We start from the raw sequence: 288358 nt of genomic DNA on the forward strand, positions 1-288358 counted from the left end.
TCTCCTTTCATTTTGGAAAAGAAACTTAGTATATTTTAGAAGCTCTTAGATCATACATATTTTTAAAAGCACTTGATTATCTTGTTTCGCAAAAAAAATCATCATATTGATCATACATTAAGAAATTCCAAGAATTTGCTACAGCTCAACAATTTTTTGATTCATAAGTATGTCTGGAAAAGAGCTTGTTTTCACCACTCTTGTCTTCTGATGTAAATTTGAGGTGGATGCAATATGAAAACTCATTACTTATCATTTTAGATTAAATTAGTAGGTGAGGTTGAACATATGCAAATTTTAAGAAAAATTGGGGGAATTTGAAGATTCAGGAGGTAAATTTACAGTCAATTTCTTCCAAGTATGCGTTTATAGGTTCATCATCATCTATTGTTAGTTTTACTTTTTCAAAGCTTATTTCTTATTTCTGTTCTGTTTCTTTTACAGGTCTTCATCGACTTGATTATGGAGACTTAAGATAAGCAAGCAGCCAGACCTTTTCAAATCTGCAACATATTCAGGGAAGTATTATTGGTTGTTCATCAGAATTTGAGCATTTTTAATTTTTCTTTCATTCATTAAAAACCCCAACAGGCATTTAAAAATAGTATCAAAAGATTCATATCAGAGCACTCTAATAGCATAATTGTCATCATTCAGAAAGCTTCGATAAACATATTCCCTTATCCAATATTTTTGATATCTATTAAAAGGGGTTATGTTAAAAGGAAAAGTTAACTTGATCGATTTATTTTTAATTGAATACTTTAATAAGTTGTTGTCCTTGTTAGTGTCAGTGTTGTCACACTTCCATCAGTGATCAAATTTCTCTTTTGCATTTCATATTAGGTGTCCCATTTTGATGAGCTGCACTCCATTAGGTCATGGATCAACTGATGGTAGGGTTTTATTTCATTTATCCCTCATGCTATATACCTGTTGATCTAGTTCACATATCCTTTCAGTCATTCATAGTCTTTCCAGTTCACTTCATTTGTAAAAAAATTAGTCTTAGGGTTTGGTTTTTTAGGTCTTAGGGTTTTTCACCATGGTCATTCACATGAAAAATAAATGTCAGCAGGCACATGAGGAGGTTAACCAGAGTTTAAAAGATCATAATTTCTTTGTTTGTAAGCTAAATAAAGCTCTTTAAACTCAAAACTTGTTTTGAGTTAAAAAACAGAGCATTTGTATTTTATCATTTCACTTCCATGTATTTCAATGTAATTTTATGGTTCCTATATGTAACAACTATTCATATGCTGCTCCTGGTCACTTGCCAACTTGGTCAACTCCTGCCACTGCAAAAGTCAAAGAGATGAGCATCATTCCACCTGTGAACATGCCAAAAGTCAAATATCAGCTAAAACAGAGTATTTCAGGGAAGCAAACAAACATTAGAAAGTGGGTTATGTTAAATGAAAAATCAAAAGGCTTGAAAAGGTATAAAAGGCTTTTCATCTCTCATATCACCTCATTGTGAAGTTCAAAGTGCTAAGGAGAATCCAAAAGGCGATTTTGAGGTGTCATTGGACAAAAAGAAGCAAGTTGAGGTGTTATTGGAGAAAAACGTAGGCGCTGCACACCTATTGCCTGGCATTGTGCATTCATTTGGCGTTGTGCATTGGATGCTTTCTTGCAGTGTAAATTAACAAAGGTGTTGTGCATTCGTTTGGTGTTGCACACCTATTGGAGGGCACTGCGCATCTGTTGGAAACTGCCCACACAGTGCTGAAACCTTCAAACAAACCCAAAATCGCTCAAACTTCCTCCAATTTGCAAAGATTTCTTTCCTTTACATGTAAGTATCGTTGTTGCTCTTGCCATAAGAATTTTTGTGCTTAGAGCTAATTTTTGAAAAGGCTAAACCCTAGCTGCTATTAAAGCAAGTTTTTCCATAAAGTTCACTGTTTACATAACTGTCTTTTTCATACTTGGTGACTGTCCCTTTAAAAAAAAAACACCTAACCCCTATACACACTCCCCTAAGTTTCATTTTCTTCATGTTTTCCCATTCCCTCACATGACACTTCCCTAAAACCCTACTTACATACATAACCCCTATACCCTAAATTACCTAAACCCTACTCATTCCCTTCATACCCTATTCCCTCAAATCCTACACTACATCAAACCTCACTCATATCCCTATCCCATCCCGCTCATTCTCTTTCTTTTGAAAATCTCTTCATACTCATCATTCACCCACACTACCTTTCTTTCCTCACTAGCATTTACAGTCAATCAAGCCAATGGACAGTGATTATGAAACTGGGGAAGAGACCCTCAGTGACAGTTCTAGGGAAACAATATTACAGCCGAGAAGACCTCACAAAGGGGGAAAGATAATTAGCGAGGATCCCACTAGTCTGAGAGAATTTCTTGCTTGTCGACTTGCCATCTGATGTTTCAAACATCAGCCTTGTTTTGGTTTCTATGAAATGGTGGAGAGGGTCAAATTCCATCATGAATTAGCAAGATTATTTTTGTGACACACCTGGACAATAATGAGGTAAAATTTTATGGAGTTACCTTCACTCTGTCACCTTCTATCATTTCAGAGGCAAAAAGCATTCCAAATGTAGGTGAAAAATGGAACAAAGGACAGTACATCGACAGGGAGTACTATGAGCCTTATATCAAGGCTAACTACCATGGCAAATTGAAAAGGGTGTTTCCTTTCAAATTCTTGGAGGACAGGTTTGCTCCACTCATGAAGATCATCATTAAATACTTTACTTGTGAAGGTAGGTTTTCACGGTTGTATGCCTACCACATTAGATTGTTGATGCATTTTACTAGAGTGAGGATGATGGATATTCCTTACTTCATGTTCCGGAATATTGAAAAGATGGCACACTATGTTAAGAAAAAGCCATATCCCCAATAGTTAAACAGCATCTACCACTTCTCTGTGATCAAAATCATTGTCTTACATCAGTTGAATCTACTAAATATACCATGGGAAACCTTCATTTCTCATGAGGTGTTCAAAGGCCCTCAAGTATTTTCATTAGTGCATCAGGAGGAAGGTGGACCTTCAGGACATGAACAAGTCAAAGAAACTGAAACTGTTGGAGTGCCAGTGTTTGTCACTTATGAGAGAGGCACTAGGAAACTTTTTGCAGCTGCCAGGCGAGTATTATCTCCACAAGGAGTGGAAGGGGTCTCGCCTTCATCTATAGGCCACAGGCAAATGCTATCTCCACAAGGAGTGGAAGGGGCTTTGCCTTCTTCTTCAGCAAAACAGGTACATGTTGGGCAGCACAGCGAGGGAAAAGGTAAATCCAAAGGAAAAATGCAAGAGGAGGATCCTAGTGATGAGCAAGAGAGGGACTTTGACCTAGTTGTTCATGAGGAGACACAGGGAATTGATGTCATTGATGTGGAGACTCAAAGTACAAAGATAACTAAGGACATCATCAAGAAACAAGAGGCTAACATTCAAGCTTTGTCAATCAATTTTGAGAGGGAAAAGTGGATCACCAATTATCTTGAGCAGGAAAGCAAGAAATTAACCGATAAACAAGCTATTATGGAATTACAAATGATTAGGGAAGAAAGGCAAGAGGCAAAGAAAGCAAAGGGCAAGATGACCTCCATTGAGCAAGAAATTGAGAATGACCGAGAAGCTTGGTTAGAGAGGGTGAACATTCACCTTGAGAAGCTACTTGAGAAGGCCAATAAAGAGAAGAAAATGCTTTGCCACATGGCTTATCACTATTTAACCCAGAACAAGATATGTAATATAAGAATGAGGAAGCTAAAGGCAAAGTTGAGGAAAGCTTTGAGAAGCCAAAAGGAGAAAAACAAATTAGAAATTCTTGTTGATGCTTCATTAGCTCATCATAGCAGTGCTTGAGGGTGCCTTGTACCAAATTTGGGGCAATTTTGAGAAAATTTTGCAATTTTCAAATTTTGAAATTGGAAACACAGGAAAACCCAATAGGTGTGCAGCGCCACTGGCGCTGTGCTTTTGACTGGAGCATCCTTTGAGAGAATGGTTTACATTTTTGAATTTAGCATGAAAAAACAAGCAAACCCAAAAATTTTCATCAATTTTGGAGCAGATCTTGGTCACCTAAAGGCCAAAAAACCATCAAAAAATGACCTCTCTGCCACTTTTTTGACACACAGGAAGCAATCTTGGGAGATTCCATTTTTGAGGGGGCAAATGACATCCAAATCCAGAAATTCAAGTTGTTCCAGAAAGTAGACTCGACAAGATTTCCAACAAGCTATCCTACACCCAATTTGGACATCAGGAAGGTCCCCAAAATTGGCTTGGAAAAAGTGTTGCGCATTGGATCAGGGGCGTTGTGCATTGGATGGAAATTGCCAGTTTGGCTCCAAAATCAAAATTTCGCCTAGATTTTTGTAATTTGAATTTTGGGCTCTTTTTAGGTAAATATATGAATGTAATTGATGCTATGGGATGTAAATATAATTTCAAAATGACTCTTAGAGGTAAATTCATCATTTTGAGGTGGTTGAGGGAGGAATGAATCAGTTTCCATGGTTTTAGAGGCAAGTTGTTCCACTGCCTATATTCCTGCTCCTTGTTTAGAATTAGTTGAAACCACTCCTCTCCTCATGGATTCGACCCCTGATGGCTAGCACAGGTGGTTTGGTGCCTATATTATGTACTTTCTTAGTCATTTGTAAAGGTTGGATTCTTGTGGATGCTTTGAGCTTCATTGTACATCACTACAGCAGATTGGCAAGGAATAAAACCAGGTTTTGCAGCTATTTTTGTGGGATTCTTGTGATACTGTGTTTTTGTATTGTTTCTTCTTCTGTAATAAGTTATTCTTATGTGTTATATGTTTCAAAATATTTCCATTCTTCTAAACTAAATGAATCAAGAGAAATAGGCAAAATACATTGATAACAGTGCTTTGCCTTGGGAATGCATTTAGTTTTTAATGTTTTCAGCAGTCTGAAGAGGATTCATGGTCTTTGCATGCCCTCCTTAGCCCCTCAGCAGTCTTAAATCAACCATCTCATTCAATTCCAAGTGCATAAACACTTATCTATCTCACCCCACAGAACATGTCTGCAATTCTGACTTGATTTCCCGGACCCAAGCTGCCTGCTCCATTTGATCCAGCAACCAACCATCAAAATCAACCAAAAAACCCTAGAGCTACTATACCTAGCCTAAAATCTAATTTATATTCAGTCATCTCAAGTTGTAATTGCAGTCATCTTAACTGAGATTGATAAGGAGAGAGCCCTCTCCCGACCTGGTAGGGCTAGCTACCAGGTTAAGCGTGGTTTGTGGTTATCCTAGGATTGCCTCCCTTCAGCCTGAGGTCGATCTAGGCTCTAACAGTCCCCACATAATGCCACATCTGATATCGCATTTCGCATATCGGAAGTTTTCAATTGAGCATCTCCCTAATATCTCAAATCACCGATCTCTGATAGTTGACTTCACCAATATTATGATGACCATGCAACCCCGGACCCAATATGACATTTAAATTCAGTTTTGAAAGATATCGCGTCCGTTCATAAATCGCAATTTCGGTAGATGTGTATGTTTAAAGGATTTGATATCCCAGATCCGATATGAAATTAAATCCGCATGATAGAATGATCAGGTCTGTTCTATATCGTATATCGACATATCAACGATATTACATCCTGTATTCAGAATCTTTAGATTTCCGATTTATTATAAAATTCAAAGTCGGTCCCACCAGTGAGTCATGTCATCTATCGCAATCCTATTATCACAAGAATCATATCGGAATTTCCTTTTGTTAACAATTCTGATCGCCGATATGACTATTCTCCGATATTTTAATCGCTTCATCGCAGTTTTCTATTACATATGCTTATATCACAGATTGCCATCGCAACACTTATATCACATCGCGAAACTCAAATCACATATTGTCTTGACATCCTCCGATGCGATAAACTCTAATTTATGCCTCTCTACCTTTATCTTTTAATTCTTATATCCAATAGCATATCATCAAATGTGAATCTTGCAGTTTGAAAATTATGCATGGCAAAAAACTTGCGATGAGAAAAAATCGATAAGGTGTTGTATAAAATATTTTAAGGCACTCTTGGGTAGCCATTGTGGTAATGAAACAATTAATTATTATTTGCAACAGGGTTAAATCATTTTTCAATTTCTCTTATATTTCAGTTTTAAATTATCACTCTATATTTAAATATATGAAATTCAAGACCGCTCCATCTATCCTTCTGTTTTACATTGTCTTGGATTTGGTCTTGATTTTGAACAAATGATGAAAATCATGGAGTTGATACAAAACTTGTAATAGTAAGAGAACATTCATCGTTGTGATTCATTAAGAAGCATATCTTCATTCTAATTTTGATGAGTTTGGTTCATTTTCGATTCCTTGAACATAAAGCATTGCATTGCTCTAGTTTACTGCTCGTCTTAACATAGATTTAATAAATCATGATTTTAGGTTAATCAAATTTCAGTTAGTTCAGCTTCTTCATGCTTTTAATTATTATTAAAGAAAGAAGTTAGCTATTATTGGAGAAAATGATACCTTTTATGTAAGATTAAATGTAATTCTCCAATGGTAAGTTTCATGTACCCAATTTCATTTATTTTCAATACATTACTCTTGTTTTAATTTTTGTTGATCCTGAACTCTGTTTTTACAGGTCTTCATGAACCTTATGCACCTCTACCATATCAATGTTGCAGTTCATTCTCTTTAGTTCAGTTTCTTTGAGATCCTTGAAAGAAGTAGTAATGACCCTCATTAAATCAGTTAAACTGGGGAGTTTCTGAACCTTTAGTTTGTTCCTTTAAGCATTACTTTTATATAAAGAAATTGTTTAAGGTGTTTTTTGCAGGTTTTTCTTCAAAACAAGAAAATTTGCAGCAGACAAAGACTTCTCATTTAGCATATTATCTAGCATCAATGTTTTTCATCCTCTACATTTTAAAAGCCTCATTTCTCATAACTCTGCAAGATAAAAAAATTTAAAATCTCAAAATTTGAACGAACATACATATGTTTATTTTCTTTTATCTCATTTGTTGAGATATTTATAAGTAGTCTTGTTGGAGTTTATCTTTTAAATTTGAATCTTTCTTTCAGTTTTTGTTTTCTTCAATTTTATTTTGTTTGCCCATTTCTTTTCTTATTTTAGTTTAAGAATTCATTTCTTTTTTATTTCGGTTTTGATTTCATTTTGGTGACTCTGCCATGATTTATGTGAAAAGACCTTTTACCTCACCCGACAATGATTATCGTACATGGAAAATCTCTTAACTCTATTTATTTCAGTGAACTTCATTTATCATTAAAGGCATATCTTTATAGAACCATAAATCTCTCTTGCTTTAAGAGTTTTTCATGGAGCAACACACATCTTTACTAAGTGATTGAGTTTACTTTTTCAAGGAAAGAACCGATTTGAGTTTAACACAATGAATCCCTCCCATCCCTCCACATAAAGCCTCTGATTGATATTCCTAGGGAAAGAATTTGGAGTAAACATTATGAAAGTATTATGTCCATTAAACATAAATCTCTATTACCATCCCACCTCTTTCACTCAAATACATCATAAACTAAAAGCTTGCAAATGCACTTATCAAAAGGGTGATTAAAAGAGGAAGCATGGGAAATACAAGTAAACCCGTCAGGGCTATGGATGCTCGCTAGTAGCGGGACTAGACTTGTATGGCATAAAAGACAACTTCGTCGAGGCTATGGATGCTCGCTGGCAACGAAGCGATGTTAGAGACAATCATAAAATGGATATATGCTTTATAAAAAACTCTTATTTGTACCTCCTTCTATTTTTCATACAATGTAGTTTTAAAATAAATTTTCCCAAATTTGGATTCATGAATTTTACTCAAACATGTTTTGAGTACTTATCTTTACAAACTCATATTGCTTAATCTATTTATGTGGGACCCATGGAAATGTTTTGTTGTCAGAGGATTTTGTGATTTCCATTATTTTTTAACCTTTGGGTTAATTAAAGTTCACTATCTTTAACCAAAGATAACTGGTTCTTCCCAGTATGTCGTCATTGTTGTATGGAAAACCCACTCCCCATTATTTAAATAATGGGAACCTTTTCATTAATTTTTTACTAAAGCATCTTTTATGATTTCCATTTAAGATAATTGTCCTACAATTTTGCCATTTTTTGTTTTCATCGGATTTCTATTCTGATTGTTTCATTGAATCTGACTTTTCACAAGCTTTCCATCAATACTTGTTTCGCCTCATTTGGTCAACCGGTTTGTAAATGGTACTTTTTTGAAGTATGATCGTTTTCTTGCATGGACTAAAAAATGTAAATAAATGTATAATATTTCAATTTTTGTAATTAAAATAGTTATTCATTGTAAATATTATCTCTTTGTTTATTTTTACTAATTTTTTTCATTTTTCACTAACAATCCTACAAAATGGCCCAGTCAAATTGTAGAATAGTTAAAAAACACATTTTCAAGGTCTCGGTAATTTATTCCAATTTCTTATTTTAAAATAAATTGCCAAGCCCAAAATTGCAAAGTGGTTGGAGTCCAATTTGTAGGATAATTAATTTACGTGGGCCCCACCTCTCATCAAACCCTCCTTTCCAAAATCCCGAAATCAAACAAAATCGCTAAAATAAAACTTGCGATGCAATGTTGCGATTGTGATACATCGCATATCACATATTGCGGAAAAAAAAAAAACAAAACAAAACAAAACAAAACAAAACTTTTTAAATTTGCGATTTTGCGATCCGATTTAGTTCATGTGGGAGGTTTAAAAATTTTAACACAAAGTTTTCAACACCTTATAACTCCCATCAACATGACTTCACCCAGCCTCTCCACTCCTTATCCCTCCATAGCATAATACTCCTTATCCCTCCATTCCCCATTTCATGTATGATTAATGTGAAGATTTAATATAATTTGTAAAATCAATAATTAATATATTATATTTTCATTATAATATTATATTATAATTTTAATATAATTTGTTTATAATATTAATATAATTATACTATATTTTAATTAAAATTTTAATTTCTTTTAATTAATTAAATTTGGTTAATAATTAATTAAATTTTGTAATTTAATTAATTTTTAAATTAAATTAGCATTAATTAAATAATAACTGTAATCTAATTTAGGATTAAAATTTAATTTTAAAATTTTGATTTTTAGTCCAAGCAACAAAAATTCCAGAATTCTGGTAATTTTAATACTCCCACTTTTGAAGCTCATAAATGGAGTTTTACTTAGCCAAATGAGGTTCATGATAGCTCATTGGAAAGATAAAATCGTGGAGAATATTTTTGAAGTGGTTGCAAAGCCAGATTTGATCATTTATTGGGTCTAAAATCCAGCAGAATATCAAGCTCCAAATTTTTAAGCAAAATCAATTTTATGAATTTAATTTTCTACATTATCATTGGCCCACAACTTCTTCTGAGTACAGATTCATTCACCTATGTTCTCTTTAGCCAATCAAATTTTCACAGGCATCAATAGAAAGTTCAAATTTCTTTTATTTTGATTATGTAATTAAGTTTTGATTTAATTTGTTTTGATTCCAAATTTGACATTTTGATTTTATTTTTACATTTTAATTTAGTTTTGATTTGTTTTTGCAGGAAAATAGTTGAGGATATGAGAAGAAGAAGATCTCAATCAATGAGAATGCTCCAACAATAGAAGAATATAATTTTAAACCAATAAAAATTGATGGAGCAGATTTATTCTTCAACAAACTTTCATATTTTGAATTCCTTTGTAAATATTATAAATAACATATTGTAGAATGTAATGATGGCTTATCTTCTCTGCAATTATGGAATTCTAAAAGCACTTCTATAATAGGGATTTAGAGTTGTAGGTGAGAGGAGAGAAAATCTCGTATTTGGGGATTATTGATGATTTTTCTTTTGCATTTTGAATTATGTATGATGGGCAGAGTTTGTACTTCTGCAGCTCTTGTTGTAACAATAGAACTTCAAGCAATGTAAAGGACTATTGGAGACTAGAGCCAGAGATAAGGATTCAATAAATTGGTATTTCTAACACTATTCTTTTAAATACTAGTTTCATTTTATGATGCCAAGAATGTGTCATTTTATTCATATTTGTCCATTATTGTCGGTATGAGTAATTTGTCTCAATCATATGTTATTATTTATCTCTGTTCTTATGGGTTGAATTCTAATTTCTAAGTAACTATTTACTCAAAAGTCTGTCTTTTAATACTGGTTTAACAAATAGTGATATGGTGTGAACTACTTTCTCATATTATTGTGTAATTATTCAAATTACTAATTAAACAATCAATATCATTTTGTGAACTTCTTCCTAAATGTTGTTGGTTGATTATTTCAGTTAAGAGGTCTCTGAATAGAATGTGTTTTGGTATTCATAATATCAATTAATTGAACTACTTCGTTAACTTGATATTTGTTATAATCCAGATATATTTAAATCCCAATCATTTAAATATCTTGCTCTAGATTGGGTTAGATCTATATCTACCTAATTGAGATAGGATTAGGATATAGTTCCTTGTGCTTGCATTTTAGAATAATTTTGCATTTAGATTAATTCTACATTTCTAAAAGTCCTCTTCATAAAGAGGCAAACTTTAGTTGTGTCTTGGTTGAGCCCCATATCAGTTGAAGGATCACTTTCTTGCCTGATCAACAAGAGGGTTGATCTGATGTGTCTTCTCCATTGGTGGATGAAAGTCATAATTTAAGCCATTTTGGATATTGAGAAAAGGTAACTTGACCTAGTTAAACCAGTCAGATCCACCATTCCAAACAGAAAAGGAGCTACTTTAAGGTCCGGAACGGGTGGTCATCCCCCATGTTGTTGCAGTGAATTTCGTGGCATCAACATAAGCTCAAATAAACATTTAGCATGCTATAACAGTAAACCCATAGCTTATCTACTTTTATTTCCATATCCTCTACATAAGGTGAATATCCTTTTTTAGTACCCATATGGTTTGACCATAAGGAGACATTCAGGAATACAATATTTGATGGCTTGGAAGAGGTGTGTCTTAGGGACCTGAATACGTGTGCTATGTCTTAGGAACCTGATTACATATGCTTAGTCTCATTTCTTATTACATATGATTTGTCTCATTGTTGTCTCATATGCTCTGTCTTTTTCTAATAAAAACCTTTCCACATATTCAACCTCTTTGGGAATAACAACGTTCCACTTTTCTTAATGACAATGGTCTAAAATTCATAGTGACTTACTTGCATTACCAAGCTACTTGATTGTCACCAACAATTGGAAATAGACTTAAACCCACTATTGAATTCTACATTCCATGTTTACATTCCTTCGACCCACAGTTCCACTAATGTGTATTCACTACCATGTATTATATCACTATGACCTATAAAATTGACTTGACTTCATGCACTCTGGATTGAAGCTACAAGTAACATAATTTTATTAATAGATGAATTACAAGTTGTGCAACTTGCAATCTATCCCCATGCCACACACTAACAATTTCATGCTTTGCCTCATAGTTAAGGCAGAAATCCTCCATAGTATCTCTATTAGGAACTATGGGAACCTACTTGCAGAAGCTATCTTTCTTTAACTTTATAGAATGGAGTGGAAAAATTATGCCCATGAAATTGAGTTTGACATAATAGTAGCTTGAACCTATTGTATGGTTATGTATTTAGATAATTTTTTGAATGTAGACTCTCCAGATGTGTATCTTCTCCAACTTGTGGTGGTAACAATTACCACTTTGCTTGATGTAACTCCTCTCCCAACCTACTTTTCACACATCCATCTACAACTTTGCTCTCTGTAAAACTTTGACATCAATGCCAAAACCTTTAATATTCTCCCCCTTTTTAACATTGATGGAAACAAAAATTTGGTCTTATCCTCCCCCTTTGACATCAATGGAACGGGGTAGATTTTTGTGCATTCCCTCAAGTCAACAATTGGAAATTTCTCTGAGTTGTAATTGTCCTTAGGTATGCACTTGTAGATTCTTATGCTCTCATGCCACTTATTGAGAATCACAATTTCGTTAGACTGAAATTCACAGCTCTAACATATGCTCAGTCTCAGTATGTAGATTATGTAATTGAGTATGTAACGTTCCTTTGAATTGTAACAGCTTAGGATTCCTATGCTTGGAATTCCTCTATAACAATTATGACTTTTTTCTTGGAATACTGGTAGTGCAGAGGAGGTAACACAGGTTGGCATAATGTATTGGATTCCTTGACTTGTGACTCCTCATTTCCATATAGCTTGCATTACGCCAGACTGCTATAACAAAATGTCAAACCATTTCTATTTGTGTGACCATACATTTCCATTGGCATTTTCCAGACAACTGGAGGTGTGTTGCATCCTTATATATTAAAGGTTTGCACTTGTAACTGCTATTAATTCATGATACTTAATATGTTTTATATATTTTTGTTCTTGGATATTAGGGTTCCTTTAGGCCATTATTTTACCAGTAGTGCACAAATGATTTAGCCTTCTTTCAATCGACTCTTGAAGACATGGGCCAATTTTGTTTTAATTCTCTAGCTTCTTCCTCCAACAATCTTTGTCTTTATGTGTTTCTAACATATTTCTTGTTTTTCTCATGTCAAGTCCACTTGAGCGTTCAAGAATATTCATTCTTGTTGGTGGTGACTATTATTTTTTAAGGTTCTTCTTCTTCAATTTTCTACTCATTGTTTGAAATTGCCTTTTTCCACTTAAGCTCCAAAAAATTTGATTATGGTCCAAGTCATTTCTTTAAGACTTGTGGATTATTAATTTTATGATTTTCTTTACTGCACTGGTTGAAGATGTGATGTAATTCACCACAATTTGTCAATTGTGGGGGATGAACAAGGTTTTACCTGAGCCCCTCCAACATGCAAATGCATTGCATATGATTAAATTGTGGGTATTGAACATGTGCAAATTTTTTGTCCAAAAGGGTGATTTCCTGGGATTCATCTATTGAGTATCTTTCACATAAGCCTTCATCCTTAGTTTACAAGGGTGGATGAACAATTTCTATAATAATTTCTTTATGTTGGTCTCTTGACCTTTCATTTAAGTCTTCTACTAAAGTTGATATTTTGTACTTGCTCATAAATTTGATCTTTTGTATTGCACTTAGTTTTGGCTTTTAGCATTTCTTTTTTGCTTGTATCTTCTTTTATAGTTTCTTTTAACTAGATACTTAAACCTTGTAACTGCTTTGATAGCACTAATGTTGGAATTGATCCCATACTCCCACTTTGTATCTACACTACATGTACTCTATACTCCCATTGACATAGTATTTAAGCAACTCCTAGGCAACTCTGTCATAGGATTAGGCTCATCTGATTGTTCAAATTGTTCCTTTATGATATCAAAATAACACTTCCCCTGTTCATATGTGCTATATGAGCACTTCCTTCTAAATTTATTCCATTCATTTTTATCATCGTCATCAAAGCATATTTTATTTTAGATATTCACATTTTCATCATATGTTGGTTTATATCCCTTGTGTCTTTATGATCATTGCCAACCTTTCCATTAGAGTCTCATCGCAAAGACTCCAACATATCTGATATATCTTCAAAACACTACTGGCGCTACTCTCTCCCTGAGGGGCTTCAAGCCACATGATTTTTATTCTAATAACTAGTTGATTAAACTCTTATTTGTTTATGGTTGTGCTATAGCAGCTGCAACACCCTCCAAAATTTTAGCCTGCACTCAAATTTTGGAGCCTATTGTGGATCTTATGATCAATCATTCCTTAGTCCCTTATTGGTAAGCTCATGATTTCAAGCTCCCTTCCTAAATCTTGAGATTCGTTCATGATTTTATCTTTATATAGTATGTGTCATCTTTGGGCATGGGGATTATCGCTTGTCATGCAAAGGGAAGTTTGTGTTGCTTCAAGGGGAAATATTTGTGAGAATGGGTTGTTCTCATCACATAGACATGTTTCACACTCATTTCACGCACTATTGCACAAGTGTCGCCTTAATCCTCCCAAAGTCTATCATCAGAGTCACACTTGTTGCAAGCTGCCACAAAGGTTGTTGCATTAAATGAAGTATGTTTTTATATGTTCTGGATGGTCTATGTTGTATCACTAAGTGTTCAAGTGTGTGATCGTAGTCAATTTCTATCATTTTTCACATCATTTCCACTGATCCCACACTTAGCCAAATTCTAAAGTTTCCCTAGCAACCTAGCCTCATCCATCTTTCTTGAACTGCGCACTTCACATCCACAACCCTCAAGATTTTCCCTTGCCTGTGGAAACTACGCAATACTCAGAAAGCCTAGCCTCCCTTAGCGTCCAAAAATACATAGTGGCTTCCTCTAGTGTCCTTCCCTCAGCCAAAACCCACTATCTCTAGAAATTGCGCAGTTTTGTCCCTCAGGCAGCTCAGCTGCCTAGTCCACCTTGCCTCCTGAAACTGCGCAAATGTGTCCTCATAGGGCCTTATCCCACAGCAGCCACTTCCTGCTTAAACTGGACAATTTTGTCTCTCAATGGACACTAACAAGGATGACATGTCAAATGACTCTTAAGGATCTAAGGAGGAAAGATAAGGAAACCAAGGAACCTAAGGTATGATAGAAGATCGGGACCGCATGAAGACTCCATCTGATGCATAACCCTTTGGAGGGTAGGTATGGAAAACAAAGCATGTCTTTTGAAATACACCTCTTAGTGTATCATGAAGGACCTCTTATCATTGTCATATCATTATGTCTTCAATGACATGCATGGTTGCAAGCACTGAAAACCATTCCATGTGTTTCCTCTAAGTGTCTTACTCCCTTTCACTTTTTGGATAAATTGTCGCCTTTTGGCATGTTTGGTTGTTATGTCATGTTTGCGAACCTTTCAAGTGACCTCGAAGGTTGGTCTTTGTGTATACAAGTTTTCCTAGCCATGTAAACACCTGTCACACTCATACACAAATTTTTAAGCATTGTCGCACAAGTGTCATCACAATCGTCTTAAGGCCTATCTCAAGTGTCGCACTCGTCGCTTTTTTTCTAAATAGTGTCACAAAAGGTAATTATTTGTCTTGTTTTTCTAGCGGTCTATGTGTTGTGTCATCGAAGTATGCTAAGTGTGTGATCACAATCTCAAGTTCCTCACAAGTTCACCTGCCTCCCACACAGCCATTTTTCCAAAAATCCTCCCGACCGGGCAACTCTCTTTCACCGGACCCCAACTGAACTGCACACAATATCAACCCTCAGTGATGCAACCCTACTACCTGGAACTGCACAGTGCATAGTCACTGTCCCCCAGGGTAGTTGCACTGTGCAATTCCAGAGCTGAGCATACTGCCTTCATCCCCAGAATTATGCAGTAGTTTCTCCTAACTTAACCTGAAATGTGCATTTCGAAAGATCAGTCATCAAGCTTCCTCCCTTCCTACTAGAACCCTGCCACGCGTAGAGAACCAAGCCTGCCTTGCCTTCCAGAACTACGTAGAAGTGTCTCCCCATTGTCCTCCCTCAGTCGAGACTCACTAATATCAAAAAATGTGCAGACATGTCCTCCCAGGCCCCTCTGCTACCTAGTTCTGCCTTGCCTCTGAAAATTGTGTAGACCTGCCTCCCAGGGTCCCATCTTGCAGCAACCATTGACGGTCTCAACTTCACAATCATGTCTCCTAGTGGCCTCGGTGCAATTTTTCCCGGTATTCAAGACTATGCTCAGGAGTTCCTCAGCTAAGCCTAAGTTGCACTCTGCGCAATCTCAGTGACCAATATCCCTCCCAGTCACCTGGAACTACACAATGCGCAGTTACTGGGCCTGTTGAAAATAGCAACAAGAAATGCTAAATATAGAAGTGCTAAATTTAGTCCTGCTATAAATATCATTTCGGGATACCTTCCTATTTTAGTTAGTCCTTGAACTAAAATAGAGAAGTAAAATTCGAATTTGATCTTAGCAGTTGTTTGTAAAATAATTAATTAATTCATCTTGAGTTAATTAGTTGTATAAAATCAAACATGAAGTCTATGTGGGGACATGCAACAGTTTCTCCATTGATTGAGGAATTTATCCATCAGTTAAAGAGATAAGGATGAGTTGTAATATTGAGTTGTAATTAGTTGGCTCAGTTAACTGAGTCAAGTCCAATTAGATTAATTCAAACAGTTTGTTGAATTAATTGTGAGTTCAGTTAGTTAATGCAAGCATGCATGTAACTGCTGCACTTCAGATAACTGAATATTCCCTCATAAATAGCTCATGCATGTCAGTTCAGACAGAGACCCAGTTGAGATCAGATGGAGGGACAGTGTACTATCAGTTGCAGGAATATTCCATTGTGAATATCTCTTGCATGCAAAAGGAATTCATTCCTTGGAGATTGCGCAATTACTTCTTCAATTTAGTGAGTGTGATGAGGCCAATTCGAACATGTGACATCATTGGACCCCAAGAAAAACTGTGCAAGGAAATAGGAAGCTTGGAGGGCTGAGGGAAGGCACATCTTATGTCTACTCAGTCTGTGAGCTATATTGTTTGATTGCAGAGAGAGCAGGATAGCTTGTGAGCTGATTCTTTTTGTAACTTGAACATATTTCCACTTGTATGATAATATAAATATTTGGGTTTTAGGCTGAGGCTTTCCCCAGGTTATTTCTTCTGTGTTATGTGTGATTGATTTCTCATTCTCAGTTATATGTGTTCTCATTGATCTTTCTTAATTCGATTAAGCTTCCGCAAATTTTGTTGTAGAAGTAGATCTTGTATTTTTCTTTAGTATATTGCATAATCTGTTGATCTACAATGGGAATTTCTACATGGTATTATAGCAAAGGTGATCAAAGTGAATAACAGTAGACAAGAAGGGAGAAGTTCGAAGTTTCAAGTTCCTGAATATAGAAATCGAGCTCTTATCACATCTCAATTTCGCCAATGGCGTTCAACAGTTTAAGACTCGAGTATGCCCTTGATGGCAGCTCGAATTATATAGCCTAGAAGGATCGCATGGAAGCATTATTAGAGGATAACGGTCTAAAGGACTTCATTGATCAAGAAGTCCCCAATCCGACTGATGCTACAAATTGGCGGAATGGAAGAAATGTGTGGCTAGAGCAAGGAGAATCCTCCTAGAGGGAGTTCGAGACCACATTGTCTCGAGCCTCCTTGGGAAGGAGACACCATTTTCGATGTTGAAAACATTGAAAGTTCTATATCAGAACAGCAGCGATCAGAGGAAGCTGGCGCTAAAAAACAAGCTTCAGAAAATCAAGTGTGAAAAGGGTGACACGATCTTTACATATCTAAACAAGCTCACCACCTGTAGGGATGAGCTTGGAAATGTAGGGATCACGACCGTTGATGATGACATGGTGAGTCTTGCACTCCTCAGTCTTCCTAAGAGCTGGCATAGCTACCAAGACTCAGTTAATGGAAGAGAAAAACTACTAGATTGGGAATGACTTTGGTCAAATCTGATGCAGGAGGAAATAAGAAGAAGCACCAGAGATGGATCCTCATCAAAGCAAGATGATGAGGAAAATATAGCCTTAGTAAGTAAGGTGAGGAAAGGGAAAGGGAAGGCGTCCCATCCCAAATGCATTTCTTCCCATGGTGGGAAGAAGTTTGACAGATCGAAAGTGTGATGCTTTCATTGTCATGAAGTGGGCCATTATGCTATGAATTGTCCACAAAATAAATCCAAGAAGGGATCCTCAAAGGGATCTAATGGTAAGGCACTGACCTCACAGTTTGAGCTGGATTTCTCTCTTAGCGCATGCATGGTTTCATCCATGGTGGGATGTGTGTGGTACCTGGATAGTGGAGCTTCATTCCACATGTCAGGTGACAAGAATATTTTCAGTACCTTGGAGGAGAAGGATCTCCATATGCAGATCGAGATGGGCGATGATGGAAAGTATTGTGTTTCAGGTGAAGGTACGGTTGTGTTTCAGAGGGAGCATGGAGCTCCCCTCACCCTGACTGATGTAAAGTATGTACCAGGTCTGAAGAAGAATCTTGTGTCTGTCGCTATGCTAGAAAATAAAGGCTATGATGTAGTCTTTAGTAAAGTACAGGTATTCCTGAGGCATATTTGTACGAACAGACAAAGCGAATTGGGATTCGAGTAAAGAATCTCTACAAGCTGGAGGTAGACGAGTGTGCTGCATTGAGTTCCAAAGCTGAGATGGTGCAGAGCCAAGATGTTGGCGAGCTATGGCATAGAAGACTGGGCCACTTGCACCATGGAGCCCTAAATATCATGCAGCAAATTTCTACCAGACTACCCAAGGGAAAACTGGAGTAGACGAATACATGCAAAGGTTGTACCTTGGGTAAGTATGCAAAATCTTCCTTTCCGGATCAGGACAGTAGCATTGGAGCAATCCTGGAGCGAGTTCACTTAGATGTTTGTGGACCATTCTCTACAACCTCCACCGCTAAACAAAGGTACTATGTTATTTTTATTGATGATTTTTCTCGTAGATGTTGGATCTACTTTATGCAAAAGAAGGATCAGACCTTCTTGAGGTTTTATGAGTTTAAAGCCTTGGCAGAGAAAGAATCTGGAAAGAAAATAAAAGCCTTACGTAGTGACAATGGTGGAGAGTATGTCTCCCAACATTTTAAAGACTTCTGCGCTACAGAAGGAATTAAACGGGAATTAACGGCAGCCCATAACCCAAAGGAGAATGGGGTGGTTGAAAGGAAGAACAGATCGATTATGGGAGCAGCTCGAGCAATGTTGCATGACCAAAGCCTACCACTACATTTGTGGGCTGAGGCATGCAATACAGCAATATACTTGCAGAACAGAAGCCCACACCATATATTGGGAATGAAGACACCTATGGAGGCCTTTTCCAGGAAGCGACCAAATGTGAGTCACTTCCGAATCTTTGGATCATCAGTTTATTTTCATGTGACCAAAGATGCCCGGAAGAAGCTAGATCCAACAGCTGAGTTGGGAATACTTGTGGGGTACACAGATACACCCCACAACTATCGGATGTACCTGCCTACCAATCAGAGGACAGTGGTAGACAGGGATATGAAATTTAACGAGTAGAAAGCCATATGATTATCACTTGAAAGGGAGCTCAAGTTGCATGCAGAGGAGGAACTTTCAGTTCATAAGGAGGAGGAGCCTCATATTGATGCAGAGCAGCTGCATGCAGAGGATCCAGGAGTGGAGACATCGACTCATGCTGAGACTTCCAGAGATGGGCGGAAATGCTCAAGGGAAGCTGACAAGTTGATGCTGGATGCGTGGGAGCATGTGGGACAGCCATATTCTCAGCACAGATAGAGGAGGTTGCTCGAGCGGTACACTGGGTACATGGCCCTGGTTGGGGAGTGTGTAGATACCAAACCTTCTTCATTCGAGGAGGCAGTGCAGCAACCAGTCTGGGTTGATGCAATGGTAGAGGAGTACGACTCTATCATTCGGAACAGTGTGTGGGATGTTGTCCCAAGACCTCAAGGTAAGTCAGTGGTGAGTTCCATATGGCTTTACAAGGTAAAGCAGGCAGTTGATGGCAGTGTTAAGAAACATAAGGCAAGGTTTGTTGCCCGAGGTTTCTCACAGGTAAAGGGATCGAATACGATGAGACCTTTGCTCCTGTAGCAAGGTACTCCTCTCTCAGGTCGATGTTGGCACTATCAGCTCAGATGGGTTGGAAGATCCATCAGATGGATGTGAAGACAACATTCCTCAACGGGAAGATTGAGGAGGAGGTGTATATTGAGCAGTCAGAGGGTTTTGAGACCTTCGATCATGAGTCGCATGTGTGCCAACTCAAGAGGGCTTTGTATGGGTTGAAGCAAGCACCCCGTGCTTGGTACACCAGGATTGACAGCTATTTCACCGGTTTGGGCTTCACCAAGAGTGAAGCATATGTGAACCTTTACCACATCATGGTAGAAGGTAAACCATTGATCATTGTTCTTTATGTCAATGATATGATTTTGACAGGTGATGATCAATTGATACAGTCTTGCAAGGAGGACCTTGCAAGAGAGTTTGAAATGAAAGACATGCGTCCTATGCACTACTTTCTAGGCATGGAGGTGTGGCAGAAAGATGGTGAAATATTTGTGTCTCAAGGCAAGTATGCCAATGAGATACTCAGGCGCTTTAACATGGAGAAGTGCAAGCCCATGCAGACTCCTCTAGCTGGGAACTGGAGGAAGGAGGATGCTACTTTAGGTGAGGTGGTAGCTGCTACTATTTATCGGCAGCTGGTGGATTCACTTATGTATCTAGTGAACACACGACCCAACTTATGCTTTGCGGTGAACCAGCTGAGTCAAGCTATGGTTCAGCCTACCAAGCTATTTTGGAAGACAATGAAGCATGTGCTTAGATACCTCAAAGGCACATCTCAGTTCAGATTGTGGTACAGACGGACAGAGGGAGTGAAGCTTCAGGGCTTCACAGATGTGGATTGGGCAGGGAGTCCATTAGACTAGAAGAGCACTTCTGGAGGAATCTTCAACCTTGGTTCAGCTGCAGTTTCCTGGTACAGCAGGAAACAGAGGTCAGTTGCACTTAGCTCAGCAGAGGCTGAATACATGGCTGCTAGTCAGGCTGCATGTGAGGCCATTTGGATGTGGAAGATTCTAGTGGGATTGTTTGGTTAGAGGATGGATCCAACCGTGATCTACTGCGATAATCAGAGTTGTATCAAACTCTCTGAGAATCCAGTTTTTCATGACAGGTCCAAGCACATTGATATCTAGTATCACCATCTTCGAGACTGTGTGGTCAAGAGGATCATGTTGTTGCTATATGTTTCGACCGAGGAACAGGATGCAGATATTTTGACAAAGGCATTGTCAAAATGCAAGTTCAAGTTCCATAGAGACAGGATTGGGGTTACTGATAATCCATTTCTTGTTGAGAGGGAGTGTTGAAATAGCAACAAGAAATGCTAAATATAGAAGTGCTAAATTTAGTATTGCTATAAATAGAATTTCGGGATACCTTCCTATTTTAGTTAGTCCCTAAACTAAAATAGAGAAGTAAAATTCGAATTTGATCTTAGCAGTTGTTTGTAAAATAAATTAATTAATTCATATTGAGTTAATTAATTGTAGAAAATCAAACATGAAGTCTATGTGGGGACATGCAACTGTTTCTCCATTGATTGAGGAATTTATCCATCAGTTAAAGAGATAATGATGAGTTGTAATATTGAGTTGTAATTAGTTGGCTCAGTTAACTGAGTCAAGTCTAGTTAGATTAATTCAAATAGTTTGTTGAATTAATTGTGAGTTCAGTTAGTTAATGCATGCATGCATGTAACTGCTGCACTTCAGATAACTGAATATTCTCTCATAAATAACTCATGCATGTTAGTTCAGACAGAGACCCAGTTGAGATCAGATGGAGGGACAGTGTACTATCAGTTGCAAGAATATTCCATTGTGAATATCTCTTGCATGCAGAAGGAATTCATTCCTTGGATATTGCGCAATTACTTCTTCAGTTTAGTGAGTGTGATGAGGCCAATTCTCACATGTGACATCATTGGACCTATTGTACCTTAAGAAACCAATTTCCTAGCTGTAGGGAAATTGTGCTTAAGACATTAATAAATATTATTTACTGCCACTTATTGTTTGTTGTTTTCTCAAATGAAGGACCTGGAAAACTTGATCTTTAACCCTTAATACATGTATGACTGGAACATTTCAGAATGCCATTTGTTGCTAGATATAAATGATGAGTGAAGAAAGCTTGAAGGAGAAGTTAAAGATAATATGATGGCTTTTCATAGAAACTACTATCTGTAACTTAGAAGAATTATGAAAATGAGAACTGAATCATAGACAATATGCTGCTTAATACAGAAACTACTATCTATGACTCTTGGAGAAGTTAAAGATAATATTCTGGTATTTCACATAAACTATTATCTATAACTTAGAAAGGAAGGTGGAAACTTCAAGTATAGGAGCGCTCTTTTAAGGAATTTTAACTTTATTTAAATAAGCAAAAAAAGACCTGCAGCTTCATTACTATGCTTGAAAGAAGAAAACATAACATGACACATGACAGAGAAGGTTACAAAATTATACCCAACAACTCATGGAAACTTCTGATTCTTTCATTAATCAACGATGATATTAGGAATACAGTGGCCTAGTCTCCGGGTTCTTCAAAATTCGAACAGCAACCGTTACAATTCCCTTTTCGGGCTTTTATCTCTTCTATCAAATCAATTTTGGAACTGATTTCTTGAAACAGCTAATAAACTGCTTTATAGCAGTTATAAAACTATTTTCTCTTTGAAATTATTCAAATTTATTATATATACAATATTAAGACTCAGAAAATATATAAACTACGCCAAAAGCTTTGAAAGAGGTCCATATATATATGTCAGGAATGATCTGATTAGCGAGAACACCAAATAACCCGACCAATCACCTTTTCTTCGGATTTAGATTCAACACTAATTTTCCCTTTATTCAGCAGAATTAATGCAAACCTTTGGCAATTGCAGAACTTAAAATGAATTAAATATGTTGCATAAAATATTGGATCCACCCATTCGCCTTTTAAATATGCCTTAATACCTTTACAAACTTGATTATACATAGATCTGTATTTAATAATTCATCGGGTCCGAAACCCATCGCAATCGCAATCGGCGCTTTCAATTTGGGTATTAACCCAAAACCTTAACAAACTGCGATTAGCGGACTCGCCGAAAATATAAAACATGGTATATATAATATCGGTTTCGGACCACCGTCGCAAATCGCAATCAGCATAAGTCATAAACGTTATGCGATGATCGCGGACCCGATGAGAGAATCAAACATAATATATGTTATGTCGGGTCCGGCCTATCGCAATTGCAATCAGCGGAACCCATATATATATAAAGGCGTGCTATGTTATTGCGCACCCGCCGGCACTTTACAACATAGTATATATATGTTTCAGGTCCACCTATCGCATATCGCAATCGGCAGTAAGGGGCTCTGTTATACTGCTGACCCACTGAAACTTTAAAGCATAATATATATGCACTTCGAGTCCGGCTTGTTCAGCGCTTATTTCTATTATAATCGCTTATAATAGAAATACATATAAAATGCATAACCATACCTTTTTCCGCCTTTTCCAAAGCCTTTGCACAGTTTTCAAGATACGCCTTTATCGCAATCGGTGATTGGTGATTCCTATGGTAATAATATAACTTCCCGTTGCATCTTTGCGATTGCGATTAACTGCATCGCTTAACACACACACACACACAGATATATATATATATATATATATATATATATATATATATATATATATATATATATTTTGGTTATGGCTCCATAAGCCCTTTATAATATGATTTAACTTGATCATATGGGCCAATTTTTTTACACTTGTTTCTTTTGTGTTTTGATTCCGATATGCAATTTGTTACATCTCCCTCTTGCCTTACCTTTTCAAAAATATTTTCAAGTGATTTTTGAATGAAACACAAATATTAAAGGCAACAAAAAATACATGCTACAACAGGACCCCAAGAAAAACTACACAAGGAAATAGGAGGCTTGGAGGGCTGAGGGAAGGCATATCTTGTGTCTACTCAGTCTGTGAGCTGTATTGTTTGATTGCAGAGAGAGCAGGATATCTTGTGAGCTGATTCTTTTTGTAACTCGAACATATTTCCACTTGTATGATAATACAGAGATTGGGGTCTTTCCCGGGTTATTTCTTCTGTGTTATGTGTGATTGATTTCTCATTCTCAGTTATATGTGTTCTCATTGATCTTGCTCAATTCGATTAAGCTTCTGCAAAGTTTTTTTTAGAAGTAGATCTTGTATTTTGCTTTAGTATATTGCATAATCTATTGATATACAGTGGGAATTTCTACAGGGCCCTCTTTCCTTGTCTGTCACTTGTCCAAAGCTTAGTCCATGGATAACATTGCATCATTCTAGACTAGAGAGTTTTTGGATTTGATGTCATCCCATCATGAGTGAATTGCAGGAACATATACACTATTAGATCATGGCGAGACGATGAAGAAGTAGATGAAGGAGTGAACATTCTAGAAGACTCACTTACATTTGGACGGACAAAGAAGCTTATCAAGTACAAGCAAATGGAACACATGCAAGCAACCACCTCTCAAGAACAAAGATCATTGAAGACCTCTTCGTTATGGTCGAGCACCTAAAGGTCCTTTTGGTCGAGCACCTAAAGGTCCTGACAAGATACAGAGCCCTGGGACCCCGACCCCGGGCCCAGCAATAGAAGAAACCGAGCGCTACGGAACGATACTGGGAGCTTAGTGATTCAGGACTATAAAAAACATTCTAGAATTTTGAACCTATTGGAAGTAAGGCCAGCAAGAAAGAAAAGGTAACGTAGAACAACTGGGCTTGGTGCTTATTGGGTGATACGCGTGTCTAGGCGAATAGTGTCTAAGGTCGTGGCGTCTATCTGGGGTGTGTAGGGGAGTGGTGTCTAAGGTAGTGGGTAAGGTTCCTGCAAGACCATCCTACCTAAGTCAAGCGCTTAGTACCTGCTGCAATTCCCACTTCAAGGTCAGCTAGCCGTATGATAGAGCAAATGAACCTAGCCTATCGACGAACTGGGAAATGATAGAGTGTCATCAAGTTATGCAGAGGAGAAGAGAAAGCACATCCAAGAACACATCTGTCACTCAACAATAACAACGTCTTAACATCGTCACCTCAGCAAGCTAGTCCATGTCAACAGTGTCATGTCAAGTTGTGTCATGAGTTGTCGAAGGCCACATCACTATTATGGGCCATGTCTATTGTAAATCGAATTCAATGTAAAGTGGAAGTCCAATGGACACACATGAATATGAAGATTCATGTCAGTTGAAAAGTCATAGGAAGTTGAACAGTCATGAGGGTAGTCCAAGAATCACAAGGGTCAAGCATCACCCTTGGTTATATATACCCCCCTCATTGTATGAAGAAGGACTTTTCACCTTGGCTCCTCCCACAAAGCATAGAGAGGTTCAATCAGTTCTTTGAGGAGAGAGGAGTGGCTCCAATGTCCCACTACTGGGGCTAGTGATGTATGATGTAAATATGTGTCTTGGAAATTTTGCTTAATACAGAAGCTTGCTCATGCCAACATGTTTCCATGCATGACTTATGGATTTTTGTAAGAATATTCTTTGAGCATTTGTAATTCATGTTTGTTTCACATGTACTAAGATAGTTGAACTATTTTGGTTGTTTTAGTGCTTACCTTGTTGGGAATGTATTGTATTGGTTATCACTGTTGTCTCATCCTTGTGGACTACTCTGCATGATACTATACATACCTTTCTTGCTCATTGGTTATAGCGACCGTCACAACTATTGTGGACTATTCCACTGGATGATGGACGGATCTTTCCCTATACTTTTATTTTAACGATTGTCGCATCCATTGTGGACTATTCCGTTGGATGTTGGACAGAGCTTCTTGTTTCGTGTGTGTCTCTTCCTGGGTGGTACTATTACCTCTCACTTAGAGGCTCGCTTTTCTTTCCCATTTTTTCAGTAAGAGAACCTTGACACAGTTGCGTTGCACACTTACCTTGTTGTTCGAAGATCCCATTACATCACTCTCTTGTGCTAACAGCTAGAGCCAAGGCAGGTCTTTGAGGATTCAGCAACTGGGCCTTTATGCCAGATGGGACTCCTACACCAAATAATGTGAGGTGTAGTTGGGACTTCATATCAAGGAGATCCCCTTGGTTGACAGATTTCTAGCACCATCAACACGTTGCAGTTGGATGACTGGTTTTGTCTTCTTATTTGCTCATGCCTCTTTACAACCTATGAGACACTGCTACCAACCATCATATCAAATGGTACATGACTCAAACCATCTAATATCAAACTGAAATAATAGATATGATAAGTAAACCTTCATTTCCTTTAGCATCTCCCTGCGAGCTCATGTATTTCTACTTATCCTACAGACTTGTCTTTGAATTTTAGGCACTTGGACATTCCATGCTTCTATTGTGGCTACATTTTCAATGGTTCTTTATGCAACTCAAGATGTTGCCATATGCTCCTCCCAAGGTCATCCTAACTTCAATTTTTCATTGAAGTTGCTTGTTTCTCTTTCTTATATTTCCAAACTTTGGTGGGTTTCCTTCTGATTTGTGCATCTCCTTTTGGCTTCTTGTTTAGTCTGCTTTGAATGACCTCTTTCTTCTGTCTAGGTTGCTTTAAAGAACATGAAAAATTACAATCTTTATCCATGTGACCAATATTATCACATTTGTCCATGCATGAATTTCCCCTTACATACAATGCACTCCTACTCTTGTTTGCATAGGATTTGCAATCAACAAACTTATGGCAAAAAATATTACATGAATAACAATATCCATAAAAATAAATTGCATACCTGATGGTTAATTTTCTCATGGGGAACGATCTTCCTTATTGATTATTTAAGAGATCTTACTTTTCTACTACATCTTTCGTTTAGAACATTGTTTTGATTGCTCCTACAGTCAACTCCAACATGTCCAACATTATTGCAAAAGTAGCATTAAACACTATTCATCAAGGGAGTAAGGGAGTTGTTATTCCTCATTTGGAACCTTGCAGACTTGGATAAACTCATATCTAGAAGTAAATGGCCTTCTTGTAGAAGACACTTTCTTTAGATCACTCCTCGCCTATTGGTTTTGCTACTTGTTCTTGCTTCCTCCTTTCTAATCATGTTTGTAATAACCCTAGTATAAATTCCATGTAATAAAAGTTAATAAAGGCAAAATAATAACCAAAGTTGATGAGGCACTTATTCCAAGCTTAATGTTGGGAAAAAACATAGCGATGGGGATCACTTGTGGTTGATTAATGGCTAAGGAAATTGGCAAAAGAAATGGAAAAGCCTTTGGAAAGGAAAATTGCATTTTGGCACTTAATTTATGAAAATAATGAAAATTGGGAGAAAAGGGAGGTGAAAGGTCATAGGTTTCATGTGAGGAGGAAAATGAAGGAAAATAATGGACATTGAAGCAAATAGAGGCCTCATTAATAAAAAGGGTTCTGAGGATCAGTTCAGAGACTTTTGTCAATTCAGTTTTGGAGCTCTCTCTATTCTCTCTCTCTCTCAAACTCTTGGGCACTTAGAGATTTCTTGGAGCACTACTAGAGAGTGCGGCATACTTGGAGTTTTGGAGCAAGAAAGAAAGGAAGAGTAGTAAAGCGTAAGAGGACATTGGGATCAGCAGTTACATCGGATTTATCTTTCAAGTACCTAGTTGCATGTATATTTTCCTCACCATTTTTGGTATGCATGGCGTATGCATGTGGTTTATTGGTCATGATCTATCACTGGCATGGAGGATTGCCTGGATTGACAGTGGATTTTCCTAGCCTTTCCATTTCCTTGATAGCCATGGTGTTGTGTTTCATTTCTTTTTTTTCTAGTTGGTTCTCATGTTTCGTTTAGCTTGTTGAGTTACTAGTTCCTAGAAGCCCTGGTTGGACAAACGCTTTTGAAGCCTTGTAACAGCATGGGTTGAGTTACTATTCCTGGAAGCCTTGGTTTATAAAATGATCTGGAAGCCCTTAGTGGGTTGAGTTACTAGTCCTGGAAGCCCTAAATGGAAAAATGCTCTGGAAGACTGGAGTAAGTTGTGGGTTGAGTTACTAGTCTTGGAAGCCTTGGTTGGAACAAATGCTCTAGAGCCCTGGAAGGCTTGGGTAGAGACCAATCTGATGATGGTTTTGTGATGTCTGACCATGAGGTGGAATCACTGTTTGATGGGTTGAGGTGGTTGGCCTCTGGAAGCTCTGGATGGTTTTTGATTGATGTGTTTTATGAGATCCCACATTCATGCTTTGAATATGGCACGAGGCTCAGTAGCTGAAGATATTTTTGTCTTAGCTATGTCTACGGTTACGTGGTTTGTGGAAGTCCCACAACTAGTTGATTGCATCATTAATATGAGGTTATTTATCCTTGTTATTTTATGACTATTGTATTGGTTTATATGTGGATTATATGGTTTATGTTTCCTTCATATTTATGTTGGTATTATGTTGGTTATGAACATGTATTATGATTGTGGCTATGTATGGATCTCATCGTGTTTTTACTTATAAATGAATGAACAATGTATATATGGCCTAATCGATGGAACTACAGTTAATGTGTTGAGGCATCAATGCTTCTTAGCGATTCTCAGATGATTATCAGACCCTATGATTATATCTATGGTTTACACTTGTAGATTACATATTTGTGATGTGTTTGACGAAATTCTTGTCATGGCTAGTAAGGGTCCCTTCAAGGGCTTGTTTAAGTAATTGCATTTGTATCATCATTCCCTTGTTATCTTTTTGATCTGAAGGTACCATTGAATTCTGGGTAGTGACCTTGGCCCTAGGCCTAAAAAAGTGGCTCAAAACCTAGGGATGTGTTGACAGTGTTGGACCCACCAACATTGTCAAGGGGATCTCCCCGGTAAGAAGTACCAATTAGACCTCAGACCATTTGGTGTAGAAGTCCCAGCAGTGGGTCGTAAGGTAATGCCTTGACCGCGATGTCGCACAGAGGAAAGTAAGATGACTCTGTCAATAGCAAGGGTGTGATTGTTGCAGTGAGTTGAGGAAGGTGAATGAAAGGTTCTAACACAAGTGGGTTGGGAAAAGTGTGCCCCTTGACAACCTGTATCAGTACTCAGCTGGGAAGGGAACACACGAGTGAAGATGCATCACAAGTTGGAAAGCAGAGCATTCGACAATCCAAAGTGATGGTTAAACCAATAGCACATTTGCAACAAGATTCATATAATTGCATACGAATTAGTTCATACACAAATACGTAAGTTAAACAACATATATCATTAAGGAAACCGGAACAATCCAACTACAATAACAAGATATGCATGAAAATGTATTCGCTCTTATTATATAAAGAAGTGTAAGTTCCAATCATACAATACTTCCATGTAAACCTGCTAGCCCCAACAGTGAAACATTACAACCACATCCACCTGCTCCTCCAAAGAGATGTACTAGCTCCATGCAGTGGAGAAGCCAAGGTGCGTTACAATATTGTCCCAGCTTTCTCCAAGATAGTCTTAATAGAAGCTTGGCTGACCAAAAGCCTGTACAATGAGTTATGAGGGACTATTTATAGCAAATTATGGGGTGGCCCTTGACATTCCCCTTTGTGATTGTTCAACTACCCTCATGACTCTTCACCTACTCTATGACTGTTACATTCACTATTGACATTTGATTTACACTTGACATGACTCAACATTACAATGCACATGTACCCATGTGAACACAATGGCTTGAGCAAGCCAAACTAGACATCACTCTGACGTAGACAACTATAGAAGTCCAACTGCTCAACATCCTCATGCTGATCAACAGTAACATATTTATGCCAAGCTCTGTAATCTCTGATAGTGTCCGTGTGTTCCGTGGTGACATCCGTCTGAAACCTAACCTTCGCCTCCATAGCATCTAGGTACACTGCTCGGGCTCCTCGATCCAACTCGTCTGAAAGCATGTGCATCATTGTCTTCAATGTGGTCGGACCAGCAACATACTTGTGCATGACGTCTGCACTAATAGGCAAGTTTGGGCTGGTGGCGATGAGCATCAACTTGTCGAAGTACAAGTCAAGATCCTGTCAAACCTTATTCTTGGTCTTCGCCTGGGTGAGAGTCCCAAGTGATGGGATGGCATGTGAGCACACCACAACATCCATGCTCTTGAATACTCGTGCATGGGAAGCCCGTATGCTATTGATGAGTTACAGGAGATCCTCATAGTTCCGAATCTGACTCAGGATACATGCTTTCAGCTCGACTGCATTTGGCCTCATTATCTTTGGCAAGTGAAGTGGGGCTCCCTTGTACTTCATCGTCCATGTTTGCATGTCATCAACAGCAACATGTATGTTTGTTAAGATGTGTTCTCTCCTAACACATCACTACTACCATCCGTTGAGATGGATGATCGCCTTGTGCACGGTACAAAACTTGGAGTACAATGCTCGCTTAACTTTTTCAAGGGATAATACTCCATCTAGTATTTCCTTCTTCAATTCAGCTCGGGCAAACATTGTAACGAAGTCTCCTCCTTTCTTGGCCACCTATAGTTCCTTTTCCATTCGCTCATTCTCAGCTATAAGAAAATGAACACTTGAGCTAGTGGCTTCGGCATACACTCTGGTTGCATTGGACAAATAAGCTGGATGCTTGTGCACATCAGTCACAATCACTCATTCTTCAACTTGCGCAGGGGATGTTTGATCATCCGAAGTTGATACTCTGATAGACTGCACAACTCTATGTTGGTATTCATCAAATGAGATGTTGTGCATCTCTTCTTCCTACTGATCACCAAGGATCTCAGTGCCTCCTTGCTCATCCGAGACTTTCTCTTCTTCTAGATGCATTGAGGTGGGTGAGTCGACCTCTTTGTGGTGAGGCATGAGGTCGGTGTCCTATTCTTACTCCTGCTTCTCCATGTCTGCATCCAACTATTGAAGTGCATGTTCTATCTCATGAGAAAAGTCTTGCTTCTGCGATGGTTCACCCTATTTGCCTAATGTCAGCTGTTCAGATGAATCAACTACTTATACGGGTGCTGCTTTGTCTGTTTGCACATGATGCGCCCCCTACTATATCTATTGCTGCTATGCTTCCCTCTCCTGTTGTCGCAGCTCCTGTTCTTTCCAAAGTTGCTCCCTCATCTCATTCAACTCCTTCTATGCTTCTTCCATTCTCTTCTTATCCCTTGCATTCACACGAATCGCTTGTCGTGCTGCTACCCCTTTGCCTATATAGCCATAGTTGCTTTCTCTACAAGTGGATCCTCTTGAAACTTGCAGCTTTGCTGCTCCTCCATGTGACTGACAATCTTCTTCTTCCCTTTGTCATGCACTGGTATGCTTGGCTCTACTGCCACTACTGGTGCTCTTTGTGATGCTACTTCACGCTGCTTTGCTAACCATGGCACAGCGAATCCGACTGGTTCATTGGGTCTGGAGAAACTATAGTAGTATCTCTATGGGTCCTCCTCGACCCAATGAAATGTCCTGTAGATCTAGTTGAACTAAACTCTCATGTAGTGATCCTTCACAATGCAATGTGGGTCACGGATTGTAGCTTCGGAGGTCGAATGGGTATTTCTTCCTCAGTTCCGCTTTGACATCTGCTTTCTTGATACTCCAGATCTCATATAACCCAATCCGCAACAGAAAAGTGGGCCAAGGTGCCTTCTTCTTCCGCTGTATTCTAGCTATCAATCCTAGTGAGATGTGATAGGCTACTTCCTACATGACAAGTACGTCCAAGGCAAACTTTGGCAGAACATGCGGAGGCTTCTCCGCACTGAAAATTCGGATGAAAGTGTCGGACGGTGAGGCATACCAATCTGCAATGCCTATCAATGCCTCCATTGCTTCCTTTGACATGCAAGGTGGATCTTGTTTGAATATCATCTTATACAAAGGGACAACAAAATGGGCGAACAGAAATGTGATTACTCCTTTGAAGCTGCATTCGGACAACAACTTGAAATATGTGTTCACAGCAGTCTCTGTCGGTGACCATTCCCACTCCAATCCTGAGAACTCATGTCGAGCACAGACTGCATCTAGGATGTAGGCGAACATGTAAATTTCTACATGCATACCTTCAGGTGACTGTCGAGCCTTCGTGACTTTCTCCTTCAGCTGATGAGATAGTATGCCAGACCAATTACATGGTTTTCCTTCTCTAGCCACTTGGTCCAGTGCAACCACCCAACTCTGTGGGAAGGTTTTGTGCTTGCTTGGCCATACAGTCGACAAGAAAATATGATCAAGTATTTCTACGCCTTCCTCAGTATCTTTATTATAGACCTGGTTGTGTGTCATCCTGAAACGAGCTAACTCCTTTACCTAATCCTTCAGAATGTCTCTGGAGTTAGCACTATTGTTGGGTAAGTTGAATGGAGTCTCCATGACAGTCATGGGCTTTGACATCTGATACATCTCATCATAATCCTGTTCCCAGAAGGTCGCAAGCTTCGTCCCACTGACACTGCTCAAGGTCATCGTCTCGGAATCAGTGTGAGAGATAATCTAGTGTATCATGTTCGCCCATGGGAACACAGGATATCTGCATGAAATCTGGTATAAGCAAACTTGTGAATGTTCACATACACCTAACGGTCCTCAAGGTGTTTCCCAAAAGTTCTTGTGAATGTTTCATTGACTTCTTGCCACTTCAGTTTGATGTCCTTGTCTAGATACAACTTTCTATCTTCATAAATCAGCAGACTAGAGGACATTTTCTCAGCTGTTGCTCCAACTACATTTCCATCAGTGTCCTAAGATCCTATTCTCTTGGAAGCCATTGAGATATATAAACACCTGAAAGATCTAGAGACAAGAAACATGCATGGCAAGAAATATGTTAGCGAAAACAAAGAAAATTCTGGGGAATGACATGCACATACCTAGGAAGCTTATGAGCAAGATTGTGCAATTTCTTCTAGGAGGCTGGGTGACTGACTGCCAAAACTGCGCAAAAGATAGTTTGGGCTATCTGGGAGGCATGACTGGCTACTAGATCTGCGCAATACGTAATCCAAACTGGCTGTTGGCTGTTGGTATTGCGCAATGCGCAATTCCAGCTGGGAAGGACTGTAGGCCCAAGGATAGATTTGTGCAATTTCCTAGGCCAGCAGCCACTGTCCTCCAGAAATGTGAAAAATAGTCAAGGAGGCTAGTGATGGGGAAAAATGTGCATTTCTGGAGAGGAAGGCAGAGCCTTCCTTCCCCAGATTGCGCAAAGCAGTCTTAGTGAGGCAGAGTCCAGGCCAAGGTTGGCTCGACTCGCCGACGGGCAACTGAAAGCAAATAAGACAGTGAATGCATGGTGACACTAAGTGAAAGTAGAAGTGATTGATAGTGCATGAAAAACATGAATGAAATATTCAGCAAACAGATCAACATGCATGTGGGTGAAGCGGTTCGTTGGTTGGGCGAACATTTGTGCAAAATAGTTTCATGCATGCAACAACAGTGAGATAGCAACGAAAATTGAAACAAAGCTAGGAAAAGCTAATATACATGTAAATGACAGCAAGCATTCAAAGAAATCAAGAAAATATCACTCATACAAGCGAATACACAAAAAGCGACAGAAATGCTGAAAAAGACAAGTTGAGGCCACTTACCCGTGAATAGTTGAGTCGGATGTGTCGAAGAGTCCTGGATGTGTTGTGGGATGTCAAAGCTCCAAGATCAATGTGAAAGAATGAGCTCTAATGCATCGAATAAATAAGTTTGGGCTCATGACGCACATGCCACAAATATAGGAAAAAGCAACACTTGGAGGGAAACTTCTAAAACAACTTTGCATGTAACCCTGGTTGCTAAAAATAGCTCCCTGGATCATGGGATGCCTTTGCATGTTTCCTTTTGCTATTCTGGGAAGAACCAGTCATGCATGCATGCAATTCAAGTTTCCTTGGTCCCAAGTGGAACTGGTCAACCGGACTACTCATGCATGCAGATGCTCAACTGCTTAGGAAAAGTGTGAATTCCTGGCTGGGAGCTAGGCTGACTGCCCAGGAGGATTGTGCAATTTTTGGTTAGAGCAGCTGACTGCTACCCAGATTTGCACAAATCCTGGGTTGAGCAGCCCTACTAGGGAAATTTATGCAAATCCTGCTAGGAATGTTGGCTAGCAGGATTGCACAATCCTGGAGCCCATCAGGCTACCAGAGAGGATTGCACAATTTTTGGAGAGAAGGTTGGTTTCCCTCTAGAAATGAAAAATTTTCAAGGGGAAGTTTCTCAACTTGCAGTTGAACCAAGTTCAGGTGAACAACCTGTGAGGGGAATGCACCAAGTTGTGCTCGATAGGTTTCCTTTGTGCATGAAAAACACTGAAGCTTGTGTACTTGATGAAGCAAGACAAAGTGTTGTGCAAGGTTGGTATGAAGGCTCAAAAACGGGCTAACGAAAAATTTTGGAGGGTTTTTGTAGCCGCTACAACACTTGGCGACACTCTAGTAGAACTCCAGCTCTCTGAATGGAGCTTGTTCATGAAAATCAAGTCTAACGCCTTCGGAAATATTGTTCAGTTCTCAGCTCATCTTAGTTTCACACTAGCTTGATTGTAAGATGTAGCATCTGCCAAGCCCTTGGTCTATTGACACACATTCCAAGTCAAGGCAACACAATTGTTTCAATTGGGGTTGAGGGGTATATAGGTGCACAAGCAGTATAGTCATCAAAGTTTTAGTTTCATCTCTGGTGTTGCTCCACTGCCAGCAGGCCCAGATAGTATCCCAGTGGAGTCACATAAGAACACAAGCATGGATCCGCTGCTAACGAGCCTCATCAGTACCCCAGCGGAGTTACTTGCATCACCTCCCTACGCAGGAAGCCTTTCTCTTCTTTCGCCTTATTCATTTTTCATTTTGAATTTTTTTTACTTTTCATTTTTCCATTTTTCATTTTTTAAACTTTGCATAGCACTTATTCACTTCAGAGGTGGAAGCGGGATCCCGACTTATTGAGAGAAAAATAGGTTGTTCCAGCAGAGAAGTAGTTTATTGTATCTCTGATGTCCCTGTTAAGGTTTTCCCCCTCGTCTTACTCCACTTGACTGAGCTGACAAGAGTTAACCCAAAAACAACCAACTAGAGAAGGTGACACTAGTTAGTGCAGAAGCATTGTTTTTTAACCAAGGTTCACTTCGAACAGTATGTATTTTCCTTCGACGTATCATGGACTGAAAATAACAAGCTCTTCATATAGAGGCAAGATTACAAATAACCAAGTAGTGAGAGTTGTACAAGCCCTCTTGTACTTCACCCAACTTGTTTCAAGAGTCAACATGGTTTCATGCAAAACTAACCTACAAATGAAACAAGCGAATTAACAAACATCAAAGTGAGGGCAAAAGCAGAAGCAAAAAGAGAAAGTGAAGCAATTAAGCAAACAAACAAGCAAACAAAGCAAATAAGAAAACAAGCATGCAAGAAAACTAACAGAAAGCAAACACTACTCCTACTCCTACACTAACGGTTCATGGGTCAGATCATGTGAAGTGATATTTCCAATGTAGCCACCAACGCATTTGTTGACCCATGTTGGTGAAGGCTTGGTCCACAAGCAACCTGGTTGTGCGAACCAGAAAGCAAGAAAGATATAACAATGGAGACAACCACACTTCGTGTTTTAAAGTGCCCATGGGACATAAGTGAGTACAAGAGCATGAGGAGCAGTCTGTGGACATATCATGGTGTTGTGTGACACTACATGCAACTTTGAAGCATAAGCCCACTCTTGACTGTGACATGCAAGAAAACGAAAGAAACGAAGATAACTTGTGTCGCGAACGAGTGCTTGCAATGTAAGATTCCTCCAATTCATGAGTAATGGGATCATGCAGTTCGAGTGAAGGAAGCGTGATCTATGTGTGAGATGGATCCTCAATGCATACAGATGAGTGATGAGGATCCTTGGATGATTGAACAGTTTCATGATCGGAAGTGAGACTAACCCCAAGAGAGCGAGGGCCTGACATAACCATCAGCTCGGGCTGAAGTTCTTTGACGATCTTGGGTGTTTCAACTTCATCATTAGGTAGATCATCATAAACCGGTGGCTTCGAAAGATCAACTGTGATAGAGTCATGATCGTGATACAAAATGGAAGTAAATGGATCACGACCACCACGATCAAAAAAATTAATGATTCCATCGGCATCCTCATGATCAGAAGAATCAAATAGAGGGGTAGATGAAAAGCGAACAAACTCATCCTCTGTGTTTCCGGAAAAGACGATGAAAGATGAAGTGGATTTTCAACAAATAGCTTATCCTCTCCATTGTCGAATGATGGACCAACATTCAGTGAGTCCTGCAAGTGATTAACAATGGTTGCATCCGTGGATGAAGACACACATGTGAAATCATGGATGGCAGGTTCACCAAAGAGGTCATGAAAGAACGGAGGGGGCTCGGACAGAAGGGAGCCACCCTTCACCGAGTGTTGATGCTCAAGATCCCACTCATACTCTTCATGAATGACAACGCATGTTGGTTGTGCAACACCAACTTCGTCAATGGGTTTTTCCTCATTCACAACAAGTGAAGAGTCTGGAATAGACGAACACAAGACAAAATCATCTGGAGGAACACTCGAGTTCAAAGATGGAGGTCCTAGAAAATATTACATATGAGAACTCAAAGGACTCATAACCAAATTTGCGTGAAAATTGAGTGAAGTGATGTTGGGAGAATGTGAAATATGAACAGGTGTGTGAGCATGATCCCCAACATCACTGGGTAGTGGTGGAGCTTTTGAATGAGAGGGAGGCGGACAGTCAGTGGAGACAGTGACCACATCCACATGAGATCGTGCAGCTCCATCAATGAAGAATGTTGAGCGAGACTTGATTTCAAGCTTTCTCTTGGGATGGGTAGATTTCTTAAGGAAATACTTGAACCGGTTCCAAAGATAAACAAATTTCATCTAGCTCCTCGGAGCTTGAAACTGCAAGTCACGGAAGCGCTGCAAAAAATCAATAACTGATTCATGCAGAGCCCTCCATTATTGTAACTGTTATCACTCCAGGAAACTCTCCGAGGTTGTAAATCAGAGATTCCTGGTAACATATAATATTCAATATCGTTCTTTGAACTATTGGAATGAAAGATGGTTTGGATCAAGTCGGATAACCATTCCAGCTCTATTCACACTCAAGACATGCATGAACACCCCCAACAACACAAGGCTTTAGACTACTAATGCTCAATAGTTTGTAGATTTAATGGATAGATGGAGAACACTGACTATGCCAACAGATTGCATACATGGACCTATATGAATGGCCAGCTACAGGCAGAAAATGAACTTACTGACTATACTGGCAGATGCACATATAGTAACACATATAAATAGCTAGCCATAGGCAGCAAAGAAGCTTGCAAATCTAATATATCAAATCTGAGATAAGATGACAGTTATCTGGCCTTAAACACATAGAAAACCTGAACAAATTGTTCAAGTGCAAGCATAGAACAGAAGAGAAATGGACATTAAACATGTAACAGCAAAAGAAGCTTGTATTACTAAAGACTGCAGATGAGAAGCTTGAAGGAACAGGGGAGGAATAATCTCCAAAAGTTGAACCCTTGTTACATTTAGTTTTCTGCCCTTTATAGGCCCTTTACAATGCTCCTGAGCTCTCTAGAAGGCTCGGAGTCTTGGACTTGTCTGATCTGTCCCATAACCATTTGATTCCCTCAATAGGCAGGTATGGCTCAGAGGTTTTTCCTTTTCTGACAGAGGAATAACCATACTCAGATGTTTTGGGCGGCCTGCTGTGATGCATGAGAGCTCCCTCGTGCCAAAGATGCCCCATTATGTTTGTTAGGATGACCGCTGCACTGGCAGGGCCGTTAACGCTCCATGATTTCGTTCGGTTTCGGTTGAGGCGTGTAGTGGCCCTTCTCCTTCCCTTTTCGGGCTCTGTTTTTCAGCCGCCGCTTCTCTACCGAATCCTTCTTCTGGTGTGTATCATGACTGCAAGACTCAGCTACGGATGGCTTGGCGCCTGAACCTGCAATGGAGTGGTTGTCGTTCTTATGAAATCCCTGCACCAGTCCCTTTCAGACAATAGCTGTGAATGTTTCTTTTATGTTATTGTGTCTGTTTGGGTCATAAACGGTGAAAACGCTACAACACTGCTAAATCCCACCCATTTCTGCTTCATTTGGACTTTAAAAGTCCTCAAGCCTGGTTCAATCATCTATCGGGTCCGGGATTCATCGCATTTGTGCTTATAATGTAAAAGGTCATGCATCCTTGGTCTCCCCGATTGCGATCTGCCGATCGCGATATGGGCCGATACCGCCGATTCCATGCCTTTCTCTATATTTGAAAATACATTGAAAAACACTGAAAATCATGAAAGAATGCCTCTGGCGGACCTGAAAAATATATATATTTTAGTTCCGAACCCTTTCGGATCCGAGACTCATCGCAATCGGCACTTGCCCAGGCTTCCTTCGTATTTTCTTTATACAAAGAGAATACATAAAAACAATGAAAATGCGACGGGCGCGGATTTGAAATATTATAGAATGGAGCATTGTATGGTTGTCGGGTCCAGCCCATCGGCGATCGCTCGTCGGCGAATAATAAAGCCCCTTTGGTAAGTCCTCCATTGCGATACGCCGATAGCGATATCGGCGATCGCTCATCGGTGATGTATCATATCGCTGCCACTGCCTCCGCGACTTGCGATATGCCGACGCGATTTGGACCGTTGATCGGCCAGATCCAACGGCTGAGATTAATTTGGTCCTTTATGCCTGCAACTTTTATTTTTACATGATTTTTGGGGTATTTCCGCCTCCCGATAGTGTATTTCTGCCCTCCAAAGGGCTTTCCCCTTGCAATTTTTTCGATCGGTGGAAGACTTTTAGCCATAACTTGAGAATTTGAACAAAAACCATGGATCCCTTAGCACCATTATAAGTGTGTTTGCAGCCTTTGAGAGTCTTTGAATCCATTTTTGATCCTTTTGCACAGATAAGCTAACACTGGCTCCTTCTCGGGATGAGATCCTCCCTGTGAGGTCTCAAGAACCTGCAGATCAATGCCTTCATACAAAAACAGCTATAAAAACACTTGCCTAGTGTCCATTGGGCATGGAGTCAACTAAGCATACAACATAAAACTGTAAAAGAACTTAATTACAAACATAAAAGCCTGAAAACTTAAACTTCAAAATTTGCCCATTTTCAGGGCAACCAAAACTGTTTCTCCTGCTCTTAGCCCGGTTCATCATAGATTAGCAGGACTGGATTGATTTGATCCTCTACCTCAAAGAGTTTAGGACATTTGAGCTTGACAGGTAGGTAGGGATCAAATTTCACTCCCTTTCTGTGTATTTTCCTCCTTGGATGTTCTTCATGGGAGCCTTTGTATACCAGCTGAATACTCGTTTCTGGTGTATACTTGTCTGTGTTATCTGTGGTCTGCACAACTAATATGAATGGTGAACCACAGTGTTCTTCTGCAGGGGACACAAAGACATCATCTGCTCCAGCATCTTTCATAGAACAGTCCTCATCCAAGGAGGAATCCCAAAACTTTTCATCCTCTTCCTTTGTCATCTGGCAGGCTGCCCCTTTGATCTGTGTGGAGACCTCATGAGCAGGCATCAGAATATTAAGACTGAGGTGATCAATCTCAGCCTTCGGCATTGAGTTATAGCCTGCCTCAGGGCGTAGTGGGCAACCATGAGGGCTTGTCATCTGAGCATACAAAGAAAGAAAAGATGATGGAGAGCTTTCCTCTCCCTTACTGATCACTGAGTTATTCCCCCAGTGCTTTAGGAACACATCATCTAGGGCCTCAATGTGTGCAATAGACCTAGGGGGTATTTGTCTGAACCAATTTCTAGCCTCCCAATCTAGGCTTTGAACAAAAACCCTCATCCATACATCCTCTTCATAAATATCCAAGTTATCATCATAGCTATAAAAGGACTCTAAATGTTCTTTAGTTGATATTCCCTCTGCACCAGTAAACTTAGGCTTGTATTCTCGATAATCTCCTACAGGCATGGCATTTAAAGGAGAAGGAAAGACCAAAGGTCCATACCTGGCAGCAACTATTCATTCTATCTTTGTGAGAGTTTGCTGGCCTACCATGACTGAGCCTAAATGAAAGGGTACTGGTAGGTGGAGGGATATGAATCAATGAAGAGGATAGGAGAGACAGAGGAAAATGATGGACAGCACAGGCTGCTTTTATTGGACGGATATCCAAAAGGGAAATGAATAACCGAGAGCGGTATGAATCTCTGAAGGTGAACTTCACTAACAGAGACATGGGCCGATACCGCAATATGGGCCGATACCGCCGATTCCATGCCTTTCTCTATATTTGAAAATACATTGAAAAACACTGAAAATCATGAAAGAATGCCTCCGGCGGACCTGAAAAAAATATATATTTTAGTTTCGAACCCTTTCGGATCTGAGACTCATCGCAATCGGCACTTGCCCAGGCTTCCTTCGTATTTTCTTTATACCAATAGAATACATAAAAACAATGAAAATGCGACGGGCGCAGATTTGAAATATTATAGAATGGAGCATTGTATGGTTGTCGGGTCCGACCCATCGGCAATCGCTCGTCAGTGAATAATAAAGCCCCTTTGGTAAGTCCTCCATTGCGATACGCCGATAGTGATATCGGCAATCGCTCATCAGTGATGTATCATGTCGCTGCCACTACCTCCCCGACTTGTGATATGCCGACGCGATCTGGACCGTTGATCGGCCAGATCCAACGGCTGAGATTAATTCGGTCCTTTATGCCTACAACTTTGATTTTTACATGGTTTTTGGGGTATTTCCGCCTCCCGATAGTGTATTTCTGCCCTCCAAAGGGCTTTCCCCTTGCAATTTTTTCGATCGGTGGAAGACTTTTAGCCATAACTTGAGAATTTGAACAGCAACCATGGATCCCTTAGCACCATTATAAGTGTGTTTGCAGCCTTTGAGAGTCTTTGAATCCATTTTTTATTCTTTTGCACAGCAAAGCTAATAGTAACAGTTTCCGATCAAGATGGTCTGGATCAAAACTATAGAACATGTCTTCAATGAGATCATAGAAGTGCTCAAATGAGTGCACGCTGTCAGTTGGTAGGCTGAGCAACCAACGAAATGGAGATTCACGAAGTGTGTATGCAAGTAACAAACCGGCCTGTTCATCAGAAAACGCATCTTCCTCATGAAACATGGAAAGAAAGTCATGTAAGTTCTCAGGCCAGGCCACCTCGCCTTCACCATCATACGTGAAAGTGGACAAGAGATCGAAAAACTCCCCCGTGATGGAGACATCTTCACGATTTGAAAAACAACGCAGGGGAAGAAGAAAGCAAGGCTCCATGAAAGGTAAGCAAAGGTTCAACACTGGATGAGAGGACATAGCTTGTCATCTGGCCCTCCTTCTAGCGCCAAAAATGTTTACGATAATGGACCCGCCAACATGTCAAGGGGATCTCCCCGGTAAGAAGTCCCAATTAGACCTGAGACTGTTTGGTGTAGGAGTCCCAGCAGTGGGTCGTAAGGTAATGCCTTGACTGCAATGTCACACAGAGGCAATTAAGATGACTTTGTCAGTAGCAAGGGTGTGAATGTTGCAGTGTGTCAAGGAAGGTGAATGAAAGGTTCTAACATAAGTGGGTTGGGAAGAGTGCGCCCCTTGACAACCTGTATCAGTGCTCAGATGGGAAGGGAACACACGAGCGAAGATGCATCACAAGATGGAAAGCAAAGCAATCAGCAATCCAAAGTGATGTTTAAACCAATAGAACATTTGCAACAAGATTCATATAATTGCATTCGAATCAGTTCATACACAAATACGTAAGTTAAACAACATATATCATTAAGGCAACCAGAACAATCCAACTATAGTAACAACATATGCATGAAAATGTATTTTCTCTTATTATATAAAGAAGTGTAAGTTCCAATCATACAATACTTCCATGTAAACCTGCTAGCCCCAACAGAACATTGCATCCACATCTGCCTACTCCTCCAAAGAGATGTACTAGCTCCGTGCAGTGGAGAAGCCAAGGCGCGTTACAATATTATCCAAGCTTTCTCCAAGATAGTCTTAATAGAAGCTTGGCTGACCAAAAGCCTGTACAATGAGTTATGAGGGACTATTTATAGTGAAGGGTGGGGTGGCCCTTGACATTCCTCTTTGTGACTGTTCAACTACCCTCATGACTCTTCACCTACTCTATGACTGTTACATTCACTATTGACACTTGAATTACACTTGACATGACTCAACATTACAATGCACATGTACCCATGTGAACACAATGGCTTGAGCAAGACAAACTAGACATCACTCTGACTTAGACAACTATAGAAGTCCAACTGCTCAACATCCTCATGTTGATCAACAGTAACATATTGATGCCAAGCTTTGTAGTCTCTGATAGTGTCCGTGTGTTCGATAATGACATCCGTCTAAAACCTGACCTTCGCCTCCATAACATCTAGGTACACTGCTCGGGTTCCTCAATCCAACTCGTCTGAAAGCATGTGCATCATTGTCTTCAATGTGGCCGGACTAGCGACATACTTGTGCATGATGTTTGCACTGATAGGCAAGTTTGGGCTGGTAGTGATGCACATCAACTCGTTGAAGTACAATTCAGGCTCCTATCGAACCTGCTTCTTGGTCTTCTCCTGGGTGAGAGTCCCAAGTGATGGGATCGCATGTGTGAACACCACAACATCCATGCTCTTAAATACTTATGCATGGGAAGCCTGTATGCTAGTGATGAGTTGTGGGAGATCCTCATAGTTCTGAATCTGACTCTGAATACGTGCTTTTAGCTTGACCGCATTTGACCTCATCATCTTTGGCAAGTGAAGTGGGGCTCCCTTGTACTTCATCATCCATGTTTGCATGTCATCAACAGCAGCATGTATGTTCATCAAGATGCATGCTCTCCTAGCACATCATTGCTGCCATCTGTTGAGATGGACGACCGCCTTGTGCACGGTACCAAACTTGGAGTACAATGCTCGCTTAACACTGTCAAGGGACAATACTTCATCTAGTATTTCCTTCTTCAGTTTAGCTAAGGCGGACATTGCCACCAAGTCTCCTCCTTTCTTGGCCACCTGTAGTTCCTTCACCATTCTCTCATTCTCAGCTATAAGAAAACGAACACTTCAGCTAGCGGCTTCGGCATACACTCTGGTTGCATTGGACAAATAAGCTGGATGCTTGCGCACATCAGTCACGGTCACTCGTTCTTCCACTTGTGTAGGGGATGTTTGATCATCTGGAGTTGATACTCTGCGAGACTGCACAACTCTATGTTGGGATTCATCAAACGAGATGTTGTGCATCTCTTCTTCCGGCTGAGCACCAAGGATCTCAGTGCCTCCTTGGTCATCTGAGACTTGCTCTTATTCTAGATGCATTGAAGCGAGTTAGTCGACCTCTTTGTGGTGAAGCATGAGGTTAGTGTCATATTCCAACTCCTGTTGCTCCATGTCTACATCCAACTATTGAAGTGCATGTTCTATCTCATGAGAAAAATCTTGTCCCTGTGTTGGTTCACCTTGTTTGCCTGATGCCAGCTATTCAGATGAATCAACTACTTGTACGGGCGTTGCTTTGTCTGTTTGCATGTGATGCACCCTCTACTGTATCTGTTTTTTTTGTGCTTCCCTCTCTTGTTGGCGCAACTCTTATTCTTTCCGGAGTTGCTCACTCAGCTCATGCAACTCCTTCACTACTTCTTCCATTCTCTTCTTATCCCTCTGCCTTTGCGTGATTCGCTTGTCGCAGTGCTGCCTCTTTGCCTCTATAGCCTTAGCTGATTTCTCTACAAGTGGATCTGCTCAAAACTTGCAGCTTTGCTCCTTCTCCATGTGATCGACAATCTTCCTCTTCCCTTTGTTGCACACTGGTATGCTTGGCTCTGCTGCCACTACTACTACAGCTGCTACTTTTGTTGCTCTCCGTGATGTTGCTTCACGCTGCTTCACTAACCACTCCACAGAAAATCTGACTAGTTCATTGGGTCTAGAGAAACTGTAGTAATATCTCCATGGGTCCTCCTCAGCCCAATGAAATGCCCTGTAGATCTAGTTGAACTGAACTCTCATGCAGTGATCCTTCACAATGCAATGTGGGTCATATGGATTGTAGCTTCGGAGGTCGAACGGGTATTTCTTCATCAGTTCCGCTTTGACATCTACTTGCTTGATACTCTGGATCTTATATAACCCAATCCACAACATAAGAGTGGGCTAGGGTACCCTATTCTTTTGTTGTAGTCTAGCTATCAATCTTGCCGAGATGTGATAGGATACTTCCTGCATGACAAGTATGTCCAAGGAAAACTTTGGCAGAACATGCGGAGGCTTCTCTGCACTGAACATTCAGATGAAAGTGTCAGACGGTGAGGCATACCAATCTGCAATGCCTATCAATGCCTCCATTTCTTCCTTTGACATGCAGGGTGGATCTTGTTCGAATATCATCTTATACAAAGGGACAACAAAATGGTCGGACAACCGTGTGATTACTCCTTTGAAGCTGCATTCGGACAACAACTTGAAATATGTGTTCAAGGCAATCTGCATCGGTGACCATGCCCACTCCAAGCCCAGGAACTCATGTCAGGCATAGACTGCATCTAAGATGTAGGCGAACATGTAAATTTTTGCATGCATACCTCCGAGTGCCTGTCGAGCCTTCTTAACTTGCTCCTTTAGCTGATGAGCCAGTATGTCGAACCAGTTACATGGTTTTCCTTCTCTAGCCACATGGTCTAGTGTAACCACCCATATGATCAAGTATTGGTACGCCTTCCTCAGTATCTTTGTCTTATAGACCTGTTTGGGTGTCATCCTGAAATGAGCTCGCTGCTTTACCCAATCCTTCAGAATGTCTCTAGAGTTAGCACTGTTTTTGGGTAAGCTAAATGGATTCTCCATGACAGTCACGAGCTTTGACATCTGATACATCTCATCATAATCTTGTTCCCAAAAGGTCGCAAGCTTCATCCCACTGACACTGCTCAAGGTCATCATCTCGGGATTAGTGTGAGAAACAATCCAGTGTATCATGTTCGCACATGGGAACATGGGATATCTGCATGCAATCTAGTATAAGCCAAACTTATGAATGTTCACATACACCTGACGGTCCTCGAGGTGTTCCCCAAAAGTGCCTGCAAATTTTTTGTTGACTTCTTGCCACTTCAGTTTGATGTCCTTGTCTAGATACAACTTTTTATCTTCATAGATCGGCAGACTAGAGGACATTTGCTCAGCTACTGCTCCAGCTACATTTCCATCAGTGACCTAAGATCCTGTTATCTTGGAAGCCATTGAGACAGATGAACACCTGAAAGATCGAGAGATAAGCAACATGCATGGCAAGAAATATGTCAGCGAAAACAAAGCAAATTCTGGGGAATGACACATCACATACCTGGGAAACTGATGAAAAAGATTGCGCAATTTCTTCTGAGAGGTTGGATGACTTGTAGAGCCTCTAATTTGCACCTAATTATCTATCATTACCTACAGCTTTTCCTCACTTATCCCTCTCTTTTGCCCTATTTTCCTCATAAACCTATCCAGATCATTACATTTGATGTCTTTAAGCATGATTGGTTAACTTTGCTAATGTTTCACTGTTTGTCTAGATTTTTGACATATGCACAGAGATTCCGCAGCTGTCTGGCAATTCCGCAGCCATTCAGCAATTCCGCAGCTATCTAGTCATTCCGCAGCCTTTTCATTGATCTCTATGTTCCACGTGTCATTTTGAAAAACGAATCACATGGGCACGTGGGAATGAAGGTGTTAAAGGTTCCTATGCTATTGGTTCGGTCAGCAACGCCACGCACACCTCCGGTCAACGTGGATCAAACTTCGGTCAACAAAGCCAGCTCAAACGGTGTTGCGTGAGCTGAAAGGTCACGTCACTCCAGATGGCGATTCCTCCACGCTACGCAGGTTATGGGAGACAGGATCCAACCTTGGATTCAACCTCCACGACGACCGTACCCTCCAGATAACACACGGACCTGTTTACGTGTTGCTGTGCCATTTAATTAGCATGACTGTCAGTTAATTTCTAGTTTCATGTTTTACGCAGTAGGCAGTTGTTCATACGCCTATAAAATCCAGCGTCTGCGCACGCTTAAGGATTAGTTTTTAGTTGCTTTGTTTATGTAATTGCTGCAATTTTAGTGTATACAGAAACTCTGTTTTGAAGCTGTTGTTTCAGCACTTTTTACTGTAATTTCTGCATATGAGTTAATAGAAGACTGTGCTGTTTTGATCCCTTCGAGTAGCTGATCTTTCCTTGGGTTTTGTGGATGGAGGGCCCCCATTCATAACAGCCTTTGTACAGTAAATTTACCTTTACATTCTTGCCATTTCCTTCTTTTGAATTCAGCAATTTTCCTTTTCTTTAAAACATGTACAGTTTTGATTTACTTTCACTGTCATTTCATTTCCAGCATTTACTTTAACTGATCAGGATTGTTTTCTGCAGGTGTTAGCCCGGGATTGTGTGTCTTTGTTGTATTTGCTTTATCTCTAATGGTATTTTCAGTTGTCATATTCATAGTTGTTGCCTTTATTCTGTTTTTCTAGCTTGATTTCTAGTTTAGTTTCTCAAGTTGTATGCTAACATATTGATGGTCTCCTTATCATAAGTTGTTCATCTTTAAGAGATCAGAATACTAATAATTTACAGCTTGCTTTGAGTAGTTTTTGACTTATATCACTAACTCTTTCTTCACTTGTTACACATTACAATGTATGTTGGAAGCAGAATGTTGGAGAAAGGCACAGTGGTGTTATAATTTGTCATCTTAGAGCTTGATTACTTTTTAGACTTATATCTAACTACTTCTTAATCGTGTTTCACATAGTACTATATGTTGGAAGCAGAGTGTTAGGAAGAGATGAACATTATAATTGGTCTTTAAAGTGGTTTTTCTGACCTTTTTATTGCAGTAGCATGAGTAGTGACTAGTGCCATTAGAAAGTGGTTTTTATGCTTTGCTTTCAGTTTCATTTCAAGCTATTTCTTTCAAGTTCTTTCTTTGCAAGTTTAGAAGGTAGTTAGAAACCACCAGTTACACACACTCACTCATTTAGAAACCACCATACACACACAAATCACCCATTTGTTTATAAAATCATCACTCCATCTTAGGAAGTTAAATTGACCACAACACCCCCAAACGACAAAAAGATCTAAGAGGTTACTTAAGTATATACTGTACACCTTCACTTCATCAGCTTACGAGCCCCGGGTTGACAATTTATGATAGCAATTTAGACAACACTAAATTGACTAAACATTTTGGCGTCGTTGCCGGGGAAGTGAAATTAAGTAGCCATATTCTTAGAAAAAAAAAAACATAAAATTTCAAGAAAAGAAGTTGATAACCTATCAAAGTATGCTCTCCTCTTGCACTTCAAAGTGATCTAGAGGATCAGAAAAGAGAAAGTTATTGATTTAGTAGTTTCTTGAGTATGCTCTCTTCTTGCACCTAGAGTGACCTGGAAGATCAGAAAAAGGACTATTAACTTGACTTGAAGAAAAATAAAAAAAATGACATGCATAGAGCTAGAGATTCTAGGGGAAGGTTTTTAGCTAGAGCTCGAAGTTCAATTTTTACAAGTCCATCTGCTTCAAGGGATAGACAAGAGACACCTCCCTCATCTCCAACTGACACTCCTAGCCCTAGAATTCCTGGAATTCAAGAACCAAGAATTGACTCTCCCACACCTTCTATTGAATTTGAACCAGGAAGAGACCCTTCTCTTTCTCCTACAGAAAGACCAATTGTAATTGAGGAAGTAGAATCATCTGAAGAAGAATGGGAAATCTCTTCTCATTCACCCTTTGTAGAAGAACCAGAAGATTTTGAAATCCCTAAGGGAACCATCATGGCAGAGGAAGTAGGAGGTGGTAGAGGTAGAGGTAGAGGTAGAGGAGGAGGAGGAAACAACAACAACAATGGAGGAGGTAGAGGTCCCCTTGGAGGAGGAAATAGAGATGGGGATAACTCATTTGGGTTTCCCATTGTTAATGAGGATTCCCGAGCTACTATGAAAAACATATCGCCATCTGTCCTCCCAAATTTCCATGGGTTAAGAACTGAGGACCCTGAAACATTTTTATTTGAGTTTGAAGTTGTGTGTCAAACTTATGACTATCTGGATGACTCTCAGAAACTCAAATTGTTCCCTTCAACATTGAAAGATCAAGCTTTGAAATGGTTCATGGGGTTACTCACTCAATCCATTAGGACTTGGGATGAAATGAAACAAACATTTTTGGATAGGTATCTGGATTATTGTATGCCTACTAATCACAAGGACGAGGTATTTAAAATGATACAAAGAGAAGATGAGAGCTTAGAAGATTTACTTGAAAGATTTCAATATAACCTGAAAAGAGCAAAAATGAGTAACTTGGATGAAGAGACCTTAAAAGCCCTCCTATTAAAAGCCATTAGAGATGAATGGATAGATATCTTGAACATGATGGGGAAAGGGGATATATCTCAACTTTCACTCAATGATATAGCAGAACTATGTATCCATCTCTCAAGGGGCAAATCAAAAACTCAAAAAGGGCCTAGAGATCCTTCTCTCCTTAGAGCAAATAAATCTGCAACAGGATCAGTAAGTAGGGCTGAAATAGGCAATATGCTTGATGAATTCAAAACTGACATCTTAGGGAGTCTTAGTGAACAATTAGATACCCTTAAGATTCACAATAAACAAAAAGCAGAAGCTGAGGCTTTGGCCATTTTTTGCCCGAAATGTAGAAAGAAACATGCTTTAAGGGAATGTCCCTTGGATGCACACGTTGTAGAAACATGCGTAATTTGCTCGGAAACTCATGAGACCAAGGATTGTCCTTCAATTCCTGGCCTCAAGGCAGCCTTTCAAGAGGATCCAAATACACTTGAATCTCTCTGTTTTGTTGCAAGGAGACCTTGGCAAGGGCAACAGAATCATGGGTTTAAAAACTCTATGAATTTTCAACCCCAACCAAATTGGAATCCTTGGCAACAACCCTGGCCTCAACCTCAAAATCCTTTTCAATCATGGATGCAAAGCATGCAAAATCCTTATGGGAGATTTACTCAATTCTATCAATATCCTCCATCTTTTCAGAACCAGCAAGCTCCACAACTTCCAAATCAAGGTCAACAACTATCATTGCCATACCCTCAACAACAACAACCTCCTCCACAAAATCAAAATTCTCAACTCTTGCTTCAATCCCAACAGAAGTCAAATCAACTTCCCTCTCAGCCATTACCAAATCCCAATAATAGGAACCCTCAAAATGCTTACATGATGGAAGGTCAACCATTTCCTACCTATATGGTTGTTCCTCTCAATGAAGTACAACTCAGATCAGGTAGAATCCTAGATCAACCTTCTACAAATGTTCAACAGCCAAGCATTTCTGAGGAAGAATCTCTTAAAGTCAATAAGGGTTCTGAAGTATCACTTCAAAACCAAAATATCCAAAAAGAAAAAGAAAAAGAAATAACCCCCACAACTCCCATAGTTGAGCAACCTACATCTTTAGCTACACCTCCTTTTCCTGAAAGATTACAAATTGACAAAGGAGTGGAAATGCAAATTTGGTTGCCTGACTATAGTTTTCTAGATGAATTGAAGAATTTCTGTATCAAGATCCCCTTGTTACAAGCCATTAGGGAAATTCCCATTCTAGCAAAGACAATAAAGGAGTTGAGTTTGAAGAAAACAGGAAAGAGAACCAGAGATACCAAAAGGATACATCTGGTTGGAAAAATTGCAGACATTATGATGGGTAAGATTACCATGCAAAAGTATGTGGATCCCGGTAGCCCTATTGTCAAAACTCATATTAATGGGGTTGAAATCCCAAATACTTTGATTGACTTAGGAGCCGCTATCAACATCATGAGTAGACAGACCATGGATCAGTTAAAGCTTCCTAACCTTCTCTTTACACCTACTTTACTTCAACTTGCAGATCGATCAATCATTAAACCTGATGGTGTATTGGAAGACATTCCAGTCTCCCTACACTCTTGGGAATATCCAGTTGATTTTATGATTTTAACTCCCAAGAACAATCTAGGAGGACATCCTCTTATCTTAGGAAGACCTTGGCTAGCAACAGCTGATGCTTTTATCAGTTGTAGGTCTGGGGACATGTATATATCATATGGTAATTCTACCAAGAAATTCAACTTGTATCCTCCAGCAAAGGCAATAACAGAAATAGGAGAAGATGAGTGGGTCGATGATGAGGATACTATACAACCTGTTCTAACCATCTCTGAGATCAGTGAAGACATTCAAATCCTAAACACATTAGAAAATTTTGAAATATCTTTAGAATATGACTCTACACAGTTTCAGTTAGATGCGGACATTGAATATCTCTCCTCTAGACAGATGTCTCTCTTCTCAATGGAAGAGTTTGGTAGTTCTACAGTTGAAATCCTTCCAGGAAAAACATTGAACATTAACAGAAACTTGGAAAGACCACAACAAGAAAAATTAACCAAACTTTTGCAAAAACATTCTACTGCATTTGCATGGGAATACACTGACATGAAAGGAATCGATCCTAAGACTTGTATTAATCACATCTATATTGAAGAAAACAGCAGACCTATTAGGCAACCACAGAGAAGGATGAATCCAAACCTTAGGGAAATCGTGAAAGAAGAACTCCAGAAATTACTCAAGGTAAACTTCATTTACCCCATTTCAGATAGCCAATGGGTTTCTCCCTTGGTTATAGTGCCCAAAAAGAATGGTAAATGGAGAGTTTGCATTGATTATCGAGAATTGAACAAGGCAACCTTAAAGGATCATTTCCCTCTACCTTTTATTGATCAGGTACTAGACACTTTAGCAGGTAAAAAGTATTTCTCATTCTTGGATGGGTTTAGTGGGTATAATCAAATTCAGGTGGCACTTGAAGATCAAGATAAGACCACATTCACCTGTCCATGGGGAACTTTTGCCTACCGAGTACTCCCTTTTGGATTATGCAATGCACCTGCTACTTTTCAAAGGGCTGTATTAGGTATCTTTTCAGATCTAATCCATGATTGTGTAGAGGTCTATATGGATGATTTTACAGTCTATGGTAATACATTTGAAGAAGCTTTGGAAAATTTGGAAAAAGTATTGATAAGATGTAAGGAAACAAATCTTTCTTTAAGTCATGAAAAGTGTTTTATGATGTTTACTGAAGGGATTGTTTTAGGACATCATATTTCAGGAGATGGGATTAAGGTTGATAGATCCAAAGTGGAAGTCATCTCCAAGTTACCTGTTCCAAATTGCCAGAAAGATGTTAGAAGTTTTCTTGGGTTTACTGGATATTACAGAAGATTTATTGAAAACTTCACTAAGATAGCATCTCCTCTTTTCAAATTGCTTACCAAAGACTGTGAGTTCAAATGGGATCCTGAGTGTCAATCTGCTTTTGAAACTTTAAAGACTAGAATATCTGAAGCACCCATCTTAAGGGGGCCAAATTGGAAACTCCCTTTCCACATTTCTACTGATGCTTCAGATACGGCTCTAGGAGTTGTCTTGGGACAAAAGGATTTGATCCCTTATGCCATTTATTACACTAGCAAAAATTTGACTCCCACTGAGTTAAATTACACTGTGACTGAAAAAGAATTTCTAGCCGTTGTTCATGCAATTAACAAGTTTAGACATTATATAACCGGCTATGAAACTTTTGTCCATACTGATCACTCTGCAATTAGATATCTCATGAACAAACCTGTTACTAATGGCAGAGTTACAAGATGGCTTTTACTTTTACAAGAATTCAACATTACTGTGTTAGATAGACCTGGGAAACAAAACACAGTAGCTGATTTCTTGTCTAGAATCCAAAACACTAATGAAGATTCTCCAGTAGAAGATAAGTTTCCAGATGAATACTTGTTTGCAGTAACTACCAAGACTCCTTGGTATGCAGATATTGCTAATTATCTAGTTACAGGAAAGCTACCTCTACACTTATTTCCTAATGAGAAAAGGAAAATCATTCAGGAGAGTTCACATTATTCTTGGATTTCTAATGAATTGTTCAAAACAGGGCCAAATTGTATAATCAGAAGATGTGTTCGGGAAGATGAAATGCCTGACATCCTTAAGGCATGTCATGATGAACCATGCGGCGGACACTTTGCTGACAAGAGGACAGCCTATAAAATCCTTTCTCTAGGATATTATTGGCCTTCTCTCTTTAAAGATGCAAAGCAGTATGTTAGAAGGTGCGACAGCTGCCAAAGAGTTGGGAGACCAACTCCTTCAAATGAAATGCCACTCCAGCCACAGGTATGCATCGAACCCTTTGAGAAATGGGCTCTAGATTTCGTTGGACCTATTAATCCACCATCAAAGCAAAAGAAGTATATATTGGTTTGTACTGATTATGTTACTAAGTGGGTAGAAGCCAAGGCATTGCCTTCTGCCACTGAAAATTCAGTTGTTCAATTTCTTTTTGAGGATATTTTTACTCGTTTTGGTGTCCCAAGAGAAATTGTGACAGATCAAGGAAGCCAATTTACATCTAAATTGATGGAGAAGCTGATGGAGGAATATAAGATCAAGCACTGAACATCTACTCCATACCATCCGCAATCAAATGGCCAAGTGGAATCTACCAATAAAGTTCTTGAAGGCATTATCACCAAGACTGTTCATCTTCATAGAAGAGATTGGGCGGAAAGGCTTCCTGAAGCCTTATGGGCCTATAGAACTACATGGAGGAACACAACAGGACATTCTCCCTATGGACTTGTTTATGGGAAGGAAGTCCTGCTCCCCATTGAGTTCCAAATCAAGACCTTCAAGATGGCAGTCCAACTGGGGATGAGCCTCTCGGAAGCCCAAAAACACAGAATGGACCAGCTAAATGAGCTAGATGAAATAAGACAAGATGAAATTCTAAGGACCGATCTAGTTCAGCACCAAAGAACTAAATGGCATGATCGACACATCAAAGAAAGAAAGTTTCAGAAAGGAGATTGGGCACTATTGTTTGATTCAAAGTTTAAAGACTTCAAAGGAAAATTTCAAACTCATTGGCTTGGGCCATATGAGATTGATGAAGTCTTTAGCAATGGAGCAGTTCGAGTGAAAACTATTGATGAATTTCATACTCCTCTTATTGTGAATGGCCATCGCTTGAAGATCTACCAGAAGCCACTCTCAAAAGAGGAATTTGTCAAGTTGTTTAAAGAAGATTCTGCAATCAGGTTGGTGGAGAAGGATTCTTCTCCTCCATCAGCCTAATCTTTGGTTTTTGAAAAAAAAATGTATAGGCCTGAAAACCAGTCTCTGATTGGCAGTCCTATGCAGAAAATCTGAGGTGAAAATCAGGGTCACCTGACACCTCACATTTTCCAAAAAAAAATCTCTCTCCCCTCCTTGTTCCATCTCATTTCACCTACTTCATTCACCATCTCATTCATCCAATCACTCTCACTCCACCTCATTTCTTTCCATCCATCCATCCATTACATTCCATCTCACCAATAAAGTCATTGTCAGATTTGTTTCACACAGCTAAAGTTGTTTTGTGCAGACAGAGGGTATCACTGCAGTTTCCGCAGCTGAGGAGCAATTCTGCAGCCAACATCTCAATTCCGCAGCCGATACACTTTCTGCACCTGCATAAAAAAACACAGTCTGTTTTAAGAAGGAATCTGCAGTCCAAAAGTCATCAGCAATAATTGAAAAAGGTCATGTAGCAGCAATAAACAATGAAAGGTTAGTGTCAGATGAGCAAAAGGAGTCAAAGCGCGGATACATAAGGTATGATCTAATTTCTAAACCTACGGTTATAACATTTTGCATGGTTTCCGGATTGTGTTTTTAGCCATTTAATGTAATGATTACCAATCCTCTCCATTACTCGACCGGAAATCCACGTATCTCTCAGCCTTAACGGTCCCTACTCATTAAACCCAAACACGGCTGCTCGTTCATTAAAACCCTCATACCAGAGTGACGTATACAACTGTACTACGGCTCTCTGCGTTATGATTCCGCAGCCAAATGTACACTCATGACCGATGTCTAAGGGACTTAACCGTTTCTTCCCATTATTCATAACCCTCCTACGCATGTATAATCTCATTCACGTTGTTGATTCACTTCCGCATTTCCCTTGTTTTCCACTGCTCGGCCTTATTCACTACTCTGCCACCGTAACCAGACTCTGTTTCATTTTTTTCTCCTCTGCTAAACTTTGACCACTGTTGTGAGTGTATTACGGCTGTTATGTTGAAGCTGTAAATCTATTGTGTTGAAGCCACTGTTAAAGCCGTATAACCCTTTCTCCAAAGTATTAAAACAGAGCTGTAAGACAAGCCAGAGAGCTGATGGGTAAACTTTTGAGGGCAGAGCCAGAGGGCTCCAAATTTCTGGAAGGATATCCCCAAATCAAAGACGCTTTGCAGAAGGCAAATTGGCTCCAGTGCATCCAAAAATTCAAGGGTTACCATAGAGAGGTCACAAAGGCTTTTGCACGTTCTTTCAAAGACAAAGACAACCAAGTGGAGATAGGAGATCTGAAATTTACAGTCACCGAAAGCAGTTTAGCACAGGCCACTTCACTACCACAAACTGGGGAGAGATGGTTCAAAAACCGATCAGTAAAAGACCAGCAATGGAAGCAAATTCTGAAAAATCCAGGTATGGACACTAGCATTTTTACAAAGGGAATCCCTGTTAGTCTTGTCAAAGAAGAATGGACAACTTTGCTTCTACTAGTACAAAAATTCTTTACATGTGAGGGAAGGTTTGGAGTTCTATATGTTTACCATGCCAAAATTATGATGCATTTCTTAGGAGAGCATGACATTAACCTTCCGTATTTTTTACTCTCAAGCCTTAGAAAAATGTGTTCAATAGTCCAAAGAAACCCAACAAACATTGAGCCACATTTGTATCATCATGGGCTTGTCAAGATACTATTTGAAGAACAGTTGAAAGCAAAAAGAGATACATGGGACAGATTTCTTGTAAGGAATCATTTCCAAGAGATAGGGGAAGCCTCTGGTGGTTCACCTCAAGTGCCTAAAAAGAGTAGAAGGAAAAGAAGAGAGGAAATTACCCCAGAAATTGTTGTCCAATTAGAAACTGTTGTCCCTGAAATTGTTGTCCAAGAAGAAACTATCCAAGACCTTGTTGAAGAAGAAATTGATGCACATCATTCTGAAGAAGAAAATGACCCTGAGCCTGGTGTAGACATTGACCAAACAGCCCAAGAAATCATTACATAAACCCTGCAAGAAATTGTCCAAGAGGCTGCTCAAAAGAAAAAGGAGAGTAGGAAGAGACAAAAGAAAGATAAAGGAAAAGCTATAGCCCCAGAAACCTACCTTACTCCTGAAAATTCCAGTGAAGAGGACACTCAGCCATTGGCACATAGACTGGCCCAACTTCATGAGGCTGCCCTTTCCAACAAGATGCAAAAACAAAAGCAAAAGCAACAAAAGGAAAAACAGAGCATCATCACCGTGAGGAGGAGCAGCAGGCTACAAGACAAAGTGGGGGCCACAAAGGATAAAGAGTCACTCATTATTGACTTGAGCACACCTGAAAAGGTTGCTACAAGACTTGACTTTGAGAAAAGCCCTCCACATGTTGAGCATGTTGAGACTAGTCCTCCACGTGAGGAAAGTCCTTTTGAGCATGAACCCGAATTTGAGCATGAGCCTAATCCAAAGAGGTCACCAGAGATTGACCCAGATCAGCAAAAAGTTTATAACTACCTGGAGACGTTAGAACAAGCTGCTGCTGGTCCAAGCACTGTTCTACCTCTTGAGCAGCAAGTTCACTCACTCAAACAGGAAATTTTTGAGCTTGAAGTTTTAAATCGCCACATCATACAAGAGAATGAAAAATTGAAGGAGCAAGCTAAGGTGGACAAGATGGTCCACGATAATACCATGCTTCATCTGGGCCTTTGGCAAAGGGAAAACAGAAAACTAAAGAAGAAATGCAGGAAGCTAAGCAGAGATTTGGTCAATCTAAAATTCATATGCTTGATGAGGAGACCAAGAGTCAATGTGGCCACACAGAGGAAGAGGAGAAGACTGGATGTCCTAGCAGAGGCATCTCAGCAGGTGGATTAAACAATGTTTTCGTTGCATGAGGACATGCAACACCCTCGTAGTGGGGGTATGTAGAGCATCTAATTTGCACCTAATTATCTATCATTACCTACAGCTTTTCCTCACTTATCCCTCTCTTTTGCCCTATTTTAATCATAAACCTATCCAGATCATTACATTTGATGTCTTTAAGCATGATTGGTTAACTTTGCTAATGTTTGACTGTTTGTCTAGATTTTTGACATATGCACAGAGATTCCGCAGCTGTCTGGCAATTCCGCAGCCATTCAACAATTCCGCAGCTATCTAGTCATTCCGCAGCCTTTTCATTGATCTCTATGTTCCACGTGTCATTTTGAAAAACGAATCACATGGGCACGTGGGAATGAAGGTGTTAAAGGTTCCTATGCTATTGGTTCGGTCAGCAACGCCACGCACACCTCCGGTCAACGTGGATCAAACTTCGGTCAACAAAGCCAGCTCAAACGGTGTTGCGTGAGCTGAAAGGTCACGTCACTCCAGATGGCGATTCCTCCACGCTATGCAGGTTATGGGAGACAGGATCCAACCTTGGATTCAACCTCCACGACGACCGTACCCTCCAGATAACACACGGACCTGTTTACGTGTTGCTGTACCATTTAATTAGCATGACTGTCAGTTAATTTCTAGTTTCATGTTTTACGCAGTAGGCAGTTGTTCATACGCCTATAAAATCCAGCGTCTGTGCACGCTTAAGGATTAGTTTTTAGTTGCTTTGTTTATGTAATTGCTGCAATTTTAGTGTATACAGAAACTCTGTTTTGAAGCTGTTGTTTCAGCACTTTTTACTGTAATTTCTGCATATGAGTTAATAGAAGACTATGCTGTTTTGATCCCTTCGAGTAGCTGATCTTTCCTTGGGTTTTGTGGATGGAGGGCCCCCATTCATAACAGCCTTTGTACAGTAAATTTACCTTTACGTTCTTGCCATTTCCTTCTTTTGAATTCAGCAATTTTCCTTTTCTTTAAAACATGTACAGTTTTGATTTACTTTCACTGTCATTTCATTTCCAACATTTACTTTAACTGATCAGGATTGTTTTCTGCAGGTGTTAGCCCGGGATTGTGTGTCTTTGTTGTATTTGCTTTATCTCTAATGGTATTTTCAGTTGTCATATTCATAGTTGCTGCCTTTATTCTGTTTTTCTAGCTTGATTTCTAGTTTAGTTTCTCAAGTTGTATGCTAACATATTGATGGTCTCCTTATCATAAGTTGTTCATCTTTAAGAGATCAGAATACTAATAAGTTACAGCTTGCTTTGAGTAGTTTTTGACTTATATCACTAACTCTTTCTTCACTTGTTACACATTACAATGTATGTTGGAAGCAGAATGTTGGAGAAAGGCACAGTGGTGTTATAATTTGTCATCTTAGAGCTTGATTACTTTTTAGACTTATATCTAACTACTTCTTAATCGTGTTTCACATAGTACTATATGTTGGAAGCAGAGTGTTAGGAAGAGATGAACATTATAATTGGTCTTTAAAGTGGTTTTTCTGACCTTTTTATTGCAGCAGCATGAGTAGTGACTAGTGCCATTAGAAAGTGGTTTTTATGCTTTGCTTTCAGTTTCATTTCAAGCTATTTCTTTCAAGTTCTTTCTTTGCAAGTTTAGAAGGTAGTTAGAAACCACCAGTTACACACACTCACTCATTTAGAAACCACCATACACACACAAATCACCCATTTGTTTATAAAATCATCACTCCATCTTAGGAAGTTAAATTGACCACAACACCCCCAAACGACAAAAATATCTAAGAGGTTACTTAAGTATATACTGTACACCTTCACTTCATCAGCTTACGAGCCCCGGGTTGACAATTTATGATAGCAATTTAGACAACACTAAATTGACTAAACATGACTAGCTGCCAGAACTACACAAAAGGAAGTCTGGGTCATCTGGGAGGAAGGACTAGCTATTGGATCTGCGCAATGTGCAATTTAGACTAGTTGTTGGCTGTTGGGATTGCGCAATTCCATTTGGGAAGGACTGCAGGCCAAGGAAAAATTTGCGCAATTTCCTGGGCCAACAGCCATTGTCCTCCAGAAATGTGCAAAATAGTCCTGGAGGCTAGTGTTGGGAAAAAATGTGCATTTCTGGAGAGGAAGGCAGAGCCTTCCTTCCCTAGATTGCGCAAAGCAGTCTCACTGAAGCAGAGTCCGGGCCAAGGTTGGCGACACTAAGTGAAAGTAGAAGTGATTGACAGTGCATGCAAAACATGAATGAAATATTCAGCAAATAGATCAACATGCATGTGGGTGAAGAAGTTCGTCAGCTGGGCGAACGTTCATGCAAAACAGTTTCATGCATGCGACAGGAGTGAGATAGAAACGAAAACTGAAATAGAGCTAGGACAAGCTATTATACATGTAAACGCCAGCAAGCGTTCAAATAAATCAAGAAAACAACACTCATACAAGCGAATACACAAAAAGCGACAAAAATGTTGAAAAGACAAGTTCAGGCCACTTACCTGTGAATAGTTGAGCCGAATGTGTCGAAGAGTCCTAGATGTGTTTTGGGATGTCAAAGCTCCAATATCGATGTGAAAGAATGAGCTTTGATGTGTTGAATAAATAATTTTGGGCTCATGACGCACATGCCTTAAATCTAGGAAAAAGCAACACTTGGAGGGAAACTTCTAAAACAACTTTTCATGTAACCCCCGGCTGCTAAAAATAGCTCCCTGAATCATGGGATGCCTTTGCATGTTTCCTTTTGCTATTCCAAGAAGAACCAGTCATGCATGCATGCAAGTCAAGTTTCATCGGTCCCAGGTGGAACTGGTCAACTGGACTGCTCATGCATGTAGTTGCTCAACTACTTGGGAAAAGTGTGCGTTCCTGGCTGGGTGCTGGGCTGACTACCTAGGAGGATTGTACAATTTCTAGGTAGAGCAGTTGACTGCTACCTAGATTTTCACAAATCCTTGGCTGATGTTATGCTCTTAACCTGCAAAATGATACCCAATACAGAATATGCGAAGAAAAGATACCCAGAACACAGATAGCAATGATTTTATTATTCAGAGAGTAATGTTCACTTACCTCTTCGAGGGGGCAACCTCCAATAGAGCAGAGCTCGATTACAAAATAAGACACGATACTCCTCGCAGGGAGTCTCTATCCTTTATATATGACTCATACATGCAATACCACGGGCCAATACCGTGGGTTTTATTAATACCATCTATCTAATAGTACGACCCATTTGCAACTAACTGTGGTCCCGTCATTAATTGCGGGTTAACAACTTACAAATATTAATATGGGATTTATTGATTCTTGATTATGACGTGATCCCATGACATAAATAAGGGGGTTAGGGTGGGACCCTAACATGCCCTCCCCCTTAAGACTAGCCTTGTCCTCAAGGCTGAAGCTGCGGAAACTGCTGAAGAATAGTGGCTAGTTCCCAAGTTGCATCTTCCGGAGAGGTGTCTTTCCATTTGATGAGTACTTCCTTAATCATGCGGCCACGCAGCTGTTTGTCTCTTGTGTCTAGAACCTGTTCGGGTTGAAGCCAGATTGACCCTTCTTCGTCCAATTCAGGTAGACTGGTTTGAACTCGGCAATTGTTCCCGATCACTTTCTTGAGGCACGATACATGGAAAACTGGATGGATTTTTGCAGTAGGTGGAAAAGCCAACTTGTAAGCCACTTCTCCAATGCGCTGAAGTACTTGGTATGGTCTGTAGAATTTTGGAGATAGCTTCTAACAACCCTTGTCTTTGAGTGATGTTTTCTTATATGGTTGCAGCCTCAAAAAGACTTGATCCCCTTCTTGAAATTGGCGCTCTAAGCGATGCTGGTCTACCTGTTGCTTCATGTGGTTCTAAGCTTGATGAAGATTCTCTCTAAGATGGGCGAGCATGGTTGCGCAGTGTTGTAGGAGTTGATCCACTGCTTGTACTTTGGAGCACCCCTTGAGATAAGAAGTAGGGGAAGGCGGAAGTTGACCATATATTGCTTCATAGGGAGTCATTTTGGTGGTGGCATGATAGTTGGTGTTATACCACCATTCAGCCAGAGGTAACCACTGTACCCAAAGGTGTTGCTTTTCTGAAGTGAAACACCTAAGGTAGGTTTCTAGACATTTGTTGACGGCTTCAATTTGACCATCCGTTTGCGGATGATAGGAAGTACTGAGTTTTAGTTGAGTGCCTTGTATCCTGAAGAGTTCCTGCCAAAAATTACTGGTGAAGATCGCGTCGCGATCGGACACAATATAAGTGGGCATGCCATGCAATTTGAAAATCTGATCCATGAAATATTGAGCAACCAAAGTTGGTGTAAATGGGTGGGGTAGTGTGCAGAAATGAGCATACTTCGATAGTCGGTCCACAACCACCATGATGACTGACTTATTCCCGGACTTTGGAAGACCTGTAATGAAATGCATAGAAACTTCCGTCCAAATGGATGTCGGAATGGGCAATGGTTGTAATGTGCCTGGTGTGTTGACTGTTTCCCCTTTGTGGCGTTGACAGACATCGCATTCTGCTACAAAAGTAAGGATGTCCTTTTTCATGCCTGTCCAAAAAAATGATCTTCTGGTGTGAGCATACGTCTTCTGAAAGCCCGAATGTCCTGCAATGGGCGATGAGTGCAATTCTACCAAAATACGACCTTTGAGGGTGGATGTTGGGGATATTACGACTCTGTTCCTGTAGCAAAGAATATCATCCTGCCACGAGTAATCCTTGGTGGAATGTAGATCTTCCTGCAATTGAGAAATGAGTTGGGAGGGCCCGGGGTGTGAAAACCATTCCTTGCGAGCCTCTTCAATCCATTCTGGAATGGGGAGGGAAATTGCTAGCAGAGTACTTTCTTCCTCAAATTGGCGAGATAATGCATCTGCTACACTATTGTCTTTCCCTTTCTTGTAAATGATCTCATAATCATATCCCAGCATTTTGGCGAGCCATTTATTTTGTTGTGGGGAGGATAGGCGTTGTTCAAAAAATATTTAAGACTGTGATGATCTGTGCGGATTTGGAAACGTCGCCCCAATAAGTAAGGCTGCCAGGTCTCGACGGCATGTAAGATGGCCATCATTTCTTTTTCGTAGGTAGATTGGCCCAGATTCCTCCCACTTAGTTGTTGGCTTGTGAATGCCAAAGGTCGCCCTTCCTGCATTAAGACCGCCCCAATACCGGTCCCCAACGCATCACATTCAATGACAAAGGATTTGGTGAAGTCAGGTAGTGCTAAGACTGGAGTGGAACACATGGCGTTTTTGAGAGCGGTAAATGCCTGTTGTGCTTCCTCATTCCAGAAGAAGGAATTTTTCTTTAGGAGTTGAGTGAGGGGCTTCGCTATGCGGCCATAGTTGCAGACAAATTTATGATAATAGCCTGTGAGACCCAAAAATCCTCTCAAGCTCTTCAAAGTCTTAGGTTGAGGCCATTCTTGCATTGCCTAGATCTTTTTGGGGTCCACCTTGACACCTTCACGCCCCACAATGTGGCCCAAATACTCAACTTCTTCCATGCCAAACGAACACTTGGACATATTGACAAATAATTTATGCTTGCGGAGCAGGTGTAAGAGTAGATCTACATGCTGAAGATGTGCAGCCCAAGTGCCACTATAGATGAGGATGTCATCGAAGAAGACAAGGACAAATTTCCTGAGATATGGTTTGAGAATGTGATTCATAAGGCTCTGAAAAGTAGAGGAGGCATTACAAAGACCAAATGGCATGACCAGGAACTCATAATGGCCTTCATGAGTTCGGAAAGCAGTCTTGGGAATGTCGACTTCCTTCATGCGAATTTGGTGGTAGCCTGAGCGAAGATCCAGCTTAGTGAAGAATTGAGCCCCATTGAGTTCGTCCAGCAAATCGTCAACCACCGGAATGGGAAATTTATCTTTGACTGTCAACTTATTGAGGTCCCTGAAGTCAGGACACATCCGCCACTCCCCATCTTTCTTGAGCACCATGACCACTGGGGATGAATAAGGACTAATGCTGGGACGAATGACACCTTCTTCCAAAAGTTCCTTGATGATTTTTTCTATTTCATTCTTTTGGGTGAATGGATATCTGTATGGCCGCACATTTGGGGGTTGGGCCCCTGGAACCAAGGTGATGCTATGATCATGTTCCCCTCGCGAGGGTGGAAGCTCATGAGGCTTGTCAAAGACCGGCAGATGGTTATTTAAAATATGTTGCATCTCAGGATGAATTGGCAAAGACTTGGTTTCGACGACCTGGATGGCATTAAATTGAGCTACCACTCCATGATTGCCCTTTTTTAACAATTTTTCCATCCGATGCGAGCTGATGATAGAGGGGGCTCCCGCCTGGAGTCCACGGAGGGTATGTGTGTAGTTGTTCTGCTTAAAACTCATATATAACTCCTGAAAATCCATTGTGATTGGCCCAAGCGTGCGGAGCCATTCAGCGCCGACGACAATGTCGCAACCCCCCATGTGTACGGCAAACATGTGGGTTTTCAACTGATAATCCCCCATTTGAAGTTTGACATTTTCACAGAGGCCTTCACATTTCATTGTGCCCCCATCCGCAATTTGGACTTGGAAGTTAGAAACTGCTCGTACAAAACAATGCACTGCTTCTGCGATTTTTTGATGGATGAAATTATGGGTACTTCCACTATCAATCAAGACTACTACTGGGCGATGTTTAAGAAAACCCCTGATTTTGAGAGTTTCAGGGGAAGAAATCCCTGCCAACGCATGCAGCGAAATAACTGGTTCGTCAGAGACATTCTCCTTTGGGTTGTCTTCTTCTAGCGCCTCATGTTCCTCAAGTGGTGGATCTTCCTCTGTTGAGCTGTAGTCAGTGGCATCTATTTGAAAAAATTTGGGCTCCTTGCATTTATGACCTGGGGAGTATTTTTCATCACAGTAGTAACATAGTCCTTGCTTCCTTCTTTCGGCCATTTCCGCAGGTGACACCTTTTGGACCTTAAGTGTTTGAGTCGTGTTGTGAGCCTGTGGGAGACGACCTTTAGTGGGGAAATTTGGGCGACTGTATTGGGCTGCTAATGCACGTTCCACGTTACGGGCTACCTTGCAAGCCTCTGTCCAAGTGGGAGGGTGGTGCAGTAAGACTTGAGCTTTGATGGCTTCTTTAAGACCACTGATAAAACATTCCATGTAGAAATCATTTGAGAGACCCCAAGTGCGGAATGCTAAGGCTTCAAAAGCTGTAATATATTCATCCACGGTACCTGTCTGTCGGAGCTTAGTAAGACGACCCAAAAAAGAGTCCTCCTGTTCGAAGCGGTCTCGAAGAGCTTTGGTAAATTGGGTCCAAGTCTTAAAAGGTCCATTGCAACGTTGATGCCATTCCCACCATTGCCACCGTTCATTGTCCAAGTACATGCTCCCCAGCATAAGCTTAGTCGCATCATCTAAGATATGATTCAGTTTGAAATACTGCTCCATTTGTGCTATCCATGCGGATGGGTGAGAACCGTCAAATTTATGCATATCCAACTTGGGAGGTCGCTGACTGGGTGGTGGGTGGGTGTGCCAGACGTGAGGAGAGTGGCTAGACTCACCCTCATTGTATTCATTGTCATTATACGCCTCCTCGTGGGCTGGCTCCTTGCCCTTCGGGATTAATTGCTGGACCTGGAGAGATAGTCCGGTAAGCTGCTTATTGATGGATTGGATGGATTTTTCAAGTTTTTCCATTCTTTCATTGGCCATTGCTTGAGCTCTAGTTTCTACCATACACCAACCTGATGAAAAATTGGGACCGCCTAAAATTTTTCACTAATAATTGAATGGTACCACCGTGCTCAACTCGTTGTCCTGATTCTGATGGGCTAGATTCTAATGGACTTTTTTTTTTTTTCTGAAAACTCCTAACGGAGTTTTACTCCTTCTTGATCAATATTGCAGTCGCCAAATCCTCAAAATGTCAATGCGGCCAAAAGTCCTGCGAAAAGTATACCTCGGTATAGGAACCCTTCACAACAACTCCGATCTGGTGGATCTGAGAGATCTGAATGGCGGATCAGATAGCTCTGAGCGGCGGAACAGACTGCTGTTGCGGATCGGCTGGCTCTAATAGATCGGAATGACTGATCTGCGAACTCAAGACTGCGGGACTGATGTCAGCTGCTTCTGCACCCCTTTGCACCAGCGGATCTGGAATAGATGATGTGCGATCCCCCGATAGAAAAGGGAACTATGGTCTTGAGGAGTGTCAGGTGCTACAGATCGCAATATACATAAGGGTCTGGTAGTAGTACTCGGCCCAATGTTTCAGGGCTCTAACTAAGGAGGATCAACTGTACCCTTAGCCGTACAACCCGACTACCCTATCGTACGGGCGAGTAATCTCTCCGAGTGTTGTTCTCGGTGTACTGTAGCCACAAGACGGTCGACGATTTATCTATGGCGAGGTTTCAAGGGAGCCTAGGGGCTTCCGATATACCCAGAGGGTACGTGGAAAACAGTCCGTGCGCAGTTCTGTCTAATGCGCTACTACTTTAAGGGGTACCCACAGGGGTTACAAGGGAGTCCAACAGACGTGACCACCTCTTGTATTTCCTGCGTGCATGCCTCCCCAAATCCGCAGGTTTATGCGCTCAACGACAGATCCCCTGGTTTAAAGACGCTGGAACACGTCTCTAGCCAAAAAAAAAATTTGCTAAGAATTGGCGATCCCACCGGCCTTGGAAAGTGCTCTGATACCACTTATTATGTTCTTAACCTACAAAATGATACCCAATACAGAATATGCAAAGAAAAGATACCCAGAACACAGAATAGCAATGATTTTATTATTCAGAGAGTAATGTTCACTTGCCTCTTCGAGGGGGCAACCTCCAATAGAGCAGAGCTCGATTACAAAATAAGACAGATACTCCACGCAGGGAGTCTCTATCCTTTATATATGACTCATACATGCAATACCACGGGCCAATACCGTGGGTTTTATTAATACCATCTATCTAATACTACGGCCCATTTGCAACTAACTATGGTCCCGTCATTAATTGCGGGTTAACCACTTACAAATATTAATATGGGCTTTATTGACTCTTGACTATGACGTGATCCCATGACATAAATAAGGGGGTTAGGGTGGGACCCTAACAGCTGAGGAGCCCTGCTGGGTAAATTTACGCAAATCCTGCTGGTAGTGTTGGCTAGCAGGATTGGGCAATCCTGGAGCCCAGCAGGTTGCCAGAGAGGATTGCGCAATTTTTGGAGGGAAGGATGGTTTCCCTCCAGAAATGTGCAATTTTCAAGGGGAAGCTACTCATCCTATAGTTGAACCAAGTCCAGGTGAATAGCCTATGAGGGGAATGCATCAAGTTGTGCTCGACAGGCTACTGTTATGCATGAAAAACATTGAAGCTTGTGTACTTGATGAAGCAAGACAAAGTGTTGTGCAAGGTAGTAGGGAGGCTCCAAAATGGGCTAGGGAAAAATTTTGGAGGGTGATTGTAGCCACTACAACACTTGGCAACACACTAGTAGAACTCCGACTCTCTAAATGGACCTTGTTCGTGAAAAGAAATTCTAATTCCTTCGGAATTATTGTTCAGTTCTCAGCTCATCTTGGTTTCACACTGGCTTTATTGTAAGATGTAGCATCTGTCAAGCCCTTGGTCGATTGACACACATTCCAAGCCAAGGCAACATAGTTGTTTGGATTGGGGTTGAGGGGTATATAGGTGCACAAGCAGTATAGTCGTCAGAGTTTTAGTTTCATCTCTGGTATTGCTCCACTTCCAGCAGGCCTGGATAGTACCCCGGTGGAGTCACATAGGAACACAATCATGGATTCGCTGCCAACGAGCCTGATCATTACCCTGACAGAGTTAATTGCATACCCTCCCTGCTCATGAAGCCTTTCTCTTCTTTCGCCTTATTCATTTTGAATTTTGAATTTTTTTGACTTTTCATTTTTTCATTTTTCATTTTTTCAACTTTGCATAGCGCTTATTCACTTCAGAGGCAGAAGAGGGATCTTGACTTATTGAGGGAAGAAGAGGTTTTTCTAGTAGAGAAGTAGTTTATTGTATCTATGACATGCCTGTTAAGGTTTCCCCCTCACCTTACTCTACTTTACTAAGCTGACAAGGGATAACCCAAAAACAACCAACTAGAGAAGGTGACACTAGTTAGCATGCAAGCATTGTGTTTTCTCCAAGGTTCACTTCAAATAATACATATTTTCCTTTGACGTATCATGGACTAAAAATAACAAGCTCTTTATACAGAGGCAAGATGATAGATAACCAAGTAGTGATAGAGGTACAAGCCCTCTTGTAATTCACCCAGCTCATTTCAAGAGTCACATGGTTTCATGTAAAACTAACCTATGAATGAAACAAGAGAATTACCAAACATCAAAGTGAAGGCAAAATCAAAAGAAAAAAGTGAAAGAGAAGCAAGTAAGCAAACAAGCACGCAAACAGACAAGAAAACAAAGTGAATAAGCAAACAAGCATGCAAGCAAACTAACTGAAACCAAACACTACTCCTACTCCTACACTAACGATGCATGGGTCTGATCACATGAAGTGATATTTCCAATGTAGCCACCGGCGCATTTGTTGACCCATGTTGGTGAAGGCTTGGTCTGCAAGCAACCCAGTTATGCAAACCAGCAAGAAAGAAAGATATAACAATGAAGACAACCACACTTCGTGTTTCAAAGTGCCCACGGGACACAAGTGAGTACAAGTGCATGACGAGCAATCTGTGGACTTATCATGGTGTTGTGTGAGACTACGTGCAACTTTGAATCATAAGCACACTCTTGACTGTGACATGCAAGCAAACGAAAGAAACAAAGATAACTTGCGTTGTGAACGAGTGATTACAATGTAAGATTCCTCCAATTCATGAGCAATGGGATCATGCAGTTTGAGTGAAGTGTGATCTGTGCGTGAGATGGATCTTCAATGCATACAGATGAGTGATGAGGAGCCTTGGGTGATTGAATAGTTTCATGATCAGAAGTGAGACTAACCCCAAGAGAGCGAGGGCCTGACATAGCCATCAGCTCGGGCTGAAGTTCCTCGACGGTCTTGGGTGTTTCAACTTCATCATCAGGTAGATCATCATTACTTGTGGCTTCGAAAGATCAACTGCGATAAAGTCATGATCATGTTCAAAAATGGAAGTAAATGGATCACGACCACCACGATCAGAAAAATCAATGATTCCATTGGCATCCTCATGATCAGACGAATTAAACAAAGGGGTAGATGAAAAGTGAACCAACTCATCCTTTGTGTTTCTGGAAAAGATAGATGAAAGATGAAGTGGATTTTCAACGAATAGCTTATCCTCTCCAATGTCGAATGATGGATCAACATTCAGTGAGTCCTGCGAGTGATCAACAATGGGTGCATCTGTGGATGAATCCACACATGCGAAATCATGGATGGCAGGTTCACCAAAGAGGCCAAGAAAGAATGGAGGGGGCTCAGACAAAAGGGAGTCACCCTTTGCCAAGTGTTGATGCTCAAGCTCCCACTCATACTCTTCATGAATGACAACGCATGTTGGTTGTGCAACACCAACTCCGTCAATGTGTTGTTCCTCGTTCACAACAAGTGAAGAGTCCAGAATGGACAAACACAAGACAACATCATCCGGAGGAACACCCGAGTGTGAAGACAGAGGTCGTAGAAAAGATTGCATATAAGAACTCAAAGGACGCACAACCAAATCTGCGTGAAAATTGAGTGAATTGATGTTGGGAGAATGTGAAATATGAACAGGTGTGTGAGCATGATCCTCAACATCACTGAGCAGTGACGGAGCTGTTGAATGAGAGGGAGGCGGACAATTAGTGGAGACAGTGACTGCATCCACATGAGATTGCGCAGCTCCATCAATGAAGAATGTTGAGTGAGTCATGATTTCAATATTTCTCTTGGGATGGACAGATTTCTTAAGGCAATACTCGAACCGGTCCCAAAGATAAGCAAATTTCATCTGGCTCCTCAGAGCTTGAAACTGCAAGTCAAGGAAGCACTGCCAAAAACCGATAACTGATTCATGCAGAGCCCTCCGTTGTTGTAATATTTTTTGGTCAGGATGGTCTAGATCAAAATGATAGAACGTGCCTTCAATGAGATTATAGAAGTGCTCAAATGAGTGCACGCTGTCAGCTGGTAGGGTGAGCAGCCAACGAAATGGAGATTCGTGAAGTGTGTATGCAAGCAGCAAACCAACCTGTTCATTAGAAAACTCATCTTCCTCATGAAGCATGGAAAGAAAGTCATGTAAGTACTCAGGCCAGGCCACTTCGCCTTCACCATCATATGTGAAAGTGGACAAGAGATAGAAAAACTCCCTCGTGACGGAGACATCTTGACGATTCGAAAAACACCGCAGGGAAGAAGAATGCAAGACTCCATGAAAGGTAAGAAGAGGTTCAAAACTGGATGAGAGGACACATCTTGTCATATGGCCCTCCTTCTAGCACCAGAAATGTTGACAGTGCTAGACCTGCCAACATGTCAAGGGGATCTCCTCGATAAGAAGTCCCAATTAGACCTCAGATCGTTTGGTGTAGGAGTCCCAGTAGTGGGTCGTAAGGTAATGACTTGATATCGATGTCACACATAGGCAAGGAAGATGACTCTGTCAGTAGTAAGGGTGTGATTGTTACAGTGAGTCGAGGAAGGTGAATGAAAGGTTCTAACACAAGTGGGTTGGGAAGAGTGTGCCCCTTGACAACCTGTATTAGTACTCAGCTGGGAAGGGAACACACGAGTGAAGATGCATCACAAGCTGGAAAATTCGACATTCCAAAGTGATGGTTAAACCAACATCAAAGGAGGAGTGATAGGGGATATTTTCAAATGAGTTTAAGAAAGAAAAACCACCTACATTTGATCGAGAGATGAAGAAATCAGAGGATGCAAAGGCATGGTTGCTTGGTCTCAGGAAGTTCTTCAGGTTGCATGACTATTCAAAGAACATGAAAGCCAGCATAGATACCTTCAGTCTCAAAGGTAAAGCAGATATATGGTGGGAATATGTGAAGAATGTCAAAGTTATTCATGAGGAGGACTTGACTTGGAATGAGTTTGAGAGACTATTCAAGAAGAAGTACCTATCGAAGAGATACTTTGATGACAGGGAAAAATAATTCTATGAGCTAAAAATGAGATTGATGACAGATTAGGAGTACACTAGTAGGTTCCTGGAGCTACTAAAGTATGTGCCTTACCTCAAGGAGGATAAGGCCAAGATTCAGAGATTCACTAGTGGGCTACCAATTCCATTCAAAGACATGATTGAGTTCGATGAGCCTAGATCATTGGAGGAGGCCATCTGGAAGCTAAATCATTTTTACGAGCAATCAAAGCACAAATCTTAGACTAAGCTAGAATGGAAAGGTAATCCAAAGAACAAAGGAAAATGGGACAAGAAGTGAGCAAGACCTTGGGATTAAGGTAATAAAGAGAATGCAATGCCATCTAAGAAATTTAATGCATGTGATAGAGGATAGGGACTTCGATCTGAGGAGCAGAACAAAGATGCAGGCTAGAAGCCTATAGAGTATCGGACATGTGGCAAAGATCATCGCAGGAGAGATTGTCAACAGAATCAGGGTGGTAGGCCTCAAATATATAGTGCACAGGAGGCGTAGACTATTGGGGATGTTGGTCAGAGTGTTCCTCGTATCTATGCAGCATTAGATAACAAACATGCAAATCATTAGGAATCTATCATTGAGATGGACGGTAAGCTTTGTGATCAAGTCATTTCTATTTTGATTGACCCTGGATCTAATTATAGTTATGTTAGTCCTAACCTGGTGGATAAGTGTGGTTTGAATAAAGAAGTGCATGTTGAATATTGGTTAGTGCATTTGGCTACAGGTACTAAGAATTGAGTTCATCATTGGGTAAGATCTTGTGCATTTGATTTGAATGGTATGCCTACTGTAGCACATTTTAATGTATTACCGTTGGGATCATACAATATGTTGTTGGGCATGGATTGGTTGTACCTTCATAGAACCAAGGTGGATTGTTATGGAAAATTCATTCAGTGCTTGGATGACAATGGGGAAACAAGAGTCTTACAGGGATAGAAGAAAGCAACATCATTTAGAATGGTGACAGTTATGTAGGTCAAGTGTACTCACAGGAAAGGGTGTGTGATATATGCAGTGCACAATTCTAGTGAAAAAGGTAAGGACGTATAGGATGCAGATGTTTTGAGCAGGTACCCAGTTCTACAACAGTTTTAGGATGTATTTCCTGTAGATATTTCAGAGTTTCCACCTCACAGGGAAGTAGACTTCTCTATTGAGTTGGTGTCAAGGGCATCTTTGGCATCAAAGGCACCTTACAGGATGAGTACATCTGAGTTGGTAGAGTTGAAGCTGCAATTTAAGAAAATGTTGGACAAGGGATACATCAGGCCAAGTATATCACCATGGGGCACACCGGTACTGTTTGTGAAGAAGAAAGATGGTACTCTCAGGCTATGCATTGACTACTGGCAGTTAAACAAAGTGACCATCAAGACAATGTTTCTGTTACCAAGAATTGTTGACTTGTTCGATCAGTTTAAGAGAGCACCATTGTTCTCGAAGATTGATCTGAGATCTAGATATCATCAAGTACGCATTAAAGAAGAGGACATCTACAAGGCAGCTTTCCGAACTAGGTATGGGAATTATGAGTTTGTTGTAGTTCCATTTGGTTTAACTTATGCTCTAGCTACCTTTATGTGCTTGATGAATAGTGTGTTGCGTCCGTACTTCGAAAAGTTTGTGATTGTGTTCATTGATGATATATTGGTATATTCTAAAATGAAGAAGAGCATGCCGAGAATTTAGTAGTAGTGTTGAGATTATTGAGAGAGAATAAATTGTATGCTAAGTTCAGCAAGTGCAGTTTCTTTCAGACTGAGGTACACTACTTGGGACATGTGGTTTCCAAGGATGCAATAACAGTGGATCAGGAAAAGATAAGAGTTATCATCGAGCGGGCAGCTCCTAGAAATGTAGATAAGGTGATATCCTTCATGGGATTGGCAAGTTATTACAGGAGGTTTATCAGTAAATTATCGCAGATTGCTTATCCTATTACATCATTGTAGAGGAAAGGTAAGAAGTTTGAATGGAAAGAGGAATGTGAGGCCAGTTTTGAGCAGCGTAAGCAGTTGTTGACACATGCTCCAGTGTTAAATATTACAGATCTAGATAAAGAGTTTGTAGTATGTATAGACTCTTGCGAGAGAGGACTTGGTGGAGTCCTTATTCAGGATGGACAGGTGGTATGATATGAGTCACAAAAATTGAATGAGTACAAGTAGAACTACCCCACACATGATCTTGAGTTGGTAGCGATCATACATGCATTGAACATGTGCAAACACTATCTTCTTGGCAGGAGGTTTGTATTGATGAGTAATAACAATGGTTTGCGGTATCTATTTGACCAACTAAATCTGAATGGCAAGCAGGCTCGATGGTTGGCCACGATTAGTGAGTTCGACTTTGAGATTAGGTATATCAAAGGTAAAGAGAATAGGGTGGCAGATGCTTTTAACGGGCGAATACAGGTAAATAAAACAGTAGCTATGAGCTCCTATGGGATAGATCTACAGGATAGGATCTCGCAAGCAAGTCAGTAGGATGTCAAGTATATGGAGATTGTGCACAGGTTGTAGTAGAGTACAGGTACAGGTACAGGTAGTATTAGTGGTACAGGTGCAGGTTTACAGGATGTGGACTATCATCTCATAGTAGATGGACTGGTTAAATTTAGGGACAGGATATATGTGCTAGACAGCAATGAGCTCAAAAAGGTGATCTTGAGGTAGTTTCATGTGAAACCATATTCAGGTCACCCAGGCTACGAGGAGACAATGACTGTAGTGAAGAACTTTTATTATTGGTTGCATCTGAAAAAGGATGTAGCAGAGTTTATGGCTAAGTATCTATTTGACCAACTGAATCTGAATAGCAGGCAGGCTCAATGGTTGCCCATGATTAGTGAGTTCGAGTTTGAGATTAGGTATATCAAAGGTAAATAAAACAAGGTGGAAGATGCCCTTAGTAGGAAGATACAGGTAAATCGCATAATAGCTATGAGCTCCTATGGGATAGATCTACAGGATAGGATCTCGCAGGCAGGTAACTAGGATGTCAAGTATATGGAGATTGTGCACAGGTTGCAGTAGAGTACAGGTACAGGTACAGGACTTGGTGGAGTCCTTGTGCAGGATGGATAGGTGGTATGCTATGAGTCATGAAAACTACCTGAGCACAAGCAGAACTACCCCACATATGGTCTTAAATTGGCAGTGATCATACATGCATTGAAAATGTGGAGGCACTATCTTCTTGGCAGGAGGTTTGTATTGATGTGTGATCACAGTGGTTTGTGGTATCTTTTTGACCAACGAAATTTGAATGGAAGGCAAGCTCGATGTTTGGCCACGATCAGCGAGTTCGACTTTGAGATCAAGTATATCAAAGGTAAAGAGAACAAGGTGGCAGATTCTCTTAGCAGGCAGACTTGGTGCTTGCAAGAGAAGACTTGGTGGAGTCCTTATGCAGGATGGACAGGTGGTATGCTATGAGTCGTGAAAACTGAATTAGCATAAGAATAACTACCCCACACATGATCTTGATTTGGCAGCGATCATACATGCATTGAAGATGTGGAGACACTATCTTCTTGACATGAGGTTTGTATTAATGAGTGATCACAATAGTTTGCGGTATCTATTTGACCAACGGACTATGAATAGTAGGTAGGCTGGATCATTAGCCACAATCAGTGAGTTTGACTTTGAGATCATGTATATCAATGGTAAAGAGAAAAGGGTGGCAGATGCTCTTAGCTAGTAGATACAGATAAATCACATAGTATCTATGATATCCTATGGGATAGATCTATAGGATAGGATCTCGCAGGCAGGTCAGTAGGATGTCAAGTATATGGACATTGTGCACAGGTTTCAGTAAAGTACAGGTAGTAGTATAGTTATAGGTACAGGTAGTGGTACAAGTGTAGGTGCACAAGATGTGAACTATCATCTCACAGCAGATGGACTAGTTAAACTTAGGGACAAGATATATGTGCCAGACAACACTGAGCTCAAGAAGGTGATCTTGAGGGAGTTTCATGTGAAACCATATTAAGGTCACCTAGGCTACCATAATACATTGACCACAGTGAAGAAGCTTTATTATTGGTTGAATCTGAAGAAGGATGTAGCAAAGTTTGTGGCTAGGTGCTTAGATTATCAGCAAGTGAAGGCAGAGTGTAAGCATCCAGGTGGAATGCTACAGTCGATTGAAATTCTAGAGTGGAAATGGGAGGTCATTTCCATGGAACTTATCACAGGTTTGTTGAGGACAGTGAGACAGCATGATTCCATCATGGTTGTTGTGGACAAGTTGACAAAGGTAGTGCATTTCATTCCAGTGAAGTCTACATTCTCAGCAAGTGACATAGCACAAGTCTTCATCAGGGACATGCTCATATTGCATGGAGTTCTAAAGAATATTGTGTCAGACAGGGATGTGAAGTTAACTTCCAAGTTTTGGAAGGAGTTGTTTGCAGATTTGGGCACAGAGTTGGCCTTCAATATAGCTTATCATCCACAAAAAGATGGACAGACAAAGAGGGTCAATAGGATATTGGAGGACATGTTGAGGATATATGTGATGTATCAGCAGCAGTAGTGGGAAGAGTACCTTCCACTGGTAGAGTTCGCTTACAAAAATAGGTATTAAGAGTCCTTAAGGATGAGTCTGTTTGAGGCATTGTAAGGGCGGAGTTGTAATGCTCCAATCAGTTGGAGTGATCCAGTTAACAAGGTGTTGATTGGACCGGACATGTTGATAGATATGGAGTGGGAAATACAGGTAATCAAGAAGAATTTGAAAGTAGCATAGGATATGAAGAAGAGCTACGCATATCGGAATAGGTTGTTCAAGGAGTTCTAGATTGGGGAACAGGTGTACTTGCGCATCAAATTGAAGAAGAACTTCTTGCGTATTATATCATGTGCCAAACTAGTACCCCGGTTTTGTGGACCTTTCAGTATTATTGAGAGGATTGGGCCAGTAGCCTATCGACTTGCACTGCCTCGACCAATGAAAGTCTATGATGTTTTCCATGTTTCATTACTTAAGAAGTATGTTAAAGATGTTGATCATGTGGTTGACTGGTTTGTATTGCAGGTGGAGCCAAATGGAGAATTCCAGCCAAATCCTCTGTGTATATTGTAGAGAAAGATGCTCATGCTCTGGAACCAAGCAATCGAGCATGTTAAAGTGCAATGGAAGCGCTTTGGGCCTGATGAATCTACATGGGAGATGGTGGATCAGATTTGGGCTATGTACCATTCCACATTCATTGGTTGAGTGGATGTTCTGGTATATGTCCTTGGAATATGTTTTTGGTACATGTTTTGGTGATGTTTGGTATATGTACATATGTATATGGATGTAAATACTGCTATGAGCTATGTTATAAATCTCCAATGATAGGTATGGGTGTCATGTAATTATGAGGTTATACTTTTTATATTGTCATATTGGTTTGCTTCTCAGTAGGTTGATCATTGTAAATATTGCAACGAGATAAGTTATAAAGCTCCATGGGCAGTATGTTTTGCTTACAGCAGCCTTGTTGGTTGTAGGTGTTGTTGAACACCAAGGACAGTGTTCCCCTAAGGGGGAGGGTTTTGTAACAGACGCTATGAAAATTCCATGTAATAAAAGTTAATAAAGGTAAAGTAATAACCACGGTTGATGGGACACTTATTCCAAGTTGAATTTTGAGAAAAAGCATAGTGATGGGGATCATGTAGGTTTTAACCTCGTACAGAAATTGCCTGCATATGAATTATAAAAAACTGAAAATAAACAATGGCAAGAGCATAAAACATAAAATAGATATACATAGAGGTTTTCCCCTAGATCCCAAAATTGGGACTACTAGATTGAATCAACTTCATGTTCATTCTTTCTACAACTCCTTTTTGTTGAGGTGTGTATGGAGTAGTATTATGTCGTGCTATACCACACTTCTTACAAAACTCTTTAAATCCCATCTTGCGAAACTCTCCACCATTATCTCTCCTCAGCACATTTATCTTCTTCTCTGTCTGGTTTTCCACCATAGTCTTAAATTCTTTAAACTTGTCAAAGACTTCAGATTTCTTCCTGAGGAAATATATCCATGTATTCCTTGAGAAGTCATCTATAAATGATACATAGTACACAGAATTACCCAGTGATGGAGCCGACACAGGTCCAAACACATCACTATGCACAAGCTCTAATATTTGCTTCGCTCTCTTAGCACCAGAGGGGAAACTCACCCGATTCTGCTTCCCATATACACAACTTTCACAGAAATAAAAATCTAGAGATAAATTAGACATACATTCTACCACACCATTACCATGTAGTATTCGAAGGCCCTTCTCTCCAATATGTCCAAGCTTTTGATGCCATAACATGGTCTTTTCTCCAGAGACCACTAGATTTTCTGCTCCACTTTCAGGAACCACAGAATTTTTGCACCCATCAATAACAATGCTACCTTGATGCTTGTACAGAGTTCCAATCCAAACTCCCTACATCAATACTAGTGCTCCTCGAACTATATTGAAGGTATCTTTCTCGAACACAGTTTTTACACCTTCATCATCCAACTTGTTTACAGAAATAAGATTTCTAGTCAATGTCGGAATATGCAGAACACTCGGAAGTGTTCTAATCCTTCCACCTTGCAACTTCAACATGACTTTTCTGCGACCAACGATTATAACCTTCTTGTCATCCCCTCAAAAGACATCACCACCATCATATTTCTCATACTCGCAAAACCACTCTCTATGGGGATTGAAGTGAAAGGATGAAACTGAGTCAATCAACCTTGCCTCATGATCTACATGTGTACTGTTGACCTCTGAAACTACATCTCTCCTACACATTTTCCTAGACTTTTTCCCCTCACCAATACCCCATAAGCTATCAAAGAACATTGCATATTGATTCTAAAAGAGCATTTAAGTGGTTTTCTAACTATGTTTTTTTGTTTTCTATTTGAATTAGATTTTGCTCGTTAGCTGCGGAATGTAGCCACTTTCCGCAGCTGATTCAACTTTCCGTAGTTGTTTTTGTTAAACTCTAGGTTGTAGGTGTCATCAAGAAAAACAGGACATGTGGGCAGTTCAGGAATGACCTGGACATGGAGCAGGTCCTATTGGTTTAGCCAGATTCATTAAGGAAAGTCATGGTCAATGGTGGTCAAACGGTGATCCAACGAGGAAGTCGAACGGCAACAAGACTCTGTTTTCAAACACATGAAGGATTCGTGGCCTTTCCTAGATCCCTAGGGTCATGTTGATGGCTGTAGACTCCCCCACGATGCGAATCCATCAGCCACTTTTGATAGATTGAATAATATTGGCAACCATTATGCTAAACTCATGGACACTGTCCTTTTACGTGTCCTCTGTTGAAGTAGTTTCATAAGAAAACAGTTATGTAATTTTCCCTATAAATAATGCGTTTGCATACGCATAGAACTAGTTAGTTTTTGATGTTTTTTTGTTGTTAGTCATTGTACTGTGCCATGAACTGGACCTGTTGTTGTAACGAGAGGAGTCTTCCTCTATTTTGCAATTCAATAGAACTCTATTTTATATGACTGTGTGAGCGTAATTCAAGACTGATAACGTGTTGACCAAGGCCATGTAGAGGGCCCCTGCACGCTGAGGTTTTGTTTTCTTTATTGTTGTACAGTTTTATGTATTGTTTCCTGATTTCCATTGCACATATTTCATAGTTATCCACCTATGTATATTTCATTTGTTATGGTATTAACATTTCATTCCTGTACATGATTTTTCAAGCTTGGTATATTGTTGCTATCACTGATCAGTGTGTGTGTGTGTTTCATGATAGAGTAGGCCCGGGTATTTTCATACAATTTTTGCAATAATTAGTGACATGATATTAGCCTCTCTGCTGACTTTTCTTTTCTTTGTTTTTTTTTAATTCCAGTTATGCTTTGATTTCAATCTTATTCACTTGCTTTGTTAGCTAGTTTAGATATCAATTTTCTCATATCATTAACGTTATCTTCGAAAGCCATAGCTTAGACTACTTGGCGAGCTATCAAACTACGAATGATGTGATTTGATTTTAGTTTTACTTTTCTACAATTAGATATCAAACTACTCATATCATTGACGTTATCTCCTAAAGCCATAGCTTAGACTACTTGGTGAGCTATCGGACTATGAATGATGTGATTTGATTTTAGTTTTACTTTTCTGCAATTAGATATCAAACTGCTCATATCATTGACGTTGTCTCCTAAAGCCATAGCTTAGACTACCTTGAGAGCTATCGAACTATGAATGATGTGATTTGATTTTACTTTTATTAGCTTGAAGTTTTTGATTTGTTGGGTGCAGTAGCTTAACTCAGTTTTCTTTCTGTATTTAGATAAGCAGCAGAGATAATGATTTCATGATCAGTAGTTCATCATTTGTTTGATTTGAATAGCAGCACATTTTTATTCTTGTTCAAGTATTAATTTCATCACTAGTATGTTCTAAGACCTTCCGAAGTGTTAAGTTCTGGAAATCATTATATGTTGGCATTATGATACAAGTGTTGTCCTTGATGGCAACTCACTCAGAAGCAGGTACAAGTGATGGCAACTTAATCAGAGGACAGATCTTAGTACAGCAGGCCAAGAAAGTTCATACACGCAGGTTCATTAAGCCCAAGTCGCGTATACACGCTGGTTCACTATATACCAAGTCACGTGTACGCAGGTTCGCTATATACCAAGTAGGGTATACACGCAGTTTCATGAACGGAAAAGAGCGTACATGTCGGAAAGCTTACTTTTGGTCCGTGGTAGTTAGTCCTTGGAATTTGTGCCTATGGTTTTGGACCATGGAGTCTCGACAGACGTGTTGATCCCTAGTATTGAGTTGATGGTATTGGGTTACTATGGTTTTGGACCGTGGTATTGTGAAGGGCCTAAAGCTATATAAGGAGAAAGATCATTAGGCCAGAGGAAGCAGCAAGAGTGTGTGAGTGATGAAGATCTGAGGAAGTGTGAGATCCAAGTGCTGGTTATGGGTTGGTGATCTGAACCAAGGATTCACTCATGTGGAGGATGATGAATGATGGAATGAGATCTCAAGGCTTGGAATGATTATCTTCATATGGTTTGACTGTGAATAGACTAGATCTATTGACGCATGTTTATTGTTATGATCTGGGTATGTTTTGGTGTCTGAGATAGCTGCGGAGTTATAAGTTAGAATTTCTAGATCTGCACGCGGGTTGCCTTTGGAGAAAGCGCGTATACACGCGGTTTTGATACAGTGAAGTAGCGTATGCATAATAAGATTTGATATTTCAGGTTGCTGTTGATTCAGGTGGTTGTTGCAGAGTTCTGGGCTCTGGTTTGGGTTCTGTGTTCTTGATGACAGGGTTTCAGTGATTCAGTATTGGGTTGTTTAATGAATTATGATGCAAGTATAAGTTGATGATTGTATTGCAGTAATGTTTGTTTTGTACTCTTGGATCCAGTCTGAAAATTGATGAAACGTGGTCCCTGAAGGAAAGAAGGTTGTAGGGTCAGCACCTACGTACTAGTGAATGGATCGGCTAGTACAAGAGCTGAGGGGGTTTTAGCTCCCTTCCAGAAGTAGTTGGAAAACGAGAGAGGGTTGTAGCCCTCTGCAGGTTGTAGCCTGCGTACTGGTAAAGGAATGCACCAGTACATTGTAAAAGAAGTTTCTTATTAAAGAAAGATAGAAACAAATTGCAGCAGGTGGTTTTCACCCACATTGGGTTTCCACCTTATATCATGGTGTTCATGTGTGTGCCTTATGTGTGATGATTTGTTCTGTTATACTGCACCTGTTTACTGTTAATGAGGTTAATAATGTTCTGATGCATTTACTGAAGATAAGCTAACTGAATCATAAGATTACTGCATGTACGCTAGTTGCCCTTAATGAAGTCGCGTATATACGCTGATATCCTTAACTGAAGCTACGTGTATGAATCTGAGTATGAAATTGAAAAGTTTTATCTGATCTGATAATACTGATTCACCCCCCCCCCTCTCAGTATTATTTCCAACAATTGGTATCAGAGCAGGTCCTTCAAAGAAGCTTGATCGCTTGAAGGAGATTCGTAGAACAATGGGGAAGAAAGCACGTCAGAAGAAGAAGACAGCTCAAAGGAACAATGACAACCTACCGTTGAGTGGAAGCAAGTATTCAGATCCTGAATCACCTCAGATCGAAGATGGACAAGCAAATGAAGCATCAGATCAAATCATAGATCAGCAAGATCTACCTAGCAAAAGGGAGAATGCCCTGAAAGAAGAAATCATCATATTAAAAGATCAGTTGGAATGTGCATCCAGAATTCGACAAATGCTGTTAGCGCTGAATAAAGAGCAAGAAAACGAGATCCTCGAACTAAGGCATCAGTTGGATGAAGGAAGGAAAGCTGAAGAGACTTTGAAGAAGCAATGTCTGGAAAAAGAAGAACAACATCAAGTTGAGGTAAATATCTTGAAAAGTAAATTAGAAGAAAAGGATAAACTATTACGATTTCAAGATAGTACTAAGATCTTGGATGATATTCTTAGTAGTCAAAGGTCTCCTGCTATCAAAACTGGTCTTGGTTTTCATGAGTCTATTGAAGGTGAATCTGGTTCACAAAGTAAGACAAGAATCTCTAATGCAAAATTTGAAAGGCTCTACAAGGAGATGAAAGGACAACCCCATCAACAATCAAGGAAAGAGAATCCTCAAAGAAAATCTTTTACTCCTCCCATGAATAATGTTGAATGTTATGGACATGTTGCAGCCATATGTAGAAGAAGAAGGTTTCAAGACCATCATGTAGAAAGATCATCACATTCAAGGTACTTTAATGGATATTGCTTTTCTTGCAATATGTTTGGCCACAAAGCTGCTGATTGCTATAGGAGGAATATGAAGCATGTAAGATGCTATGCATGTAACAAGTTTGGACATAGAGCAAAGGATTGCAGGAACAAAGCTCATGATAAGAAGGAATCATCAACATGCCTGAAGATATGGAAGAAGAAGGAAGTTCAGTCAGAAAGATGTGGCACAGCACAGGGTACTCAGCACAGCACAGACATAAAAGACTCAGGGGGAGCTGAAGGTGTAAAACTTCAGTGTTCTAATTCTCATACGCAAGTTTCATGAAGGAAAGCCGCGTATATACGCGAGTTTCACACTGCAAAGTCGCGTATATGTCAGTTTGTGAAAAAGCAGTGGGGACAGACTCAGAAAAAGGGTCTGATATGATCCAGTCCAGTGTATGCTCTATTGGTTAACAGTTACAGTCTGCTGAGGATGTCTGGAAATGTCTTGATACTTGCTCAGGGGGAGCATATACTTCAAATAATGCATTGTTGGCATTATGGTTAGAAGTTGTTGATAAAGTCTATGAAGCTAAATGATAGATCTTGTTGTTTGATCAAAGGAATGGTATTGCAGGCTGATGCTTATGGTACAGATCATGATGTTGCTGATGGCTTTCATAAGTCTTGGTCTAGATATTTCATCACTATGTCATATATCTCATTTGTGATATCTCTTTTATGATGTCAAGGTCATGTAACGGCCTATGTTGGTTTCCCCACTATGCCTGGGATGAATGTATGTATTGAGTCTTTTGGTGATAGGAAGGTCTTCTATGATGTATAAGTCTTTGTTCTTCTTGAAGAACATCTTTTGCAGAACTTGCCTACAGTCAAGGGGAGCATGAACAGCACAATTCAGCAAGAGAAGGATGGATAGATTGGTACACTTTGGCATACACAAAGGGGGAGCACATTTGGAGATTTCAGCAGGTACTCAGGGGGAGTATGGACAGCAGAAGGTATACCAAAGAAGAGAATATCTTGGTCCACCCTTTGCCCTTGATGTCAAAGGGGGAGAGTGACTTGGTGTGGTGGTTTCCATCAAGTCCAAAGGGGGAGATTGTTGGCATTATGATACAAGTGTTGTCCTTGATGGAAACTCACTCAGAAGCAGGTACAAGTGATGGCAACTTAATCAGAGGACATATCTTAGTACAGCAGGCCAAGAAAGTTCATACACGCAGGTTCATTAAGCCCAAGTCACGTATACACGCTAGTTCACTATATACCAAGTCGCGTGTACGCAGGTTCTCAATATACCAATTAGGGTATACACGCAGTTTCATGAACGGAAAAGAGCATACATGTCGGAAAGCTTACTTTTGGTCCGTGGTAGTTAGTCCTTGGAATTTGTGCCTATGGTTTTGGACCATGGAGTCTCGACAGATGTGTTGATCCCTAGTATTGATTTGATGGTATTGGGTTACTATGGTTTTGGACCGTGGTATTGTGAAGGGCCTAAAGCTATATAAGGAGAAAGATCATTAGGCCAGAGGAAGCAGCAAGAGTGTGTGAGTGATGAAGATCTGAGGAAGTGTGAGATCCAAGTGCTGGTTATGGGTTGGTGATCTGAACCAAGGATTCACTCATGTGGAGGATGATGAATGATGGAACGAGATCTCAAGGCTTGGAATGATTATCTTCATATGGTTTGACTGTGAATAGACTAGATCTATTGACGCATGTTTATTGCTATGATCTGGGTATGTTTTGGTGTCTGAGATAGCTGCGGAGTTATAAGTTAGAATTTCTAGATCTCCACGTGAGTTGCCTTTGGAGAAAGCGCGTATACACGCGGTTTTGATACAGTGAAGTAGCGTATGCATAATAAGATTTGATATTTCAGGTTTCTGTTGATTCAGGTGGTTGTTGCAGAGTTCTGGGCTCTGGTTTGGGTTCTGTGTTCTTGATGACAGGGTTTCAGTGATTCAGTATTGGGTTGTTTAATGAATTATGATGCAAGTATAAGTTGATGATTGTATTGCAGTAATGTTTGTTTTGTACTCTTGGATCCAGTCTGAAAATTGATGAAACGTGGTCCCTGAAGGAAAGAAGGTTGTAGGGTCAGCACCTACGTACTAGTGAATGGATCGGCTAGTACAAGAGCTGAGGGGGTTGTAGCTCCCTTCCAGAAGTAGTTGGAAAACGAGAGAGGGTTGTAGCCCTCTGCAGGTTGCAGCCTGCGTACTGGTAAAGGACTGCACCAGTACATTGTAAAAGAAGTTTCTTATTAAAGGAAGATAGAAACAAATTGCAGCAGGTGGTTTTCACCCACATTGGGTTTCCACCTTATATCATGGTGTTCATGTGTGTGCCTTATCTGTGATGATCTGTTCTGTTATACTGCACCTGTTTACTGTTAATGAGGTTAATAATGTTCTGATGCATTTACTGAAGATAAGCTAACTGAATCATAAGATTACTGCATGTACGCTAGTTTCCCTTAATGAAGTCGCGTATATACACTGATATCCTTAACTGAAGCTGCGTGTATGAATCTGAGTATGAAATTGAAAAGTTTTATCTGATCTGATAATACTGATTCACCCTCCCCTCTCAGTGTTATTTCCAACATTATAAAGGACATAATAACCTTAAAATCTATACCCAAACTTGCCTTCTAAAGTATTCTTAAAACTTAGGAATAGGATTATCATTTGCATTAGGATACAAACCGAGATAAAACCCCCAAAAACAAGATAAAATTGATAAAAAGTAAGAAAGAGGTTGTCTTGCACATATAGTGCGCCACACTTCATCACTTTACGACTCCCGGATTGATAATTAATGTAGCAATTTAGGACATATTAAATTGACTAAACATGTACTTGAAGAAGAAGCCATGTACACATCCCCACCTTCATCTGTGGATTTTTCCTTTGTAGAAGTAGCATCATCAGATCCCTTTCCTTTCTTAGGAGATTTAGATTTATAGTCCCTTTTGAAGTGCCCTTCCTTTCCGCATTTCCATCACACCTTTACAAGTTTTCGTGGAGATTTAGATCTCCCACTCGAGGACTTATTTTTGTTTATGCTCTGGGACCGTCCTCGTATAGACAAGGAATCACCATTCTGGCCCTCCATATTTTTCTGTATCATCTCCTCCGACAAAAAGGATGAGACTATTTCATCAAACTGCAAGGTAGTTGCATTGCTACCTATTGCAATAATCAGACTATGCCACGAATCTGGTAGAGAACACAACAAACGGATGCACTTATCTTCATCTGAAATTTTAATATCAATAGATAATAATTGGCTTACCACAGTATTAAAGGCATTCAGATGCTCTATCACTGAGTCTCCATCATTCATCCTCAAGTTATATATCTTTTTCCCGTAGGAACAGTTTATTCACGAGAGACTTAGATTGTTACAAAGTCCCTAACTTGTCCCACAAAGCCTTCACTGAAACTTCCCCTGATACATTCAGCAAGCTAAATCTGAGACACACAATCGTATTGTTCTCTTTGCCTTCCGAACCAACTTCACCCAGTTTTCAACTGACATTGTTGTTTGTTTAGCGCCCGGATATACCGTGATCCATTGATCTTTATTCACCAGCAAATCCTCCATCTTGAGTTTCCACAACTCAAAACTCTGACCAATAAATTTCTCGGTCTCTATCTTTCCACTGAACAAGGTCTACCACAGGCCCGAGCAAAACCCCTCAGCAGCAAAGGCATCCCCTTGAAACCAAAATAGCTCTGATACGACATGTAGGTTTTAACCCTGTACAGAAATTACCTGCATACAAATTCCAAAAAACATAAAATGAACAATGGCGACAGCATAAAACATAAAACAAATATACACATAAATTTTCCCCTAGATCCCAAAATCGAGACTACCAAATTTATTTTTCATTATATTCCTTTCAATGTTACAATACATATATATACATGTTGAAGCATTCATAAACCCCAATCCATTAACCCGGAATTAGAACATAATCATAGTTCCCTTGACCGAATCTACAAAATACCATGGACAGAAAACCATCATTCCCAAAACCATGTGCGAAATCCATGCACAAAACCATAGGTAGGTCTGCCCACCTAATATAGTAGGTCTGCATGTGGGGCAGTCATGGAAAGAATATAACACACACCCAACAGATCACTTGTGGTTGATTAATGGCTATGGAAATTGAGAAAGGAAATGGAAAAGGCTTTGGAAAGGCAAAATGGCATTTTGGCACATTTATTTATGAAAATAATGGAAATTAGGAGAAAAGGGAGGTGAAAGGTCACAGGTTGCATGTGAGGATGAAAATGAAGGAAAATAATGGAAAATGAAGGAAATAGAGGCCTCATTAATAAAAACGCTTCTAAGGATCAGTTTAGAGACTTTTGTCTGTTTAGTTTTGGAGCTCTCTCTTTATTCTCTCTCTCCCATACTCTTGGGCACTTAGAGTTTTCTTGGAGCACTCTTGGAGAGTGTGGCATACTTGGATTTTTGGATCAATAAGACAAACAAAGAGCAGGAAAGTGCAATAGGACATCGGGATTTGCAGCTACAACGGGTTTTACTTGTAGGTACCGATTTGCGTGTATGTTTTCCTCACTAGTTCTGGCATGCATGGTGTATGCATGTGGTTTATTGGTCCTGATCTATCACTGGCATGGAGGATTTCCTAGATTGACTATGGATTTGCCTAGCCTTTCCATTTCCTAGATAACCATGACGTTGTGGGTTCATTTCTTTGTTTTCTGGTTGGTTCTCATGTTTCCTTTAGCTTGGGTTGAGTTACTAATTCCTGGAAGCCCCGGTTGGACAAACGCTCTGGAAGCCATGTAATAGCTTGGGTTGAGTTACTAGTCATAGAATCCTTGGTTGGACAAAGGCTTCGGAAGCCCTTGGTGGGTTGAGTTACTATTCCCTGGTTGGACAAATGCTCTAGAAGCCCGAAGTAAGTTGTGGGTTGAGTTACTAGTCCTAGAAGCCTTGGTTGGAACAAACACTCTAGAGCCCTGGAAGGCTTGGGTAGAGACCAATCTGATGATGGTTTTGTGATGTCTAACCGTGAGGTGGAATCACTGTTTGATGGGTTGAGGTTGTTGGATTCTTGAAGCCCTGGATGGTTTATATTGATTTGTTTTATGAGATCCCACATTCATGATTGGAATATGGCATGGGGGTGACTAGCTGAAGATATTTTTGGCTCAGCCATGTCTACGGTTGGGTGGTTCGTGGAATTCCCACAATTAGTTGGCCTTTGCATCATTAATATGAGGTTATTTCTCCTTGTTATTTTATGAGTATTGTATTGGCTTATATGTGGATTATATGGTTGTTGTTTCATTGGTATTTCTGTTGCTATTATGTTGGTTATGAACATGTATTGTGACATTGGCTATGTATGGCTCTCATCATGTTTTTACTTGTAAATGAATGAACAATGTATCTATGGCCTAATGGATGAAACTGCAGCTAATGTGTTGAGGCATCAATGCTTCTTAGCGATTCTCAGATGAGTATGAGACCCCTATGCTTAGATCTGTTGTTTACACCTATAGATTACATATTTGTGATATGTTTGATGAAATTCATGTCACGGCTAGTAGTAGTCCAGTCAAGGGCTTGTTCAAGTATTTGCATTTGTATCATCATTCCCTTGATATCTTTCTGTTATGAAGGTATCATTGAATTCTAGGCAGTGACTTGGGATCTGGACCCGAAAAAGTGGCTCAAATCTCGGGGATGTTGGCACAGCACTGAGTAGAATAGTCCCTGGACGCTGGCACAACACTGAGCGGAATAGTCCTTGGACACTAGCATACTATGTTGTGGGAGCGTCCAAAGCCTTCTAGACCCCGACATACCATGTTGTGGGAGCGTCCAGAGCCTTCTAGATGCATGTATGTCCATATCATGGGAGCATCTGAGGTTTAATTGGTCTAAAAACTCAATGGGACCTAGGGGCCGGTTACGTGAGAGGTTGAGATGTTTCCTGGGAGTCATGTTGCTGATGTGGAAGGTCTGTATGGTGTGTTTCCATCGGTTCCACTTCCTTAACGTGACATAGGAGGTCAAATTATATCATAGTAACTTCTCGTCACATGTTTACCCTAGTTGGTCGGTTACTTGGGTAGATGTGGGAGGAGGGTCTTACAATGTTGTCGTCATGTTCTACTACAATCCTTTTAGATATTGCTTCATTATCTCTTATAGCCTCCTTTGAGCTAGTTTTGCTATTTTCTAACTTATTTATTACTGAAACTACCTCAACCTCTAATCTTTCACATTGTTTCTTTACTTCCTTCGGTTGGTTTCTCATTACATCCTTAACTCTCCTTGCCTCTTCTAATTGGGTTTTCAAGTCAATAATTTTTTCTTTAAAATCATGCTCTCTTTATTCAAGTATCTAAAGAATTTTATTTTGACGTTTTTTTTCCTTTGAGAGCCTTTCTATTTCAACTAAGGCTAAGTCAAACTTAATTGATTGTTCAACTGATTTCTCCTCGTGACAATCAACTACTTTTACACTAGGAGAATAGATCTCATTAGACTTAACAGTTTATTTGTGAGAGGCCTTTTTCTTCTTCTTCTTTTTCTTCTCTTTTTCTACATTGTTGCTACTGGTATCTCCTTCATGTAGGACCTGTAACTTGTCCCATATATCTTTTGTAGATTTAAGATCTATTACATTCTCAAAATATAGATTTCGAAGTTTGTTTTAAATTTCACATTTAGCCTAGGAATTCCACTATCGAATTTATTTTGAAGAGGGATCTTAACCATAACCATTAGTAACTACCTTCCAAACTTCAGATCCATGAGCAATTAATTTATATTTTACCTTCTCCCTCCATTCCTAAAATTTTGTGGCACTAAGAAAAGGCACACTTTGATGATCCATGATTCAACCATAGCTACCTATCAACGATCAAGCTACACCTGAAGGAACTAGGTTTTGATACCAATTGTTTGAAACTTAACTATATTGAGAGGGGGTGAATCAGTATAGTACATTCATGGTCATCAATTACCAATTTTTACTTTTCTTTACAATAGTTATCTGAACTATTAGATAAGCAGTAGTACATCATAATAATAAAAAATCTAACAAGTAAACAACATTAAACCACAACATAAGAATAAACAAATAAGAGCAACACATGCAAACACCAAATATAAGTGGAAACCAATAAAGCGAGAAAACCACAATTTTTTTGTTGTGATATAAACACTTCGTCTTTTACATCAATTTTTGTAAGCATCTACGTACAAGAGGCTTCAACCTCTATTTTCTTTTGCAAGACACAACTTGCTGGGAGCACCCACTCTATCTTCTTATAGGCTCCAACCTGTTCTTTTTTAGGCTACTACCTCAAAGGAGACACAGATCCCCTGAAGAATTGAAAAAAATACTTTACTAGTCTACCTCATCTTTGAATTTTTTAGCTCAGTTATATACTTTGTTTTTGATCCTCTATCTCAACTCTATTTTTCACTTTCGCTTCTCTTTCTCTCTATATTTCTCTCTCTTTTTGGGGAAATATCGAACCAAGTCTTTCAACAATTCATTCAACTAGTAGTTCTACATTCCAAATATTCATCTTTATATAACTTTTCATCTCTTTGTATTCCAACACAGGGATTTGAAACTAAATAGGTGGTTTACTCATTCATTTCACACTCTTCTCAAAGTTGGAAGCAAAATTTGCATAACAAAATGCTTGGCAATGGAATGAAAGGTCTTCCAAAAGCATAGTATTCCAAATGCATGTTTGTATTCCAAATGCCTAGCACAAAAATGAATAGTAGTCACCATACAATCTACATGCTTTGAATGGTCGCACTACTAACATCTTGATGAAACATGATGATACTCTGGCCATCTCTGTTTTTTCAAATTTCTTCCAGTCCCATTCACATTTAAACACTTTACTTTAAAGTTTAGAGCCTCATAATAGTTATGAGATCACTTTCAATTAGGTTTGATATACTACATCAACAAATTCTAGGACACTAATGCAACAGAATCCTGAGCCACTTCTACACTTGACACAATTTGCATATATGTTCCTTTGCCACCATTAATACAAATTTATAGAGTTGTTTCTCCTATAAGGAAACCATTTCATAAACCTTTTGTTATGTTTACTAGAATGAGACTTACAACATGCTACAAATGATCCTCTTTGAATTCATTCCTAGTGTCCTTTTCATCACTCCCAAGCATCCTCCATGCTCAAAGGTGTAGAAATAAAAGTCTATGCAAGATTGGTTAGGACAAGTTTACCAAAAGGCATTGTTATGAATAGTCTCCAAAAGCATGGTGTTATCATTAAAGTGATCATGTAACAACAACATTAACCATATCCATATTTAGGGATGAACCTCATCTTCATAATATCATCTATAAGACTGAATGTTGCTACTTTGGCAAATATCTCAAGTGTAGTTATGATTCACTAATAGGTTTGACAATGTTGTTATGTTGTTCTTACAATACCTCATTATCCTCACATCATTAGGGTTTATTCCTTGTATCTTCCAAGTGATTCTTTCAAATTTGAGAGAAATATTGCAACTGTCACAAAGAGATCATCTCCAGCAAGCCATGAAATCCTTGCATAATCGAATCTTTTACATAATTTAGCTAGTTTTTGTCAAATTCGCTTGGACATATCATGAATATGTTTGGATCCCACTTATCCTATCTAGAGTACCATATTGATCGATTTTCAAGTAGATCCAATAATATCCATGAAAAAGAATCCTCCAACTACTTATGTGGCCAATCTAGGTTCACCACACCATTATTTATATCTTACGCCAAATCTTTCTAAAGTGGTTTTGCAAGCTCAAACAAACATTTAACATGCTATAACCATAAACCCACATCTTAGAAACTTTGGTTTCCATATCCTCAAATAAAATTAGTATCCTTTTTGAGCACCCATATGGTTTGACCATAAGGAGACTTTCAGGAACACAATATTTCATGGCTTAGAAGAGGTGTGTCTTAGGGACCTAAATACATATGCTATGTCTTAGGAACCTGACTAAATATGCTATGTCTCATTGTTGTCTCATATGCTCTATCTTTTTCAAATAAAAAACTTCCCACATATTCGACCTCTTTGGGAATAACAACATTCCACTTTTCTTAATGTTAATGGTCTAAAATTCTTAGCGAATTACTCACATTTCCAGGCTACTTGATTGTCACCAACAATGGGAAATATACTTGAACCCACTATTCACTTCTACATGCCATGTTTACATTCCTTCAACTCACGGTTCCACTAATGTGTATTCACTACCATGTATTATATCACTATGGCCTCTACACTCGACTTGACATCATACACTCTGGATTGATGCTACAAGTAACAAAATTTTATTAATGGTTGAATTACAAGTTGTGCCACTTGAAATTTATCCCCATGCCACACACTAAAAATTTCACACTTTGGCTTGTAGTTAAGGCGGAAATCCTCCAAAGTATCTCTATCAGGAACTATGGGAACTATTTGCAGAAGTTAGCTTTCTCTAATTGTATATGGAGTGGACAAATTGTTCCCATGAACTTGAGGATGAAATAATAACAACTTGAACTTATTGTATGGTTATGTTTTTAGAAAATTATGTGAATGCAGACTCTCTAGATGTGTATCTTCTCCAACTTATGGTGACAAAGTTTTCCACTTTGCTTAGGGGAGGTAAGAGTGGGAGGGGTTATTATTCACCCCAATGAAAAAATTGAGTCTCAATATGCTCGGGGATAGGGAATTTCTTCCAATAATCAAGTAGGAATAAATAACGCTATGGAAGGGAATGGAACTAGCACTAGCCGGAAATATCCTTAAATTATCAGTGTTTCGAGATTTAAAGCACATTATCTGCCAACTGTCGAAGACTAAGGAAATTTTAATTCTAGACCATCCTCCCATTCTTCAAAGGATTATTTTGCTATCAAGGAAGTTTTAACAACTTGAATTCTTTCATGTGTACAAGCACTTGAACACAGTGGCAGACACAATGGAAAAAAGGGGGCTATAATGGAGCAAGGAAAATTAGATCTAGATCAAAGTTTGATTTGACTTTCACACATACCTTAAATATGAGAAAAAATAGAAGTTGTTATAATGTAATATTCAAATGCCTCAACAATAGAATAAGATAAAAGTAGGTGTGGTGGATCATAGCCAACAAACCAGAGCACGCATGTATTGAAATAAAGTGTACATTAATTTTCCATCCATGGTTATTTAAGGCATTAAAACTATGTCTCAATTAGATTAACATATGGCATTCTCAAGTAGCAAGCATGAGTAACAAGTAGCATGTGAAGTTAACTCATCAGAGATAAGCAATGATGAAAAGATCCTCTGCTCTAGAGATATATTCATTTTGCAATGGGTTGGAGTTAATATTGATGTCCCTCTGTATTTCTCTATTGTCTTTTCATTGGCATCAACAATATCTCAGACTAGATATGGATTCCACGAATCACACTAGCACAAGGTAAGGGTATAGATGTGGCTATTTAAGAAATGGATTGGTTCCTGAGTTCTACAGTTTGGAGATGTTACAAGTGGTCATTGGTGAATAGTGGAGGATTGTTATAGACATTTTTGGGCACTGCAACCCCAATCATAAATGTCCATAAACCAAGGGCTCTTAAGTCCCTAAAAGTGTTGTTCCAACCTCTAAAATAACAAGGTCAACTGATTACATATTCTCCCAGGAGTTCTCCATGAAAAACTACTCAGAACTGGTCAAAACTGGACCATCTCACCTGCTCCATGGTCAAAATGCGTTGCATCCCACCTAAATACACACGGGAGGTGCGATGCATACTGAAAAGCCCTTCTATGGGGTTCAATGGGCGAGAGTGGACAAACGGCAGGGTCAATCTGCAAGGTGGAGGATCATGGAATCTTCCAGAAACTTCTCCTGTGACACTTGCCTCTCTGCATTCGCCCAGGGATGAGTAAGAGATCATCAATCTCCAAGTGGAATCAAGAACTATCAGAGAGAGGACACTAATCAAATCTCAAAATCTGACTCACCCCCCTTGCAAGCATCTATATGGATCCCTCATCCCAGAGATCCAGGGGGTTGGAATTTTGTATCTTGTAAGGAAGTGCTGCTAGTTTCTTGGTGCAACATCATAGTGTTGGGTGATCTAAGCTTTTCATGAGGTGAAGAAGGGCTTTCTTGCTGAGAGGATGATGCTGGGTCAGAACAATTGGTTGTAATCCTCTTTGCTATTATTGATTATTAATAAAGCTATTCAAGTTTTCCTCCACATTCTTGTATGATTGATGATATAAAGCATTTGATGGACGCACATATACCCCATATGGGATTCTAAGTAACTTTCAAGTTGAACTGGGAGGGAAAATAGTAGAAATAGATGTCGAAGAAATCGATGGAAACCTCGATTACAACATCCTACTGGGAAGACCCTGGATTTATGCTATAGCTGCAGTTATGTTGACATACTTCAGAAAGATTGCATTTCCCTTTCAAGGAGGAATTACAATCGTCGACCAACAAACATTTCTCCCCAACAGTTCACAAGTTACGGGAAGTATTACAATGATCCATGGAAGCAACCATTCGCTTCAAAATATCGGAGTAGGCCTCCTAAAAGACCCTGCCTTAATGGGTACTTTTTCCCTACCGCCTCCGAGTAACCTGGCGGAAGTGGCCACAGTGGAAACCTGCAATATGAAATCTTCTATATCTAATGGGTTCGAAAGATTCCTAAACATTTTGTCAGCATGGATCATCGCCATTTTAGAAATATTGTAGCAATCAATTTTCTTGGCCTGGGGGGCAAACCCAAATCAATGCTCATCAAGTGTTTGGATAGATAGGTCCCATGGTACCTCTTCAGATCCTTGGTCGCGTGTACATTCTACAGACAAAGGAATCATTCAGTCAATGATGTTAGGAGAGGCACCATGGGAAGATTACCACCATCATTCCCATCTTCCGGATTACCACAAAGATTATTCCAGTGACCTTAATCGTCCGTCAGTTTTTGATTTTCTATCAAATACTGTAAATATGGTGGATTATGAGGATAGTTCTTTTAGTGTGTCAACCTCGTTAAAAAATGAAACAAATCCCTTTCCAAATCGAATCTTTGATTACGATCTCGAAAAATCCAAATCGAGTCTTTCAAAGATAATGAAAGTAAACCTTCATTCCAACCACCGTGTTGAATGCAATGAAGCTTGGGGGGCATGCACCTTGATTTGTGTTATTATGTTGGGGGCATGCAAACTTATCACGAGCAATGTTACCGCAGGGTTCAAGCTCGTTAAAAAATAAACCCTCCACGAGCAGTGTTACCGCAGGGTTCAAGCTCATTAAAAATTAAACCCTCCACGAGTAGTGTTACCGCAGGGTTCAAGCTCGTTAAAAAATAAACCCGCATCGAGCAGTTTTAATGCGGAATTCAAGCTCGTTAAAAAATAAACATAAGCAATGAGAAAATGTTCCCCCAAAGTTTAAGCTCATTAAAAAATGAACCATTTTCCGGTAAATAACCTTCGTGAATGTATTATCATCAGCCTTTGAAGCCTTGGTCGTGTTCTCATCATCACCTCCACTCTGTATTGGCCGATCATTCACCTCCATTTGATTGTTTACCCTTTTTGAGGAACAGCTGCGAAGAGTGATCCTATTAGCCATCCTTGTGACACTGCCGTGATTGGAAAATTCCAAACCTTACCTGGAATCAGCTGCTACCCGAATTTATCACTCGTTCCTCAAAAAACAAGTCTCCTTTAAGCTCTTTTCAACTGACTCGTAAAATATGAAAAGATTGCCGAGCAATTGGCCTCTCCAGCTCGTTAAAGGGACCGGAAGTGCTATCCCTCCTTTAGATTTTAATCTTTTTGGACTTGAGGGATTATTACACAAAAAGATCGAGCGCTTGTTTTGTTCGGCTCGTTAAAAGTACCGAAAATTCATCCCTTTTGTATTGTTTTATACTTTTTCGGACTCAAGGGATTATATGACAAAAAAGGATTATTGGAGTTTTCTTTACGTCCCTTTTTCAAACTCTCTAAAATTGAAAAGGACCGAGTTATCTTTGTCGTTAAACTCGTTAAAACCGAATAGCGACAAACTTGTCCATACAAACAAGAACGAGTTTCACTATCGCTAGGCTCGTTAAAACATAGCGATGGGTTTGCCTGAAGGGCAAATTATAGAACAAGCATATGTTATCCTCCTCAAGCTTGACAAAAATAAAGTGGTAGGTCAGCAATGACTGGGGAAAAATTGGGAAGAAAACTTGAAGAAACTTTATTGGTAGCAAGTCGCTCTTGAACATGACACTTTCACTCCGCATCCGAGTCGGGTTGGGTTGTTCCATTCACTGGTCATATCACCATGGGTCCATCACACCATCCATATTTGGGGTTAACGCTACCAATCCATCATGTCAGTGTCGCCGATATGTTCAAGAGAAGTCGCTCAGAGAATTCACCTGTGTCTCATCCACTGCAATACATTTACGCTCCATTCTTTCATGACCGCCACCCTGAACCTTATATCACCATATCGTTTTCACCTCCATTAAAATCATTTGCTCCGTTCCGTGTCATTGATGTGGGATTCACTAAGGCCCTCCTATGATGGATCGCTTCTTGTCGACATCAGCTCATTATCCAAGAAGTCGATCTAGGAACAACCCTTTCAGTACTTTGAAGCTTGCATGCCTCAATGGCAAGTTTCTCACTTCCGGCGATAGGTTTACATCAATGGCCTTCGACCGAAAGATTTTGCGTGGTGTTCGATGCCAAGTCCCTTATCCAAACCACGTGAATTGTACTGTAGTACCTTGAGGGTCATCATCATTATCGGTGATTCCTCTCGCGCCTGTTAACAGCTTACATCATCGGTTGGTAATCAGGCGATGTCTTTCCATGTTCGACTCCAGAACATCTCTCACATGGATCGACTTGTACTTTGAGTGAAGATCGAACAAGATTGAAGACCCCGGATCTAGTTTCATCCATCTGGGCTGTGATATATATTCAGGAAAATAAAGACATCAAATGTACATCATTACTGCACAGATAATCATCCAATCCAAGGGATGATGGCTCTACCAGGATCATCAGTCTACACTCAGACGATTATCTGTCTTATGTACATGAAAATGAATTTATAAAGCTGAGCATGGGAATGCCCGCCTCAGCTAGATCATGAAAATATTATGAAGATAATGTATTGTATTGTATCTTATTACAGGTCGCCTTCCAGCTTGAAAAAACTTCAGATCCTCATGATAAAGCATTTCACCCGACATTAACAGATTAACGACCTCATGCTTTAGGGGGCAACTATTATAGAAATTTTTGGGCACTGCAACCCCAATCATAAATGTCCATAAACCAAGGGCTCTTAAGTCCCTAAAAGTGTTGTTCCAACCTCTAAAAGAACAAGGTCAACTGATTACATCTTCTCCCAGAAGTTCTCCATGAAAAACTACTCAGAACTGGTCAAAACTAGACCATCTCACCTGCTCCATGGTCAAAGTGCGCTGCATCCCACCTAAATACACACGGGAGGTGCGATGCATACTGAAAATCCCTTCTATGGGGTGCGATGGGCGAGAGTGGACAAATGGCAGGGTCAATCTGCAAGGTGGAGGATCATGGAATCTTCCAGAAACTTCTCCTGTGACACTTGCCTCTCTGCATTCGCCCAGGGATGAGTAAGAGATCATCAATCTCCAAGTGGAATCAAGAACTATCAGAGAGAGGACACTAATCAAATCTCAAAAGCTGACTCACCCCCCTTGCAAACATCTATATATGGATCCCTCATCCCAGAGATCCAGGGGGTTGGAATTTTGTATCTTGTAAGTAAGTGTTGCTGGTTTCTTGGTGCAACATCATAGTGTTGGGTGATCTAAGCTTTTCATGAGGTGAAGAAGGGCTTTCTTGCTGAGAAGATGATGCTGGGTCAGAACAATTGGTTTAATCCTCATTTCTATTCTTGATTATTAATAAATCTATTCAAGTTTTCCCCCACATTCTTGTATGATTGATGATATATGCATTTGTGTGGTCAATATATATCTAGTCCTAAATTGTTTATGATAATATATCTATGTTCTTGGATAGTGTTATGCTGCTTTGATTCTACAGGTGCTCTTTGAAGCTGGGTAGACGAGGAAGCGAGTGGCAAAGATCTATTAGAAGGGAGAGGAATCAAGCAAGGAACCAAGCGCAAGACAGAGGTTGGTCTCCTTTATTCCCCTCTTATCTACTTCTCATAAAGGAAAACGAAAGTGGTTTTAGTTTGTTTGTTTCTAAGGTAGCTACCAGCCTTAGTGGGACTAGCAGCTCTGCATAGACACTAGATTTCCCGATAACAAGGATTATTCTTATGGTTCGTCATGTGAAGTAGTTTACCTCTACGATGTCAAACCTTCCTCTAGAATTGGATATCACCAAAGCTAATCAGTTGATGGAGAGATTATTAGAAAATTTTGGGGTATTGTTAGAGATCATTCACTAGTAGAATGACATGGCAGAGCGACAATGGAAATTGTTTCAATTTTTCCTGGAAAGAAAGCAGGTGATGCAAAGGAGCATCCTGGAACAATTCAAAGAGGAAGTTCACTGAGAGATAATGACAATGGATCTAAGGGTGACTAAAATAAAATAATTAAATAGTAGAGGTGACCTGCATGACGTTGAGGCAGCCAGAACTAGTGTGAGCCAACAAGGAAGAAAATTCGCCAAACGTGGACAGTTGGAAATTCAAGATAAAGTTGGAGCGCAGTGGCCTTGGTACCTCTGCTTGTAATTGATAAAATCTCTGCAAATTTTGTTTTATTATTATGTTATGCAAATATATTTTGATATTAGGGGTTTTCTGCCAAATATTCAGTAGGAATGTTTTTAAAATAGGGGGAAAGTTAGCCATGAGAATAGAATCTCTATTTTGTGGATCAGTGAAAGTCCTAAAATTTTGGGTCATGAGGAATGTTACAAAGGTTCTCACCCAAAATCCAATTTTTTAATACAAAGACCCTAATATTTGTTCCTTTAAGAAAAACAATTACCACTTTTCTTGAGTGAACTCCTCTCCCAACCTACTTTTCACACATCCATCTACAACTCTACTCTCTATCAACCTTTGACATCAATTCCAAAACCTTTAACAAATATATCATCACTCTAGAATCATACATGAATGTTTTCTAACTTTTCTAATTGTGTTATTTATGCTTTGTAATGTTTTGTTATAGTGTCTGTGATAATTCCAATATATAGGATTGCATGACAAGGTCTAACGTGAATGAACTTTGTCATGTGCAACTAGGTCATAACTTTAAACTAGATGATTTAACTTTTAATGCACCCAATGACACAACATTATCTTCCACCCTAAAACTACACAAAATGTCCTTATTAACAATGCAATATCAACAATATTTTTTTCTACTTGACTCGCACTTATGAAAAGAGTCAAGACCAACTATGTGCACCCATTGTGCATATCTTTTTCTTGGTATGAATTCAAATTATTAAGGACTTGATTGAACTATAAAATCCTTCAAGATCAATTACTTGATGTGTGTTCCCAAGTTGTCTCTTAACAAAATTCTAATTAGTGTCTTATTCTTGTTGTATAATCTCATATTTTTCATCCTCGAAGTCTTTTTATAACCTTTACACCTTCTTTTCTGCACATTCTTATATTTGAAAGTATCATTCTTAGATTTGAAGGCATGACTTTCACTTTTTCAAACAAACTCATAATTCAATTTTCCTCATTTAACTATTACCTTAAGCATTTTAAATAAAATTGAAATATATTTTTAATAGTTTAAAATTTTGTATACTAACAAGGACACTAAAATATGTTTATAAAAAAAAATACAAATCAATCAATTTTAATACCTAGAGATATAATCATTTAAAGTAAAGAATCACCCCCCCCCCCCCCCCCGATGGGGGTGTCAATATGGTTTCTATGGTTGCTTTGGAAACAATGCCATATGAACACTTGGATCATCCTTAGGTCAGTGTGGCAAGAGGCAGTTAAGGTCGGTACATTAGTATGTGTTTTGCTTTGTGAATTTAAATTTTGGTGTAAGGTGATGGAAGGACGTGGTTTCAAGTTTAATGTGCAGGGAGGTGAGAATCACTCCCTGGCCTCCATTAGAGGTTTCATATTGTTAACAATTGGAATTTGGTGGTGGTTTCTCTGGCGTGTATTTCCTTTGTTACACATTGTGTGTATTATGGTGCCTGAGAATTGGGCGTGGGAATTCTGCGTTTGGTGGTTCCTCTGGCTAGTGTTTCTTTTGTTATGGATTGTGGCCATTTTGGTTTTTGAGCGTTTCACGTGGGAATTACACATTTGGTGGAGTCTTTGGTGGATGATATTCAATTTGCCGGTATCCCCTCTGGTATTCAGTGAGAATCATTAGTGGTGAGTTTTAATTTGTTTGGCACAAGCTCACATTGGAAATTTTTTTTCTTAGTGTTTATATTTGATTCAATGGTTTTGTATTCCCTGTCATTCTCTAGGCCTTTGGGGAAATTATGTAAGTTTCTTGGTTCAAGGGTGCTTCTGGAGTTATATACTCATTCGTTGAGGTTAATTGTGGTAATTTGGGTACTACATTATTGGTCTATGGGATTGGTATTGTTGGTGTATGTAGCTTACAAATTTAATTTTCTGAGTCAATTGTCGGTGGATCGAGTTGTGTGGCCCACCCTGGTTAACTGGAAGTTTTAGGTGTCGAAACCTCAATATAATTCCTTTGAGTCTAGTTTGGGTCGTAAGGAGGTTCTAAGCTTTCCATGTTGGGTAATGAGTTTGAATTGTGGTGAATTGGATAATCTTCTGGGATTTGGAGCTATGGAGTGGTGTTTTGATGATGGCCTACTTGTTTTGGGTCTAGATTTCAAGGTCTCCATTACCATTCTTCATCCTTCTTTATTAGTCGAGATTTGTCTAGTCGTTTCCCTTTGTGTTTATTTATGGTGGTGCTCATGCCTCCAAGACAAGAGATGAGTAGTTAGAGAGGGGACATAGGAAGCATAGGGCATAAAAGGGTTCACCCTTTTTCCTATGATTCTATGGCTACTACTTTTGATGTCGTTCCTCTGGAAGTGAGGAAGGAGATATTGGTTCTAGAAAACAAGGAGGCAGGGAATCGTCCTTATTACTCTGACTCAGAATTGGTCGGGGAGAATGTTAAATGGCACACAACTCCTAGTATATTTAGGAAAAGGAGGTTGCATTTCATTTGGCTTTGAATCAACAGATGATGACTCTACTACATCTCATTTTCAAACACAAATAAGTAGAAAATCATAACGTGTTTCTTTGTTAGAAGATATAAAATGGATGCTTCATAAACAAAGGTTCTATTTGGATAATGTTGATTCTCATTTGGCATAGGTGTAAAGTTTCTTTGTTAGTGATTTTGCTTCTAGAGATCTTACTAACCCTCAGATGGATAGTGTTCAAACTCCTGCTCTGATTTCCTCAGACCATGACTAGGATGGTGGTATTAGGTAATTTGGTCATTCATTTTTTATAGTGTTACTTTGGTCTAGTTTTATCTAGGCAACCTTTTGGGGTGTTTGTTTGTTTCCTTCTCTCTCAGGCGTTATGGAATGTGGGGTTATAACTTGATTTTTTGAAATGTTGATGGTCTATTGGTGGTCTCATGGTGTGTAGAGTTTCAGTGGTTCTGTGATATGTTGGCGGTTTTGGCTCATCTTCGAGTGACAAGATTTTATTTTATGGTGAGATATTTGTCTGATGAAGCATTATATGTGGCCTTAGCTCAATGTTGTAGCTCAGTCTCTTGAGCACATGTTCTTAATGCTTATTCGATGTAATTGTTTTTTGTGGTTTTATGTGTGTGGATAGCTTTGTATATTTTTAATGCTTGATGGTTTTTGTTTCCTTTGGTGCACAAACAAGTGACAGTTATAGTTTGCCTGGAATCATGGTTGTTTTTTATCCAGAGCTTGAAGGTCATTGTAAATGTTGGTGTTGTCGTTTTGATTCTGGTTGTCCATTTGATAAGGGGTTTGTATGGCTATGATCAAGCCTATGTTTCTCATGTATTACTCAACTTTTCGAAATGAAATGCAATGTATTTATATTTAAAAAAAAAAAAAGTAAAGAATCAGCAATGATCCTTCTAATCACATTTCATCACCTAAAAATCAAAGAGATATAGTCATTTCACCAAGGCGCTCTCCAACCCAGTATGGAAGAGATGTTGTCTTTTCTTGTCCTGTTATTTTATGTAAACATTTTTATTCAGTCAAATTACATAAAATAAATTATTTATATATATCTATCTATATATATGTATGTATGTATGTATGTATGTATGTATGTATGTATGTATGTATGTATATATATATATATATATATATATATATATATATATATATGTATGTATGTATGTATGTATGTATGTATGTATGTATGTATGTATGTATGTATGTATGTATGTATGTATATATATGTATGTATGTATGTATGTATGTATGTATGTATGTATGTGTGTATGTGTGTATGTGTGTATGTATGTATGTATGTACATACATACATACATACATACATACATACATATAAACATAAACATTTTGACTCAGTAAAATAAAAAATTTATAAATAAATAAAATTAATTAGTTATAATTATAATTACTAATTAAACCAGCCTAGATCCATCTTAAATCTGGATCTACCAAGCATATAAAGGGATCAAATCTCTTGAGGTACAAACATTTTTTAGAGTGAAAAGAGATTTGATCCCTCTTGACGCTTGCTAGATCCGAAGTTAAGATGGATCTAGACTAGTTTAAAATAGAGAATCAGCAATGATCCTTTCAACCACATGTAATTGCCTTTGTTGTAATTTTTATACATAATGAAACAAGAATTTCAAAAAAGGAAATGTAAAAACATAAATATGAAATTTTTTGGGGCCAATTTGAAAAGTATTTCACCGTGAAAGAACTATGTATGCTTGACATATGCACGAAATAATGTAATGTTTATTACATTATAAAATTATTAAAAAAAAGTATTAGTTGTTGAAAGACATGAGTAGTTTCCAGAGACAAGATTTGTGTTGTTTGTTCATAATAATTTAGCAAACAAGTGTAAACATTATAGAAAATGTGATGATAATGATAATGATGATTATTACCATTCATTAAGACCAATTTTGATCGATCAAACCTTAAGAAAAACTAATAAAAAATAATGGGTTTGCTTTAACATTTTTTTCTATGACAAAAGATATTAGAGAGAGGCTTTGTTAAATATTCTTAGTTTTCAAAAGTTAACAAGTTATGAAGATTTATAATGTTACAAATATTATAAAACTGAGATCTAACATAGTTGTATGCAACACATTCTAAGAGGAAGTATTTTTCATCCTTTGCCATGTTAGAATCACAGAGATGGCAAATTCTTTCATCCCACAATATTTTAGGATTTGTCAAATGGTCAATTTCACTATGAAACTCATGAGAGTTCATTCTTATTTTAGTGATTTTGAATTCTTCTTTAAACCATCTATAGTGAAAAGATACTTTTGATCTTATACCTTGATGTTAATGTTCTTATGGTATATTTATTTTCACTTATTCTCTATTTCTTCATTGCACCACAATTTCTCTTTAAATTTAAATGTGATAGTATATTTTTATGGTATCATTCTTATGCATAGTGGTCTCATGTTCTATTCTCCAATGGCTCAACCAAGAATTAACTTCTTTATCCCTCCCTGTCTTAAGCCACAAGCCAATTTGATTGGAATGTCAAGCAATGTTGGAAAGACTTTTTCCTTTCATGTTAGTTATCTTGTGCTTGTACATTGACACCTAATCATGACCATAGTCTCAATGCATGGAAAACTAGTTTCTAAGAGGAGGATTGGATCAAGTGTATTGCTCTTAGTTTTAATACTATAATCTATAAAATGTTTTTGGATATGCTCTATTTTTATTTATGATTCTCTAGAGACACTGCAACCCTAAACTTTACATTAATATAAGATGACCATAGTGACAAGTGTTTTAAAGAGGAATTTCTTTCTTTCTCAAAATGTTTTTCTTTTCCAATTTAAAGCTGTTCTAAAAACCCAATGAGCTTTACTTTATCCATTAATCCTTTTCTTAGTGTTATAGTTCCAATTAATCTTACTATGAAGCAGACTAAAAGATATCATTAGACTAAGCTTGACATGGTTTAAAAGTGATTAGATAACCTTGACTTGGTCAATAATTGGTTTACCATAGATAGTTTATGCGCTCATGGTATTTGTCTATGGTATTCGATGTGGTGAATCATGTTTCAAGGATTGGTATACTCCTATATAAGATGTCTCAAGTAGCTACATTGGCCATATTAGCCAACAGTAATAAATACATCTTTGAAGGTTTTATTTCTATGTAAAGGATTTCTAGAATAAATCTCTTGTGCATGTGTTTCTTTTCTATTTTATTTTGCTTGTTTAGATGCTAGGAGCCATGAAGGTGTGAAATTGTGTTATCATTTCTTGTGATATGTGTGTATTTTAGCTTGAAACATGCTAAAAAAGCATGAATCTACAAATTGTGTATGTATATCTTATTTTTGGTTCTTGGATTTGTGTGAAATTGCTTGGATCTATAAGGAAAAGTATAGATTTATTGAAATTGACTATATATCTGATTATATATGTTTGATTAGGTTTGAGATGTCTCTATGTGAGTGTGTAAAGCCCCATAATGCTTGAAGATATGTTGGCAAGGCGTATTGATGGTATATGTCACTATAGAAATACATGGTCTTTGTCACTTGGTAGACTAGAATTACTTGATACAAACACATGAGATTGTTGCTTGTGTGAGAGTCTTTTTCATATGCAACAATCAATTTTTATGGTGATGGTTGACTAGTTATTTAAGATGTGCTATGACGCATTCTTCCAAAGCATGGAAATTGACTACTAGTGGTAGAAATGGATTGCTTGGGATGTTCATGCTACAAATACCTTATGCATATGCCTTCATGAGAGCTATTAAATGAACCATCTGTCATTGAGGATAGGTTGTGAACAACACTAACAAAGTGGCTTAAATAACAAAATCAAGTGCTACATAAGGAGTTATTCTATGAATGGTTGAATATACTAGACTATTTAAAGATTGTTCCTAAGAATCCATTTAGATCATATTTGGGAGAATGGCATTCCTATATTAGTGGGAAAAAATAAAACCTTCCTAGCTCATTCATATTGGTGAAACTAGTCATTCCATTAAAATCAGGGTTAAGGAACATGTAGCAAACTCGAATCACAATCGGGTTCATTCTTTAGCCCTGTTTGATCACTTGAACAAGACCAAACACCATATTTATATTGAAATTATTAAGTTTTGGTCAACATCACCTGCTACCTTAAAAGGAAAATTAGAGAAGTCGTCGACAATGAAAAGCATCCCAATAACATGAATCACAACGATGCTTAAGATTAGTAAAGTTAGGCTTCAACATTAAAATGCACTTGTGGTTTCCAGAATAACTAATTCTCTTATTTATTTTTTTAATGTCTAGAGTAATACAAAGTCGATTTCAACCACTGCCACTATAACCCCTAAGTGAACCATCCTCCCCTTAATACATGGCCATGGATGAGCAACCGAAAATTTGAACATGACACATTGTATTCACATTTACTTTACATTTTTATGATCTTTCCAAATGAGCTCCTCAAAAAGACTAACTCTATTATTTACCAAAAAAATTATTATATTAATTAACATAATTATAACCTTTTATATAATATTATTAATTATATATCTATTTTTTTATGTGGTTCATGGACCTCGAAGATCAGTGACCGCCACATCCACACAATATTTGTACTAGGCAAATCCACTTGAAGGGATCACTTCCTACCGGCTCAACCACAAATCTTGACCATGAAGGTGTCAAGAGAAATTGAACCCATGACCTCTCAATAGCAAACGTGCTTTAATGATAGGGGCTCCACCAATTGATCCAACCCTCTAGTGTTATTACTTATACATTTAATACTATTAGATTGAAAATGATTATAATATTTTTAATTATATCACTTTTCATAATTATTAATATATATTTTATTATAAATGTTTATGTTGTTAATGTTGATAAATCAAAGTTAATAAAATTTTAAAAAATAATTAATATTAAAATAACCCTACCAGAGCTATCTGCGCATTGCTCCTGTACCGCAACAACCGCCTAGGAAAAATAATAAACTCGGAATGGGTTTGGGGGTAGGCTTCGTTGGTGGATCTCTCTGGTTTGTTACTTAGAGATGTTATCAATGATGCGAGTTACGATGTAGGGTTTCAAGATGGTTATTATGATGATGGCGATGACTTTGACAACGAATTCTATTCGGTCAGCTTTTGGAATCGGCTGCCAGAATTTAGCAGGTTGTTGAAATTACATAGTCTATAAATAGTAGTTTTTCCTTGGATTGTAGATAAAATGGCAATTTTTTCCATTTCTAATTATAGTCTAATAATTAATTTAAAGAAGGTCAAAATAACATTTCTCAAATCATAATTATATACCATTTCTCCATGAACAAGCATTTAAATATTTTAAGTTTGCAAAATCAAGATGTTACGAACATAAATAATTCGATAGAACTCAATTGTTAGTATTTTAATTCGGTAAATTTCTTTGATATATAATATAGGTTAGTTGGTTTGCGTGCGATTAATATTAATGTGATTAAATATAATGACAAATCTTCAGTCATATTTTAAATTATTTGATGACATTAAAGTAAAGGTAATATGCGTTTGTATACATTAAATTCTCCATATTTATGACTCAATTCTAGATTTTCAATAAATATTAAGTAAAATTCACCAATTTTTTTGGGAAGAATTTAAAAAAAAATATTTAAATTAAATCAATTTGATTTTAAATTAAATATGAAATTTCAATAAATAAATATTGAGTAAATGTGATAAAAAAAAAAATTAGAAAAATAATAAAACTTAAAATATTTAAATTAAATTATATTAATTTTACATAAAATTGTTAAGCAAAAACAAAAATTTAGAATATTCAAACTAAATAGATTTAATATTAATTTAAAGAGGAGTATAACTAATAGATGAAATGGATTTTTTCGCTGAAATCTAACAGTATTGTTGGGGTCTTCATTTTTGGAAGAATTAAGAAGTTTTGGAGAGGAGTCAAAAGGCTGGCGACAAGTGGCGGAAATGGTCATTGGAGAGTTGCGGGAATAACAACCGAGAAAAAGGAAGGAACTCGCGGAAGACTGGCAGTTGTGGAGGGACGGCGAGAAGGAGCAGATACAACCAAGCGAGAAAAGAGCAAGGACAATCGAGGAATGGAGATAACTAAGAAAGGGAGAAGGCGGAGAGCCTGAGAAGGAACTAGTAGTCCAAGTTGGTGCACAGAGAGAAGGAAGAACAAGTCAAAAGGCAAAAAGGAGAACCAAAAATGGTTGTTGTTGTTATTGTTCTTGTGGAGCTATGAGAATCTCTTTGCATTTGTTGTTCCATATGCTTATGTATTGTTCTGTCTAGAGTTTTGTATGTTGGAAAAGAGGCCTTGAACCTGATGTAATGCATTCACCACTCACATTACTGATGAAGACTTCCATTGGGACCATCGTGTGTTAGTTGCATGTTATGATGGTTTTATGTATGCGCATATTTAAGTAATCTCTCTGTTACAACAAGTTTGGTCTGTTGCGATCCGACTTCCTTGTAGAATGATTTAGTTTTCTCTGCTTATTGATTCTCTGATATGATTATTCCTGATACTAGATTTCAACCCCCATTTAACTAAGTTCATGGCACGCCACGAGTGAAACTCCTTACCCATTTTGGGTAAGGTGAAAATGTCGATGTTGTGCTAGGCTACAACGTTGTAACGACCTCTTCCCACATCTAACCAAGTAACCAACCAACCGAGGTAAACATGTGAAAAGAAGTTACTATGATATGATTCAACTCCCTATGTCTCAGTTAAGGAAGTGGAATTGGTGGAACACATTACAGAGACCTTCCACATCAGCAACAGAACTCCCAGGATCCATCCCAACCACTCAGGTAACCAGCCCCTAAGACCAACTGAAGTTTTAGTGCATCAAACCCCTGGGCGCTCCCTTGATATGGACCAGGGTGCATCAAGGAGGCCCCAAACGCTCCCACAACAAGGGCAAGCGATCATTTGGGGACTTTTTTCCCTAGTGTTGTGTTGGTGACTCCGAGATTTGTGCCACTTTTTCAGGCCCAGAGCTCAAGTCACTACCCAGAAATTAATGACACCTTCAAAAATGAAATTTCATAACAGAACAAAGATACATTTGCAAAAACATCAACAAGGACTTGTTTCTGGGAAAATTAGTGTCTTGTCAAACGACTAACCCTCTAGGTTTGGTAGCTAACCTAGAAACAACAGTTTAAAGCAATTCAATGATCTTTCCTATGAATGATAGATAAGAGAAAGATTGTAGAGAACCAACCTGGAACTTTCGCTTGATCTCCCTCTCCTTTAACTGATCTCGTAACTCCTCCCTGTACTTAACACGCTTGGAGAGCACCTGCACAGCTACAGCAACAAAGAACTATCAAAGCATCGTGATCTATCACAACATAAACATTATAGAATCATAGATATAATGAACATATGAAAGCATTTACAATTAACACAATCAATTGGGAAAAATCTCGAAGAACTTTATTGATAATAAGGAGAATTACAACCCAGTTGTCTGATCCAGCACCATCCTCCCAGCTTCAATCCTTCTTCACCTCATGAATTAGCAAGAACACACCAACAGTAATGCAATGCTCTCTCCTCAATACTAAAACTAACAGCACTTCCTTACAATTCACAACAATTCAGCCTTCTGATCTCTTGGATGGGAGATCCTTTTATAGATGATTGCAAGAGGGTGAGTCATCAATGGGGATGATGAATGCCATTCCATTTATTGAAATTAGTTCCACAAGAGAGGGGAATTGGAGATGGTTTCCTAGTTCCTTTGGTCATCCTTGGGCAAGTTCAGAGAGGCCAGTGGCACAGGAGAAGTTTCTAGAAGATTCCATGAGCAACCAACTCAAAAACTGTCCCAAAAGTTTGTCCAACCTCACCCATCGCACTTACTAAAGGGCCAAACTGCGATGCATCTCACTTAGACAATGTAGCAGGTGAGATGCATCTCACACTAACACAGGGCTTTCATAAATGGTTCAGTTTAGGCACTTTCTAGATTATTTCTGAGATGGAACTTTTGGGGAATGAGGCATTCAAATGACTTAGTTCTTTTAGGGCATAAAACAACTATTTTAGGGCTTGATGAACCCTAATACATCGACATGTAAGTTTGGGGTTGATGTGCCCAAATATGTCTATAACAATTGCCCCCTAAAGCATGAGGTCGTAAATGGTCATGTCGAGTGAAATGCTTTATCATGAGGATCAGAAGTTTCGAACTGGAAGGTGACCTGCATATATTACAATAAAATACATCATAATAATATGCGTTTTCATGAACTAGCTGAGGGAGGCATTCCCATGTTCAGCTTTATAAATTTTCATTTCATGTACATAGATCAGATAGTCGTCTGCAGATACAGACTTGTGATTCTACAGATATAGAGTCATAATCCATGATTAGGATGACCATCTGTGTAAAGCCTTTGTACATTTGATTTGGTACTCCTTAATATATCGCAGTACGGATGGATGAAACTAGATCCGGGGTCTTCAAACTCGTTCAATTTTCTCTCAATGTACAAGTCAAACCATGCGAAAATATGTTCTAAAGTCGAACATGGAGAGACATCGTCTCATTACCAGCCAATGATGTAAGCTGTTAACAAACGCAAGAGGGATCACCGATAATGAAGATGAACCTCAAGGTACGACAGTACATTTCACGTGGTGTGAATAGATGATTCAATGTTGAACACCATGCAAAATCTTTCGGTCGAAGGCCATTGATGTCAACCTGTCGCCGGAAGAGAGAAACTTGCCATTGATGTATGCAAGCTTCAAAGTACTGAAAGGGTGTTTCTAAGTCAACTTCTTGGATAATGAGTTGATGTCGACAAGAAGCGACTCGTCGTAGGAGGGCCTTGATGTATCCCACATCTATGACACGAAATGGAGCAAATGATTTTGGAGATGAAAACGAACTGACGACACAAGGTTCAGGAATGGCGGTCATGAAAATGGAGGTTTATGGTATTGCAACGGATGAGACTTTAACTGGATGACTTCTTAACTGGATGATTTCTCAACTGGATGACTTCTCTTGAACATATCAGCGACACTGAGATGAATTGGTAGCGTTAACCCAAAAATATGGATGGTATGAAAGACCAATGGTATGATGACCAGTGAACAGAATAACCCAACCCAACTCAATCACGGAGATGAAGTGAAAGTGTCATGTTCAAGAGCGACTTGCTACCATAAATTCTTCAAGATTTTCCCCTTTTTCCCCAGTCATTGCTGACCAGTACCTCTTTATTTTTTATCAAGCTTGAGGAGGATAACATATGCTTGTTCTATAATTCACCCTTCGGGCAAACCCATCGCTACTTAATGTTTTAATGAGTCTAACGACGGTGAAACTCGATCTCATCTAGATGGACAAGTTTGTCGCTATTATTTTAACGAGTTTAATGACAAGGATAACTCGGTCCTTGTCATGTTTAGAGAGTTTGAAAAAGGGACAAAAAGAAAACTCCATAAGTTATTTTTTGTAAAGTAATCCCTCAGGTCTGAAAAAGGATAAAATAATACAAGAGGGATGTTATTTCCAATACTTTAACGAGCTGGAAAAGATAAGCGCTCGACAATCTTTTCATGTTTATAGAGTCTAAAAAGAGCTTAAAGAGGACTCCACTTTGAGGAACGAGTGGTGTCTAGGATAGCAACTGGTTCCGGTGATGTGGGAACTTCTCAAAACATGTTGATTGATGTGAAGAGGCTAGCTAATAAGACCACTCATTGTAGACTGTTCCTCAAAAAGGGTAAAACAACCAAGTGAAAGCGTATGATCGACCAAAGAGATGGTGGTGATGAGATAAAAACAACCAAGGCTCAAAAGGTTGACAGAATGGCAATCACAAGGGTTAAAAATTGAAATGGGTTCATTTTTACACAAGCTTGAATCATAGGGAACTATGCTTGGATTCAGTTTCATGTTTATACAAGCTTGAAATGAAAAAACTATGCTTGGATTCAGTTTCATTTTTACACAAGCTTAAAATGAAAAACTATGCTTGAGATTAGTTTACATGCCCCTAGCATGATGAAAGGGAGAGTCTCCTGTAACCAGATGGAAATCGCTGCGGTGAAGCAGGATGGTTATCCAACACCTTTTTGGCTTCGTCCAGATAGACAAAGGTGAATGGGGTGATTCCCTTCACATAACCTATAGGGAAACTTATCTTTACCACTAGGTGCATGCCCCCCAAGCTTCATTACATTCACCTAAGTAGACTACTCATGGCTATCAAGTGGATGGAATGAAGGTTCTTTTACGAGATCAAGTGAAAGACTCGACTGGGATTTTACGAGATCTAATCAGAGACTCGACTTGGAACTTGGGACCTTGTTTCATTTTTTAATGACATTCCTTGTTTCATTTTTTAACGAGCTTGACACAAGACAAGGAACTATGCTCAAGGGTCTATTTCATTTTTTAAGGAGGTTGACATAGTAAAAGAATTATACTCATATTGCTTGTTTCATTTTTTAACGAGGTCGACACAAGACCAGGAACTTTCCTCGAGGTCCTATTTCATTTTTTAACGAGGCTGACACAAGACAAGGAACTGTCCTCAATACCCTTGATTTCATTTTTTAACGAGGTTGACACAAGACAACGACCTTTCCTCATACCCTTAGTTTCATTTTTTAACGAGGTTGACACAAGACAAGGAACTCTCCTCAAAGACCCTTGTTTCATTTTTTAACGAGGTTGACACAAGACAAGGAACTCTCCTCAAATTCCTTGATTTCATTTTTTAACGAGGTTGACACAAGACAATGAACTATCCTCATATTCAATCACAACTCATAAGAGGTCATGATAAAGAGATCTGGTTCCAATTCCCCCAGGACATGATGTACAACATCACTGAATTGATCGTTAGTCTATGTAGGTATGGAACAGGTTGCCACATAATTAACCCACGGCGGGGATGATACCATTGGTATAAATGGACTATTTAGGGACGATGGTTGACTAGGAGCTATATTTGGACTGGGAAATGAAATCTGGTCAACGGTGACAATTTTGCCTTCATGCGGGAAACAAATAACTCGAAAGAGTGTTGAAACAATAGCTCCCATGTTATAAACATAGTCACGCCTAAGAAGGAAATTGTAATATAAAGGGCCTGGGACTACCATCACGTTCAGATAAACAATTTTCCCTCCAAAAGTAATAGGTAATTTAGCAAGGATACCTATCGGTCGACTGGTTCCTTTGTTAAAGCCCAACAGATTCTGTGTAACAGGCACAAGCGGTGGCGAACCAAGCACTTGCCAAGCAGTTGAGGAAAGGATACTCACTGATGCACCTTCATCTATAATAGTGCCAGATACAATCATTTTACAAACTTGTACTATGATTTGGAAAGGCACATAAGAAGGAAGGCGGAATCCTACTAGTCGATTCCAATCAAAGGAAGTGACTAGACTACTTGGAGGGGGTACCGTATAAATGGGAGAATTAACCCCTTGAGTTACAAGAACTGGAGGATTTTCCTCCTATCTTGATGGAACAGGGGGATTGCTTCCAAGCTCATTTGAATCTGAAGAAACAAAAATAACTGGAATGGAATCATATTCACTCTCTTCGGGAAAGGTACAATTTACAGAAGGTGAAATCGAGTCAACTATTACCTCGACCTGTTGATTTGGACCGGGTATAGACTCATAGGATTCACTTTCAAAGAGAGTGGTTTCAACCGATAGTTGTTTTTGGTCAATCGGTTCATCAACTAGTGAAGGATTTAGGGAGAGCTTCCTGTAACCAGATGGAAGTCATTGCGGTGAAGAAGGACGGTTATCCAATACTTTCTTGGCTTCATCCAGATAGGGACAAAGGTGAATGGGGTGATTCCCTTCACATAACCTACAAGGAAATTTGACTTTTCCCTTCTTTCCATGAACTTTACTATCACTAGTTGATGGTATGTCACCAACATGATCTCGAGAGGTTGATGACATGGGATGATGTGAACGAGTAGACCATTCTTCTAAGATCTGAGGAACATTAGGACAATTTCGAAGAAGATGGTCTCCCGCACAAAGTTTGCATGGATATCGAACTATGTGAGGCTTAATGGACGGTTTCTCATGAAATTTTGCATTCAAAGCAATGATTGCTTGGTTGCCCTTCTGCTAAATTTGCTTCTTCTTCTTCTTCTTCTTCCCTTTCTTCTTCTTCTTAACCACCTGGTTACTAGTACCAATACTTTCACCAGGCGAAGAGGAAGAAGGGGAGAAAGAAACAACCGAGGAAGAAGACAAAGGGTCAACTTTAGGATCAACTAGAGGTTGATTTTGTCCAGTTGGAGGTGTACTCGATTGCAAAGAAATCACGAAATTTTGAACCAAAGAGGTTGAAAACAACCATACTGGCAAGCCAATGGTAAATCCTAGAAGGGACAATGTAGCCATATATGGAGCACCAATATTTCCGAAAGAAGGAAAAGGACTAGGATTTCCATCAAAAGGAATTCCTTGATCGGTGGACTCTGGATTTGTCGCCATATGTTTCAACCTAAGATCAACTAAGGAATAGGGATGTTATTCGCGGTCAATTTATTTTAACGACACTTTGGACACAACTTTGCTTTTTCAATTTTAAAGAGTCGAGAAAAAGCTAAAGATGACTCTAGTCGCCTTCGATTTTTAATGAGCCTGAAAGGACAAGTGCTCAGATGGACCTTTTCTTTTAGAGAGTCGAAAAGGAACGAAAGTGACTACTCTGGAGAATCTAGACAAAAAGGTTTACCAGACCAATCGCAAAACTGCAATATACACCTTGGTGATAAATTAAAGAGAAATTACCAAGGACTTTACGTACGGCAGTCAATCTTCTCGAATGTTGTGTTCAGTGCATTGCGATCAATAAGGTGGCAGACTCGGTTTCCTATGGATAAAGGATTTAAGCCTATTGGGGTCTCCCACTATATACACGACGGTACAGGGAGCACAAGTCCGTGCTAGCACTTGTCGTATCAAAGAGGAGGAATCACCCAACCTTCAATGAAAATGATAGCCACTAGGTTTAGTGATGCCGGAACACGTCTCTAGCCTAGACCTCTAAGTGTGTTGCGTTAGATTCCAAAGCGTTGTTAAGTTTATTGAGGTTCATTTTAAGTTGATCTTGCTTAAAAAATTTCCTTTGAAGGTTCACCACGTGATGTATGTTCGCAATTCCTAAAATGCAACTATCATGATAAACAAACTTTTGATTTAGTTTGAACGATGAAAACCTTAGCTACTAAAGGATAGAGCAATCAGATCTTTAACAAAGAGCAAAGAGCACATCTAATGCAATTTCCTTAGCTATTCTTATCAAGCATTTACAAACCTTAATATGCACAATTCAAAATGCATGTATTTGTTTTCAGCTCTCCTTAATGTGAATGATTCAAGAAGGAGAACTAAATGCAGCAATGATTCAAAATGTTTCACACAAAATGGCAATTTTCGACAATTTTTCTTCAAAAAGAGAAAGGAAGACTCAAAACAACACTTTCAAGTTTGAAGAAATATATTTTCGACACTTTGAACGAAATCAAATCAAATCAAATGCATCAAGAATAGTTTAATTGATAAGCAATGAAGGAGGATTTGTGACACTTCACTTTTTCGACGAAAATTGAAGACTTTACGACACTTTTTCTATCGAAAACGACAAATCGATTATTACTAATTTTGATAATGGATTGTAAATTAAAAAAAAATACACATTAAAATTCACTAATCCTAATCTAAATAGAGGCTGATCTGAGTGATGTAAGTTGGCTTCAGTGATGAGACATTGTTCATATTTAGCAAGCAACCAAACTGGAATGAAAACTAGTCAAAAACCTCAACTCCTAGATGGGAAAATTGAGTTTCAGTCATCCATCGCACTTACTAGAGAGCCAAACTATGATGCATATCACTTTTCCCATTCCGGAACTGAGATTCATCTCACTTTACAGTTCAAGACAGTGCGATGGTCCAGGGAGTGATTTCTGAAAGTGTTTTTGGCTCAAATTTGCAGCAGTTTTCAATGGATTAAGCTTGATTTTGATGAACAATGATAAGCAAAGTATGATGGAATGTCCTAAGAGGTTACTAAGCTACCAACAAGGGAATTTAGATGTGTTTGCAAGTCAAATTTTTAATTCATAAACTAAAACAGAGATTGACTGAAGCAGCATTTATCTACTACGCAATTGCAGAACAAGAGCAGTTTGAACGTTTCCTGGCTAGCTTTAGACTCTATCTATAGTTTATATAATTCAACATAGAACAACAAATAGAAAAAAACAATCATCTGGTTCTTCCCCAGTGGAGTCACCAATTTGTTTATGGGAAAATTAGTGTCTTATCAAACGACTAACACTCTAGGTTTGGTAGCTAACCTAGAAACAACAGTTTAAAGCAATTCAATGATCTTTCTTATGAATGATAGATAAGAGAAAGATTGTAGAGAACCAACCTGGAACTTTCGCTTGATCTCCCTCTCATTTGACTGATCTCGTAACTCCACCCCGTACTTAACATGCTTGGAGAGTACCTGCACAGCTACAGCAACAAATAACTGTCAAAGCATCGTAATCTATCACAACATAAACATTATAGAATCAGAGATATCATGAAAATATGAAAGCATTTAAAATTAACACAATCAATTGGGAAAAATCTCGAAGAACTTTATTGATAATAAGGAGAATTACAACCCAGATGTCTGATCTAGTGCCATCCTCCCAGCTTCAATCCTTCTTCACCTCATGAATTAGCAAGAACACACCAACAATAATGCAATGCTCTCTCCTCAATACTGAAACTAGCAGCACTTCCTTACAATTCAACCTTCTGATCTCTTGGATGGGAGATCCTTTTATAGATGATTTCAAGAAGGTGAGTTATCAATGGGGATGATGAATGCCATTCCATTTGTTGAAATTAGTTCCACAAGAGAGGGGAATTGGAGATGGTTTCCTAGTTCCTTTGGTCATCCTTGGGCGAGTTTAGAGAGGCAAGTGGCATAGGGGAAGTTTCTAGAAGATTCCATGACCAACCAACTCACAAACTATCCCGAAATTTTGTCCAACCTCGCCCATCGCACTTACTAAAGGGCCAAATTGCGATGCATCTCACTTAGATAGTGTAGCAGGTGAGATGCATCTCACCCTAACACAGGGCTTTCAGATATGGTTCAGTTTAGGCACTTTCTGGATGATTTTTGAGATGGAACTTTTGGGGAATGAGGCATTCAGATGACTTAGTTCTTTTAGGGCATAAAACAACTATTTTAGGGGTTGATGAACCCTAATACATCGACATGTAAGTTTGGGGTTGATGTGCCCAAATATGTCTATAACAGGACTAGACTAGACCCCTACTAGCCATGACACGCATTTCGTTAAACATGAAATCTACAGGTCTTATGAGCTCAAATTTGAGTGTCGTTCATATCGTTGGAATCAGGGGGACGAGCACTTTGATCTAGTGTTGGTTTAGGAGAAATCTTACTACTTTTAATTTTGACCCTTTCTGAGTCCTTTGGGACTTCTGCCTGTGTCTAGAGCCACCTAGATCAATCCTCCCCACTGAGGAGCTTTTGGTCCTCCAAAAGAATGAAAAAGAATCTACAACTTCTCTATACCTTGTCTATACTTACAAGTGTCTGATAAGTCACCCTTCATTCTCCTTCACCTTTGTCCTTCGGAGCCATAAGCGATGAGCCGACACCTGCAACGTATACAACCCTGTAGTACATTGTTTTGAAAATTACATGCTTATCAACATGACCAACCAATGACCCAAGAATCCCATACTTGCCATGAGTTTATAACACATACTCAGTGGTCAAGTTTACATCAAAATGGAAACAATACCCCAGCTATGAAAACAAGGCCAAAATATCATTGTTGCTTCAACAAGTGATGGAAAACACATCATCACTACAACACATGATTTACAAAAATAAGGCTAGACATTATTGTTGCTTTAACAATTGATGGAAAACACAACATGACTTTCACAATTTAAAATGCAACACAGAATAAGACCAGACATCATTGTTGCTTAACAGGTGATGGAAAACACATCGTCACTTTTACATTTTAAAATGCAACAAATGATTTACAAAAGCACGACCATGACAAGTTAACATATTTAGAAACCATTTTTCACTTATCATTGTGAATGGGTCACCCCCCTGTGGTGGTTTTTCTTGTCGAACAATTGTTTCACCTGGTTCATGCATCGAAGCTTTGTCTTTAAGGCACTGCTCTAGATGGAGCCTCCAACACGTGCCTCTTTGATGACCACTTCTGTCGCAATTACTGTAATAGGCCTTCTTCCTCCAGATCTACTTTACCTTCTTCTTTACCTACTGTTGAGAGGGTCTTTCACGCCTCATCCTTTTGTGTGCTGCTATTATTTTCCGGCACTCAACAAATATATGGTTATGTAATCAACAAAAAGTACTTGTTTTTCGATGCCTTGATTTATGTCCATTATTAACAACATGATTGTAATCCAAATGAACATTCGCATGTTGAGATTTGTTATACCTTTCCTTCCGTCTCTGGTGTAAGTATGGCGATGAGAGATTGCCTAAGATCTTTCCCTGCAATGGGAACTGCCATGGGATGATGGTAATGTGTTCCCATCATTCTTTTCCCTCGATGATTTCATCAATGTCTCAGAAGCATCTGACACCTTCGAGCATTCTCCTTCAGTGTATCCCAAGCCTGCAAATCGAGGTCTCTGCACAACCTCCAATGGTTGAGTTATGCCTTGGTTATTAACACCAAGTTCTTTTTCCTCCTTGTACCTCATCCTGGTAAGGAGCCTCATGTTTGTCCCTATAATTGGGATCTCCAAATCTCTAACAGAAATCATATAATGTGAAGACGAAACTGAAAGGAAATCAACATCTTATACCTCCACTGTCGAGTTGGAAAGAACTGCTGACGGGGTAATTCCACTACTTTGATGGGGTTGACAATACCTTGGCCATTAATACCCAAGCCTTTTCCTTCATACCCCATTTTCTTCAACATTTTGGAGCCAATTCTTGTGGTATGATTTTCAAAAATAGAAAAATCATCATCAGGAAACATACATGAAGACGGAGAATTACTTTTTACCTCACATGGGTCACACTGCAGCTTTTCCAAGGCCTCGTCCTTAGCTTACAACTGTCATAGCAAACTATGTTTCTCCTCTTTCTCTTCTTGTAGAAGCATCTTCAATTCAGCGTTCTCTGCTTGAAGACTCTGGTTGCTATGCTTCAGTTCTTCTAGGGCCTCTTTCGTGGCTCGCAACTGAAGCTGCAATCGCTCCTTTTCCTCTGTCTCTTTTTGTAGAGCTTCATACATTATTTCCACCTTTTGGGAAATTTTGAGCATGGTCTCATACATCGCTTTGTCATCCTCCATCATTGCACGTTCAATTGTTCACGCTCGCAATTCACATTCACACGAAGACCGCTCTGATACCAAACTTGATCCCAGTTGACTCAACTCTCAGATTTAACCAAGATCTTTTACTTCCGTGATGTTGTTAGAATTGCATTTAAAAGAGCATAAATGAATACATATACATGCTTAAACAGATGGAAAAATAATAAAAATCAGCAAATCATAATACACATGAGACGTTGATAACAGAGTTCGTCCAAGAGGGACTACGTCTCCGGGCCCCGGTGTCAAGATGGTGTAGGCTATTGCATTAAGTTTTGGAAAGAGTGATGATGTACATGAATGTGTTTTCTCTATCATGCAAGGAATATGCCCTCACGTAGGAGTGGCTCCACGAGATGTTCTGCTGTAGGAACTCTCATTCACAAAGGACTCCTATCAGCATGACATAATTTCACGTATGATAATAATGAGCATCCTGCCAACATGGCATCAAAGGGATCTCAATTCAAACATACATGGCGACACATGAGTATCCCGTCAACATGGCGACAAAGGGATCTCAATAAAAACATGACAATAAGTACATCTCACATCAAGAACAAAACAACATCCCACATCAAACATCAAACAAGGATCTATACATCATAATGCATCTCAAGCAAAGAGACAAAGAAGTGCATGATCACACTGCATATACCTCACATCAACGAGTTATCTAAAGAAGAGGATGATAAACTGCTGGATCTAATTGTACCATCCATCTCGTGGCGTCAAATATCATGGAAATGATTGCTCGCACATTGAATGTTGACACCAGCACTCCACTTTGAAAAGTGGCTGAAAAATAGAATGATCAAATGGAAAATCTGATTACACCATCAGATTTGTGGCATTGAATAGTGTAAAATCGACTATTGAATTTCTAAATTCTAACAAAGTGAAAATATGGGGCTCCAGGAATCTTTTAGATTCCCCTAGACTCCTCAAAGATTCCCTCCTCTGGGTCATCTGAAGATCTGTTGCTTAGATCAAAATTTTGTATGCGCCATCAGGTTCGTGTTGTCGAGAGGTGTAGGATCGACATAAAGTTTGTCTAATTTGGACACTGGAAAAATTTCACCCTCTTGAAAGTTGGGCTCAATCATGGTTCTACTTACCTCTGCTCCACACCCATGGTTCCACCTGCAATTAAAAAAATTGTCTCTAAAATTGTGTCAGGGTTCCGCCTCGACATCTGTGTCAAGGTTTCGCTCCTAATTTCATTACTTATGGTTATGTAGTGCGCGCTCTCTGCTCCCTGTTCCGTGTGTTCTATGTAGAAATTTGAATAATATAAAACTTATTCACAGATATTATCCTAATTATACACTATTTGCGGAATGCATGCATAATACATAACCTCCTCTGCCATTGATCATCAATTTGCGGAATTAAAAAAAACAATCGCATGCGCACATTGAAACATCAATCACACATATCAACACAGTATGTAATGGGGAAAGCATACAGCTGAAAACCCCCAACTATCTGTATATTATAATGATAGAGAACATGTAACAATACATAGTACAATACTCCTCACAAGTACTCAATACTATCTCCACATGCTACACACAAACTAGCTCAGATCTGAACAAGTCACGAGTTCAAATCTCCTCCACTGTTTTCCTGCCTCTATTGCGCAATCCAAGTTGAGTATAGATCAGATCCAAGTTTGAATTCCCTTGGCTTGTACTGCGCAATCCTCATTGGCAATCTCAATCAATGATTGTGCAAATCTCATGCATGGCTACAATCACAACTGATAGTAGTCTCACCCTTTCACCCACCTCTAACACTTGTCTCCACTGAACTGTCCATGCACTGAGTTAACTGATGTATTCTTTAGTTGATTTATGAGTTAATAATTAGTGAATTAATTAATAATTAATTCACATCACTCATCACTAATGTATTTGGCAGTTAGACTAAATACAACTAGTTCAACTAATTCAAACTAAACCCAACTCCATCAACTCCTCAATCAACTCCACCAAACTCAATCACTTGAGTTCTAACTGAAGTGCATCATGCAATAGCTCAAATAACCCATAGGAAAAGCGTATTTCCTTCTGGCAGTTGCATGTGCCACATCCGTAGCTCGAACTAAAGTGCTGCAAGAGGATAAGATAATGTTTATAGTCCAAATATTATTAAGAGCTAATAATATTCGACTGTTCTATTTTTTGACTGGCAGTCTAAAAATAGACTCTGCCCATATGCCTAAAAATAGAGGTCCATCTATTTTTACCAACATGACCAATCATCCATAAATAGCATCCTGCAACTCATAGACCATGATCCATATGTCTAAAAATAGACTTTGCACCAAAAATAGCCTGCGGGCCCACTTAGTGAAGGCGACTTCTTTTCACTAAGATCCATCATCTTGTTGCATTTTCAACATTCTACACCACTGTTCGGCCCCCTGGTTGGCACCATGGTAAGATTGGGCAAACACAAGCATGGGGCCAGGGTGTCAAATCCCGCCCATGCCAAAATGGGCGCTCTGTTACTTTTGTTGTAACCGTTGTATAAATGGTGCATGTATTGGTGTTATATATATCCATTTAAATGGGCGCATATATTGGTGTAGTTTTGGTTGCATTCAAACATGGGACTGTCGCGTGGGTGGTGCCAGGGGACTTGGTCGTGGGTTCAACTCCCACCTGTCTCGTATTATTTATATAACATATATGTGATCGCATTTTTTTTAATGTGGAATGGTGTATGGAGGTTATATGGTGGTTCCACCATGGGTGAAGGGTCTGTCGGGGGTGGCTCGCACCCCCATTCAAAGCTTAATACATGGTGTATGGTTGTTGGGGGGCTAGTGGGGGTCATGGCCCGTCGGCCCATTTTTAATTATTTTTTTTTTTTAATGTAATATGAGTTGGGTCCGATGGGGGTAGCGGGGGTCATGGCCTGCCACCCAATTAAATATATTATTATTTTTTTTATTAAATAATAGATTTTTTCAATTTTTTCTAATAGAGAGGATATTAGACAAATTAAAGAGGCAACAATTTTACCCACTTTCAGGAGCTAAGTTCCCATGTCAGTTGATGGTGAATTTGTAGGACAATTAAACCTGACCCATTGCCCAACTTTGACCAAAACTTTGACTGACTCATTCTCCCTCATACGAGCTCGGATTTGAGTGTCATTGATACCATTGGAATCAGGAGGAAGAGCACTTTCATCTGGTGCTGGTTTGGGAGAAATCTGACCACTTTGAATTTTGACCCTTTCTGAGTCCTCTGGGACTTTTGCCTGTGTCTGAAGCCACCTGGATCAAACGTCCTGCACTACAATCCTACACCACTTGTCCTCTAAGTGAATAATTATCGGCTCATTGTTCCAGGACGCACTCCCAATGTGCATATCATTCCATCTGGAAATGCTAATGACCAAAACAAATACATCCTCATCCTTCCCTTCTCTTCTACATAGTCCCTCAGGAAATATGGTCACCCCCTTCCTTGCACTCACTCACCTTCCAAGTTCCCTGGCATCCCCTATCTCGGTCGATCCATCCCTTGGCAAGGATTCCTCGCATCGGAAGGTCAATAACCAAGGCATATACCTACCTCTAAACCATCATATTGGTCATAGCATGCTCATGGCAATCAATGGACACTATTGGGCACCAGTGTCCCATATGGCCCTACTCTTGAAGTGTTTTACCAGCATATTGTTTCTTGTTCAAATTCCTTTTATTGTTGTTGCTAATCCTTGCAGTCATTTTCCACCACCCAACTGGACATTTTTGTGCTTCATGTGCCAAGCACATAGCTTCTATTAGATTTAAAATAAATTGAAATAAAGTCACATCATACCTCATCGATAGCTCATCAATAAGGTACACTTGCAATCATGTTTACTTCCATTCACAACAAGTCAAACTATTTGTTCAATCAAATCATCATGTACAAACATATCACATCCGGTTAGCTCAAAATGCAACAATCATAATTAAAATCATAGATCACATGCATAATAAAACTGAAATAAAATACTAATAATTATCCTTCAATCAATCCTTAGCTTCTACCTTTATCCTTTGTCCTTTCTATAAGCACACCAGATCGGTTGCCACACCTGAAAAACACCCAGTGCCTTCTCTTCAACCACGTACACGTACACATTGTACATCACAACACATACATCCAAAAACTGCATACAACACCATGCAATACATGCACCTACACATGACATACAACTTATACACCTACATCTAGTGTACAACACAACACTTACATACACCTACACCCAGTGTACAACACAACACAATACATACACACATCTACAACCAGTGTATGACACCACATATACATACACAGAGTACAACACAATGAATACACATATCATGATACCATGACTACACAATTCACATACATAGTACCACATGCCCGCAACACAACATGTACAACATGCACACAATACCACATGTACATTAGTACCATATGTACAACATGTACACAGTACCACTTGTGCACAACACCACCTGCACAAAGTGTGCACAACATCACATACACGACACCACCTACACAACGTGTACACAATGCCACATGTGCACCGCACCAACTGTACAACGTATACACAATACCATATGTACAGAGCACCACATGCACGACATGTACACAACACCACATGTACATGGCACCACATGCACGACATGTAAACAACACCACCTGCACACAACACCACATGTACAACGTGTACACGACACCACATGCACACAACACCACATGTACAATCATGCACACAACACCATATGTACATAGAACCACATGTACAACATCCATACAACACCATATGTACATAACATTGCATATACAACATGTAAATAGCACCATATGTACACAACACCACATATCCAACATGCGCACAACACCATATGCACACAACACTGCATATCCAACATGCACACAGTACGATATGTACACAGCACCGCATATCCAACATGTACATAGCACCATCTATACCCAGCACTACATATGTAATATACACACAACACCACATATACAATAGGCATACAACATCATATGTAATCAATAATACATATACAACATTACACATCACCATAGGTAAAATTGTTGAATATACAACATGCACAACATATACACAACAATAGAACTGCACATCTAAAACCATACTATGTCTACCAAGAAACCTTCATTCGAGTGTCCCTATGCCATCCATGCTTATCCTAGCATGCCACAAAGCACATTTTTTTCATTCCGCTGATGTATCCTTCAACATTACATGTCATAACATAAGCATAGGCATAATACAAGCATACAATATCAATTCATATCCACATGATACTAACCTCATATATTTTTCATGACTACTCTTCCCACTTGATTCCTCATAAACCAAGAATATCTTCATGTCATTCACTTGCGTAAGCAATCATTCCTGCACAAGAATGATTCTTAACGACCCTGTCAGACAATGGTATGCATATTAACATAAAACAATCGTAATCATGGCATACAACGACATACATACATACATACATATATAAATGCATATATATAAACATTAGCATAAACATGATCACAACATAATTACAAAATATCATAAGTTCAAGGTTAAGAGAATTTCCTTTATTCATGCACAACATTGAGAACAACAATTCCCAAGATAGCCAAGGAATCTGACACCTCAATTCCATTTACTTTACCTTCTCTATTAAATTTGTCATGATTGTCCTTCCATCGTCCATTTACACCAATGGACCCACCCAATCCAACTGGATGTCATACTCTTGCCTTCAATTGTCCTTATACATGCACTGAGATTCATCCGGGCCTTACATCACCTATTGGGTATTACACAACTCTCCCTGAACTCCATTAACTTTCCTCTTTCCCAAACCAATTCCCAAGACTCAAAACATAAAAGGAAAGACAAGAAACAAACAAGAAGAAAACCATGAAAATCAATAACAATATGACACCGCAAATAAAGTGGCAAGGCCTTGCAACAGACATAAACAAAACTGCAAATCAAACTCAAAAAATCACAAAAGACCAAAAGCACAAGACTAACAATAGACACAATGACTCAATCCCATGGTTCCCAATAAAATCTCAACCCAATCCTTCTTCAAAATTTCATGGACCCCTCTCTTGCCATGCAACTCCCTGCATCACACTACCATAAACACATAATAGTAATTGTATAAATAAATATAACAATACACAAGTAAGCTTACCTTGTTATGTCAAACACGTTGCCTTCTAGCTGAACACATTTGTGCCATGTCTCAAGGGTCTCCAATTCCCTTGACAAATCTAGCTATAACTAGACACTAGTTGTTGTACCTATCAAATACATGTCCATGAATATAGCACATATCCACATAATTTTAGACAAATTAGGGTTAAGAAGACTTCATGTATGCAAAGCACTCATTCGTTTGGAATTGTGGTTTCCAAACATAGCCAAAGGAATTCTCACCCAATTCCTTTCTTTTACCTTTACCTTGTTGCAACTAAGTCTTACTATGTACTGTCACATCACCCAATGGATAGTTATATAAACACATCAACTATTACCTTTTCATGCTAATACCAAGCATGTTTCCAACAATTGTTTACACATGTCGACAACATGTTCCAAGGATCATGGCAACATATCTACTAATTTGAAATCAACCTTTACCAAGACTAACAATCATGTCATAATCCATAGTCAACTCATAGTCATTAGACATAATGCAACAACTATCACCAACTTACACTCAAGTACATATCAATTGTCTCAACACATATTTGTTAGTACAATCATCTTATAACAAGATCATTTGAACACATATTCATATCATGCAATTCAGCAAACATTCAACCAACTTGAAAACATACCATGTTAAATAAATCAACTAGATGACATAATAGACACCAAACACTCAAACACAAATAGACGACATAATCAACAATCAAGCACAAAATATACAACATAAGCAACTCATAACTTAATGTATCTTAGGGGAGGCTATCTTGTCTGCACAATCAAGCTAAATTAGTATGACATAATATCACAACATATTAACTCATACATGAATGTCATAACCCTAACCATTTGCATATACCAATCCAAATTAGTATGATACATATAACATCAAGAACTTAATGTAATTACCTCAATCATCAAGTTACTAGCATATAACAACAACAAGTTATATATCATGTTCATCAACAACATATAACCTAATATTCAAGCTAACTATCATATAATTGTTGGGTTGTGCTATATTCTTTCCACGACTAGCCCATGCACGGGGGGGCTACAAGGGTGGTGGTAGTTGCCCCTGTACATTGTGCGGGGTGCTGCTAGGGGGTCGCAGGGGGGGTGGCTACCCCCCCCCTTTTGGGGGATAAGAAGGGGGGGCGGTAGCCCCCCTGCACAGGGCCTAGGGCAACGCCCCCAAAAAAAAAAATGGACCCTATATTAGGTGGGCAGACCTACCTATGGTTTTGTGCATGGATTTCGCACATGGTTTTGGGATCGATGGTTTTTGGTCCATGGTATTTTGTAGATACGGTCAAGGGAACTACGTTTATGTTCTAATCCAGGGTTAATGGATTAGGGTTATGGATGCTTCGGCATGTATATATATGTATTGTAACATTGAAAGGAACATAATGAAAAATCAATCTGGTAGTCCCAGTTTTGGGATCTAGGGGAAAATCTCTATGTATATTTGTTTTATGTGTTATGCTCTCACCATTGTTTATTTTTTGTTTTTAGAATTCGTATGCAGGTAATTTCTATACGAGGTTAAAACCTACAATAAAAACAAAAAGTTAACCTATAACATACTCATCAATAACATATAATGTAATCGTCAAGCTATCTATCATAAAACAACAATAACAATGCATGCAACCATGGGTTACTATCATTCATGACTATCTGACACATGTGCATATAAATACACTAATCAACTAGCATTTATCATACACGTAACCATAATAATAATAGAATGACAAGCATATTAGTAACCCTAATGCTTATAAAAGCATTAACCAACATACCTGCATGCCCACCATACAAACCTGTATGATGATCTGCTCTTAGCCCGAAGTCCATTGTTGCAACTTCGCTTTAATGATTTGCATCTCCTGCTCTATCTCAGCCAACACATTAGCATAATAACATACCAATATCATCATGATGACCTTATTGCATACAATGACCTTATGCACAACAACCTTCACCATGAAAATGCATGCGTAACAATGTATAGACACTGGCATGCATAACAAATGCATATACAACAATACACTCATGACGACACATCCCACAACAACGCCATCAACCTTCACATGGCGACATCACTACAACCATGATCAACAACATGCAAATGCAACAAGCACATGGACTACAAGAATAAGGAACACATATGCAACCAACATGAATGCATGACCAACACATTGCCCATCCAATTTGAAGGGTGAACCATGCTTTGATACCACTCTGTAACACCCTCCTCCCACATCTACCCAAGTAACCAGCCAACCGAGGTAAACATGTGACGAGAAGTTACTATGATATGATTTGACTCCCTATGTGTCATTTAAGGAAGTGGAACCGATGGAACACATCACACATACCTTCCACATTAGCAATAGAACTCCTAGGAGCCATCCCAACCACTCAAGTAACTAGCCCCTGAGACCAACTGAATTTTTAGTGCATCAGACACCTGCACACTCCATTGATATGGACCAGGGTGCATCTAGGAGGCTCTAGACGCTCCCACAGTAAGGGCAAGCGAGCGTCCGAGGGATTTTTTCCCTAGTGTTGTGCATGTGACTCCGATATTTGTGCCACTTTTCCAAGTCCAGAGCCCAGGTCACTGCCTAAAACTCAATGACACCTTCATAAATGAAATTTCACAGTGGAACAAAGATACATTTGCAAAAACATCAACAAGGACTAGACTAGACCCCTACTAGCCATGATAGGCATTTTGTCAAACATGTCACAAACATGAGAGCTACAGGTCTTAACAGAAGAACTAAGCATAGAGGTCTCATACTTATTTGAGAATCGCTAAGAAGCATTGTTCCCTTATATCATTAGCTGCATTATCTTATATTATGTCAAAGATACATTGTTCATTCATTTACAAATCAAAACATGACGAGAGCCATACATGATCACTACCATAACACATGTTTATAACCAGCATAATAACAACAGAAATATCAAGGATACATCAGCCATACAATCCACATATAAACTAGTACATTTACACATAAAATACCAAGGAAAGAACCTCTTATTAATGAATGCAAAATCCAACCCGGTATGGGACTACCACGTTCCACCCAACCATAGATTGGTTGAGATAGATTTCTCTTCATTCAATCACACTCGTGCCATATTCCAAGCATGAATGTGCGACTCAAACCAAAAGAACCAACTAGGGCATCATAAGGCTAAACCACCTCACCCTCATTAATAGAAACCAGGCTTTACTGCAATCCACACCGGAACACGAGGCCAAAACAATAAACATGTAATAACAGGCTTTACCATGATCTCCACCAAATCACTAGGCCAAAACAAGCATGGATGACACCATATTTCTCCACCTACACCGTGAGGAATTTTCATGTCTCCTAGATTGTAGGCTTTATCGCAATCCACACTAGATCACTAAGCGATAACTGAGACACTAGTCTCTAGGCTTTGCCACAATCCACACCAAATCAATAAGCCCTAACTAAGACTCCACTCTCCAGGATTTACCATATATCCCATCCCAGAATTACTAGGCATGATGGATAGCACCCACCTCTAGGCTTTACCGTATATCCCGACATTCACCGATCGAGGATTCTTAGGCCTACTGAAGCAACAAAAAATCATGCTTTACCACAACCCACAGTCTGGTTCAATGGTTACTAGGCCATGTGTTCTTTTATTCAGAGAACCACCTCACTAAGATTCGAATCCATCTGACAATCCATCTCAACCAAAACATGAGAACCCCATCACACCATGGCTATCCAGAAATGGAAAGGCTAGGCTGAAACACACTGTCACACTTGGAAAAACCAATGCCAATGGTAGAAAGAGAATCAAGAACATACATGCAACACCATGCATTCCAAATATATCAAGGAAACCACACATGCAAATCGATACCTGCAAAGAATTCTGATGTAGTTGCTTTATCCCGCTCTTCCTTGCTTGATCTCTGCTTCCTCTTTGCTTCCTTTGCCTTTCTTGATCCAATTCCAAAGTGCTCCAAGAAAACTCTAAGTGTCCAAGAGTGAGAGAGAGAGAGAGAATAATGAGAGAGCTCCAAAACTAAACTGATAAAAGGTAACACCAAATGAAGCCTTTAGCAAAAATCTTGCCAACTGATCCTCAGAAGCCTTTTTTATCAGTGAGGCCTCTATTTTCTTCATTTTCCATTATTTTCCTTCTTTTTCCTCCTCACATGCAACATGTGACCTTTCACCTTTCTTTTCTCCTAATTTCCATTATTTTCAATTAATGTCACTTTTCATTTTCAATGCCTTTGCCAATTTCCTTTAGCCATAATAACTTAAATGAACACCCACTAGGATTTTTTTCCCAACATTTAGCTTGGAATAAGTGTCCCATGACCTTGGTCTTATATTTTTTTTTACATGGATTTTTAAACAGGGCTATTACAGAACCCTCCCCTTTGGGGGAAAACCGTCCTCAGTGTTCAATGAAACCTACAACCAACAAGGCTATTGTACGCAAAACATACTGCCCATGGAGCTTTATAACACAACTCGTTGCAGTATTTACAATGAACACTGTTGAAACACGACAAACATATCATTTGTTGGAGATTTATAACATAGCTCATTATGGTATTTAAAATAACTACGTATACACATATGCATATTTTCTAAACCAACAAATAAAAGGATACGATGCCTACATGTGTAATAAGGGAATTGAGAGGGTCACACCTCCACCCTCAAAAATAGTACTAGTATTCACCTCCTTCCTAGGGTATCCAGAATCCATTGCAAACTCAAATATGCATCCAATGTCCAACGCTACAATCCTGTGCCTCTTGTCCTCTCAGCAAATAGTTACCAACTCATTGGTCCAGGGTGCACTCCCAATGTGCATCTTGTTCCATCTAGCAATGCTAATGACCAAAACAAATCCATCCCTGACCTTCCCTTCTCTGCTACACAGTCCCTCAGGAAATCTGGTCACCCCCGTCCATGTAGTCACTCCCCTTCCAAGTTCCCCAGCATCCAATATCCCATGCGATCCATCCCTTAGAAAGGCTTCCTCGTATCAGAAGGTCAACAACCAAGGCATATACCTGCCTCAACACCATCATATCGGTCATAGCATGCTCATGGAAATCAATGGACATTATTGGGCACCAATATCCCACAATGGCCCTGCTCCTAAAGTGCTTTACCAACGTATTGTTGCTTGTTTGAATTCATTTTGTTGTTGTTGCTAATCTTTGCAGTCAGTTTCCACCACCCAACCAAACATTTTTGTGCTTCCTATACCAAGCACATAACTTCCATTAGATTTAAAATAAATTGAAATAAATTCGCATCATACCTCATCGGTAGCTCATCAATAAGGTACACTTGCGATCCTATTTACTTCCTATCACAACAAGTCAAACTAGTTGTTCGATCAAATCATCATGTACAAACATATCACATCCGGTTAGCTCAAAACACAACCATCGTAATCAAAATCATAGATCACATGTGCCCATCATAAACCGGAATCATAGATCACATGCATAATATAACTAAAATAAAATACTAATACTTATCCTTCAATCAATCCTCAGCTTCTACCTTTATCCTTTGTCCTTTTCGTATGCACACCACATCAGTTGCCACACCTGAAAAATACCCAGTGCCTTCTCTTCAACCATGTACATGTACACATTGTACATCACAACACATACATCCATACACGAGATACAACACCATGCAATACATGCACCTACACCCGACATACAACTCATACACCTACACCCAATGTACAACACAACACATACATACACCTACACCCGGTGTACGACACAATACAATACATACATACACCTACACCCAGTGTATGACACAACACATATACGTACACAGAGTACAACACAATGAATACACATGTCACGATACCATGACGCAGCAAAGCCTCATCTTTCCCCACAGTATGCAAATAAAATTGCATGTCACACTGTATCCCAAGATTAATCACCTATTCCATGGTGAAAACCCTCTATAACCAAGGTTTAATGTTCTTAATTAAACTCTATACGGAAACGTTTAATTAACTATCCAAAGTCTTAAACTTTAATAGACCTCTGATTAATTCTTAATCCTTATAAATTAACCCTTCGGTAATCACCCGCACATATTAACCATACCACGGTCTTTAGACATTGGTTAAACTCAACTTAACTCATATTACATTATTCCGCTCATTTCTATTATAACTCTCCTATAATAGAAATATTCCATAAACCAACTTAAACCTTACCTTTCTTCCATTCCACGGACCTTTGCACATATACCGATGCTCCCTTTATCGCATTCAATCCGCACCGTTCATCTTTCTCCTTGATCCAATGGTTATCACGTCGTCCGCTCACTTCTTCATACTGACTCCTTAGCGCATTAAATCTCCATCGTTTATTCCTCCTACCTCAATCCAACGGTGATCGCGTAATCTTGCGCAAATTACATGCACGATCAATATTAGACTGATAGCACGCGAGAAAAGTGGTTTTCTCTTCCCACCATGTGCTACGTGTCAACCCCTAAGGCTAATTGTGTAGAATTCAGAAATATCGTTTATAGCCTTGAGCCTGCGTGAGAAACTACTTACTGCATATGAAGACCACACCATTATTCAGCTAACAAGTGGCTTAATTTGATCCCTTCACTTCTTGACTTTATTTTGAGCGATAAGATCTTTGTCATTCATCTAACACAATCTCGTCCGTTGATCTGACTGATCCAATGGTTCCTATGCACAGTTACATCATTTCTTCATGCCTTTCCTTTCCTTCGTCTTTATGCGATTTCTCAGTGTTCTGGTCTATTCACCCGACTCGCCTATATTTTCCTTTGTGCACTTATCCCTTCTGAACTATTTCAATCACTTCCGATTGTTGTACTCCTCCTCTGTGCACTGTCCTCTCTCTGTTCTTCTGTGTATTAGGTGTTCTCCAGGGTTTCTAGTCTTTGGTTGTTCTGCAACACAACTTCCTCCTGAACTTATTTCCGCATACTCTTACACAATGTCATTCCTGAGCGTCAACTTTGATCTTTCAAACAGATTCAAATGATCAGATCATGTTCCTTCATCCTCCACTTCTTCTCTGCGTTCTGCTTAATTCCACCTACATACATATACTATGCAGAATTACTCTAATTCACACACAATCTATAATTCCATCAATCAACACACATCACACACTCAAGAATCGAAGTCTTTGTGTATATATAAACAAATAATTACATAATGAGACTCTCTCTCTCTCTCTATCTAGCCTGATTTTCTAATCAATGGCCTTTTCCCTTTCCTGCCCGTAGGCTTACAGTCAAACTCTCTAACTAACTAACTAGTAACTCTCTAACTAGCTAACCCTCTTCTATGCCTTTTAGGCCTACATTTATACAAAAGGTCCTGTAACCCATTTCGGTTCAAATCCTTAATCTTTTGAACAAAATCTTGAATATCCTCTAAGTCCACTTTTGACTCAACTAATCCCTAAGGATCCTCTCTAGTTCCACAAATCATGAAACTAATTCCTAATCTAAGATTTACAATTGATTTTAAAATCTCTCAATCCCTATGGAATCTTAACTAGTCTAAATCTCTCATGTTCTCCAACATTCGAGAACATTTACAAATATGCCTCACAATACTTAATTAATCCCTATTCTAGTTTCTCTCATTAAAATCACTCAAAACCTTAATAATTACATTAATTTAATACTCAGGAAACCAACTTCCTTGAAACACAAGACCCCCTATGTCTACTAAAATACAATGATATTTCTGAGCCGAATGCTCCTGCATTAGACTCCCAAGGTTGAAAACATTCATGATCTCCTGATCATGTGTTCTCATATGTTGATAGAAAACCTCCAGGGTCCCAAACTTTAGTTTGTAGTTGTCTGAATGCTCTGTTCCTTTGTTGTTTTTGTATGTTTGTTGTCTTATGTTTCATCTTCCTCTCCTTGTCAATCAGTTTCAAATTCTGATTGATCACTCTTCCTGTTGTCATTTTCCTCAAATTTGATTGTTTCATCATCAACTGCCATAATTCTTCAATCTCCATCTCCAGCACATCCTTGGGTTGGTACATACTCTACCATTTGTCATTGTACTCTGTCCACTCATCTTCAAACTGTTGTTCATTATCTTCTCTTTGAAGTTGTCGGATTCTTACTACCACCCTTTCATCCTTACCCTCTTTCATGATTATCTCTTTCTGCATCAAATCCTGATTCTCTAGCATTCTTTCCAGCAACATAATATCTTTGTTCCACAAATTAAATAATTCCAAAGAATCTTCCTCTTCCATCTTTACTTGGCTGCTCATCTGTGCCAAATTTTCTCCAGCATCCGCAACAAAACCTGCACTCACAAAACAATTATTAAAATTAACAACATTAGGCCTCAGTGCCTCTTCTTCTTTTGGCAACATTTCAGTATTTTGCTCTGATTTTTCCTCCTCTATCAACACATCAGTATGCTGATTCCACCTCTTTAAAGAATTCTCTAAAGGACTCTCGAAATTGTCAGCAAGTCTTTCTTCCACACCATGTTTTTCAATGATTTATTTATACTCGTGTCCACTGTAATGAACTCCTTCTTCTGTAATCACACTGTCATACTCTGAGTTTTCCAGCAAATACTCCAGTAATTCAAGTTCTCTGTGACACTTCATAAGTGCTTCATCATCATTTATAATTCCTGCATTTATACACAAATTATTAGTTTGAAAATTACAAGGTGCAATAGTCTCAACTATTTCTTCACATATCAGCTCTTCAGACTGAATTGCATCTCCTTCTTTCACAAGAAATTGTTCTTGTGTTGTAATAGCTTCAAACATCAATGCTTTGCTAAATTCTTTCTACTGCAATAATTCACTGTTTTTCTTATTTAAGATACATTCTCCATCCTTCTTTACTTCAGAGTATTTATCTTCTGAAAGATACTCTTCCATACTTTTGATAGCTTCAAAAGACTGCTCATCCTTTGTAAAACATGTAATCACATCAAAATTATCATATTCAAATATACAAGGTTTCATATCCTCCTGCTGATCTGAATTTTTCCAACAGTTTAGAAAATCATCAATAATTCCTTCCTCAGCAAAGTAAACTTCTTGTTGTCTTGAATTCTCAAGATATTTCACAGATCTCCAGTCTTCATCTTCACCTATAACTTCACCTTGTTCTGCTTCACAAATGGAAACTTCCATTTTCAACTCAGCTTCTTTGAGTTCTATAGATCTTAATTGAACACTCATTATCTGTTCAAGCTTCTTCAGCTCTTCTACTAACTTCATATTCACATGGTGATTTCTCTTCTCTTGTGGCCTCTGCCACTTTACTTTCTTCCTCGTGACATAACCATGCTTCTAGTCATCCTTATTCATCTACAACATCTCCATCAATAACTCAAGATGGACTGCAATCTCAGCCTTCTCCCTCTCATATTCGTATTCACTTAATTGTCTCTGTATGCCATTTTCCTTGGCATCCTCTTTCTTCACCTTTCTTCCACTATGGTCTTCCTCAGAACCTCTATTATCTCTGTTATGACTATCAATAGTCATCTTCTTCTCTATCTTCATGAGCTCCTCACGCATTTACTATGAGATGTACTAAAGCCTCTACAATAGCAAGTCCTCCCTGCTGCCACTTACCTCACCAAGCTCTCCTCTGTACTTGGTATTTTGGCAAGCACTTGGTTCTCTATCTCTGGAACCTCTTTGAGCACTTCTCTCTGCTCCTTCTAGGCTTCAACTCATCTGCACCTTTTAAGAACACAACTATCCTCTTGTATTTCAATCACAAATGAAATACTAGGTTCTGGCCACCTCTTCTTTCACTCAAAAATTCTTACCAACTTTCTTTACTACTTCTTTGCTGAGATACCTTCTTTCATCTACATCCTGAATCCTGCAACCACAATCTTCAAACCAAATTAAAACAAAAACATATCATCTCACCTTCAAGATCTCTGCATGATCTTGTTCTACCATTCACCTACACTTTGAATGGATTGTTCTCTGTTTCTTTGCATCTGCAAATTCTGCTACACTTTATCTCTGTGTGCCTACTATTTGTCAGATTTAAAATTTGATCTCCTCTTGCCTCCTTTCATCACCATTCACCTGTATACACACCTTCAAAACATAACTCTGTTCTAAGTTTCTGAAAGAACTTTTACACACAGAATCTCCTTGTCGGCTCTGATACCAAAAATGACGCAGCAAAGCCACATCTTTACCCATAGTATGCAAATAAAATTGCATGTCACACTGTGTCCCATGATTAATCACCTGATCCATGGTGAAAACCCTCTATAACCAAGGTTTAATGTTCTTAATTAAACTCTATGCGGAAACGTCTAATTAACTATCCAAAGTCTTAAACTTTAATAGACCTCTGATTAATTCTTAATCCTTATAACTTAACCCTTCGGTAATCACTAGCGCATATTAACCATACCACGATCTTTAGACTTTGGTTAAACTCAACTTAACTCATAATACATTATTCCGCTCATTTCTATTATAACTCTCCTATAATAGAAATGTTCCATAAACCAACTTAAACCTTACCTTTCCGCCATTCCACGGAACTTTGCATGTATATTGATGCTCCCTTTATCACGTTCAATCCACACTGTTCATCTGTCCCCTCGATCCGAGGATTATCGCGTCGTCCATTCACTTCTTCAGGCTGACTCCTTAGCGCATTAAATCTCCATTGTTTATTCCTCCTACCTCAATCCAAAGGTGATCGCGTAATCTCTCATAGATTACATGCATGATCGATATTAGACTGAGAGCACGTGAGAAAAGTGGTTTTCTCTTCCCACAGTGTGCTACGTGTCAACCCCTAAGGCTAATCGCATATCAAAAATATCGTTTACAGCCTTGAGCCCGCGTGAGAAACTACTTACTGCCCAAGAAGACAGCGCCACTATTCAGCTAACACATGGCTTAATCTGATCCCTTCACTTCTTGACTTTATTTTGCATGATAAGATCTCTACCATTCATCTCACACAATCTCGTCTCTTGATCTGACTGATCCAACAGTTCCTGTGCACGGTTACTTCATTTCTTCGTGCCTTTCCTTTCCTTCGTCTTTATGTGATTTCTCAGTGTTCTGTTCTATTCACCTGAATCGCCTATATTTTCCTTTGTGCATTTATCCCTTCTGAACTTGTTCAATCACTTCCAATTATTGTACTCCTCCTCTGTGCATTGTCCTCTCTCTGTTCTTCTGTGTATTAGGTGTTCTCCAGGGTTTATGGTCTATGGTTTTTCTGCAACACAACTTCCTCCTGAACTTACTTCTGCGTACTCTTAAACACTATCACTCCTGAGCTTCAACTTTGATCCTTCAAATGGATTCAAACGATTAGATCACATTCCTTCATCCTCCACTTCTTCTCTGTGTTCTGCTTAATTCCACCTGCCTACATATACTATGCAGATTTACTCTAATTCACACACAATCTATAATTCCATCAATCAACACACATCACACACTCAGGAATCGAAGTCTCTGTGTATATATAAACAAATAATTACATAATGAGTTTCTCTCTCTCTCTAACCTGATTTTCTAATCAGTGGCCTTTTCCCTTTCCTACCCGTAGGCTTACAGTCAAACTCTCTAACTAACTAACTAGTAACTCTCTAACTAGCTAACCCTCTTCTCTGCCTTTTAGGCTTACAATTATATAAAAGGTCCTATAACCCATTTCGGTTCAAATCCTTAATCTTTTGAAGTAAATCTTGAATATCCTCTAAGTCAACTTTTGACTCAACTAATCCCTAAGGATCTTCTCTAGTTCCACAAATCATGAAACCAATTCCTAAACTAAGATTTACAATTGATTTTCAAATCTCTCAATCCCTATGGAATCTTAACTAGTATAAATCTCTCATTTTCTCCAACATTCAAGGACATTTACAAATATGCCTCACAATACTTAATTAATCTCTATTCTAGTTTCTCTCATTAAAATCACTCATACCTTAATAATTACATTAATTTAATACCCAGGAAACCAAATTCCTTGAAACACAAGACCCCCTATATCTACTAAAATACAATGATATTTCTGAGCCGAATGCTCTTGCATCAAACTCCCAAGGTTGAAAACATTCGTGATCTCCTGATCATGTGTTCTCATATGTTGATAGAAAACCTCCAAGGTCCCAAACTTTAGTTTGTAGTTGTCTGAATGCTCTGTTCCTTTGTTTCTGATGTATGTTTTTTTGTCTTCTGTTTCATCTTCCTCTCCTTGTCAACCAGTTTCAAATTCTGATTGATCACTCTTCCTGTTGTCATTTTCCTCAATTTGGATTGTTTCATCATCAACTGCCATAATTCTTCAATCTCCATCTCTAGCACATCCTTGGGTTGGTACATACTCTGCCATTTGTTGTTGTACTTTGTCCACTCATCTTCAAACTATTGTTCATTATCTTCTCTTTGAAGTTGTCAGATTCTTACTGTCGCCCTTTCATCCTTACCCTCTTTCATGATTATCTCTTTCTGCATCAAATCCGGATTCTCTAGCATTCTTTCCAGCAACATAATATCTCTGTTCCAGGGATTAAATACTTCCATAGAATCTTCCTCTTCCATCTTTACTTGGCTGCTCATCTATGCCAAATTTTCTCCAGCATCCGCTACAAAACCTACACTCACAAAACAATTATTAAAATGAAAAACATAAGGCCTCAGTGCCTCTTCTTCTTTTGGCAACATTTTAGTATATTTCTCTGATTTTTCCTCCTCTATTAGTACATCAGTATGTTGATTCCACCTCTTTAAAGAATTCTTTTAAGGACTCTCGAAACTGTCAGCAAGTCTTTCTTCCACACCATATTTTTCAATGATGTCTTTCTGCTCTTTTCCACTATAATGAACTCCTTATTCTGCAATCACATTGTCATACTCTGAGTTTTCCAGCAAACACTCCAGTAATTCAAGTTCTCTGTGACACTTCATAAGTACTTCATCATCATTTATAATTCCTGCATTTATACACAAATTATCAGTTTGAAAATTAAAAGGTTCAATAGTCTCAATTGTTACTTCACGTATCAGCGCTTCAGACTGAATTGCATCTCCTTCTTTCACAAGAAATTGTTCATGTATTGTAACAACTTCAAACATCAATGCTTTGCTAAATTCTTTCTGCTGCAATAATTCACTACTTTTCTCATTTAAGAGACATTCTCCATCCTTCTTTACTTCAGAGTATTTATCTTCTGAAAGATACCCTTCCATCATTTTGACAACTTCAAAATACTTCTCATCCTTTGCAAAACCTGTAATCACATCAAAATTATCAGATTCAAATATACAAGGTTTCATATCCTCCTATTGATCTGAATTTGTTTTCAGAAAATCATCAATAATTCCTTCCTTAGCAAAGTAAACTTCTTGTTGTATTGAATTCTCAAGAACTTTCATAGATCTCCAGTCTTCATCTTCACCCAGAACTTCACCTTGTTCCGCTTCACAAATGGAAACTTCCATTTTCAACTCAACTTCTTTGAGTTCTTTAGATCTCAATTGAACACTCATTATTTGTTCAAGCTTCTTCAGCTCTTCTGCTAACTGCATATTCACCAGTTGATTTCTCTTCTCTTGTAGCCTCTACCACTTTACTTTCTTCCTCATGACATAACCATGCTTCTGGTCATTGTTGAGTCCTGAAACTACATATCTCCTACACACTTTCCTAGACTTTTTCCCATCACCTGGAACTCATAAGCTATCAAAATTATTGCATATTGATTTTAAAAGAGCATTTAAGTGGTTTTCTAACTATGTTTTTGTGTTTGTTGTTTGAACTAGATTTTGCTCATTAGCTGCGGAATCCAGTCACTTTCCGCAGCTGATTCAAGTTTCCGCAGTTGTTTTTGTTAAACTCTAGGTTGCAGGTGTTATCAGGAAAAACAAGCCACATGGGCAAGTTAGAAATAACCTGGACATGGATCAAGTCCTATTGGTTCAGCCGGATTCATCAAGGAAATCCGTGGTCAACGGTGGTCAAGCGGTGGTCAAACAGAGGAGTCCTATAGCAACAGGACTCTGTTTTCAAGCACGTGAAGGATTCGTGGCCGTTCCTAGATCCCTGGGGTCATGTTGATAGTTGTAGACTGCCCCACGATGCGAATCCAACAACCACTTTTGATAGATTGAATAATCTCGGCAACCATTATGCTAAATTCATGGACGCTGTCTTTTACGTGTCCTCTATTGACGTAGTTTCACAAGAAAACAGTTATGAAGCTTTTGTTATAAATAACGTGTTTCCAAACGCATAGAGTTAGTCTTTTGTTGATGTAATTTTGCTGTTAAGTCTACTGTGCCGTGACACTAATCCCACTGTGGTAACGAGAGGATTCTTCCTCTGTTTTGAATTATAAAAGAAGACTCTATTTTTATATGACTGCATGAGCATAATTTTGGACTGATAGCCTGTTGACCAAGGTCGTGCAGAGGGCCCCTGCACGCTGAGGTTTCATTTTCCTTATTGCTGTAAAGTTTTTATGCATTGTTTCTTTATTTCCATTGCACATATTTCATAGTTATCCACCTGTGTATATTTCATTTGCTATGGTATTAACATTTCATTCTTGTACATGATTTTTCAAGTTCTGTATATTGTTGTTAACACTGATCAGTGTGTGTGTTTCAAGATAGAGTAGGCCTGGGCATTTTCATACAATTTTCACAATAATTAATGACATGGAATTAGCCTCTCTGTTGACTTTGCTTTTCATTTTTTTAATTCCATTTTTGCTTTGTTGATTTCAGTCTTATTCACTTGCTTTGTTAGTTAGTTTAGATATCAACTTGCTCATATCATTGACGTTATCTCCGAAAGCCATAGCTTAGACTACCTAGTGAGGTATCGGACTATGAATGATGTGATTTGATTTTAGTTTTACTTTTCTGCAAATTAGACATCAACTTGCTCATATCATTGACGTTATCTCCGAAAGCCATAGCTTAGACTACCTGGCGAGGTATCAGACTATGAATGATGTGATTTGATTTTAGTTTTACTTTTCTGCAATTAGACATCAACTTGCTCATATCATTGACGTTATCTCTGAAAGCCATAGCTTAGACTACCTGGCGAGGTATCGGACTATGAATGATGTGATTTGATTTTAATTTTACTTTTCTGCAATTAGACATCAACTTGCTCATATCATTGACGTTATCTCCGAAAGCCATAGCTTAGACTACCTGGCGAGGTATCGGACTATGAATGATGTGATTTGATTTTAGTTTTACTTTTCTGCAATTAGACATCAACTTGCTCATATCATTGACGTTATCTCCAAAAGCCATAGCTTAGACTACCTGGCAAGGTATCGGACTATGAATGATGTGAATTGATTTTACTTTTACTAGATCACAGTTTTTGATTTGTTTGAGTGTAGTAGCTTAATTCATTTTTCTGTATTTAGACAGCAGCAGAGATAATGGTTTCATGATCAGTAGTTCATTATTTGCTTGATTTAAATAGCAGCACATTTTTATTCTTGTTCAAGTATTAATTTCACCACTAGTATGTTCTAAGACCCTCTGAAGTGTTAAGTTCTGGAAATCATTATAGAAGACATAATTGCCTTAAAATCTATATCCATACTTGCCTTCTAGAGTATTCTTAAAACTCAGGGATAGGATTTCCATTCATATTAGGAGATAAACGAAGATAAAAACCCCCAAAACAAAATAAAAATTGAAAACGACAAAAAGGTAAGAAAGGGGTTGTCTTGCACATATAGTGCGCCACACTTCATCAGTCTACGACTCCCGGATTGATAATTAATGTAGCAATTTAGGACACACTAAATTGACTAAACATTTTGGTGCCATTGCCGGGGAAGTGTAACTAGGTAGCCGATCTCTTACATAAAAAAAAAAGGGAAAAATTGATAACTTCTTGAAGTATGCTCTCCTCTTGCACCTAGTGTGATCTGGAGGATCAGAAAAGAGAGTTGTTAGTTCAATAATTTCTTGATTATGCTCTCTTCTTGCACCTAGTGTGACCTGGAAGATCAAAAAGAGAATTATTAGCCCGACTTGAAAAAATAAAAATAAAAAAAATGACATGCATAGAGCAAGAGATTCTAGGGGAAGGTTTATAGCTAGGGCCAAAAGTTCGATTTTCACAACTGCAGCTACTTCAAGGCATAGACAAGATACACCTCCATCATCTCCGATTCACACTCCCAACCTTAGGATTCCTGGAATTCAAGGGGTAGCAGCCGAATTAGGAGACTCTCTCACACTATCCATTAAATCTGACCTAGGAGAAGAACCTTTCTTCACTTCTACAGGGGAACATATTGTAATCAAAGAAGTAGAATCACCTGAAGAAGAGGAGAGAGAAACTCTTCCTCGTTCGCCATTAATAGAAGAACCAGAGGACTCTGAGAACTCTGAGGAAACTATCATGACAGAGGAAGTAGTGAATGGATTTGGAGGAGGGGGTAGAGGTAGAGGTAGAGGAGGAGGAAACAATGGAGGAGGTAGAGGTAACAATGGGGGAAATAGGGATGGAGATAACTCATTTGGATTCCCTATAGCCGATGAGGAAACCCATACAACAATGAAAAAAATTTCACCATCGGTCCTCCCAAACTTGTATGGGTTGCGAAGTGAGGATCCTGAAACATTTCTATTTGAGTTTGAAGTCTTGTGCCGAACCTATGACTATATGGAAGACTCTCAAAAACTCAAACTGTTTCCTTCAACATTGAAAGGAGCTGCTTTGAAATGGTTCATGGGATTAGTCACTCAATCTATTAGGACTTGGAATGATATGAAACAAACATTTTTGGATAGATACTTGGATTATTGTATGCCCACCAATCATAAGGATGAGGTATTCAAGATGATGCAAAAACAAGATGAAAACTTGGAGGATTTACTTGAAAGATTTCAATACAACTTAAAGAGAGCAAAAATGAGTAATTTAGATGAGGAAACCTTGAAAGCCCTTCTATTAAAAGCCATTAGAGATGAAAGGATAGATATTTTAAACATGATGGGGAAGGGAGATATTTCTCAACTTCCACTCCATGATATAGCAGAATTATGTGTCCATCTCTCAAGGGGAAAATCTAAAACTGGAAAAGGGCCTAGAGATCCTTCTCTTATTAGAGCAAACAAATCTGCAACTGGATCAGTAAGTAGGGCGGAGATTGGCAATATGCTTGATGAGTTCAAAACTGATATTCTAGGGAGCCTTAGTGAACAACTAGACACCCTTAAAATACAAAACAAACAGAAAGCAAAAGCCGAAGCCTTAGCCATCTTTTGTCCAAAATGTAGAAAGAAACATGCTTTAAGGGAATGTCCCTTGGATGCAAAAGTTGTAGAAACATATGTGATTTTCTCAAAAAGCCATGAGACCAAGGATTGTCCTTCAATTCCTGGGCTCAAAGCTGTCTTTCAAGAAGATCCAAATTCAGTAGAGTCCCTTTGTTTTGTTTCAAGAAGACCATGGCAGGGGCCACAAAATCAAGGATTTAACAATCCTATGAACTTTCAGCTCCCACCAAATTGGAATTCTTGGCAACAACCTTGGCCCCAATCTCAAAATCCATACCAATCATGGGCACAAGGGATGCAAAATCCTTATGGGAGATTTGCTCAATTTTATCAATATCCTCCATCTTTTCAAAATCAACAAAATCCACAACTTCCAAATCAAAACCCACAACTTTCATTACCATTTCCGCAACAACAACCTTCTCAACAAAATCCAAATTCTCAACTCTTGCTTCCATTTCAACAAAAGACAAATCAACTACCAGCCCAGCCATTGCCAAATCCCAACAACAAAAATCCTCAGAATGCTTACATGGTAGAAGGACAACAATTTCCTACCTATATGATTGTTCCTCTCAATGGCGTACAACTCAGGTCTGGTAGAGTTTTAGAAAAACCTTCTATAGATGTTCAAGAGCAAGATATCTCTGAGGAGTATTCTCTTAAAGCCAATAAAGGTTCTAAGGAAGCATCTCTTCAAAACCCAAACATTCAAAAAGAAAAAGAAAAAGAGTCAACTCCCCCAATTCCCATAGTTAAGCAACCTGCATCTTCATCCACACCTCCTTTCCCTGAACGATTACAAATTGAAAAAGGGGTAGAAAAACAAATCTTGTTGCCTGACTATGATTTTCTAGATGAATTAAAGAATGTATGTATCAAGATTCCCTTGCTACAAGCCATTAGAGAGATTCCTATTCTAGCAAAAACAATAAAGGAGTTGAGTCTTAAGAGACCAGGAAGGAAACCAAGAGATACAAGAAGAATCCACCTGGTAGGAAAAATTGCAGATATCATGATGGGAAAAATTACCATGCAAAAATATGTAGATCCAGGTAGTCCAATTGTCAAGACACATATAAATGGGATAGAAATTCCAAATACTTTGATTGACTTAGGGGCTGCTATCAACATTATGAGTAGACAGACTATGGAACAGCTTAAACTTCCTAATCTTCTTTTTACACCCACCTTACTGCAACTTGCAGATAGATCAATAATCAAACCAGATGGTGTATTAGAAGATATTTCAGTCTCCTTAGATTCTTGGGAATATCCAGTAGATTTCATGATTTTGACTCCCAAGAGTAATTTAGGAGGGCACCCACTCATCTTAGGAAGACCTTGGCTAGCCACAACTAATGCTTTCATTAGTTGTAGATCTAGAGATATGTACATTTCTGATGGTAGTTCGACAAAGAAATTCAATCTGTATCCTCTAGCAAAAGCAATTACAGAAGTAGGAGACAATGAATGGGTCGATGATGAGGACAGTATACAACCTGTCTTTACCATTTCTGAAATCAGTGAAGATAGTCAAATTCTGAACACATTGGAAAATTTTGAAACATCTTCAGAATATGACCACACACAATTTCAGTTAGATTCTGATATTGAGTACTTATCATCAAGACAAATGTCTCTTTACTCTATGGAAGAGTTTGGTAGTTCTACCATTGAGATTCTTCCAGGTAAAACATTGAATATCAACAAAAATTTGGAAAAATCACAACAGGAAGAGCTAAACAAAATCTGGCAAAAACATTCTACTACATTTGCATGGGAGTATATTGATATGAAAGGTATTGACCCTAATACTTGCATCCATCATATCTATATCGAGGAAAATAGTAGACCAATTAGACAACCTCAGAGAAGGATGAATCCAAATCTTAGGGAGATAGTGAAAGAAGAGCTCCAAAAACTACTCAATGTAAACTTCATTTATCCAATTTTAGATAGCCGATGGGTTTCTCCTTTGGTTATAGTACCCAAAAATAATGGTAAATGGAGGGTATGCATTGATTACAGGGAATTAAACAAAGCAACTTTGAAGGATCACTTTCCTTTGCCCTTTATCGATCAAGTATTAGATACATTAGCAGGCAAAAAGTACTTTTCATTTTTGGATGGTTTTAGTGGTTATAATCAAATTCAGGTAGCACCTGAAGATCAAGATAAGACCACATTTACCTGTCCATGGGGAACTTTTGCTTATCGAGTGCTTCCTTTTGGATTATGTAATGCACCCGCAACATTCCAAAGAGCAGTACTAGGAATTTTTTCTGATCTAATCCATGATTGTGTAGAGGTTTATATGGATGATTTTACAGTTTATGGTGATTCGTTTGAAGAGGCATTAGAAAATTTGGAAAAAGTCCTTATAAGATGTAAAGAAACAAACCTCTCACTAAGCCATGAAAAATGCTTTATGATGTTTACTGAAGGTATTGTTTTGGGACATCATATCTCAGGGGATGGGATTAAAGTTGATAGATCAAAAGTTGAAGTCATCTCCAAGTTGCCTATTCCAAATTGTCAAAAAGATGTTAGAAGTTTTTTGGGATTCACTGGATACTATAGAAGATTTATAGAAAACTTCACTAAAATAGCATCTCCACTCTTCAAACTGCTTACAAAAGACTGTGAATTCAAATGGGATCCTGATTGCCAATCAGCATTTGAAACTTTGAAAACAAGAATATCTGAAGCGCCTATCTTGAGAGGACCAAATTGGAAACTTCCTTTCCATATTTCTACAGATGCTTCAGATACAGCTTTAGGAGCTGTGTTGGGTCAAAAATATTTAGTTCCTTATGCCATTTACTATACCAGTAAAAATTTAACTCCCACTGAGTTGAACTATACTGTGACTGAAAAAGAGTTCTTAGTTGTTGTTCATGCAATCAATAAGTTCAGACATTATATAACAGGCTATGAAACTTTTATTCATACTGATCATTCTGCAATTAGATATCTAATGAACAAACCTATTACTAATGGCAGAGTTACAAGGTGGCTCCTACTTTTACAGGAATTCAATATTACTGTGTTGGATAGACCAGGGAAACAAAATACAGTAGCTGATTTCTTGTCTAGGATTCAGAATACTAAAGAAGATTCTCCTATAGAGGACAAGTTTCCTGATGAATATTTATTTGCAGTAACTACTAAGACCCCTTGGTATGCAGATATAGCTAACTATTTGGTTACAGGGAAACTACCTCCACATTTATTTCCTGGTGAAAGAAGAAAGATTATTTAGGAGAGTTCAAAATATTCATGGATTTCTAACGAATTGTTTAAAACAGGGCCAGATCTTGTGATCAGAAGATGTGTTAGGGAAGATGAAATGCCTGATATCCTCAAAGCATGTCATGATGAACCATGCGGTAGACACTTTGCTAACAAAAGGACAGCCTATAAAATCCTCTCTTTAGGATATTATTGGCCATCCCTCTTCAAAGATGCAAAACAATATGTCAAAAGGTGTGACAGCTGCCAAAGAGTAGGGAAACCTACCCTTTCAAATGAAATGCCATTGCAGCCACAGGTACTCATCGAACCCTTTGAAAAATGGGCTTTAGATTTCATTGGACCTATTAACCCACCATCTAAACAAAGAAAGTATATATTGGTATGTACTAATTATGACACTAAATGGGTAGAAGCCAAAGCATTATTTTCTACTACTGAGCATTCAGTTGTTAGTTTTCTTTATGAGGATATTTTTATTCACTTTGGTGTTCCAAGAGAAATTGTGACAGATCAAGGAAGTCAATTCACATCCAACCTGGTGGAGAAGCTGATGGAAGAATACAAATTCAAGCACAGAAAATCTACTCCTTACCATCCGCAAGCAAATAGTCAAGTGGAGTCTACAAACAAAGTTATTGAAGGCATCATTACCAAGACTGTTCATCTACACAGAAGAGATTGGGTAGAAAGGCTTCCTGAAGCCTTGTGGGCCTACAGAACTACATGGAGAAATACAACAGGACATTCTCCCTATGAACTTGTTTATGGGAAAGAAGTCCTTGTTATAGACATTTTTGTGCCTTACAGCTCTAAGCATGAAATTTCCATAAACCAAGGGATCCTAAGTCCCTAAAAGTGTTGTTCCAACCCCTAAAGGAACAAGGTCAACAAATTACAGCTTCTCCCAGAAGTTCTCCACCAGAAACTGCTCAGAATCAGTCAAATCAGGATCATTTCAGCTGCGTTGCATAGCACCCAAGTACACTAGCTAGGTGCGTTGCAACGCACCTAAATGCACTACCAGGGTGCGTTGAGCGGGAAATGACAAATGGCAGTGTCATTCCACGAGGTGGACAGACAATGGAAGCTTCTAGAATCTTCCCCAATGACACTTGCCTCACTGAGTTCGACCAAGGATGAGTAAGAGGCTCTCAGTGTCCAAGTGGAAGCAAGAACTGACAGAGAGAAGCCACTAGTCAAATTATAAGCTGACTCATCCTCTTTGCATACATATATATATGGATCCCTCATCCCAGAGATCCAGAGGCTAGAATTTTGTACATTGCAAAGAATTGTTGTTGGTTTTGAGATAGATATCAGAGTATTGGGTGATTTATGCTTTGTTGGAGGTGAAGAGGGGATTCCTTTGCTGGGAGGTTGATGCTGGATCAGGAATCATCGGTTGTAACTCCTCCTGGACCTCTTGTTATATCAATAAAACTATTTGAGTTTCTCCTACATGCTTGTGTTTCATTGATGTTTGTTACATTTGTATGTTTAGCTTAAATCTGATCCTAAGCTATTTATGAGTATAAATCCATGTCTTTGTGTAGTTTTCTTCTTCTGTGATCTTACAAGAACTTGGTGAAGCTGGGCAAGTAAGAGAGCAGGTAGCTGGAAGCTGTCAAAGAGGAGAGAGATTGGATCAAAGGACTAGCGCAAGACACAGGTTGGTTCATTCTATTCCTCTTCGTTTATAGTTCATAAAGAAGAATACGAAAGTAGTTTTCCTTGTTTGTTTCTAAGGTCACTGTCACACCTTAGTGGGATAGGGTCGTTCTGAGTAGACACTTTTCCCGTTAACAAAATGGCGACTCCGCTGGGGATCGTGTCTAGTTAGTTTGTTTGTGTTTCTCTTGTTGTTTATTTCATAAACATAGAAGTAGCAATCGAACTGCATTTGCCATTATCAAATGCAAAGTAGACATCTTCTACTTCAATCCATTCACTGGATCTGTTTATGATTTGAACAGCTGCTTCACAAATGATCTGATTACCCTTTGTGATAGCTCTTAGACCTCCTTTAAATCCACCCTCTAATTGTGCATTACTGATTGCTTTTACTCGGCCAAAAACCATAGATTAAACTGCAAACCGTGACCCGGAACCCGGATAGAATTCTCGTTTCTACCCCAGCGCAGGCTCTGTGAAGAGATTCTGCATTTCAACGCAGTTCCCGAGAGGGCTACCTACGCTGCAATCCAGTTTCTCTGTGTAACAGGTGCGCTGACCAGCCTAGCCCTGTGCAGCTGAGGTTCTTTGCGTCATTTTTTCAGTTTTGTCTCTGATTTTTGCAGCCTGTGATCAGTGTGTGTCTGTTTAAAAACCCCTTTTCTTTGCCTTAATTCCGCCTCCTTTGTACAAAAAGACTGTAGATGTTCTTTGTGTGTTTGTTACATCATTTACAGTTTTCCATTGAAAAAGTAGAATAGTCATACTGTCTTCCTTTGATTTAGATCTGTCGTAAGTGTCGATTTTGATCTTAGGAGAAAGTTTATTTGCTATTGACAGTCGATTATACTTTTACTTTTGCCTTTGGTTTGAATTTATGACTTTCTAGTGTCAAAACGAGTATTTATTTCAAAATCATAAAGTGTCGTAATCATCTCTACCTTTTGATTTCGAAAAGAAGCTTGTTTGTGTTTGTCACTTGAAAGCAAATTTAGATTTGTACATCAACTTTCTTTTTAGGCATCAATATTAAGAAAGTGAAAACAAATACATGCATATGTGCATTTGCATATTGATAGTCTGCTTGGCTTGATTTAGGAAAAGTGCATTTACAGTGTGCTCTTTGCTCTTTGAGAAAAGATTGTGTCTTTCTTTTCCCCTTGTAGCTAGGATTTTCATTGCTGAAAAGAGATAAAAGTTTGCTTATCATCTTTAGATTGCATTTTAGGAATTACATCTACATCTCGTGGTGATCCCAAAAGGCAAACTTCTAAGAAAGATCAACTTAAAATAAATTGAATGAATCTAACAACGCTTTGGAACTTAACGCACAACATTTAGAGGTCTAGGCTAGAGACGTATTCCGGCGTCGTAAAGCCTGGTAACTGTTGTCCTCACTGATGGTTGGGTGATTCCTCCACTTTGAGACGATAAGTGCCAGTACGGACTTGTGCTCCCACGTACCGTCGAGTATATATTGGGAGACCCCTATAGGCTTAAAACCTTTTATCCATAGGAAGCCGTGTCGGCCGCCCTACTAATCGCAATGCACCAAACATAGCATTCGGGAAGATTGACTGTCGTACCGTAAAAAGTATTCTGCAGTTTTGTGATTGGTTTTGTACTCCCTCTACCTAGATCTCCAGAGCAGTCCCTTTCATTCCTTTTCAGACTCCTTAACGGAAAAGGTCCATCTGAGCACTTGTCACTTCAAGCTCATTAAAAATCGAAGGAGACTAGAGTCATCTTTTGTTTTTTCTCGACTCTTAAAAACTGAAAAAACAAGTTGTGTCAAAAGCGTCTAAAATTCATTTAATTCGGAAACATACTTCCCCTTTTTTATTTTAGTTGATCGAGTAATCCGCAATCGTGGAAGAAAGTCAATTGAAACCCCGTCGTTCGCGGAGACTTACGAGTCAACCGTCTTTGTCTCCGGAATTGAAAACAGTACGGACAAAGTGAACTCATTTAACCGGTTCAAAATCTCCTATTAAAGTTAGAACAAGTGTTCCAACGACATCCGAGATTTCGGTTACTCCAAACATTTCTGGAATCCCTGCCTCTACGGAAGAAGTTCAACAGCCACAGAGGGACAGTGATATTGATCCTAGTCTGAGAGTAAACACTTGTGTTACCGAACCAGTTCCATCTACAACCGGTTCGGAGAGTCTTGCTCTTCAAACATCTATCGCTGTCGATTCCACCCCTTCTTCGGCACCAGAAATATTTTACGGACCTAACGGTCTTCCCCTTCCACCTGGTCTGATTGCGATTGAAGAAATTGTAGAAGATCATCAAACAATTACTCCAACGCAATTTGGAGTCGGGATCACTCTATATCCTTCTTCATCAGAAGTTAGTCTACCACCAGCGGAAGTTCCTGTAGAATTTCTAGGTAATCTTTTGGATAGACTCCAAATATCTGAACAACCGTCAACATCTAGGACTGTGTCGTCTAACACAGCGACAGCAGAACTCCCTGCTGTCACTCCGACAATGTTCGTCGGCATACCATCTGTCCCGACTAGCTCTCAATCGCTAGAAGGAGCCCACTCAGGGGCTATTTCGACAGTCGGGTCCGTTCCTATTTGTTCATCCGGAATAATATCCGGAAACTCTTATGTTGAGTCTCAACAAATTGATCCATTTGGAGGTCAATTTCGGCAGTCCGGTCCCCAAGGACAAACAATTCCCTTGAGTCCTGGATTACCACCGTATGGGGGGCAGTATGCCCTTTCATTATCCCCTCCGGGAGGATATCCATACGGGAGTTCACAACAATATTCAGGTTATACTGGAATTACCTCAAGTGGTTGGGTACCTATACTACCTCAACAACCAAGGGTTGTGTATTCGATGCAACAATGTGTACCTATGTCGAATATCCCGACTACACCGGCTGTTGTGACGGTGTCACAAGTTCAAACGCTGCCTGTTGTATGTGTTATAGACATTTTTGTGCCTTACAGCTATAAGCATGAAATGTCCATAAACCAAGGGATCCTAAGTCCCTAAAAGTGTTGTTCCAGCTCCTAAAGAAACAAGGTCAACAAATTACAGCTTCTCCGAGAAGTTCTCCACCAGAAACTGCTCAAAACTAGTCAAATCAGGATCAATTCAGATGCTCCACTAGCTAGCTGCGTTGCAAAGCACCCAAATACACTGGCTAGGTGCATTGCAACGCACTTGAATGCACTACCAGGGTGCGTTGAGCGGGAAATGACAAGTGGCAGAGTCATTCCGCAAGGTGGAGAGACAATGGAAGCTTCCAGAATCTTCTCCAATGACACTTGCCTCACTGAATTCAACCAGTGATGAGTAAGAGGCTCTCAGTCTCCAAGTGGAAGCAAGAACTGACAGAGAGAAGCCACTAATCAACTCATGGGATGACTCATCCTCTTTGCATACATCTATATATGGATCCCTCACCAAGAGATCCAGGGGGCTGGAATTTTGTACATTGCAGAGAATTGCTGTTGGTTTTGTGATTGATATCAGAGTATTGGGTTATTTATGCTTTGTTAGAGGTGAAGAAGGGATTCTATGCTGGGAGGTTGATGCTGGATCAGGAATCATCGGTTGTAACTCCTCCTGGATCTTCTTGTTTTATCAATAAAACTACTTGAGTTTCTCCTACATGCTTGTATATCTGATGTGTGTTATATTTGTATGTTTAGCTTAAATCTGATCCTAAGCTTTTTATGAACATAAATCTATGTCTTTGTGTAGTTTCTCTCTTCTGTGAACTTGCAGGAACTTGGTGACGCTGGGCAAGCGAGGGAGCAGAACGGTGGAAGCTAGCAAAGAGAAGATAGATTGGATCGAACAACTAGCGCAAGACACAGGTCGGTTCGTCTTAATCATCTTCGTTTATAGTTCATAAAGAAGAATACAAGAGTAGTTTTCCTTGTTTGTTTCTGAGGTCTCTGTCACAACCCTGTGGGATAGGGTCGTTCTGAATAGACACTTTTCCCGAAAACAAAATGGCGACTCCGCTGGGGATCGTGTCTAGTTAGTTTATTTGTGTTTCTATTGTTGTTCATCTCATAAACTTAGGAGTGGCAAATCGAACTGCATTTGCCATTTACAAATGCAAAGTAGAGATCTGCTACTCTAGTCCATTCACTGGGCCTGTTTATGATCTGAACAGTTGAATCACAAATGATCTGACTACCCTTTGTGATAGCTCTTAAACCTCTTGTAAATCAACCCTCTGATTGTGCACAATTGATTGCTTTTTACCCGGCCAAAAACCATAGATTAAACTGCAAACCGTGAGCCAGAGCCCGGAGACAATTCTCGTTTCTGCTTCAGCGCAGGCTCCGTGAAGAGACTCTGCATTTCAGTGCAGTTCCCGAGAGGGCTACCTGCGTTGCAATTCAGTTTCTCTGTGTAGAAGGTGCATTGATCAGCCTAGCCCTGCCTAGCTAAGGTTCTTTGCTCACTTTTTCCAGTTTTGCCTCTGATTTTTGCAGCCTGTGATCAGTGTGTTTGTCTGTCTAAAAGCCCCTTTTCTCTGCCTTGATTCCACCTCAGTTGTATAAAAGAAACTGTATTTGTTTTTGTGTATTTGTTTTTGTGTATTTGTTACGTCATTTACAGTTTCCCATTGCAAAAGTAAACTGGTCATACTGTCGCCCTTAGATCTAGATCTGTCGTAAGTGTCATTTTGATCTTAGGAGAAAGTATACTTGTTGTTGACAGTTGATTACGCTTTTACTTTTGCTTTTGGCTTGAATTTGTGAATTTCTAGTGTCGAAACAAGTGTTTACTTCAAAATCATAAAGTGTCGTAATCGTCTCTACCTTTTGATTTCGAAAAGAAGCTTGTTTGTGTTTTTCACTTGAAATCGAATTCAAATTTATACAACAACTTTCTTTTTAGGCATCAATATTAAGAAAGTGAAAAACAAATACATGCACAAGTGCATTTGCATATTGACAGTTTGTATGGCTTGATTTAGGAAAAGTGCATTTACAGTGTGCTCTTTGCTCTTTGAGAAAATATTGTGTCTTTCTTTTCCCCTTGTAGCTAGGATTTTCATTGCTGAAAAGAGATAAAAGCTTGCTTATCATCTTTAGACTGCATGTTAGGAATTACATCTACATCTCGTGGTGAACCCAAAAGGCAAACTTCATAAGAAAGATCAACCTAAAATAAATTCAATGAACTTAACAACGCTTTGTAACTTAACGCACAACATCTAGAGGTCTAGGCTAGAGACGTATTCCAGCGTCGTAAAGCCTGGTAACTGTTGTCCTCACTATTGGTTGGGTGATTCCTCCACTTTGAGACGATAAGTGCCAGTACGGATTTGTGCTCCCACGTACCGTCGAGTATATATTGGGAGACCCCTATAGGCATAAAACCTTTATCCATAGGAAGCCGTGTCGGCCGCCCTACTGATCGCAATGCACTGAACACAGCATTCGGGAAGATTGATCGCCCGTACCCTAAAAAGTATTCTGCGGTTTTGCGATTGGTTTGGCACTCCCTCTACCTAGACCTCTAGAGCAGTCCCTTTCGTTCCTTTTCAGACTCCTTAACGAAAAAGGTCCATCTTAGCACTTGTCACTTCAGGCTCATTAAAAATCGAGGGAGACTAGAGTCATCTTTTGTTTTTTCTCGACTCTTTAAAACTGAAAAAACAAGTTGTGTCAAAAGCGTCTAAAATTCATTTAACACGGAAACGTACTTTCCCTTTTATTTTAGTTGATCGAGTAATACGCAATCGTGGAAGAAAGTCAATTGAAACCCCGTCGTTCGCGGAGGCTTACGAGTCAACCGTCTTTGTCTCCGGAAGCGAAACCAGTACAGACAAAGCGGACTCGTTTAACTGGATCCAAGTCTCCAATCAAAGTTAGAACAAGTGTTCCAACGACATTAGAGACTCCGGTTACTCCAAGAATTTCTGGAATCCCTGCCTCAACAGAAGAAGTTCGACAGCCACAGAAGGACAGTGATACTGATCCTAGTTTGAGAACAAGCACTTATGTTACTGAACCAGTTCCATCCATAACCGGTTCAGAGAGTCTTACTTTTCAAACATCTGTCGCTGCTTCTTCGGCACCAGAAATATTTTACGGGCCTGACGGTCTTCCCCTTCCACCTGGTCTGATTGCGATAGAGGAAATTGTAGAAGATCCACAAGCAAGTACTCCAACACATTTTGGAGTCGGGGTCACTCTATTCCCTTTGACATCAGAAGTTAGTCTACCACCAGCGGAAGTTCCTGTAGAATCGCTAGGTAATCTTTTGGATAAACTACAAATGTCTGAAAAACCATCAACATCTAGGACTGTGTCTTCTAACACAGCGACGGCGGAGCTCCCTGCTGTCACTTCGACAATGTTTGCCGGCGTACCATCTGTCCCGACTAGCTCACAACCACTAGAAGGAGTCCATCCAGGGGCTATTTCGACAGTCTGGTCCGTTCCTGTTTGTTCATCCGGAATTATACCCGGAAACTCTTATGTTGAATCTCAACAAATTGATCCATTTGGAGGTCAATTTGGGCAGTCCGGTCCCCAAGGGCAAACAATTCCCTTGAGTTCTGGATTACCACCGTATGGGGGGCAGTATGCCTTTTCATTACCACCTCCGGGAGGATATCCATACGAGAGTTCACAACAGTATTCAGGTTATACTAGAATTACCTCAAGTGGTTGGGTACCTATACTACCTCAACAACCAAGGGTTGTATATTCGATGCAACAATGTGTACCTGTGTCGAACATTCCCACTACGCCAGCTATTGTGACTGTGTCGCAAGTTCAAGCGCTGCCTGTTGTGTGTCAACCTCAAGTTTCTCAGGTTGTAATGCAACAGCCCATTGACCCTGCGACTCAACCACAATCACCAACTGGTGGGACGACACAGGCCCAGACGGGTACAATTACCCCTCACCTTGGTCAAGCAGTTAGTATCGGCCAACAGCACATGGCTTCACAACCGTGGCTGCTGCAATACCAACAACCACAATTCCAACAAGTATACCAAGGTGCTGAGCAACAGATCTTTGCAAACAGTGGACAGCCGTACATTCAAAACGGTCAAAATCAACCATTTTATAATGGTCAAGTCCACCAACCTTACCAAACATATCAGCATCAAATGCATTATGCTGGTATGCAAAGACCAACTGCTCAGGCGATTCCATCGTATCCTGGGTATGCTTCACCTAACCTGAATCAACAGTTACCATTCGTGGCAACGTTAGAGTTACCTGATTTAAACCGGCTAACAAACGATCCAATTGCTTACGCCCCTTGGTGGCCAGCGATTCCACACAAACTTCCATCAGATATTCCTAAATTTAATGGAAATCCGGGTGAAGATCCATCGAATCACGTGATGACATTTCATCTATGGTGTTCATCAAACACTTTAAATGATGATTCGATAAGGCTTCGCCTTTTTCAGAGGACATTAACAGGTCCGGCGGCAAAATGGTACATTGAATTGCCTAGAGCTTCGTTCGACAACTTCAGCACCTTAGCCACAACCTTTTTAACCCATTTTCAATTACCGATAAGGTATGAAACGGGAACAGAACTGCTTACCAACTTTAAACAGACAACAGCCACTCACATATCTGATCATATACATGAGTGGCGACGTCGTCGTAGGATGGTAAAAACGTACGTCCCCGATCAGCTATTAGCTGAATGGTTTATCAAGTCATTACTTCCTGCCATCACGGAAGATGTGGCAAAGGGGGGAGTTGTAACGGAAGAGCAAGTTATCGCTCCTGCGCAATATCTGGACTTGGTCTATACCCAGTCTGGCACGCCCTATGACAAAATACCTGATGCCCCTAGACCGGAATTCTCAATTCCTCCTCCTCCTAAATCAAACAATGACTCTCACGCAGGAGATGGCGTGATTGGAACGACAAACGCGAAATCGACAAAGGCTACATCCAAGAAGGCACGTAAGATTTCAGATCAAAATGCAAAAGACGAAATTCTTGCTTCGGAAGTAAATGTCGTATCGACAGATAAGGGCAAAGAAACCAAACAACCAGGAAGCAAGAAACAAGGTAAAGGGAAGAAGAAGAAACAGGATGAGTCATCACCTAAAAAATATTCTTCAAACCCTCCTGGAAATAGGAAACCAAAAAATCCATGTTATATATGCGATGAGGATCATTGGACAGCAGATTGTCCATACAAAGCTGAGATTAAGAAATTCTTTAAAAGTTTGAAAACCTCAGCAGTGTTAACCGATCCGTTTCCGAATCCAGGAACAAATCTGGTTGAAAGTGGAAATGCTTCCCCGTCTCAAGTGCTAATGTTGTCAATTTCAAAACAGCAAAATTATGCTTTGATTTCGATAAGGAACAAAGATTACGGGAATCCTCAGCTGTCAAACAACAAGGATAAAGATCAACCAAGTAGTTCAACAACAACTTCGACAGAAGTTGTACCACCCACCATCCCTGAATTGACAATAAAACCGCCGAAGGGAGTAGTACACAAGTCGACATTTAATCCCCGCGCTAGAGCGGCGCAGCATTATAACATAATGGAAGATTTGGCCCAATCGCCATCCGCTATGTCGACTCTTGAAGTACTACAAAACTGCCCATCCCAAAGGCAGGCTTTGTTATCAGCCATTGGTGGGATTGATCCAAAGGATTCCAATCTTGTATCTTTCGACCACAAAGGGTACGATCCTCAGTTACCAGCTCAGTTAGCTTTCCTTGTTCAAGTGAAAGCCCTCAACAAAACTGTTCACCGAACAATTATTGATGAGGGGGCATCTACATGTATCATGTCGATGAGCTGCTGGAAAACTTTAGGATCTCCAACCTTGTCGCGATCTACGACAACATTAAAAGCATTCGACGGAAGAACGTATACCCCATACGGTATCCTAAATAACTTGAAAGTTGAACTAGGGGGGAAAACAGTAGAAATAGATGTTGAAGTCATTGATGGGAATCTTGATTACAACATCCTACTAGGAAGACTGTGGATATATGCCATGGCAGCTGTTGTGTCGACCTATTTTAGGAAGATTGGATTTCCCTTTCAGGGAGGGATTACAATTGTCGACCAACAAAACTTCCTCCCCAATGGTTCACAAGTTATGGGAAGCATTCCCATGATCCATGGAAGCCCCCATTCGCTTCAGAATATCGGAGTAGGCCTACTAAAAGATCCTATACTAATGGGAACTTTCGCTCTTCCACCTCCAATCAATCTGGCGGAAGTAGCGTCGATAGGAACCTACAACATGATATCTTCCACAAAGATCTCAGAAAACGATATAAACATGGATCATGCGATGGTTTTGCCCCCAAGCCCAATAGAAATATTATAGCAATCAATGTTTCTGGCATGGGAGGCAAACCCAAATCAACGCTCATCAAGCGTTTGGATGGATAGGTCTAGAGAATATGGTACTCCTTCAGATCCTTGGTCGCAAGTGCATGACATCGACGAAGGAATTCTCCAAGCTATGGTAGTTGAAGGAGCGCCATGGAATGATACCCACCATCGTTCTCTTCTTCCAAATTATGAAGAAGATACTCAAAATGACCTCTACCATCCTTCAGTAGTTGATTTTCTATCAAATACTGTAAATACGGTGGATTCTGAGCGAAACTTATCCAATATTGAAGAGACTATAGCCATAAATATCTCGACCAAAACAGATGTTGTAGAGAATATTTATGTCGGCAAATGTTGTTCTCCTTCAGAACTGGAAATATATAACGCTCTCTTTCGCGAATTCAAAGATGTCTTTGCTTGGTCATACAGTGAAATGCCAGGTATCGACTCGAGTATCGTTGAACACGAAATTAAGATGTATCCAGATGCTAAACCGGTACGGCAACGGCTGAGGCAGGTGCACCCCAAGAAAGCCGCTGCCATTAAGGCAGAAGTTGAAAAACTCCTCCATGCTGATTTCATCTACCCGGTTCCGCTAACCGATTGGGTATCGAATATTGTCCCGGTTATGAAAAAACAAGGGACAATTAGAGTGTGCGTCGATTATAGGGATGTAAATCAAGCTTGTCCAAAGGACAACTACCCTACACCCTTCATTGACCAGATAATTGATGAATGCGCCGGATGTGAAATCTTTTCATTCATGGATGGATTCTCCGGATATAATCAAATAAATATCCGCCCACAGGACCAGTCTAAGACTGCATTTATTTGTCCGTGGGGCACATTTGCGTATCGAAAATTACCCTTTGGTTTAAAAAACGCTGGGGCGACGTTTCAGAGGGCAATGAATTATGCCTTCCATGACATTAAGAACATCGTTCAACCATACCTCAACGACCTTCCGGCTCATTCGCGAAAGCGGACTGATCATCCGCAGCATTTAAGAGCGATATTTCTACGTTGCCGACACTACAAGATACGACTCAATCCACACAAATGTGTATTTTGCGTTAGTTTTGGTCGTTTACTTGGCTTTGTAGTCTCCAAGGACAGGATTCGTCTCGACCCCTGTAAGGTTCAAGCAATCATAAATTTGCCTCCACCTTCAAATTTGCTTCAGATTCAGAAACTACAAGGGAAAGCAAACTTTCTGAGGAGGTTCATTCCAAATTACGCAGAACTTGCTAAAGGTTATACACGTCTTTTGAAAAAGGAAGTACCCTTTGTATGGGATCAGGTTGCGCAAGCTTCCTTTGATGCTTTGAAAGATTCCCTAATAAAAGCATCATTAATGTACGCCCCTGATTATCAAAGAGACTTTAACATGTATCTAGCTGCAGCAGATACGACCATTGCGATGGTTTTAGTTCAAGAGGTCGATGGAATTGAACATCCTATATATTATTTAAGTAAAAACTTAAATGATACAGAAAGCAAATATTCTTACGTTGAAAAGCTAGCACTCGCAGCTGTTCAAGCGATACAGAGATTTCGACACTATGTCCTTTTTCGAAAAACTACCATTCTGTCAGATTGCAACCCCATGACTTATATATTGTCGCGACAGTTGCTGGGGGGCAAATATTCAAAATGGATAGCAATCCTTCAAGAGTTTGAACTGGAATTTGTAAAATCCAAGTCAAAGAAAGCTCTAGTTTTCGCAGAATTATTATGCGATCTCCCATCGTCGTCCAATGATGAAACATCCAAAGAATCAATCGTGGACGAAAGTTTGTTTCTGATATCCGCAAGCAATGAGTGGTATGGAGACATAATCATTTATCTCCAAACCCAAAAATTTAGGCCAAACACCTCTCACTCTGAACAAAAACGTATTCGATACCAAGAAAAAGACTACATGATCGTCGGTGATACACTTTACCGTCGTGGTATTGATATGGTTCTGAGGAGGTGCCTCACCCATGAGGAAGCCGAAAAAGCCCTGAATGAGTGTCATTCAGGCACGTGTAGGGGGCATCAATCTAGATATGCTACAGCACAAAAAATCTTACGAGCAGGATACTTCTGGCCAACCATGTTCAAAGATTGCATAACCGCAGTCAGAAGTTGCCATGCTTGTCAAATTTTTGATAGCAAAACCAGAAGACCACCCGCACCTTTACAGCCAATAGTTGCTGTTGGGCCATTCACCAAATGGGGCATCGATTTCATGACATGTAACCCCACCTCGACTGGGGGGCATGGGTATATTATAGTCGCAGTTGACTATTTTACCAAATGGGCCGAGGCGATGCCTACATTAGATAATACTGGTGAAACAGCTGCCCTTTTCTTTTTCAATCATGTAGTCGCCAGATTCGGCGTACCACAGGCTATAGTCACAGATCATGGATCGCATTTTCGCAATCACATGATGGTTGAATTAGCTGCCAAACTAGGGCTATCTCACGACAGCTCTACTCCATATTATCCGCAGGCCAACGAACAAGTTGAAGTGATCAACAAGGTCCTGAAGCACATGCTGCAAAGGATGATCAGAGTTCACAAAAGAAGATGGCACCTAATCCTGTACTCAGCTTTGTGGGCTTACTGAACATCGGTAAGGAATGCGACCGGGTTCACACCCTTCCAACTGGTATATGGCCTGGAAGCAGTCTTACCAGTCCAGTGTGAAATCTCGTCTCTCAAACTCGCAATCGATCTCCTCCCCGGAACTTCAGAAGAAGAAGCTCGTTTCTTGGAATTAATCCAATTGGATGAAACCCGTCGTGATGCCACATTGGCCAACGAAGCCCATAAGAAACGAGTCAAGGCGCAGTTCGACAAAAATGTCAAACCCCGTGTCTTCTCGGAAGGTGACTTGGTCCTGCTTTACGACCAAGAATCTGATAAGTTGGGAGCAAGTAAATTTAACTCTTTATGGATGGGCCCCTATATTGTTAAACGAGTGTTAGCGAAAGGAGCCTATGAGTTGATGGATTACGAAGGGATTCCACTGGCACAACCCCGTAATGGGTTGTACCTCAAGCGTTACTACGCCTAGTAGTAACCAATGTGCTTTTGTTATATTTTTGTTTTCGCTAAGAGTGTTTGTTCTGGTCGAGTAATCCACCTTTTTACATTTATTTCCGATGTCAAACCCATTGGAACCATGTGTTGGATATGCCAACGGAGCAAGTCGTAGTTCGCGGAACCTGTCCTCCGCAGCCTAGGCCATTTTTTATCCAAGCAGCGAGTTAGTAAGTTTCAGAGGTGTATGTATTGGTCAATCAACAAACAATATCGTTGAATATAGTGCGTTGATAGAACTTCTCTCTGATGCCATCACTCATGGTATACGCCGGCTAATCGTCAGGCTAGACTCACAGCTCGTAATACTGCAACTCAATGGTATATATTCCGTCCGAAACCCAGCTATTTATCGCATGTTCCTAAAGGTTAAGATTTTGGAAAGACAATTTGATCTTATTCAATACCAGCATATTTCCATAAACTTAAACACATTAACCGACTCATTAGCGAACTATGTGTTAGATAGACATTTGCAACATTTATAAAAAGAAACACACCATCAATGTTTTACATGTGGGTCACATAACTCAACCAGAATAAAAACTCCGAAAATCAAAAATACATATATAGTTGTTTATGGTTTACACATAATGTTCTGTAACCAAGACAAAATCGGTCACACGACCCAAAACTCAAAATGCTAGGGGGCACCCTAGTCTAGTGATGCTCGTGATAGCAAGTCACAGCCTGTGCGATCATGCGTAAGAGACGAGTCCATCGTCTGGGCACACCAGTAGTATGCCGTTGTAACTGCAAAGGTAGCTCGTCGATCCTCACATCTGGAATACCGAGAGTAAGGCTCTCAACCTGCTCCTGCACAACTGTGAGAGTCTCGGCCACATCAAGGTCACGAAGAATAACCCTCCCGGCAGCCTCTCCTGCTGGGGCAACGGCTGGCACTCTCAGGCGAACTACTGGACGAACAGGACCAACATCTGCATGTACACATGAGTTTGATTAAAGTCTTGATAGAATAAAGCACAAGGACATTATAAATAAAAACAGTAAACAGTGATATGGTCAAAGATTTTACCAATAACGCCCCACTGCTCGCCATCCGGCAGTACTAAATCTAGATCACCCCGGAAGTCCATGCCAGCATATGGATACTCGGCATAAACCATCTCCTGACAATCAAACCACCTGAAGAAGGTATCAGAAAACGAAATCTGAGATTGACCAGCATGCCTAGACATATGGTCAACCCATCTCTGCATGCGTGGTTCAGTAGGAGAAGGTAAGTCAAGTGCAATGTACTGCGACTGCATCAGTGGTATCTTCTCCAAGGCAAAGGTGGTCAAAATAGAACCGAACCCAAAGTTCTTCAACCTCCCGTCCTTTATCTTGGTCAACTGACTTTTCATCACAAGAAGTACTACATCGCACCAGTTGAATATTTTCGGTTGGAGGCATTCCAAGGCATGCTGCATATAGGATCTGTTGGCTACGTGAAGAGACACACTACCGGCCATCCTACCAAAAGTAAATAGGATAGACCTAAGGGACCTGTCAGTGACATCACGGATGATGATCTTGCCATCTTTACTCGGCTGAGATCCTTCCCTGCAATACTGGCGGACATAATCTCTCACAGAGTCACTTCCTCGGGCCGAACCTGATAAAGAGATGGGGGCACCCCGCCTCGACAAGCCAGTCAAGAAGTAAATGTCTACTGCAGTCAAGGGGATAGATTTGCCCCTAATCTGGAAAACTTGGTTGATAGGATCCCAAGCATCGAGCAAATACTGCAGCAGGTTGATCTGCTATCTCATGCTAGAGATACGGAACAACTTCAGTAAGCCACAGTTCCGCAGCGCGTTCACTGTAACAGGATCATGTAGGGCAATCATGTCCTCTTCTTCATGTTCTCATTCTCGCCATGTAAGGGTCATTTTGCTCCAATATCTCTGCAAAAACAAACAAGAGAGGAGATTAGATCCTGATTTTGATGAGAAACAGGTAAAAATTCCATAAAGAACTGTGCAACAAATTCCTTTTCTGCGCCCAACGCACCTGCAGCAGTGTTCCACCTGCATTGAATGTCAAACTGCCTTCATGCTGGCCAACATTCAGCGCAGGTTTCGATGTACTTAGGGTGCGTTGATGGCAGAACGAACCCATCAAACCCCAGGGGCTCAGAAAAGCAGAGAATGAAGCACAGAATGAAAAAAGGAAACCATGAAATGAAAGAGCTCGGGTTTAGCTCCTACCTGATCCAAACGGCGCCGAGAATCATCCACAGAATCTCCCAAAATCAGCTGATGAAAATCAAGGGGGAAAAGGCACCTCCAAAGCTCCAACAAACCAAGTTCAAATGAAATGGTAAAATGAGAGGTAAAAACACTTTTTAATTGCTTTTTACGTAGTTCAAAGTAAAATATTAGCATTTTAATCTCATTTTCAGGCAAATGATTGTTCATTTCTAACTAGTTTGATGAAGCAGTTGAAAATAAAGTACTATCTTCGAAAAGACGAAGCTGTTTATGGTAAAAAATCAAAACAAGACCATCTTATCGAGCAGTTTTAGCACATAGTTCAAGCTCGTTAAAAAATAAACATAAGATCGAGCAAGTGTTTCCACCCGCGTTTAAGCTCGTTAAAAAATGAACTATCCTCCGGTAAATAACCACCGTGAATGAAGCATTTTCAGCCATTAAAGCCTTGGTCATGTTTGCACCATCACCTCCACTTTTCCATTGGCCGATCATTCACCTCCATTTGATTGTTTACCCATTTTGAGGAACAGCTGCAAAGAGTGATTTCACTAGCCATCCTTGTGACACTGCCGTGATTGGAAAATTCCAAACCTTACCTGGAATCAGCTGCTACCCATTTTATCACTCGTTCCTCAAAAGACGAGTCTTCTTTAAGCTCTTTTCATCTGACTCGTAAAATATGAAAAGATTGCCGAGTTTTGGCCTTCCAGCTCGTTAAAGTGACAGGAAGTGCTATCCCTCCTCTAGATTTTAATCTTTTTGGACCTGAGGGATTATTGCACAAAAAGATCGAGCGCTTGTTTTATTCGGCTCGTTAAAATTATCGAAAATTCATCCCTTCTATATTATTTTATACTTTTTCGGACTTAAGGGATTAGATGACGAAAAAGGAATTCCAGAGTTATCTTTACGTACCTTTTCAGACTCCCTAAAAAGGAAAAGGATCGAGTTATCTTTGTCATTAGACTCGTTAAAAAGATTAATAGCGACAAACTTGTCTTTAGACGAGAACGAGTTTCACTATCGCTAGGCTCGTTAAAACATAGTGATGGGTTTGCCCGAAGGGAAAATTATAGAACAAGCATATGTTATCCTCCTCAAGCTTGACAAAAATAAAGAGGTACTGGTCAGAGATGACTGGGGAAAAATTGGGAAGAAAACTCAAGGAAACTTTATTGGTAGCAAGTCGCTCTTGAACATGACACTTCCACTCCGTGCCAGAGTCGGGTTGGGTTGTTTCATTCACCGGTCACATCACCATGGTCACGCCATACCATCCACATTTGGGGTTAATGCTACCGATCCATCACATAAGTGTCGCCGACATGTTCAAGAGAAGTCATCCAGAGAAGTCACCCATGTCCCATCCACTACCATACATTATACTTCACTCTTTCATGACCGCCACCCTGAACCGTATGTCATCAGATCGTTTTCACCTCCATCAAAATCATTTGCTCCATTCCGTGTCATTGATGTGGGATTCATTAAGGCCCTCCTTTGACGGATCGCTTCTTGTCGACATCAGCTCATTATCCAATAAGTTGATCTAGGAACACCCCTTCAGTACTTTGAAGCTTGCATGCCTCAATGGCAAGTTTCTCACTTCCGGCGACAGGTATACATCAATGACCTTCGACCGAAAGATTTTACGTGGTGTTCGACGCCAAGTCCTTTATTCACACCACGTGAATTGTACTGCAGTACCTTGAGGGTCATTATCATTATCGGTGATTCCTCTCGCGCTTGTTAACAGTTTACATCATTGACTGGTAATCAAGCGATGTCTTTCCATGTTCGACTTCAAAACAATTCTCACATGGATCGACTTGTACTTCGAGTGAAGATCGGACGAGATTGGAGACCCCGGATCTAGTTTCATCCATCCGGGCTGCGATATATATTCAGGAAAAATAAAGACATTGAAATGTACAGCATTACAGCACAGATAATCATCCTACCAAAAGGGATGATGACTTCACCAGAATCATCAATCTACCATCAGACGATTGTCTGTCCTATGTACATAAAAATGAATTTATAAAGCTGAGCATGGGAATGCCCGCCTCAGCTAGATCATGAAAACAGTATGAAGATAATGTATTGTATTGTATCTTATTACAAGTCTCCTCCCGAGCATCAGAAGAACTTCGGATCCTCCTAATAAAGCATTTCGCCCGATAAACGGCCTCATACTTTAGGGGGCAACTGTTATAGACATTTTTGTGCCTTACAGCTATAAGCATGAAATGTCCATAAACCAAGGGATCCTAAGTCCCTAAAAGTGTTGTTCCAGCTCCTAAAGAAACAAGGTCAACAAATTACAGCTTCTCCCAGAAGTTCTCCACCAGAAACTGCTCAAAACTAGTCAAATCAGGATCAATTCAGATGCTCCACTAGCTAGTTGCGTTGCAAAGCACCCAAATACACTGGCTAGGTGCGTTGCAATGCACTTGAATACACTACCAGGGTGCGTTGAGCGGGAAATGACAAGTGGCAGAGTCATTCCGCAAGGTGGAGAGACAATGGAAGCTTCCAGAATCTTCTCCAATGACACTTGCCTCACTGAATTCGACCAGTGATGAGTAAGAGGCTCTCAGTCTCCAAGTGGAAGCAAGAACTGACAGAGAGAAGCCACTAATCAACTCATGGTATGACTCATCCTCTTTGCATACATCTATATATGGATCCCTCACCAAGAGAACCAGGGGGCTGGAATTTTGTACATTGCAGAGAATTGATGTTGGTTTTGTGATTGATATCAGAGTATTGGGTGATTTATGCTTTGTTAGAGGTGAAGAAGGGATTCTATGCTGGGAGGTTGATGCTAGATCAGGAATCATCGGTTGTAACTCCTCCTGGATCTTCTTGTTTTATCAATAAAACTACTTGAGTTTCTCCTACATGCTTGTATATCTGATGTGTGTTATATTTGTATGTTTAGCTTAAATCTGATCCTAAGCTTTTTATGAACATAAATCTATGTCTTTGTGTAGTTTCTCTCTTCTGTGAACTTGCAGGAACTTGGTGACGCTGGGCAAGCGAGGGAGCAGATCGGTGGAAGCTAGCAAAGAGAAGATAGATTGGATCGAACAACTAGCGCAAGACACAGGTCGGTTCGTCTTAATCATCTTCGTTTATAGTTCATAAAGAAGAATACAAGAGTAGTTTTCCTTGTTTGTTTCTGAGGTCTCTGTCACAACCTTGTGGGATAGGGTCGTTCTGAATAGACACTTTTCCCGAAAACAGTATGCCAACCTCAGATTTCTCAGGTTGTAATGCAACAGCCCCTTGACCCTGTGACTCAACCACAATCGCCAACTAGTGGGGCGACACAGGTCCAGACGGGTACAATTACCCCACACCTTGGTCCAACGGTTAGTATAGCGCAACAGCACATGGCTTCACAACCATGGCTGGTGCAATACCAACAACCACAATTCCAACAAGTATACCAAGGTTCTAAGCAGCAAATCTTTGCGAACAGTGGACAGCCGTACATTCAAAACGGTCAAAATCAACCATTTTACAATGGTCATGTCCACCAACCTTATCAGTCATACCAGCATCAAATGCATTATGCTGGCATGCAAAGACCAACTGCTCAGGCAATCCCATCTTACCCTGGGTATGCTTCACCTAATCTGAATCAGCAGTTACCATTCGTGGCAACTTTAGAGTTACCTGATTTAAACTGGTTAACAAACGATCCAATTGCTTACGCCCCTTGGTGGCCAGCGATTCCACATAAACTTCCATCAGATATTCCTAAATTTAATGGAAATCCGGGTGAAGATCCATCGAATCACGTGATGACATTTCATCTGTGGTGTTCATCAAACACCCTAAATGATGATTTGATAAGGCTTCGCCTCTTTCAGAGGACGTTAACGGGTCCAGCGGCAAAATGGTACATTGAATTGCCTAGAGCTTCGTTCGACAACTTCAGTACCTTAGCCACAACCTTTTTAACCCATTTTCAATTACCGATAAGGTATGAAATGGGAACAGAACTCCTTACCAACTTCAAACAGACAACGGCCACTCACATATCTGATCATATACATGAGTGGCGACGTCGTCGTAGGATGGTAAAAACGTACGTTCCCGATCAGCTATTAGCTGAATGGTTTATCAAGTCATTACTACCTTCCATCACGGAAGATGTGGCAAAGGGGGGAGTCGTAACAGAAGAGCAAGTTATCGCTCGTGCGCAATATCTGGACTTGATCTATACTCAGTCCGGCACGCTCTACGACAAAATACCTGACGCCCCTAGACCGGAATTCTCAATTCCTCCTCCTCCTAAATCGAACAATGACTCTCACGCCGGCGATGGCGTGATTGGCACAACAGACACGAAATCGACAAAGGCTACATCCAAGAAGGCCCGTAAGATTTCAGATCAAAATGCAAAAGACGAACTTCTTGCTTCGGAAGTAAATGCCGTATCGACAGATAAGGGCAAAGAAACCAAACAACCAGGAAGCAAGAAGAAAGGCAAAGGGAAGAAGAAGAAACAGGATGAATCATCACCTGAAAAATCTTCTTCAAACCCTCCTGGAAATAGGAAACCAAAAAATCCATGCTATATATGCGATGAGGATCATTGGACCGCAGATTGTCCACACAGAGCTGAGCTTAAGAAATTCTTTAAAAGTTCGAAAACCTCAGCAGTGTTAACTGATCCGTTTCCAAATCCAGGAACAAATCTGGTTGAAAGTGGAAATGCTTCCCCGTCTCAAGTGCTGATGTTGTCGATTTCGAAACAGCAGAATGATGCTTTGATTTCGACAAGGAACAAAGATTACGGGAATCCACAGCTGTCGAACAACAAGGACAAAGATCAACCAAGTAGTTCGACAACAACTTCAACAGAAGTTGTACCACCCACCATTCCTGAATTGACAATAAAACCACCGAAGGGAGTAGTACACAAGTCGACATTTAATCCCCGCGCTAGAGCGGCGCAGCATTATAACATAGTGGAAGATTTGGCCCAATCGCCATCCGCTATGTCGACTCTTGAAGTACTACAAAATTGCCCATCCCAAAGGCAGGCTTTGTTATCGGCCATTGGTGGGATTGATCCAAAGGATTCCAATCTTGTATCCTTCGACCACAAAGGATACGATCCTCAGTTACTGGCTCAACTAGCTTTCCTGGTTCAAGTGAAAGCCCTCAACAAAACTGTTCATCGAACAATAATTGATGAGGGGGCATCTACACGTATTATGTCGATGATTTGCTGGAAAACTTTAGGATCTCCAACCTTGTCACAATCTTCGACGACATTAAAAGCATTCGACGGAAGGACATATACCCCATATGATATCCTAAATAACTTGAAAGTTGAACTAGGGGGAAAAACGGTAGAAATAGATGTTGAAGTCATCGATGGGAATCTTGATTACAACATCCTACTAGGAAGACCATGGATATATGCCATGGCAGCTGTTGTGTCGACCTATTTTAGAAAGATTGCATTTCCCTTTCAAGGAGGGATTACAATCGTCGATCAACAAAACTTCCTCCCCAATGGTTCTCAAGTTACAGGAAGCATTCCCATGATCCATGGAAGCCCCCATTCGCTTCAGAATATCGGAGTAGGCCTACTAAAAGATCCTATACTAATGGGAACTTTCGCTCTTCCACCTCCAATCAATATGGCGGAAGTAGCGTCAATAGGAACCTGCAACATGATATCTTCCACAAAGATCTCAGAAAACGATATCAACATGGATCATGCAATGGTTTTGCCCCCAAGCCCAATAGAAATATTATAGCAATCAATGTTTCTAGCATGGGAGGCAAACCCAAATCAACGCTCATCAAGCATTTGGATAGATAGGTCTAGAGAATATGGTACTCCTTCAGATCCTTGGTCGCAAGTGCATGGCACCAACGAAGGAATTCTCCAAGCTATGGTAATTGAAGGAGCACCATGGAATGATTCCCACCATCGTTCCCTTCTTCCGGATTGTGAAGAAGAGACTCAAAATGGCCTTTATCATCCCTCAGTCTTTCATTTTCTTTCAAATACTGTAAATACGGTGGATTCTGAGCGAAACTTATCCAACATTGAAGAGACTATAGCCATAAATATCTCGACTAAAACAGATGTTGTAGAGAATATTTATGTTGGCAAATTTTGTTCTCCTTCAGAACTGGAAATATATAACGCTCTTTTTCGCGAATTCAGAGATGTCTTTGCTTGGTCATACAGTGAAATGCCAGGCATCGACTCGAGTATTGTTGAACACGAAATTAAGATGTATCCAGATGTCAAACCAGTACGACAACGGCTAAGGCAAGTGCACCCCAAGAAAGCCGCTGCCATTAAGGCAGAAGTTGAAAAACTTCTCCATGCTGGTTTCATCTACCCGGTTCCTCTAACCGATTGGGTATCGAATATTGTCCCTGTTATGAAGAAACAAGGGGCGATGTTTCAGAGGGCAATGAATTATGCCTTCCATGACATCAAAAACATCGTTCAACCATACCTCGACGACCTCCCGGCTCATTCGTGAAAGCGGACTGATCATCCGCAGCATTTAAGAGCGATATTTCTATGTTGCCGACACTACAAGATATGACTCAATCCGCACAAATGTGTTTTTTTGCGTCAGTTCTGGTCGTTTACTTAGCTTTGTAGTCTCCAAGGATGGGATTCGTCTCGACCCGTGTAAGGTCCAGGCAATCATAAATTTGCCTCCACCTTCAAATTTGCTTCAGATTCAGAAACTCCAAGGGAAAGCAAACTTTCTGAGGAGGTTCATTCCAAATTACGTTGAACTTGCTAAAGGTTATACACGTCTTCTGAAAAAGGAGGTACCCTTTGTCTGGGATCAGGTTGCGCAAGCTTCCTTTGATGCTTTAAAAGATTCCTTAATGAAAGCATCATTAATTTACGCCCCCGATTATCAAAGAGATTTTAACCTGTATCTGGCTGCAGCAGATACGACCATCGCAATGGTTTTAGTTCAAGAAGTCGATGGAATTGAACATCCTATATATTATTTAAGCAAGAACTTAAATGATATAGAAAGTAAATATTCTTATGTTGAAAAACCAGCGCTTGCAGCTGTTCAAGCGATACAAAGATTTCGACACTATGTCCTCTTTCGGAAAACTACCATTCTGTCAGATTGCAACCCCATGACTTATATATTGTCGCGACAGTTGCTAGGGGGCAAATATTCAAAATGGATAGCGATCCTTCAAGAGTTTGATCTGGAATTTGTAAAATCCAAGTCAAAGAAAGCTCTAGTTTTTGCAGAACTATTATGCGATCTCCCATCGTCATCCAACGATGAAACATCCGAAGAATCAATCGTGGATTAGAATTTGTTTCTGATATCTACAAGCAATGAGTGGTATGGATATATAATAATTTATCTCCAAACCCAAAAATTTAGGCCAAACACCTCACACTCTGAACAAAAACGTATTCGATACCAAGCAAAAGACTACATGATCGTCGGTGATACACTTTACCGTCGTGGTATCGATACAGTTCTGAGAAGGTGCCTCACCCATGAGGAGGCCGAAAAAGCCCTGAATGAGTGTCATTCAGGCGCCTGTGGAGGGCATCAATCTGGATATGCTACAGCACAAAAAATCTTACGAGCAGGATACTTCTGGCCAACAATGTTCAAAGATTGCATAACCGCAGTCAGAAGTTGCCATGCTTGTCAAATTTTTGATAGCAAAACCAGAAGACCACCCGCACCTTTACAGCCAATAATTGATGTTGGGCCATTCGCCAAATGGGGCATCGATTTCATGACATGTAACCCCACCTCGACCGGGGGGCATGGGTATATCATAGTCGCAGTTGACTATTTTACCAAATGGGCCGAGGCGATGCCTACATTAGATAATACTGGTGAAACAGCTGCCCTTTTCTTTTTCAATCATGTAGTCACCAGATTCGGCGTACCACAGGCTATAGTCACAGATCATGGGTCGCATTTTTGCAATCACATGATGCTCGAATTAGCTGCCAAACTAGGGTTGTCTCACGACAGCTCTACTCCGTATTATCCGCAAGCCAACGGACAAGTTGAAGCGATCAACAAGGTCCTGAAGCGCATGTTGCAAAGGATGATCGGAGTTCACAAAAGAAGGTGGCACCTAATCCTGTACTCAGCCTTGTGGGCTTACCGAACATCGGTAAGGAATGCAACCGGGTTCACACCCTTCCAACTGGTATATGGCCTGGAAGCAGTCTTACCAGTCCAGTGTGAAATCTCGTCTCTCAAACTCGCAATTGATCTCCTCCCCGGAACTTCAGAAGAAGAGGCTCATTTCTTGGAATTAATCCAATTGGATGAAACCTATCGTGATGCCGCTTTGGCTAACGAAGCCCATAAGAAATGAGTCAAGGCGCAGTTCGACAAAAATGTCAAACCCCGTGTCTTCTCGGAAGGTGACTTGGTCTTGCTTTACGACCAAGAATCCGATAAATTGGGAGCAGGTAAATTTAAGTCTTTATGGATGGGCCCCTATATTGTTAAACGAGTGTTAGCAAAAGGAGCCTACGAGTTAATGGATTATGACGGAATTCCACTGGCGCAACCTCGTAATGGGTTGTACCTCAAGTGTTACTATGCATAAATAGTAACCAATATGCTTTTGTTATATTTTTGTTTTCGCTAAAGTGTTTGTTTTGGTCGAGTAATCCACCTTTTTACATTTATTGCAGATGTCAAACCTTTTGGAGCCATGTGTTGGATATGCCGACGGAGCGAGTCGTAGTTCGCGGAACCTGTCCTCTGTAACCTGGGCCATTTTTTATCCAAGCGGCAAGTTAGTAAGTTTCAGAGGTGTATGTATTGGTCAATCAACGAATAACATCGCTGAGTATAGCGCGTTGATAGAACTTCTCTCTGATGCCATCACCCATGGTATACGCCGACTAATTGTCAGGCTAGACTCACAACTCGTAATACTACAACTCAATGGTATATATTCCGTCCGAAACCCAGCTATTTATCGCATGTTCCTAAGGGTTAAGATTTTGGAAAGACAATTTGATCTTATTCAATACCAACATATTTCCAGAAACTTAAACACATTAACCGACTCATTAGCGAACTATGTGTTAGATAGACATTTGCAACATTTATAAAAAGAAACACATCATCAATGTTTTACATGTGGATCATATAGCTCAACCAAAATAAAACCCCGAAAATCAAAAATATATATAGCTGTTTATGGTTTACATATAATGTTCTGTAACCAAGACAAAATCGGTCACATGACCCAAAAACTCAAAATGCTAGGGGGCACCCTAGTCTAATGATGTTCGTGATAGCAAGTCACAGCCTGTGCGATCATGCGTAAGAGACGAGTCCATCGTCTAGGCACACCAGTAGTATGTCGTTGTAACTGCAAAGGTAGCTCGTCGATCCTCACATCTAGAATACCGAGAGTAAGGCTCTCAACTTGCTCCTGCACAGCTGTGAGAGTCTCGGCCACATCGAGGTCACGAAGAATAACTCTTCCGGCGGCCTCTCCTGCTGGGGCAACAGCTGGTACTCTCAGGCGAACTACTGGACGAACAGGACCAACATCTGCATGTACACATGAGTTTGATTAAAGTCTTGATAGAATAAAGCACAAAGGCATTATAAACAAAAACAGTAAACAGTGATATGGTCAAAGATTTTACCAATAGCACCCCACTGCTCGCCATCCGGCAGAACTAAATCTGGATCACCCCGGAAGTCCATGCCAGCATATGGATACTCGGCATAAACCATCTCCTGACAATCAAACCACCTGAAGAAGGTATCAGAAAACGAAATCTGAGACTGGCCAGCATGCCTAGACATATGGCCAACCCATCTCTGCATACGTGGTTCAGTAGGAGAAGGTAAGTCGAGTGCAATGTACTGCGGCTGCATCAGTGGTATCTTCTCCAAGGCAAAGGCAGTCAAAATAGAACCGAACCCAAAGTTCTTCAGCCTCCCGTTCTTTATCTTGGTCAACTGTTCTTTCATCACAAGAAGTACTGCATCGCACCAGTTGAACACCTTCGGTTGGAGGCATTCCAAGGCATGCTTCATATAGGATCTGTTGGCTACATGAAGAGACGCACTACCGGCCATCCTACCAAAAGTAAACAAGATAGTCCTAAGGGACCTGTCAGTGACATCACGGATGATGATCTTGCCATCTTTACTCGGCTGAGATCCTTCCCTGCAATACTGGCGGACATAATCTCTCACAGAATCGCCTCCTCGGGCTGAACCTGACAAAGAGATGGGGGCACCCCGCCTCGACAAGCCAGTCAAGAAATAGATGTCTACTGCAGTCAAGGGGATAGATTTTCCCCTGATAGGATCCCAAGCATCGAGCAAATACTGCAGTAAGTTAATCTGCTGTCTCATGCTAGAAATGCGGAAGAACTTCAGCAAGCCACAATTCCGCAGCGCGTTCACTGTAACTGGATCATGTAGGGCAATCATGTCCTCTTCTTCATGTTCTCGTTCTCGCCATGTAAGGGTCATCTTGCTCCAAGATCTCTGGAAAAACAAACAAGAGAGGAGTTAGATCATGATTTTGATGAGAAATAGGAAAAAATTCCATCAAAAACTGTGCAACAAATTCCCTTTCTGCGCCCAACGCACCTGCAGCAGTGTTCCAGCTGCGTTGAATGTCAAACTGCCTTCATACAGGCCAGCATTCAGTGTAGGTTTCGATGTACTAAGGGTGCATTAATAGCAGAACGAATCCCTCAAACCCCTGGGTCTCAGAAAAGCAGGGAATGAAGCACAGAATGCAAAAAGGAAACCATGAAATGAAAGAGCTCGGGTTTAGCTCCTACCTGGTCCAGACGGCGCCGAGAATCGTCCACAGAATCTCCTGAAATCAACTGATGAAAATCGAGGGGGAAAAGCACCTCCAAAGCTCCAACAAACCAAGTTCAAATGAAATGGTAAAATGAGAGGTAAAAAACACTTTTTGATTGCTTTTACGTAATTCAAAATAAAATATTAGCGTTTTAATCTCATTTTCAAGCAAATATTGTTCATTTCTGACTAGTTTGATGAAGCAGTTGAAAATACAGTACTATCTTTGGAAGGACAACTATTTATGGTAAAAAATCAAAACAAGACCATCTAATCGAGCAGTTTTAGCACATAGTTCAAGCTCGTTAAAAAATAAACATAAGACATGAGCAAATGTTTCCACCTGCGTTTAAGCTCATTAAAAAATGAACTATTCCCCGGTAAATAACCACCGTGAATGAAGCATTTCAGCCATTAAAGTCTTGGTCGTGTTTGCACCGTCACCTCCACTTTTCCATTAGCCGATCATTCACCTCCATTTGATTGTTTACCCATTTTGAGGAACAACTGCGAAGAGTGATTTCAATTGTGACACTGCCGTGATTGGAAAATTCCAAACCTTACCTGGAATCAGCTGCTACCCATTTTATCACTCGTTCCTCAAAAGACGAGTCTTCTTTAAGCTCTTTTCAACTGACTCGTAAAATATGAAAAGATTGCCGAGTTTTGGCCTTCCAGCTCGTTAAAGCGACCGGAAGTGCTATCCCTCCTTTAGATTTTAATCTTTTTGGACCTGAGGGATTATTGCACAAAAAGATCGAGCGCTTGTTTTGTTCGGCTCGTTAAAACTATCGAAAATTCATCCCTTCTGTATTGTTTTATACTTTTTCGGACTTAAGGGATTAGATGACGAAAAAGGAATTTTGGAGTTACCTTTACGTACCTTTTCAGACTCTCTAAAAATGAAAAGGATCGAGTTATCTTTGTCGTTAAACTCGTTAAAAAGATTAATAGCGACAAACTTGTCTTTAGATGATAACGAGTTTCACTATCGCTAGGCTCGTTAAAACATAGCGATGGGTTTGCCAGAAGGGCAAATTATAGAACAAGCATATGTTATCCTCCTCAAGCTTGACAAAAATAAAGAGGTACTGGTGAGCAATGACTGGGGAAAAATTGGGAAGAAAACTCAAAGAATCTTTATTGGTAGCAAGTCGCTCTTGAACATGACACTTCCATTACGTGCCTAAGTCGAGTTGGGTTGTTTCATTCACCGGTCACATCGCCATGGTCACACCATACCATCCACATCTGGGGTAAATGCTACCAATCCATCACATAAGTGTCGCCGACATGTTCAAGAGAAGTCATCCAGAGAAGTCACCCGTGTCCCGTCCACTACCATACATTATACTTCATTCTTTCATGACCGCCATCCTGAACCATATATCATCAGATTGTTTTCACCTCCATCAAAATCATTTGCTCCATTCCGTGTCATTGATGTGGGATTCATTAAGGCCCTCCTTTGACGGATCACTTCTTGTCGACATCAGCTCATTATCCAAGAAGTTGATCTAGGAACACCCCCTTCAGTACTTTGAAGCTTGCATGCCTCAATGGCAAGTTTCTCACTTCCCGCGACAGGTATACATCAATGACCTTCGACCGAAAGATTTTTCTTGGTGTTCGACGCCAAGTCCTTTATTCACACCATGTGAATTATACTGCAGTACCTTGAGGGTCATCATCATTATCGGTGATTCCTCTCGCGCTTGTTAACAGTTTACATCATTGACTGGTAATCAAGCGATGTCTTTCCATGTTCAACTTCAAAACATTTCTCACATGGATCGACTTGTACTTCGAGTGAAGATCGGACGAGATTGAAGACCCCGGATCTAGTTTCATCCATCCGGGCTGCGATATATATTCAGGAGAATAAAGACATTGAAATGTACAGCATTGTAGCACAGATAATCATCCTACCAAAAGGATGATGGCTCTATCAGAATCATCAGTCTACCATCAGACGATTATCTGTCCTATGTACATGAAAATGAATTTATAAAGCTGAGCATGGGAATGCCCGCCTCAGCTAGATCATGAAAATAGTATGAAGATAATGTATTGTATTGTATCTTATTACAGGTCTCCTCCCAGCATTGAAAGAACTTCGGATCCTCCTAATAAAGCATTTCACCCGATAAACGGCCTCATACTTTAGGGGGCAACTGTTATAGACATTTTTGTGCCTTACAGCTCTAAGCATGAAATGTCCATAAACCAAGGGATCCTAAGTCCCTAAAAGTGTTGTTCCAGCCCCTAAAGGAACAAGGTCAACAAATTACAGCGTCTCCCAGAAGTTCTCCACCAGAAACTGCTCAGAATCAGTCAAATCAGGATCATTTCAGTTGCTCCACTAGCTGGCTGCGTTGCATAGCACCCAAGTACACTAGCTAGGTGCGTTGCAACGCACCTAAATGCACTACCAGGGTGCGTTGAGCGGGAAATGACAAATGGCAGTGTCATTCCGCGAGGTGGACAGACAATGGAAGCTTCCAGAATCTTCCCCAATGACACTTGCCTCACTTAGTTCGACCAAGGATGAGTAAGAGGCTCTCAGTCTCCAAGTGGAAGCAAGAACTGATAGAGAGAAGCCACTAGTCAAATTATAAGCTGACTCATCCTCTTTGCATACATCTATATATGGATCCCTCATCCCAGAGATCCAGAGGCTGGAATTTTGTACATTGCAGAGAATTGTTGTTGGTTTTGAGATAGATATCAGAGTATTGGGTGATTTATGCTTTGTTGGAGGTGAAGAGGGGATTCCTTTGCTGGGAGGTTGATGCTGGATCAGGAATCATCGGTTGTAACTCCTCCTGGACCTTCTTTTTATATCAATAAAACTATTTGAGTTTCTCCTACATGCTTGTGTTTCATTGATGTTTGTTACATTTGTATGTTTAGCTTAAATCTGATCCTAAGCTATTTATGAGTATAAATCCATGCCTTTGTGTACTTTTCTTCTTCTGTGATCTTACAGGAACTTGGTGAAGCTGGGCAAGTAAGAGAGCAGGTAGCTGGAAGCTGTCAAAGAGGAGAGAGATTGGATCAAAGGACTAGCGCAAGACACAGGTTGGTTCATTCTATTCCTCTTCGTTTATAGTTCATAAAGAAGAATACGAAAGTAGTTTTCCTTGTTTGTTTCTAAGGTCACTGTCACACCTTAGTGGGATAGGGTCGTTCTGAGTAGACACTTTTCCCGTTAACAGTCCTGCTCCCCATTGAGTTCCAAGTCAAAACTTTCAAGATGGCAGTTCAGTTGGGAATGGATCTATCAGAAGCCCAAAAGCATAGAATGGAGCAGTTGAATGAGCTAGATGAGATCAGACAAGAAGCAATCCTAAGAACTGATCTAGTTCAATATCAAAGAGCTAAGGGGCATGACAAATACATCAAGGAGAAAAAGTTTCAAGAAGAAGATTGGGCATTGCTATTCGATTCCAAGTTTAAAGATTTCAAAGGAAAATTTCAGACTCATTGGCTTGGGCCATATGAGATTGACAAAATCTTTAACAATGGAGCGGTAAGAATCAAAACCATTGATGAACATCAAACTCCTCTTATTGTGAATAGCCACACATTAAAAATCTATCATAAGCCACTATCAAAAGAGGAATTTGTCAAAATCTTACAAGATAGTTCTGCAATAAGGCTGGTGAAGAAGAATCCTTCTTCTCCACCAGCCTAGCCTTTGTTCTCTTCTATTTTTTTATTTTTTTTTAAATGTGTATAAGCCTGAAAACCAATCACTGATTGGCAGTCTTATACAGAAAATACAGGGCGAAAATCAGGAACTCCTGACACCCTATATTTTCCAAAAAAAATTCTTTTCTCATTGTATTCATAGTTTCATGACATTTCACTTCACTTCATTTCACTCCACTACATTTCACTCCACTTCATTTCACTTCACTTTATTTCATTTCATTCTGCCAATAAAAACCCTCTCATGACCAGTTTTCATTCACTCAGTCATCATTTATCCATCTCCATTCAGTAATATGATCATTGTGTCAGTTTCCGCAGCTGAACCCAGTTTCCGCAGCCAAAAGCTAATTCCGCAGCCATCACTCTGTTATTCAACACTGACAGTCAGATGTTAGTTAAATGATAATGAAAAACAAATGCAGGTATGGCAAAGGAAGATATTCTGAAGATATAAAGCACCTAGAAGCATTATCAGGAAGTAGCCAATTAAAGGTCAGTGAACGGAAGTGGTAAGTTCCAAGATATGAGAAAAGTTTATTTCAAATAGCATTTTAAAACACATTTTACATAGTTATGAAACCACCAGCTCCATTATATGTAATGATTCGCCTTGATAGCTTCCATAACCACTCCATGGCCTTTACATAATTCCACCACAAACCTTGCATTAATTTTTAACAGCCTCATGATCAATCTCCAAACTCAACTCGTGTTTAATCATACCTTGACACTCCATCTGTTAAACCGGGTAATTATGAAGACATGATCGATTTGGTCACGGCTCTTTCCTACCACACAAATTCCACAGCCATTTTGTGAGCATGCTAACGTCTATTCCGCAGCCGTCTAGTTCAAAACTCTGTCAGGCTCACTCTATTTCCATACTACCCCATCAAAGTTGCATTTGTATTGTTGGTCTGCTCACATAAGCCTTCGTTCTGTGAACCCATTCTAACCTTCGTTCTGTGAACTCATTCTTGCTACCTATTCTCTGTTCCTCCATTTATGACTACTGGTTTTTCTCCATAGTCCTTCTACATCCCCCGCAAGCACAACCGTCTCACCTCCATTAGTCTATCACTCACGCAGACGTATTTTAAAGCAAGGGAAGGAATGGGTCCTTTGTTAAGAGCAGAACCGGAAGGGCCCAAATTTATGGAAGGGTATCCGCAAGTGAAAATCATGCTAAGGAAGGCACGGTGGCTACAATTCATTCATAAATTCAGAGGCTACAACAAAGAAGTTACGAAGACTTTTGCGAGGTCTTTTGATGGTGTGGAAGCTGAGGTTGGAGACCTTAAATTCTCAATCACAGAGGCATCCATAATAGCCACAACGGAACTTCCACAGGAGGGAGAAAGGTGGTTCAAAAATAAAATCTTTGACGAGAGAGCATGGAGGGTTATCCTACGCAATCTAGGTATGGATATAACCATTTTCAAACGTGGAATCCCTGTCTCTGCTTTAGAAGAAAAGTGGGCCAGTCTATTATTGATAATCCAGAAATTTATCACATGTGAGGGACGATTCGGGTCAATGTATATGTACCACACCCGGTTGCTGATGAATTTTCTAGAAAATCAAACTATTAATTTGCCCTACCTTTTGTTAAATAGCATGAAAAAAATGTCCATCACCATCCAAAAGAATCTGGGGGACGTAGAACCCCACCTGTACCATCACGGCCTTGTGAAAATTTTGATTGAAAAACAATTAAAGGAAAAGAAGGACACCTGGGAGAAGTTTTTGGTTAGAAATTTCTTTCAAGATCCACATGAAACACCTAAAAGAAGCTCATCAAGGAAAATCAGAAGAAAGAAAACAAGTGTTAGAATTCAGGACACTCCTACTAACATAGTTAAAGAAACTAGTAGGGAAGAAAAACTGTCTAAAAGTAGGAAGGAAAGAACTGAGGGTAAGAAGCCAAGAAAATCAAAAGGGAAAAGAAATATTGAGGCTGTCTATCAAACCCCAGAACCTTCCTCAGAAGAGGACCACCAAATACTATCTGAAAGACTAGTTTACCTTCAGGAACAGTCAGCTGCAACAAAGAAGAAAGGGAAAGAAAAACAAAGTGGGGAGAAAGAAGACACTAGCCCACAAAATTTAAGAAGAAGTTCCAGACTTAAAGGGAAATTGAGGAAAGTACAAATTAAAGGGCCCCACTTTATTGATTTAGGAGGGGAAACACCGGAACAACCTTCAACAATCCCTCCTGGCCGTGGCCCACACCATACTCCTATTCCTCAGCCAGATTTTGAAAATAGTCCTTCTCGGCTAGATTTTGAGATCAGTCCCTCTCAACTAGATTTTGGGGACAACCCAAGGAAGACTACACCTGAGATAGATCCAATCCAGCAAGAAATGTATGATTATATTGAGACGTTGGAGAAAACGGCCACAGACCAAGGCACTTCATCTGCCCAGCCTAGTACAGCCCAAGAAGCTCAAATCCAATCACTAAAACAGGAAGTTTTTGAGCTGGAGGTCTTAAATAGACACATCAAAAGAGAAAATGAAACATTTAAAGAACAGGGCAGGTTAGATAATATTATTCATGACAACACCATGTTGCATCTTAGGCTATGGCAGAAGAAAAATATAAAATTGAAGAAAACGAACAGGAGGTTGAGCAGGGTTCTCATCAACCTCAAATTCAAGTGCCTAATGAGGAAGCCGAGGATGACAGTGGTCCCAAGAAAGAAGAAAAGAAGGTTGGATGTGTTGGCAGAGGTCTCAGAACACATGAACTGAAAGGAGGAGGGTCAAAGTTTTGGTTGCATGGGGACATGCAACACCTTAACAGTGGGGGTATGTTGAGTCCCGAAACTACATATCTCCTACACACTTTCCTAGACTTTTCCCCTCACCCGGACCTCATAAGCTATCAAAATCATTGCATATTGATTTTAAAATAGAATTTAAGTGGTTTTCTAACTATGTTTTTGTGTTTGCTGTTTGAACTAGATTTTTCTCATTAGCTGCGGAATCCAGTCACTTTCTGCAGCTGATTCAACTTTCCGCAGCTGTTTTTGTTAAACTCTAGGTTGCAGGTGTTATCAGGCAAAACAAGCCACATGGGAAAGTTAGAAATAACCTGGACATGGATCAGGTCCTATTGGTTCAGCCGAATTCATCAAGGAAAGTCGTGGTCAACGGTGGTCAAGCGGTGGTCAAACAGAGGAGTCCTACAGCAACAGGACTCCGTTTTCAAGCACGTGAAGGATTCGTGGCCATTCCTAGATCCCTGGGGTCATGTTGACAGCTGTAGATTGCCCCACGATGCGAATCCAACAGCCACTTTTGATAGATTGAATAATCTCGGCAACCATTATGCTAAATTCATGGACGTTGTCTTTTACGTGTCCTCTGTTGACGTAGTTTCACAGGAAAACGGTTATGAAGCTTTTGCTATAAATAACGCGTTTCCAAACGCATAGAGTTAGTATTTTGTTGATGTAATTTTGCTATTAAGTCTACTGTGTCGTGAAACTAATCCCACTGTGGTAATGAGAGGATTCTTCCTCTGTTTTGAATTATAAAAGAAGACTCTATTTTTATCTGACTGCGTGAGCATAATTTTGGACTGATAGCCTATTGACCAAGGCCGTGCAGAGGGCACCTGCATGCTGAGGTTTCGTTTTCCTTATTGATGTAAAGTTTTTATGCATTGTTTCTTTATTTCCATTGCACATATTTCATAGTTATCCACCTGTGTATATTTCATTTGCTATGGTATTAACATTTCATTCCTATACATGATTTTTCAAGTTCTGTATATTGTTGTTAACACTAATCAATGTGTGTATGTTTCAGGATAGAGTAGGCCTGGGCATTTTCATACAATTTTCACAATACTTAGTGACATGGAATTAGCCTCTCTGCTGACTTTGCTTTTCATTTTTTTAATTCCAGTTCTGTTTTGTTGATTTCAGACTTATTCACTTGCTTTGTTAGTTAGTTTAGATATCAACTTGCTCATATCATTGACGTTATCTCCAAAAGCCATAGCTTAGACTACCTGGCGAGGTATCGAACTATGAATGATGTGATTTGATTTTAGTTTTACTTTTCTGCAAATTAGACATCAACTTGCTCATATCATTGACGTTATCTCCGAAAGCCATAGCTTAGACTACCTGGCGAGGTATCGGACTATGAATGATGTGATTTGATTTTAGTTTTACTTTTCTACAATTAGACATCAACTTGCTCATATCATTGACGTTATCTCCGAAAGCCATAGCTTAGACTACCTGGCGAGGTATCGGACTATGAATGATGTGATTTGATTTTAGTTTTACTTTTCTGCAATTAGACATCAACTTGCTCATATCATTGACATTATCTCCGAAAGCCATAGCTTAGACTACCTGGCGAGGTATCGGACTATGAATGATGTGATTTGATTTTAGTTTTACTTTTCTGCAATTAGACATCAACTTGCTCATATCATTGACGTTATCTCTGAAAGCCATAGCTTAGACTACCTGGCGAGGTATCAGACTATGAATGATGTGAATTGATTTTACTTTTACTAGATCACAGTTTTTTATTTGTTTGAGTGTAGTAGCTTAATTCATTTTTATGTATTTAGACAGCAGCAGAGATAATGGTTTCATGATTAGTAGTTCATTATTTGCTTGATTTGAATAGCAGCACATTTTTTTTCTTGTTCAAGTATTAATTTCACCACTAGTATGTTCTAAGACCCTCTGAAGTGTTAAGTTCTAGAAATCATTATAGAAGACATAATTGCCTTAAAATCTGTATCCATACATGCCTTCTAGAGTCTTCTTAAAACTCAGGGATAGGATTTCCATTCATATTAGGATATAAACGAAGATAAAAACCCCCAAAGCAAAATAAAAATTGAAAACGACAAAAAGATAAGAAAGGGCTGTCTTGCACATATAGTGCACCACACTTCATCAGTCTACGACTCCTGGATTGATAATTAATGTAGCAATTTAGGACACACTAAATTGACTAAACAGTCATCCTTATTCATCTGCAACATCTCCATCAATAACTTGAGATGGACTGCAATCTCAACCTTCTCCTTCTCATATTCTTCTTCACTTAATTGTCTTTGTATGCCATTTTCATTGGCATCCTCTTTCTTCACCTTTATTCTACTGTGATCTTCCTCAGAACCTATGTTATCTCTGTTATTACTATCAGTAGTCATCTTCTTCTCTATCTTCATGAGCTCCTCACTCACTTACTATGAGTTGTACTAAAGCCTCTACAACGGCAATTCCTCCCTGCTACCACTTACCTCACCAAGCTCTCCTCTGTACTTGGTCTTTTGGGAAGCACTTGGTTCTCTATCTCTAGAACCTCTTTGAGCACTTCCCTCTGCTCCTTCTAGGCTTCAACTCATCTGCACCTTTTAAGAACACAATTTTCCTCTTGTATTTCAATCACAGATGAAATACTAGGTTCTGGCCACCTCTTCTTTCACTCAGCAATTCTTACCAACTTTCTTCATTACTGCTTCTTTGTTGAGATACCTTCTTTCATCTACAACCTGAATTCTACAACCACAATCTTCAAACCAAATTAAAACAAAAACATATCATCTCACCTTCAAGATCTCTGCATGATATTGTTCTACCATTCACCTACACTTTGAATGGATTGTTCTCTAATTCTTTGCATCTGCAAATTATGCTACACTTTATCTCTGTGTGCCTACTATTTATCAAATTTAAAATCTAATCTCCTCTTGCCTGCTTTCATCACCATTCACCTGTATACACACCTTCAAAACATAACTTTGTTCTAAGTTTCTCAAAGAACTTTTACACACAGAATCTCCTTATTCGGCTCTGATACCAAAAATTTCCCCACAGTATGCAAATAAAATTGCATGTCACACTGTGTCCCAAGATTAATCCCCTGATCCATAGTGAAAACCCTCTATAACCAAGGTTTAATGTTCTTAATTAAACTCTATGCGGAAACGTTTAATTAACTATCCAAAGTCTTAAACTTTAATAGACCTCTGATTAATTCTTAATCCTTATAACTTAACCCTTTGGTAATCACTCGCGCATATTAACCATACCATGGTCTTTAGACTTTGGTTAAACTCAGCTTAACTCATAATACATTATTCCGCTCATTTCTATTATAACTCTCCTATAATAGAAATGTTCCATAAACCAACTTAAACCTTACCTTTCCGTCATTCCACAGAACTTTGCATGTATATTGATGCTCCCTTTATCACGTTCAATCCGCATTGTTCATCTGTCCCCTCGATCCAACGGTTATCACGTCGTCTGTTCACTTCTTCAAACTGACTCCTTAGCGCATTAAATCTCCATCATTTCTTCCTCCTACCTCAATCCAAAGGTGATCGCGTAATCTCGCATAGATTACATGCACGATCGATATTAGACTGAGAGCACGCGAGAAAAGTGGTTTTCTCTTCCCACCGTGTGCTACGTGTCAACCCCTAAGGCTAATCGCGTAGAATTCAGAAATACCGTTTACAGCCTTGAGCCCACGCGAGAAACTACTTACCGCCTATGAAGACTGCACGATTATTCAGCTAACACGTGGCTTAATCTGATCCCTTCACTTCTTGATTTTATTTTGCGCTATAAGATCTTTGCCATTCATCTCACATAATCTCGTCCGTTGGTCTGACTGATCCAACGGTTCCTGTGCACGGTTACTTCATTTCTTCATGCCTTTCCTTTCCTTCATCTTTATGCGATTTCTCAATGTTCTGGTCTATTCACCCGACTCGCCTATATTTTCCTTTGTGCATTTATCCCTTCTGAACTTGTTCAATCACTTCTGATTGTTGTACTCCTCCTCTGTGCACTGTCCTCTCTCTGTTCTTCTATGTATTAGGTGTTCTCCAGGGTTTCTGGTCTTTGGTTGTTCTGCAACACAACTTCCTCCTGAACTTACTTCCACGTACTCTTAAACACTATCACTCCTGAGCTTCAACTTTGATCCTTCAAATGGATTCAAACGATCAAATCACGATCCTTCATCCTCCACTTCTTCTCTATGTTCTACTTAATTCCACCTGCATACATATACTATGCAGAATTACTCTAATTCACACACAATCTATAATTCCATCAATCAACACACATCACACACTCAAGAATCGAAGTCTCTGTGTATATATAAACAAATAATTACATAATGAGTCTCTCTCTCTCTGACTTGATTTTCTAATCAGTGGAATTTTCCCTTTCTTGCCCGTAGGCTTACAGTCAAACTCTCTAACTAACTAACTAGTAACTCTCTAACTAGCTAACCATCTTCTATGCCTTTTATGCTTACATTTATACAAAAGGTCATGTAATCCATTTCGGTTCAAATCCTTAATCTTTCGAACTAAATCCTGAATATCCTCTAAGTCCACTTTTGACTCAACTAATTCCTAAGGATCATCTCTAGTTCCACAAATCATGAAACCAATTCCTAATCTAAGATTGACAATTGATTTTCAAATCTCTCAATCCCTGTGGAATCTTAACTAGTCTAAATCTCTCATGTTCTCCAACATTCGAGAACATTTACAAATATGCCTCACAATACTTAATTAATCCCTATTCTAGTTTCTCTCATTAAAATCACTCAAAACCTTAATATTTACATTAATTTAATACTCAGGAAACCAACTTCCTTGAAACACAAGACCCCCTATGTCTACTAAAATACAATGATATTTCTGAGCCGAATGCTCCTGCATCAGACTCCCAAGGTTGAAAACATTCATGATCTCCTGATCATGTGTTCTCATATGTTGATAGAAAACCTCTAGGGTCCCAAAATTTAGTTTGTAGTTATCTAAATGCTCTATTCCTTTGTTGTTGTTGTATGTTTGTTGTCTCTTATTTCATCTTCCTCTCCTTGTCAATCAGTTTCAAATTCTGATTGATCACTCTTCCTATTGTCATTTTCCTCAATCTGGATTGTTTCATCATTAACTGCCATAATTCTTCAATCTCCATCTCCAGCACATCCTTGGGCTGGTACATACTCTGCCATTTGTTGTTGTACTCTGTCCACTCATATTCAAACTGTTGTTCATTATCTTCTCTTTGAAGTTGTCGGATTCTTACTGTCGCCCTTTCATCCTTACCCTCTTTCATGATTATCTCTTTCTGCATCAAATCCTGATTCTTTAGCATTCTTTCCAGCAACATAATATCTTTGTTCCACGGATTAAATACTTCCACAAAATCTTCCTCTTCCATCTTTACTTGGCTGCTCATCTGTGCCAAATTTTCTCCAGCATCCGCAACAAAACCTGCACTCACAAAACAATTATTAAAATGAAAAACATAAGGGCTTAGTGCCTCTTCTAATTTTAGAAACATTTCAGTATGCTGCTCTGATTTTTCCTCCTCTATCAACACATCAGTATGTTGATTCCACCTCTTTAAAGAATTCTCTAAAGGACTCTCGAAACTATCAGCAAGTCTTTCTTCCACACCATCTTTTTCAATGATGTCTTTCTACTCTTGTCCACTGTAATGAACTCCTTCTTCCGCAATAACATTGTCATACTCTATGTTTTCCAGTAAATACTCTAGTAATTCAAGTTCTTTGTGATTCTTCGTAAGTACTTCATCATCATTTATAATTCCTGCATTTATACACAAATTATCAGTTTGAAAATTACAAGGTTCAACAGTCTCAATTGTTGCTTCACATATCAGCTCTTCATACTGAATTACATCTCCTTGTTTCACAAGAAGTTTTTACTATGTTGTAACAGCTTCAAACATCAATGCTTTGCTAAATTCTTTATGCTACAATAATTCACTGCTTTTCTCATTTAAGAGACATTCTCCATCCTTCTTTACTTCAGAGTATTTATCTTCTAAAAGATACTCTTCCATACTTTTGATAGCTTCAAAAGACTACTCATCCTTTGCAAAACTTGTAATCACATCAAAATTATCAAATTCAAATATACAAGGTTTCATATCCTCCTGTTGATCTGAATTTGTCCAACAGTTCAGAAAATCATCAATAATTCCTTCCTCAGCAAAGTAAACTTCTTGTTGTCTTGAATTCTCAAGATCTTTCACAGATCTCCAGTCTTCATCTTCACCCAGAACTTCACCTTGTTCTGCTTCACAAATGGAAACTTCCATTTTCAACTCAACTTCTCTGAGTTCTTCAGATCTCAATTGAACACTCATTATTTGTTCAAGCTTCTTCAGCTCTTCTACTAACTGCATATTCACCTGCTGATTTCTCTTCTCTTGTAGCCTCTGCCACTTTACTTTCTTCCTCATGACATAACCATGCTTTTGGTCATCCTTATTCATCTGCAACATCTCCATCAATAACTCAAGATGGATTGCAATCTCAGCCTTCTCCCTCTCATATTCTTCTTCACTTAATTGTCTCTGTATGCCATTTGCCTTGGCATCCTCTTTCTTCACCTTTCTTCTACTGTGGTCTTCCTCAGAACCTCTTTTATCTCTGTTATGACTATTAGTAGTCATCTTCTTCTCTATCTTCATGAGATCCTCACTCACTTACTATGAGTTGTACTAAAGCCTCTACAACAGCAATTCCTCCCTGCTACCACTTACCTCACCAAGCTCTCCTTTGTACTTGGTCTTTTGGAAAGCACTTGGTTCTCTATCTTTGGAACCTCTTTGAGCACTTCCCTTTGCTCCTTCTAGGCTTTAACTCATCTGCACCTTTTAAGAACACAATTGTCTTCTTGTATTTCAATCACAAATGAAATACTAGGTTCTGGCCACCTCTTCTTTCACTCAGAAATTCTTACCAACTTTCCTCATTACTGCTTCTTTGCTGAGATACCTTCTTTCATCTACAACCTAAATTCTGAAACCACAATCTTCAAACCAAATTAAAACAAAAACATATCATCTCACCTTCAAGATCTTGCATGATCTTGTTCTACCATTCACCTACACTTTGAATGGATTGTTCTCTATTTCTTTGCATCTGTAAATTCAGCTACACTTTATCTCTGTGTGCCTACTATTTGTCAGATGTAAAATATGATCTCCTCTTGCTTGCTTTCATCGCCATTCACCTGTATACACACCTTCAAAACATAACTTTGTTCTAAGTTTCTCAAAGAACTTTTACACACAGAATCTCCTTGTTCGGCTTTGATACCAAAAATGACGCAGCAAAGCTACATCTTTCCCCACAGTATGCAAATAAAATTGAATGTCACACTGTGTCTGAAGATTAATCACCTGATCGATGGTGAAAACCCTTTATAACCAAGGTTTAATGATCTTAATTAAACTCTATGCGGAAATGTTTAATTAACTATCCAAAGCCTTAAACTTTAATAGACCTCTGATTAATTCTTAATCCTTATAACTTAACCCTCCGGTAATTACCCTCGCATATTAACCATACCACGGTCTTTAGACCTTGGTTGAACTCAACTTAAGTCATAATACATTATTCCGCTCATTTCTATTATAACTCTCTTATAATAGAAATATTCCATAAACCAACGTAAACCTTACCTTTCCGTCATTCCATGGACCTTTGCACGTATATCGATGCTCCCTTTATCGTGTTCAATCCACACTGTTGATCCGTCTCCTTGATTCGACGGTTATCGCATTGTCTGCTCACTTCTTCAGACTGACTCCTTAGCGCATTAGATCTCCACCATTTATTCCTCCTACCTCAATCCAATGGTGTTCACGTAATCTCGCGGAGATTACATGCACGATCAGTATTAGACAAAGAGCACACGAGAAAAGTGGTTTTCTCTTCCCATTGTGTGCTACGTGTCAACCCCTAAGGCTAATCGCGTAGAATTCAGAAATACCATTTACAGCCTCGAGCCCGCGCGAGAAACTACTTACTGCCTATGAAGACCACACCACTATTCAGCTAACACGTGGCTTAATCCGATCCCTTCACCTCTTGACTTTATTTTGCGTGATAAGATCTCTGCCATTCATCTCACACAATCTCATCTGTTGATCTGACTTATCCAGTGGTTCCTGTGCACGGTTACTTCATTTCTTTGTGTCTTTCCTTTCCTTTGTCTTTATGCGATTTCTAAGTGTTCTAGTCTATTCACCTAACTCGCCTATATTTTCCTTTGTGCGTTTATCCCTTCTAAACTTGTTCAATCACTTCTGATTGTTGTACTCCTCCTTTGTGCACTATCCTCCCTCTGTTCTTCTGTGTATTAGGTGTTCTCCAGGGTTTCTGGTCTTTGGTTGTTTTGCAACACAACTTCCTCCTGAACTTACTTCCACGTACTCTTAAACACTGTCAGTCCCGAGCTTCAACTTTGATCCTTCAAATGGATTCAAATGATCAGATCACGATCCTTCATCCTCCACTTCTTCTCTGTGTTCTGCTTAATTCCACCTGCATACATATACTATGCAGAATTACTCTAATTCACACACAATCTATAATTCCATCAATCAACATAGAAGTCTTTGTGTATATATAAACAAATAATTACATAATGAGTATCTCTCTCTCTCTCTCTGACCTGATTTTCTAATCAGTAACCTTTTCCCTTTCTTTCCTGTAGGCTTACAATCAAACTATCTAACTAACTAACTAGTAACTCTCTAACTAGCTAACCATCTTCTATGCCTTTTAGGCTTACATTTATACAAAAGATCTTGTAACCCATTTCAGTTCAAATCGTTAATCTTTTGAACTAAATCCTGAATATCCTCTAAGTCCACTTTTGACTCAACTAATCCCTAAGGATCCTCTCTAGTTCCACAAATCATGAAACCATTTCCTAATCTAAGATTTACAATTGATTTTCAAATCTCACAATCCCTATGGAATCTTAACTAATCTAAATCTCTCATGTTCTCCAACATTCGAGAACATTTACAAATATGCCTCACAATACTTAATTAATCCCTATTCTAGTTTCTCTCATTAAAATCACTCAAAACCTTAATAATTACATTAATTTAATACTCAGGAAACCAACTTCCTTGAAACACAAGACCCCCTATGTCTACTAAAATACAATGATATTTCTGAGTCGAATGCCACTACATCATACCACGACTACACAATGCACATACATAGTACCGCTTGCGCGCAACACAACATGTACGACATGCATACAATAACACATGTACATTAGTACCATATGTACAACATGTACATAGTACCACTTATACACAACACCACCTGCACAAAGTGTGCACAACATCACATGTACACGGCACCACCTACACAACGTGCACATAACACAACATGTGCACTGCACCACCTGTACAACATGTACACAATACCATATGTACACAGCACCACATGCACGCCATGTACATGATACCACATGTACACGATGCCACATGCATGACATGTACACAACACCACATGTACAATGTGTACATGGCACCACATGCACACAGCACCACATGTACAATCATGCACACAGTACCACATGTACAATCATGCACACAACACCACATGTACAATCATGCACACAACAACATATGTACACAACACCACATGTATAACATGCACACAACACCATATGTGCATAGCACCGCATATACAACATGTACATAGCACCATATGTACACAACACTGCATATCCAACATGCGCACAACACCATATGCACACAAAACCACATATCCAACATGTGCACAGTACAATATGTACACAACACCACATATCAACCATGTAAATAGCACCATCTATACCCAACACTACATATGTAATATACACACAACACCATATTTACAACAGGTATACAACATCATATGTGTTATCACTTGGGTTGTCCTTGAGTTTCGGAAAGGATACGGCCGAGGTAACCATAGACCAGCTTTAGACTGCAGGTTCTAGCCCACCTGCAGTCAGAGAGGGCTCTCTCTTTCTGATTTAGCTTTGTTTGATAAAGGATTTTAGGCTAGTTATTTAGTTCAAGGGTTTTGTTTGTTTTGGCTGGAAAATTGAAACCTTCAGGTAGAGAGGCAGGTATGGCATGAGTGTTTCAAACCATTGGGCGTGGAGTTGAGGAGGAGGACTGCAGATGTGTTTCTTTGGTCGCAGGACGGACAGATGGAGCAGGGTAGCTGCAACTGAAACAACTTTTTAGGATTTAATGGATGGAATGAATGCTAAGCGAAGAGAGGCAGTTAAGAATCTCTCAAACAACCTAACGAGGGAAGTAACAGAGCGCTACCTAGGGGCAGTAAAGAATCCCTAGATAATTGGCAGACACAGGTGAATCGAGGTAAACATGAGCCAGGAGGAATTCATATTCATAACCAATTCATTCAGATGAAAACATAAAAAACACAGCAGAAATTGAGCATAGAGTGTTGTTAACAAATTCTAAGCTATTCTTTCTTTCTGCTATTTAGATAGTGGTAAATAATAAACAAAGGTAAGAAGCACTTATTGTTCCATGTTGCAGCACAAGAATTCCATCTTCAGTCTTCAAAATACATCAACAACACATAAAACAGTCCATTCACTGAACTTTCTGCAATCTTTGATTATAGAAACAGAATCAAGCATACAGTGCGAGTCTCTAGCAGAAATTCTCAATTGACCAACCCTTGAAACAATGTAGAGGGCGGTATATATAGGGCAAAACTCTCTATCTACTGCTTTTATTACAACTTGACCTAATCATGTCATAAAAAATTATTTATTGACCTAACTCTACCAGAAATAAATGCATAAAAAATAACTCGGGCTGCGCTGAGGGCGGCTGTATCAAAACTGAATGAATTATGTTGTCCTTGGTGGCTTGGTGCAGGGTTTCCTGAAATAAATGTGTATGGGTTTCTGCTTCTCTGCTGTCCTGTGGCTTTGAATGCCTTAATGGTGAATTGAAGGCAAGGATGGGCTCATGCTGCTTGATTTGACTTTGCTGGGGGGCTTCATTAATGTACAGGTGCTTCGAGCCCCTAAAAAATCTTCGGCTGATACTCTTTGGCTGTTTTTCCTCCTCTGATACTCTTTGACAAAATCTGGGCTGCTACTGTGATGTGCTATGGGTCTAATCACAAATTTATGGCTGCTGTTCGGCCTCTGTCTCTCTGAAACTATCTTTGGTTCCTTCTAAAACCTTTCGCGCAGAAAATGGGTTCTTTTGCGCCTTTTCGGACTTCCTGGGGGCTGTATGATGAAAAGATTCTCTAAAGATTCCCCATTTAGGCCTAAATCGCTCATCAAAAACTGCCTCAAAAACTGATTCCGAGGCTCCAGAGTGCGATTTTTGCCTTCTTCGCGCCAAAAAGTGCTGATGACGTCAGCATGACGTCAGCAGATGGGACTTCATACGGTGGGTGATGTCAGTGATGACGTCAGCATGATGACGTGGTGGGATGACATCATCATGATGACACCATCTTGTACGGACGGTGACGTGGCATGTACGGTGGCAGGACATGTGGCAAGTGACTCAGCGGTACAGTGGCAGGAGGCCACGCCGGCAGATGACATGTCATGGTGACTGGGATATGACGTGGGATGTGACGTGGGATGTGACGTGGGACTTACGTCACAGGGGAGAGCGGTAAGTGGTATTGGGCGCACCACCTTTGGAGGATGGTGGTTTTAGAAGGAGGGGCTCTGCCACACCCTGGGAGGTGACGCGTGGCGGGAGGTACGGCGGCAATACCGCCCATCTCCCGGACGTTAATCATCGGGCGCTTTGGAGATGGGATGGCCTGCCAACCGTAGATCTGCGGGACTGGGGATCAGACGGCTGGCGGGAAGGACGAGGCGACGGCGGGTTAGGGCGGGGAATATACACGGGAATATTCTCATTTTAATAATGCGCGCGGGTGGGTTATGACTTAGGGAATGGCGGGTTATGGGGTTATACACAGGTGGATTAATATTTATAGTTAGGAATTAGGAAAAAGGGGTGGAACATGAGTTTTTGAGGGCGGGTTTAACGATTTAGGCCCAAAACTTAGGATAAGGGGGCAAAAAATGGGTTTTAGGGCTAGGGAAGAGGTTATTAATCTGGCCAAGTGTCAGATTAATCCCTGATATGACTCGGATGGGCTAAAAACAGTCCCAGATGGACTATTTTTCCCCAGACTTATAAAAATATGGCTATATTGCCAGGGAGGGGGTATTTACATAGGGGAGTTTTATGTACATAGTTTTAGTAGGGGAATGGGACAACTGATAGGGAGTTATATAATATTGTTAGTAGTTAATATGGAGATGATAAGCAAGCGCTAAGGTGAGGGACCTTAGGCTAAATTTGGGGAAAAGAACTTGTAAAGAACTGAAATCCTTGAGTGAAGCAGGTCTTCACCAAGGCAAACGGATACGGAGAATGATGGAACTAAGAGGAATCAAGCAGATCTTGACCTCTTTGGGGGAAATTAGTAAGTGACTTGGGGAATAAGAGGAAAGGGGAGTTAGTGATGTCCAGCTTTGATTTCCCTTTGCATGAAAACTACCTGCACTGTGATCTGTAAAGATAGAGCACTTTGTAACACAAAATTGATTATAAATCATCATTCTGCAACCTCACAGCTACCTACCCAGCCTACTTTCCTAACATTTTTTCTTCTTTTTGGTGGGTGCACTTAAACTTGCAGACCCATATTTACCATTTTTCTTTTCTTTTTTCTGATTTCCTATCTAAATCTACACTTATTTCTGCCAAGGGCCCAGATTAAACAGTTGGGTCCCTTTGATTCTCTACCTATCTACAAAATCTGCCAAGATTAAACTGTTTGGTCAGATATTATTCTCTATATTCTAAAACAAGAAATTGAAACCTAGGGAGACCAAGATTAGACTGTTTGGAGCTCCCTTAAATGAAAAACTCTTCAAAACTGGAACAACTCATCAAAATTGGAAACAGCAGTGTTATTTGGACTAGCATACTTCTTGTCACCTTATTTGGTCTCTGTCTGGAAATATGGAACCTTGCAGCATGAAAGATGACATATTTGGCATGTAAAAATGTCAATCATGAAAAATGAAACCCTGTTGCAACAGGAGGCTAACAGTGGCTCCACTTGGGGATGGCTTTTCCTTGTGAAAAGTCAAGAACAGCAGGTCAGACTGCCTTGATCTTCTGTGTTTGCTGTGGTCTGAGAAACTTCATTGTATTGTCTAGTAAAAATGTGAAACTTTTGAGCTATGAACAACCTCCTCTCAACTGGTTATTGTAGTTTGTACAGCAACGCCTGCTTTCTTCTGTGTGCTTGATAATTATGTACAATATTTCTCGAGCATTGTGCCTTTGAGAAACTTGGACCGAAACTGATGTATTCCTTCTGATTCTGCCTTAAGCAAGGGGCTGATATGAATTAAAATATTGCTCTGTTTTAATACTTCTAGATTGGACATTGCAAACAAATTCTTTCTATTACGAAATGCCTGTAGTGTGACATTTTTCTTCCTGCTGTTCTGCTAAAATTGGTGTAGAGAGGGGCCTTTAAAACTGAACTTGCCCTGGCTGTGTCTTCATGAATTTTGCTGCTGATCCTTAAACAATTGGCCTGGTTATATAAACAAAATAAGAACAAAATGTTGATATATACACCAACTATTGTACAACAGATATATACAAAGTTGTGTTGTCTCTCTTTTTACAGTGGATCGTGGTAGTGCTTCAACATACGGCCATTCACGGGGCTTTCTTCAGTGGTGCTGTCTTTTATGGATCTGAGAAAATAAGTGTTATTTCCCTGAACAGCAGAAATAACCAATGGACCTTTCCATAAGAAATCAAACTTTGCATGTTTGCCTTTGTCTTCTCTTCTTGAATCCCATCTTAGAACTTTGTCACCAACATTGAAATCTTCAGCCTTAACTCTCTTATCAAACATCTTTTTAAGCTTTTCTTGCAGAATTTGAACTCTGTCATAAACTTGTTCTCTGGTTTGCTGAAGATGAATTGTCTGATTGATTCTTCTCTGTATATCATTTGGTTCTGCTTGGATTTCCTGTAACAGTTTGATGGTAGGAATGCCCAGGGATGAAGGAAATCTGGCCTCCATGCCATACACTAGCTCATAAAGGCTCATCCCAATAGATCTTTTGCTTGAAAGTCTGTCTGCCCATAGGGCATTTACCAACTTTTTGTGCCAGTTCTTCTTGTTTTTTTCTAGCACCTTCTTTATGATGTTGATAAGGCACTTGTTAGATGATTCGGCTAGACCATTACCTTGAGGGTAATAGGCTGTAGAGTGGCCCAGGGTGATATGATATTTGTGACAGAAATTGATCATCTTTTTGGACTTAAAGGCAGCGGCATTGTCAGTGATAATTTTCTCGGGGCAGCCAAATCTAGAAAGGATATTGCACTCAAGGAATTGGATAATGATGGTATCATTGGCCTGTCTGCAGGGAATGGCTTCGACCCACTTAGTGAAGTAATCAGTGGCTGTAAGGATCCATTTGTGTTGGCCTGAAGAATAGGGATGGATTTCTCCAATGAAGTCAAGACCCCATTGTTGAAAAGGTTTTTCTGTGGAGATTGGTTTAAGGGGCAGGGGCAACAATTTTCTCTTGCCTTCAAATATTTGGCACTTGTGACATGACATGGAAAACTTTTTAACATCTGCAAAAAGGGTGGGCCAATAGAAACCAGCCCTCAAAATTTTATCAGCTGTGGACTTCCAGTAGAGATGTCCTCCACAATCACCTGCATGGAATTCTTTCAAGACATTATTAGTTTCGTTCATGGTTAAACAGTTCAGCAATATACCTTCATGATTTCTCCAAAATAAAGCACCATTTATAACACAAAATTTCAAAGCCTTCATTCTTAAAAATCTTTTCTTTGTTCTGGACAATCCTGGGGGAGCACACAGGTTTAACAATACATAGCAAATATCAGTGTACCAAGGGCATTGTAGAAATATGTCACTGATCTATGGAGTCGCCAGCTCCGATTCATTGTCCAGCTGGTTAATGTCTAAGGCCTGAAAATTCGTTTCGGACATCAGTTTAGCTAAACCTTGTCCTTTTATCAGCTTGGTCGGTTTTATCTCTATGTCATATTCAAGGATACTTGCAATCCACTTACCTCTTTGGCCTTCTAATCCGTCTTGGGTCAAAATGTCTTTTACAGCAGCGTGTGGGACATAGGCAATCACATGTGAATACAATATGTACACTCTAAAATCCTTGATGGCCTTAACAAGTGCGTAGGCCTGTTTTTCCATTATTGGGAACTTCAACGGGGCGTCTCTTAAGGCTCTGCTGAAAAAAGCGATTGGCTTTTCAGCTCCTCGCTCATCCTTTTGCAGAAGGACAGCGGCTATTGTGTGATCTAATGCAAACGAAAATATGATAAAATCTTTGTCAAACTGCGGACTGGTGAGGACGGGGGTTTGGGTTAATGCAGATTTGATACTCTCAAAGGCCTGCTTGGTCTCAAGGGACCATTTCACCTTGGCATCCTTTTTCAGCATGTTGCTTAACAGTCTTATTAATTCGGCCAGATTTGGGATAAACCTCCTTAGGAAGTTGATTTTCCCAAGGAATGCTTGTAGCTCTTTTATGTTTCTCGGATGTGGAATCTGTAAGATGGCTTGGATTCTTTCAGGGTCAATTCTAATTCCGTCTTTTGATATAATGTGGCCAAGTAATTTACCTTCTTCAAGGCCAAAGAGAGACTTCTTGGGGTTCAGGGAAATACCATATTTCCTGCATGTCATGAAAATTTGCCTGAGATGCTTGAGGTGCTCTTCATCGGATTTGGAAAATGGGGTCAAGTCATCAAGGTAAACAACTAGGAAATCATGTATTTCTTTAGCAAATGCAATATCCATTGCTCGTTGAAATGTGGCACCAGCGTTTTTAAGACCGAATGGCATCTTTACATACTTGAACGTTCCCCAGGGTGTGGTAAAGGCAGTTTTGTCTTGGTCATCTAGGTGAACAAGTATCTGGTTGAAACCTGAAAAACCATTTAGCAGAGAGATTCTAGATGACCCCACCACCCTTTGTAAGATGTGGTCCATTTTGGGCAAAGGATAGTGGTCTTTTAAGGAGACTTGATTTAAATTTCTGAGATCTACACAAAGTCTGATCTCACCTGTCTTTTTTCTAGTGGGAACCAAGTTGGAAACCCATTCGGAGAATCTGATGGGTGCTATTATGCCTGCTTCATACATTCTTTTTACTTCCTTCTCAATCAGTGGGAGAAGAACAGGGTTGATTCTTCTAAGTTTCTGTTTGAATGGTTTCTGATTGGGCTTCAAGGGAATCGTGTGTTGTATCACAGAGGTATCATAGGATTTCAGATCCTCATAGCTCCAAGCGAACACATCTTGGAATTATTTGAATAAGTCAATGTACTTGGGCTTTTGATCTGGTGGTAACTTTTTGGACAATTTGATCATTTTCGGTCTTTCTGCCGTCCCAATGTTATGTTCTTCTATTTCAGTGTTTATGGGTTGTAATTTTGGTTTCCTGGGGACATCGTTGGCATCAAACATATCTTCTAGCGGGGTCAGACCAGCAGGCAGAAAGTTATCTTTCAGCTCAATGACCTCTACTTTTGTTTTGTCTGTTTCTTCCAAGTGTATTTGTTTCAGCTGTTGTATGTTTTCTTTGTCAAAAATAGTTGGATTCAGGATTTGCTTGGTTGTGACAATTGTTATAGCTTGCTGATTTTCATTTATTTGTTGTTCTGTATCCGTCATAACATCCATGTCAATATTAATGCCTGAAAATTCATGCTCAAGGGTGAGGAAATTGTTAATCTGGGCATCACTTTCAAATACTTGCCAGTCCTTAACGTTATTGGGGACAGCAGGTCTGTGCTTTATTTCAACTGTGAAGTGGTGGTTGGGGTCGAAAGGAAGCTTACACGTGCTAGCGAAGGTGGCAAGGCTGTGTGCATGAATATTGTGACTTCTTGAAATCTTGGCAAGGTTAAATTCTGTGAATGCATTGAGTATGTTAGTAGCAGCAGTCCTATACGCTCTCATTCTGTTGTCATTGGTAACGAAATTACCTTTCATCTGCTGTATTACTAAATCAGAGTCACCTAGGATAGATACTTTTGCAGCACCTAGAATTTTCAGCAATTTAAGTCCTAAAAGCAGAGCCTCATACTCCGCCATGTTATTTGTGCACTTGAAATTCAGTCTATAGGCATGTCCTTGCACATGGTTATCATGTGTATTGTGAATCCAGATACCTGCCCCTGCTCCTAACTTGTTAACAGAGCCATCAAACTCTAAGTACCAAGTGATTTCTTGCTGGTGGATGTTACTAAGAGTTTCAGCTGTCTCAGGATTGGGCAGATTTGAATCTTCTATTTGGGGATGTTCTTCTAACATGCTGGTTGTGTTAACTGTTGTGACGGTTACATGTGGATGAGCAACCGATTCTTCATTGATGTGTGGTTGCTGTTCTGGAGCTAAAGTCTCATCATTAATGGGAGAATTTGTGTCATCATTAAACAAAATGAAGGAATCCATATCCGAGTGGATTGAGTAAATGGGAAAATTTTCAGGCTTGCTCTCACTACTCACTACATACTTCATGAGCGTCTCTCTGTACAATCTCTTTGATTGCCCGAAAACTGAGATGGTTGCATAGGAAAGGTCTAGTTGAAGGGAACCTTGAAGCTTTTCTCCCCATGATCTTGATAGGAGCATACTGTACTTTGGTGGGATGTTAGCCACAACTACATCCATGAGGATGGTCTTATTAGGATATTGGACTAAGGAGACACACAGATCTTTAATGAGGCCTAAACACTTGACTTGACTCGAGTCAAATGAGTATAAATCTTTGTAAGGTCTTGTAACGTCAAGGTTGAGCTTTTCCATAACTGCTTTGGGCATCAGATTGTGGGAGGCCCCTGAGTCAAACATAGCATTATGTAAAATCTGGTCATGTATATGCAAACTGACATAAAACGGTGGGACTGGTCCTTGTATTGTTTTTCCATTAACTTCTGGACCAAATAGCAGTTCTGGGGAATCATCCAAAACATTTACATCATCTTTGTTTTCTGGGAGTTGAAGTGACCTTTGAATCTGCTGCCTATATACATCATGTTTAGCCAGTTCTGAAAGAGGAACGGCTATCTTGAGTTTTCCTATTTCTGCCTCTAAGTTGAAAGGCTTTTCCAATGGAGTCTTAGTATTGGCATTGGCAGTTTTTTCTTTCTCCTTTGAATTATCAGCGATTTCCTCTTGTTTATCAGCATTATGGGAAATATTCGCTTGCGGCTGTACATTTTCAAGAAAGCTTTTTGGGACGTTTGTTGAATGTTGCTCAGAGGAAAATGGTGGCAAAGGTTGATGAACAGAAGGTTGCGTGCCTGTTATGTCTTCTACAGTCACTTGTTTTGGGTTTGGGACAATCGTATCAGCTGGTTCTGTTATAACAGCTCTATTTTTTATCTTGTTGGGCTGTTTGCCTTCCTTTGTTTTGCTAGGCTCAGATATGTCAATGGTTCTAGTTCTGAGTTTATATTGTCTGTGTACTTCATACATAGCAGTGTCGTAACCCTGTTTAAAATCAAAAGATTCACCAGTTTTAGTGTGAAGTTTATTACAGTCATGCTCATCTTGGTCTTCTTGTGTCAGGAAAGTTTGATGCTCACCCTTTACATCCATTAAATTCATGTGAGTATCATCTATGGGTTGACTAGAAGTGGATCCTTCGATGTAGTTATCTTGAAAAGGGGGTCTTATGTCATGGTCTGAGTTAGACCTGCCAGCGGTTGCATTCTGTGTTTTCCTGAAATTTGGCTTTCTTATGGTATTGGACTGTTGTCCTTCCCAAGATGATTTTCTCTCTACATTTTCTACTCTTTCTCCCAGCCTTTGTAGGCCATTGATAATTGCGTCAAGTTTTTGATCAAAGGCTGAGGGTTCCTCTTTAAAGGTAGTTCTTCTTTCCATTCTAGCTCTGTTTCTCTTGGCGATCAGATTGGCTTCTACGGTAACAACAACATTTTGTGCATCTGCAAGAGTTGCAGGAGCTCTTTCTTTTAATTGGTATGCCATATCAGGGTCAAAACCATCAGGGAACTTGTACAGGGCAAGGTCTGGGGGAGGTCTTAAATTCTGAGGTATTGCATTGTAGACATTATTAAACCTTGCACAGTATTCCAAAACGGTTTCCTGAGGACCTCTTTTAATTGTATCATATTCGGCTAGTATGTGCAAGGGATTTTTCTTCTTCTCCCATCTGTTGGTAAAGGATTGGTAAAGCTCATTTGGGGTGGTTATGGAATTTGCAGCAAGTGATCTGAACCAAGTTCTTACATCACCTGTCAAACTCTGAACAAAAATTCTCATTCTCACGCTATCATCATCTATCTCGTAGTTTTCAAAATAGTCTTGCATCTTTTTGGCATGCTGAATTGCTGTGAAAGGACCAGTGGAATCAAAATATGTGATTTTCGATTGGTAATATTGAGGTAAAGCCCCAACATTAGCAGGTAATTGCAGGGGTGCATATCTATTAGCCATATTGGCCAGGATAACAGGGACAACGGGGATAAATGGACCGACAGGAACAACTGGGATAACAGGGATAACAGGAGTAACTGGTACGGTGGGAACAACGGTAGTGGTAGTAGTAGTATGTGCAACGAATGGGGGTGTGGAAGGAGTACTGTGAGAGGTGGATGATGAATAAGGGGAAGCAGGGGTAGACCGGAATAAAACCTTTACAGGGGTCGGAATATAGTTAGGATGATCTGTTTCAGGACTCAAATCAGCAAAATCTTCCTGTCTTTCTTGCTTCCTAAGGATCTTTGGGATTATGTTAGGGTTTTCAAAAACAGCTGGAGGATCTGGATCTGGGTTTGACCTAGTATATCGTGGATTTCTCTTGGGAGCCAGCTTCTGAACTTGTTTTTTGGTATTTTTCTGGGAATATTTTGTTTAAATAGCGAAAACTGATCAAAATTTGGGACAGCTATTTGTAACTTAAAACTAGCATGAAGATTGACTGAAGCAGCATTTATTTACTTCTGTTAACGATCAACGAGAACAGTTTCAAAGGCTTCCTGGCTGACATTCAGGCTTCATCTGTAGTTTTAAGAGATAAACAGCAGATCTGAAAGTTTGATTTGTGGTCTCAGCGGAACTCTCTCACCTTCTTCGTGAAACTTTGTGAAATTATCTGAGGAAAGTCCCCAGTGGAGTCGCCATTATGTTATCACTCGGGTTGTCCTTGAGTTCCGGAAAGGATACGGCCGAGGTAACCACAGACCAGCTTTAGACTGCAGGTTCTAGCCCACCTGCAGTCAGAGAGGGCTCTCTCTTTCTGATTTAGCTTTGTTTGATAAAGGATTTTAGGCTAGTTATTTAGTTCAAGGGTTTTGTTTGTTTTGGCTGGAAAATTGAAACCTTCAGGTAGAGAGGCAGGTATGGCATGAGTGTTTCAAACCATTGGGCGTGGAGTCGAGGAGGAGGACTGCAGATGTGTTTCTTTGGTCGCAGGACGGACAGATGGAGCAAGGTAGCTGCAACTGAAACAACTTTTTAGGATTTAATGGATGGAATGAATGCTAAGCGAAGAGAGGCAGTTAAGAATCTCTCAAACAACCTAACGAGGGAAGTAACAGAGCGCTACCTAGGGGCAGTAAAGAATCCCTAGATAATTGGCAGACACAGGTGAATCGGGGTAAACATGAGCCAGGAGGAATTCATATTCATAACCAATTCATTCAGATGAAAACATAAAAAAAAAAACAGCAAAAATTGAGCATAGAGTGCTGTTAACAAATTCTAAGCTATTCTTTCTTTCTGCTATTTAGATAGTGGTAAATAATAAACAAAGGTAAGAAGCACTTATTGTTCCAGGTTGCAGCACAAGAATTCCATCTTCAGTCTTCAAAATACATCAACAACACATAAAACAGTCCATTCACTGAACTTTTTGCAATCTTTGATTATAGAAACAGAATCAAGCATACAGTGCGAGTCTCTAGCAGAAATTCTCAATTGACCAACCCTTGAAACAATGTAGAGGGCGGTATATATAGGGAAAAACTCTCTATCTACTGCTTTTATTACAACTTGACCTAATCAGGTCATAAAAAATTATTTATTGACCTAACTCTACCAGAAATAAATGCATAAAAAATAACTCGGGCTGCGCTGAGGGCAACCGTATCAAAACTGAATGAATTATGTTGTCCTTGGTGGCTTGGTGCAGGGTCTCCTGAAATAAATGTGTATGGGTTTCTGCTTCTCTGTTGTCCTGTGGCTTTGAATGCTTTAATGGTGAATTGAAAGCAAGGATGGGCTCATGCTGCTTGATTTGACTTTGCTGGGGGGCTTCATTAATGTACAGGTGCTTCGAGCCCCTAAAAAATCTTCGGCTGATACTCTTTGGCTATTTTTCCTCCTCTGATACTCTTTGACAAAATCTGGGCTGCTGCTGTGATGTGCTGTGGGTCTAATCACAAATTTATGGCCGCTGTTCGGCCTCTGTCTCTCTGAAACTATCTTCGGCTCCTTCTGAAACCTTTCGCGCAGAAAACGGGTCCTTTTGCGCCTTTTCGGACTTCCTGGGGGCTGCATGATGAAAAGATTCTCTAAAGATTCCCCATTTAGGCCTAAATCGCTCATCAAAAACTGCCTCAAAAACTGATTCCGGGGCTCCAGAGTGCGATTTTTTCCTTCTTCGCGCCAAAAAGTGTTGATGACGTCAGCATGACGTCAGCAGATGGGACTTCGTACGGCGGGTGACATCAGTGATGACGTGGCGGGATGACGTCAGCATGATGACGTCATCCTGTACGGACGGTGACGTGGCATGTACGGTGAAGGGACTCGGTGGCAGGACACGTGGCAGGTGACTCAGCGGTACAGTGGCAGGAGGCCACGCAGGCGGATGACGTGTCATGGTGACTGGGCATGGGATGTGACGTGGGATGTGACGTGGGGCTTACGTCACAGGGGAGGGCGGTAAGTGGTATTGGGCGCACCACCTTTGGAGGAGGGCGGTTTTAGAAGGAGGGGCTCCGCCACACCCCAGGAGGTGACGCGTGGCGGGAGGTACGGCGGCAATACCGCCCATCTCCCGGACATTAATCATCGGGCGCTTTGGAGATGGGACGGCCCGCCAACCGTAGATCTGCGGGACTGGGGATCGGACGGCTGGCGGGAAGGACGAGGCGATGGCGGGTTAGGGCGGGGAATATACACGGGAATATTCCCATTTTAATAATGCGCGCGGGTGGGTTATGACTTAGGGAATGGCGGGTTATGGGGTTATACACAGGCGGATTAATATTTACAGTTAGGACTTAGGAAAAAGGGGTGGAACGTGAGTTTTTGAGGGCGGGTTTAACGATTTAGGCCCAAAACTTAGGATAAGGGGGCAAAAAATGGGTTTTAGGGCTAGGGAAGAGGTTATTAATCTGGCCAAGTGTCAGATTAATCCCTGATATGACTCGGATGGGCTAAAAACAGTCCTAGATGGACTATTTTTCCCCAGACTTATAAAAATATGGCTATATTGCCAGGGAGGGGGTATTTACATAGGGGAGTTTTATGTACATAGTTTTAGTAGGGGAATGGGACAACTGATAGGGAGTTATATAATACTGTTCGTAGTTAATATGGAGATGATAAGCAAGCGCTAAGTGAGGGACCTTAGGCTAAATTTGGGGAAAAGAACTTGTAAAGAACTGAAATCCTTGAGTGAAGCAGGTCTTCACCAAGGCAAACGGATACGGAGAATGATGGAACTAAGAGGAATCAAGCAGATATTGACCTCTTTGGGGGAAATTAGTAAGTGACTTGGGGAATAAGAGGAAAGGGGAGTTAGTGATGTCCAGCTTTGATTTCCCTTTGCATGAAAACTGCCTGCACTGTGATCTGTAAAGATAGAGCACTTTGTAACACAAAATTGATTATAAATCATCATTCTGCAACCTCACAGCTACCTACCCAGCCTACTTTCCTAACATTTTTTCTTCTTTTTGGTGGGTGCACTTAAACTTGCAGACCCATATTTACCATTTTTCTTTTCTTTTTTCTGATTTCCTATCTAAATCTACACTTATTTTTGCCAAGGGCCCAGATTAAACAGTTGGGTCCCTTTGATTCTCTACCTATCTACAAAATATGCCAAGATTAAACTGTTTGGTCAGATATTATTCTCTATATTCTAAAACAAGAAATTGAAACCTAGGGAGACCAAGATTAGACTGTTTGGACCTCCCTTAAATGAAAAACTCTTCAAAACTGGAACAACTCATCAAAATTGGAAATAGCAGTGTTATTTGGACTAGCATACTTCTTGTCACCTTCTTTGGTCTCTGTCTGGAAATATGGAACCTTGCAGCATGAAAGATGACATATTTGGCATGTAAAAATGTCAATCATGAAAAATGAAACCCTGTTGCAACAGGAGGCTAACAATATGTACACAATACTACATACACAACGTTACACATCACCATAGGTACAATCACTGAATATACAACATGCACAACATATACATAATAATAGCACCACACATCCAAAACCATACTACCTCTACCAAGCAACATTGCTTCCAATGTCCATCCACCATCCATGCTTATCCTAGCATGCCGCAAAGTACATTGTTTTCATTACGTTGATGTATCCTTCAACCTTACCTGTCATAATATAAACATAGGCATAATACAAGCATACAATATCAATTCATATCGACATGATACTGACCTCAAATATTGGTCATGACTACTCTTCCCACTTGATTCCTCATAAATCAAGAACCTCTTCATGTCATTCACCTGCATAAGCAATCATTCCTCCACAAGAATGATTCCTAACGACCCTGTCAAGCAACGATATGCATAAAAATAAAAATAAAAATAAAAAAATAAACATGATCTTGTCAAACAACGACATACATACATACATACATATATACATGCATATATATAAGCATTATAATAAACATGATTACAAAATAATTACCAAATATCATAAGGTGAAGGTTAACAGAACTCCCTTTATTCATGCACAACATTGAGAACAACATTTCTCAAGATAGCCAAGGAATTTGACACCTCAAGTCCATTAACTTTACCATTCCTATTACCTTTCCAATGACTATCCTGACATCGTCCATTTACACCAATGGACCCAACCAATCCAATTGGTTGTCATACTCTTGCCTTCAACTGCCCTTATACATGCACTAATATTTGTCTGGGCCTTACATCACTTGTTGGGTATCACACAACTCTCCCCGAACTCAATTAAATTTCCTCTTTCCAAAACCAATTCCCAAGACTCAAAACATAAAAGGCAAGACAAGAAACAAACAAGAAGGAAACCATGAAAATCAATAACAATACAACACCACAAACAAAGTGGCAAGGCCTTGCACTAGACATAAACAAAACCACAAATCAAACTCAACAAATCACAAAATACCAAAAGCACAATACTAACAATAGACACCATGACTCAATCCCATGGTTCCCAAGGAAAGCTCAACCTAAGCCTTCTTCAAGATTTCATGGCAACCTCTCTTGCCATGCAACTCCCTGCATCAAATTACCATAAACACATAATTGTCAGTGTATAAATAAATATAAAAATATACCAGTTAGCTTACCTTGTTATGCCAAGCATGTTGCCTTGTAGCTGAACACATTTGTGCCATGTCTCAAGGGACTCCAATTCCCTTGATAGATCTAGCTATAACTAGACACTGGCTGCTATACCTGTCAAATGCAGGTCCATGAATATAGCACCTATCCACATAATTTCAGACAAATTAGGGTTTAGAAGAATTTCTTTATACAAAGCACTCATTCATTTGGAATTGTGATTTCCAAACATAGCCAGAGGAACTCTCACCCAATTCCTTTCTTTAACCTTTACCTTGCTGCAACTAAGTCTTACTATGTACTGTCACATCACCTAATGGATAATTATATAAGCACATCAACTATTACCTTGTCATGCTAATACCAAGCATGTTTCCTACAACTTTTCACACATGTCGACCACATGTTCCAAGGATCATGGCAACATATCTACTAATTTGAAATCAACCTTTACCAAGACTAACAATCACGTAATAATCCATAGTCAACTCATAGTCATTAGACATAATGCTACAACTATCACCTACTTACACTCAAGTACATATGAACTCTCTCAATACATATTTGTTAGTACAATCATCTTAAAACAAGATCATTTGAACACATACTCATATTATGCAATTCATCAAACATTCAACCAATTTTCAAACATGCCACGTTAAATAAATCAACTAGATGACATAATAGACCCCAAACACTCAAACACAAAATATACAACATAATCAATAGTCAAGCACGAAATATACAACATAATCAATAATACCTTAATGTATCTCAGGGGAGGCTATCTTATCTGCACAATCAATCTAGATTAGTATGACATAATATCACAATATGTTAACTCATACTTGAATGTCATAACCCTCACCATTTGCATAGACCAATCCAAATTAGTATGATACATATAACATCAAGAACATAAGGTAATAACCCCAATCATCAAGTTACTAGCATATAACAACAAGTTATATATCATGTTCATCAACGACATATAACCTAATCATAAAGATAACTATCATATAAAAACAACAAGTTAACCTATAAAATATTCATCAACAACATATAACAAAATCATCAAGTTATCTAGCATAAAACAACAATAGCAATGCATACAACCACAGGTTACTATCATTCATGTCTACTGGGAACGGGTTCCAGGGCAAGACTCTCCCAGAGTTGGGAATTCCCTAGGCTAAGCTGGTAGATGTGAGGGTTCAGAAGCACGCTGCTGGAGTGCGCGACGCATGAACTAAATTGGCAAATGTTCAGCTGGAGCTGAACCTCAAAATTGGAGAGTTGTAGTTGAAGGCCCAGCCTTCGCCTACACCAGAGATCACAGAGCAGCGCGAGACCGTTGTGAAAGACACAATAGCAATAGTAGAGAGCGTAGTGAAGGACTGTACCACGCTCTTCAAAAAGTCGCTTGAGGTAGTCACCTACCAGCAAGAAGATCCTATTGTACAGCGGGTGACAGAAGCGCAGGAGCTGCAGCGGCGCTATGACGAATTCAAAGCGACAGCGCACAATGTCGCCATCATGCAAAAGTTAGCTAAGCTACAGGAGGTCAAGGCGTTGAAAGAGTAGGTAGATGCAGCTTAGCACAAGGAAGCCTGCTGAAGGCTCGCTTGAAGCCTTGGCTGGACGATGCCTACTTGATCACGGCCACTATTGAAGGCAAGCTGACTAGTCTGCAAGAGACTCAACAGAAGATTCAATCAGACAGAACGGGTGTTTTCGGGAAAAGTGTCTATTCAGAACGACCCTATCCCACAGGGTTGTGACAGAGACCTCAGAAACAAACAAGGAAAACTACTCTTGTATTCTTCTTTATGAACTATAAACGAAGATGATTAAGATGAACCGACCTGTGTCTTGCGCTAGTTGTTCGATCCAATCTATCTTCTCTTTGCTAGCTTCCACCGATCTGCTCCCTCACTTGCCCAGCATCACCAAGTTCCTGCAAGTTCACAGAAGAGAGAAACTACACAAAGACATAGATTTATGTTCATAAAAAACTTAGGATCAGATTTAAGCTAAACATACAAATATAACACACATCAGATATACAAGCATGTAGGAGAAACTCAAGTAGTTTTATTGATAAAACAAGAAGATCCAGGAGGAGTTACAACCGATGAGTCCTGATCCAGCATCAGCCTCCCAGCATAGAATCCCTTCTTCACCTCCAACAAAGCATAAATCACCCAATACTCTGATATCAATCACAAAACCAACAGCAATTCTCTGCAATGTACAAAATTCCAGCCTCTGGATCTCTTGGTGAGGGATCCATATATAGATGTATGCAAAGAGGATGAGTCATCCCATGAGTTGATTAGTGGCTTCTCTCTGTCAGTTCTTGCTTCCACTTGGAGACTGAAAGCCTCTTACTCATCACTGGTCGAATTCAGTGAGGCAAGTGTCATTGGAGAAGATTCTGGAAACTTTCATTGTCTCTCCACCTCGCGGAATGACTCTGCCACTTGTCATTTCCCGCTCAACGCACCCTCGTAGTGCATTCAAGTGCGTTGCAATGCACCTATCCAGTGTATTTGGGTGCTTTGCAACGCAGCTAGCTAGTGGAGCATCTGAATTGATCCTGATTTGACTAGTTTTGAGCAGTTTCTGGTGGAGAACTTCTGGGAGAAGCTGTAATTTGTTGACCTTGTTTCTTTAGGAGCTGGAACAACACTTTTAGGGACTTAGGATCCCTTGGTTTATGGACATTTCATGCTTATAGCTGTAAGGCACAAAAATGTCTATAACAGTTGCCCCCTAAAGTATGAGGCTGTTTATCGGGTGAAATGCTTTATTAGGAGGATCCGAAGTTCTTCTGATGCTGGGGAGGAGACCTGTAATAAGATACAATACAATACATTATCTTCATACTGTTTTCATGATCTAGCTGAGGTGGGCATTCCCATGCTCAGCTTTATAAATTCATTTTTATGTACATAGGACAGACAATCGTCTGATGGTAGACTGATGATTCTGGTGAAGTCATCATCCCTTTTGGTAGGATGATTATCTGTGCTGCAATGCTGTACATTTCAATGTTTTTATTTTTCCTGAATATATATCGCAGCCCGGATGGATGAAACTAGATCCGGGGTCTTCAATCTCGTCCGATCTTCACTCTAAGTACAAGTCGATCCATGTGAGAAATGTTTTGAAGTCGAACATGGAAAGACATCGCTTGATTGCCAGTCAATGATGTAAATTGTTAACAAGCGCGAGAGGAATCACCGATAATGATAATGACCCTCAAGGTACTGCAGTACAATTCACGTGGTGTGAATAAAGGACTTGGCGTCGAACACCATGAAAAATCTTTCGGTCGAAGGTCATTGATGTATACCTGTCACCGGAAGTGAGAAACTTGCCATTGAGGCATGCAAGCTTCAAAGTACTGAAGGGGTGTTCCTAGATCAACTTCTTGGATAATGAGCTGATGTCAACAAGAAGCGATCCGTCAAAGGAGGGCCTTAATGAATCCCACATCAATGACACGGAACGAAGCAAATGATTTTGATGGAGGTGAAAACGATCTGGTGACATACGGTTCAGGGTGGCGGTCATGAAAGAGTGAAGTATAATGTATGGTAGTGGATGGGACACGGGTGACTTCTCTGGATGACTTCTCTTGAACATGTCGGCGACACTTGTGTGATGGATCGGTAGCATTTACCCCAAATGTGGATGGTATGGCGTGACCATGGTGATGTGACCGGTGAATGAAACAACCCAACCCGACTCTGGCACGGAGTGGAAGTGTCATGTTCAAGAGCGACTTGCTACCAATAAAGTTTCCTTGAGTTTTCTTCCCAATTTTTCCCCAGTCATCTCTGACCAGTACCTCTTCATTTTTGTCAAGCTTGAGGAGGATAACATATGCTTGTTCTATAATTTGCCCTTCGAGCAAACCCATCGCTATGTTTTAACGAGCCTAGCGATAGTGAAACTCGTTCTCGTCTAAAGACAAGTTTGTCGCTATTAATCTTTTTAACGAGTCTAACGACAAAGATAACTCGGTCCTTTTCCTTTTTAGGGAGTCTGAAAAGGTACGTAAAGATAACTCCGGAATTCCTTTTTCATCATCTAATCCCTTAAGTCCGAAAAAGTATAAAACAATACAGAAGGGATGAATTTTCGATAATTTTAACGAGCCGAATAAGACAAGCGCTCGATCTTTTTGTGAAATAATCCCTCAGGTCCAAAAAGATTAAAATCTAGAGGAGGGATAGCACTTCTGGTCGCTTTAACGAGTTGGAAGGCCAAAACTCGGCAATCTTTTCATATTTTACGAGTCAGATGAAAAGAGCTTAAAGAAGACTCGTCTTTTGAGGAACAAGTGATAAAATGGGTAGCAGTTGATTCCAGGTAAGGTTTGGAATTCTCCAATCACGGCAGTGTCACAAGGATGGCTAGTGAAATCACTCTTCGCAGCTGTTCCTCAAAATGGGTAAACAATCAAATGGAGGTGAATGATCGGCCAATGGAAAAGTGGAGGTGACGGTGCAAACACGACCAAGGCTTTAATGGCTGAAATCTTCATTCACGGTGGTTATTTACCGGGGAATAGTTCATTTTTTAATGAGCTTAAACGCGGGTGGAAACATTTGCTCATGTCTTATGTTTATTTTTTAACGAGCTTGAACTATGTGCTAAAACTGCTCGATGAGATGGTCTTGTTTTGATTTTTTACCATAAACAGCTTCGTCTTTTCGAAGATAGTACTGTATTTTCAACTGCTTCATCAAACTAGTTAGAAATGAACAACATTTGCCTGAAAATGAGATTAAAACGCTAATATTTTACTTTGAACTACGTCAAAATCAATTAAAAAGTGCTTTTACCTCTCATTTTACCATTTCATTTGAACTTGGTTTGTTGGAGCTTTGGAGGTGCCTTTTCCCCCTTGATTTTCATCAGCTGATTTCAGGAGATTCTGTGGACGATTCTCGGCGTCGTTTGGATCAGGTAGGAGCTAAACCCGAGCTCTTTCATTTCATGGTTTCCTTTTTGCATTCTGTGCTTCATTCTCTGTTTTTCTGAGCCCCGGGGGTTTGATGGGTTCGTTCTGTCATCAACGCACCCTAAGTACATCGAAACCTGCGTTGAATGTTGGCCAACATGAAGGCAGTTTGACATTCAACGCAGGTGGAACCCTGCTGCAGGTGCGTTGGGCACAGAAAAAGAATTTGTTGCACAGTTCTTTATGGAATTTTTACCTGTTTCTCATCAGAATCAGGATCTAATCTCCTCTCTTGTTTGTTTTTGCAGAGATATTGGAGCAAAATGACCCTTACATGGCGAGAATGAGAACATGAAGAAGAGGACATGATTGCCCTACATGATCCTGTTACAGTGAACGCGCTGCGGAACTGTGGCTTGCTGAAGTTCTTCCGCATCTCTAGCATGAGACAGCAGATCAACCTGCTGCAGTATTTTCTCGATTCTTGGGATCCTATCAACCAATTTTTCCAGATTAGGGGCAAATCTATCCCCTTGACTGCAGTAGACATTTACTTCTTGACTGGCTTGTCGAGGCGGGGTGCCCCCATCTCTTTGTCAGGTTCGGCCCGAGGAAGTGACTCTGTGAGAGATTATGTCCGCCAGTATTGCAGGGAAGGATCTCAGCCGAGTAAAGACGGCAAGATCATCATCCGTGATGTCACTGACAGGTCCCTTAGGTCTATCCTGTTTACTTTTGGTAGGATGGCCGGTAGTGCGTCTCTTCACGTAGCCAACAAATCCTATATGCAGCATACCTTGGAATGCCTCCAACCGAAAATATTCAACTGGTGCGATGCAGTACTTCTTGTGATGAAAAGTCAGTTGACCAAGATAAAGGACGGGAGGTTGAAGAACTTTGGGTTCGGTTCTATTTTGACCGCCTTTGCCTTGGAGAAGATACCACTGATGCAGCCGCAGTACATTGCACTTGACTTACCTTCTCCTACTGAACCACGGATGCAGAGATGGGTTGACCATATGTCTAGGCATGCTGGTCAATCTCAAATTTTGTTTTCTGATACCTTCTTCAGGTGGTTTGATCGTCAGGAGATGGTTTATGCCGAGTATCCATATGCTGGCATGGACTTCCGGGGTGATCCAGATTTAGTACTGTCGAATGGCGAGCAGTGGGGCGCTATTGGTAAAATCTTTGACCATATCACTGTTTACTATTTTTATTTATAATGTCCTTGTGCTTTATTCTATCAAGACTTTAATCAAACTCATGTGTACATGCAGATGTTGGTCCTGTTCGTCCAGTAGTTCGCCTGAGAGTGTCAGCCGTTGCCCCAGCAGGAGAGGCTGCCGGGAGGGTTATTCTTCGTGACCTTGATGTGGCCGAGACTCTCACAGCTGTGCAGGAGCAGGTTGAGAGCCTTACTCTCGGTATTCCAGATGTGAGGATCGACGAGCTACCTTTGCAGTTACAGCGGCATACTACTGGTGTGCCCAGACGATGGACTCGTCTCTTACGCATGATTGCACAGGCTGTGACTTGCTATCACGAGCATCACTAGACTAGGGTGCCCCCTAGCATTTTGAGTTTTGGGTCGTGTGACCGATTTTGTCTTGGTTAGAACATTATGTGTAAACCATAAACATCTATATATGTATTTTTGATTTTCGGAGTTTATTCTGGTTGAGTTATGTGACCCACATGTAAAACATTGATGGTGTGTTTCTTTTTATAAATGTTGCAAATGTCTATATAACACATAGTTCGCTAATGAGTCGGTTAATGTGTTTAAGTTTCTGGAAATATGCTGGTATTGAATAAGATCAAATTGTCTTTCCAAAATCTTAACCTTTAGGAACATGCGATAAATAGCTGGGTTTCGGACGGAATATATACCATTGAGTTGCAGTATTACGAGCTGTGAGTCTAGCCTGATGATTAGCCGGCGTATACCATGAGTGATGGCATCAGAGAGAAGTTCTATCAATGCACTATATTCAGCGATATTGTTTGTTGATTGACCAATACATACACCTCTGAAACTTACTAACTCGCCGCTTGGATCAAAAATGGCCCAGGCTGCGGAGGACAGGTTCCGCGAACTACGACTTGCTCCGTTGGCATATCCAACACATGGTTCCAATGGGTTTGACATCTGCAATAAATGTAAAAAGGTGGATTACTCGACCAGAACAAACACTCTTAGCGAAAACAAAAATATAACAAAAGCACATTGGTTACTACTAGGCGTAGTAACGCTTGAGGTACAACCCATTACGGGGTTGTGCCAGTGGAATCCCGTCGTAATCCATCAACTCATAGGCTCCTTTCGCTAACACTCATTTAACAATATAGGGGCCCATCCATAAAGAGTTAAATTTACCTGCTCCCAACTTATCGGATTCTTGGTCGTAAAGCAGGACCAAGTCACCTTCCGAGAAGACACGGGGTTTGACATTTTTGTCAAACTGCGCCTTGACTCGTTTCTTATGGGCTTCGTTGGCCAACGTGGCGTCACGACGGGTTTCATCCAATTGGATTAATTCCAAGAAACGAGCTTCTTCTTCTGAAGTTCCGGGGAGGAGATCGATTGCGAGTTTGAGAGACGAGATTTCACACTGGACTGGTAAGACTGCTTCCAGGCCATATACCAGTTGGAAGGGTGTGAACCCGGTCGCATTCCTTACCGATGTTCGGTAAGCCCACAAAGCTGAGTACAGGATTAGGTGCCATCTTCTTTTGTGAACTCTGATCATCCTTTGCAGCATGCGCTTCAGGACCTTGTTGATCGCTTCAACTTGTCCGTTGGCCTGCGGATAATATGGAGTAGAGCTGTCGTGAGATAGCCCTAGTTTGGCAGCTAATTCAACCATCATGTGATTGCGAAAATGCGATCCATGATCTGTGACTATAGCCTGTGGTACGCCGAATCTGGCGACTACATGATTGAAAAAGAAAAGGGCAGCTGTTTCACCAGTATTATCTAATGTAGGCATCGCCTCGGCCCATTTAGTAAAATAGTCAACTGCGACTATAATATACCCATGCCCCCCGGTCGAGGTGGGGTTACATGTCATGAAATCGATGCCCCATTTGGCGAATGGCCCAACAGCAACTATTGGCTGTAAAGGTGCGGGTGGTCTTCTGGTTTTGCTATCAAAAATTTGACAAGCATGGCAACTTCTGACTGCGGTTATGCAATCTTTGAACATGGTTGGCCAGAAGTATCCTGCTCATAAGATTTTTTGTGTTGTAGCATATCCAGATTGATGCCCCCCACACGCGCCTGAATGACACTCATTCAGGGCTTTTTCGGCTTCCTCATGGGTGAGGCACCTCCTCAGAACCGTATCAATACCACGACGGTAAAGTGTATCACCGACGATCATGTAGTCTTTTGCTTGGTATCGAATACGTTTTTGTTCAGAGTGAGAGGTATTTGGCCTGAATTTTTGGGTTTGGAGATAAATGATTATGTCTCCATACCACTCATTGCTTGCGGATATCAGAAACAAACTTTCGTCCACGATTGATTCTTCGGATGTTTCATCGTTGGACGACGATGGGAGATCGCATAATAATTCTGCGAAAACTAGAGCTTTCTTTGACTTGGATTTTACAAATTCCAGATCAAACTCTTGAAGGATTGCTATCCATTTTGAATATTTGCCCCCCAGCAACTGTCGCGACAATATATAAGTCATGGGGTTGCAATCTGACAGAATGGTAGTTTTCCGAAAGAGGACATAGTGTCGAAATCTCTGTAACGCTTGAACAGCTGCGAGTGCTATCTTTTCAACGTAAGAATATTTGCTTTCTGTATCATTTAAGTTTTTACTTAAATAATATATAGGATGTTCAATTCCATCGACCTCTTGAACTAAAACCATCGCAATGGTCGTATCTGCTGCAGCCAGATCTAGGTTAAAGTCTCTTTGATAATCAGGGGCATACATTAATGATGCTTTTATTAGGGAATCTTTCAAAGCATCAAAGGAAGCTTGCGCAACCTGATCCCATACAAAGGGTACTTCCTTTTTCAAAAGACGTGTATAACATTTAGCAAGTTCTGCGTAATTTGGAATGAACCTCCTCAGAAAGTTTGCTTTCCCTTGTAGTTTCTGAATCTGAAGCAAATTTGAAGGTGGAGGCAAATTTATGATTGCTTGAACCTTACAGGGGTCGAGACGAATCCCGTCCTTGGAGACTACAAAGCCAAGTAAACGACCAGAACTAACGCAAAATACACATTTGTGTGGATTGAGTCGTATCTTGTAGTGTCGGCAACGTAGAAATATCGCTCTTAAATGCTGCGGATGATCAGTCCGCTTTCGCGAATGAGCCGGAAGGTCGTCGAGGTATGGTTGAACGATGTTCTTAATATCATGGAAGGCATAATTCATTGCCCTCTGAAACGTCGCCCCAGCGTTTTTTAAACCGAAGGGTAATTTTCGATACGCAAATGTGCCCCACGGACAAATAAATGCAGTCTTTGACTGGTCCTGTGGGCGGATATTTATTTGATTATATCCGGAGAATCCATCCATGATTGCAAAGATTTCACATCCGGCGCATTCATCAATTATCTGGCCAATGAAGGGTGTAGGGTAGTTGTCCTTTGGACAAGCTTGATTTACATCCCTATAATCGACGCACACTCTAATTGTCCCTTGTTTTTTCATAACCGGGACAATATTCGATACCCAATCGGTTAGCGGAACCGGGTAGATGAAACCAGTATGGAGGAGTTTTTCAACTTCTGCCTTAATGGCAGCGGCTTTCTTAGGGTGCACCTGCCTCAGCCGTTGTCGTACCGGTTTAGCATCTGGATACATCTTAATTTCGTGTTCAACGATACTCGAGTCGATACCTGGCATTTCACTGTATGACCAAGCAAAGACATCTCTGAATTCGCGAAAGAGAGCGTTATATATTTCCAGTTCTGAAGGAGAACAACATTTGCCGACATAAATATTCTCTACAACATCTGTTTTGGTCGAGATATTTATGGCTATAGTCTCTTCAATATTGGATAAGTTTCGCTCGGAATCCACCGTATTTACAGTATTTGATAGAAAATCAACTACTGAAGGATGGTAGAGGTCATTTTGAGTATCTTCTTCATAATTTGGAAAAGAGAACGATGGTGGGTATCATTCCATGGCGCTCCTTCAACTACCATAGCTTGGAGAATTCCTTCGTCGGTGTCATGCACTTGCGACCAAGGATCTGAAGGAGTACCATATTCTCTAGACCTATCCATCCAAACGCTTGATGAGCGTTGATTTGGGTTTGCCTCCCATGCCAGAAACATTGATTGCTATAATATTTCTATTGGGCTTAGGGGCAAAACCATCGCATGATCCATGTTTATATCGTTTTCTGAGATCTTTGTGGAAGATATCATGTTGCAGGTTCCTATCGATGCTACTTCCGCCAGATTGATTGGAGGTGGAAGAGCGAAAGTTCCCATTAGTATAGGATCTTTTAGTAGGCCTACTCTGATATTCCGAAGCGAATGGGGGCTTCCATGGATCATGGGAATGCTTCCCATAACTTGTGAACCATTGGGGAGGAAGTTTTGTTGGTCAACGATTGTAATCCCTCCCTAAAAGGGAAATGCAATCTTCCTAAAATAGGTCGACACAACAGCTGCCATGGCATATATCCACGGTCTTCCTAGTAGGATGTTGTAATCAAGATTCCCATCGATGACTTCAACATCTATTTCTATTGTTTTCCCCCCTAGTTCAACTTTCAAGTTATTTAGGATACCGTATGGGGTATACGTTCTTCCGTCGAATGCTTTTAATGTTGTCGCAGATCGCGACAAGGTTGGAGATCCTAAAGTTTTCCAGCAGCTCATCGACATGATACATGTAGATGCCCCCTCATCAATAATTGTTCGGTGAACAGTTTTGTTGAGGGCTTTCACTTGAACAAGGAAAGCTAACTGAGCTGGTAACTGAGGATCGTACCCTTTGTGGTCGAAAGATACAAGATTGGAATCCTTTGGATCAATCCCACCAATGGCTGATAACAAAGCCTGCCTTTGGGATGGGCAGTTTTGTAGTACTTCAAGAGTCGACATAGCGAATGGCGATTGGGCCAAATCTTCCACTATGTTATAATGTTGCGCCGCTCTAGCGCGGGGATTAAATGTCGACTTGTGTACTACTCCCTTCGGCGGTTTTATTGTCAATTCAGGGATGGTGGGTGGTACAACTTCTATCGAAGTTGTTGTCGAACTACTTGGTTGATCTTTATCCTTGTTGTTTGACAGCTGAGGATCCCCGTAATCTTTGTTCCTTGTCGAAATCAAAGCATCATTTTGCTGTTTCGAAATCGATAACATTAGCACTTGAGACGGGGAAGCATTTCCACTTTCAACCAGATTTGTTCCTGGATTCGGAAACGGATCGGTTAACACTGCTGAGGTTTTCGAACTTTTAAAGAATTTCTTAAGCTCAGCTTTGTATGGACAATCTGTTGTCCAATGATCCTCATCACATATATAACATGGATTTTTTGGTTTCCTATTTCCAGGAGGGTTTGAAGAAGATTTTTCAGGTGATGACTCATCCTGTTTCTTCTTCTTCCCTTTACCTTGTTTCTTGCTTCCTGGTTGTTTGGTTTCTTTGCCCTTATCTATCGATACGGCATTTACTTCCGAAGCAAGAATTTCATCTTTTGCATTTTGATCTGAAATCTTACGGGCCTTCTTGGATGTAGCCTTTGTCGATTTCGCGTTTGTCGTTCCAATCACGCCATCGCCGGCGTGAGAGTCATTGTTTGATTTAGGAGGAGGAGGAATTGAGAATTCCGGTCTAGGGGCGTCAGGTATTTTGTCGTAGAGCGTGCCAGACTGGGTATAGACCAAGTCCAGATATTGCGCAGGAGCGATAACTTGCTCTTCCGTTACAACTCCCCCCTTTGCCACATCTTCCGTGATGGCAGGAAGTAATGACTTGATAAACCATTCAGCTAATAGCTGATCGGGGACGTACGTTTTTACCATCCTACGACGACGTCGCCACTCATGTATATGATCAGATATGTGAGTGGTTGTTATCTGTTTAAAGTTGGTAAGCAGTTCTGTTCCCGTTTCATACCTTATCGGTAATTGAAAATGGGTTAAAAAGGTTGTGGCTAAGGTGTTGAAGTTGTCGAACGAAGCTCTAGGCAATTCAATGTACCATTTTGCCGCCGGACTTGTTAATGTCCTCTGAAAAAGGCGAAGCCTTATCGAATCATCATTTAAAGTGTTTGATGAACACCATAGATGAAATGTCATCGCGTGATTCGATGGATCTTCACCTGGATTTCCATTAAATTTAGGAATATCTGATGGAAGTTTGTGTGGAATCGCTGGCCACCAAGGGGCGTAAGCAATTGGATCGTTTGTTAGCCGGTTTAAATCAGGTAACTCTAACGTTGCCACGAATGGTAACTGTTGATTCAGGTTAGGTGAAGCATACCCAGGATACGATGGAATCGCCTGAGCAGTTGGTCTTTGCATACCAGCATAATGCATTTGATACTGATATGTTTGGTAAGGTTGGTGGACTTGACCATTATAAAATGGTTGATTTTGACCGTTTTGAATGTACGGTTGTCCACTGTTTGCAAAGATCTGTTGCTCAGCACCTTGGTATACTTGTTGGAATTGTGGTTGTTGGTATTGCAGTAGCCATGGTTGTGAAGCCATGTGCTGTTGGTCGATACTAACCGCTTGACCAAGGTGAGGGGTAATTGTACCCGTCTGGGCCTGTGTCGTCCCACCAGTTGGCGATTGTGGTTGAGTCGCAGGGTCAATGGGTTGTTGCATTACAACCTGAGAAACTTGAGGTTGACAAACAACAGGCAGCGCTTGAACTTGCGACACAGTCACAATAGTTGGCGTAGTGGGAATGTTCGACACAGGTACACATTGTTGCATTGAATATACAACCCTTGGTTGTTGAGGTAGTATAGGTACCCAACCACTTGAGGTAATTCCAGTATAACCTGAATACTGTTGTGAACTCCCGTATGGATATCCTCCCAGAGGTGGTAATGAAAAGGCATACTGCCCCCCATACGGTGGTAATCCAGAACTCAAGGGAATTGTTTGCCCTTGGGGACCGGACTGCCCAAATTGACCTCCAAATGGATCAATTTGTTGAGACTCAACATAAGAGTTTCCGGGTATAATTCCGGATGAACAAATAGGAACGGACCAGACTGTCGAAATAGCCCCTGGATGGACTCCTTCTAGCGGTTGTGAGCTAGTCGGGACAGATGGTACGCCGGCAAACATTGTCGGAGTGACAGCAGGGAGCTCCGCCGTCGCTGTGTCAGAAGACACAGTCCTAGATGTTGACGGTTGTTCAGACATTTGTAGTCTATCCAAAAGATTACCTAGCGATTCTACAGGAACTTCCGCTGGTGGTAGACTAACTTCTGATATCAAAGGGAATAGAGTGACCCCGACTCCAAAATGTGTTGGAGTACTTGCTTGCGGATCTTCTACAATTTCCTCTATCGCAATCAGACCAGGTGGAAGGGGAAGACCGTCAGGTCCGTAAAATATTTTTGGTGCCGAAGAAGCAGCGACAGATGTTTGAAAAGTAAGACTCTCTGAACCGGTTATGGATGGAACTGGTTCAGTAACACAAGTGCTTGTTCTCAAACTAGGATCAGTATCACTGTCCTTCTGTGGCTGTCGAACTTCTTCTGTTGAGGCAGGGATTCCAGAAATGCTTGGAGTAACTGGAGTCTCTAATGTCGTTGGAACACTTGTTCTAACTTTGATTGGAGACTTGGATCCGGTTAAACAAGTCCGCTTTGTCTGTACTGGTTTCGCTTCCGGAGACAAAGACGGTTGACTCGTAAGCCTCTGCGAACGACGGGGTTTCAATTGACTTTCTTCCACGATTGCGGATTACTCGATCAACTAAAATAAAAGGGAAAGTACGTTTCCGTGTTAAATGAATTTTAGACGCTTTTGACACAGCTTGTTTTTTCAGTTTTAAAGAGTCGAGAAAAAACAAAAGATGACTCTAGTCTCCTTCGATTTTTAATGAGCCTGAAGTGACAAGTGCTCATATGGACCTTTTCCGTTAAGGATTCTGAAAAGGAACGAAAGGGACTGCTCTGGAGGTCTAGGTAGAGGAAGTGCCAAACCAATCGCAAAACCGCAGAATACTTTTTAGGGTACGGGCGGTCAATCTTCCCGAATGCTGTGTTCAGTGCATTGCGATCAGTAGGGCAGCCGACACGGCTTCCTATGGATAAAGGTTTTATGCCTATAGGGGTCTCCCAATATATACTCGACAGTACGTGGGAGCACAAATCCGTACTGGCACTTATCATCTCAAAGTGGAGGAATCACCCAACCAACAGTGAGGACAACAGTTACCAGGCTTTACGACGCCGGAATACGTCTCTAGCCTAGACCTCTAGATGTTGTGCGTTAAGTTACAAAGCGTTGTTAAGTTCATTGAATTTATTTTTAGGTTGATCTTTCTTATGAAGTTTGCCTTTTGGGTTCACCACGAGATGTAGATGTAATTCCTAACATGCAGTCTAAAGATGATAAGCAAGCTTTTATCTCTTTTCAGCAATGAAAATCCTAGCTACAAGGGGAAAAGAAAGACACAATCTTTTCTCAAAGAGCAAAGACCACACTGTAAATGCACTTTTCCTAAATCAAGCCATACAAACTGTCAATATGCAAATGCACTTGTGCATGTATTTGTTTTTCACTTTCTTAATATTGATGCCTAAAAAGAAAGTTGTTGTATAAATTTGAATTTGATTTCAAGTGAAAAACACAAACAAGCTTCTTTTCGAAATCAAAAGGTAGAGACGATTACGACACTTTATGATTTTGAAGTAAACACTTGTTTCGACACTAGAAATTCACAAATTCAGGCCAAAAGCAAAAGTAAAAGCGTAATCAATTGTCAACAGCAAGTATACTTTCTCCTAAGATCAAAATGACACTTACGACAGATCTAGATCTAAGGGCGACAGTATGACCAGTTTACTTTTGCAATGGGAAACTGTAAATGACGTAACAAATACACAAAAACAAATACAATTTCTTTTATACAACTGAGGCAGAATTAAGGCAGAGAAAAGGGGCTTTTAGATAGACAAACACACTGATCACAGGTTGCAAAAATCAGAGGCAAAACTGGAAAAAGTGAGCAAAGAACCTCAGCTAGGCAGGGCTAGGCTGATCAACGCACCTGCTACACAGAGAAACTGAATTGCAACGCAGGTAGCCCTCTCGGGAACTGCGCTGAAATGCAGAGTCTCTTCACAGAGCCTGCGCTGAAGCAGAAACGAGAATTTTCTCCGGGTTCTAGGTCACGGTTTGCAGTTTAATCTATGGTTTTTGGCCGGGTAAAAGCAATCAATTGTGTACAATCAGAGGGTTGATTTACAAGAGGTTTAAGAGCTATCACAAAGGGTAATCAGATCATTTGTGAGTCAACTGTTCAGATCATAAACAGGCCCAGTGAATGGACTAGAGTAGCAGATCTCTACTTTGCATTTGTAAATGGAAAATGCAGTTCGATTCGTTACTCCTAAGTTTATGAGATGAACAACAATAGAAACACAAATAAACTAACTAGACACGATCCCCAGTGGAGTCGCCATTTTGTTTTCGGGAAAAGTGTCTATTCAGAACGACCCTATCCCACAGGGTTGTGACAGAGACCTCAGAAACAAACAAGGAAAACTACTCTTGTATTCTTCTTTATGAACTATGAACGAAGATGATTAAGATGAACCGACCTGTGTCTTGCGCTAGTTGTTCGATCCAATCTATCTTCTCTTTGCTAGCTTCCACCGATCTGCTCCCTCACTTGCCCAGCATCACCAAGTTCCTGCAAGTTCACAGAAGAGAGAAACTACACAAAGACATATATTTATGTTCATAAAAAGCTTAGGATCAGATTTAAGCTAAACATACAAATATAACACACATCAGATATACAAGCATGTAGGAGAAACTCAAGTAGTTTTATTGATAAAACAAGAAGATCCAGGAGGAGTTACAACCGATGAGTCCTGATCCAGCATCAGCCTCCCAGCATAGAATCCCTTCTTCACCTCCAACAAAGCATAAATCACCCAATACTCTGATATCAATCACAAAACCAACTGCAATTCTCTGCAATGTACAAAATTCTAGCCTCTGGATCTCTTGGTGAGGGATCCATATATAGATGTATGCAAAGAGGATGAGTCATCCCATGAGTTGATTAGTGGCTTCTCTCTGTCAGTTCTTGCTTCCACTTGGAGACTGAAAGCCTCTTACTCATCACTGGTCGAATTCAGTGAGGCAAGTGTCATTGGAGAAGATTCTGGAAACTTTCATTGTCTCTCCACCTCGCGGAATGACTCTGCCACTTGTCATTTCCCACTCAACGCACCCTGGTAGTGCATTCAAGTGCGTTGCAACGCACCTAGCCAGTGTATTTGGGTGCTTTGCAACACAGCTAGCTAGTGGAGCATCTGAATTGATCCTGATTTGACTAGTTTTGAGCAGTTTCTGGTGGAGAACTTCTGGGAGAAGCTGTAATTTGTTGACCTTGTTTCTTTAGGAGCTGGAACAATACTTTTAGGGACTTAGGATCCCTTGGTTTATGGACATTTCATGCTTATATCTGTAAGGCACAAAAATGTCTATAACAACGGGGCCAGCAACAGAGCATTTGGTCGAGGAGATGAAGCAGGCGGCAATACAATGCACTGTCGAGGTAGTAGTTGTCCAAGTCGAGCTGGGAGGTCTTCGCGACAAGATCTCCACGCCAGCAGAGTGACTCGAGGGCGAATCACCATGTTTTTGTTGGGGGCCTGTTGGGAACGGGTTCCCCTAAGAGCCATTTTTGGGCTAAAAGCCTAAGTTTTGGGGCAGAAAGCCCAAATTTTGTATAAAGAATGTAAAGTCTCCGCATTTTGTGGTCGCGAAGCGTGAAGATGTAAAGAGTCACTAAGGGTTTTTCACCCTTCTTTTGTAAAAGTCATGTAGGTTGTAGAGGATCTACCCATGGTCCACGGACCATGGGATTGTATAAAAAGAAGTGTTAGAAGAGTCTTTTAGTAGTTGGGAGGTAAGTTGGAGTCATTGAGGAATCTGTGACAAGCTGAGAGCGAGAGTCTTAGTGTAGGAAGAAGCTCTGTAGCTGAGTGCACAGAGGCCTAAGGTAGATGTCTGCAGCTGAGTGTGTGAGTCTGTATTGAAAATATGAATCAACAATAAAGAGAAGTATTCTGAAATTACTATGTATTTTACCTCTGGTTATTGCATGCAATTATATTATGTTAAGTTCTGGGTTTACATTATAATGCTAATTTGATACGTGAATATATCTATTTCTATCTATTATTTGAACGCAAGTAAGAATATATGTTTATGCGAAGACAATCTTAATTGTATGATAAAGTTGGTGAACACTTAAGATAATTCAGGAACTTATACAGTAACATATTTACAAAGGCGCGTGAGTGCCTAAATCATCGTTTAGGGTTGCACGAAGGACAATCGAGTATCTTCGGGAAGGCCCTGAAAGACGGGAGAGAAATTACAGCGATAAGCCCTAACAGATTATCGATATGTGCGAAGTAAGGGCATAAGGTATAAAGTCGGCATCACGACCATCTCAGGGTGCAAAAACTTGGTTCTTGCATCCCCCCATACTGCTTCGGGTGAGACTTCGGTCTGCGCTCCATGGATTGATGCTAAAAGGGCCATTAGTGTAGGGATTTGCTTGGATGACTAACGCTGAACCTCAGTCAGGGTCCATCAAGCCAACAAATGGTTCCATTGCCGTGACTAAGATCTACATAATGAGATGTGTGATGTCACAACATTGGAACCCAACTAAGAAGGAGATTGAAGATTAGTTGGATAGGAAGATCCACGAATTTGCGATGCAAGAAAACAGGAATCCACAATTAACAAAGGAACAGTGGTTAGACAGATATCTGTACAAAGAGATTCATAAAATCTTCTTATGTTCCTTCCCAGTTGAATTATACGAGTGGATTTCGAAGTTGGCAGACGGCCAAGGAAGGTGGACGCTTGATAATCTGATTGTCTGGACCCCGGAGCTAGTGTGGAGATTGGAAGCCTCTGAAGATAGGACCACACATGTTGTCAATCACTGGCTCAACCATATCATAGGAGGGTTTGTAACAAAGTTTACGATTGATACTTTGGTCAGCTACAGTGAAGCAGAGCACCGCTTCTTCAAAGGACCGTGAGGTAAGTATTTGAAATCACTAAATACTTAGATTAAGATGCTCTTGTTTGAAAAGTGGATCATGCAGTTACCTTGATGTTTGGAGCTAAGTGAAGTGGAAGGTCTTTCAGGGACGGAGGAAGAAAAGGTCCTGAGTATAGCCCGCTAATTGAACGTCCTTTGAGTGACAACGAGGGATCAGTGCAGGCTTCCCCGCTAAGCGTTATTCAATTGATAAGACAAGGGTCCCCGCGAATACCTACACCGCCTCCATCCTCATCCCATCCAACCACGCAGGCCCCATCCTCACCTCCACCACTTACCCCATCACCCACACCACTGCCACCTCCACCACTGTTCAACATGGCGAACTTCGTAAAGCTACCTGTATTCAAGGACGTAGGAAATGAAGATCCTGGCCAATTTTGGTTCGTCATAAAGGCTATGTGGGAAGCTCAGGGTATCATGGATGATCAAATGAAGAAAGAAATGTTGGTTAGTGATTTGCAGGATCGCGCACTAACGTGGTACATTAAGTACAATACTGATAACCCAATGTCTGCATTGGCAGATATCCAGACTGCGCTAAATAGAGAATTCAGTAGACCTAAGTCTCAAGCGCAATCAATTGTGGGATTCAAGGAGATCATGATGAAGCTTGGGGAGACACCCTGGGATTTGGATCAAAGATTGAAGTGTATGATCCGAGAAGCCAACATGAACCTAACTTATGGGCAGCACCACGAATGGTTCGTGGCCTCGCTCCTGCCCCACCTAAGGGTTGCACTATCACAACAGAAGATCGGGACCTAGGTAGAAGCTCTGGAAATCGTGATGAGACTACATGAGACACCAATGCAAGATGCTAATCTAGGGGTCGATCAGATTCATGCGCAGTTGCAAAACCTTTGCCTCGAAATGCAAACTCTAAAGAAAGATAAATTAGCTTGGTCGGAGGCGCGCGAAGAAGTCTGGTGCCTGAAATGCAAAGGTCAAGGGCATGACAAGGATCATTGTCCCATCTTTGTGAACTATGTTGTAGCAGGGGGAATAATGCCTCTAAGTCCAGAGGCTGCGGTAGGGCCAAGTACAGGGCCCACGCTATGGTGTGCTATATGCCAAGTAGCTGGGAAACATGCGACTGACAATTTCCATTTTCTGCAAAAATTCGTACAGACGCCGCAACAGCTCTTCTGCAATTTCTGTCAATCAGTAGGTCCTGATGAGCATAATTTCCATAGTTATGAGTTAATGATGGACAAGACACCTGCATACATGGTGTAGGTAGAAACGCGGCCTCCGGACCAAGGCACTGGAGGAACGCGAGGTGAGTATCAGGGGCGCAGCTGAGGCCGAGGTGGAGGGGGGCCTGCTAGAGGCCAAGGGCAGCTGATTTGTTACAATTGTAGAGGACTAGGACACTACCGAGGATTGCCCTATATTGTTGGCTAAGATTCACGACAAGGGGGCACAGCTGACGCAGAACCTCTAGATGATGAGGGTTGATCCTTGCAAGGAAGACCCTAAGATAAAAATTATGTTGCAGAGTGGAACGACAACTAGCGAGGATAAAGGGAAGCAGCCGGCAGAAGGTGAATGGGTCTGTAAAGCACCAGAAAAGGAGACTGGGTTTAATCTGGAGCCCGAAAAAGAAAACTTTATGAAAGCAAAGAAAAGCTTCGCTGAGGCCTCTACCTCAGGAAGTCAGGAGAAACTAGTTGAAGAAATGGACCCATGCATGATTACCACATTCTTAGAGGCTTGCATGAAACTGCTCCACGATAGTAATTCTATGAAGGGACTGCAGGAACTGATCAATCGGTGTGCTGGCAAGGGCAGCGCTACTGAAAAATCACGCGTAGTCAGAAAGCTTGGTAAGCATAAGGCAAGGACTAGATGTGAGATGAGACTCACCACACAGATAGGGGAGTACGAAATGGACCAAGTTATCTTGGATCTAGGGTCCGACGCGAATGTTTTGCCAAAACAAACATGGGAAAGAATTGGGAGACCTACGCTTTAGTGGTCTCCGATCCAGTTAAGGATGGCAAATCAACAAAAAAGTATCCCAATGGAGAGACTCCAGGGGGTAACAGTTGACATCGAAGGCACGAGCGCACTGGCAGATTTTGAAGTAATAGAGATTGTGGATGATAGCAATCCCTATCCTGCGCTCCTTGGGATCAATTGGGCCACTGACATGAATGGGGTAATCAACCTGAAGAAGAGAAATATGGTATTTGAAAAGAAATCGCTCCGCGTAGTGGTGCCACTAGATCCTGCAGAAGGACGTGCTATACAGAACCAGTTCGCGATTATGAAAGTGATGATGATTTGGACCATATTTACAAGATAATAGCATGAGACCAGGATTGGGTAAATCCAATAGCAGACAGACGTATTGCATGGGACCGCGAGAGCTCCTACGCATCAGATTCAGACGAATAAATAGAGCACTGGCATAACGAGCTGCATGAAGTATCTACATTACGCTGTAATATGATGACCAAATCATTGCACTGTGTGTCATCAGAAGCAAGGAATCTGCCTTCTTATGATGGGTTGACTGATGTGGATATATTTTTGAATGCATTTGAAAGAGAAGCGTTGGAGAAGTATCGCTTCCAGGCCTTGGATTGGGTGTTGCGCGCTACGCCTGCAAGATGGTGGGGTACGCACAAGGATAATTTTGGTGATTGGCGCGAATATAGGAGGATGATGAGAATACATTTTGGACAGCCAAAAGTAAAGATGACAAACAAGTATGATGGAAGGGATGATCCGCGCGATCACTTGGCCAAATAGACTAAGGCTTATGAAGTGGAGTGTTATAGACATTTTTGGGCACTGCAACCCCAAGCATAAATGTCCATAAACTAAGGGCTCCTAAGTCCCTAAAGGTGTTGTTCCAACCCCTAAAAGAACAAGGTCAACTGATTACAGCTTCTCCCAGAAGTTCTCCATGAAAAACTACTCATAACTGGTCAAAACTGGACCATTTCACCTGCTCCATAGGCAAAGTGCGTTGCATCTCACCTAAATACACACAGTATGTGCGTTGCATTTCAAAAAGCCCTTCTATGGGGTGCGATGGGTGAGAAGGGACAAATGGCAGTGTCAATCCGCGAGGTGGAAAAGCATGGAATCTTCCAGAAACTTCTCCTGTGACACTTGCCTCTCTGAATTCGACCAGGGATGAGTAAGAGATCATCAATCTCCAAGTGGAATCAAGAACTATCAGAGGGGAGACACTAATCAAATCTCAAGCTGACTCACCTCCCTTGCAGATATCTATGTATGGATCCCTCATCCCAGAGATCCGGAGGCTGGAATTTTGTATCTTGTGAGGAAGTGTTGCTGGTTTATTGGTGCAATCTCATAGTGTTGTGTGATCTAAGCTTGTCATGAGGTGAAGAAGGGCTTCTTCTTGCTGAGAGGATGATGCTGGGTCAGAACATTTGGTTGTAACTCTCTTGGCTCTTTCTTGATTATTAATAAAGCTATTCAAGTTTTCCTCCATACTCTTGTATGACTTATGTTTTATGCATTTGTATGGTCAATTTACATCTAATCCTAGATCGTTTATGATAATAGATCCATGTTCTCGTATAGTATTGTCATGCTTTGATTCTACAGGTACTCTATGAAGCTGGGTATACAAGGAAGCAAGTAGCAAAGGACTATTAGAAGAGAGAGGAATCGAGCAAGGAACCAAGCGCAAGACAAAGGTTGGTCTCCTTTATTCTTCTCTCATCTATCTCTCATAAAGGAAAACGAAAGTAGTTTTTACTTTGTTTGTTTCTAAGGTAGCCACTAGCCTTAGTGGGATTAGCAGTTCTGCATAGACACTATTCCCGGTAACAAAATGGCGACTCCGCTAGGGAGCGACTAGGTTGTTTGTTTATCTACATTTGTTTACTTTATAAACTTACAGACGGAGCCTGAAGTTGAGCCAGGTAGCTTTCGAACTGCATTTGCTATGCAAATGCAAAGTAGATAAATGCCGCTTCAGTCAATCTTTGGGTTTTGTTTATGAATTAAACAATTGATTTACAAACTCTCTAATTGCCCTTGTGGTGGCTCTAGTAACCTCCTTAGATCTACCCCTGTGATTGATTTACTGATTACCACTTGCTCCGCCAAAATCCCTGAACTGAACTGCAAACTGTGACCCGGAACCCAATCAAAGTCTCGTCCCTGGTCCAGCGCACTGTCTATTCTGTGAACTTCAAATGCAACACACTTCCGAGTGTAGCAGGTGCGTTGCATTTCAGTTTCACTATGTTACAGGTGCGCTGATCAGACAAGGACTTGTTCCAAAATTTTGGTTTTTGTGCTCATTCTTTTCAGATCTATTCAGAAGTTTTGCTTCCTGTGGTCAGTACACCTCTGTTTAAACCCCTTTCCTTGCTGATATTCTGCCTCCATTGTGCAAAGAACTGTAAATGTTTTTATGTATTTTTTGAGTCATTTTCAGTTCTCCTTTACAAAGAAGTAACGTAATTGTATTGTCGTTTCTTGATTTGAAAGTGTCGCAAGTGTCATTTTCAGTCATAGAAGAGAGTCAGATTACTCTTGACAGTAGATTATCCTGTTACTATTGTATTTGGTCTGAATTAGTAGTTTTTCCTAGTGTCGAAAGCAAGTTTTCATTTCCAAATCGCAAAGTGTTGTCATTGTCTTCATTTTGATTTTGAAAAGAAACTTGTTAGTAATTGTCGCTTTGAAAGATAATTCAAATTTGCGCATTAGCTTTCTTTTTATCATTCACATATTAAGAAGGCTAAAAACAAATACATGCATGTGCATTTGCATTTAGACTGTTTGATTGGTTTGATTTAGGACAGTGCATATAGTGTGTGCTCTTTGCTCTTTGTCGAAAGAATATTGTTTCTCTTTCCTTAGTAGCTAGGATTTTCATTGCACAAAGAAGATAAAACGATTGTTTGTCATCTTAGATTGCATTTTAGGAATTGTACATTTACATCACACGGTGAACCTAAAAGGCAAATTTCTTAAGCAAGATCAACTATAAAATAAATGTAATGAATCTAACAACGCTTTGGAACCTAACACACAACATCTAGAAGTCTAGGCTAGAGACATATTCCGGCGTCGTAAAGCCTGGTAACTGTTGTTTTCACTGTTGGTTGGGTGATTCCTCCACTTTGAGACGATAAGTGCCAGTACGGACTTGTGCTCCCACATACCGTCGAGTATATTTTGGGAGAACACAATAGGCTTAATCCTTTATCCATAGGAAGCCGTGTCTGCCGCCCTATCGATCGCAATGCACTGAACACAGCATTCAGGAAGATTGACTGCCGTACCGTAAATAGTATTTTGCAGTTTTGCGATTGGTTTGGTAATCCCTCTGTCTAGATTTCCAGAGCAGTCCCTTTCGTTCCTTTTCAGACTCCTTAACGGAAAAGGTCCAGTTGAGCACTTGTCACTTCAGGCTCATTAAAAATCGAAGGCGACTAGAGTCATCTTTTGTTTTTTCTCGACTCTTTAAAATTGAAAAAACAAGTTGTGTCAAAGCGTCTAAAATTTATTTTAAACGGAATAACTGTCACCTTTCCTACGTTGGTCTTAGGTTGAGGAAAATGGAGTCCACCAACCAAGGAGTTCCCCTTGGAGGAAATCCTAGTCCCTTCTCCTCTTGGGGAGATGTTGGTGCACCCCATATGGCCACATTGTCGCTTCCAGGATTGACAATTGGCTTGCCTGTATGGCTCTTCTCAACCTCCGTCGTTCAGAACACCGCGATTCCTGAACAATCGAGTCAGCAACTAGACGATTCCAGAGCTACCCCCCAACCCTCTACTTCCTCCAATTCTTCATCTCTTCGTTCCTCTTCGCTTGATGAAGCTGGTAAAGCCAAAAATCAAGTTCCTGAGAAGAAGAAGGAAAAGAAGAAGAAAGAGAAGAAGAAGAAGGAGCCAAAGGCGAAAAGGGGCAACCAAGCTTCGTCTAGCAAAAATCCACACACTGCACTGAACAGGCCTAAATCGCCATGTGTCATTTGCAAAGGAGACCACTATCATAGAGATTTTCCTTGCATCCCTCGGATCTTAAGGGACTGGTCCCCTCGTTTGCACAACCCGGTGTCGTCAACCTCTGATGATCATGTTGAAAACACACCGTCAACTAGTGAAAGTGAAGCCCCTAGACAAAGAGGAAAGTGCAAATTTCCTTGTAAGCTGTGTGAAGGCAATCACGCCGTCCACCGTTGTCCCTTCTTAGACGAGGCTAAAAGAGTTTTGGACGATCATCCGGTTTCACCGTTACGACTTCCTCCTGGATATAAGAAACTCTTGCCGAGTCCGTCACTAGTTGAAAATCCGGCTGGCACGCCCTTGTGGTCAGTCGAAGTATCTATCATTGAAGAAAAACCATCTGAATCCACACCAGACGAAAGTCAAAAGGTCGAGGCGGCGGTTGACCCGGTCTTGCCTTCAGAGGTTCCATCTTCAGATGATACAATCACCGAACAGAATAAGGATGACACCGTCCAAATTCTTTTCGTAAGCACAGACTCCAAAGAACATGGGGGCATTCTACCCGTTCCTTTACCGCAGGAAGGAAGTTCTTCAGGGTCATATCCGGCCGTCTATTCAGTCCCACCTCCAAGCAACCTAGTTGTTTCCTTCGACTGGAATCAGCTAGGCAAACCCCGTTTACCGGCTAGTATACCATTTCGAATCATTGCTCAAATATATAGAATGGTCATGGCCAGTACCATCATAGATGAGGGGGCTTCTGTGAGTATCCTTTCCTCGACTGCTTGGAAAGCGCTTGGTTCGCCATCGCTTTTTCCTGAGATGAGAAATCTAACAGGCTTTGACAAAGGAACCAAGCGCAAGACAAAGGTTGGTCACCTTTATTCTTCTCTCATCTATCTCTCATAAAGGAAAACGAAAGTAGTCTTTACTTTGTTTGTTTCTAAGGTAGCCACTAGCCTTAGTGGGATTAGCAGTTCTGCATAGACACTATTCTCGGTAACATGGAGCCCCAGCCTAAATGGGTGCATCTTTTTTGTCATACCCTGGATGTCATACCAATTAATTGGTACTTGGAAATAGAGCTCTACCATGGCATTGAAGAATGGGACATCTTGCACCAGTGGTTTATAATGACATTCAGATTTGAGGGTGGGTTTGACTGTATTGATGCGGCTCTACAAGAGGTTAAAGCAGCGATCTTTAGGATACCACAAGATCCTTTGGACCTGATTCAACCTGATTGGACTACCCAGCTGAGCCACGTGCTAGAATGCTATAATGTGACCATTGAAGAAGAAGACGAGGATCCCAAAAAGATTAATATTCTGGAAATTGAGGGTCACCGCGAGGTTGAAGGACCGTAGATAGAAAATCTAGACATAACCGCGTCGCTGCAAACTAGACAGGTCAACATTGGCATAGAGGCGGAGTTGAAATTTGTGAAGATTGGGGATTATTGGGACGACGCAACAATAGATAAGGTCGTTGAGCTCCTCCACGAATATCAAGATTTGTTCCCCACAAAGTTTTCTGATCTGAAGGGAATAATAGGAGACCTCAGTGTCATGAAGATCACCCTGAAACCGGATGCGAAACCTTTGAAACAAAGACCTTACCACCTTAAACTGAAGTATAAGGAAAGGGTTCACATTGAGTTAGATAAGATGCTCATGGAAGGTATTATTGAACTGGTGGAAGAATCTGATTGGGTGAGCCCAATAGTGGTTCAGGAAAATAAACAGAAGGAAGAAATAAGGATATGCATAGATCTCAGGAAATTCAATGACGCTTGTGTGCATGATCCTTTCCTGACCCTGTTCACTGATGAGGTCCTGGATAATGTAGGCGGCCAAGAAGCATACTCTTTCACTGATGGGTTCTCTGGGTACCATCAGATCAAAATCGTGCCTGACGATAGAAGAAATACGACCTTCGCAACTGAATGGGAATGTTTTCAATACACTGTAATGCCTTTTGGGCTGAAGAATGTGCCAGCGATCTTTTCGCGCGTAGTCATTGCGGCATTCAAAGACTTCATTCATAAATTTCTGGAGGTATACTTTGACGATTGGATAGTGTTTGGATTGGTCAAGCGCCATGTGGCAAGTCTGTGCTTGATTCTAGATACATGTAGGAGATACCAGATCGTGCTCAATCTGAAGAAGTGTCGGTTTTGTGTCCTTGTTGGGATCTTGTTGGGTCATGTGGTATGTAGACAAGGGTTGATGGTAGACCCCGCGAAGATTGCAGTGATAATCAACTTGGAGGCGTCGAGGAATGTGAAATAATTGCACGCAACTCTAGGGCATACTGGATACTATAGGAATTTCATCAAGAGCTATGCCTAGATCACCGTGCCTATGGAGAAATTGTTGAAAAAGGATGTTATGTTCTGCTGGAATGATGAATGTCAAAAGAGCTTGGATGTGCTGAAAGAGAAAATCGTCACCGTGTCGATCCTAGTCTTCCCGGATTGGAAGAAGGAATTTCATGTTCACTTGGATGCATCATGTATTGCATTGGGGGTCGTGCCGACATAGGTCGGTGAGGGAGAACTAGATCATCCTATAGCGTTCGCAAGTAGGAATTTGTCTAGAGCAGAGAAAAATTATTCCATGACAAAGCGTGAAGGATTAGCTATGGTGTATGTGCTCCAGAAGTTCAGGCACTATTTGTTGGGCGGACACTTTAAGATATATACGGACCAATCCGCATTGAAGTACCTGGTCAACAAGCTTGTGTTGGGGGGGGGGGGGGAATAATGTAGATGGTTGCTATTGTTCCAAGAGTACGAATTCAAAGTTATTGTGAAACCAGGATGACTAAATGCGGGACCTGATCATATGTCGCGCATTGAAACTAGAGAGGAACCTACTAATTTGGAGGAAGGACAGCCTGATGCACATCTCTTTGCAGTGCACGTCGCGGACAGTCACTTTGAATATTTTATCAACTTCATGACGACAGGATCAGCTCTGGAAGGTTATACAAGTCAACAGAAAAAAGAACTAGCAGTGTGCGTGGCAGACTTTTCTATCATTGCAGGGCACTTGTACAAAATGGGGTCAAATGAAATATTGCAACGTTATGTGCCTGACTTTGAACGAAGCAGCATCCTTGTTGAGGCTCACGGAGGAGTTGCGGGAGGAAAGTATGTAGGGAAAGCAACAGCACAGAAGATTCTACACGTTGGGTTGTCGTGGCCAACCATGTATAAGGATTCGAAAGCATATTGTAGGGCATGTGACGCATGTCAAAGGACTGGCAAGCCATCATGGAGGGACGAATTGCCTCTGATGCCGCAGGTGACGTTACAACCATTCAAAAAATGGGCAATTGACTTTGTGGGACCAATTCAGCCACGAGGAAAGAAGACGAGTGCATGGTACATCATCACCGCGACTGAGTATTTGACCATATGGGCGGAGGCACAGCCTGTGAAGGACTGCACAAGCACGATAGCAGCAAAATTTATTTTTGAGTATGCCCTAATGAGATTCGGGTGTCCAAAGGTCTTGATGAGCGATCGCGGTACGCACTTTCTTAACGAAACAATCAACGTGTTGACAAAAGGAATTCAGGTGTATCATCAGAAAAGTACACCTTATCATCCGCAGGCTAATGGGACAGTGGAAGCATTCAATAAGATACTGGAGAGCGCGCTAATGAAGGTTTGCAATGCTCAGAGAAATGACTGGGATGTGCGTGTACCTGCGGTGCTATGGGCCTATAGAATGAATTGCAAGAAGTTGACTAGAAAAACGCTTCTCAAACTCATATATGGCGTAGAAGTTGTGATGCCAATGGAACACATTGTACCTAGTTTGTGCATAGCGGCACTCATAGGAATGGCGGATCGCAAAGCCCTGGCAGAGAAGCTCATGCAGCTAGCAGAGCTTGAGGATGGTTGATTTCTAGCTAGATTTCATCAACAAGTTCAAAAGGAGCACAAAAAGGTGTGGCACGATCGGCACATTAAACTGCACACCTTCAAGGTCAATGATCTGGTCTTGCTATATGACAGCAAATTTGATAAATTTCCAAGGAAATTTAGGATGCACTAGCTAGGGCTATATGTCATCAAGGAGATTATCGATGGTGGAGCAGTTCAGCTAGTCAAATTGAATAGAGAACCCTTCATAAGGAAGGTGAATGGCAGTCGATTGAACCCATACAGTGGTGATCCAGCTAGGTGACTATATGAGGGAAGCATAGTCTTAGTGCTTCAAGCAGCTGAAAGGAAGCGCGAGACTATAAACTACATTGCCCCGGGTCAGAGAGCTGCGCGATTAGGGAACTGCGCGGAACGAAGAAATGTCATAGAGCCCACAGAAGCGTGCAGGCAACTGCGCTACCAAAGGAAAAACCGCGCAGGATAGCTGGAAAGTGACCGTTAAAGACATTGTTCATGATTTGCTGAGGGGAAAACGACCAAATGGAGCGGGGGGGCATCATTTAAGTCGGAATTTATGGACCAGATCTTTAAAAATATGCCGCCAATCTAGAATTAATGAACCGATTATGGGGGGAATGGTCAGATTTGAATTCGAAAATGCTTATAAATTACAAAGGGTTTCCCAGCGAAAAACACTTGGCATTTTGAGAATTGAGGTGTTGAGCTTTTGACTTAGTTACTGGAGAACCCACAGTAAAAACCACTTTTCGTCAACATTTCAAATCCCAACAGGGATCCATCATCAGGACTTCTTGAATGTCAATAGTAGAAGAGCTAAACTGAGAGATTTAAATAATTATGAGGAGAGTTGATTTGAGATGAAGGTCGGCCTAATTAATAATATTTATTATTATCTTTTTTAAGTTTTTATTGTAATTTGAATCATTTCTGAATAATTATTGAAGAGTTAATTTATTAATTTTAAGTATTAAATTTTATTATTATTAAATCCAATTATTAATATTAAATAAATACTTAATCTTAATCTTAATCGAATATTAATCCTTAATCTTAATATTGATTAATAATAATAATCTTAATAATTAATATTAATAATTTTAAAAATAGTAATCATTATTATAAATTTTTAATACCAAATGTTTAATTTTTATTAATAGTTTAATTAATTAATAGATTAATTATAAATAACAATTGTTTAATAATAATAATAATTATTATTATTATAATTAATTATTATAATCATTATAATTATTGATTAAATATCAATGATTAGGTAATTTTTATTGTTCTTAAATTTTTTTTTTTTAATTCATAGTTAGTTAAATGAATTAATAATAGATCTTAATTAATAATTAATAATAGTTAATAGTTAATAATAATTAATAATAGCTATTATTATTATTATTAATTGATAATAATTAATAATTAGTAATTAATAAATAATAATAGTTTAATTAATTAATAGATCTTAATTAATAATTAATAATAACGATTCATAATAATAATTAAAGATAATAGTAATAGTTATTATCGTAATTATTATTGTAAATGTTATAATTAAATACTAATTATTAACTATTATTTACTAAATATTAAATACTAATTAATATTTAATAATTATTATTTAATAAAACTTATTATTTAATAATTATTATTATTATTTATTAAAAGATCTTAATTAATAATTAATAATAACAATTCATAATAATAATTAATGATAATAGTAATAGTTATTATCATAATTATTATTGTAATTGTTATAATTAATTAATTATTATTATTATTATTATTATCATACTTAATAGTTTTGAAAATTATTATTAAGAGTAACAAAGACAGTAATACTACTAACTATAGGAATAAGGATTGAAACGTTGACAAACAATGGTTTTTACTGTGGGTTCTCTGATAACTAAGTCAAAAGATATAAATCAGAGGTGTTGAGCTCTCAAGCGCACATGAACCGTGAAAACTTTGAGATCTGGTAGAAATTTCAGTATTTGAGACGTTGCGAAAGGAGACACATGAGTTGTTGCATAGCATCATGTTGACGCCCACAAAAGCTATGAGTGTTGAAGCAATGACAGCCAAGGGAGTTGTTCCAGAGGTAGTTGTGGCAGGAGAGGGAGCTGCCCTGGAAGTTGCTTCTGCGGAAGTACCGACAAAAGCACCTAAATCCCCCAGGACACCCAGGCCAAGGCCTACGCCGACCTAGGAGGGTCCAAAATCAAAGAAGGACAAGCAGAAAATGCAACCGCTAGTGCGTGCATCACCTAGGAAGCACCCATAGCCAGGAAAACCCACCGCACAAGAAAAGGCCAAAATGATTGACCTAGAGCTGGAAGAAGAGGCCAAAGAAATCCCCATGGATGATGAGGATATTGCAGTGGAAACGGAGGATGTTGAAATTGAGGGGTCGAACCCCATCTCTAAGCTTCCTGAATACATTCCTCCGCACAAGGGCAAGACGAAGGTGCCCAAAGATATTGATGAGAGTAAGGTCACCCTGCACACACCCCTCCTGCCAGACCAAATTGTCTTTGAGGGACCGCGCTTGGGGCGTGTCCCCCTTTTGAAGTTGGAGGACTGGGACTTAGCTGACACGGAGCGCTTCCCTCATTTAGCGACAGACCAACTTATGCACCGTGTCTTCCACAAAAATACTGGAGTGACTGCTTTGGAGCTGAGGAAGTGGCTGAAAGGTGTGGACAAGGCAGGCCTACTAAACCTGCTATGGGTGCCGCATTACAACCACACACCTATCACGATGGTAGTGATCAAGTAGTTGATGTGCTTGGTGCATGATGGGTGTCTGTGGTTGGAGGAGCCGATACCCATCATTGACATGCTGATCCATAGGATCATGCGGCTGTTGTACACAAGAGAAAATATGGCCATGGCATTTGGCGGAAAGGTCGGCGAGCATGTGCTTGCCGAGGCAATGAAGGAAAAATTCAAGCTCGTAAAGAAGCCGTGTTGGCATTATGACATAGGTTTGGCACAGGTTTGGCTCGATGACATAAGTGTTGTCCTTGATGTCAACTCACTCAAATAGCAGATCATAATTCAGGCTCTCAGAATGGTAGAAAATGAGATACCCGCAGGTTCCTTTTCACAAAGCCGCGGACATACGCAGGTGCACCAAACAAAAGGTGCGTACATATACGCAGGTGTACCGAACAAAAAGTGCGTACATAAAGTACACGCACTTTCATGCAGAGAAAAGCGCGCACACGTGGGAAATCTTATGGTTGATCCATGGTATTTAGTCCGACATTTTTGAACCTATGGTTTTGGTCCGTGGTTTTGCATCTAAAGTATTGAACCCAGGTATTGGGTCCCTAGTATTGGATCTCTATGGTTTTGGACCATGGTTTGAGTAAGGCCTAGACTATAAAAAGGAAAGGAGATCATTTGGCTGGCAGGTGACTGATGTGTTGAATATCTTGAGAAGAGCAAGATCTGAAATACTGGTGATGGGTTGGTGACTTATAGCTGGACCTAAATCAAGGAGGAACCTGAGCATTACAAGATGGTTAAGATCTACTAAGGGGTCGAGATCTCCTTGACACGTGATCAGATCTATAAATCTGATAATCTGGGTATAATTGAAGTCTGATTAAGAAAAAGGATAAATTATCTATACCCGCAGGTCCGACACAGTGGAAGCGCGTATACCCGCAGGTTCGACACAGCGGAGGCGTGGATATACGTAGGTTGAACACAGCGCAAGCGCATATTCCGCAGGTTCGACACTGCAGAGGTGCGGATACCCGCAGGATTGACACTGCAGAAGTGCGGATACCCGCAGGTTCGACACAGCAGAGGTGTGGATACCTGCAGGTTCACTTTGACATATCTGCGTATGTACGCAGGTTTCTATTGGTGAAGTAGCAGACTTTTCTTGAAATATGTTTTAGCTGCTTCTATTTATTACTGCAGTGTTCTGAGTTCTGAATTGGTGTCTGGTTACTGGTACTGTGTTCTGAGAAGTTATTGATTCAGTATTTGTACAAGGAAGTTGGTTGATTGCAGATCTATTTGATGTTTGATTGATGTTCATGGATCAAGTCTGAAAATTTATGAAACGTGGTCCCTGGAAGAAAAGAGAAGGTTGAAGCCTTCTGTAGGTCAGCACCTACGTACTAGTACCTCAGCTAATACAAGAGCAAAGGGGGTGGTAGCTCCCTTCCAGTAGCAGCTGGAAAACGAATGAAGGTTGAAGCATTCAGTAGGCCGACACCTACGTACTAGTAAATGGATCGGCTAGTACAAGAGCTAAGGGGGTTGTAGCTCCCTTCCAGGAGAGTCTGGAGAACGAGAGAAGGTTGTAGCCTTCTACAGGTAGCAGCCTGTGTACTGGTATAAGACTGCACCAGTACAGAACTATTGTAAAAAAAAGTTTCTTATTAAAAGAAGATTGAGATGACTTGCAACAGCTGGTTTTCATCCACATTGGGTTTCCACCTTACATCATGGTGTTCATGTGTGCTTCTTGTTTGTGATGATCTGTTCTATTTTACTACTCTTGTTTACTGTTCATATGGTTAGTAATGTTCTGATGCACTCATTAAGGATCAACTAACTGAATCATAAGTTTACTGGATATACGCTTGTTGCTTTACACACAGTTGTGTATACACGCGGTTTGCCTTAACTGAAGTAGAACATATGAATCTTAATGTGGAAATGAAAATTTTTTATTGATTTAATAATACTGATTCACCCCCCCCTCTCAATATTATTTCCAACAAGCCGCATGGCTAAGCCATTTCGAGTATCTCTGACCCCGTGGTCAAAGTGGCGATGCAAATTTTGGCAGGGAAGGTCATGCGAAAGTGTCACGCAAATGAAGTGTCGGCACCAGTGATAGCTTTGGCGGCCCAATGCGTGGAGGGAATTCAATCTAACTGGGCGTGCTACCTCTGCAGTGAGTTCCTCGCGAACTGCCGCGAGGCACAAGATCATAGTAAAACATTCCATTATGCATGGTTTTTGTTGTCCATAGTGCTGGTTGTGTGGGAGCTACCTGAAGATAGCCAGTTTCCTCTAGTCGTGTCAGACCTACAAGAGGCAGTAAATTTCGCTTCGCTGTGGGCAACAAAGGATCCTCAGTGGATAAAGGAAGTAAAATCTTCTGGATCTTAATGGAGATGAGCATCCATATGTCCATCAACTACAAGCCGCGGCTGACACCTACGAATTTTGAGAAGTTGCAAGAGTATGTGGAATTCAAGGTTGAATTCCACCATGTCTCAATATGGGTGCGGAAGGACCCTAAGTAGAAGTGGCACGACCTGCCATACATAGCCATAGATGATGCAATTGTAGCAGTCCTCGATCGTTGGTCGGCAGATTGGCGCAATGCCATGGACTTGACAGCGGGATCTAGCAAGCCCGCCGCACAGCAAAATAAGGAAGAAGCCAAGTTGAAGATGGAACAGCTGGTCGTGAAGAGGAGAAAGGAGGCTGATGACAAGGCCAAGGCAGAGCATGTTGCCACGCAGCAGTCAGGTGGATAGGAAGGCAAAGGGGAGCGCAGCTCTGACCGGAGTCAGAAGTCGCCTTCCCCGAAGACCGAGGAAGAAGATGATCAGACGGAGCAGGGAGGAGCGGACACGAAGACGACTCCATTCTGCATTAAGCCCACCAGGGACCCAAGGAAAGTAGGGCCGCAGAAGAAGTCCAAGGCTAGCAAGACGTCTCTGGACCCGATCACCCTAACAGAGGGGGACTTAAATGACATAGGTGATACGGTGCGGGATGCCACCACGGAACTGCTGTAGCAGTTCGAGCAGCAATAGCAGCAGGCATTGGGTGCTATACATATGGGTCTGCGCAAGCTACAAATCCATGCATCACAGATACAGACCAATGCAGCATCAACCAGTTTGGCGCCTGGCACCTCAAAAGCCGCAGGGATGCTGCATGCAAGGGATCCCCGAGCAATAGTGTTGTTGGATGGAGCACTGACAACAGAGACTAAAGCTGACAGACTCGCTGTCAGCACCCTCAAGAGAGTTGGACTCAACCTGGCTGCACTTCCTAATGAGCCGTTTCACCTTTTGCAGGACGGCGTGATCGCAGAACTTTAGGCCCATGAACAACACGCGTTGCAGGTGATCAGCGAATAGAAGGTCAACAACGCCCAGATAACTATGCAGAGAGACTCCTCCCTTGACCTTGTAAAATAAATTACAGAAAAGAACCAACGCATTGCCACAGTCGTGGCTGAGGCGTGCAAGACTGTCCCGAAGCTGGGAATTCCCAAGGCTGAGCCAGTATATGTGAGGGTTCGGAAGCTCGCTACTGGATTGTGTGATGCACGAAATGAATTGGCAAAGGTTCAGGTGGAGCTAAACCTCAAAATTGCAGAGTTGCAGTTGAAGGCCCAGCCTTCGACTCTGCTAAAGATCAAAGAGCAGTGCGAGAGTGCTGTGAAAGATGCGATAGCAGCAGTAGAGAGCGTAGTGAAGGACTATACCACGCTCTTCGAGCAGTCGCTCGAGGTAGTCACCTTCCTGCAAGAAGATCCTACAATACAGCAGCTGGAAAGAGAAGTGCGGGAGCTACAACAGCACTACGACGAAGTTAAAGCGACAACATGCATTGTCGCCATCACGCAGAGGTTAGCTAAGTTGCAGGAGGCCAAGGCATTGAAAGAGCAGGTAGATGCAGCTCCACACAAGGAAGCCATGTTGAAGGCTCACTTGAAGCCTTGGTTGTATAAGGCCTACTTTATCACAGCCACTATTGAAGGCAAGTTGGCTAGTCTGTAGGAGACTCAGTAGAAGATTTAGTCAGACAACACAGGGCCAGCGACAGAGCAGTTGGTCAAGGAGATGAAGCAGGCAACAACACAATGCACCGTCGAGGTTGCAGTTATCCAAGTCAAGTTGGGAGGTCTTCGCGACAAGATCTCCACGCTAGTAGAGTGACTCGATGGCGAGTCACCATGTTTGTGTTGGGGGCCTGTTGGGAACGAGTTCCCCTAAGAGCCATTTTTGAGCTAAAAGCCTAAGTTTTGGGGCAGAAAGACCAAATTTTGTATAAAGATTGTAAACTCTCCACATTTTGTGGTCACAGAGTGCAAAGATGTAAAGAGTCACTAAGGGTTTTTCGCCCTTCTTTTGTAAAAGTCATGTCGGCTATAGAGGATCTACCCATGGTCAACAGACCATGCGATTGTATAAAAAACTGTTAGAAGAGTATTTTAGTAGTTGGGAGGTAAGTTGGAAGTAAGTTGGAGTCATTGAGTAATTTGTGACAAGCTAAGAGTGAGAGTCTTAGCGTAAGAAGAGGCTCTGCAGCTGAGTGAGCAGAGGCCTAGGGTAGAAGTCCGCAGCTGAGTGCACGAGTCTGTATTAAAAATCTGAATCATCAATAAAGAGAAGTATTATGAAAGTATTGTGTATTTTACCTCTGGTTATTGCATGCAATTATATTATGTTAAGTTCTAGGTTTACAGTATAATGCTAATTTGATGCGCAAATATACCTATTTCTATATGTTATTTGAACGCAAGTAAGAATATATGCTTACGCGAAGACAATCTTAATTGTATGATAAAGTTGGTGAACACTTAAGATAATTTGGGAACTTATACAGTAACATATTTACAAAGGCGCGTAAGTGCCTGAATCATCGTTTAGGGTTGCGTGAAGGATAGTCGAGTATCTTCGTAAAGGCCCTGAAAGACGGGAGAGAAATTACATTGATAATCCCTAACGACTTATCAATCTACGCGAAGTAAGGGCATAAGGTATAAAGTCGACATCACAACCATCTCAGGGTGTGGAAACTTGGTTCCTACATCCCTGCATACTGCTTCGGGTAAGACTTCGGTCCACGCTCCATGGACTGATGCCAAAAGGGCCAGTAGTGTAGGGATTTTCTTGGATGACTAACGCTGAACCTGGGTCAGGGCCCATCAAGCCAACAATGACTATATGACACATGTGCATATGAGTACACTAATCAACTAGCATTTATCATACACGTAACCATAATAATAATAAAATGACAAGCATATTAGCAACCCTAGTGCTTCTAACAATCATTAACCAACATACCTACATGCCCACCATACAAACTTGTATGATGATCTGCTTTTACCTTGAAGTCCATTGTTGCAACTTCAGTTTAATGATCTGCATCTCCTGCTCTATCTCAACCAACAAATCAGCATCATAACATACCAATATCGTCATGATGACCTAATTCCATATAATGACCTTATGCACAACAACTTTTCCCATGAAAATGCATGCATAACAACATGTAGACACTGACATGCATAACAAATGCATATACAACCATACACTCATGATGACACATCCCACAACAACACCCTCAACCTTCACATGGAGACATCACTACAACCATGATCAACACCATGCAAATGCAACAAGCACATGGACTACAAACATAAGGAACACATATGCAACCAACATTAATGCATGACCAACACATCGCCCATCTAGTCTGAGGGGTGACCCATGATCTGATACCACTCTGTAAGACCCTCCTCCCACATCTACCCAAGTAACCGACCAACCGGGGTAAACATGTGCTGAGAAGTTACTATGATATTATTTGACTCCCTATCTGTCAGTTAATGAAGTTTAACCAATGAAACACATCACAAAGACCTTCCACATCAGCAACAGAACTCCCAGGAGCCATCCCAACCACTCAGGTAACTAGCCCCTGAGATCAACTGAAGTTTTAGGGCATCAAACCCCTAGACTCTCCCTTGATATGGACCAAGGTGCATCTAGGAGGATCCATGTTGAGAATTCAGTAGGGAAATATATATGTTAATTCTCTTAACTTGATAATTGTTTGTGTTATATTTTTACTCATTAGCTTTGGTATTTGTTAGTTCAATGTGGAATACATCAAACAGCTACCAAAATAGTAAGAATAATGAGACAGTATGTAGGCTCCAAGCTAGGGCCAAAACCCCTCCTCTTGAGGGGAAAACTAGTCAAATATCTTCTTATCTTTTAGATATTTAAATTGATGAATACCATGACTTAGACTCAGACAAGTACCCTCCAAGATCAAGTCTTCCTCGACCTCCTGTTGCAATATCTTCAACCTCCCCAGTAAATCTGAAATTTTGCCCCAGCAACTATTGTTGCTTCACTAGGAGACTTCGATCTCCCTCTTGTTGCTCTTCCCTTGACCTCACTTTCCTTGATTTGAGTCTTAGGGCTAGTAGGAAACCCTAAGAGACCTTTTCTTGCCTTCTTGCTCTTCTTGCTTCCAAAATCGAACTTTTAGACTTCCCTAGTGCAGAAACCCTAACTTCGCATTCCCATAAGAAAGTAGAGAGACTTGACTTCTTGTTCATACTTTTTTCTTTGTCCTTCTGATGCTTCCTTCATCTTTTGAGATATGAGTGAGTGAATGATCCAAATGGAGGATGAGTTCCTCTTACAGATAGGCTTCCTTCAAGGGTGGACATGTCTCTTCACTTAGGCCGATTTGACAGCTCATGTAGGCCGACTTTATCTTGGAGGTATTTTGACATTTTCATGATGAAATAAATGTTCGTTTACAATTTACAATGTGCCCATAGGGTCTTCCATATATGACAATGAATCTTATACCTAGGAAAAACCCTAGAAGAACTCAATGAGTGCTTGACCTATAAAATAAAATAACTTGAGCATGAAACCCATGCTCCAATAATAATAATAATTTCTTTTTCATTTTATATATACAAGAATACATTTCATACTAATGAAGACCGAACCTAGTTACACATTTTTCAATTCTCCCTCTTAACTAGGGAGGTATTCATAGAAGGTACATGGTCATTCTCAATCTGAAGAGATCTCATAAGAAGAGTCTGATTAGTAACCCATTTGTCTAACATCATAATGACCAACATTGTTATATAGCAAGACCTTGACTAACATCTCTATCTCTCCTCAAGAATAGAGCACAATGTTGGGAGACCAATGATGTGTAGACACCAACATCATTGTCTCTCCAAGGTACATACCCCACCTAGGTATTCCCATAGTATGACCTATCGTTGGACTATTCTTATCTTGTTCGTACTTTTTTCTTTGTCCTTCTGATGCTTCCTTCATCTTTTGAGATATGAGTGAGTGAATGATCCAAATGGAGGACGAGTTCCTCTTATAGATAGGCTTCCTTCAAGGGTGTACATGTCTCTTAACATAGGCCGATTTGACAGCTCATGTAGGCTGACTTTATCTTGGAGGTATTTTGACATTTTCATGATGAAATAAATGTTCGTTTACAATTTACAATGTGCCCATAGGGTCTTCCATATATGACAATGAATCTTATACCTAGGAAAAACCCTAGAAGAACTCAATGAGTGCTTAACCTATAAAATAAAATAACTTGAGCATGAAACCCATGCTCCAATAATAATAATAATTTCTTTTTCGTTTTATATATACAAGAATACATTTCATACTAATGAAGACCGAACCTAGTTACACATTTTTCAACTCTCCCTCTTAACTAGGGAGGTATTCATAGAAGGTACATGGTCATTCTCAATCTGAAGAGATCTCATAAGAAGAGTATGATTAGTAACCCATTTGTCTAACATCATAATGACCAACATTGTTATATAGCAATACCTTGACTAACATCTTTATCTCTCCACAAGAATAGAGCACAATGTTGGGAGACCAATGATGTGTAGACACCAACATCATTGTCTCTCCAAGGTACATACCCCACCTAGGTATTCCCAGAGTATGACCTATCGTTGGACTATTCTTATCTTGGGTACATAATCCTCAAAGATTATCGGTCCACGACTAATCTTTTCTTGAATTCCCTACCACATTCTCAAAGAGTATCGAATGCCAGATGGTTACCCAACCCTCCATTATTTCTTCCCAAGTGAAGACAATAATTCTTGTGTTTATCCCTCCCTCTCAATCTAAGAGGACAAATCCACCAAACCCAACTTGTCCCTTAAGTATACAAGCTTCTTGTTTGGAAATGATTTTGTCAACATGTCAGCTACTCGCTCATCAATGGAGATATACTGTAGCTTCACCACACCATTTTGCACTATCTCTCATAATAGTGATACTTGTTTTTTATATGCTCTGTCTTCCCATGAAACACTGGGTCCTCATACAAACAAATACAACTTGTGTTATCACAATGTATCACAGTAGGGTTCATCGGTCCGTCAAATAAGTTAGAAAATAGCTTGCTTAACCAAATTGCTTCCCAGCTAACTTCACATGCTGCAATATATTTTACTTCAGCACTACTCAAGGCAACGGTGTTTTTTTTTCTACTCCTCCATGAGACCATAGATGATCCCAGACTAAAACATCCTCCTATAGTGCTTCTTCCATTTTGTTCACTACCTCCCTAATTGGAATCTGTATAACCAATCAATTGAACATTATTCCTTCTATCATATTTCAAACAGTAGTTGATGGTTCCCCACAGATATCTTAGGATATGTTTTGTTGTTATCCAATAATCATGCTTCGGCTTCACTTGGAATTGACTAAGTATATTTACTTCAAAACATATGTCTGGATGAGTATTCACCAAGTACATTAACAAGTCAATCAATTGTTTATATCTGGAAGGATCCACGGGGCTTGATTCAGAACTCCTTAGTCTTTTCAAGTTTGTGATCATTGGAGTAGTCATATCTTTGTAATCCATCATGTTGAACTTCTTCATAATCTCGATCACGTACTTTCCTTGACCTAAATAGACTTCATTAGGTTCTTTCCATACTTCTAGTCCCAGATAGTAATCCATCAGCCCCAGATCCTTCATGTCAAATTTTGTCGCCAATTGCTTCTTACATTCTTCAATTCGATCTTCTAAACTTGTTAAGAGAATATCATCTACATATAGAAGAATGATTACAGGTTCATTGTTTACAACCTTAAAATAGGGGTTTGAGTCAACATAACTTTTTGTGAAGCCTAGTCTTTGTAGATATGCATCCACTTTAGCATACCATTCCCTTGGTGCTTACTTAAGGCCATATAATTCTTTCTTTAATCTTCAAACATATGCTTTCTGATCTTTGATTTCAAATCCAAAAGGTTTTTCTCTGTATACTTCTTAATCTATTGTGCCATTCAAAAACGTAGTCTTGACATCCATTTAGTGGATGTTCCATCCCATCGACACTACCAGAGAGACTAATGATCGAACTATTGTGTATCTTGCTGTTGGAGCAAAATTTTCTTAATAATCGATGCCTTCAAGTTGAGAGAACCCTCTTGCCACAAATCTTGCTTTATACTTTTCTATGCTTCCATCAGTTGCATGCTTGATCTTCTAGATCCATTTGGAAGTAACTACAAATTTGTCTTCATGCCTCGGTATGATCTCCCATACTCCATTCTTCATTATAGATTTATATTCTTCATTCATGGCTTCTTTCCATTCTTGATGTTCTATAGCCTCTTCGAAAGTAGATGGTTATGCTTCTATTAGTTTTTTCATGTATGCAGCATACCCAGAGTATCTCTTGGGTCTTTTACTTTCTCTAAATGATCCTTAAGCTACTCCATGACCTTATGCATCAAGTAGTGTAGACTTCAACCAACTAGGTATATTCCTTGTTTCTTGAGTGACCACAAGTTGAATAGGTTCACTAGTTCCTTCTTCATCATGGTGAGATCCTTCTTCCTTATCAACTTCTTCCTCAGACATAGGAAGTTCTTTGTCATCAGAATCTATAGAAAGTTCTTATGGTTTCTTGAATGTTATGCTTTCATCAAATATGACACCACGACTAACTTCAATGTGATGTCCATCTTTCATATAGATTTTATATGCTTTTGATGAGTTACTATACATGTTGGCTTGATGGGGCCTCACCCAGGTTCAGCATTATCTGCACCAACCGACAAAACCCTAACTGTTGGCCCTTCGGCAAAAACCTGCTTAACACAAGTTGTAGTCTCACCCGAAGCAATATTGCGGGATGACAGAACTAGGTTTTTGCATCCAGAGGCCTATGTGATGGGTTCCTACAGTCCTTATGGCTCAGATCTACCTTCGTGCACCTTTAACCCTTTCGAACATATAATCACTGTAAAACCATTTATACAACTTCCAAATCTTTGCGAAAGTTCCTAATTATACTTAACATGCATAAATACTACAAATCTACTAGTTTCACGCAACAAATAAGCATTAATTCATGTAAATCATAATACAGAGAGAAGATATATAAAATTGCAGAAGTAATAAATAAGGCGCATATGCATCAGAATTGGCTCAAAATTATCTTTATTAAGTATATTCAATTCATTACAAACTTATTTTCCCTGTGCACTCAGTTGTCGGGGCCCGCACACTTAGCGTGTAGACTTACCAAGGTCTCTGCACAGTCAGTTGCAAGAGCCTTCCCCTTTCACCTAAGTATAGGAAATCGACCTTTCCTGCCTTAGCACCTTCCCTTACAATGATTCTTCACCAAAATTTGCCCCCCCTAGACTCGCTATGGCTCATTTATATATAGAATTTTCCTTACAATACCATGGGCAGGTCTCAAAACCACTCCATCACTTACCCATCTAAGGGACTAAAGCCCCTTTTGCTCATACTAGCTTCGTGCTCCGCTTCCACATTTCACGGAGACTTTACATTCGTTACAAAAATATATTACAAAATTTACCAAAACTTGACCAAAATGACCCCAGGGACCCTATCCCAACAGTTCCCCAACATAAATTGGGTGACTCGCCTTCAATCACTCGACTGGCACAACAATCTTCACCTGGAGTTCGCAGAACTCCACCTTCAGTACCTGCAAATCAGTAGTACCCTGCATCGCAGCTTGTTGTACTTCTTCGACCAACTTCTCTGTAGTAGGGCCTTCCACCGTGAGGCCCATCGTCCTTTGTGTCTATTGGATGGTCTTCAATTTTTCTTGAACTGACAGAGTGAGCTGGCTAGCTTCCTCTGTCCATGGTTGTGTCTTGGCCTTCAATATGGCATATTTTCTTTGCAGCTCCTCAATCTATGTTTGCAACTATTTTCCTTTTGTCAATCAAGCAAAATGCGAGACTAGCGCCAAAGTGCGCATAGTTGCCCTGAGTTCGTCAAATTGCTACTTCTTCTCCCTGATATCTGTACCAATTTTTTGTAGAGTTGGGTCCTCCTACAGAGAAGTCTAGAGTTCCATTACCTGCTCAAAGAGATATGTGTAGTCCTTGATTGTTGCATCTAAAGTGGCCATTCCCTCTTTTATGGCTGCTTCACGCTGCTCCCGGACTTCTGGCAGAGTGGTTGGCTACAACTTTAACTGTAATTCGGAGATCTGCATCTATAACTCAAATCGGATGCGGTTGATTTCCTCCTTTGATTCCCAAACTGCTAGAGCCAACTTCCAAATCTTTGCTGCTGAGGCTGCATCTTTGGGAATGTTGAGTTGTGGCAACGCATTACATGCATGTGCAATGGTTTCCTCCAAGGTCTGGTTGTGTGTGGCCATATCTTCCTTTTCTTTCAGTGCCTGCACCTTTTCTATGAATATTTGTTAAGTTTTGGTGTTCACTTCGCTAATTAATAGCAGCGCACGCTGCTCCCTGACCCTGAGCTCGTCGAATACTCCCTAATGTAATTCATGGAGGGTCTGCATAGGCAGTGCCGCAAGGTTGACAACCACATCCTTGATCTGTGCCAACTAAGTGTTTCCTTCCTCTGACTGCACGCGTAGGGATCCCTCTGGCAGGGGAATGACTATGAGATCCAGATTTCAATCAGTATCCAAAACAATCGAGCTTCCTTGTTGCAGCCTCACTTGAATCCTGCTCGCCTGACCAATTCTCGCTTGTAGTCATCCCATCTGAATCTACAGGTCGCACAGATCCTTTTGCATGTTCCCCAGCACCTGCAGGTATTGTTGTTCGAATTGCGTCCACAGTTCCATCGTGGTGTCGCGGACCTTGTCTCCAATTTCATCCAAGTCCCCCTCAATGAGGACCATTGGATCAACGTGTGAGTGCTTGTCAGATTTCTGCTTCTTTCTAGGCCCGGAAGTTGTCTCCTTGGTCCACTTCTATAGTTTAAAGGGAGTGCTCTGCTCCTCGCCCCCGCCTCCTTCAACATTAGTCTCCCCTTTGTCCTCAGAGTGCTGAGAAGTAGACTCCTCAACATTGATAGTGGTCTCCTTAGCCACCTGGTCTTTCTCAGTAGTTGCCTTAGCAAAAGCTTCCTTCTTCTGTCGCGCAGCTTTCTCTCGAGTTGCGGTTTGCTCAGCCTCCTTCTGCTTCTATGCTACTATGGCCTGTGTGGAGGAACTTTCTCTGGCCTTGCTCATACCCACACCGAGATATGATAGTTGCAGCCACTCTCCTGGCCATTTCCCCACAATTTCTTGTGCATCTACCTTAGCCACCAGGTATGAAAACTTGTGCCACTTCTTCTTTGGATCTTTCCTCGCGTGGATAGACACATTGTGAAAATCTGCCTTGAATTTTGCATAAGCTTCCAACTGCTCAAAGAGGGTTGGTGACAACCTTGACCTTTGGCTGATTACCATGCAGAGATCCATCTCGATTAATACCTAGAACATCTTCATCTCCATGACCCTCGCAAGGTCCTTTGTCGCCCATAGTGAATCGAACTTTGTGGCTTCTGGTAAGTCAGCATCCTATGGAAGGAATTGACTATCTTTGGGCATCCTCAACATGACTAGGGCAATCAACAACAATAGCCAGGCATAATGGAATGCCTTGCCATGATCCTGCACTTTGCGACAATTGAGTAAAAATTCTTTACAAAGGTATTACACCCAATTGTACTGCACTCCCTTATCATATTGGGCTGCAAGCGAAATTACTAGTGCCGGAACCTCGTCCGCACTACACTTCCTCATGACCTTACAAGGCAAGATCTACGCGGAAAACTACACCGCTTTGTTTGTGATAGAGCAGATGGAATATCTGTGCGACTTCTTTACTAATCTGAACTCGCTCATCATTTTGTCCGCGAGTTGCTTTTCCTTGGTCTTTCCTCCAAACTCCTCAGCTGGATCCACCCCTTGGTATGGCAACATTGTGATGCAGTGGATTAGCATATCCGTAATGGGGATGGGTTCTCCCAACCAGAGACACCCATCATGAACCAACGTGAGCAATTGTTGCAAATAGACCGTGTTGATGGTTGTCCTACTAAAATGTGCTACATACAACATATTCAACTCCTGCGACCCATTTCATTGGCTCCAGGCATGTTACTTCGGCCTCCTCATAGTATATCATCGTCAAATACTTATTTAGCACCAGCTGGGGGAATTTTTCATGATCTGCCAGATCTCAATCTTCCATTTTAAGCGCAGGAATGTGCCCTAAGAGTGCGCCTTCAAATACTACCTTCTCTGGTAGCAGTGGTGTAGAAACCATAAACTTGCCAATATCTGGATCTTTCGGGACCTTCGCTTTGCCTTGTCGTGGTGGGATATACTTCGGGAGCTGAGTCATAGGCTCACCCTCTTCAGCTTCCATCTCCTCAATTCCTCCATGAAGCTCTTCTTCATCAAGATCCAGGGGTTCATGCGGTTGCTTGGACTTATCCATTTTCCCTTTTTGGTGGATCTCTTGGGGGTTTTTCCTCAATGATTGGTGCACCGAAACTTGCTATGTATTCTTTTGTTTATTCTCGGCAGTAGACGGCTTAAGCCTAGGATACCTTGGCACCGTAGGTACAGAGGGTGTTTCTTCCATTGCTTGTGCGACTTCAGAGGCAGCGGCTTTAGAACTGGTGACTTCTGTGAGGTTAGTGGCCATCATTCTCTCCAAGAAAGCCTCACGGAATGCTTCAGGCATGTTAGCTAACCCTGGATGTAAGAAAAGATCTTCCCAATCAGACCGATTCATAGACTTAAGGCACAAAATTTCACAAGCGATTTTCAGAGAGCAAAGTGTTCTAATGCAGGGCAGCATGCCAGATTTATAAGCGATTTCAAATTCAAATTTGACCGTTCCCTCCAAATTTCTATCATAAATGCATCTTTAGCGACAGATTTCCAAATATTTGTGCCATAAATGCAGCCTACCCACTCCTTCTAACGAAAATTTCGCCATCCAATCATCTACAATGCATCCAACGGCTATTTTGTGACCTTGTTGCGCGGCCCCAACCTCCATGGCATGACTCCTCCTGGCGCGCTTCTTGCTTCCATCACGCAACCCCCTTACTTCGTTTTTCCACTTCTTGGGCAGTGTAGTTTATAGTCCCATACTTCCTTGCAGCTTCCTGGAGTACTAAGACTATCCCACCATCATGTAGTCATTGCGCAAGGGCGGGATCCCCTTTGTACAACTTTAAGCGACTTCCATTAACTTTACCTGGAAATAATTCCCCATTCAGCTTCGCGAGCTGAACTGCGCCACCATCTGTAATTTCCTTGACTACATAGGGTCCCATCTAATGCATTTGAAACTTCCTAGGGAACTTCATGAATTTTCTATCATAAAGTAGGACCAAATCATTCACCTGAAAGGTGCACAACTTAATATGTCGATCATGTCAGGCCTTCTTGCGCTCCTTTTGCACCTGTTGGTGAAATACTGCTAAAAACTAGTCTTCTTCAAGTTCAAACAACTACACAAGGTGCTCCTCCATAATCTAATGATCTGCCATATCAGTGAATGTTTCAATCCACAAACTTAGCACAATATACTCCATGGGCATCACAACCTCTATCCCATAGACCAACCTGAACAGAGTTTGGTCGTCAACTTTTTACACATCGTCCTATATGCCCATAGGACCATTGATATGCATACATCCCAATCATTCCTCTGCGTGTTGCAGACCTTTGTCAATGCGTTCTCCAGGATTTTATTGAATGATTCCACCGTACTGTTAGCTTGAGGATGATAGGGCATACTCTTCTGATGATAAACCTGGAATTCTTCAAGCATCACGACAATTGTTTCATTTAAGAAATGTGTACCCCTATCACTCATCAGTATCTTAGGACATCCAAACCAAGTCAAGACATACTCAAACAAGAACTTCGTAGTTGTAGCAACACTACAGTCTTTGACTTGTTTTGCTTCTTCCCATCTCGTCAAATACTCTGTCACAGTAATAATGTATCGTGCTCCCATCTTCTTTCTTGGTGGTTGTATCAAACCCACAAAATTATTCACCCATTTGTCAAATACCTACAACGAGATCTGTGGGTTCAAGGGTCATCTGTCCCTCCGCGATGGCTTCCTTGTCCTCTAACAAGCATCACATGTCCTGCAATATGCCTCAGAATTTCTTATGCATCGTTGGCCACCACAATCTTGCACGTAGAATCTTCTGTGTGGTTTCTTTGCCTGCATAGTGTCCTCCCGCCACTCCTCCATGTGCTTCAGCGAGGATGCTGGATCGTTCAAACTCTGAAACATATTGGCACACTATTTCATCATTGCCCATTTTATACAAGTGTCCAGCTATTACAGAAAAAATCAGCGGCGTGGACCATGAATTCCTTTTTTTGTTGTGTATAATATCCTTCCAGAGTTTTACGAGTGGTTAAGAACTGAATTATATATGCAAAATGATCATCTGTGACGTATAGAAAAGAGCTGTGCATCCAACAATCTGTCTTCCAGACTAGTGGGTTCTTCACCTGTGTCAATTCTGGATAGATTTTCCCCCCTAAAGATCCTAAAAGAGAAATAACCACCTACAGATCTTCCCCCCAATGCAAGCTTGTTGACCAAGTACTTGAGAGCGGAGTGATTTGTATACATCTTAAAGTGCACGCCCAACAGGTAATGTCGAAACCTTTGTAGCGTGTACACCATTTCCAACCCTTCGCGCTCTATAGTTGAGAAATTCTTCTCGGCCTTTGATAATTTCCTGCCCGTGAAGGCTATTGGATGATCAAGTTCACCTTCACCTAGTTGGGTCAATACTGCACCCAACGCAATACAGGAGGCATCCACATGAACATGAAACTCCTTCTTCCAGTCTGGGAACACCAAAATCGACGCAGTCACCATCTTTTCCTTTAACACATCCAGAATGTGTTAACACTCCTCATCCTTGCAAAAAGTCACGTCTTTCTTTAGTAATTTCTCCATCAGTGTAGTTATCTATGCATAAGCTTTGATACATAGTAGCCGATGTAGCCCATCATTGCACACAACTTCTTTACATTATTTGGAGCTTCTATATTGACAATAACAACTATCTTCGCAAGGTCTACCATTAATCCTTGTTTACACACCACATGGCCTAGCAGGATTCCATAAGGCACACAAAAGATACATTTCTTCAAGTTCAAGGAAATTTGGTATCTACGACAAGTATCCGACATAAGGCACAGACTAGCAACGTGGCGCTTTACTAATCCAAACACGGTCTAGTCATCTAAATACGCTTCTAAGAATTTATGGATAAACTCTTTAAAAGTGGCAATTAAAACCCTTGAGAAGATCATGGGCGCATTCTTCAACCTGAATGGCATCACTGTGTACTAGAAGCATCCCCACTCTGTCGCGAAGGTAGTCTTGCTGCAATCCTCTGGCACGATCTTAATCTGATGGTACCCTGAGAACCCTTCAGTGAAGGAATAGACTTCCTGCCCTCCAACATTCTCTAAAACTTCATCTATAAATGGAGTTGGAAATGGGTCATGAATACACGCATCATTGAGCTTTCTCAGATCTACCCATATCTTGATTTCATCTTGTTGCTTTTTTTCTTGAACAACCATAGGGCTTACCTAGTCAAACTATTCCATTGGTTCAATGATTCCAGCCTCCAGCGTTTTGTCTAGCGCTTTGCGCATCTTATCCTTATACTTGGGATTTAGACGGTAGGGTCTCTGTTTCACAAGCTTCACATCAGGATTTAAGGTGATCTTCATTACACCTAGATCCCCTACTATTCCTTTCAATTCCGAAAACTTGGTAATAAACAAGTCCTGGTATTTAGGCAACAGTTCCGTGATTTTATCAACTGTATCTTCATCCCAATAATCGCCTATCTTTGCAAACTCAGGTTGTGCATCGAATCCAATGTTTACTTGCCTAGTATTCATAGGTTTTGTTATATCAGGGTTCGCTGCTTTGGGTCCTTCAACCTCGAGTTGTCCTTTGATCTCCAGAATGTTGATATTCCGTGGGTCCTCTTCTTCTGCTTCTGCAGTCACATTGTAGCATTCCAATGCATGGCACAACTATGTGTTCCAGTCTTATTGAAACCATTCTACTAGATCCTCAGGCGTCCTGAAGATTGCGGCCTTGATTTCCTGGAGCACTTCATCAATACACTCAAATCCATCCTTAAAGCTGAAAGTTAACAAGAAAATTTCCCTTCGAATATCCCATTCGGTCATCCCATGGCTTCGCTTCCAAGTACCAATTCATCAGAATAGTATTTAGGGTGTGACAAAAGATATGTACCCATTCTGGTTGAGGTTCCTCCCCCAAATCTTTAGTCCATTGCGCCAAATGCTCACGTGAATCATCCTTGCCTGAATATTTCTCTGTCATGCAGGTATTCGCATACCCGAACCTTAGGTTCATCATTCACTTGTGCTTTTTCCAGTTACCAAAGCTATCCTTATGCGTACCCCACCAATGAGCAGGCGTGGCATGCAGTGTCAGATCAAGAGCCTGAAACCGATGCTCTTCTAGGACCTCCCTTTCAAACTTATCTAGAAATAAACTAACATCATCCAAGCCATAATAATGAGGAACATTTCTTACCTCCGTGGATACACACCAAAGTGATTTTGTCATCATATTGCAGCACAACATTGAAACTTCATGTAACCTATTTTGTCAATGCTCGAGTTCTTCATCTGAATCCGAGGTACAGGAACTGTCTTTATCCCATGTAATTCGCTCATCTACAGTGGGATTGATCCAATCTTCATCCCACACAATAATCTTATATATTTGATCCAAATCGTTGTCCTCTTCATAGTCGCAAACTATTTTAGTGTAGCACACCCCCTCAGCAAGATCCAGTGGTACAATAACTCACAGCGCCTTCCTTTCAAATGTAATCCTTCGCTTCTTCAAGTTGATTACAACATCCATGTCGAAGGCCTAATCAATTTCCAATAGTGCAGGGTAAGGATTGTTTTCATAAACTATTTCAACTACTTCAAAGTGGTCAGATCACTTGCTCCCTTAATGTCTATTGTTACCCCGTATAGGCGCCCCATAGGAATGATCTTATGTTGATTGGCCATACGTAGCTCTATAGGAGACCACTATAATGCAGGTATCCCTATCCTTTCTGATGTCTGCTTAGGTAGTACGTTCGCATCAAATCCGAGATCCAAGATGACTTCATCCATTTCATATTCTCCAATCTGTGCGGTCAACCTCATTTCGCTCCTTGTCCACTTCTTATGTTTACCCAGTTTCCTCACAGCGCGTTGTTCGGGAGGAGTCTTGATTTTACCCGTACAGTTATCAATTAGCTCCTAGAGCCCTTCTATTGTCTTCCTATCCCACAACAGCTTCATACAGGTTTTTAGAAAAGTAGCCAATAGCGAGGGATCCATGTCCTGCGCTTCATTGTTTCCAACCGATTTTTCCTAACTCCTTGGTGTAGAAGCCTCAGTAAAGTTCTTCTTGGCTTCCATGAGAGTTTCTTTAGCTCTGTCGGGATCAAATACAACTTATTTTTCGACAGCCTTGCGCACGAACCTTCGGTCTCTGGTTGCTTTCCTTTATCTTCTCCTATGGCAATACCACTTCGTGTCACGATATTAATGCTATGGTCCTCTTCGCGAGGCTCTTCCCTCATCATCTGTATATTTTGTGTGGGATTTTGTGTCTTTTTCTCTTGCATATTGGCTATAAGCACCGAAAAATCTTCAATCACATGGTCGAACTATCTACAATACTGATAGGATGGATGTGTCAGGTTCTAACAGTCAATCGCAAAATGTCCAACTTCTCCACAGTTGTAGAAAATAACTTGTCTGCGACCTCTTGCAGCAGCTCCTCCTCTTCCTCTTCCACAACCTTGGAATCCTCCGTGCACCACACCTGCGCCCTGATCTTGAGGCCGATTTTCTACCTACATTCGATACGTTGGGGTTCGCTCCATCATTAATTCATAGCTTTGGCAATTTTGCTCATCATGTCCAACTGACTTACAGAAGGTACAAAACAGTTGTTATGGAGTCTGCACAAACTTTTGCAATAGGTGACAATGGTTAGTTGCATGCTTCCCATCTATCTAGCAGATAGCGCACCATAAGGGTACTCTTGCGCATGGTCCTGCAATATTCTCAAGTTTCAAAGGAACATGACCTCCTCCAATCAAGTAATTCTGATAAATAGGGCAGTGATCCTTATCATGTCCCTTGTCTTTGCATTTTATACACTAGACTTCAGCGCGCACCTCTGGTTGAGCTTCCTTTCTTGTCTTCAAGCTCTGCAACTCCATGTGTAGGCTTGCCAAATGCGACTGACTCTGTTGTACTCCATCATTCTTATCTTGCACTAGTGAGGCTTCCAACCTCATCGCAATCTCCACAACCTCTACTTGCGTTCCTATCTTCTGTTGTGATAATGGTAATCTCAAATGAGGAAACATTGAAGCAATGTACCAGTCTCTGTGTTGATCATTTGTGATCTTCATATTAGCCTGTTGGATTAGGCATTTGAGCCTCTCATCGAAATCCCACGCGGACTCATTTACCCTATGTTGTATTTCCTTAAACTCAGTTACAGACTACGCTTGAGACTTAGGCTTATTAAACTCACTGTTCAGTTCGTGCTGAGTCTCTACCATCGTCGCTCCAGGTCTAACCATACAAAACTTGATGTACTAAGTCAATGCTTTGTCCTCCAGCATTGTGACTAGCTACGTTTCTTCATATTATCATCTGTAATCTGTTGTGTTTTCCATATAGCATCCGTGACAAACCAGAATTGTTTGAGGTCTTCGCTTCCCACCCTTTTGAAGATCGGCATCTTCATTGCATTCGCCATGTTGAATGGTTGATGTGGAGGTGGAGGTGTAGATGGAGTGGATGGATGGGGTATCCACGGGATACCCTGGCTGACTATTTGCAACGTGCTTCGCGGTGTTCTCAGAATAGTCCCTTCGTCATCGCTATCATATGATCCTAATAGCAGACTATTGTTGGGCACAGGATCCCCCAAGGGTAGTTTTGGGGCTTAAAGCCCAGATTTTGGTCCAATTTTGAAATTCCAATGTAAAGACTCCGCATTTTATGGACGCGGAGCGCATAGTTGTTAAAGAGTCATAGGGTTGTCCGCCCTTATTTTGACAATGTAATGTCGGCTGTAGAAGATCTACCCATGGTCCGCGGACCATGGGATTGTATAAATAGAGCGAAGCTCTAAGTAGAAATAGACATAAGAAAGATCAAATAATGAAGATGTATGCAAGATAGTTCTGAAGTGTAAGTCTAAGTTTTGGGTCGTAGCATAGGTAGAGGCTCTGCAACTGAGTGCGTAGAGGCCTAGTAGTCTGCAGCTAAGTGCACAAGGCGAGTTGAGTCTGTAATCATCTGGAAGTATTAATAAAGAGAAGTTTCTATCATTTCTATGTCTTTATTTCCTGTTTATGCATCTATTATATTGGGTATGAATTTCACTTCTAATGCTTATATGATGCGCGAATGTGTATAACTGTATTGGTTAAGTGAACGCAAGTAAGAACATTTATTTACGCGAAGATAATTAATATTTGTCAATAAGATAAGTAAGATACGTTGCCTAGTTTGGGAAATAGCGCAGTTCGTTGCCCTAGCAGCACAAAAGGACTTCAACCCCTGGTTAGGGCTGCGCGAAAGCCAATCGTAATAGATCGCAATGGTTCTGAAGGATAGACCAGAGTACGAGGCACCCTACGTGAAGGCAGGTATAGTTGGAATAAACCGACATCACAACCATCTCAAGGGTGCAAAAACTCGGTTCCAGCATCCCCCATATTGCTTCGAGTGAAACTTCAGTTTGCGCTCCACGGGCTAATGCCGAAAGGGCCAGTAGTGTAGGGATTTGTTTGGCTAACTAATGTTGAACCTGGGTCAAGCCCCCTCAAGCTAACGAAATGATTTTGTTGGCAAGACTGGAATATGCATAAGAGATGTGTGATGTCATATCATTGGAATCCAACTACGAAAGAAATCAAACGTTGGTTGGATAGAAGAATTCACAAGTTCACGGCACAAGAAAACAGAAACCTGTGACTGTCAAAAGAATAGTGGTTAGATAGCTACCTATATACAGAGATCCACGAAATCTTTTTCGCGTCCTTCCCTACTAAGCTATATGGGTGGATCGTGAAGCTAGCAGATAGCCAATGAAGGTGGAAACTTGACGGTCTTATTGTGTGGACCCCAGAGCTAGTGCGAAGGTTGGAAGCATCGGAGGATAAGATTGCGTGCACTGTCAATCATTAGCTTGATCCATTATAGGAGGATTTGTTGCTGAGTTCGTGGTTGACATCTCAGTCAATTACAACGAGGCAGAGCGACTCTTTCTCAAAGGACCGCGAGGTAAGTACGTAAAGTCTTTGAATACTTGGATTAAAATGTTGTTGTGTGAAAAGCAGGTCATGCAGTTAGCTTGATGTTCGAGGCTATGCGAAGCAGAAAGGTTTACAGGAACGAAGGAAATAAGGGTCCAAAAAATATCCCCTTGATTTCACCTCCACGAGGGGACGAGGAAGAGATCGCGAAGGTCTCTCAGCGAAGTGTTATTCATTTGATAAGACAAATAATTCTGCGAATCCCACCTCCGCCCACACCACCACCATCTTCACCACCATCACCTCCACCTTCACCCGTACCACCCCCACCACCATCACGCTTCAATATGGTGAACAAAGTGAAGTTGCCTTTGTTCAAAGGCTTGGGAAATGAGGACCTGGACCAATTCCGGTTCGTAGTGAAGGCTGTATGGGAAGCTCAAGGTGTTACAGATGACCATATAAAGAAAGCAACATTGGTTAGCACCCTGCAGGATCACGCACTGACTTGGTATATTAAGTACTCCAACGATAACCCGAATGTGAGAGTAGCGGACATCGAAGCAGCACTAAATAGGGAATTTAGCAGGCCTAAATTTGAAGCACAGTCAATTATTGGATTCAAAGAAATCACGATGCTACCAGGCAAGATGCCTTGGGAACTGGATCAGAGGCTGAAATGTATAATTCGTGAAGCAAACATGAATCTGACGGATGGACAGCATCGCGAGTGGTTTGTAGCTTCGCTACTACCACACTTAAGGAGTGCGTTGTCGCAGCAGAAGATAACAACTCAGGCAAAAGCCTTGGAGATTGCCATGAGACTGCATGAGACCCCGATGCAAGATCCTAATCTAGGAGTTCAATAGATCCACGTGCAGCTAAAGGGCCAGAAGTGTGCAAGGAAGTATGGTGCCTGAAATGCAAGAGTCAAGGTCATGACAAAGACCACTACCCGATCTTTACAAATTACCTTGCAAGAGGAGGACCAATGCCTTTAAGGCTAGAAGCTCAAGTAGGACCTAGCACGACACCTGCTTTGTGGTGTGCTATCTATCAAGTAGCCGAAAAGCATGCCACAGATAACTGCCACTTGTTACATAAGTATACACAAACTCCGCAACAGTTGTTCTACAACTTTTGCAAGTCGGTGGGACATGACAAGCATACTTGTAGGAACTATGAATTAATGATGGATAGAACTCCCGCCTACAGGGTTCAAGCCAAAATGTGGCTCCTTAATCAGAATGCAGGGATGGCACGGACAGGATTTTAGGGGTGTGGACGAGGCTGAGGCGGAGGAGGACCTGGTAGAGGTCAAGGATAGTTGATTTTCTACAAATGCGGAGGGCCGGGACACTATGCCCACAATTGCACTAATCCAACGTGCCCATCATGCAAATATTGCATGTTGTTTGATCATGAGACAGAAGAAAATCCTACGCTGATGGCTAGGATACGTGACAAAGGAGTGCTCCTACCTCCCTCGACTCAAAACCTGCATATGATGAGGTATGAGCCACATGAGGAAGATCTGAACGTAAACATTGTGCTCCGAAGTGGAATCGCGATAGGAGATGACAAGGGAAAACAACCGGAAGACAGTACATGGGTTCGCAAAGCCCCGGCGAAAGAAGCTGAGCTTGATTTGGAGCGCACTCGGGAAACCTTCATGGAAGATAAGAAGAGCTTCGTTGAAGCCTCCACTTCAGGAAGCAAAGATAAGTCTGAGCTGGAGATGGACCCCTCTATGCTCACAACATTCCTGGAAACCTATATGAAGCTATTGCGCGATAGTAAGGCTGTAAAATGGTTACAGGAGCTCATCAACAGATGTGTTGGGATCGCGCCAGGTGAACTGCGCGTAGTCCGCAAGATTGGAAAGCATAAGACAAGGATGGTGCATGAAATGAGACTAACCGCGCAGATCGGAGAATACGAGATGAACCAAGTCATTATGGATTTGGGATCAAACGCGAATGTTTTACCAAAACAAACATCGGAGCAAATCGGGAGACTTGCGCTGCAATGGTCTCCAATTCAGCTAAGAATGGCGAACCAGCAGAAAATCATACCCATGGGACGATTGCAGGGAGCAACCGTGGATATTGATGGAGCAAGCGCACTGGTAGAATTTGAAGTAATAGAGATTGTTGATGACAGCAATCCCTACCCCGTGCTCCTGGGAATTGAGTGGGCCACTGATATGAACGGGGTAATCAATCTGAAGAAGTGGAAGATGATATTTCAGAAGAAATCACTGCGCATAATAATACCCCTGGACCCTGTTGAAGAATCGCGCTATACGGAGCCGGTCCACGATTATGAGAGTGATGATGATTTACTGCATCTACAAGATAACTGCGTGAGACCAAGATTGGGTGAATCCCACCACGGATCGGCGGATTACATGGGTGTGCGAGAGCTCTTCCACTTTGGATTCTGATTAAGAAGTAGAACGATGGCAGAATTGGTTACACGAAGTAACTACGCTGAATTGCAATATGATGACCCGGTTGCTGCGCTGCGTGTCGAAAGAAGTAAGATATCTACCTACTTCTGATCGTCTAAATGAGGTAGATACCTTCTTGGATGCATTTGGAAGGGAGGTGCCGGCAAAACAACGCTTCTAGGCCTTGGATTTGGTGTTTGCTACGCCCGCAAGATGGTGGGGTATGCACAAAGGAAGCTTTGATGATTGGCGCGAATGTAGGAGAATGATGCGAGTACAATTTGGGAAGCCTAAAATACGACTGACAGACAAGTATAATGGACAGAATAATCCACGCACATGGATGCGGGTCTATAAAGAAAATCCCGAACCTGAGCAGATGCACATGTACTCCGCGCTAAAATACCTGGTCAATAAGCCTGTGTTGGGGGGGCGCATCTGCAGATGGCTTTTATTGTTCCAGGAATACAATTTTGAAGTTGTTGTGAAGCCTGTACGATTGAACATGGGACCAAACCACCTGTCACACATTGAGATAGGGGAGGAACCTACTAGTTTGAAGGAAGGATTACTTGACGCACAGCTCTTTGTTGTGCGCATCACGGATGGACATTTTGAAGATATAATACACTTTCTGACAACTGGAATTGCGCTGGAGAGATACTCTGTCCAGCAAAAGAAGGAATTAGTGGTGCGCACGACAAATTTCTTTGTCATTGTTGGCCATTTATACAAGATGGGGAATGATGAAATACTGCGAAGGTATGTACCTAAATTTGAATGAAGCAGCATCCTTGGGGACACTCATGGGGGCGCCGCGGGAGGACATTACACAAGGAGAGCAACCGCGTAGAATATTCTACGTGTAGGGTTGTGGTGGCCAACCCTTCATTGGGATTCAAAAGCATATTCCAGGGCATGTGATGTATGTCAAAGAACAGGTAGGCCATCACGAAGGGATGAAATGCCTTTGAATCCACAAATGACGTTGCAACCTTTCGAAAAGTGGGCAATAGATTTTGTAGGACCCATCAAACCTTAAGGAAAGATAGGCGTGAGGTATATTATCACTGCGACAGAGTACTTGACTCATTGGGCAGAATCGCAGTCGATGAAGAATTGCATGGGCATGACTACCGCGAAGTTTCTATTTGAACATGTACTGACGTGATTTGGATGTCCGAAGATCTTGATGAGCGATCGCGGTACACACTTCTTGAATGAGACGATCAGCGCACTAACAGAGGAATTTCAAGTATATCATCAAAAGAGCACACCTTATCACCCACAGGCTAACGGGACAGTGGAGGCGTTCAAAAAAGTGCTTGAAAATGTGCTGACCAAGGTATGCAATGCTCAACGAAGTGATTGGGACCTACGCATACCTGCAGTGTTATGGGCTTATCGAACAACATGCAAGAAACTGACGGGACATACACCTTTTAGGCTTGTTTATGGAGTGGAAGCCGTAATGCCTATGGAATACATCGTGCCTAGTCTACGCATAATAGCGCTCACAGGTATGACAGATCACGGAGCCCTGGAAGAGAGGCTCGTGCAGTTGGATGAGCTGGAAGAAGAACGATTTTTGGCTAGATTTCACTAGCAGGTCCAAAAGCAACGTGAAAAGGCATGGCACGATTGACATATTAAGCTGCACACCTTTAAGGTGAATGATTTGGTTTTGTTATATGATAGTAAGTTTGATAAATTCCCAGGGAAGTTTAGGATGCACTGGTTAGGGCCATATATTATTAAGGAGATTACCAACGAAGGCGTGGTACAGCTAGTCAAGTTAAATGGAGAACCCTTCCCAGGAAAGGTGAATGGTAGTCGCTTGAAGCCATACACCGGTGATCCAGCGATGTGACTATATGAAAGTGGCACAGTTTTAGCGCTCTAAGCAGCTGAAAAGAGGTGCGGGACTATAAACTACTCTGCCTAGGAACTGCGCGATGACAGGACTGCGCGCAGTAGCGAAGTGTCACATGGTCTGCAACAACGTGAGGATAGTTGCGCTGGCCCGCAGGTCTGTTGGAAAGTGACCATTAAAGTCACTATTCACGATTTGATGCTTGGTTTAAGGCTAGGGAACAATGTACCACCGCGGTCACAATAATAATGGCGGCGGTTGACAATGCAGTGACAAATTGCATGAAGCTGTTTGAACAGTCATTCGAGGTCCTAACCACCCTGCAAGAGGACCTGAACATAGAGCGCCTAGAGACAAAGGCATGCGAGCTACAACATAAATATGATGAGGTAAAAGGGACCACGCAGACAGTTTCCCTTACATAGAGGTTTGCAAGGATGCAGCAGGCAAAGGTGCTCATAGAACAAGTGGATGTCACTCGGCATAACGAAGTAATCTTAAAAGTGCACCTACATCCATGGATCGATGAGGCGTATACAATTACAGCATCCATTGAAGCAAAGCTCACTCAACTGCAAGCAACTCAGGAGAGGATTCAGGGCAACAGTTCAACAGCAGCAGTCACCGAAAAACGCATGGAAGAAGTCCAACAGGCGGCTGCTCAGTGCGCTGCCGAAGTTGCAGGGATCCAAACAAAGCTGGGAGGTCTTCGCGCTAAGATCTCTGCACCTGTAGAGTGACTCGAGGGTGAGTCACGATGTTTGTGTTGGGTGCCTATTAGGCACAGGATCCCCCAAGGGCAGTTTTGGGGCTTGAGCCCAGATCTTGGTTCAATTTTGTAATTCCAATGTAAAGACTCTGCATTTTGTGGGCACGGAGCGCGTAGTTGTTAAAGAGTCATAGGGTTGTCCGCCCTTATTTTGAAAATGTAATGTTGGCTGTAGAAGATCTACCCATGGTCCGTGGACCATGGGATTGTATAAATAGAGTGAAGCTCTAAGTAGAAATAGACATAAGAAAGATCGAATAATGAAGATGTATGCGAGATAGTTCTGAAGTGTAAGTCTAAGTTTTGGGTCGTAGTGTAGGTAGAGGCTCTGCAGCTGAGTGCGCAGAGGCCTAGTAGTCTGCAGCTCAATGCATGGACCCCTGTAGCTGACTGCGCAGGGCTAGTCGAGTCTGTAATCATTTGTAAGTATTAATAAAGAGAAGTTTCTATCATTTCTACGTCTTTATTTCCTATTTATGCATCTGTTATATTAGTTATGAATTTCACTTCTAATGCTTATATGATGCGCGAATGTGTATAACTATATTGGTTAAGTGAACGCAAGTAAGAACATTTGTTTATGCAAAGATAATTAAGATCTGTCAATAAGATAAGTAAGATATGTTGCCTAGTTTTGGAAATAGCGCAGTTCGCTGCCCTAGCAGCGCGAAAGCACTTCAACCCCTGTTTTAGGCTACGAGAAAGCCGATTGTAACAGATCACAAAGGTTCTGAAGGATAGATGAGATTACGAAGCACCCTGCACGAAGGCAGGTATATTTGGACTAAACCAACATCACAACCATCTCAAGGGTGTGGAAACTTGGTTCCAGCATCCCCCCATACTGCTTCAGGTGAGACTTCAGTCCGGCTCCGCGGGCTGATGCCGAAAGGGCCAGTAGTGTAGGGATTTGTTTGGCTAACTAACACTGAACTTGGGTCAAGCCCCCTCAAGCCAAGAACTGTATTCAGAACCTGATTCTTCATTCCTTCTTAAGGGTTTTCCACTTCTCGCAGTCCCAAACATCAATGTAATGGCATAACCTGTTTCTCACCCAACAACATCTTAATCCAGGTTTTAAAAAATTTTAAGTACATACCTCTTGGTCCCTTGGAGAATCTGTGCTCTACTTCACTATATCTGATGCTTGTATTGATCACGAGCTTAGTGATGAATCCTCCTAGGATACGATCAATCCAGTGATAAAAGGCTCACGGGATGTTATTTTCTAAAGCTTCCATGTGCTTCACTAGTTCTAGGGTCCACACAATAGGGTCGTCAAGTCTCCATGTACCTTGACTATCCGCTAATCTGGATAGCCACTCATGCATTTCACAAGGGAAGAAATAAAAGAAAGCTTCAGTATCGTCTATGTACAGGTATGTATTCAGCCACTGTTCCTTGGATAACCGCAGGTTTCTGTTCTCCTGAGCTGAAAATGCGCGCAACTTCTTATCGATCCACTTTTCAGTTTCCTTCTTAGTAGGGAACCACTGATTTGACATCACACATTCCTTAGACAGATCCTGGTCCCAGAAACGGAACCATTTGTTGGCTTGATGGGGCCTGACACAGGTTCAACGTTATCTACGCAAACCAACAAAACCCTAATTGCTGGCCCTTTCAGCAACAACCTGCGCATTGCAGGCTGGAGTCTCACATGAAGCAGTATTGAGGGATGACAGAACCAGGTCTCTACATCTAGAGGCCTATGTGATAGGTTCCTGCAGTCCTTATGGCTTAGATATACCTTCGCACACCTTTAACCCTTCCGAACATATAATTACTGTAAAACCATTTATACAACTTCCAGATCTTTGAAGGTTCCTAATTATACTTAACATGCATAAATACTACAGATCTACTAGTTTCGCGCAACAAATAAGCATTAATTCATGTAAATCATAATATAGAGTGAAGATACATAAACTTGTAGAAGTAATAAATAAGGCACATATGCATCAGAATTGGCTCAAAACTGTCTTTATTAAGTATATTCAATTTAGTACAGACTTATTTTCCCTGCGCACTTAGTTGTAGGGGCCCACGCACTCAGCCTGCAGACTTACCAAGGTCTCCATGCACTCAGCTGCAGGAGCCTTCCCTGTTCGCCTAAGTATAGGAAACATACCTTTCCTTCCTAGCACCTTGCCCTTATAGTGATTCTTCACCAAAAGTTCCCCCCCCACCCCCTTGACTCACTATGACTCATCTATATATAGCATTTGCTTTACAATACCATGGTCTGCGGACCATGGGCGAGTCTCAAAACCACTCTATCACTTACCCATCTAAGGGACTAATTCCCCTTTTGCTCATACTAACTTCCCGCTCTACTTCCACATTTCACGGAGACTTTACATTCGTTACAAATAGATATTACAAAATTTACCAAAACTTGACCAAAATGACCCCAGGGACCCTATCCCAACAATACCCAACAAATATACCTTTCACACCAAAAGGATCAAACTTCTTTGTTTTGTCTTTTGGTATATGAATGTACACAGTACATCCAAAGATTCGAAGATGATTGATAGATGGCTTCTTCCCAGTAAACACTTCTTCAGGAGTTTTGTTGTTTAAAAATATATGAGGACATCAATTTTGTATGTAGACTGTTGTCTTAGTTGCCTCACCCCTAGAAACTTCGGTAGACCTTGATCATGTATCATTGGTTTTACACTTTCTTCAATGGACCTATTCTTTCTTTATGAAACTCCATTTTGTTCGAGATTGTATGGAACTATCAACTCCCTCTTAATCCCAAATTCCTTACAGAATGTTATGATCTCCTTGGATGTATATTCTCCTCCATTATCAAATCTTAGTATTTTAATCCTTATTTCTATAAGGTTCTCCACTTCAGCATTAAATTCTTGAAATTTAGTGAATACTTCATCCTTGGTTTTCATTAAGTAAACCCAGGTCTTTCTTGAGTGATCATCTATGAATGTGACATAATAAATATGTCCTCCAAGTGATTTTGGAGTCATAGGGCCACATACATCAGAGTGAATGAGATCCAAGATTTCTTTCGACCATGAAGCACTACTTCCAAATGGTTTCTTGGTATTTTTTCCTAATGCACATCCTTTGTAGGCACCTTCATCATCCTCTTTTAGACTTGGTATTACATATACTATAGAATTTAGGGTTGGAAGAATTTTGAAATGTAGATGACCAAACCTTTTATGCCAAAGTTCACATGGACTAATCTCAGTGTGAACTAGGGCATGATTTACAGGAGATATTAATCTGTAGAGTCTTCCTTCTCGGATACCAATTACTTTAGCTTTTTCTATGCTTGAGTCTTTTGCCCAAACAACTACTTTTCCATCAATGAATGCTACTCTATCTCCTTTATCTTCTAAGCTTGAAATAGAAAGTAGATTTTTGTGCAAACCTGGAACAAACAGAATGTTGTTGAGGTGGATGTTGCTTCCATCTTCTAGATTTATGGATGATGATCCAATGTCTTTAACATGATAACTCTTGTTGTCTCCAAGTTCTACAGAGTATGCAATTTTTCCTTTTGATAAGGTCTTTAATTGGTTGGAGTGACCAGTCATGTGCCTTGATGCATCGCTATCAATTACCCATATGTCTTTGTCTTGAAATGTTGCAGAGAGAGCAGAGAAGAGTCCTTCATCTTTTTCTATGATTGATTCCTTATTTGAAGAGAATATGAGACTCCATACCTCTTTGATGCTTTTCTTGAGATGCCTTGCAATCCTTTTGATGACCTTTTTTATTGTAGAGGAGATCTTTATGATTCCCTTAGATAACCAAAGCTCTAATACCATGTTGAGAATTCAGAAGGGCAATATATATGTTAATTCTATTAACTTGATAACTGCTTGTGTTAACTTTTTACTTATTAGCATTTATCTTTATTAGTTCAATATGCAATACATCAAACAACTACCAAAATAGTAAGAACAATGACACAATATGTAGGCTCCAAGCCAGGGCCAAAACCACTCCTCTTGAGGGGAAAACCCATCAAATCTATTCTTATCTTTTAGACCTTTCAATTGACGAATACCATGACCTAGACTCAAACAAGCACCCTTCAAGATCAAGTCTTCCTCGACCTCTTTCTGCAATATCTTTGACCTTCCTAGTAAATCTGAAATTCTACCCTAGCAACTGTTGCTGCTACAATAGGAGACTTCGATCTCCCTCCTGCTTCTCTTCCCTTGACCTCACTTGCCTTGATTTGAGTCTTAGGGCTAGTAGGAAACCCTAAGAGACATTTTATTACCTTCTTGCTCTTCCTGCTTCCAAAATCGAACTTCTAGACTTCCCTAATGCAGAAACCCTAACTTCACATTCCTAGAAGAAAGTAGAGAGACCCAAAAAAAAACTTTGACTTCTTCTTCATACTTCTTTCTCCATCCTTCTGTTGCTTCCTTCTTCGTATGAGAGAAGAGTGAGTGAATGATCCAAATAGAGGACGATTTCCTCTTATATATAGGCTTCCTTCAAGGTTGGACATGTCTCTTCACTTAGGCTGACTTGACAACTCATGTAGGCCAGCTTGATCTTGGAAGTATTTTGACATTTTCAAGACAAAATAAATTTTCTTTTACAATTTACAATGTGCCCATAGGTTCTTCCATATATGACAATGACTCTTATACCTAGGACAAACCCTAAAAGCACTCATTGGGTGCTTGACCTATAAAATAAAAGAACTTGGGCATGAAACCGATGCTCCAATAATAATATTAATTTATTTTTCATTTTATATATACAAGAATACATTTCATACTAATGAAGACCGAACCTAGTTACACATTTTTCAACACTCCAAATGCTCCCACAACAAGGGCAAGCAAGCGTCTGAAGACATTTTTCCTAGTGTTGTGATCCAGGTGGATATTGGTTTCCATCCGCCTATTCCACTTGGACCCTCACCATTGTTTCTTTCAGTTTTTCAATTTCCTTAATTGTAGCACAATTTACTATTTTTGGCAATTTTTCAGGTCCTGAACTTCTGGAGCCGTTTTGAGGCCCTAAAAGAGGTTTTTTGGCAAAGTTTATTAACGATTGCTATGAAATTTGCATTGGCTATTGTAGTCCTCAAGGAAATCTTTCCAACAAGGTATCATATGCGTCAAACAGAGATAATATGACCAAGTTAAAACCTTGGGAAGTTGGCTGCCCAACTAACCCCAACGGGGCCCATAAAATCTTGGTGTTACATCTCCTCGAGTTAGGATTTTGGTTGTTTAGGGTTTTCTCTTATTGTTCAATAATAAAAAGGCTCTTGAGCCTCATTGTATCTTAGTTCAGAGGCATGTAGCCGCCACATCTCTTCTCAGAGATAAGCTACCATCGCCCGAGCTAGTCTTATTTCCCTTCTGTTTGTAAGCATATTTCAATATTTGATATTAATGAAATGAAGTGTTATTTCTGTTGTATCTCTGTATTTATGGTTATATCTATAATTTATTATGTTCCTGTTTAAATCTGGATCAGTGGTATTAGAGCGGTCTGCTCTCTCTTTGTTTTTCTTTACATGTCCCCAACAAGGTCGGAATATAAGGGGTTAGGGCTTGAACTGGTCGAACCTTTGTAAGACCAGCCTCGAAAATCTTGACAGCCTCCCATGGCAGATGAAAACAAAGATGAGGGGGCAGGAGATCCTATCAAAATCTTGCTCGAAGAAGCCCTCGAGCGACAAAGGAACGCGATGATGGACAACTTTGCCCAGACCCTTCTACGACTACCCAAGGGTGACACATCTACTTCCAGTAGTTACTCTGGAAGCACCACACCTTTTAAGGTACAAGTTAACTTTGATATTCCCATATTTGAGGGTCAGATACATGCGGATGTTGTAGATAAATGGTTAAATCTGCTAGAAGGATATTTTTATATTCATGAATTTTCTAGCCAGGAAAAGATCACTTTTTCACTTCTCAAAGTCACCCCCACGTCAAGGATTGGTGGGAAACCTACTGCGAACAGAAGAATGACAGTACAACCTCATTTTTCTCAGCCACACCCACTTGGAATTCATTCTGTGATGCCATTAAGGAGTAGTACTACCCTGTCGGAAGCTATGAGGATAAATGCATAAAGTGGAGCACGTTGCGGTAGGGAAGGGACCAAGACGTGCCAGAGTTTACCAATATTTTTCATACCCTTCGCACAAACTTGGGTATCAAGGATTCTAAGCGGCATTTGATACTCAAATACCATGACTTCCTACACAGGTACATCCAAGACGAGATGGAGTTCCTGGACATCTCCTCGCTTGGCACGACATACCGATATGCTGTCAAGATCGAGCAGAAGTTTAAACAAAATAAGTGAGACTTTGGATCTACGAATCTGAAGAACAAAGGACAAAGCCAAGGCGGGGTGACCCAAGATAACCCATTGAAGCTGCAAGAAAAGAACACCACCATGAAGTCAAAGAAGGACACAGGAAAGTGGTGTGAGTTCCATAAGAGCTCCACTCACAACACAAGTGAGTATCGGACCAAGCAGTCGCTGGTGGCCAAGTTAAAGGCTTCAGAATCAGATGCATTTTCTGACCTTGAGTCAGAACCCGACAAGGGGAATGGCAAAGGGAAGCAGATTATTGATGCGGAGCCCAGCGCCATTGTTGCCACCACCAAGATCCAGAAGAATGAACCCGAAGATCTAGAGGAGGGGGGGCATCTTTTCCACTCACAAATGTGGGTAAAGGGTTCGCCGCTGCAATTCATTGTCAACAGTGGTAGCCAAAAGAACCTCATTTCAACATAGGTCATGAAGCAGATGGGCCTACTAACCATACCTCGCCCGCAGCCGTACAACATCAGGTGGCTTCACCAAGGACAAGATCTCCAAGTCAGCCAGCAGTGTCGCCTTCCCTACAACATCAAGCCCTTCACAGATGAGGTATTGTGTGTTATTGCTCCTCTCGACGTTTGTGATGTATTATTAGGACAACCATACTTGTGGAATTGAAATGTTGTATATGAGTCTAGACCTCGCTCTGTGATTATTTCTTTGGGTAATACGTTATATAGGATACTGGAGGTAACCCCACCTACTGCCACCTCTTTGATCTCTGCTAAGAAATGCAGTAAGATCATCTCCCATACTAGGAAATTTATTTTCTTTCTGGTTCAATCTCAAAGTAAGGGGAAGATCGTAGCCACATCCATGGCCCCCAGGAAGGGTTCCTCCACGCAGCAGAAGCAGGTGGATACGATCATGAAAGAATATAGGGACATCTTCTCCTCACCCACAGGGGTACCGTTGCACTATCAGGTCAAGCATTCATTCGATCTGACTCCCAGAGCACCTCTACCCAACGGGCCAATATATTGCTGCTCCATTGTGGAAAATGCCAAGCATAAGTAGCGACATGATCAATATTGGGTGCCACACAAGTTTCAGGTGGGCGATGAAGTCTAGTTTCATTTATAGAAAGAATGCCTTACAAGAGCCCATAGGAAGCTCAGATTACTCTGATATGGTCCTTACACCGTTACCAAGGCTGTTGGAAACAATGCTTTGGAGCACAACATTCCCCCATTCCTTGGCTTGCACCCAGTGTTCAATGTAGATTGCCTTCGGCCATATTGTCCACCATTGTTGGACACATCTGACATTACAGAACAACTCACACCAACAAAGCTCAACTCGGACTGCATGGAACGTACCACAACTGATCAGATCAATAACACTTAGTAATATAGGATACAACTATATCGAGTTGTCAAAGCAGGCCAACTCCTTCACCCAGGCAAATGGCTCACCAGGGACCATGTTCAGCAGAAGTTTCCTCATCTCATGGAGGAACTCAATGCAATGGAGACCATTGCTTCCTAAGGGGGGAGGATTGATCCAGGTGGATATTGGTGGCCACCCACCTATTTCACTTGGACCCTCACCATTGTTTCTTTCAGTTTTTTAGTTTCCTTAATTGTAGCACAATTTACTATTTTTGGCAATTTTTCGGATCATGAACTTTCGGAGCCGTTTTGAGGCCATAAACGACATTTTTTTGGCAAAATTTCTCAGTGATTGCCATAGTTATCACATCAACCGTTCTAGTCCTAAGAGAGATCTTTCCAATGAGGTATCATACACGTCAAATGGAGATAATGTGACCAAGTTACGACCCTGGGAAGTTGGCTACCCAACTAACCCCAGTGGGGCCCAAAAACTCTTGGTGTTACATCTCCTCGGGTTAGGGTTTTGGTTGTTTATGGCTTTCTCTTATTGTTCAATAATAAAAAAAACCCTTTAGCGTCATTGTAACTCAGTTCAGATGCATGTAGCCGCCACATATCTTCTCAGAGATAAGCTACCATCGCCCGAGCTAGTCTTATTTCCATTCTATTTGTAAGCATATTTCAGTATTTAATATTAATGAAACGAAGTGTTATTTCTACTGCATCTCTGTATTTATGGTTATATATGTAATTTGTTGCATTCATGTTTAAATCCGAATCACGTTATGCCTGTGACTCCGAGATTTGTGCCACTTTTTCAGGCCCATAGCCCAGGTCACTACCCAGAACTCAATGACACCTTCAGAAATGAAATTTCACAGTGGAACAAAGATACATTTGCAAAAACATCAACAAGAACTAGATTGGACCCCTACTAGCCATGACAGGAATTTCTCCAAACATGTCACAAACATGAAAGCTACAGGTCTTAACAGCATAACTGAGCATAGGGGTCTCATACTTATCTAAGAATCACTAAGAATCATTGTTCCCTTATATCATTAGTTGCATTATCATCTTTTAGGTCATAAATACATTTTTCGTTCATTTACAAATCAAAACATGAGGAGATCCATACATCACCACTGTCATAATACATGCTTATAGCCAGCATAATAACAACAGAAATATCAAGGATACATCAACCATAGAATCCATATATAAACTAGTACATTTACACATAAGATACCAAGGAAGGAACCCCTTATTAATGAATGCAAAAGCCAACATGATATGGGACTACCACGTTCCACTGACCATAGATTGGCTGAGACAGATCTCTCTTCAGCCAATCACCCTCATGCCATATTCCAAGCATGAATATGGGACTCAAACCAAAAGAACCAACCAAGGCATCCCGAGGCTAAACTACCTAACCCTCATCAATAGAAACTAGGCTTTACCACAATCCACACTGGATCACTGGGCCAAAACAATAAATATGTAATAACAAGCTTTACCATGATCTCCACTAGATCACTAGGCCAAAACAAGCATGGATGCCACTTGTATTTCTCCACCTGCACCGTGAGGAATTTTCCTGCCTCCTAATCTCTAGGCTTTACCGCAATCCACATTGAATCATTAGGCCATAACCGAGACACCAGTCTCTGGGATTTACTGCAATCCACATCGTATGACTAGGCCCTAACCAAGACTCCACTCTTCAGGCTTTACCATATATCCCATCCTGGGATTACTAGTTCTAATGGAGAGAACCCACATCTAGGATTTACCATATATCTTGTCATTCACTAGTCGAGGATTCCTAGGCCCACCAAAGCAACACAAAATATAGCTTTACGCAACCCACAGTCTAGTTCAGGGGTTACTAGGCCATGTGTTATTTTATTCAGAGATCCACCTCACTTAGGTTCGAATCCATCTGATGATCCAGCTCAAACAAAACATGAGAACCCCATCACACCATGGTTATCCAGAAATGGAAAGGCTAGGATGAAACACACTATCACACCTACCAAAACTCATGCCAATGACAGAAAGAGAACCAAGAACACACATGCAACACCATGCATGCCAAATATAGAAAGGAAACCACACATGCAAATAGATACCTTCAAATAATTTTGTTGTAGTTGCTTGATCCCACTCTTCCTTACTTGATCTCTACTTCCTCTTTGCCTCCTTTTCCTTTCTTGATCAAATTCCAAAGTGCTCCAATAAAACTCTAAGTGTCCAAGAGTAAGCGAGAGAGAGAGAGAGAGAATAATGAGAGAGCTCCAAAACTGAGCTGACAAAAGGTAACACTGACCAAGCCTTTATCAAAAGTATTGCCAACTGATCCTCAGAAGCCTTTTTATCAATGAGGCCTCTATTTTCTTCATTTTCCATTTTTTTCCTTCATTTTCCTCCTCACATGCAACCTGTGACCTTTCACCTTCCTTTTCTCCTAATTTCCACTATTTTCATAAATAAATGCCAATTAATGCCACTTTGTCTTTTCAATGTCTTTGCCCTTGCCTTTTCTAATTTTCTTTAGCCATAATAACCAAAATGAACACCCACTAGGATGTTTTTCCCAACATTCAACTTGGAATAAGTGTCCCATGACCTTGGTCTTATATTTTTTTTACATGGATTTTTAACTAGGGTTGTTACAAGCAGAGCCTTGTTGGCCCCTATGCCCGAACCCGGCTTCTTGACCCTATTGTTATTTCTATGCCAAAAAATGGTTCCGTTGTCGGGACCCTGAATTTTCAAAAGGCGGGTTTGGAATATGGTATCAAGGATCTTTAAGAAAGAACTGCAAAACTAGTGGAATGAGCAAGTGGACCAGTTTGTTTCTCAGCAAGCTCAATTCTGTCGACGAAGTATCGGGAAGCTAAAGGAAGAAATGTACTCAGAGCTAGCTAGTGATTAGTATGAGATATTCTGGTGCAAGTTCCCAAAAGATCTTTATAATTAGTTGTGGAGATTGCAAGTGAAAGGAAAGTCCAGTGGAAAAAATCCCTCTCGTCACGTCTAGACTCAAGCAGACCTTACTGCTCTACATTGCCTTGATACAAATCTGACAAGAGCGACAGATTTCTGGGTACAGACCATGCTAGAGGGGTATATTATTGAGTTTGCAGCAAAAATTCATCGGTCTTTTTCAAAAGCTGAAGTCATGTTCCGATCGGGGTTGCGAGGGAAGCTACTGAAGGAGGTTACCCTATGGATTAATGTTTTAATGGTGGAAGAGGGCTTGTTGGTGTTCTAGAACCTAAGCATGGCAGCGTAAATGCCTAACACTAGGGAAAGGATCTAAAGGGAGGGATGCTACTGAGTGGGGAACTATGAGAATGTCACGAGGATGAACACAAAAGACTTTCGAAAGGCCAAGGATTTGAGAGCGCAGATAATGGAGAAATGGAAGGAAAGGGCCATGCAGGTGATTAAAAGGTGACAAAAGGGATTGCACCAAGCAGGAGGGGTGTTAAGAGATCCAACAAAGGAAGAAAGTATGGAAGGAAGTTCAGTGGGAAGGGAAGATACGACCGCAACAGGCGTGGGTCCAAAGGTGACATGGACCCACCCTCGCCAGTAGAAATGGAAATTTTGGATGGAAAGGGACACCTAGGCTCGGAGGTAAGTATGGATGATGATATGCACTTTGCTATAAGGCGTCTATTTGCTGAAGATGATGCATCTAAAGGAATCAATGATCTTCCTCCTCGAAAGTCAGGTAGTGTCTCCCCTAACCTTCCCATGGTACTCTATCATAATTTTGACAAATTCCTATCTAAGTTAATCAAAACTATAAGAGTTCACAGTGTGCATATTAATTACAAAGCTAGTTCTAGTAATAGTGGAATTAGTAGTAGTGGTACAAGTCTGCAAGGATCACTAGAGCCTGGTTTGCTAGGATTTGTACTCTTAGCACAGGCTTAGTAAAAAATGGCAGGATCATTCACTAGGTATCCCGAGTTCTCTAATAAAGAGAACGACGATGTAGAACAACACTGGTATCCGTGCGAAGCCATATGGAGGTCCCGCCAGACTCCAGATTATGTGAAGTTAATTGAATTCCAGACCACTCTCGGGGAAAGGGCCTTGAGGTGGTTCATAAACTGGTTAGAGTTACACCAAAATCCAACTATGGATGATGTTAAAAGAGAATTTGTACAATAATTTAAACTTCCACAAACCAATCAGTAAGGGTTGTCGGAGCTATGGGAAATAAAACAGTGGGAGGGAGAGACCGCATGGGAGTTGATGCAAAGATTTAAAGATGAAATTAGTAAACTAAGCTACCCAATAGATCCAAATCACCAAAGGGACGGGTTTATCAAAGCACTATTTCCTTGCACCTGTACGCTATTAATGCAACAAAAAATTGATACCCTATAAGATGCTCTCAAGAAAGTAACTCGGATTGAGGCTATGGCAGGATATCCACATGAGTATCAGGGGGAAATGACACTGCATGATTCGTCCATTTTGGGCCTACAACATGAAATTTAAAATATGACAGAGAAGTTGAAGGATCCGCAACCAGCCTGCCCGACGCGACCAAATGTATGGTGTACAACCTGCTTAGTGGAAGGTCATGTTGCTACAGAGTGTCCAAGGTTGCGACGTGAAAATAACATGTCTACACTAGTAGGACCACCTGGGCCTACACCTGCAACAAGAGTCGCACAAATAGGATCACATGGTTTATACCCCGGGCATATCTAACCGAAGTATTATGAGGTATGTAGGGGATATGGACACCCCCCTTGTCTGTGCCCGATATTGCAAAAATACTCCAATGTTCTAAATAACAATTACTGTGAATTTTTTGCTTCAACAACTCACCATACTAATCAGTGTAGGGCATTGGATGCTCTAGCTGATCGGTTAGACCAATCGACCTTCCGAGTCAACAAGACTCCTCAAGGGTGAGGAGGAGGAGGAACAAGGGGAGGAATGACAGGAGGTAAAGGCCCAGTTCGTTGTTACAACTGTGATCAAGAAGGGCATGTTGCATGAGATCTCCCACTACCAAGAATACCATGGTGCTCTCTATGCAAGTTCAACGCACATGCAACATAGGATTGTCCAGAACTAATTGCAAGATAGGAAGATTGGAACCGTCAAAAGTGAGAAAATTTAATTAATGCATAGCCAAGGTTTCCAGAGGCGGCCCCCCTCTCGAATATCAATATAGTCACACATGGAGGCAAAAAGACTGGAGCTGATATGGGAGCCACAAACCAGCCCATGATTATAAGACTAGCCTCTTCAAAGACTCATATGACCCTGAGCAACAAAAGCAGTCTTACAAGGAAGCCACAAAAGTTTTTAAAATTGACAGAAGGTGGAGGGTCACAGAAGGAGTAGCTAGAATCTCTTAAATCTAAGAGCTCGAACCTACCACAGTCCAATGTTAGACCCATCGAAGAATGGTTCAGATTATTTTTGCAAATTGTGAACGATGACCAGATGATGGGGAAGTTGCAGAAAAGTTTGAAAGTGACCATCCCAGAAGGGGCAGTTGAGGGAAGAGTCATATCAACTAACCTACTCGAAATACACTCTAAAAGTGTACAAAGGAACAAGAAGAGAATGGGAAGAGAGTTCCAGATTGATGCTCAGATTGTGAGGTTCTAGATTAAGGAAACTATGTTGGATCTAGGCTCAGATGTCAACATTTTTCCAAGGAAAACATGGGAAGCCCTAGGAAAACCTCAGTTGACATTTTCACCAATCTAGCTGCATATGGCGAATCAATATTGTATCCTCCTGATTGGGCGACTGGAAGACGTGCAAGTGGATGTAGCGGGGGGTGAAAACCCATGCAAACTTTGAAGTAATATAAATCATGGGGAAAAGGACCCCTACCAAGTGTTGCTTGGGATATACTAGGCCTTTGAGAACTACACCATAATTGATTTGAAGAAGGAACTGATGACTTTTGAGGTAGAAGGGGTTAGGGTGATTCAACCTCTAGACCCCTATTAGGGACCAAGATTCACAGAACCAACAGATGACAGGGAAGAGCCAAGATTGTTGGATCAACTGTATAGATTAACAACAGGAAGAAGGGAGGACTACATCAACCCAACAGTTGAAGGGTCTATCAGCTGGTGGAGCATTTAGAGTTTGGAGGTTGGCTCAGAAGTCACTTGGGATGATTGGCAGCAAGGTGGATATGAAATCAACACTAGATGTTGTGCCACAATATGTTGGATCAATTGGATTGGCACTGAGGTATGAGACTTCCCTATCTTTAATGGTATAGATTCAGTAAATTCATTTATCAACAGGATTGATGCAATTGTTCTTGAAGAACACAAAGTACCTCTACTAAATGTTGCATTACAAGCGACACTGGCAAGGTGGTGGGGAGTTCACCATAACTACCTCTGAGAATGGGAGAAGATCAAAATAGCCATGGAAGTAAGATTCATACAAGTAAGGGAGTACCCTCAAGATTTCGTCAAGTATAGGGGGGACTCTGACCCTCGACAACATTTGCAAAATTGTAAGGATAGATGGAATCAAGATGGATTTCCAAAGGAGTTATGGGTGCATGGTTTTATACACACCTTGGGAACCTTTCCAAAAGTTTGGTATGTACAAGAAGAAATAAGGAGACAGACTGGAGATTGGGATAGTTTGGTTGATCAGTTTGTCAGTAGTTTTTCTTTCTTAGACAATGACAATAGGTTGACTGAGGTATTGCAGGATTTCAAGTGGATTCTTCTTACAACGGGTCAACGAATGGAGGGTCCCATATATCAGAAGACTTTAGAGAATATATCTGAGGCCGGATATCATGAAGTTGTAGCATGTGGGAAGGTGGACAGAGAACCAGATGAGGATGATCTAGAGGAATTACACCATCTATCATTCCATGAAACTGAAGGGGAAAGGGACATCAAGGAAACATAACATTGGGACCAATGGCAAACCAAAGTTAGCCTCAATTGGAGATTATTGGGATTAGTAGTCTACAAAGGATATTTTCGACCTCTTAATACTTGTTCCCTTCGTCTATTGCGGAACTTAAGGGGATTAAGGAAGAACTAGGGAAGATGGAAATCATGTTAAAACCGTATGCAAATACAGTAAAATATCGACCATACAGACTGAACCCAAGGGTTAAGGAGAAAGTGAAAAAAAATAGATAGATAAGATGCTAGCAGTGGGGCTTATATTCCTAGTGGATGAAGTAGAGTAGGTAAGTTTGATTGTGATACAAAATAAGAAATACGCCACAAAGATAAGGGTCTGTGTGGACAACTGTTGTCTGAACAACGCTTGTGTGCATGATCCTTTTCCTACTTCATTTAGTGATGAAGTTTTAAATAATGTGGCGAGGAATGAAGATTATTCTTTTACAGATGGATTCTCTAGTTATCACCAAGTTAGGATCGTAGAGAAGGATAAGAAGAAAACTACATCTACCAAAGAATGGGGATCCTATGCATATCATGTTATGCCATTTGGACTTAATAATGCACCTGTGGTGTTCTCAAGGATTGTGATTTCCACCTTTAGAGATTACATCCACAGGTTCCTAGAAGTTTATATGGATGATTGGACGGTCTATAGTCTGCTGAAGAAACACTCCAGTCTGCTTAGAATCATATTTGACCAATGTAGATAGTTGTAGATCTCATTAAATTTGAAGAAGTGCATATTTGCAGTCCCTTTTGGTACGCCCTTAGGCCACATAGTGTGGAAAGAAGGAGTGTGTGTAGACCTTTCTAAGGTTGCGATAATCGTGAATATGGACACATCCACAAGTGTAAAATAGCTCAGATCCACCTTGGGACATACCAGGTACTACAAGAGGTTTATCCGCAACTATGCCTCGATTACTACACCTATGGAGAAGCTGTTAAGGAAGGTTGAACGATTCATGTGGTTGAAAGAATATGAGGCTACACAAAATATACTAAAATAAAAAATAGCAAGTGCATTGATCCTGGTCTACCCAGACTGGAACAAACAGTTCCATGTCCACATTGATGCATCAAGCATTGCTCTGGGTGTTGTTCTGGCTCAGTTGAGGGAAGGGAACCTCGACCACCCAATTTATTTTGCCAGCAGAAAATTGTCCACAGTAGAAAAGAACTATACCACAACTGAGCGGGAAGCACTTGCGATGGTATATTCGCTTCAAAAAATTCAGACACTACTTGCTAGGAGGCCCGTTCAAGTTTTTCACTGACCATTCCACTTTGAAATATTTAGTGAACAAGCCTGTACTTGAAGGAAGAATTTGCAGATGGATTTTGTTATTCCAGGAATTCACATTTGAAGTAATTGTTAAGCCTGGTCGATTGAATGTGGGACCTAATCACCTCTCACGACTGGAATCATGAGAAAGTGGAGGATCACTTGATGATCAGCTACCAGACATCGATCTATTTCGGATTGAAGCAATACCAGATTACTTGGAGGACATTGCATCCTTTTTAGCTACAGGTAAATTTCCAAAAGATACACAAACACACAACGAAGACATATGGTTGTCCGAGCTGTCGATTATCAATTTATTGCAGGGCAAATGTATAAATTGTGCCTTGATCAGGTGTTGTGCAGATGTGTCCTTCACCACGAGAGACACGATGTATTATGGGAGTGTCATTCAGGAGTTGCGGGTGGACATGTTGGAGGAAAGGCTACCGCAAGGAAATTATTACAGGCAAGACTATGGTGACCGAAAATTTTCAAAGATGCAAAGGAATATGTTAGAGGCTATGATGTTTTCCAAAGGGTAGGGTTGGGAGACCATAACACCATAATGAACTGCCATTGCAACCAGTATGTGCACTACAGATATTTGAGAAATGGGCAGTCGACTTTATAGGACCTATCAATCCGTCGACGCGTCACTCTCATGCCAGGTATATCATCACGGCAACATAGTACCTTACCAGATGAGCAGAGGCAACACCAGTTAAGGACTGTACTGTAGATACCACCGCCAAATTCATATTTGAGAACATCGTATCGAGTTTTGGGTGCCCCAGGAGTCTCACCAGTGGTTAGGGGACACTATTCATAAATGAAACAATTGCCTCCTTACTTCAAAATGGTACAGTGGAGGCCTTCAACAAGATATTGGAGAAGGGTTTGACTAAGATATGCTCAGCCAACCGGGATGATTGGGATGAGAGAGTGTCTGTGACTCTATAGGCATATCGCACAAATGTTAAGCGTTTACACAAGCATACACCTTTACAACTTGTGTATGGATGGGAGGTTGTGGTACCAACTGAATTTTCTATTCCCAACCTTTTCATAGCTTAGGTCACTCATATGACAGAGGAGGAATCAATTCAGAAAAGGTTATATGAACTTTCATAGCTTGATAAGGCTAGGTTTATGGAATATTTCCATAAAATGGTCGAAAAAAAAGGCAGAAGGCATGGCATGATAGGAATATTAAGAGAAAATCATTCACAGTAGGAGGACATGTTCTGTTATACAATAACAAATTCTTGAAGTTTCTTGGAAAGCTACAGATGCATTGGTTAGGGTTGTTTGTTGTTGCAGAAGTAAAAGAGTTAGGAGTTGTTAATCTCGCGCAACTGGACGATGTATTTCTATCAGGATGGGTGAACGATGCACACTTGAAACCCTTCCACAGATCAAACAATGTTACTAAGAATTTATTGGATCTCCGAAAGGAGACCATAGGTAGGAGTAGGTAGGATTCATTTAGTTGGGTCGTCATTACTCGCTTAAGTTTTTTGGTCATTCAATTCTTTACATTTCCAAATAAATATTCCGCCATGTCTCTTCCAGTTGCGAATGCTCTACCACCCCACAACAACTGATTATGGTCGGGGGGAGTCACACATGTTAAGTGTGATTTTCGTAATAATTAGTAATAATTTATAATATCAGCCCGAATTTCCATTAAATCTTTCTCAATATAGCCATAATCAATTCCTAAGTGTCTTCCATCATGATAACATAATTACCCATCAACTCCACCTTTCCTTTTTCGGTATTATGTCATCCGAGTTAGTCCAGCTCAGTTGATAGCATGATTAACATGATTGAGTATGCACAGGGAAAGTTATTGTAGTAATTAGTTAGGAGGTCTCATCAGAAATTTCGTGTCGAGCTGGTCTACTTAATCTGCATGGAAATTCTGAATTCTTCAGAGTCTAAAGCCAAGGTGGTAGAGTCGCTTAGTTTGCATTCTGTTTCTAAGTTATGTAGTTCCAATATCAAATCCCAACCCCCTATATTTTGTGTCTATTAGTGTCGCTCCAAGATGACAAAGGCTGTTGTATCTATTCTGGAGCTCAAATTGGATGAGATAATTGTAATGAGAGAGCCATTTTATGGGAAATATGATAAAGTTGTGTTGGTCGACAACGATCTCTCGGACTCTTTCCTGTTTTCGGCCCTAAAACGTGAAGTCTACATTGAACCAACAAAGAAGGAGGATGGAAGCGTAACAATGAAAGTCAGAACTGATTTTAGAGGAATCCAGTGGTACACATTGTTTAATTTGAGAAGTTTGCCTATGTTTGGGATGAAAATAGTCACAATGCAGTGCATAAAGTTCTTGGTCAGCAAAACGAATGGAGGATCGCTCTAGCTTGATAAAGAATATCCAATTCATGTAGTGGACATTCAAAAGCTCATAGGTTTATTGGCGGGTGGAGACACGGTACCAACTGCATTCCAGACAACTTCCAAGTGAGTGAAGAAGATAAGAAATGATGATTATTATAACAAGTATGATACAAAGAGAGAAGGAAAGGGAGCACACATAGAGTTGATCAACACCCTGAACATCAAGTTCTCATGCTACATTATTGCGGGGAAGATAATGTATCATTTTTCCAAGAATAAGTGCACGCTCGATAGAATTTCAGTTGCGGAGCATTGTGTAGAAGGTACTCAGCTAAATTTGTGTGCTTTCATTCTCCAGGAACTGTTCAAAGCGGCAACTCATTCATTTATGGGTACATTGTTGTTGCTATGGAGATGTGGAAATGGTGCCCACTAGAGGGTTGGGAGTTGGCTCCCATCACAGAAGACCAAACTCTTGCCCTCAGGTACACGCCCTAGAGAACCTCGAGGGACCCAAGCAGTAAGGAAATAAACGAGGCTTCCTTCATCGGTTGGCACAAGAAAATGTTGGAAGTTGTGAAGGCTACGGAAAGGGTTCTGAAGTCACTACTTGATGAGTACTCGTCAAAAATTTGGTTTGGTGTTAGTCATGGTAGCACTTGGGTAAGGTCGCACTATGTTCACCCCCACACCTTCCATATGCGACCCCAAAATTTTATGTTGACCGCCAAAGCATTCCACACAGAGGTTAGTTCATGGCCAAGCATTGCAGGGGAGATTCGAGAAGGCAAGCAAATCTATTTCTTCGCAGGGATGGTACCCCAACCATTACCGAGAGAAACAATTTCAGATTCCATAAAGTGCTTATCTGGGGAGGATTTGCAACTGGTCATCAAACAACTTAAGAAACAAATGAGTTCCCTAAAGGAAAACATCACCAACATTGAAGTCTCAACATGTTCATTTTCCACCTTTGTTGAGTTTCAAGGTTCAAGACATCAAGATCCACTGATTACCGCTCCTCTAGTTGCTACACTGCCGCTAGTAGGACCCCATTCCCAGTCCAATCCTACCATCCCAAAACCCCGTATTTCAAAACCTACAAAACCGGGCCAAAAAGCAGCAATCGACCCCTGTTAGTCACATTGTAGATCTCACACTTGAAGAACCCCAATCCCATACTACCTCGCCCATTGTTGAAGAAATTCCACCCTTCACTTTAGTTGTGTCACCTAGTTCACCCAACCCATCACTACATACAACATCCACATCTGCCGCCATTTCACACACTATACCCTTTGGAACATTGTTGGGAACGAAGATGGACATGGAGGTTGACTCTGTTTTCTAGTCCTTCATGACAGTCTCCAGCACAGAAGTCGTCACCACTTCCATGATGTCTTTATTATTGGAGTTGGGTCCACTATTGGGCACTAGACCAATCATTACCCATCCACTCACTGTCAACTCAATACCATTACCGCTTCATTTGTTTCCTTCAATTCCAACCCTCCCCATTTCCATCCAAACCACTCCACTATCGACTAAACCTTCATAGCAGGCTACCTCTCACCATGGACACTGAAAAAAATTGTTTCCAATGGGTAACCCTTGAATAGTTGGTTCCCATAACCCTCTACCATGAATCAGGATGATATCCAAGGCTAGTCCTCAGCCCAATTATTTAATTTTATTCAACTAGCCACACAAAGAGTCGCAGCATTGCACAATGATTTAACTGCCAAACATGAAGGACAACAACAACAGATCACTGCATTCACAACAGGACGTGATCAGCTTCGCCAAGAAAAGCAACAACTTCAAAGGCAGTTAGAGTAGATCACCGAAAAATTCCAGGCACTGTGGCCTTCAGTTTCTGATGTTCTGACCAATGCCCCGGAAGACTTTTTAGCTTCCACATTGATCGAATAATGTGACCATATCTAGGCTGCGTGCCATGATTTAATATCTGCAAACCGAGAACTCAAGAAAACCCTCGTTGCAACAAGAAGTGTGTTGTCAGATCTTGCCACAGCATATGCAACTAAAATAGAACAGAAGATGGTCGATGTAGCCGCCCTAAAAGACTCCATTGTCAATGTTGCGAATTGATGGGACCAACCCTGGTCACTTACGACATATCATTTAATGTGTGATTGCACGAATGATTTTATAGTTGATTGGTTTTATGGCGCGGTACAGGTGAATTAGTGTTGTGAGGACAACTATCTTATCCTCGGGTCTCGCTTCTCTCGCCTCTTCACTATGCCAAAGAAACCCTAACCTTTGTCATTCTGTCGCTGCTCCGTTGCTCTGTTGCTCCGTCGAGGTGAGGTCTCTGCTACTGGTTTCAAGCTGCTGCTCCTTGACGGCTTTGGTTATCTTGCTCTCGGGATGGTTCTCAGTGACTCTGTTTGCAAGCTCTAGTAATGATTATGGTTTCCGTAGTTGAGGGTTTTAGCTGTTTGCTAGTCTCTACTTTTCCATGGCCGTATGGCTCGGCTGTGTCTGCGATGCTCCTCTATTTATCAGTTCTGTGTGTCAATTCGAAGCTCGGCTTCGTGGGCATGAAACCCTCGGCTTCTGTCCTGTGTTGGCCGCCTATCTTGTGGCTCTACGGGTGCTACTTCAACTATACTTCTAGGTTGCCTCGGCTCTGTAAATTTGTTTATTGTTGAGTGGTTTCGATTATACTTTTGTCTTCAAGGTTTTCGCCTCACTGTTTGACTATAAGCTTGTCGTTCTGTTGCAGGTCACGGTCGTGGGGTGGCTCGACTCTTAGCTTAGCTTTCATCCGACATTCGAACAGAGGTAAGCTCTCCTTCGATGCTTTATCGTTCTGCTTCATTTGCTACTGTTACTAATTCTTCTCACTCCTTGTGAGCAGTGGGCGCTCTGGCGACTGTGACCTTGGTCCGCGGCTTCCTCCCTCATTCGTAAGGGCTCGGCTCCTCTGGTAAGTGAACTCTCCTTAAACCCTTGTCTCTGTTTTCATTTTATTTTTATGATTCTTGTCTTGGATTCTTACGGCCTTGTTTGGTGGCCACTATAGGTGAATAACTGGGCTCGTCGGCCACAGGTCTCTGCCCTGACACCTACACTCTTGTATCGGGTAAGGTCATGCCTCGTTGTTTCTCTATTTGTCTGTTTCGAAAAATTTTCTGTTTGCAGTCTTCTCTGGGTCTGTTGTCGAGGGTTGTGGCTTCGGCCTCACTGTTTCATGGTCCTATGTATTTATGCCTCCGGACTATTAACTTATGTAATTAAGTCAGCTTTGTGGTTAACTTATGAACTCGTGGTTATGTTTGGCCTGTTATGGATGGCTTCTGTTTCGGTGTTCGTTTGCCTGTGACTTTATCTTGGACTGTATATTTATATATATGCACAGAGATTTTGAAAAGAAAGATAGTAAATGTGAAATGTTACGAGTTCATTGGTACCTATAGATGCTTGTTGTATTCGACTCTCCTGCAAACCCTCTCTGTTGATTTATGGAACTCAACTGCGTTTTCTTCTTGCCTCTGTGATGATTTCTGCTCTCTATCATTGTTAGGAAATGGATAGATGAACTTAGTTAAATAACTTTAGGTTGCAAAATATACAGACTCATATTTTCTTGCTTCTCAAAATGATTGCATGCTTCTTTTTATTCAATACTATGATGGATGATTACAATGGCTTTTTCCTTCCTTCTTAAAGATCACTATACAGTTATTTAAACTGTCATTAGTTACATTTTAGTTATTCTTTGATAACTGTTCATCCTTGTCTGTATTCTAAAGTTAAGTTGAAACAATAAATTAAAATAAAAAAGAACAGTAAATAAAAAATAAACAGTGGTTGGGACAGCCTTAAACTTAGCGTAAAGTCCTAAATGCTGTTAACTAGAAATTTAAATGGAACTTAAAAAAACTAACTGAAACTCCTTCCGGTCTGCAAAGACAAATACTCCAGCCATGACCTCCCTTAGTTGGATGCTCCTGCATCAGGCTCCCAGGGTAGATGAAAATTCATGGCTTTGGTCCATGAGCTCCTCGATAAAATACCCTCCACGTTGTATTTGACCTGCATCAAGCCACGAACTGTCCTCAATGGGACGGTTCTTCCACTTGATAAGGTACTGTAGGTACTCCTTTCTTCGAGTCTGCTTGGCCACCTGTGTATCGAGGATTCCTTCGATCTCAAGTGGCTGAGCTGAAGGCATTTGTCTCATCCACGAACTACTCTCTTCCTGGGTATCCCGATTTTGCTACGCCGAACTGTCCCCTTTAGGACTGGCAGTGTATGGGAATAAATCCGCCACATTAAAGATGGGCGATATTCCTATACCTGGAGGCAATTGCAGCTCATAGGCATTTGCAGAAAACTTACGCAGAATTTTGCAAGGTCCAATTTTCTTAAACTTTAACTTATTGTATTCGCCCTTAGGGAATCTTTCTCTGCGCAGATGCACTAGGACTTGATCCCCTACGTTAAATTGTACCTCCCGTCTTTTCAAATCTGCTTTCTGTTTGTACCTTTGACTGTTGTCCTGTAATTTTGACTTCACCTACTCGTGTTGGTCGTTATTTGCTCTTGCAAAATCTTCCCCGTCAGCGCTTCTTCTTTCTAACTGCCCCAATTCTCGTAACTCATGCACTCCTCGAGGATGCATTCCATACAAGATCTGGAAAGGACTACTTCCCATGCTTCAATTTGGTGAATCGTTGTAAGAAAATTCCGCTTGGGCAAGTACACGATCCCACATTCATGAATTTTCCCACACTAGACTCCGTAGCAGGTTTCCTAAACTCCTGTTCACCACCTTTGTCTGCCCATCGATCTGTGGGTGATAAACGGAGCTGAAGTTTAACTTTGTGTCCAACTTTTTCCACAAGGTGTGCTAGAAATGTCCTATGAATTTCACATCCCTGTCGGAAACAATGGACTTGGGTAAGCCATGTAGTCTGACAATTTCAGTGAAAAACAAGTGTGCTACATGGGTGGCGTCACTGGTTTTCCTGCAAGGGATGAAGTGTGCCATCTTGGAGAAACGGTCCACCACCACCATGATGGAGTCAAAACCCCACTGTGTTTTTGGTAGACCCAAGACAAAGTCCAAACTGACTGAGTCCCACGGTCTGTTTGGAATAGGCAAGGGTGTATACAACCCCGTGTTCTGATTGTGCCCTTTCGCCAACTGACACATTTTACACCTGGTTACATATCGTTGCATGTCTCTTTGCATCTTCGGCCAGTAGTAAAAATGACTGAGCTGATCCAAGGTCTTATCAATGCTGAAATGTCCAGCTAGACCTCCACTATGTTTTTCCTGGATGATGTTCTTCCTCATTGAACATTCTGTAACACACAGTTGTCCCCCTTGCATAGCAGCTCTTCCTGTAAGTTATAGTCCAGCCATGGACTGTTATTCCTCAACAAGGGATTTTGGCAGGCTTCGTAAGCCTCCTTGAAATCTGCATTGGTTTGATACAAGTCTTTCAGGTGTTCAAAACCCAACACTTGTATCGTGCTCTCTTGTAACAGTAAAACTCTTTTGCTTAGTGCATCTGCTACCTTGTTGGCTTCACCACTGATATGCTTCAATACGAATGTAAAAATCTGCAAGTACTCAACCCATTTTGTGTGTTTATGATTCAGCTTATGTTGTTGCATAACATATTGTAATGCAGAATTATTAGAAAACAAGACAAACTCATTACCCAACAAATAATGTCTCCAATGCTTCAATGCTTGGATGATGACATAAAACTCCTTGTCGTAAGACGTGTATTTTTGCCTGCTTTCATTTAATTTTTCACTGAAGTAAGCTACTGGTTTGTCTTCCTGGCTGAGTATGGCTCCAATGGCTATACCACTAGCATCACAACGAACTTGGAAAAGTTTGTTAAAATCAGGCAATCTCAAAATTGGCCTTTCAGTAATCTTCTTCTTCAATATCTGGAAACTTTTCTCTGCAGCTTCAGTCCAATGGAAAGGCTGACTTGCCTTTTTGATGGTATCCAACATGGGTGCACAGATTCCACTAAAATTCTTTATAAACTTGCGATAGAAACTTGCCAACCCGTGAAAACTCCGAACTTCGAACAGACTCTTAGGGGATGGCCAGTTGATTATAGTTACAACTTTTTCTGGGTCCATTTTCAACTCATTTTCTACAATCACAAAACCCAAATATACCAACTCCCGAAAGAAACAACATTTTTTTAAATTTATCAACAACTTATTTTGTTGTAACTTCTCCAAAACATATCTAACATGTCAAAAATGTTCTTCCTTGGTCTTACTGAAAATCAGTATATCGTCAAGATATACAATCACGAATTTTCCAATGAACTCCTTCAACATCTCGTTCATTAGGCACATGAAAGTGCTAGGGGCGTTACTCAACCCAAATGGCATCACCAGCCATTCATACAGACCTTCATTGGTTTTGAAAGTTGTTTTCCATTCATCCCCTTCTCTTATTCTAATCTAGTGGTATCCGCTCTTTAGATCTATTTTCGAAAAATATGTTGCTCCACTCAAGCAGTCCATCATGTCATCCATTCGTGGCAATGGAAACCTGTACCTGATAGTAATTTTATTTATTACTCTTGAATCTGTACACATACGCCACTTGCCTCCTTTATTGGGAGCTAAAACTGTCAAAACTGCACAGGGACTTAAACTTTCCCGTATCAATCCTTTGTCCAACAATTCCTGTACCTGCTTCCTGATCTCTTCGTTTTCCTTAGGACTCATCCGGTAAGCAGCTTTGTTTGGTAAACTAGCTCCGGGGATGAAATCTATGTGATGACTGATACTTCGCTTTGGTGGTAACTTATCTAGTAAATCATCCACCACAATGTCGCTGAATTCCTGTAACAAATCCTGGATTTCTTCAGGTAAGTCAGAAATTTCAGTATGCAACAACACTGCTCTTGGTCTCCTTACAATGACATACTTTATCTCATTATCTTCAATCTATTTTAAAAATTCTTTTCCCCCCATCAGCAGCACTTTTGTCCCACTAGTCTCTGTTGTTTCTTCTTCCTTGATGGGTACTAGTGTATGCTTAATCCCATCCTTGACAAACTTGTAGCAGTTTGTTTTTCCGTCATGAACAACTTTTCAGTCATACTACCATGGTCTACCTAGCAGAATATGACACATGTCCATGGGCATGATATCACAAGTCACCTTGTCCCTATACTTTCCAATATGGAATTCCACCTCACACTACTCATCAACTAGCAGTTGATGTCCTTTCTGTAACCAAGACAGCTTATAGGGAGTTGGGTGTTTTAACCTTTTCAAACCCAATTTCTCCACCATCTCTGTTGTAACCATATTATCAGTGCTTCCACTGTCTATAATCAGTTTGCAGCATTTTCCATGTGACTTACACACAGTCCAGAATAATGCCTTTCTCTGGGTTTGGTCAGCTGTCTCCTTTGTCGGTTTCAGCAGTACCTTATTTAAGACTAAGGCCTCTCCTATCTCCGGTACATTCTCTACCTCTTGGGGTGGTGCCTCTGCTTCCTCTGTTTGAGAAACATATGCTCCTCTTTGTCCAGCCTGTTCACCTTCAAGACACTCAAAGGACCTGTGCCCCCACTTGTGGCACTTGTAACACTGGTAGGCAGCTCCTCTACCTCTGCCATTACCCCTTCCTCGCTGGTATGGCCTTCCTCCCCTAGTGCTACCTTCCTTTTCTGTTATCCCTGAGGTCTTTGAACTGCTGCCTTCTTCACTGTTGTTGGCAGTCCTACCTCTGCCAAAGGATTGTCCTTTCCCTCTGCCAGATCCACGTCCTCTTCTGGCATTCTGCTTCCTAGTGATCTTTTCTTCTGCCTTCAAGGCACTCTGGTATGCTTCCTCTATGGTTTTTGGAGAAAGAATACTTATCTCGTCCAATATCTCCAGCCTTAGGCCATTTACAAACCTTGTTGTTTTTTCTGGGGTGTCTTCAACGTAACCTGCTCTCAGATTCACCCGATAAAATTCTTCAGTATATTCTTTCACAGTCATTCCTCTCTGTTTCAAATTCTGCACCTGTCGATACAGAGCAATCTAGTAATCTTTGGGCAAAAACTTACCCTTCATTTTGGCGACCATTCTGGTCCACTTTTTAATGGGTGGCTTATTTGATCTTCTCCTCTCTGCTTGGACATTGTCCCACCATAAGGCCGCATGTCCTTTCAACTTGGTGGCAGTGAATTTAACTTTTCTATCTTCACTGATCTCCTCACATTCAAAGTATTTGTCTAACTCACTGATCCAGCCCAACAGTACATCTGTGGACAAACTACCATCATAGTTTGAAATATCAGGATTTGGCTTACTGCTAGCCAATAAAACTAACCTTAACAATCTGATTTCAGGTCCTTCCTCATCTGATCCATCTATCGTAACTGCAGCTTCTTCCTCACTGTCGTCCCCTCCTTCCGGATCCCTTCTCCTTCCTGCTTCTACTGCTGCCAAATGGGCACTCAGGATCCTAATCTCTTCTCTCAATCCTTCATCTGCTACTCTTCAAATATCTCTACCACGACCTCTTCTTCCGACTTCCATTTTGTGAAAGAAACAAATTAACCCTAACCTGCTCTGATACCAAAATTGATGGGACCAGCCCTGGTCACTTACAACATATCATTTAATGTGTGATTGTGTGGATGATTTTATAGTTGATTGGTTTTATGGCGCGGTATAGGTGAATTAGTGTTGTGAGGACAATTGTCCTATCCTCGGGTCTCGCTTCTCCCACCTCTTCACTATGCCAAAGAAACCCTAACCTTTATCATTTTGTTGCTACTCCGATGCTCTGTTGCTTCGTCAAGGTGAGGTCTCTGCTACTGGTTTCAGGCTGCTGCTCCTTGAGGGCTTTGGTTATCCTGTTCTCGGGATGGTTCTCCGTGAGGCTCTCTATTTGCAAGCTCTGGTAATGATTATGGTTCCCGTAGTTGAGGGTCTTAGCTGTTTGTTGGTCTCTGCTTTTCCGCGGCCGTATGGCTCGGCTGTGTCTGTGATGCTCCTTTGTTTATTGGTTATGTGTGTCAATTCGAAGCTCGGCTTCATGGGCATGAAACGCTCGGCTTTTGTCCTGTGTCGGCCACCTATCTTGTGGCTCTGCATATGCTACTTCAGCTATACTTCTGGGTTACCTCGGCTCTGTAAATTTGTTTGTCGTTGTGTGGTTTCGATTATACTTTTGTCTTCAAGGTTTTCGCCTCACTGTTTGACTGTAAGCTTGTCGTTCTGTTGTAGGTCACGATCGTGGGGTGGCTCGACTCTCAGCTTTCATCCAGCATTTGAACAAAGGTAAGCTCTCCTTCCATGCTTTATGGTTCTGCTTCGTTTGCTACTGTTAGTAATTCTTCTCGCTCCTTGTGAGTAGTGGGTGTTATCACCCCAAGAAACTCACCTAGGTTGTAAATCAGTGATGCTCAGGAACATTACAAATTCAACAATTATGGTTGGATAAGTTGATGGATAAATGGAGATATGCTACACATTTAAGCCAGACAACCACTCCTACTATGACTATCCCTAGACATGGGTGAAGACCCCCAAACTACAAGGCTTTCAACTACCAACTACTCATAGCTTAAGGTAAAGGTGATGATGGAGAAGACTAATTACACTAGCAGATGCACAGGACCCTGTGATGGCCAGTTGCAACTAGTTAGAAGATCTGTGAAACTATTGTTTAACACACAAGCAGGGTGACAGCTCCCTGATATCAAAACAATAGCAATCTGCAAGCAATTTCAATGAACCACTAAATTATAATACAGAGGTGGGATGACATCCCCTCTGATATTAAAAATCCACAGCACATCAAATAAATGCAAGCAGGCACAGCCTAGAACAAGAAAGAGAAGTGGAAAGTGAGCAGGTGACAGCAAAAGAAGCTTGTATTAGATGAAAATCCAGACCAGAAGCTGCAGGTCTCATAGTATTTACAGTCTCCAGAAGTTAAAGGCAACAACAAAGCTTTCATTCATCAAACACTCATTAACCTCATTACAACTGTTTTTTCAATATATATGGTGTCTCATTACACAATCTCTCTGCTAGCTATGCGTGGAGGAGCCCATAAATGGCCACCAACCACATTTACACTTAGAAATGGGCCTCTGATACAAATCTGGCTGTGTTGTAAATGGATTTGACCCCTCTGATGCTCTGCAGTCCTCCTTTGAGCAGGTGGCGTGAAATACCAAAGGAACCATAACCATTGAATGCTCTGCATTGATAAACGGCGTCCTGCTTCCTCCTCGGCCATACTTTTGATTAATGGCAGCTGCTGAATCATTAAAACGGCTCAGTCATGACTGCTTGGCTTTAAAACAGTGAAACGCTGCTACACTGTTCATTCCCGCCCATCACTGTTTCAACTTTGGCTTTAAAAAGTGTCCGTCAACCGTTGATCTGCCCTCAAGAGATCGAACGGCTGAGGTGAATATCGGAAGCCCTTTCCTAACTGTCCTTTACGTCCCAATAGAATGGCTGTTTTTGGAAACGTACAGAGGGTGCGTGGCAGAGTTCTATTGCATCGGGCTCGCTTGTACGAAAACCACTTGCTGAGCAAAAGCGGTCCGATATGGTTGGCAGTTTTCTTTATATTTGAAACACATACACTGCTGCAAAACACGTGAACAATGGCTTTGGCGGACTTGAATTATATATAAATTTTGTTTCTGAACCCTTTCGGCTCCGAAGCCCATCGCAATCGCACCTGCCCAAGGCTTCCCTTTGTATTTTCTTTATACAAAGAAAACACATAAAAAACAATGAAAAAGCGACGGGCGCGGATTTGAAATATTATAAAATGGAGCGTTGTACATATATCGGGTCCGGCCCATCGGATCGCAACATAACTTATGTTAAAGCCCCGCCCCTTTGAAAGTGCCGATGCGATATCGGCGATCGCCGCGGACCCGATAATCTATCAAAAGGATTAATACCGCCGTCGGGTCCGGCCCATCGGCGAAGTCTTGTGCCCCAATCGCTACGGACCCGATATTTTATCAAAAACAACTTATAACGCCATCAGGTCCGGCTTATCGGGTCGGAAACATATCATGTGAAGGCCCTGTCCCTTTGTAATCGCCGATAGCGATATTACCGCGGACCCGATATTTTATCAGACATAATTTATAGCGCCATCGGGTCCGGCCCATCGGGTCGCAAACATAAAAGGCCCATGCTCCATTGGAAGTGCCGATAGCGATACGCCGATGCGATATCGGCGATCGCTCGTCGGCGAATAATAAAGCCCCCTTGGTAAGTCCTCCATTGCGATACGCCGATGCGATCTGGACCGTTGATCGGCCAGATCCAACGGCTGAGATTAATTCGGTCCTTTATGCCTGCAACTTTGATTTTTACATGGTTTTTGGGGTATTTCCACCTCCCGATAGTGTATTTTTGCCCTCCAAAGGGCTTTCCCCTTGCAATTTTTTCGATCGGTGGAAGACTTTTAGCCATGATTTGAGAATTCGAACAACAACCATGGATCATTTGGCACCATTATAAGTGTAATTGCAGCCTTTGAGAGTGTTTGAATCCATTTTTGATGTTTTTTGC

The sequence above is a fragment of the Pinus tabuliformis genome, chromosome 2_2 (genome assembly GCF_031772625.1).
Source record: "Pinus tabuliformis cultivar Carrire ecotype Pingquan chromosome 2_2, CPIR1, whole genome shotgun sequence".
Lineage (NCBI taxonomy): Eukaryota > Viridiplantae > Streptophyta > Pinopsida > Pinales > Pinaceae > Pinus > Pinus tabuliformis.